We start from the raw sequence: 272,415 nt of genomic DNA on the forward strand, positions 1-272,415 counted from the left end.
ATGGGGAATTAGATTGCGCGTTATGACCTAACGGGCGTTGTGGGTTCATTCCCGTGGGTTCAATGCCGAGAGAGCCTCCTGGATGTATGACAACATCGCAATATAGCGCAACATGTTGAGTCAAGCGTCGGAGTTCTTGAGGTGCGTTTCTGCGAGATGGAAACGATGGACTTGGCTTTACGTAGAAAGAATGGGGTCGCGTTTTGCATAAAGAGGAAGAGGCTCCCGGCTTGGAAAAAGCAGACACAGACACGAACAGCTTCAACCTCATCTTCTGAACTTCTAGTCATTCCATCAATCTGCAGCAATCATGCCCAGCTCTTCGCAACAACCTCTTCGCCAGTCTGGCATCTATCATAACCTTCCCACCTTTGACTCGAGCGCGAGGGATCTCAAGGCCATAGTATGCGGAGCAACTGGAATCTCAGGCTTCAACACCATCCGCTCTCTCCTCGACACGCCCGACCGCTGGTCCAAGATCTACGCCCTATCCCGCTCACCCATCTCTAAAGAGCTCCTCTCCTTCCTCACAGATGAGCAGCGCGCCCGCCTGCAGCACATCTCCATCGACCTCAGCTCCTCCAGTGATGAAATCGCCAAATCACTCAAAGAAGCTGGCGCAGAAGCCGACTACATCTTCTACTACGCCTACCTCCCTCCTGGCAACGGAAAAAGCGACATGGACCCCAGTTCCGCCGAAGCTCTAATCGAAGCCAACGTGCCCCCCTTCAAGAACTTCCTCGGCGCCCTCCCAATTGCAAACATCAAACCCAAACGCTTTCTCCTCCAGACGGGAGGCAAGAACTACGGCATGCACATTGGCCGTGGCCGCAACCCAATCGTCGAATCTGACCCCCAGCCCAAACACCTCAGCCCAAACTTCTACTACCACCAAGAAGACCTACTCTTCAAGTTCTGCGAACAATACCCAGAGACAGACTGGAACATCATCATGCCCGCAGCCGTCATCGGCGCCGTGCAAAGCGCAGCCATGAACACGTTTCTCGCATACGGCGTTTACGCCGCTGTCCAAGCGCACAGGAAACAACCTCTTCAGTACCCCTCAGACTTCCACAGCTGGCAATCCGGATACACGCATTCCACCGCGCGTCTAACCGGGTACCTGAGTGAATGGGCGGTGTTGGAGGACTCAGCCAAGAACCAGCGTTTCAATGCTCAAGACGGCGAGCTCATCAGCTGGGACCGATTCTGGAACGAGCTTGCCCGTTGGTTCGGCGTCGACACTGTGCTTGGTCCTGAGGAGGACGAGTCGAAATACGAGAGCAAGTACTTCGCTGGCGGTAAGGACTGTCCACTTGGTTACGGTCCCCCCATTGAGCTCAAACTCGCACACTCGCTGTGTAAATGGGCGGAGGACCCTGCGGTGCCGAAGGCCTGGGAGGAGATGATGGAGCAGTCGAACGGGCAGCTGACGGTCAACATCCCGGAGAAGGACAAGCAGACGTTGGTGATGGCGGACTTTTCTTTTACCTATCTGGGTACGTTGTCTGGGACTAAGGTGCGCAAGTTTGGGTTCAGTGGGTTTGTTGATACTATCGAGAGTGTATTTGAGACGTATCAGGATATGGCGAAGCTGGGTATGTTGCCGCCTATGAAGGTCGATTCTGCGAGGGGGCTTGTGTAGGGGTAGCTGGTGGCTGTTTCTCGTCACTGTGGCTCCTCGCTCCTCGCTAACAACCATTTGGACAATTACTCTCAGATAGACTCCTACATGCTAGATATGAGTGGCCATGCTGAATGCAAATCTACATCAAATCCTTCACCCGCTCTTCGCTCTCCTTGATCCACTGATCCAGCAGCTGCCTATTCCTCGGCTTGAACCCGACTTTGAAGTACTTCGGTTCAAGGGTCAAACTAGTTGGGATATCGTTCGCATCAAGGCAGTCCATGACCGCTTCGTCCCGCGGGTCTACCGGCGGCGTGAACTTGAAAGCCGAGATCAACCTCACAAAAGCAGTAAACAGCTCGCGGTTAGCGAGATGCGAACCAACGCACATACGTGAGCCAGCGCCGTATCCGTAATGTGGTGTTCCCGCACCATCTGGAACGTCGAGGTAGCGCTCTGGATCGAATTTCTCCGGGTTCTTGAAGTGCTCTGCGTCGTAGTCGGCGGCGTATGCATTCATGTAGAAGGTCGTTCCCGCTGGGATGTTGACGCCATTCCATTCGATGTCCTTGATCGAGACCCTGGGGAGGCAGATGGGTATGACGGTCCAGTATCGCAGTATTTCTTTGTATAAAGCGGTGATGTACGGGATCTTCTCCTCGTGGAGACAACGCTCCCAGGCATCGTTGTTGGGGTATACTTTCATGATCTCATCGTATGCGCGTTGTTGGATCTGCTGGCCATGGGGAGTTGCAAGGTATGCGATACCCATGATGAGGTTGCCTGGTACGGTGTCGAGACCGGCTGATACCATGGTCAGGCAGATAGATTTGATCTCAGCTGCTGAGTGTTAGTGCGAACGAGGCCGAAGGCTAGACGCTCTCAACATACCTCTGTTCAGCTTCGCTTCTGGGTCCTTGATGATATTGCCGGTGATGCACGGTTTGTCAGTACCCTTCTCAATCCTCTCTTCCAGTGTGTTTATGAGCCGGTCCATGTACACATCTCGCCTCTTTCGGAAGCTGATCGCCTCATTGCTTTGGCTAGGGAAGAGTCTTAGAAGTGGCACATAGTCCTGCCAGTTGTTGCTCGTCGACCTGAAGTTCCCTACACCACGCTCAACATCCACAATCTCTTTCAGCAGAGGAGCGTCCTTGTTGCCGTCTATTCTGTATCCGTAGTTGAGCGTCAGACTCGTGTTCAGGGCATATCGTTGCCAGTATGCTCGCGGATCTAGATCGATCTCCCCACCCTTACTGTCATGTAGTAGTTCCTTGATGGAGACGGTGGATTCGAGATCGATGAGAGGCATGTAGGACTGAACGGCGGGTCGGTTGAGTGCCGTGGCAGCGGCCTTGCGACGGTTCTTGCAAGACTCATCCCATGGCGAGGTACCGATAGTGAAGCCTTGGGAGGAAGACACCACCTTGTGGAACGTGTGAAGCATAGGTCGAGAGATCATTGCGGATTGGTTTGTGATCCAGAGATGGCGGACGGAATCGAACGAGTTCGCGAATACGATCCTCTAGACATTGGTGTTAGCATTGATATTTGTTATGATGTGCTCAATTCATGCAAGATCCAAACTTACCCTGTTTCCCATCCTCACTTGGAAGACGGGGCCATACTTCTTCGCCCACCCTTGCGCTACTTTCGCATGGTTCGTACCAAGCTCGTGCAAGCTTCCAAAAAGAGGCAGGCCAGGGACTTCTGGTAGTCCCTTGATATGTGGTGTATCAGTTCCATAGAGCAATCTATACAGGAAGAACCCCAAGACAGCAACGCCGGCGATGTAGATGGGGATAGTCATTTTCTCGACAAGACCCGAGGTCAATGAGAAGACGTGAGAGAAGTGGAAGCTGGAAGCTCGTAATCCTAGAGCAAGAGCGAACCCTAAACAGGTCGGTAGCACTTATAGCAGTAGAAGACGTCCGATGCCATGCGCTTTCTCTTAGGAGGATATCCCTAGCTGGACACGCCGTTCCGAGGTCAAGCTCAGCATGATTAGCTTCCGTTTGACTGGCCACGAAGGATCCGAGCTTTAATTTCAATGGAGTAAGCCCATTGCTGCGGGGCATCCGCCGCCTGTGTCATGGTGCGCGCAGAAGCGTATGTTGATGCAGCGGAATAAAGCCGCGAATTGATGGTGTTGATGCTAGTGTCAGGGTGCGGAGACGGACGCATTGTGGAGTCTGCTAACTGCTTCGGGAACAGATGATGGGCACGACAAGCTTTCAATGGGATGATGGAGCTCTTTGGCACTCACATCGAACCTTTGTAGCGGAAAGAGCCTCAAAATCATATGCCAGTGGTATAGGTAGTATTGTCGGCCTCTTGCGCGGCCCCTGCCAATTTGCGACCCTCCAACGCGCTGAAACCCGATAGGCTCATCCATCTCAGGTTCTCACCGGCCGGATGCTTCAAACTTTGCACTAAAGCATCTATCTGCAAGAACATGCGGATCTCGGGCTGCGTCATTTTGTGACTTCTGCCGCATAGTGGATAGGCTTCCAAAAATTGTAGCAGCGGAATAATTCCTTGTGCACAGGATCAGGTATCGTACTCAGCACATGTTTGTACTGCTGGTAGCTCCGCTCGCACAAAGCTCGGAGATGATGAGACTTTGATTTCTGAGACCTTTCAATGACTATCAGAGCGCTCAAGCAAAGCTCAACTTCAGCGCAGGCTCAATGCGACCCACACACTCTCCAAAGCCAACCAAAGCCTCCTCGTCTGACCCGCATACTCCTCGAATAGTGATCTCATCCCCGTCCTCCAAGAAAGTCCTCTTCTCGCCACCTTCTAGAGCTATAGTCTCCTTCCCATTGTTGCTTTGCTCTAGAAAACTTCCGTACTCGGTTGGGGAGTTCCCACTTATGGTGCCAGAGCCCAGCAGGTCACCCGGTTGGAACGGACATCCGGTGATGGTGTGGTGTGTCAGCATCTGCGGGAATGACCAGAGTAGATTTCGTGCATTTACTTTCGATACCGTTGTTTTGTTGCCGGTCGACGCTGAAGACGATTAGTACGTGGCAATCAAGATGATACGCAGATGTACATACTCTTAACATCGACTTCGAGGTTAATGTCGTATACACTCTTCTCGTCCTTCTCCTTCAAGTAGGGCAGCACTTCCGCATCATTCTCCAACCCCTTCGTCTTGAATGGCTCCAGTGCATCTGCGAGTACAACCCAAGTGCTGATCGTGGTGCCAAAGTTCTTCGCATTGAAAGGCCCAAGGGGTACGTATTCCCAAGCTTGAATGTCTCTCGCAGACCAGTCGTTCATGAGCACAACACCGAACAGATTCTCTTCGGCTTTCTCGATCGGAATTGGCACTCCCTGCTCATTTGACCCGCAGACAAAAGCACCTAGCTCCAGCTCGATGTCCAGCTTCTTACATGGGCTGAATGTAGGCACCTTCTTTTCTGCGGTAGGATCGAGTAATATCTGACCATTGGGCCGCCGGATAGGTGTTCCTGATGGAACTACTGAAGATGCTCGACCATGGTAACCGACTGGGAGATGTTTGTAGTTTGGTTGCAGTGCGTTCTGGGGTCCTCTGAAGATGACGCCGCAGTTGTAAGCATGGTTCATCCCCGCAAAGAAATCAGTGTAGTCGCCAATCTTGAATGGCAGATGTGCTTTGATTTCCTTGAGCGGTATCAAGGCTTGCTTTTGGAGTGCCGCATTGTTCTTCAGAACATCGGGGTATGTTGTATCGGCAGAGAAGACGCTTTGTATGTACTTGCGAACCACAGAGTGGATTGGGTGGCCAAGCGCTGCAAACGCGTTCAGCGATGGTTGCGAGAAGACAGCTTGATGTGGCTGTATCGTAGAGAGACCGGAGAAGCCATTGTTTGCAGCAAAGACTTGGAGATCTAGTGCGTGATCTCCGATGGCGACTGCCAGGCGCGGTGACTGAGATGACGCTGTCGAGATGACACCAAACGGGATGTTGGCTAGTGAGAAGTGTGAGCCACGAGGTATGTTGAACCAAGACCGCAGCGAAGCCATGATTGATGTCTGTACGCAATAATTCTTGCTACACGAGTATACCTGTCAGGGTCAACGGGAGGACTACGGAAACTTGCAGGCTCGGATTTTCGGCCCCATAGTCTCCATCCTTGAGCCATGGTGCAAGTGGTGCTTGATGGCTGGCGGCTTGTGACGGATGAGGCGGGCTCGGAAAGATTCCGTCACTTGCCAACAGACAGGGGTCATGCGCTCTCCGCCTGTGGGGTAAGCCGAGTGCTTTCTTCTCCGCTTTGCTGCTGCGACGCGACAAACGACGGAATCTGAAGCCGCCCATTACCGCACTTCGCGACTTCGCGCCTGCGCGATGGCCGAGCCACAGCTTGCCACGGCTACTGCGATGCTGCATGCCCGCAACATCCGCGCAGGGTATTTACGCATCTGGTGCCGTACGCGCGTGTTTGATTATTGCCCACTGTTGTTTTTACGGAGGCTCTTCTCTGGTTGATCGATCCTGTGCACACCAACGTCACGATGCCGTCTACTCAGTTTGCTTTCAAGGAGAAATACCGATACCAGAATGGCTTCAACTCTTACCATGAGTATGGGCGCGACTGCTCTGCTGTGACGACATACACTAACAATCTCCAGGACGGAAGCAGTAGAAGGCGCGCTTCCAATTGGCGCAAACTCGCCTCAGAAACCCCCATATGGTCTCTATGCCGAGAAGCTCTCGGGCACCGCCTTCACAGCCCCGCGACACGAGAACCAGCAAACGTGGCTGTACCGCATCCTGCCCTCCTGCGGACACAGCAACTTCGAGCCTCGCGAGTCCAAGACGTTCAACACGAACCCCGAGAACAAGCCGTGGGAGAAGATACACTACATCCCAAACCAGTTACGATGGGATCCCTTCGATCTCGACGAGACGGTGGACTGGGTGCACTCACTCCATCTAGTGGCGGGTGCGGGTGACCCTACAATGAAGTCAGGCGTCGGATACTTTATCTATGCCGCAGGAAAGGACATGGAAGCCAACGAGGCATTCTACTCGGCTGATGGCGACTTCTTGATTGTGGCACAACACGGCGTGCTCGATATCCAGACGGAACTGGGGCGCCTCGTTGTGCGTCCGAATGAGATTTGCGTCATACCGCGAGGCATTCGGTACCGTGTCACCTTACCAGAAGGCCCCGTGCGAGGCTACATTTTGGAGCTGTACCAAGGTCATTTCACACTTCCTGAGCTGGGGCCCATTGGCTCCAACTGCCTCGCAAACGCGCGAGACTTCCAGGCGCCAGTGGCCGACTTCGACGAAGACACCGAGACAGAGTGGAACATCCTCGCCAAGTTCGCCGGACACCTATATGCTGCGAAGCAGAAGCATACACCCTTCGACGTGGTGGCATGGCATGGGCTCTACTACCCGTACAAGTACGATCTTGGACGCTTCAACACCATAGGCTCCATCTCATTCGACCATCCAGACCCGTCCATATTCACCGTGCTCACTGCACCAACAGACCGGCCAGGTACCGCAGTAGCTGACTTTGTCATCTTCCCACCGCGATGGTTAGTGGCTGAGAACACCTTCCGACCGCCATGGTACCACCGCAACACTATGTCCGAGTTCATGGGACTCATCGGTGGTCAATACGATGCGAAGACCGGTGGAGGCTTCCAACCGGCTGGTGCTTCTCTACACAATGTCATGTCTGGCCATGGACCCGACGCTGCGACTCACGAGAAGGCATCCAATGTCGACCTACAGCCCAACAAGGTCGGCGAGGGCAGCATGGCCTTCATGTTCGAAAGCTGCCTCATGATTGGCGTAACAGACTGGGGCCTCACAAAGTGCCAGAAGATACAAGAGGGCTACAACGCGGAGAGCTGGGAGCCACTGAAGCCGCATTTCAAGAGGCCTGGCCCTAAGAAGATTGACAATGGTGTCTCGCCACTGGTGGCGGGAACTGAGGGTGATAAGGGCCAAGTGCCTCACTATACCTGAGCGCGAAGAGATCGGGATGTTGTACTTTTAGTGTTTGGCCCGAGTTGGCCACTTCGGTGATATTCGGTGCTTACGACCAGGCTTACTGCATTGGTATCAGTAGGATGGCGCGTCGCGATCAACAGGGTGTCGTTTCAATGCCCCGCAGCGTGGGTTTGAACAAGACGGTGAACTATGAGCATGAATATGAGCATCATGGATCTACCGTGTGAACTACCAAATAATGTCAAAGTCTGCTATGAATCCTCCCCTTACCCTATCGCATTAAATCCTCCGTGACACGTACTAGCAGTGTTGTCGGGCGGTGAGTTGTCTTGGTGCAGTAAAGTGCCGATGTGGAGCAAAGTCTAAGGGTCCACTAGCGTCAACAACTGCTAGAGCGCGGGGCTATCTCTCCCACTTTTCTCCCTCGACGTTTGTTTCTTCATCCTCCCTTCACCCCTCTCCCTCCCTATACCCCCAATACATCACATCAAACCGCCAGAATGTCTGCCCCCGCCCACAAGTTCAAGGTTGCCGACATCAGTCTTGCGGCGTTCGGTCGCCGCGAGATTGAGCTCGCCGAGAACGAGATGCCTGGTCTGATGGAGACTCGCCGCAAGTACGCTGAGGACCAGCCATTGAAGGGCGCCCGCATTGCTGGATGTCTTCACATGAGTATGTCTATCCTTTTATCACTACAGTTACAATGCTAACCCACCCCAGCCATCCAGACTGCTGTTCTCATCGAGACCCTCAAGTCCCTCGGTGCTGAGCTCACCTGGACCTCCTGCAACATCTTCTCCACCCAGGACCACGCTGCCGCCGCCATTGCCGCCGCCGGCGTACCTGTCTTCGCCTGGAAGGGCGAGACCGAGGAGGAATACGAGTGGTGCCTCGAGCAGCAGCTCACAGCTTTCAAGGACGGCAAGAGCCTGAACTTGATCCTCGACGACGGTGGTGACCTCACTGCTCTCGTCCACAAGAAGTACCCTGAGATGCTCAAGGACTGCTACGGTGTCTCTGAGGAGACCACCACCGGTGTCCACCACCTCTACCGCATGCTGAAGGGCAAGGGTCTCCTCGTCCCTGCCATCAACGTCAACGACTCCGTCACCAAGTCCAAGTTCGACAACTTGTACGGTTGCCGTGAGTCGCTCGTCGATGGTATCAAGCGTGCCACCGACGTCATGATTGCTGGCAAGGTCGCCGTCGTTGCTGGTTTCGGCGATGTCGGTAAGGGTTGCGCCCAGGCTCTCCACAGCATGGGTGCCCGTGTCATTGTCACCGAGATCGACCCCATCAACGCCCTCCAGGCTGCCGTTTCCGGCTTCCAGGTTACCACCATGGAGAAGGCTGCTTCTCAGGGTCAGATCTTCGTCACCACCACTGGTTGCCGTGACATCCTGACTGGTGTCCACTTCGAGGCTATGCCCAACGACGCCATTGTTTGCAACATCGGTCACTTCGATATCGAAATCGACGTTGCGTGGCTCAAGAAGAACGCCAAGTCCGTCACCAGCATCAAGCCCCAGGTCGACCGCTACCTCATGAACAACGGCCGCTACATCATCCTCCTCGCCGAGGGTCGTCTCGTCAACTTGGGATGCGCTACTGGTCACTCTTCCTTCGTCATGTCCTGCTCTTTCACCAACCAGGTCCTTGCCCAGATCATGCTGTACAAGGCCTCTGATGAGGAGTTCGGCAACAAGTACATCGAGTTCGGCAAGACCGGTAAGCTCGATGTCGGTGTCTACGTTCTGCCCAAGATTCTCGACGAGCAGGTCGCCCTTCTCCACTTGGCACACGTCAACGTTGAGCTCTCCAAGCTCAGCGACGTTCAGGCCGAGTACCTTGGTCTCCCTGTCGAGGGTCCTTTCAAGAGCGACATCTACCGTTACTAGATTTCTTAATGTCCAGCGTTTGGGAAGTTTCAACACGACGTTATGAACTTCGATGATACCACTTCGAAAAGTTGTCTGTCTTCAACGGCATAGCATCGAGCCTGGGGCTCGGCGGGGTTTGGTCGTTCAAAAGGCGTTGTTTGCAATCATCTACTTGACCCTTCAACCATGGTCAATACCGATGATGATACCCTATGTAAGAGTGAGATATGGATAAAGATAGACTGCGTTATCCACGCAGCATAAGAACAGTAACAGGCCACCGATCTTGACGGTGGACTGAAGAATGAACAATAACGGCGGGCCTCCATACCCGCCTCAACAAACACTTCGTCGATCCATGACTTCTCCCGTGATCAACGTACAGCTACATAAACTTTCGCCACGAACACAGGCATACTCTCATCGGGCCTCACACGAAGATGCAAGAAGTACTCCTTGCGTCTATTCTGACATGTTGACGTCTGCAGTGCCCAAACGTTATTCGTTCTCGCGTCCTCCACATCCATGCCGTATCGCACGCATACGTCAAACGCAACAGACGATCGTACACACTCACAACGTTGCCCAACATTCCAGCGAAGAAACCACGAGACGCATGTTCCGCCGCTAACATCGGATCGGACATGTCGCTGCATGCACGCCACATCAGATACTTCCCGCTCAGCATACGCAGTACGCAGTGTGTATGATGCAGTAACAGTGGACGCAAGGAAGTCACAGCAGCAAAGAATGTGTCAGGTATGCTCCTGCAATGTCATGTACGGACGGACGACACGTTGCTATGCGTAGGCATGGCGGGCCGCTGTAGCTTTCATCCCATGCATTGCATAGTCTGACGGGGAGTGACAAAGTTCAATACATCGGATTGAGAAGTAAGTTTGGTCTTGCTGTGGTTGGGAGGCGAACGGTGGTTGCTATAGCGTTTCCCGCGCTCTTCATGCGGGAGGACCGATATATCGTGTCGGAATGTAGTACGATGGAGGGTTTCTCCGTTCGTGACGGCGAACTGCATTGGGGTCGGTGGTATACGAGTCTTCTGGTCAAGGACGGCAGACCTCTTCGCTCGTGCTTCTGGGGACTACACGAACAATTCATCCCCAATTCATCCCCATTCTATCACTGTTCCATTCCTCACACCTCCCCACAGGCAAGGCAGACCTAACCCTCCAAATCATAAACCGACAAGTCCAACTCCCCCAACATCTCACAGACCAAACAGACAACAACATCCCTGCCCCAACCCCGTTCCACAACATGCTCCGCCTCCGCGTCGCCCCTGCCTGCAGAACCGGGTATCTGGAACCACGACATGGCGATTTCGAGGCTGAGCAACTTGAAACGTTAGACTCGTCCTCTCCAGCCTCGTAACATGTTGTGCGTGTGGGGGAAAGAAAGGGAAGCTACAGCGTGGTTACACGGGGTCTTGCATATCCAATATAGATCGGAGGGAAGTTTTGGTGAGATAGAAATGGCTTGGGGGATCCTGGCTTATTCAACAGGAACACGACGTTGTTGGTGACATGTGGGGTTGAGACATGCGGAAAGTTTATGACGCCACGAGAGAACTGCGTGGTGACATCTGAGGCTGATTTCGGTACCGCAGAAAAAAGGGTGTGGAGATGGGACAGGGGTTGGCGAGAACTGTAATGCTGATGCGATGCGCGTAGTTTGGAATTGCGAACAATTGTACGTACTGAGGAAAGATATTACAATTTAATGCGGACCTAGATTATCCGCCTGCTGTCTGCTACTACTACTGCTATACAAAGCATATGTACCTTCCTGACCCATAGATTATCTTGGAGAAAAAAACAATGTAACTGAAAATGCCCTATGATGCCAACGCTTGCTATGGGATGGAGAACATCTGCCTTAGTCTCCATGGTGGGTGATGATGAACCAAAGTAGAGAGGTATCAAGAACAGTAGGAAACGATGAGCCAGCCGGTGCTTTTCATCGGCGGTAATGATGCCGCGATCGGAATATCAAGAGTGAATAGGGAAACGCCACCAAAATTCGAGAAACGGAACGCCGGATGTAGCGAGTGCCTTAGCGGAGACCGATAACGCTCTGGGTGTTGTCAGTAAAAGCTGTGGTCATCCGTTAGGGTAAACATACCATTTCCAGCGTCCAGACCCTCCTTATCCACACCTTGAGCTTGCCTTCGACACCTCTGACATTGTCAAGCTCGACACCTTCCCACCAGCAGCGGCGAGCGGGTTTCCTCCAGAAGAGGAGCAGCTTCTGCGCCATTCCGACAGCGTTGCTGTTAGCAAGGTCGTTGCCCTTAATGTCTGTCCTCAGGCGTGCAAGCGCGATGCTGCAGATGACGGCTTTGTTGGGCTCGCCGGCGCGGTGACCCCATCGGTCGTCGTGGTTGAAGCCACTGCGTGCTGTTAGCTGCTGTTCTCTCATTTGCAGGTGGTATGCTCACCCTGCAGTCAACATCTCGATTAGGTGCTGCTCGGTCGTTCCTGGTTCTTCGCTCTTCCTAAGACCAGAGAAAATGCCATCTTGTCTCAGCAATGCTTCGCCTGCAGCCCGCTTGACTTCGATCATCTCGGGCTGAGTGATGTCGCGATGCGGTGGGATAGCGTAGAAGTCGAGGTCCTCTCGCAGCACAATTATGCCAGCGCGGTCCTGGAGCATGTCCCTGGCAGAGCCATGCATAGGTTCAATGGGTACAGCTTCGGCAGCATGTTCGGCAGCGGTCGGGGATGGAGGCGATGCGGGAATGGTCTGGGCTACAGTGCGGAAGAACTCCAGCATGTACTGTAGGGAGTTTGGGTCGTACTGTGAAGGGTAGATATTGTCAGATAAGTATAATGCGGGGTTGGAGAGGTGGTACAAGATCTTAGCTACTGGGGTCGAGGGAAGGGGTGAGGAGGAAGAAATGGGGTTACCAACGTCGACTGGGTATACGTCTCCATCGTGGTAGGAGTTCATGTGCCCATCTGGGAGCAGGCCATTGGGAAAGAGGGAAAGGAGGACGAATTCGGGCAGGGTTAGAAGTTCGTCTCGCGATAGAGTGAATCGCGTGCCCCTAGGATTCGGTTAGCCTTGGTGTCGCGTGTGACGATGCATTTCCGTACCTCAGTTCCAGAGTGATGTTCTCGTCTGATCCACCCAGGGTGTTGATGGGCGGTCCTGCATTTGTTGTTTGCGACACCTGAGTGATGATACTCGCGGGACCTCCTGCGGATGCCATTACGTAGGTAAAGGACTCGAGTGGGCTGGATCCTTCGCTGTAGGGTGGCGGCGGCTCTCCGTCGTCGAGGTCTTTGCTTCTAGAGCCTTCCTTGGTATCGGAAGGGAGCGCGGCTTTGGTGGCAGCTACAGCAGCAGCGGACGAGGATGACTCGGTAAAGGCAGGCGCAGATGTGAATGCGGGAGGTGATTCGTCTTCGGCGGTTTCACCGAGCTTGTCGCGTTCCTCAGCGTCGTCGGGCGGGAAGAAGAGGGAGGAGAAGGGAGGTGGGTAGGGTGATTCGCCGGCTGTTGTCGTCAATGCGGCGGTGCTGCTGGCGGGAGCGGTGACGGCGTAGCGTGGACGGGAGGAATCGCGCTGGGTGGGATTCGGAGGCAAAGGAGTGACTACGGACAAGCCGTCTGTACTGGAAGTCTGCGTGCGCGACAAGGTGCCGGTGGTTGTGTATTGGACAGGACCGGATGATGAGCTCGAAGGGGCAAGCGCGCTAGTAGCCGCTGTCAATTAAACCTGAGCGCGTGGGCACCACGAGGCAGCTACGCGCATTAGGTGGAGCAGCGGTCGAGGTGAAAGAGACGCAAATGTTTGCTTGCTGTGCTGGGCGGGAGGTGTTGTGCGTGTGATGAGGTGCCAGTGCCGCGATGGACGCGGAGTGGTTAATCAGTCCAGGCGTCCGCTTTGACCCTAGCGTGCTTTCCAACTTTCGAGCAGAAGAGCAGGCACAACTTCGGAATGCGATGTGATATCCTTCGCATCACGGTAGCTGCGACATACAAGTAGATCATTCTTGTTAGAACCATGACGAGTGTATTATACAGATCTAGCTTTGTCAGAATGTGGGATAGTATATCATCACTATCACCTGTTCTATATCTTAACCTAATCTAGTGCTTCGCTACAACTCCCGCCTCGTTCGCTTGCGCTGTGATGCGGCGCTTGTAGTCTTTGACGGTTCCATCAAAGTGCTCGATTGTTCCGTTGTCACACACCCACAAGCTTGTGCATACGTTCTGCAGCATAGTGACATCGTGACTGACCATGAGTACACCACCCTGGAACTTGTTCAGTGCTTCCGAAAGCGCGTCCATGGCCTCGATGTCCAAGTGGTTAGACGGTTCGTCAAGCACGAGAATGTGCGGGTTCTGCAGCGCTAGGCATGCAAAGGCGACACGCGATTTCTGACCTCCTGACAGCAGTTCCATCTTCTGCAATCCAGTCATACCCGTGATGCCAAAGGCACCAAGGTGACGACGGTATTCCTCATCTGCCCTTCCGTGGTACGTCTTCGACATGAATCCGACGGCGCTGTCGTTCAGGTCCAAAGCATCAACGTGATGTTGTGCGAAGAAGCCTACACGTAAGCGTGGGTTTTGCGAGATGAGACCAGTGGTAGGTGAAAGTGCGCCGATGAGCAGCTTCAAAGCCGTCGTCTTACCAGCACCGTTGGGACCAACGATACCAATACGTGAGTCGAGTTGCACATCGAGATCGACGTTCTTGAGCAGAATCTTGTCGGGGGTGTACCCAAAGGTAACACCACTCATCTGAATGATAGGAGGTGACATCTTCTCCACCTCTGGGAACTTGAAGTGCACCGAGTATGCTGCTTCTGGTGGAGTGAGGACTGGCATTTTCTCCAGCTTCTTGATCCTAGATTGGGCCTCAGAAGACTTGGCAGCATTGTATCGGAACTTGTCGATGAAAGCTTGCAAATGCGCGCGCTCAGCCATCTGCTTCTCGTACTCACGCACTGCTGTCTTGCGGCGCTCTTCTTTGGTAGCGTAGAAGGAGTCGAAGTTGCCACCCTTGTAGTAGTCGAGTCGCTCAGAGTGTTGATGAATGATATCGGTTGCCACTTCGTTGAGGAAAGCTCGGTCGTGCGATACGACAAGTACTGTGCTTGGGTAGCCCTGGAGGTAGTTCGCCAAGAAGGTAATAGAGGGGACGTCCAACATGTTCGACGGCTCGTCAAGCAGTAGCAGATCAGGTTCACAGAACAGCGCACGTGCAAGTGCCAGACGCATCCTCCATCCTCCAGAGAACGTCTTGGTCGCAAATTGCTGTCGTTCTTGTGAGAAACCAAGACCTGCGAGGATACTTGCTGCTCGAGATTCTGCCTTGTCAGACTCCATCTCGGCGAGCTTGCCATGAATGTCGCTCAGAGTGGTATCTAGACCTTCACGCTGAGTGTCTAGCCTGGCAGCATCTGCGGAGGTGTCGGCCATCTTAGCACGCTCCTCTTCAAGCTCAGCTAGCTCCTTGCTAATCTTCTCTTGCTCCCGAAGGAGATGCTTGCGCCATACATCGGCGTCCAAGACAGCCTGCAGTGCGGGTGTGTCATCACCAGTAATCTGATGCAGTCAGTCATTGGACTTGCATAGTGCATGAAGTGACTTACCTCCTGTTCCACGTGAAGAATCGAAATGTGCGTAGGAATAGCGACCTCACGGCGGGCGAGGGCGCGAAGCAAGGTGGATTTACCAATACCGTTTTGACCTACCAGACCGTATCTGCGGCCATATGCGAGTGTCAGGGAACTATCTGTAAGGATGCGTAATCCAGGCATAGAAATGTCAAAGCTATCGATCTTGATATCTTTGCTCTTGTTGTTGGCCTCGCCCAGCTGCAGCGGGTTGACAGCCATGTAGAATTCTTCATAGCTTTGTGCCTCGTTGGGCTCATTGAGAAGCCGAGAAGCTTCATATTCGACATTCTTGAATTCTTTGCGGTCCTGCTTCGCACGGAGCTTGCGTTCGGCCTTTTCAAGTTTCTTGCGATCGACCCTGGATTCAACTTTACGTGTGTTGGCAGATTCTAGATCGACGGCGCCGCCAGCAAGACCTAGCGTGGAGGAGATGTTCCTGGACGAGCCCACGTGGATAGCCTGGTCGAGCTTCTTGGCTGATGGAGCCATCTGGCGCCGCTCACTGTCTGTGCCATTGGCGGCGTTCAGGCGGGAAATGAATTTTTCCACAAGGTTCTGGATACTCGTCTCGTTCTGAGGTGAGAGATCTCCGGACGCTGATAAGAGCAGAGCGCTCACGGTGGCAGCGGCTTCCTCAAGTGGGGAGGGAGCATTTGGGTCAGTGTCGGAAGTGAACTGGTTGGCAGCATGGGTCAGGTACCCGGCCGAGTACTCTGACAGAACAGGGTCGATGTTCGGGATTTGGGTTCTGATTTCGGATTCCATGGTGGCGGGTGACGAAGTCGATGTCGGCCGCAGTCAATGTCACCGTGGCGCTGGCGAGGTCGGCGAGCGGGCAGTCCTATCTCGTGCGTTCACGTAGTCAGCGTGTAATAGCGGGGCAGTGGTGGTCTCTGCTTCGTGCGGTGCTACGGCTGCTTGTCCAAGGCAGAGAACATTTTGACGTGGGATGCCAAATGTGGCGTGGCAGCGGTTCTGGAAGGAGCGGGCGGCGGCCAATCAGGGCGTCGACGCCGACAGCCCATCAAACATGACAACCCATTGCTGCGCCTGTGGACTGGCACAGATGGCGGATCTGCACCACGCGTCTGGAGGCGCTCTAGCAATGATGTGCTCCTAGGATTGTCCCGGTTGCTCGCATCTCTGTGTTCCCGCGGGTCAGCACGCATCGCACAGTCACGTCAAGCTCTGCACGCACAGCTCGCCCAGCAAGCCGCCTGCCAGATGGACTCCAACGTGCGCCCGCTATTCCTAGAGTGAGGGGCACAACGGTCTCGATAGTCTGCAAAAAGCCTCTGGAGTTCGTAGCGGCCCTGGCAGTCATCTTTCAGCTGGCTTAGGTCGGGCACGGAGCCGCCTTGGCTACCCGGCATGCAACATGTGATGTAGCCTTGTCAATTGGCTTTTGAAAATTTACGGACAGAACAACGCATGCCTAGGAGTACAGCCATGGCAGGTAGAACACGCAGCATGCGGGCTTTAACGGCGGAGATATATCCCGGGGCGCTGAATTCGCTGCCTCAGATACACGGATTCCGTCCTATCCTCAACCCATGCTCCCGCTTCTCACCACTTCTCCGCTCTGTGGCTGACGTGCTGTGCGTTTCGGCTATCAAGGATCTCAATCACGAGCAGCTTTCCTACCAGAGTAATCGATGCCCGATAGAGCCGATTCAACAAATTTCTACCACGCCATGCTCGTAGGTACCAAGGTCCTTCTGCCGTTGACTGTACCGAATGCTGGGCGCGAGGTAACATGCGATGGCTCCGTGGCTGCACAGTCTAAAGCACGCCTTCGCTACCACCGATGGACTACATAAGCCGGTTGACACTTGCGTACGCCGCGATCAGCAAACATCTCCACTTAGCTACAGGGGTCTCTCCAGGCAGTTCAGCGGCCGGCTGCCAATCACCGTGTGCTGTGACGGGCGCCCGGGATGCTATCTGGTACACTATATTTGGGTAGCTCTGACGGCAGAGGGGTTCTTCCAGCCTCTCTGCGCCATGTCCCTGATTGTTGTTGATTGTTACTCGGCGCTAGAGCTCGCCCGAGACAGATGGGCGCAACGTCGTGGTACGGCCAACTGGGCACCGCAGCGGGCCCTCAGTGCCTGCCCAAGGAGTTGCTGCCTCGGGCTCGTCGCATGCAGCATAGGTTGATGAGATTGACTTTACTCGCAGCGTGGAGCTATGACGGAGCAAAGTGAGGCATGGGGTCTGTGTACCTCCGTGTTATGTTTCGAGTCGAGCTGCCGCTATCAGCCCTCATCGGCGACATCTCGCTAATCCCAAGAGAGCTGGGTAGCCCTGTACGTAGATCCCAGAAGCAACAAGCAGTGGATTCTTCAGTCGTCCGCTCGCTCCTCGTCGAGCTCCACCTCTCTGCTTCAGCCCGTCGTGGTGCTTGTGCCGTCCATCCTTTGCTGCGCTCCGGAATGCAGTACGCCTGCTCCAGCGCCTGATTGAGCCCCTCTCCTCCCACCGTCTATACTCGTGCAGCTCGCGATCCCTGGTTCACCGGCACCCTGACATGCCATAATGCTCGACAAGTCGTCACAAGCGCCTCGACGAGTGACCTTTCCCCGGCGGCTTGGTTTCCAACGAGAATGAAAACTGTTCCAACGGTAATTACCCTGCATTTCTCTATCTCATAGTCCGTGGATCTTGTGTACGCGCTGCAGCTGCCCTTGATTTGTTTTGATATGTCTCGATCGACGACGCCGCGTCTGCGTCTACTTCCGAGAGCGGCTGCACCAAGACTGTCTCACCTCGATATACCTCTCTTATAAGACGTCGTACTATGCGCCATGACTGACGGACCCTTGTGATACAGCTCTGTGCCACTGCCGCTGTCGTTGGTACATCCTCTGTCGGCCTGGCCTTTGGACGGGAGGCCCCCTTCGACCCGTCGCACCCCAATAGAAAAAAGGCCACACCAGCATACGAGCCGAGTCTTAATCCCATGTCGACCGCTGCCATGACCACGACCGCGCCTCCCTTTAGCGGCCCCGTACCCGTCGTTCCTGCCTCGCGCATGCCGTTTGCGACTCGACTCAGTCGGGACGGCCGTTCACAGCTGCGGATCGTGAGGAGGAAGACGAGCGACGACGCGGCGCTGCAGTTGCCGACGAGTGCGACGAGTGCAAACTACCCCTCCAGTGACCAGAGTGTGTCCGACGTAGACACGGCCAGATACGTGCCGTCACGGCGAGCCTCGTGGATCAAACGCCTCTCCTCCATATCCAACTCGTCGAGCAGGAACACCAGCCCGTCGCCGCTGTCGCCCGCCGTGTCGTGCTCCAATGGCTCCATGGCCTTCTCCCACGAAGGCTCGACGGCGCCCATAGCCGGGAAGCGATCTTCTTCACCCGTGTCACGGAACAAGCTGGTGAAGCGCTCCTCGTCAATGCGCGGGCCTCGTGAAGAGCCCAGAACGAGCACCTCGACCCTGCGACCGTCCTTCCGTCGTCCGGCCACCAGTCACCAACGCAACGCAACGCTGCAGAACTACGGCGCGCGGCTGTCCATGACGGCCGAGCACACTTCCATGGACGAGCACCCGCATTCCGCAAGCACCGACAGCGAGGCCGAGTACACCCAATTCTTCACAGCGAGAATCATGAAGGAGCGGTCACTAACGAGGCGGAGAGGCTCCGTGGCATATGCGAACGGGTTCAAGAGGATATTCCCGGACGACAAGCACAAGCCCATGCTCGTGCTCGCGCGGTCGGTCGTAGCAGGTTCAGAGGACGTAGATGACTCGACAAGCGACGACGGTGAAAGCGTCTTCTACGTAAGTAGGCCAGAGACGCCGCTCAGCATGACGGCCATGTTTGCGTCCAGGGAAGCAAACCAAACTCGTGGCCGGCCCTCCACATCCCAGCCCGAGCAAGCCCCTCGACCCAAGCGCTCCTTCTCCATCACTTCCTTCCTGTCGTCCAAGAAGGAGCGAACAGGCGCCGTGTCCAGACCCAGACTTTCCCGCCGTGCGAGCCAGCGGGTCAACTCAGCACCCATCCTGCCTACTATGAGCAGACGGCCACACAGCACCTCTTATGGAGAAGGCCGCCGCGATGTGACGGATCCCAAACCAGCAAAGCGCGACATCGCCACGTCCGCCGGGCTGCCCGAGTCAGCGACGGCACGCAATGCTTCCCACACCAGGCGTCTGTCGTCGCCCTTGCCGGCGCTTCCTTCCTCTGACATGCTCGCTGGCGCGGGCTTGGCGCCCTTGTCTCAGCAGCCCGACGATTTGGCCTCAGCCGCACCGGGCGCCAATCAGGCGCCACCATCCCCTACTCTAGCGCAATCGGGAGTTCGGGTCTCGCGTCATTCCATGGCCCCCTCAGAACAGGCCTCGACATTGGTCGGCTCGTCTGATAATGAACTTCGCGCCTTAGGCTCCGGCGACGAGGACGACGCTGACGTCCAGAGCGACACCGTCTTTGATTCGCTGCGCACTGGTGCGACCAGAAGTACAGCTGGCGGCGCCCGTGGGCCTCGCATTGAGACCATATTCGACGAGTCACCCCCCGCCAAAGTCAAGGTCAAGGTTACAGCCCTACGCGATCTACTGCCGCCCGGCGCTTTTGGGGAGCCCACCGTCAATGGTGTCGCCGGCCACCAGAGCATCGCCGAGGAAGAGGAGAGCATCTCGACACCCGTGCGGACTGTTCGTCCCCAGCGCTCATCGCAGGACTCGCCCACCTTCTCCCGAACACACAGCGCGCCTCTCTTTCCCAAGTCGATAACGTCGTCTCCCCCGAGCATGCCCAAGCCGCTTTCGCTTGGCACATTGGAATGGGACTCGCGAGCAGGGGACGAGGACGATAGCAGTAGGTGGTCACTAGAAGAGGCAGATGATGAGGATCCCTGGGTTGATCATCCAACAGTCAACCACAAGGCCACACCCGTGTCGCTGCTGCGACAGCACAAGCATCTGCTCGCACCCGATCACGTTCCTAACCCAGCTACGCCCAAGCGTCCCACATCAGAATTCGGCGACAAGGACGCGCGAAGCAGCATCTTCGACTGGTCTGAACAGCAAATCGCAGATAAGAACTCAGGCAGCTGCACGCCGCCACGACCTCGGACGGTGCATGGAAAGAAGGATGCGGACCGCAGAGGCAGTCGCTCTGTTGGACGCAGAGTCCCCAGCGGGTTGCACGCCCGCAGCCAGAGTGTGCCCGTCGTTCCGGATCTGACTGGCAAGCGTAGCACAGTGGTCACAAACAAGTTTGGCACCTGGGGTGTGGGAAGCAAAGGTGTCACCGAAGACTGGAACGACGACTTTGACTTTTCCGAGCTCACTGAGGAGCCTGCTGCAGAGGACGGAAGCTCGCCTATGGGGAACAGTGGCTCGTCTATGGTCGTACCAAAGACTATACAAGAACAGCAGAACAACGTCCTTGCGAACATCAGTCTTCTGCGCGAATGGGGTCTACTAATTGAGGAGCTCAAAGAGCAAAGAGTACGCGCGGTTGCGCTCGGCATGATACAAGGCCCCCCTTCGGGCATGTGGCTTGAAGTGGATGCGATGATCGAGCTTGCAGACCAAGAGGCCGACCACGAGGGCCTGGCCCACGCCTCTCCGCCCTCATCGCCTGGCTTTGACGATGACGCCTTTGACGAACCACCTGCCAGCCCTAGCCTTGGACGAGGAAGGCAGAAGTCATCATCTCCTAACGAAGATAGCCCCAAGCCACCACAGTCAGCGCGCCCTCTGAGGAAGTCGATTCTCCCATCCAACAACGGCATCTTTACCCCGCAATCTTCACCGATCACATCTAGACTGGAATCCGACGCCACACCTGCGACACACGAATCCAAGACTATCGTTACGAGACCCCGGAAAGACTCGGAGGCTAAAGCACGTTCTGTCATCGAAGCGCTGCAAAAGAGGAGGAGCGCATACGAGCCGTTCCTGGATGCGCCTCCCGTACCTTCGACACCTTCGAAGAAGGTTCCATTCGACACCGCGACTCTGCGACGCATCGTGCCATACGTTAGTACGTTGACGCGCAAAGTCAAAGACACGATCAGGGATGCGGAGGGCTTGTACTCGAGTCCTATCGCAAGCCCACTACACGAGGAGCCACCATTCAGCATGATTCACCAACAAGATGCGGATCTTGCGGCTCAGATGAAACTCATGACAGTGATGTAAATTCACAGGAAACAACGACGCGATGGAGCTATTACGAGCATGTTTGGGGTAGCATTCAACTCGCTCCGTGCTGGCCACACGCATCTGGGCAAAAGTTTGTGGGGAGAAACAAAAGTTTCTTCTGGATATTTCCCTTTGGATCAGAGCGTTTGAGCGACGATCCGGCCTCCATGGCCTGATCACCTTTACCCTGTATTAATTACGCAGCCGTCGATTACCAGGTCAGGCCAAGTACTGCATTTGAAGCGACATGGCATTTGCGATTCCTTTTTGCATAAGTTGCAGCATCTCCCAGCCAGGATACACGTGGAAAAGAGGAGGCATGCGATATGAAGCGCACATGCGCAGCATGCATATGTTTTGTCTAATGGAAGAATACGGCGCATTGAGGATTGGGTTTCCTATGTGGATGTGGAGCATATAATACTCTCCTGGTGGGATGGGCATACCGCGCAGTTCGCGAGAGCCGCTTTTCTACACGTCTCAGTCATGTACAAAAGCGGGTTAAGGGTTTTCTCTTTGTTCCTTTGTCTCATTGTCTCTCTTGATCTATGGTATCTTGAATCACCATGAGGGTCTTCTCAAAATCATAGCATCGATATCTGACGGCTGCTCACTGTCGCACAAGACAAGAATACACAGAATTTGAAACATATCTTAGACTACCGTCCCGCTCATACATCATGATGTCTTCACTTTTGACTTTCGGGTTCGGCAACTCTATCGTATCCAGACAGTTTAGGCCCTCTGTGTGTTCTCTAACAACCGACAGAACCATATTCTGAAACTTCAGTACACCGCCACTTTCTTTTAGAAGACGGTCATTCCGGAATGTACTGTCGTATCCTGATTCCCGGTTGAGGTCTCTCGAATACATCAAAGCTCCGGAGCCGTTGTTGCGAGCCCAGCTACTGCAGCCCCATAGCCGAATCACATACCACTAATGCATTTACACGCAGCGCCCTGATGAGCCAGCTACTAAGACATCGCCGAACGAGGCGCAGTAACCCGCACGCACGCACTGAAGATCTCCTGCGCATCTTGTTCATGCCGGAGAGCCAGATCATCGTACAGCAGCGTACCACTCGCTTTCGCTTCTGCCCGGGCGGGTCAATGAGCGGCAGAGACACGGGACGAGAAATCCGTGCAGAACACCATTCCACAGCAAGACAATAGAGTACCCAACAGTACATGCGTGAAGTCCAGTCTCCTTACAGATACTCCGTACGAGTAAATTGTGCGTCAGGCCATACCAACAATCTTGGATGATCACAACAATACAGCCCATGTCGCATTCCAGTATAAAGCCGAAGCTACCACTAACCGAGAGACGCCCTAAGACGCTGCACTGTCATCCACGATGCATATTCCGGTTTTCCCAACGATATAGCTTACCACATTTCGTGCTATACAGCTTCTTTCGTTCACCCTCGGGATGGCTACCGCGATTGATGGTCCGACTCCCCGGCAAGCGCATACCACGCGTCCAAGGGTGGGAAGAATACCCTCGGCCGGTTCGGTGGCACGCCGGAGTACTGTAAACAGAGCCTCCACGACCCTGCTCCACTATTTCCTTGTAGACGTGTAAACGGTCGCACGACTTGCCCTATGGAAACATGCGATTGCTGCACCAAGACGAAGGGCGAGTACTGCGGTTCCCTCAACGCGTACTCGCCAATTTCAATGTGCATGTAGCTGAGACTGCGATGGTTTGACGGTAGGGCAAATCCTCAGACCCCGCGCTGTTATTCATCCGAGGTCAATGACGTTCCTTCTGTCTTGGGAGGCGCAGGCCAAGCAATGACGGGAAGCAACACCAAGAGAGAGGCGACTGCCACTTTGGCTGCTTGCCTGACTACATGCTAGAAGAGGCGCAAGTCTATATGTGAAGCGCTGCACTCCTGTCCATCCTGGTGTTCCTTTTCCCATCTGGACCAATCCTCGTATCGAGACGCTCAACAGCCAACTGCCTTCCAATCTCCACGACCTCACGGCGCTAACACCAAGAAAGAGAGCTCCTCGTACCCGTTGCCTGGACTACATCCGTACCTTGCATACCTCAACTGCGCCCCAACCAAACCTACTCCAATCTCGCTAAGCTCCGGCTCGGATTTGTTACGCCTCCAGCACGGCGCAACTGCCCAAATCAATTGCCTTGCAGTGCTTGCGTCGGAAAAAGGCCAGCACTCTCACGTCATTCTCCGCAATTCAACATGGCGCTGAAACACTTAATAGCAGTGGTGGGCCTGAGCGGCTGCTCTGGTGTGCTGACGGCCAAAGCGCAATCCACCTCCACTGGTGCAGCATGCGCAAGTCCCATTGCCCCACAGAATGGTGCTCCTTCGGTGGCGCCGGGGTTCCGTGTCGAGGTTGTGGCTAATGGCCTGAGGGATCCACGCGGCATTATTTTTGATCGGGAAGGTGGGCTGTTGGTCGTCGAACAGGAGCATGGGGTTAGCCGGTTGAGTATGACTGGTAATGGCCGGTGTAGGGACGTGCAGATGGTGGTTGAGGATGACTCTGTGAGTGTTTGCATCGCGTTGAGTAAAATGTGACTGATCGCTGACTATGGCAGTTGAACCATGGCATTGCTTTCTCGCAGGATGGAAATACGCTCTATGCATCATCCCACAGCAACGTCTACGCTTGGGACTACGATGCATCCGAGGGTAAGACTACATCCGAACCCCGTGATGTCGTCGAAGGCATGGGAGACGACGAAGGTCATACTACGCGTACCCTTCTCATGTCCGAGAAGGTTCCTGACATGCTACTTGTCTCTCGTGGTAGTGTGGGTAACATCGACCTCCAGACCCTGGATGTGACTACAGGAGTCTCGACAATTAAAGCTTTTAACGTAGGCAACATGACCGGCTCCGCGTACGATCATGCTTCAAGCGGACTGCTGCTAGGTTGGGGTCTGAGGAATTCGGTAGGAGTAGCTGAGGAACCCATCTCAGGTGGTATATACTCTGTCGAGAACAGTGTCGACAACATCGAACGTAGTGGAGAGACTATCAACCAGAACAACCCTGGTGAAGAACTGAACTTCCACGGTTACCTCAATGGAACTGGGAGCGATGTACAAGGTGGCAACTATGGCTACCCTTCGTGCTTTACAGCATGGAACAGGTCCGAGATTCCGGATTTCGGTGGCATGACGGGCGAAGCGTTTGCTATTGGAAACCAGAACGCGACTGTCAATGATACCTTCTGCGTGGAAGACCGTATCGCTCCTAGAATCACGTTCGATGCTCACATGGCTCCCCTAGACATCAAGTTCAACCCTGACGGCACTGCCGCATGGGTAACGATGCATGGCTCTTGGTAATTTGGCCTACACTTCTCTCTCTGTACCCCTCTAACGACTGTACAGGAACCGCGAAGAGCCCATCGGCTACAAGCTCAGCCTTGTCCAATTCGACGGCAAGGGCTCACCTGTCGAGCTCGCGAACAGTACCACTGCTGCTACCGATATTGTCTCCAATCCTGACCTCTCCGCTTGCCCTGACTCCTGCTTCCGCCCCGTCGGCCTTGCGTGGGATTCCGAGGGTCGCTTGTACATGAGTTCGGACTCTACGGGCGAGATATTCGTCGTTACGAGGGAGGATGGTAGTGGTATTGCGGATGTGAGCGAGGCGGCTGACGCGAGAGAGAATGAGAGCCCGACACCGTCTGGAACTGGAGGTGTATCGACGCCGACTGAGACAAGCGGTGCTGCGCTGAACTTGGGTGTTGGAAGCGGAAGTTATCTGGCTGTGGGTGTCGCTGTTGTCGGCGCGCTTCTGTAAAGATATAGATGAGGAAGAGTCATAGTTCTCGGGTACACACTACCTTGATAGTACAATGCACTGCACGCTCAACAGCACGCTCAACAGAGCGCTGTGCCTCAAAAGCTTCCTCCCAACCTTCCAGATGCAATTATGCAATAGCTGATGGTCCGCAGAAAAGCGTGGGATATTCTTCGCGAGTCACATGTCGACGTTCGAAATGAGATGTGCGTCATTGGCTGTCCCTGCCCTCGAGGCCATGTGGAAGACCAAGGGAGCAGCGGCAACTACAACCATCATCATCGCCTCCAACCCCACAATCAAACTACGAAGTCCCTGATCATGCCTTTGACACCGACATCGCTCAGTAACCTCCACCTCCCACGTCTACGTAACCCCGTTGGAACCCTGCCTGACGCCTACAAACGCACACTGGACCAGCACAAGCGTTTGCAAGTTCTCATCACTATTGCGCCCAGCGATCCGCAAGACACCTCAGCTATCCTTCCCAATCCGTATATAGGCCGTCGTCTACCACCGCGAAGCTTAGAGTACTCGCATAGCCCGGAACAGCCGTACATTCGCGCGCGGTGTTGATTTTAGCTGGGGACGATTGGTAGCGTTCACCTTCACCTCGTCTCGCCACGGCCGTCTACGGCCAGTCGGACCCCTGTCGCCTTCACTGTCTATGGAACAATAGGTGAGTTTCTGTTTTCCCGGCTAGTGAGGGTGAGCTTGCCTCCGTATATTATCCTCACACACTGCCAGCCTCTTTTCTCTCACGAACCCTCTTCCTCCATCGCACCGGATCAGCGAATAATTCAATCATTGACCTCTTCAGTATCCCATATCAACATGGCTCATTCCCAGAGCCCATCTACTGCTACGGCGTTCAACTCTCTACCCATAGAGGTATGTATTCCCAACATGCATGCGTGAGTAGACTTGAGAATACTGACGATCACTCGTAGCTCAACAAGGCCATTGCTCATGAGCTGCACGACGACAAGGACATCGCGGCCTACAAGGCCACCTGCCGTGCTACCAACGATGCCATCGACGCCGATAACCTATCTTTCTGGCGCGCAAAGTATCGCGAGAAGTACGACTTCAAAGCCGGCCCTTCCAACCTCAACCTGCGTAGGGTATATCAGCGTCGCTCCCGACTTTTCAAATACGGTCTTCGTTACAAGTTTCACTACGGAACCCGTCAGGGGGAGAGGCAGGTCATTAACATGATCAAAGACATGATCATTGGTACGTCGGAAATACCCAGGAACTGAACACAATTTTCGTGTGCTAACGAATACAGAATCCTATCAAGGAGCTACCGAAGTTGACGAGCATGGCCGTCTTCGTTGCAAGAACCACGTCCACATTGTCGACTTCATTCTCAAATCCCATATCCTCAACAACGACCGACGGGCCCCTGAGACCCAAAACGGCAAGATGGCTTACATCGACGATGGGCTTGCCGCTGTCCGGCTCATGTGCTCGCAGTTCATCTTCAACCTCGAAGGCTTGCGACATGATGTCTTTGCTTTCGAGGACTCACAGCACGCTGTCTACCTCTCATCTGACAAGGAACGCCTCTTCACCGGAGACAACCACAACAAGTTGAACCTCAGGTGGATGCTCCACGCGATGAACTTCTTCCGTCACCACATGATGAACGAAGATGCCCAAACTTTGTTCGACAGGATCGATGAGCTAGACGTTACCCAGAAGCCTTCAGCATGGCGAGAACAACTCACCGACGGAGCCAAGCCTCTGAGCAGGTACTGGAAAGGCACCTACTCTTTCCTCGAGAACATTGAGGTTCAGAAGCTGCGAAAGCAGGGACCAGGCAGACAGGTCTTCATTGACAAGAACGTGGACGAGGGCAAGATCCAGGTAGATTTCCAATTGGGAATGGCCTTTACGAACCCTACTGATCACATGCAGTCTCTCGAGCTTGCTTTCGCAGAAGACAGTCGCCTACCCGATGGTCGCGAGCTCCCATGGCCACCCGTCTTCGAAGACCGCCTCCGCTCGCTTGGGAAGGACGCTGGAAAGCAGCCAGGCATCAAAACTCAGGGTCGAAACACTACCCCCAAGACAACTACAGGAGGTAGCATCCAATTTGAGGGCAAGGGCGAGGACCTCGACGATGAATACAAGGCCCTTGGCTGGCTCAACCCACTGCCCCCTCAAGGTGGTGTCCCCGGCTGGCAGCGCATCACCTTCATGAAGCACTTCACTGAGGACTACGACCACCCCAACGAGGACAATCTCTGGGCGTACGAGGGCGTTGTCTTGCCCGGTGGTCGCATCATCCTAGGCCGCTGGTGGTTTGCATCAGAGCCAGGTCGTAATGATGTAAGTACCACCTGCCCATGACATGTCATTCCTGCTTTCGATGGACATGTACTAACAAACGCTAGATGGAGTACAACGGCCCCTTCATCCTCTGGGCCGTCGACGAACCCGACTTTGACGAAGACATCAGTGATGATGAGGGTGCTTGAACGGCGAAACACATGATGTCGACGGCAACTTGGTTTTGGTCCTCCATTCCACAACACATATCCCCTTTGTATATCTTTTGGTCATCTACCTTATCTCCCCTGCACATTCTCTGGCGTTCGAATATATTTACATACCTCCGGTGGCGGAGTCTTCAAGGCCTGGATGCCTGGACATTTCCCTTTGCTTATCTTAGTTTGGCATCACATATCACATAGCCTCTTTCTCTTAGCTTTTGGAGATTTGGGAGTAGGACGGATGTCCTGAATCAAAAGTCTTGTTCAATGATCGTGTGTAAGAGTTCGTTCGTATGATATCGAATCTGTGAATGTACCAACCCAAAAGCGAACATGTCGCAGCTGAGCTCGGTCTTTCGTCAAGATACATCACGAAGTCTCAAATAAAAACGTGCAAACCAGAAAGCATGTACAAAGAGACCGTTTTCCATTTCATATCTATCTTCATTTCGTAAAGTCATGTCGTGAATCATTCATGTGTGAGCCAGAAGACTCGTTGTCGCATCAACCAAAAAAACACTTCTTCTCTTTCCTTCCCAACCCAAGAAGTTGCCTCCATCCATCGTCAATCATCAGAGTCGCGAAAACAAAAGAATGGAGCTGCTCAAAAAGAAGAACAATAACATTCACCTCCTCGCTTAACCAAGCTTTCTGAAAGACAGAGTAATAAAAAAGGTATGTAACAATACTTCTATCATCCACCGCAGTACAAGTAACCAAGTCGGCCGTGTCGTGAATAATCATCGTGAGTAAACCAAAGAAAAGAAGCATCTAGTACCTCGCACCCATGGGTGGGGGCGGGACCGAGCTACCGTAGGGATTCGCATCGGCATAGGACGTAGGGTAGGATTGGTTGGCAGCTACAGGATATGCGTACGGATTAGCGGCTGCACCATTCATGTTGCCACCGAGGGCGTTCATCCGGGCTTCCTTCTCGCGGCGTTCACGGAGCTTTCTCCTCTTGCGGCGGCGTGTCTCGAGTTCCTTGACGCTGTGGCGTTGCTCGTTCATCTCTTTCCATTCCGAGTAGGCGGATTTGATACCGAGGGCGGCGATACCCACGGCGGCGGCGTCCTGGAGCATGTTCTTGGACTTGCGTTTGCGCGCTTCTTCGGCCGTCATTTCGCCCTCGCCAACGAGCTTGCGGCGGTTCTCCGAGGCGACCATGGAAGAGTAGACTCCGTGGGCGGCGTGGATGGTGGCCACAGTGGCTAGACCCGCAGTGAGGAGTTCCTTACCTCGTAGCTTCTTGCGCTTCTCCTCCATATCGGTGGACGACTCGGAATCCGCGCTAGAATCCCGTCGACTCCGATCCATTCCTCCATTCTGTGCTGTTAAAGCACCTGCTCCTGCCCCACCGGCGGCGGCTAGTCTGCGATCTGGGTTAGTCCTGGAAGGGGCTTCGGAATACTGGTCGTCCATACCGCGGCCTCGGCTGTACGAGCGGCGGTTGCCCCTACGTGATGGCACGTAGCTGTCCGAGCTGGAAGAGCGGGATCGGTCCTTTCGAGCACGAGACTTGGAGCGCACACGGTCGTATAGAGCCTTGCCTGCTGCGAGCACAGCACCGGTACCAGCTACCTTGGCGATACCGTTGTTTCCTCCTCTGTCGCTGGAGTTGGAGCGGGAGCGGCCACGAGAGCGAGAGCGTCCGAAGATGGACCTAGACCTGGACCTGGCACGAGAACGGGAGCGAGACCTGGAGTCGTCACGGCCACGAGGAGCACGGGAGCGCGAGCGAGAGCCGTTGGCTAGACGAGAAGCGACAAGACCACCGAGTGCAGACTCGGCGACGTGCCTCTTCTCGTGCTTGCCGGGGTCTCTGTCGATGAGACCGTCGATACCGGCAGCACCAAGAGCGGCAGTTGCAACACGTTGGCCCTTGGCACCGGTCCATGGACCGGCTTCCTTGCGGCTGCGGAAGGCTTCGACGGCACCGGCGACGATAGCGGCTTTGGCGGCTTGCTCCCACTTCTCAGACTTGTGTCCTCCTCGGCTGCGGCTGCGCGAACGTGATCCGTAACGGCTGCTTCGGCGGTCGCGCTCGTCGTAGTATCCGTATCTGTCGCTATCATAGCCACGGTCGTCTCGACGGGGGCGGGAGCGCGATCGGTCACGACCGCCGCCAGTGACGGCGCCGATGATGCCGCCTAGGCCTGCTGACTCGCCGAAGTCCTTGACTTTGTCGACGATGGACTTGCGGCGCTGCATGTTGGGGCGCTCGGAGTACTCGGAACGGTCGTCGTAGTCGCGGTCACGTCGGCGGGGACGGTCATAGTAGTCGTCGTCATAGCCACGGTTCACTGAGCGGGTGCGGCGGGGCGGCGCATACTCCTCGCGGTACTTGGTCTGCCTATACTCGGCACCGGGAGGGAAGTCGCGAGGAATTTCTTCGATGCTGTCCTCGCGCGCTGCGGGGCGGTAGACGAGATCTCGTGCCCCGCCTCCACGGCCGCCGCGCTCAATGTACGTCGTCTCGGTGACGTACTCGGGCTCCCGCGTACGGTGCCGCGGTGCGTAGCTGTACTCAGACATAGTGATGGTGGTGGTGCTCTATACCGCCGTGGGCGATTGTGGCTCTAGGGGTCCGGCAGCAGGAAGGGTCGTATCCAGTGCGGTATTCTGCGCAAGGCTGGGTTAGTGGGCGCGCGAGGGGAAAAAGAGAGCGGCGGCGTGCAAACATACCGAGTGGTCGCTTTGTTCAGATAGAGTTTACTTGGCTGCTAGCGCAAGTGAGAGGCTGGTGGGCTGTCGCAACGAAGAATAAGGTGCCTGCGAAGTGACGGGACAAAGTGGGTAGGGGAATGGGGTGTCGAGCGGCGCAGGGCACAGGCAGGCAGTGGTATTTAACAGGTTGTCGACTCGGGAGGGCCAGGGCTGATGACTGTCCGTTTGGCTTGGGTCCCAAGGATCTATCTCGGTGCAGGTGGGGTGGCGTAGATATTACCGTTTGCTTGAGGCTGGGGTGGGCAGCCGTCTTGAGGGCACAGAGCGTGCAAGTGATGTCATTGCCGCCAGCCGGGCAGCCAAGCCCAATTCTTCTGCCACCACCTGCTGCGCCCAACGAGAAGCGCCTGTCCAACCCGGCTAGGTCTGATGATTTGCGCAGCTTTTCTGACCGGCATCCCTCACCGACGCACCCTTTGGGGGTCTTTTCGCTGCGAACATGTTCAACGTGCTGCTCGACATAGCCCCTCTCCGGCCGCCTCCGGAACCTGACCGGTGCCTCACTTCTGTCCATCTTACGTTGCGACGCCCCCAACGACAGCTGCCGTGAGGTAATGCTTATTCTGCCCATCTGCATGGCGGCGTCTTCCAACTCCACATGCCTCGCTGCGTCTCAGTCGTTCTTCCAAGTTTCGGTGCTGCACCTGGCCAGCTCGGCAGCACTCAGGCTCGATGACGAAGCCCGGTGCCATCGCGTGTAGGGGTGCTATGTACAGAACGCCACGTGAGTCAGCTGTCATTGGCCGGCACCCGTGGCAGGCACATGGAACTCCAGCGAACATGCGAGGATACACCTGTCAATCCGTGGGCTGACACCTAAACATTGGCCCGAACTACGGAAAAACCGGGTACTACCTGTCAGTTGTTAAAAGATGCCCAACTACATACTTTTCTTCCTTGAATTTTATCACGTAAATGACGATATGTCTTCATGATGTGCCATTTTTAGTCGCTACGATCTGCCTAGGTAAGGCGAGTTTCTTGACATCGTAGTAGCTGCATTGTTTCACACAAGTGCGACAACTTTTCAATCCTCTTCTCGATATCCGAAACGACCATCTCTGCATTATCGTTTAACGTATAGTGAACTGTAAATATCTCGCATTCTGCCATCGGACCTGTCATCATATCCGAGTCACGTCACTAGTCTAAGCTGCTCGCCGCTGCCAGCCCATGTCATGATCTCTCCCTCTGCCTCTTGCGCGAACGTCCTGACATGTACTCACCCTGATCAATTGAGCCCTCATCCCTCTCATTCCGCTGTCTCTTCTTGTCCACCGTCATCGAAGCCGTCATGTTGCCCATCTGGCGCTCCAAGTCTTTCGAGAATTCTTGCAACGCAGGTACGATACCGAAGCACGCCCTGCTGCTCTCAGCCACGAGCGTCCACTTCTTCGTTCCGGGCTCGCTGAGTGTAACCGCGCGGATCATGATGAACTCGTCTGCTCTATCGTTGCGGCGGCCTAAGGCGGCAGCAGCGGGGATGGAAGAGGAGCGGTCAAATACGTGGCGGCAGATGAGGATGGAGAAGCCATGGTTGTTGGGGTAGGCTGGTTGGTACAAGTCGATGATGTATTCTGTTGCGCAGTCAGTATTGCAGAGTCTGCTACAGCGCCTTCCGGCAGCGGAAAAGTGGGAAGTGACATACCAAGGACGCTCTGCTTGAGCTCGCGCTGCAGTTGCAGGTCCTCGAGACGGCTCATCTCTTGCATTGACCTGTGGTTGGCCATGAGTGCGATTTGTTGCTCATGCGGGGTGGAAGGTTTTGGGATCGAGGGTGAGGTAGGGTGGTGGTAGGCGCGAGGAAAGCGTCAGGGTGTTGAAGCGGAAAGCGCAGGTGCGCCACGTGTGAGGAAGTCACCTTCACCTCCTGCTTGTTTTATCGTGATATAGCGAGTAGTAGTACTTCTTGCGGATATTCCAGCGTATAAGTGGGCGCGTAATTCGGAAGGTGAAAAGACATAAGGGGGGTAGCATCTGTGGCCACGTCTGGGTCTTCCACGGCGGGCTATGTCCTCTGGTCGATGGTTTGCAATGAAAATTGCACTGCAGCCATGTATCCCGCAATACAGCGTCCTATTGCTCGTATCTTCAAGCCTTTGTATCGCCTCGCGCTTATACGGCTGGTGCAGTTGTGCAATCTTGCAGTTTCCAAACTCTCTACTTCGCGCTTATGGTTAATGTCATCATATGCCTGAGCCATATAATGGGTGCTGAGGAAGGTGTGGGCTTGTTTCAGATCCTCGAGAATACAGTGTTCCCTCAAACCTTCCTCATTGACACCGCGAGACCGTCTGTCTTTGATGTTGGATACATCCCGATCTGAAGGTTGTACAATATCTTCCATGAACTCGCTTCTAGATGGCTGGTCCAGGTGCGCAATCTTCACGTTCTTGAGCAATTGCTTCTTCTCATGGTCAATGCGAGACCTTCTGTCTTCCATGTCGGAGACACCGCAGTCTGGAAACCGTACAGGGTCATTAAGGGACGAACTAGCCATGAAGGGGGAGAGCTCGTCAACGTCGCTGATCCTATGTTCAGGCTCCCGTCTTCTCTTTGTGCCTTGATCGAACCATACCTCGCATTCAGAGCTTTGATATTGCTATCAGCATCAATTGCGAAACCTGATAATCATGGAACTCACCATGTGAAGCCTCCGCCAGGACATGGGATAGCTCGAACCGAAGTACACCGAGGCATGGGACATAATTTCTCCTTATCTGCTCTCACGATGACTACCATTACGATGGATGTTCCCGGTAAGAGTTGAGAAGTTGTCGTGATGATTGATGACCTTTCTTTCGATCTGAGAAGCTCATAGTTGCCTAGCGCGACATCTTGAGAGGCGGCACCCTCTTTGAAACGATGACGAATGCAATGTTCCAGCAAATCAAAATCGAACTCTGATGGTATCGGGAATCTGTATCCAAAGGCATCTTCAACGGCGAATGGCTCTTGGAAATAAGTCCAGCCGGTATTCACTGTTCTTCCCGCATCTCGGATCTCGAGAACAACGGCATATATTTGCTGGGTTGAGGCACTGCATGATGGATGGTTAGTTTTCGGCTCTACGAGTGTACGTGAGGGGAAGAAGCATACAAGACTTTGTTCACCAACTGTCCGAAGTTGGTTAGGAATGATCTAACCTCGCCGAATACGAACTGATGCAGACCAGTGACTAGTGTCTGAACGTTGCTCGCTACAACCCCTAGGCTTGATACATCCTTGCCAACATCTGCGAGCGTCCTTTGCGTATCAAGAATTCCCTCAGCGATCTGTCTGCAGACTGCTTTCGTATCCTTCCTCATATCTTGCATCTCCCCAGCAACATGCCGTATCAGATGCATGTTGATGACACTGCTGTAGAACTGGATATTCCTCTGGAGTTGTACGACTTCTTCCTTCCGGCAGAACGTCCAGAGGAGCTTATCCTTGGTACCTCTCAGCGCATTCGACCGGCTTGATGAGCCTAGCGATGGTTCGTATGGCTTAATCTTCGCCCAAAACTCGTCAAGTCGTTCGTGGCAGGATTTGATTGTGTCGTTGAGTGCCGAGGGGGTTGCTCTACTGCTCAGTCGACTCAGATCGTTCAGGGCTATCTTGAGTGCGTCGAGCTCGGTGACGAGTTCCTGGTATTCAGACTTTGCTCCACCAGCAGATCGCAGACAGTCGATGATGTCTTTGATTAGTTTGGTGGTGGCTATAACGTCTCCGATACCGACACTGAAAGGCATGGCTGAACGATGTAAGTGACACGAAGCGTGTCTACCCGGGTAGGTTGTGTGGTGGGTGCGGTGGTCGTCGCAGTTCTCTCTGTCAATGGTTAGATACCTAGGTGGTAGATGATGAGAACACCGAACGACTTGCCTGATGTTAGATACGGAGTGCGAAACGGAGAAGTGAAAGACTCGAGGTATGCGACTGCTGCGAGGTTATAACCGCCAGCTTGTGGGGCTGTGCTGCATGTCGACCATTCCACCACCACTCCCAGCCTTGCTGCAGGCAGACCCATCAGGCACGAACCAACCTACAATCACGAAAATTGATACTTAGAAGCGTCAATGAAGACAAATGGTTTGCTACTGAGATGCGCAATCGGCGAAGTTGACAGCAAAGATACGAGGAAGGCGTTGATGTGCTGAAGCGACAAGCGAAAACTGCAGGTGCGCCACGTGGTAAGGCTGGAAGTCACGGCTAGTTTTCAGCCCTCATAGAATTAACCATCAAAAAGTTACTGTATACTTATTGATATTCCATACTGCGCAGGTTGCATGCAATACTACGTCTGTCATCCTCCGGCGTCGATATGTTTGCCAGCAACATGCGAATGAATACTAGACAAATGAACCCCGTATCGATCAAGGCATTTACCAAGCTCCCGCCCAACCTCCATACAGCGCGGAGACCCTTCCTTAAAATCCGGCTCAAGCTCGAGTTGAATCGTTCCAAAGAATCTGCCGTCTACAGGACCTCCCACAGACACACTATAACAGGATATAACACCATCCATCTTGGCGATATCTCCAGCGACCGGGCCATAAGCGGGAGGATAGTCTCCAAACGGGTCATATCGGACGTTTCGTCGTGTACTTCGCTCCATGATGTTGTAAGAGACAATGTTGGATGGTTGGTTGCGGGTATGCGCAAGCTGTTTGAGAGGGAATAATTTCGCGCCATGCGTAAGGACGTCCTCGATGTTTGATAACATGTCGTTGGCCGGATAGTAGTCTAATTCGCGATTGGAGCTGTATCAGTCGTATTAGTGAAGTGTCGCCAATGGATAGAAATATGCTTACCATACGGACCCGCCTCCGCGACATGGGATTGCCTGCGCGGACTCGCAATGAGGTATGGGCCACACTGCCTCTTTGACGATTCGGGTGCTCACGATGATGAACATCGTGATGGCTGTTCCAGGCTGAAGCCGTGAGGACTCGTTGATGATATCAAAACGATTCTGTTTCCTACACAGTTCGTAGTTCCCCGCCTTCACCTCCATGGACCCCCCGCCAATTTTGAATCGGTGTTTAATAACGGTATCAATCAGGTCGTAGTCATACTCTGTTGGAATGGGAAATTTGACTCCGAAGGCGTCTTCCACTTCCAAGGGAGCCTGGAAGAAGGTCCAGCGCGTGTCTACTGATATCTTGTTCCGGATATCAAGCAAAACATCGTAAACTTGCTGCGTTGAAGTACTGAATCAGTCGTTAGCTCAAGCCTAAGCCATATCATGGTTAGGTTACGTACAGGGTACTGCTGATGAGCTGGAATAGACGAATCAAATACAATTTGACGTCTCCGAAGACGAACTGATGCATGTCTTGAAGCAGTGTTTGGACATCACTCAACACGCCTGCCTGGCGCGTGTTCTCTTTGTCCATGTGCTCAAGAGCGGTCTGGGCGTGATGAAGCTGTTCAGAGGTATGCGAGAAGTCAATTGCGGTTGTTACGCGCAAGATCTCCAGGCGCTCAAGACTGTGTTGCGCTAGATGGAGGCTAATGATACTGTGGCAAATGTGAATGTCCCGTCGAAGTTGTTCGATTTGATCTTTCCGACGAAAATGCCAACCGAGCTTGTCTGATGTAGCCCTCAAAGTGGATGCGTGGCTGGCGGAGCCCAAAGACCCTTCGTACTTCTTTACTCTTGACAAGAACCCCTCAAGCTGTAACCTGCAATTCGTGGTAGCAATCTTGATCGGGCCAACATGAGCGGATGCATTCCTGTCGTCCTCGATGTGATCGAGGTGGTGTAATGATGTATCGAGTGCTTTGAGATCTCTGATCAGCTCCTGATATTCCGACTCAGCTCCACCTACGGACCGTAGGCAGCCGACAGCTTCTTTTATCAGTTTTCCAACAGCAATGAAATCGCCAACAGCAATTCCGAAGGACATTATTATATTTGGAAGTAGAGGAGATGTCTGCTCATCTCAGGTTGTAGGGATACATCCCGTTGGGTTGTTCACCGGCTCATAGGCAATCTGATGCTGTTGTCAAGCTGCGCGCAATAGAATATGAAAGGAAGTGAGTAAAGCGTGTGAGCGGTTTGGGAAGGTGGATTGAAAGTGACGGCAACTGCGAGATGATAAGTGCGAGTGACAGGATGCAAGAGATATATAGTACTCCATCCTGGTACCATGCTCCTTTTAGGGTGGGCGAATGAAATTGACGGGGAGGATCGTTCGTGCACTCCACCTGCAGCCAAGGAAGGCGCAAGCCTGCATGCAACTGCAGCTTAGTGGCTCCGCGACCCCTTCCAGCCTCGCCATTCGACTACCTGTTCGACCAACACCGTCATAATTAGAAACGTGTAACATTGAATAGCTCGGAACGGAAGAAGGGTTAGGATACACTTGGACTCCAGATGCGATAGTGACCAACCGAAAGCGAAGATAAGAAGGCCGCAGCTGAGATCCCGATGATTGGCTGCTTTGGTGGTGCTTCATTCCAAGCGTTCGCAGTGTCCAAGTAGGTTATCAGTACGTGTGGCAATCAATTGGTGGTTTCCTGCTCCGTCCCGATACATATGGTACAAGCATATATACACAGCGCAAGATCATTCTCAAACCTTGATCGCGTACCGCCTGGGCTTGTCGCTTTCGACGGTCTTTCCTGTCCTCTCCTTCGCCCACAACCTTAATCTTGACATGCGCTTTAGATTTGACGCCTCCCGCTTCCTCAGTATCTCCGACTCAAGCTCCTCTGATGTGGGCTCCATAGCCGCTGCCTTCTTCTTCTGTATCTCACGATTCGGCTTGGAAACGTTCTTGTGTAGTAACTTCTCCACTTGCTCTCGAAGCGTCCTGGCTGCTTCCCGCGTGTCGTTTTGGTCAATTGCCCCGCCGAGCCTCACAGAGTCCCGAATCTCCCTTTCCCTGTCTTTCCTGCCCCATGGTTCGAGGTCGGGTGTCTCAGGCCAGACGAATGGCTGCTCCAACTCTACTGTCATGTATTTCTTCGACTCCTCGCGGAACCAATGCCGTGGTTGTTCGCGCGTATCCCGTACCGGCATTTGCTTGACGTACGATCGGATGTTGAAGCATTTGACGTTGTAGGCGTGGTAGAGGTAGTCGCGGAGGTCGTATTTGGAGAAGTCTAGCGGGACCTGGAAGCGGGCATGGTATGGGGAGAGTTGGGGCGTGCGAAGAAACGCAACCGTGAATTTGGGGCTGGCTCGTGTCAGCCTTGAGCGTAAATGAGACATCTCCGTGACTCACAGGTATATCTTGTTGCTGCCGAAGGCTATCAGCTTTTTTGTGATGGGCACGGCGTCCATGGTGGCGGGGCGATGAGGTCCAGACTCTCCAATTGCCAGCGGTCGCAAAGATTCGTACGTTCGATAAGGAGTACAATAGCGCTTTCGAGGAGTGCGGACCGCGACGATGCGGTATATCGAGTTGCAATGGGTTTCGCGATGCTCAGAAAATGGATCGGGAGTCGCTCCGCAAACGCCGATGCCCGCCAAGCCTTTCTCAACTTCGGTAGCCTTGCCCACGACTTCTTCCATCGCTCCTGCTCGATACCTGTTAGGAGTACTCTTTTGTCTATCGCTTTACTTGACCACATGACTTTCGAATTCAGATGGATGGATTGCGTGATCTTTCATGTGCTGCTTAGCCTACCTCGTAACTTATGTTTGCCAGCCAATAGCTCTGCGCGATACGATGCAACTACCTAAACATCAAAGGTCTATCTGCTTATTATCGCCCGAAGCCTCTCTGTCGTGGATACGCCTTCCTGGGCTGCATGTGTGGCTTTGGTGGCGTGCTCAACCCCTTGTAGCAGGAGAGAGCTCGCCCTCCTCCATAACAGGCCACCTTAGACTACAGTGTCTCCAAGTAGCAGACCTTCCCCCTCACCCATACTATGAGGATACTTCTTTCATTCTGTCATAGATCTCCCTTGTCTCATTCTTCCTCGTTTCATGTTCAGCTTCTACAACCTCTCCATTAGTACAATCACTTCTTCATCAACCAAGCTTCCCGCATTATTGCACACGATCTCCTTGGTGATACAGACATAGAGTGCGCTTTTGAGCTTGCTCTACCCTTGCGTTGCGTTCGAGCTCTTCTTGCAATAAAGAGGAGGTGCAGCACAACAGCCTGGAGGCCTTCGCTGGCACTCTGCTCCGAAAACATACTACAACGCTCTCGTATGAATCAACCGTAATCACACACTTCCCTAAATTGCACCTTGAACACAGAATGAGACGAAATAGGTGCGCTTTGAGACTGTATACGCATGCGCACTAGCGCCACCGCGCGTTTGCTCTTTCCAATTCAGCGTCACCTCGACCTATCTCCGTAGCGACGAACACCACAACACTGCCAATCCTCTCGCCCCGGCGCCGCTACTTTGACACTGCTTCTAGTTCTCCACACAACAAGGAAGCCGCAGCGATGGACGGACAGGACACTGGCGCTCTGCCAAAGCCCAAGCCCAAGCCAAAAAGGTTCATTCCGGTGCCCCCGGAGTACCGTCGCCTCACTCATACTACAGAACGCGAGCTCATCGTCAACGACATCAAGATCAACTTTGGCTGCGATGTCATCCCCAAATGGGACGCTGGGTATATCACTCAGTTCGCCATTGCTGGACAAGGTGCAGGCCTTGAGAAGGCCATCCGATACATCAACCATTGGATCTCCAACGCGCACATCAAGTCAAAAGACTCATCATCATGGGCGAAGACGCCTGCGTTCGATCATAACAAATGGTACTACGACAGCATTGAAGAGCGGGAGCGTCAGCGGAAAGACGAGTTCAAGGGCAAGGCGCCTGAGGTATCAAAAGGCGAGATGCCACTGGCGAGCATCATCGTGTGCTGGCCGGAGGACCTCCTCAACGAAGGCGTCACTCCTCGCGATGTCTTCAATAACAAGCTAGAAGCGCTTAATGCCATTCGGACTCAGAACGAGGTGTACATAACGCTTCTTCCTACTCAGAACGACGTTTGGCAGATTGAGATACAAGGCAAGCCCATCATATATCTACTACATGCGATACACACTAACTTTTACAGCCCGCGACATAGCGCGCATCGAAGCAGCCGAAGCGCATCTCATGACGATGATCGACAAAGTCAAAGCTGATGCTATGGGACTGCAGCATGTAATCAACATGATTCTTGATGAAAAAGAGGGCTTGGAGGTTGTTCTGGAGGAGGCTGACGCGTGGTGGCCGAACCTGTACGTGAATTACAAGCGTGAACTGCAGACCAGTGCTGACCTCTTTCGCTCAACATCAGTCAAGATCGAGTCGTACCTCGCCTCCTCTCCAGTGGGATAATGGAAACCTCCGGCAGCTTCCGCAATGAGATCATGCACTTCACGCAGCTTTCAAAGATCCAGCATTCAATTCAGCTGGCCCTTGAAGCTGTGCGCCACACGAAAAGCGCGTACGATATGGCTATTCGGCTAGGGTGCCTGGCTCTGAGCTCAAGACATATCAAGGAGGATAAGATTGGCCAGAAGTTCGGGAAGGAGATCTTCTTGAAGTCGATTAACGGACCTGTTACAGTTGAGATAAAGAAGTGGTAAGTGTGTCCCCTCGTGACGACTAGCATAATGGCTAACAACATAGGCTTGCTGATGATGCACTGGGCTCGCAAATTCTGGGAGCACTCTGCATGGCCAATGAATTCCTGGAGCCGACGAAGTCTTCTGCCTACTTCGGTTATACGCCAAAATCGCTGCAAGGCACTCGTCCAATGTTCCGAGGAACGTGGGTGTTCACAGACCCCAGCTGCGTTGTTGCTCCACCACGAGAGCCGGTAGCTGTGCGCCATGCTGGACGTCCTAAAGCACCTCCCCAAGCTCCTGCTAGTACAACCACTCCATCCGCGGCGCCGCAGTCCGAACTCATCGTTGTTCAGGTCGACTGGACTGATGACGAAGAGGGCTTGTACGAGAAGACAACAACCCGGTTCTACAAAATCGATCAGGGCCGTAAAACACCAAGAAAGAACATGGATATAAACCTGCTGGAGCTTGGAGAGAGCCGAGGATGGCACTTCGCCCTTGAGTCCTTGATTCCTGTGGCAGCGAAGAGCATCTCGCCTGTCATTACTGGCTTCGCTGATCGAGTCAAGATGAGACCCAACCACGATTATCGTTCGACCGAAAGCTTCGCTGAGTGGGATCAGACACCTACCGTCAAGAAGCACCTACGGAACGGCCGTCTGGAAACTATCTACTCATTCGGCATCAAGCAGACCTGCTACAAGGTTGAGGCTACTTGTATGTGGTACCCAGGACAGAGGCTTCCCGTCTGGGGTCTCTGTGTCCGCCACTCTGAATGGGCTACCCATCTTGCTGAGCTTGAGCGTCTCCCTGTGGGTCGAAAGGTCGACTGGGGTCACACTGTGGCTACGTTCCTGCCAGATGACGGACAGTCTTGCTACTCCAGCGCGGTTGAGGACGAGGACTTCGGAATGAGGAACCTCGATCTGGGCCCTGGCGTTGAAGCACCACCACGCGATGGTATCCGCATCCTCATGGACAAGCTGCTTCAGCTATCAGCCATCGTCAGTTCTGTCACAGACATGGGAGGCGTCGCTATCTAGAGGACGGGAAAACTGAACACCATGGAGGCTACATTGACGTTAGGTCATCTACTTTGCATATTTTCATGTTGATGTAGGCTGCAGACCAGGGGGCTTCATTCTCATATAGTATGATGCCAATACCACAAGTACTTGGCTCCAGTCTTGGGCCATGAACTCTCGTAGCTCTTTTTACAGACCCGCTCGATGCTCCAGCCGTGCTTCTACTCGTGCTGCATGCGGCTTGTCTGGTACTGGCATTTGATCCTCTAAGATGATATTCGTTCAAATCCTCGCAACTCTTCAGCTGCCTTGCTCTTCGCCCTTGCCTTCCTGTGCGTTCATGACCTTAAGCCTGATAACCTCCTCTACAACTCTCACATTCTGCGCCTTGCCCTGCACAACACCCTCCAAGTCCTTCAAACTGTCGCCCAGATCCTTAACCTTGCGCTCATAGAAGTCTTTCGCACTCGCAATATCCTTCTCCACAAAGAAACCAGTGCCTACATCCACCAGCACGTGCTCATGATCGGTGAGTTTGCCCGGTACGTATAACGAGGATGTCAAGGGGACGAGGAGCGGTTTCGAGACGGTGGCCGGTGTGAGGCCTGTCGAGATGGAGTTCAGGCAGTCGCGGAACTTGGACTGGGCGGTGCGCAGCGATTGGAACGAGTTGGACAGGTGGGTGAGTTCGGCGTCGAGTTGGGTTTTTAGTTCCTGGAGGCGGGGGACAGGGAGCGATGTGATTTCGACTGCGAGGTGATATTAGCACAATGCGCGACGATCTGAGATCTGGGTGCATTTACTTTGACCAGGCTGTGCGCCTTGAGCCTGAGCCATCTTGGTGTCGCGTGGGCTGGTGCTGAGCTTCCTGGTGTTTGTGACGATGTAAACTTTAGCAGGGGCAGGTTTTGGCGGGGCGGGTGCTTGCTGCTCGTGTGGGGTACGATAACGTGAGAGCGTGTCAAGCTCCCGAGCGAGCTGCATCCGTGCAATCCTTCACACCACAGTCTAAACCTCCATGCCGAAGCCGGCCCCTGCCGTTCCTCGCCATTGGAGCAGAAGGCCAGATGTACAACCAACAAAATATCCGCGGTTTCGGATCTTGACGAAGACGGAATACCTGGATAAGAAGAAGGAGTTCAGCATACCTGCATTCGACCCCGACCAACCCGCGCTCTTCAAAAAAGCCTTTCTGGATATACCTGCAATCCGGAAGTGGTTTAAGAAGGATGCCTTCCTCGACGCATCTTTGACAAACAAGTGGAATAATAAGCCCAACACATTCAGATATCCGCAAGAGCTGAACACAGCGTACCTCGAGCAGTACGGCGATGCGATCGTGCCATTGGAGCTGACGCGCTCATCTCCCGAAAACGCCCTCGGAAATGAAGCCTTTGAGCGCTTCGAAGCCCCTCTGGCTCTCCTATTACAACACATGAGTGCTGCGGACGCGCAAGAAACGAGTTTGTACCTCGCGCAACACTCGCTAGCCGATCTTCCAGCGCCTCTGCAAGAAGACCTACCTACGCCATTGACTTTCCTATCCCACCTCAACGCCCGCGGCGATATTTACGCGTCGAGTCTCTGGATGGGCAGACCACCTACGCGCACCCCGTTACATCGCGACCCGAACCCGAACCTCTTCGTACAACTGGCAGGAAAGAAAACGATCAGGATGATGAAGCCTGGGGTGGGTCGGGTGGTGTTCGAGGCTGTAAGGCAGCATATACGGGGACCGGGCGGAGATGCGAAGATGAGAGGAGAGGAGATGATGCAGGGTGCGGAGATGGAGGCTATGGAAATGGCGGTTTGGAATGAGGATGGAGATGGAAGTATGGGGAGTGCGACGGGCTGGGAAACAACTTTGAGGAGTGGGGATGCGCTGTATATTCCTAATGGATGGTGGCATGCTGTTAGGGGGGTTGGAAAGGGTGCGAATGCTTCGGTGAGTACAGTATGGAACTTGGCATGGGTGTGTTTACTAACGGTTGTACAGGCCAACTGGTGGTTCCGCTGAATGAACTGCTAACGAAGCGCACATTGCTCGAAACCGATGGAGTACTTTCCGGCGTCAGCCGTCACGACTTGACTTCGACCCTCACAGTAGCCTCTGTCCCGTCGATCCATGTACCAATTGACCGCGTCCCAGGAACGATCTCCACCTCCCTCATGACCCGCTCCATACCCATCTCCGCCTCGCTATCTTCAGAATCCCAGTCGTCATCTACGATGTCCGTCGCTGATTTCCGCACCGACATCCAATCGCCCGTCTCCCAGATCAGTCTGCACTTCATGGGCTTAATGCCGAAGTGCTTCCCAACAATACCGAGAACCGTGTACGCCGTGCCGCTCATCGGGATCTCCGTCTCGAATACCGCATCTGTGGATGTCGCAAGGTAGAACTTGATACGGAGTAACCGCGCAGCAAGCGAGTTAGGATTCACAGCGTTGACAGAACGCTGAACATCCGGCTCGCCATACTCCTCACACAACCACTCGTACCGTGGATGACTCTTCAATATCTGCTCTCGCAGGTTCTCGGGCGCGAACTGCACTTCCTTTGCGATCATGGAGAGATAGTAGGACTCTGCGTTCAGCCGCTCTTTCTCATTGATGGGACTGTGGTTCAGGGTCTTCAACTGCCCCAGTCGTGCAAGCGTAAGCATGTATCCATCATCCGCTGTCAAGTTCCGTCCATCCGGTGCTTGTAACGACTGATAAAGCGGGTTCTGCGATACACGCAGGCTTCGGAGACCTGGGAAGACGTGTATGAGTTGTTCGATGAACGCCCATGTTGAGATTTCGTTGAACGAGAGATCGACTTCTCGGACTGTGTTGGAGAATACTGGTATCGATGCCCCGGAACTGGTTATCTCGGAGATCTTGTTCGATTTGAGGATGAGGCGGTGTAGGTTTGGGAGGGCTGTGAGGCAGGCCAGTGAGAATAGGGAGGTGAGGTGGTTGTCTTCGAGTGTTAGGTCGGTGATTGTGGGATTGAGGGTGTGATGGGTGAGGCTTGTGTAGAGGTTGCTGGACGCTGAGAAAGTTGTGACCGAGGGGAAGAGATGCGTTAGGAGAGCGAGATCGGCCCAGGGGAGGAGGTTATCTTCTAGTTTCAAAGAGGTTATGCTCTTGAAGGCATTCAGACAACGGACTCTCTCTGGTTCTGATACCGATGTATCGCGAAGACGTATGCCACTGCGCTTCCATTAGTAAACCCAAGAGGAAACCGCGTTTAGCGATAACTCACTCGACCCTCAAACTCCTCAACCCAGGCAGCTGTTCGCATATCGCAGCTACTTCCCTCCACTCCTCAAAAAGATTCCTGCTCAGATCAAGTTCCATCGCCTTTGGACATGCCTCCTTGACATCACTCTTCTTTCCTCCTCTTAGCCACCCCTCTCCCCGTGCTTCAGGCCTCTGCATACAAAGCCCATCCAAAATAATAATCTTCAGCTCCCCCAACTGCGCCAACTGCCTCCTAATCTTGTCAAACCCAATCTCCTCCGCTGGCTTCCCATTAAACAGCACCGGCTTCTGTTTCTGCTGCACAGGCGGCTGGTGATTAAACACGACATGGACATCTGGATCCTGGAAGTCTTCCTCTAGGATTTCAGACGCGTACTTTGACTTTAGCGCTTGGACAAAGGTGCGTGGCTGATCTGGTTTGCGGGTTGGTCGGATGAAGGATGCGGATGTTGGGGAGGGATTTAAGCAGGTGAAGTATTGGGTGCCTTGGTGTGTGCCGGAGTGTTTTCCTCGTGTGGGCTCGTCCCATTCTACGCCGAGCCAGAGGCCGGTTGTGCCTTGGATGGGGCCGTGGTAGCGGATTGTGCAGAGGTGGGCGTCGTAGGAGAGGCGCTTTCCTACGTAGATTTCTGTTGCCATGACTGACACTATCCTCGATGATTCCTTCTCTTATGGTGGGTATCTGCTAAGGTGTGATGCAAACGTCCAGGTCGCAGTACGTGTCTCTTATCTAATATGCCATGACAGAGGGACACAATGGAGTAGGTACAGTAATTATCCGATACAATCTCAGACCTTCTGGACAGAAAGTGAGAGCAGCTCACAGACGCTAGCATGCACTATGCGAGGTGAATGTGTGGAGGCAACCGCGCACGTGATATCGAAGTGCAGGGATCAGGTACCTGGACACTAGCGTCGCACGCCTCCAGAAGTTCTGTCGCGCAACATCACTTCAGCACGACGACTTCTACACCGCCCAACACCTGGCCGTTGCCTACGTAAAAGCCACCCTCTTTCCTGTCTAATCGCGACCAAGATTGACACAGCAGATCGTGAAGTTTCTCAAAGATGGATTACCAGGTACGTCCCCCGTCGCGAAGGTCAGGAACAGCTACTAACGTCTACAGAATCGCGCAGGCTCCAAATTTGGAGGTGGTGGTGTCGCATCACAGTCCGCGACGAATGCCGACCGACGAGAGCGTCTCCGAAAGCTCGCGCTCGAGACCATCGACCTTGACAAGGACCCGTACTTCTTCAAGAACCACGTCGGCAGCTTCGAGTGCCGTCTCTGTTTGACGGTCCACCAGAACGATGGATCATATCTCGCGCATACACAAGGAAGGAAGCATCAAACAAACTTGGCACGTCGCGCGGCGAAGGAGCAGAGAGAAGGCAAAAGAGATGATGTGGGCCAGCAAGGACTGCTCGCGGGTGTACTGCCCAAGAAGAACGTCATCAAGATCGGTCGGCCTGGATACCGCATCACAAAAGTACGCGACCCCAACACACGCCAAAATGGCTTGTTGTTCCAGTTCCAGTTCCCGGACCTCACACCCGGCATCACTCCCAAGGTCCGTGTCATGAGCGCATACGAGCAGAAGGTGGAGGAGCCAGACCCAAACTACCAGTACCTCATTGTTGCTGGTGAGCCTTACGAGACGGTCGCGGTGAAGCTACAATCTCGCGACATCGACAGACGGGAGGGCAAGTTCTGGTTCTGGTTCGACGAAGACGCCAAGGAATTCTGGTGCCAGATTCTCTTCAAGACTGAGCGTGACGAACGCTTCAGCGCAGTACCAGGTCTTGCTCCCGGACGATAGCCGCGCTCTCATAGGCGGGGCGTTCAAGACTTCTACTACTTCGGGAATTGTACTTTTAGGGCGTTTTGGCAGCGTTTATCCGGCGCATCATGACCATCTTTGAGGGGAGTTTACGTCGGTGTAGGTAGTCCCGGAACAGAATATTGGATAATGTAAATCTAACATGAATCAAGAAGTGCTTGCTGCCGATTGTCTAGTGCCAAGCTGCTCTTTCCGAGATTGAAATATCCGGCATGCGGTCACATCGTGAAGCGTTGAACACGAAGTGCCAAGTTCCCACATGGCTCTATTGGCAATACTTGTGACTCACTCCAGGCAAGAACTCGCATCTTCAAGTGCAGATTGTGTTTGAGGGTTGGCCAGGTTCAGCATGTAGAAGGTGCGCCTGCTCGATCTTGGATGCTCACATGGCAAGAAGGCTTCCGCCTTGCGTCTGCACCTTCCCTACAGGACCTCTGGGCCGAACAGCTTCAGCAACACGAGCCACCATTGCCTTCTCACCGTCTTTCTCGCTTCTGCATTCAATCGATCAGACCGCTCCGTTGGTTCGCCACCGCTTCAAATACAAATTGCCGGCTGAGCTAAAGCCAGAACTTGCTTGCCGCTTGCGGGTATCTGGCCCTTCTGGTACTCGATCATGCTGTTTCAGTGATCAGCTATCATCAGGCCAAGAGCTACGTGCGACTAGACTGCTGCCGTTCATACATTGCAGTAGTGTGCAGGTGTTGGTATGCTCGCCTCCTCCTCGGTTCTATACTATCGAAGCATGTTTGATGGAGAATGACGCAGCTCCCTGAGAAGGCTACTAACGCGCTTACTTGTGTGCTGCAGCTTGTCGCTTCAAGTAAGACTTGACGGAGCCGGTCTCGGAACGTCGCCTAGCAAGCGTTGACGCCTGAGAGCTTTGCTCTTGAAAATGCCGCGAACTGAATCCGGTGAACAGTTCAACTTTAGTATAATGCAGATGTCCAATGCATTACTGACGAGTTACACACTACAGGTACAGGCTGTGTCAACTGAACCCCGCCTCGATTGTGTTGACACCGAGTTGCCTTGAATCCTACTCGGGATGCGGATCTAAATGGCGTCAAGACTGTATGACACTCGACGACGGAAGAGGAAATCCAGCTAGATGGACGCGTGGAGCTCAATTCACCGCACTCTCCACCTCCAATACTGCATCGGACTGAATCCGGTGGAGACTTCAACTTCATGAGCCTTGTTCTCTTGCTGTATGGTCCATCGCATACGTGGGTCTCTTTTTAGGTCCCACCGATTCACCTGCGGGAGTGGATGACTATCTAACTCAAGGCGGTAGGCGTAGGCTTCCCGACCTCAACAGACATCACGTTCTACTTGGACTCATCTCCGGGTCGTTCATGAGTATCATCTGATGCACGAATGGATAAATACGATAACCGCCCTGGTCTTTTCAAGCCCTCGGCGCAACTGGTAGCACCTGACCGTCTTTTCGTCGAACGAATGCTGGATCTGGTCTGATGATTGGCCACGACTACCTTAAACGTCGATGCAGCCTCGCCACGCTTCCCCACTCTGGAGTGGACCGCCTCACCGTTCGAACGCAGTTTGCCTATGCCGATGATCTGACATGGAAAGAACGACAGCGCCCGGCAGGATTGAGGATCCGAAGGGGCTGGGGTTCGTCTCTAGGTTGCAATAGCGCAGCTACTCTCTAGCGAGCCTTGGGGACATGCCGAAGCCACTAGCACCCACTACCTTCATGATTCAAAATCACAAATGGACCATCTTGGAGCTGATCCGCGATTGCAGGCAAAATGGAAGCATGAACAGTGAGCCCGTTGGGGACGATCTCGAACCCTATACTGGACGTTTGATTACACTTTCACACAGCGGACCTGCGTTTGTACATGGTGTTGCAGCAACATTTGTTTTTGCTTCGGTGTTGCAAAAGCCGATGAAGAAGAGATGTGCTTCACCGCTACGGTTGTACGACCCGCTGCATGTGGCTTTCGTACGGGAGGTCAAACGGAAGCCATATCCAGTGTTAGCTTACGGGACATCCGCAGTTGGCTGCAAGAACAAGCACTCACCAGTGGATGGTCCTACCCTTTCCATTACCTCGGATTTCTGAAACGAGGTCTCGACGTGAAATGGACTCGATATCATGGAACGGCTACAACCGCCGTACGCCGCGATCTTCAATCTAACTTGAACGTGGGACCATCTTGGCGTCTGATGTCTCCCGAAGCTGGGATCCAAGACGGTGGATACAGCTGTCATATGATCAAGCAGCTATCCTAGCCTGACGGTAGTGCCCCGCCAAGATATGGACTAGGTCTAATACTTGAATTTGCATTGGAATGTTTCAACGATCCTTGTATTTAGCGCGCTACAGGTGTCATGACAGCGGTGTGCGGGTTTAGTAGCATGATGGTGAACGTCAGGCTGGTTGAATGCTAACGAGGGGTCGACATGTCGAGAAGTCGGAGCCATTCTCGCCCTCCTACCCACGACATGTATGGCATATTTTGAACCATAGAAGAAGGGAGCCATGTTCCACTCGCGTGGTAGTTCCGAGTTACGAAGGCAACGGATATAAGCGACTGCACTCTATCAACATGGCTCCATAGATGAAGACTGATCGGCCGTGTTGTTTCTTCGTACCCCACTGGAGAGTACCGAGTTCGGACGCAACAAAGGCTCTAGCAAACAAAGAATGGCAACGTTTCTAAATTGGTTTAGACCCTGCAGTGAGAGGCAGATGACAAACTTTGGCCTCAGGGTCTAAGACATGGAACAATGTGGCACAGCCTCCCGAGAACGCGTCAGGAAAGAGACGCGAAAGGCTGCGCGCTTCCAGCATGCCGAAGCGGGTACCGGCATCGTCGGCTTACAGGAAGACACAGTGTGTTCTCCGTCTGAATAGATTACGTCTTGCACTCGCGTAGTTTCAAGAGCATGTCAAAGGGCACGGCGCACGGACGGAATTAGGTAGAGCAAGCGCTCAAGACAGGCAAGACGAACGGACATGGCGTTTCGACTCCCGCTAAGGTAGTGGCGCGAGCTGCGGAAGGGATGTGAGATATGGGTAAGGTAGCATGGTGGGGATCGGTTACAGCACGGGCAGGCCAAGGGTCATGTCGACATGTGCCCTTGTTGGTTCGGCGGGGAACGGGTCGCTTGGTGGAACAGATCGCCAACTCTGCGATGAGGGTGCTGTCCACACGGAACGAAGAATGAATATCGAAGCGTCCAAGCGCTGTAACTGGATGCGCGGGCTAGAGAGCAGTGTCTGGTAGGAAGCGATTCCGGTGCAATGGATCGGCTTGAGCTTTCAGCTGCAGCAGCTGGTCATAGGCCCGCGAAGACCGACGGCGCTACGAGAGGACGAGCCTCCACTCGGCCTAGGAAATGCTAGAGGAAAACGAATTGCACAAGCAAAGGCAAAGGTCGGCGATCAGCGCAGCATTTTTAGACGTCGCGACGGAGTAGCGGGAATACGAGCAGGCAGGCAGGCCGTCAAGATGGGGACTACTGCTTTTGACCGATGCAGCGCAATTAAGTCGGGCTTCCTTATTCGGCTGTTGCGGCAAGCAGGAGCGGGCTGGGGTAGCATGGCGACGGGCGCTGGGGGAGTCAGACGATACGGGTTGATTGATAGAGAGAGAAGGTCGAATGCATGACGACGGCGGCCGCCAATGCAGGCCTGGGTAGTCTGTCTTGGGCGCGCTGCAGGCCCACGGGTCTAAAATCAATGATTCGATAGCAGCCTGCTGACACGGTCGCCTTGTCGGGAGCTGCTCAATCAGCAGCAGGCGGGCTCGTGAGTGGTGGGGAGTCACTGGGGAGAGGTGGATAGGCAGCGCTGATGACCCAGGCCTCGCGTTCGCGCAGACTGGCCGTGATAGAGAGCAAGGCCCGGCGCGCGCGGGTGCTTGGCCTGTTGCGGTGGAGACGGAATCGCTCAGCGAGATCCAAGCTAGTGGTCGCTATCGCGCAGCATGATGCAAGTAATGCTGTTCGGCTCCGTGCGCTCAAGAGGTAGTGAAAAGCCACCGGCTCGTGCAGGGCCGCGGGAGAGCCACTTTTTATCACACTGCAGCTAGCAGAGCGCAGCGCCTCTCCTGCCTGAAGCTTGTCGCCATTGTCAGTGCGTGCCATTTGCTCACTAGACGACTTGGACGTCCGCCGCGCGGGCCGTCAGCTGCTGGGGTTGCAGGGCATATCAGATTGGGCCTCGCTCCCATTTCGTAATTCACCATAACCCGATTCCCAGTTCGTCGCTCGCAGAAGCACCCAGTGGTCTTTGCTCCCGCACTCGCAGCTCACGCCGCCGCGCCAATCGCCCACACGCCCACACAGCCGCCCATACATATCTTGCACCAAGGGCTCCTGTCGCTGGTTAGACAGCCTGCACCGCCCAAGGTTCGTTCCCCCCAACCGTTCGCTCGCCCCGACACCTGTCCTGCCCTGCAAGTCACCTTACAGCGGCTGCTCGCAGTGTCTGTCCCTGCCTGCCTGCACGTGTCGTGTCTCTGCTATTGCCAGGGCGCGCCGTCACCTCAAGCTCAAACCTAACCGCGTCCTAGCCTGTATCGATCCGCGAGCACCGTCGGATTCGGAACATTGCGTTTGTACCACCTGTTCTGGCATTTTCCGCGACGCTGTTCTCGCTGCTGGGACGCTCCTGCCCTCCCCGACCGAACGCGCCTTCCCGGCGAGTCTTGGCCCCACCCGCACCTGCCGAACTTGAACCTTGGTTCGACCGCGCCGACACGACACTGCTCCCATCGCCTCCAACACATGCTCCCCAGCGACCGCTGCCGACTCCCGTGCGTCCAGCTGTCCTGACTGCGCCGCGCCCATTGGCCACCCTTTGAGCTTCGCGACGCTCGACGGAAGCTTCCTTCGAGCTCGGTTGCTCTTGCGCCGCCTGAATGTACTCAGTGCATGTGCAACACCCTATACAAATCATGTCGAATGGTGGCTTTGCCAACGGCATCATGGACCCGCCTGGCACCATTGACCCGTCGCGTAAGTAGTCGCGTCCCCCTCTCCCAGCTGCTCACTGGCTTGCGCGTCTGTTACATCCGACGCAGCCTCCCGCGACCTCTTGTTGACCCAGCCCAGATGTCTTCGGAGGCCCGACCCAGCCCGTCGCACAGCAACAGCAGGCATCGCGAGGCCTGAAGCGCAGCCGCTCGCCAGAAACCCCCTACGAGATCCAGGGCGATGACACGCCCAACAACAAGCGCAGTCGCGGCCGCCCGCCCAAGACGGCCAGACCCCCCTACGCCGGATCGCCCAACCGTGGCTCCCAGCCTCCGCAGAGTGGCATCGCGCCGCCCGTACAGACACCCCAGCTGCAGACATCGGCCCTGCCCCAAGGATCGCCTCCCCAGGTCTCGCCCTCCGGCAAAGGAACGCCCACCAAGCCCGCCGTCATAAAGGCGCTGCCGACGGTGCGCGACCACACGACCGACCAGCTGAATCCCGAGGGCGACGAATACATACCGCGCGAAATCGACGAGGCTGGCGAGAGGAAGGTTACGCAAACCGGCCACCCACTCGACGGCCGCGAATACCGCTGTCGCACCTTCTTCGTCCCCAACAGGGCCGACAAGCTCTTCATGCTCGCAACAGAATGCGCGCGTGTCCTGGGCTACCGTGACTCGTACCTGCTTTTCAACAAGAACCGATCTCTATACAAAATTATCGCTACCCAGGCCGAGAAGGACGACCTAATCCACCAGGAGATTCTACCATACTCATACCGATCTAGACAGATTGCCATAGTGACTGCCCGATCCATGTTCAGACAGTTCGGAAGCAGATTGATCGTCAACGGCCGGCGCGTGCGCGACGACTACTGGGAGAGCAAGGCTCGGAAGCAGGGTTTTACCGAGGAGGACGCTGCGGGCGAGAAGAGGCCAGGTGCTGCAAAAGCAAGAGAGGCAGCCGCAGCCGAAGCCAACCACGCAAGTGCCATGGCCTTTGCTCATCCAGGAGCATACACCGGCAACAACCAAGACTACCTCGGTGCTGCCATTAACCCTCTGCAGCCTTTCGGTGGTCTCAACCCCGCACCAGGAAGCATGCCTTCCACAAACGCTGACGCATACAACCGCACAACGGCTGACCTGCAGCCCCGAGACTACAGTGGCGTTCAGCGGCCGCGACATGAGATGCAGGGCGCCCCCTATCAGGACTTGACACGGCCAACCCCGTCCGGCGAGATCCTCAACGCAGCTGCGCAAACAGCTGAAGTCAACAAGCAGCTCGAGCAACAACGCAAGCATCGCAAAGACTACCTCAACGATGTCTGGCAACGACCCCACGAGCCGCCGGTCCAGCCAGACCGACCTGGAACTGCCGAAGGACAGCACGCACCCCAAGTCACCCAGACCGTGCAGTCGCCGCGCATGCCTTCGACTGCCGTCAGCATGCCAGGGAACCAGTACGGAATGCCAGCACAGACACCACAAAGACCTGGACAGTCGATGAGCGCTCAAGCCTACCGTCCGCAGCCCATGCCCCAGAACAACATGGTGCCTTCGCCCATGGCTCAGCAACACACCCCACTCCGCCCTGACCAGATGCACCGTCGCCCACCAAGCATCGGCATGCAGCAGGGCATGAACGCCTCCAGCATGGGCCCTGGAGGCATGCTTCCAGGTGTTCAACAGAACCCAGGACATGGCTACCCTCCATCACACATGTGGCAAGGACCACCACAGCCGTCCCCGCTCTCACAACAGCACAACATGCAGCAATATGCGCAACGACCGCAGCAATCTCCGCTCCCGCAACAGTCTCCCATGCATGCATCGCCACAGCTCCATCATGCTCAAAGCAGTGCATCGATGCATGGCACACCTGTCCAACAGTATCAGACTATGGGTGCTATGGGCGGTTCTATGCCCGGAGGAGACCCTGGATACCAAGCCATGGGGCAGAACCCCTACCAGCCTAGTCCAAGTCCTCACCAGTTCATGCAGCATCAGAGCGCTGCCGCTCAACAGCCTGGTATGCCTGGTTGGGCACCACCACAGGCTCAGCAACAAGGAGGATGGTCGACATACTAGGAGATGTCAAAACTTTACCTTCAACCGTGGGAACCCACTATCAATTCGCTGATAGCGTTCTAATCCAGCATCAGAGATGATCTTGTGTTCTCCACGTTCCGATCGACGCCATAAGCTTCCCGCTACTCGTTCTCCGTCGCACTCTGTACACTAGGCTCATTCCATCTTGCTTTTCATTCCGCTCCCCGCTCCACCAGCAACAATGAAATCACGACCCACGAGAAGGTGACGAACACGCCAAGCACCGAACATGACAATACGAAGGGATGATGGATGGGGTACACGGTACCATTTCTTTTTTTCTTCTCACCTTTATAGGCTCGATCATTGTTTCCTCCTGGCGGCTTTGGAACGTACTTTGCATTCGTCGATGATACCTGGAGGTCCGTTCACCTGCTGTTTCGCATCGCACGGATACCCCACAGTACTTTGAGGCTTGGTAGTATTTGCATGGATTTGCGGGCACGAGTGCTTGGGATACTTGAAGGAGATTCATTTCTAGCATCACTTGGTAACGTTGCTTCGGATCAGATTGTCAGATTGTCAGATTGTCTTTCTTCGCATTCCTTGTCAGTATTAGCAGATCCCCGTCACAGTCGTCTCGTCCGTGGTGGTTTTGGTTATAGCTTTTTGCACAAGATTCCCCCAGATTCCCCAACACCTTGTTTCGTGTTTTTTAGTTGCTGATTTGCAGTTATTTGCATGGTTGAAGGGATACGCATTAAGCTTCCCGCAAGCTGCTGCACCGGTACATTGGAGGAACATGTGGATATGCGCACCATGTAGGGTTCGGAACGCATAGCAGGAAGGATCTTCTTGACATATCCTTTCCTTATTAATAATATTACTCCATTGCGCGAATACGATTTACACTCCATACTTGGCGTAGCGTCGTGACCACACGTAGCGCACTTGACCATGCGAAGATGACATTGGACCAGGCAGGGTTTGCAACCATGTTTGAACAGCGGATGGCTTTGTCTCGGACATCTGCACCCCAGAGTGTCAGAATGCGTCATGTCGCTCCGCGTACTCCAATCGCTTCGTGCATCTGCACGTATGCTCGGCATCTCGAATCCCCCAAGGGTCAGCTAACTACATGACGACGTGCGTCTAAGCATGAAGAACGACATGGTACATGGGTTCTGCGACACATGGACGACACAAAGACCGGGTGCGGGAGCGGACGGCTGCACTGGACCGAGCTCAGACCCCGATGCATCATCGATTCGCGCGAAAGGGAGTCGATGGCTCGGGTATCTGGCGCAGCAAGCTATACTACCAGCTACCAAAAGTCTAAAGGCGCACTGTTCGGAATGCCCAGACGATACACGATATTGACGTTATTGCTGTTGCGGTTCCTTCATCGTCGGATCCGTGATCGAGACTACGCAGTCAGCCAAGCAGTCCACTGTTTCTTCCACCTGTCGGATCTACTCCGGCGGCTTTCCCAAATGACCGCAGTGAAGGTGGCCTAAGATTGCGGCTCAACGTATATCGGATAGGATTATATTCATGCTTTCTTCTGTGCTGACAGGGCGCTCATCGGTCAGCATGCACGGTTACGTTTGCCTTGCCGACCCCGTCGTCTCGTCTCAACGGCCTAACGATCACCCACCGCCAGGACGCATGAGTTGTTGCTTTTCCCATCGCAAGCCACAAATCCGACTTGGACTCCGCGGCCACGTGATGGCCGCGGATCTGTTCCTTCCCGCTGGCAAAGGGTGCTTTTGCTTTTGCGCTGCGGAGAGCAGACGTTACATGGTAACGCATCTCGCTTACAACATTGCGTCGCATATGTCTGGAAAGTTTCTCGGGGTCGTATCCTCATGTAAACTGAGTGAGTTGAACGGCGCCGGAGCAGAGATGCCTCTTTTGATCTTTATCCACTCTGAACTTGCATCATGGAACTGGATTATACTCGTGAGCACGGAATAGCATCGTATAAGCCCCCAGGGTCTCGGCATATGTACTGTAGGTATGACCTGCATATGTGAATCTCAACAAGATTGCCACATGGATCCTCATCGCAGCGGCAACTATTGCCGTCCATAGAAGAACCACGAACGATGCTCGCGTAGTAAGCTGGGCATATAGGGCCCCCTGCAAGAACGGTAAGTAGGTACACCGCTGCCGCAAGGTAAGACAGCATTCCGGCTATCTGGGTAATTTCGCCCATCTGGTCTCTCCAGGGTTCTAGCTGATGAATACCAAGAAAGGGCAATAATCATTGCTGGTATCGACGTGTAATGTGGCTGGACCCTTTCTTCCCCCATTTCAACCAATCTCCTCTCGATCACGCGCCGGAAATGCAACTATGATGCATTGTCGGATAGCGCATTCATCCATACAAGCCCGCTGCGCAACGAGCCGAGGGACGTGTATGGCTGGGACGCGCCTCCGTTTACTTTTTCCCTTTGACATGGATTCTCGCTTTACCCGTCACCATCTCCTACCCCATCGAGCTGGCATGGGAATCTCGTCATGCAAATGTTCAACCTTGCAAAGTGGAGACCTCACATGTCGCTCCCGATGCAATGCAGGTTGAGTCACAGCGCCGTTTGCAATCGCAGGAGCTGCTAGTCTGGTGTTAGTGTCGTATCCCGAGGTTTGGGATCGTTTGATTCGCGTCGTCTTGTCGCATGGGCGGCTAGTTCTACTGTGTCATTCGGACCGACTTGGGTCAATTGGTACGAATACTGGGGACGATTTCGATGGGGGGATATTGGAAAAGGAATGAGAGCATGGTTTAAGGCCAAACGGCATTCAACGCCGTCTCCATTTACACGCTGCGGAAAGCTGCGATCTTGTGGAGTTTAACTAAGTGCAGGGGTAGATCCGCGATCGGTAAATACAATTGACCCTAGATCTCAGGGATTGAGGTGTTTGTTCAGGTAGTATTCGCGATGACAATTGAGCAGGTCTTGGCTTCTGCATCTCTTGGACTTGTGGCGGCTGACTAGATGGACAAGCGGGGTTTGTTGTCGCTACTATTGCGTATGCAAATCTTATTGCTGTTGTTTTTCTGGCAAGATCACTCATACAACGCTAGGTGATGTACCAGCTTAGCGCCAGGTGGTTTCCAACGCCTCTAACACCATCATGTCTGATGGACCGCGGCAACCGAGACAGCCGCTCTCGACGCCGTCGTTTGCTGGCTCTGGTATGTGTGAAGATCTCCATTCTTTTCTTGAGCATCGACCTGGCGTATGGAGCTTTTACCCGCTTTGCAAAGGCTCTCGGACCAAACCGGCTCTCCCTGGAGTACCACCGGAGATATGATATGCGCAAGAAGCAAGCATCGTGGATATTGGCGATCCGCTCGACAAGGCTCCCGCTTGTTCAAGGACTTCTTTGACCCGCTGTCGCTCAGATCACATAGCTGTCATAGCTACGAAGAAGCTCGCGCTTTCTGTCATGCATACTAATCATATCTCATCGTAAAGATATACAATACGTCATGTAGGAAAACGTGGTGCTGGGAGATACAACGTGTACTTTCAGTTTAGGGTACACTTACAGTTGAAACAAGACGACTTTCTTCGTCTATTCAGAACCAACCTTGGAATCTTCGCATCTCTCCGAGATCTGAGCGAAAAGAAAGCTGATTGCCAAGCCAATGGTTCGCCAGCCTCGACGCCTAAGAGTGAAACAAAAAAGACATCTTCTGCTCGCGTAAGAGCCGGATAATCGAGACGAACCCAAGGCTAAACTGCTATTCCATCGATTCGAAGATCCAAAAGTTGACGTGACGACTAGAAAAGCAAGCTCATTAACCGTCGAAGCATTTCCCCCGGAAGCAGCCCTAGAACACACCTTCTGCCAAATAGCCTCATCTGCCAAATTTTGCACCAGATTTGGTACCTGGGCCTCGTACCTGCATCCAGCCTCACGGTACGGTCCCTCATATCGCTACCGCGCACCAAAGTCAGGTACAGTACCAAAAAAACGTCTCAACCCTCCTGTGGTTCGCAGTACGATCTACAACCGCGAAGGGGGAAATTGTGTACCTGCATACCTAGGTAATGCGCGGATCACTATAGTTTCATTGAGACAACTCGGAACCAGAATCTGTCAACCAGGTTCTCGGGTATTGACCTCCTCTGACTGTTGACTATTGACCATTGACATGGACAAAGGTAGTATTTCCTCGACACGAATTCGGAAAGAGGCGAAAGGTAGCATTCAACAAAGCCTCAAAGTGTTATTCAGAGGCGCTCATTCGAAGGTCTAAGAAAGCCACACAAAAATACAATTGATAGCACAAAAGCAGCACTTTCAGTCCATGATTTTCTCCGGTAGCGGATGTTTCGAGCAAACAAAGCATTACCCGGTCGATCAAAGTTGGTAGAAGAAAAAGGCAACGTTCTAGCACGTTTCGACGCGCCTAATTTGGGACGACGGGTTTCGGTCACGCCGTAAGGGGAAGTGTGTACTAGACTGGAATGATCTGTTCAAGGCTATGGAGGCGGAAGCGGGTAGGTTTGTTCTATTCGCACCGGTACCTGTATTGTGGAACTGAGGGGATTGGGAATGGGATGGAAGAAGCAAGTTTGCTTGTGTAATATGCTTTGCTAACGAATCGTTCACGCAGGATGCCGTTCGGGGAGAGCGGAACGCGATGCTAGATACTCTATACCAATATCAGTTTGATGGTAGGATGAAGGGAGAAACCGCAAGTCCAGACCGTCTCAGATACTGGTAGATTAATTGGCGATTTCGGTGCTTGCCGTAGCTATGGGCACGAGATCCGAGGTTTGGATGTTGAGGAAATCGAAGGGCTTTATTTGCAATTATGTGGGAATACAGGTCAGTCTTGACGGAAGGTCAGGGGGAAGCCGATGCTGCCTCGTCTTTGGGGTTTGAGACTTGGCTGAGCGTGCTGTGTGATTGAGTAGAACGGTATCTGGTTTGAGTGCGTAGTGATCAGCATTTTACGATACAGACATATACATGTGGCGACTACTATCGTGATAGATATCCAATTATGCACCATCCTTAGAAGTGATGAGATACACGTACTGGTAGGCAAAGCAGAATGAACAGCCCAAACTTGAAGCAACATTCGTCATCCATAGAAGCCGCCTTCGTGTTGTCGAAGACTTGAACAGCTCTTGTACTGAAACCAGAGACTCATGGTTTCCTACCATATCACATCACACCAACCTTTGTGATTGTCAAATCAATTTTTTATTTGTCAAAAGCCCAATACTTTTAAATGCTCACCTCTGTTCCTCATTGTCCGTATGTGTCCCCACCGCATTGAACACTGCTGTTTCCTCTTCGCAAGAGCTACTTCAACGCTTCTTGAACGATGTCGTCAAACCAACTTCCTCTCCCACAATGCGTGACTCTACACAACTTTCCTCTGATATCGTGAATTTCAGTCATACGAGATGTAGACCTTTTTCAAGAATGATAACGAAAGTAAGACGACCGATCTTTTTGGCGTGTTAAAAGACGGTGGTGTCTTCCCGACCCCGTTCGACCAAACCTGTCCGCCACACTTCATCAGCATAGCGCATCATGTCATAGCAGACTTGCGCGCTCTGTGTTCTTAGACGAACCATCTTGCTCGGGTTGTAGTTCGCCATACCGGACTCGATCATCCTATACGTCATGAAGTGCTGATGTATAGTCCAGATTAGAGACCGATGAGCTGGCTTGAGCAATTATGGAATGCTCTTGAAGATTGTAGTGAATGCAGTTTCTGGAGCTCAAGGCTCAATATCATGCATTGAGCCTTTGGGCTCTGATCTTCAAGGAAAGGGACAAGGGAGCACGAAGACCACCATGGATTGACTGAACATGTACTGGATGGCCTAGCATTCTACGATGGGTCCCGTATAACGAGAATTTACAAACAGGAAAGCACTCACACGCTTGATAGTGTTTACAATCACCCCTTCCCACTAACGCCGATTACCTGAGTGGCAGCTCAGTCTTCGATTCAAAGCTGTATCGCATCCATTCACCAACAGCTCTCAAGCTCTCCCACCGTACGCTCTCATCTGCCTCTTGCATCAGCTCCATAACCCTGCCCTTCAGCCCCAACTTCTCAAGCTGTTGTCGCTTCTCTGGCACTTCCTTGACCAAACATGCTACGTCGTTGCAGCCAATAGCCAATACCTGCTTGTCGTTGTCCCAGCTCTTAGATAGAATCTCCGCAAGCTTTCGGGGTAGTTCACCCTTGTTGTCTTCTAAGATGCGACGCGCATTCTCTTTCCAGAACGTGGCGTTACGATGCGGTGGTGACCAGCGAAGGTGGCCCGACTGCAGCTCAGCAGCGTACTCGTCAAAGGTAGTCTGTGTCTTGGTGTACTCCTCGAGGAGATCGGTCAGGGCCTGTAGGTCTTCAAGGGCATCCTCGTCGGTCAGATGTCGTGATTTCAAGCTCGAGAGGAGAGCAGGTAGACGCGCGAGTACGGCCGTTGGAAGTAGCGTGTTGCGGTTCGTGGTCAAAAGGTTTACGAGGGTGGAAAGGAGGAGACGAGTGGTCTTCTCCTTAGGCGAGACCTTGAGGAGTTGCGTGTAGAGGATGACGATGTCGTGTTCCCTGTAAGGTGTTAATGTTTGCGAAACGTGAGAAAGGGAAGGGACTGTACTCCTGAAGTCCTTCGCCTACGAGCTCGCCCTCAAAGCTGAGCTGCCAGATGACGAGTAATACATGGTATAGAAGCTGGAGGCCAACACCACCAGCAATACCACCATCCGTTGTACTGCGAATACTGGCACCACCACTGTACAGGGTCGAGTCCGTGTCTTTGGCAGACCCGGCCGCAGCTCTCAGGATATCAAACAGAGGGCTGAGTGTCTCCTTCCTTTGCTTCCAGAATATGCGCCTAGACTTGGTACTGCGCAATACGGCCGAGTATTCCCGTACAGCGATATCCTGCAGACCAGCGTCGGATGCCTTTGCGAGTGTGGAGAGGTAGGTGAAGAGCTGCGCTAAGGCCTCATCGAGCTGGGGAGTGTTCTTGGCAGATGTTGTGACAGCATTAGACAGAAGGCCGGATAGGACGGAAGACGTCAGGAGCGGTACGGGGTCTTCGTTGTTGGATGAAGCCTTCAAGAGTGGTAGGAAAGGCTTGTAGGGCGCTGGGTGCTGGACGAGGGCTGATGTGAGGGCGGGTATGTCTGGAAGTGTATGAGCTTCATCGCCTTTCTAGAGAGACTCCACGTGTCCTACCATCAATCATATCTCCCAGCAAGACCAGCATGTAGTGGATAATGTCTTGGCGCTTCGCCGCTGCCTCGAAGATGCTCTGCGACCCATTTCCGCCCACTAGCAGTGTCACGAAGCTATCCACATCTGACTCGATAGTCTGCTTCCTCTGTTCCTTGCGCACTTTATCGATTGACTTGATCTTCTTGAGGTCTTCGTCGGTGATGGTCTTAGCTCGTACAGCTCCTTCCCATGATATAGGCCGGGCGCGGATGTTGTTCTGGATAGAGGTGAGGTACGTCGGCGGGTCTAGTGAAGACATTGCGAATATGATAGTAGGCGGCGGTGTACTGGTGATGTGCGGCTTCGGTGCCTGGAGTCGTAGTATTGGAGCTCTGCCCAGGTGATGTTGGTTGCTGTGAGGCCCACCTGGGAGCTCCGTCATGGTGCGGAGCTAGTGGAGCTAGGATCTTTTGATATCTTGGCATCCACCAATCTTTCGCAAACACCATCACTCCGCGCCTTCGGAGTTCAACAACCCACACACCTTGCGCAAAGATGGAGTACTTCAGTCTGAAACGGTCGACCGCTGCCGATCATGGCCAGTCCAACCTGTCCAGCAAGGTCTACGTGCGGTCTACGAAAAGTGGCAAGGTCCAGAAAATTGTGAGAGAACTGTATCTGCGACAGGACATTCCATGCTCGTCCAATCTTTGCAGGGCATGTCTAGAGATTGCGCCGACCGACTACTCAAAGAAAGGTTTGACCGCGAAACTTCACTTGCAGAGTGAGACTAACCTTTTTCAGTCGCACCATTCGTCCTATCAGACACACCAGCAGGATCTAAGGACTTCCCAAATGGCCAATATCTCATTCCGGATACAAATGCTTTCCTTACTGGAATGGATTTGTTCGAGGTGGAGACCGCTTTTCACGATGTTATTGTCCTGCAAACTGTGCTAGAGGAAGTCAAGAACCGCTCCCTACCTCTGTATCATCGTCTGATCTCCTTGACCAAGAACGAAGGAAAGCGTTTCTACGTGTTTTTCAACGAGTTTAGGCAAGAGACGTATGTAGCACGGGAAGCTGGAGAAACGATCAATGATCGAAACGACCGAGCTGTGCGCAAAGCCGTGCAGTGGTACAACCAACACATTACGGAGGCTGTTCAAAAGCGGAGCAAGAAACAGACGCGCATCCCTACGGTAGTAATGATCACCGACGATAGAGACAACCTGCGGAAAGCCAAGGCCGAGAAAGTCCCAGGCAAGACTCTGTCCGACTTTGTCTCTGGCCTCGAAAACTCCGATGAGCTTCTAGATATGATCAGCGCAGCACAAGAGCAGCGAGAAGTCAGGTCGAAAAAGCCAGAGATCTTCTACTCCGAACACTACACGGTCTCGAAGATGATGACTGGCGTCAAAGCTGGAACGTTACACCAAGGCATTTTCAACGTCTCCCCATACAACTATCTGGAAGGCTCGGTTCACGTGCCTGCATTCGACAAATCGCTCCTGATTTTAGGACGTGAAAACAGCAATCGGGCCGTCTCTGGCGATGTCGTAGTTGTTGAAGTACTGCCTAAGGATCAGTGGAAGGCGCCTTCAACCAAGATCATTGAAGAGGAGACGGTGAACAAGAACGATAACGCAGAAGCCGAGGAAGGCGAAAATGTCATCCCGGAGAGAGAGCGACGAGCGCTACAAGAGGAGGTCAAGCGAGTACACGGGCAGACTATAGAGGGCAGGCCACAGCCAACTGCGCGCGTAGTGGGTGTCATCAAGCGGAATTGGAGACAATATGTGGGCCACATTGATCGCGACTCCGTTCGTTCCTCTTCGAAATCGAGCAGGCAACAACAGACCGTATTTCTTGTCCCAATGGACAAGCGCATTCCCAAGATCCGGATACGAACACGACAAGCTGGAGAGCTCCTTGGTCAGCGCGTTCTGGCAACAATCGACTCCTGGGATAGAGACTCTCGATACCCGGTCGGCCATTTTGTACGATCGCTCGGCGAGCTTGAGTCTAAGGGCGCAGAGACCGAAGCTTTGCTACTGGAGTGGGATGTTCAATACAAGCCCTTCCCGAAGACAGTTCTTGACTGTCTACCTGCGGAAGGTCACGACTGGAAAGTACCAGCTAGCTTGGAGGATCCAGGCTGGAAGGGACGCAAGGATCTTCGCGACCTCTTGGTATGCTCTATCGATCCTGTTGGTTGTGTTGACATCGACGATGCTCTCCATGCCCACAAGCTGCCGAATGGCAACTATCAAGTCGGTGTCCATATTGCGGACGTGTCTCATTTCGTTAAGCCGAACAACGCCATGGACAAGGAAGCCAGCCAGCGCGGAACGACCGTTTACTTAGTCGACAAGCGCATAGACATGTTGCCTATGCTTCTAGGAACAGACCTGTGCTCTCTGAAGCCATACGTAGAGCGTTACGCTTTCTCGGTAATTTGGGAGGTCACAGAGGATGCTGACATCGTCTCTTCCTACTTCACCAAGTCCGTCATTCGGTCGAGAGAAGCCTTCAGCTACGAACAAGCCCAAATCCGCATAGATGACGCCTCGCAGCAGGACGACCTCACGAAGGGCATGCGAACTCTGCTCATGCTTTCCAAGAAATTGAAGCAAAAGCGAATGGATGCTGGAGCTTTGAACCTGTCTTCGCCAGAAGTGAAGGTCCGAACTGAGTCTGAGACATCAGACCCAGCAGATGTTCAGACCAAGAAGCATCTTGACACGAACTCGCTTGTGGAGGAGTTCATGTTACTCGCCAACATCAGCGTCGCTGCGAAGAATTACGAGGCCTTCCCGCAAACAGCTCTGCTTCGTCGTCACGCTGCCCCTCCGAAGACGAATTTTGAAGAGCTAGATAACCAACTCAAAGTCAAGAAGGGAATGGAGCTCAAGACAGATAGTTCCAAAGCTTTGGCTGATTCACTCGATAAGTGTGTTGATCCCAGCAACCCGTTCTTCAACACTCTTGTCAGAATTATGGCGACGCGTTGCATGATGTCCGCAGAGTACTTCTGTGCCGGAACACAAGCGTATCCCGAGTTCAGGCATTATGGTCTTGCGAGCGAGATCTACACTCACTTCACATCCCCGATTCGCCGCTACGCTGATCTTGAAGCACATCGCCAGCTTGCTGCTGCCATTGAATACGAGCAGTTGGATCCCAGCCTACAGTCAAAGGCCAAGCTCGAGGCTGTGTGCAAGAACATCAACGTGCGACATCGCAACGCACAAATGGCCGGTCGCGCTTCCATTGAGTACTACGTTGGCCAAGCACTCAAGGGCAAGGACATCAACGAGGAAGGTTTTGTTATGAAGATCTTCTCCAATGGTTTCGTGGTCTTTGTACCAAGATTTGGAATCGAAAGTCTCATCAGATTGAGGGATCTCGCCACACCGGAGCCAGAAGCTGATTTTGATGCTGAGAACTATGTGCTGAGCATCAAGGGCGATATCAAGCGGACTATCGAGCTGTTTGAGAAGGTGACTGTCAGGATCACGGATGAGCTTGAAGAGAGCACTGGAAAGAGGAAGGTGCGCTTGAGCCTGGTATGAGTTCTAAGGGAACTATCTGTTGGCTTAAGTTCTTAAGGCGTTCAAGGCACGAAAATGGGGAGGGTCCTTCCATCTACTGTAACGTTAGACCTCTTCGGAGTTGTGGCCATAGCAATTCCAGTCGATACACGTGCGGTTTACTCTATTGCATTGTCTCCCCTGGTCGCTGTTCTGCGTCTTGAACGCGCATCTACATGTTACTGACTATTCATTTTCCAGGTAAACGGCTCGTACTCCGGTACCTAGGCCCTTAGCATGAATGTCACTTCGCCTTCTAGATGTCCAAAAAATACTTGACAAATAACGGCAGCGAACAAGGAAATGCACCAGCGTCTCAATTCAGTCGTCCTCCGACGCTTCTCTCGCTCTCAACCAGGCTTGCAGGTCCGACTTGACAGCAGCTTCCTGTTCGACATCACCCAATACTCGCATTCGGTATCGTCGCGCCCGCCCTCTCGTCTCGAACCCTTCTCAGCACGGTTCGATGGACTTCGCTGACCAACGCATATCCGATCCTTATTCTGCACGCGCAACCGCATTGCGCAAGCGACGCACCGACGAGTTCAGTTGCGACATGCCGACTCACGACATGCCGCTTCTCCACGTTCGGCCACGCCGACAAGGTTTACAACGGCTCCTGGGCATCCGCTTACTCCTTCTTCGCACTTGCGTTACCAGACTGTCTGATCTCGATCACCCCATTCTCACGCCATTGCATTGCGAACCGGACTTGCGATCTGTGGAGGTACAGCTACCAGGAACAGTCAATGCCGATCATCTATACTTACTCCGTGAAGAGCAGCACGGCTGGTAGAAACAAGGCCACAAACGAGGAGATGGGTTATCTCTTTCCCGTCCAGGGCAATGGCGTATAAGGTGGCGCAAGATTAGCCCGGCAACGGACCGAGCCCGTTCTTGCATCTCCATGATCTACAGCGGAGGTTTGAAGACCGAAGTCGCGCGTTTGTCGTTCGGCAAACCTGCTCTCACAAGTCTACAGGAGCTGCAAACCGGTCCCATATCGCTTGCGTGGGCATGTCTGGAGAATGACAGAAGGGGCGGTGGCGCTTGGAAAACGTTCCTGTCGTTCGGGAACGACAGCGAGGCTGGTGGACGCTGGAAGGGTGAGCGAGGTCGCTTATAAGGTTCGTCGTATGTGAATAGCGCGGACACGACTCCGGGACGCGGATGCTTGCAGGAGATTGTGAAAGACGGTTGCGTTGCGCGCATCACGAGCTTAGATCCGCAGTGGGGAGATGGTTTACCACCGTCGAGCCGCGCAGACATGCATCTGTAAGATGGAGATGGGCATACAGCCGTGTCGCTACCGTTGGTGTGCAGTAGGTGAAACTCGTTCGGTCCCCGCAACGAGATCAAGGTTCACTCAGAGTTTGGTACGATGTCGGCCCCGATATCGTAGCGCGCACTCTCCAGCATACTCTGGAGTAGAGTTCCCTTGTTCCCTGACAAATCGTCACAATGATGATCATGTTGGGGGTAGTGATTCATTGGCTTGTTCTTGATGACATTGTGCGCAAAGTTGGACGAGGAGGCATTGAGAGGATCTGGAAAGACATGTGAAGGTACGCAATGAGGGAGTAGAATTTCATTGGCGGCGGCTGAATTTCCCGGACGATTCAGTACCCTGATGAAGGCGGCAGAGTGCAACTCTGGGAATACGCGGCTGTTCATGACCGTTCTGCAACAGCAAAAGTAAATCTACTCACCCTGATAAGAGAGTTTTGCAAGACCAGTCAGGTGCTCGGTAATTCCCATGAAGCCGCGATTGTCTTGTTGATCGCTTCGTGGTGGCCGTACTAAAACCTCGCAGCCAATGGACGGAGATGCATGCTCCAACACGCATTTAGCATCTCTGCGTATTGAATGTGATCTTGCTCAGATCTGAGTATCGCATCCAACACCAACAGCCAGGAAGCCTTGCATGCAGATCCTCAACACTCGATCAGCAGTCCGCGACTTTGCCTCTTCCTTGCACTTGCAGCAAGCGAAGTGAGCATCAATCTATCTCTGATTATTATAAGCATCATTGAGCGCTTACTATAGTAATCAATCTACGGATGTGTGCACAGCCGCCCCCACGAACACATGTTGCGCAAGCGACGCGGGATGTCTAACATTGACGTTCAATATGTACCTGTCACACATAAATCGCGTGCAGACGGTACGAGTCGTAGTGGTCGGGTAAGAAGGGCGCATGTGGATGCAGCTGTCATCCGACGCACAAAAGCCTGTCATCCGGAACGGAGTCCCAGCGACTCATGTTTGATTTCAAAGCTGGCTTGCAGTGAACGGTAGCGTCAAGCCGACTGAAGGAACACCTGCGCAAGCGTCACCGTTCACGACATGCGAACGACACATGGGCAGTCCAGCTGACCATGATGCGAAGTCGTAGCTTCCGACATCACCCGCTGCTAATACATTGAATGCCGACAAATCCGGATCATGACTTTGGCAAGCAGGGCATGGGAAATTTTTCGCCGTGTAGCGTATTCGTCGGTGGTCGAGAAATTCCATGGGCAATAATAAGTCCGTTATATGGTGTCGGTGTTGGCTGGTACCCACACGATGCCCCACGCTCCCACTACACAATCCTGGGAAGCCCGGTAGAAGAGCCACAAGTATAGTCAAGAACCTTGAGGATAAGAAGTGGTACTTCGGATGCCCCCAGAGCCGATGCGTAGTCCAGGAGAATTCTGATCTTGAAAATCTTGCTCGAATGGAGAGTGCGGTGTGTGATGAGCCTGAAGTGGTGCCGGGCCTTCTTCTTGTTCGAGAGGCAAAGCGTTCATCTTCATCTCAATGACTCGGTTCTTGGGTGAGGTCATGACGGCTGGACTTCGGTGCCGAGACCCAGAACAGTGTAGGGTGTGCGCCGTCGCTTTCTCACGAAATTCAGGAGCTCACGATGCTGGTGTTGAAGTTGCGGCTGAGCTTAGCTGAGGACATGCCGCATCCGAGCCCTCATTGGTGGCAGCAAGAGATGTTCGATGCGAGCTGCGGTCTTGACACCTTCTACTTTGGTCGCACCAATGACAACAAGACAGCCACAAGCATTTTCTCTCCACAATCTAGTAGATCAGGAGATATCAGAAAAAGCAATCCAATATCTGCGACGCACTACGCATCACACACGACGATGCAGCCTTCATGGGTATCTCCATAACTCTTGCCGTATTCCTCGCACTGGCTGCCGACGAGAGTTGCCGCCGCTATGTGCGCTCGATCTGGGGCACTACCACTATCGGTTCGTGGCTTGGGCGTCCCACGCTTGGTCGACGGTGATAGTACACGTGCAAGTTGCGCAGTTTAGCCGGTAGAACGAAGTCGCCCTGGCGCTATGTTCCAGCTACAGGTACCAGCCGTGTTGCTCGGCCTGGCGGCAAAGGCGCGTTCGCAAAGTCGGATCTCTGCTAGGTACCCTTGACCCAAGGGATGCCGAATGAGAAGGTCTAGACATCTAGCCTTGCTGGTATTCTCGTCGCAACCCTTAACAGAGCAGGATGTTCCCTTGATCTCGGATATAACGATAATAGCGATATGAGCGACAAAATGGATGCAGACTGGGAAGCCTTTCTGGTCTTGGCATAGACTGCAAGTCTCATTTCGGTTGCGAGACGGGCGCGAAGATCATGATGGCCGCGGAATCAGGAGCGGGCCCTCTTTCCAGCGTGGATGCTCCTTGTGAGGGATTGAGTAGGAGAACCTCAGAACATGCTATTTGTGTACTGCATTATTTCAAAGCCATCACCATCATAAGTCTGAAGCGTTTCTTGACAGAACGGTACTTCAGCGCTACCCCGTGGCTTCTAGGTGACATTGCGAGCATCGGCGACGGTAAGAACTCCTGTGAAACGCAAAATATGCTTCGGAGAGTTTTCGACGTGTGCCGCTAGCTGCCTAGATATGTCGCTTTGGTGGCAGTGATGAGTCCAGATGATGCATTACCAGTACACTATGATTAGTCGCATGGAGGTAGCGTAGCAAACTGCAAGCCCCAGTCGACGGCTCTCATATCACTGTAGCGAGTGTGCATGGCGGCGTTGGACTCGTTGCTCAACCAGAGTCGACCAGATTTGCTGTGTTTCAAGAAGGTCCGGTGAAGGCTCTCAAGCGCTATTGGCGGTCGACAAAACGGCCCCGCGATGAAGCATCGGAGATTATCAGCAATGAATGACCTGGCACGCTGGCGACCAAGCAACCGTTCGTGCAGGGGACACTGTCGGCGCAGTTTGCGCTATGTGGCCCGGTTTGCTGCATGGCAGGCCCTCAGTGCCAGGTATTGCGATAGTCAGGAACGCTCGGCTTCTAGTCTATAACCCATTCGTTATATCGACCAGTAGCTGTCTGTATCGCTCGCGCTCCAGATCTCGGCGTCGAAACTTGGAAACTTGATTTCGGCAGAAGCGAGTCGAGGCTGGTGACAAGCCGCAGCTGCAATGGGCTTGGGAACGGAACGCACACCAGCAGGATCTGGATGCGCTCCGTCAAGGGCTAAGATAAAGAACCTTGAGGGGAAGCTATCGCGGGACGCACCTAAAGCCCGACACGGGATTGGCCAGTGCCTGGAATGGGAGCGATACCCAAGACCGTTAGTGTGGTTTGATAGATCGACGTCGTGTCAGCGCCCTGCTCAAGCGAAGTTTCCGACCGACACACGCCCCTTCAGGCGTACTGAGCGTTTGCTTGTCTCATTCGTACTCCGCCCTCTAGCGATGCAAGGAGAATCAAGAAGAAAAAAAAAGTTTTTTCCGGGGTAGAGCTGCACGGCAACGACGAACGGGTGTGCTGTCGCATCTGCTATCAAGCCCTCGGTGTCAGGTTGCTGAGGCTGATGCGACTTCTGCCCCTGGATTCGTTCTGAGGTCATGATGTGCTGTCAAAGACCAACATCGTGCTGACCTCGACGACGCCACGTTGCCCGCTTCACGGCTTTGGGATGGCATATACTGGACGGGAGTGTCAGGCCCCTGCAGCAGGCACGGTGGAATTGCCTATCCTGGGACTTGCGCCATCTTCAACGGCGGGGTGTCGTTCCAAGGTTGTCGAAATTAGCCCATCATGGATTGCTCTTAGTGCACTGCTCACCGATATTTGCTTGAGTCTGCCGTACTAACAAACTTCGCAACCCACCATCAGGTACGCTTTTGTACCTGCATCTCGCCTCAAGCCAAGCTAGTCCGGTGTCTATAACCCGCAACGCTCCTCTCTCTCGGTGCGCCGTCGTTGGCTTTTACCGAAGGACTGTTCTTTGTGCTGCCTCGTTTCGTGGCGCTAATAGCATACCGTCATTGCCTACTGCGGTTGTGGAGCGAGGGTACACGCATGACCCAGGTCTCCGCTCTCGAGCCCCTCCGCCTTCCCGCACTACTTTATCCGCATCGCCCTCCAAGGTTCATATCAGACAGAAGTGGGCTCAAGGTACCTACCATCGTTTCGTCGACCGCCACCTCTCAGGTGTAGCCGCATCAACCGCAGCCACAGCCAGCATGGTCGTGACCTGATCGACATCACTCCTTCATATCTTCTTTTTGGATCTTCCTTCCAATACACCATCACGCCTTCAACAAAGACGATCGCGACAAAGTTTTACCATTAAACGAAAGCAGTCCCATTCAACTCTCACACTCACATACACACCCTCGTTACAACTATGGAGCAAGAAACGAAAGTCTGGATCATCCTTGGTGCCGTCGTAGGCATCCTCGTCCTGACGGCGGTTGCCGTCGCCCTTCTCTTCTGCTGGAAACGATCTCAAAGAAGGATGCGAGGCTTCTCTCTGCGAGCTGTCACACCACTAGACGATGCCGAATTTGAATCGTGGAGACGGCCCAGCCAATACACCCAACGACCGGAGAAGTACGGCATCCGACCAGCTGTCTTACGCGAACATGTATCACCCAGAGCCACTTCCATGTTCGAGAAAGAGCTTAGCACATACGAGTTCCCTCCAAGGACACCATCATTAACCGACATGGCTTCACTAAAGTCACCCACCAGCTCGATACGAAAGCCCGAGCGTGTACGGAGGAAGTCCAGTGTTGCTTCGTCTATTGCCGACCGACCCCCAACACCCTATTCTCCGAACTCTCCAAGCGGTGAATTCAACCGGGGCTCCACATCTTCACATCGATCCCAGCCTCTAATACATTACCCATCACCATCAGAAACTTCTGCTTTCCGCTTCAACTTCGAATCAGAGTACGGCACTCAACAAAAGGGCGCTGGACGCTGGATATGAACGCCAGTGTCACTTCAACATTCCAGCCATCTTCGCACCTCGAACATTACGGCTTGCAGTGATCTCTGTAATACCTGCAGCCTGCCGAAAGCACTCGAAGCGACTGAAACACACCTGACTGCTTCTTGCGTCACCACGCACCGCTTGCTGCTGTACAAGCATCGGGGCTGTCGCGATACCCAGTCAACACTTCACCTTTACGACCTTCGCTTCGCATACATACTTTACGATTGGACATGATTTTGTCATTTGGAGTTCGGCGGCGCTTTGCATCTATGATACCAGACCTTTGAGTCACTACACAGGCCTCGAGCCTCTTTGTTTCTTTTTGTTGGAGGATGAGCCACTCAGTGCCGAAGATCGCACGAGAATGCAATTCAGTAGTATAGCCAACCACATAGTCGGGTTTGCAGTTGTAGCACTGCGAGAGGCTAGTCCTCTGTACCCATATCAATGAACAAACTCATTAGCACATGATCCTTCACTTCCTACTGCAGTGATCTCCCTCCCATTGCGCAATACGCCCTGCCCTGCAAGACATCACGCACCACGCATCACGACATCAGCCCAAGCGGCAACTCGGCCCCGACCGTTCCCACCCACGACTGCCGACGCCGACCCCTTAGCCGTGCAAACGCCTCATCTGTGCCTGTGCCAAAGGAAAAAAACGTGGTCTACACCGCCAGTTCCAAGACCCCAGAATGTTGCTATACGCGATCTGAAACTCTGCTCGGCCGCCATCTCCACTCCACTCCACTTCGACTATCGAAAAGCGAGCGGGACGCGATTCATGCGCGATCGCGCTTCCCGCGCTCGAAAAGTACACCGCATTATCTGGCTGGGTGAACCCCGCGAGATGGTGAAGGTGGTGATACTGGACTCTTGGGGGCTGAAATGTAAGACGCAGGGTGGTGGAGTAAGGGATCTTCGGTGTCAGTTGCTTTTGCGCACATCATGGGTGGGTTTTGGTAAGGGAGATGCAACTCATCTAAGCGACAAGCTAGATGCCTGCGCGGGTACTATGATAAGAAGCAAGTAACTTGGAGGTCTACATTACTCTTCTGTGGCTCAAATTTTGCATCGTATACTGTTGTCGTCGGCTGAGTCTACAGGCATTTGCTCACTTTCTTCTCGCTGCACAGATATGTGGATGACTAAGCCAAGCGAACCGAGCGGATGACGTGCAGCCAGGATAAGGTGTGTTGAGCTGCACGGCGTGCGTGAAAGCGTTTTAGTGGGTCAACGACTCAACGTGGACAGCTGTCACCGCAAACCGTGTGGGCAAAACAAGCAAATTATCAGCCACACCCCAATAACCCCCATCGCGTGCTCGTTTCTCAAGCCCATAATTCGCGTCGCCCCATTTCATCCACCAGCCACTATCCGCGCGCAGATCAGTCGCAAGCGCGAATCTCGTTATCCGCACCCCACAAACGCGTTCTATCGCGTCTGGCACACGACTTCTACACGTCCAATCGCAAATCGCCCAATATGGAGTTTATACAAGGTATGCTTCGCTGATGCGCCTATCGTCCTATCACTGTATTGCGACACGGGTTGCTAACACCAGATACCAGACTACGCAGCTCTCCTCCCGCGCCTCCTCCCACCGTCCTTCGCAAACCCCCTCCTCCACCTCCTCACAACCTTCTTCGGCATCTCGCGCACGCTGTCAACGCACCTCTCACCCCTCCTCAACAAACTCATCACCCAACCCGATGTCGCCTCCATCCTCGCGCTGCTGGCCATATTCTTCATCTCGCTCAAGATACTGGACATGATGTACCGGGCCGTCATCTTCTGGGTGAACCTGGCGTTGCGACTGGTCTTCTGGGGCGGGATACTCGTCGTGGGCTTCTGGGTGTACAACAGAGGGCCCGAGGGCTTTGTCGAGGATGTGCAGGGCTTGGGCGAGTACTGGCTGGGTCAGTATGAGGTTTATAGCCAGGAGGTTAAGGGATTTCAGCAGCAGAAGGAGGATCAGATTAGGATGAAGGCTAGTGCGCAGCAGCAGCAGAAGAGGAAGGGGTGGCGGTGAAGAGGGCGTGGAGACAATGGGTGGGGATGTGTGTATGAGGGGACGGGAGTTGGATACTTGTCAACATAATGGCTGCGGTTCCGAGGATCGAACCGCATGACTTGGTGCAAGACTGGACTTCTGCACATATTCTTACGGCGCTCAGGATCTTCAAAAGTGTGGGACTGGCTTTGGGATTCATCGGCTTCGTACACAATGTCGGAGTGTTTTGGACTACAACTTGTACATGTTTGAGCTTCACGAATAATGGTATCCATGACAGTACTCTGAGCTTCCGCCACATCTACATTGTTTCCACGCCGGCAAGACGCCACCGAAGTCTTTGAACTCAGGTAACAGCTGACTATTGTTTTAGAACCAGAGGTCAATCACGGGGTGCATCGGATTCCGTCGCGCGACGAGGGGGATGCTCCTGACTTTAGGAGAAGAGGATGGAAAGTTTGATCGCCTATCCAATTTTCCCTCCGGCACGACATTCCATCCGATTCTTCTAGATCTGGACCGTCGCTTGCCGCTCGTCGATGAGGTGTTTCTGACAACCGAAGGAGAGCCATATCCACACTTCAGTGTCGATTCATTTGATTCTCTGGATAACGTGTTAGAAAAGATGCGAAGACAGTCGCGCAGAAACGAGGGCTCATGGAAAGACATGCTGTTGTATGTGCCAGCTCAGCGGCGCATCAACGTGGTCTTCGACTATACGTATTATGAATCTCGTCGCAACTATACGCTTCTTGGAGAGAGCGGATGCGGAGTTACTATGGGTCAGTTTGTGAGGGCTTTCCGCGACCAGTTGGAACATATCGAAGAGGACGTACGCGGATTTCCGCAGGAGATGTTGACCTACTGCAGTGAATACTGGGAGAAGAATCATGAGGATTGAGTTTGAACAGGATAGCATGATTTGGGACGTCAGAAGATAGAACGAGTCTAGGAAATGAGGAGACCTCTGGTACAGTTGCTTCACTATCTGAACTGGTGCGTGAAACTGTCTTGATCCACCTGGTTCTGTGACACTGGAACTAGGTCAAACCACGAAGACATTAGCAATGTATCTTGGTGGCCATGTATAATTGTCTCACACACATGCCACTCGATGAACGTGACCCCCGGCGCAGTATAAAGTCTAGCACCCGAGTGTCGCTATCCCTCCTATCATCAATCTCGATCCATTCTCACAAGTGACTACACCGCCGGAGATACCACACAACATGCAGGGCAGTACAAAAGACAACACCGAGAAGACCAATACAGGCATACCGACTGGGAGCGCAGTCCCAGACGCCCCTCCCAAGATACTCTAGAATGAAGCTGATTCAGATGACGACAACGATGGCAACGAGAACGAGAAGAAGAACGACAACATGGACGACGCGAGTACCGACAGCGATGATGATGACAGCGATATTGCCACAATCAAAGTGAATCTCAGAACGGAGATCAGAGTCCAAAGCCTCTCCGACTCTTTCCCCCGGACTGTGATAGTCCTAGAAGTTAACTTCAACGAAATGGAAACAAACCCCTTCCATCTCGTCGAGATTCCTCGTGGCACCGAGTTCCATGGGATTATTGAAAATATGGAGCGGTGCATGCACCACGTCGACGAACGCTTATTCGACCAAGTAAGTCTACGAAACGCTGGCAAACCACGACCTTGGTTCGAATTTGAATCTTTCCAACACCTGCGAGCTCTGCTGGAAGACAGCAAGGATAACTCCGGGGCTAACGACGGTGATTGGATAGACCAGCTCTTGTTTGAGCCAGGTCTTCAGAGAATCGATGTTTTGTTCAAATATAGGGCTTACAGGAACACAGGCCGCAAGTACGAGCTCACCGGCGAGAATGGGAAAGATGTCACTGTCGGCCAGTTCGTGAAAGCTTTCCGTGATCAGCTGCAGCACACCGAGGCAGACACACGGAAGTTTTCTGGAGAGCTTTCCCTCATCTGCAACGACTGTTTCGGTAATGCTCTATGAGAGGAATGCGATACCAGAATGCTCGTTCTTGATGAGCTCCTGATTTGATTGTGGCTCGGGATGGCTTTCGTAAGCGCGATCACCTCTGTAGGTGACATCAGAGTTGTCTAGAATAGAACAATATCAGTCAGTAGGATGGAATACGAGTAAATTAGCATGGCGAGTCGAGATAAGCAACGTGATGCATACTTCTCTTCGACAAGACGCGATCGATGTAAGACAGGATCGAATAGGCAAGTCGCGAAACGTTAACCTATTCACCAATCATAGCAAATCGATAGGATAAGCATTAGATGTTCAGAAAGTAGACTCATAGTAGGCGTGCATTAGGTTCTGCTTTGTGCAGTTGTGCCCATCATGCAGATGAAAGGTGCCCAAGCCAAGCAACCAATGACGTCGCAAAGTCCCCGCAGACCTCCAGTGACGCGCGCACCAAACGATCAACCCTCCCCACGCGCAACCGTTACACAAGCTCACTCCTCCCACTTCCCCTTTCAATCTTCTACCAACCCCGCCTAAAAGATGGCAGCAATATCCCCCGCCCCCGCCTCAACACCCACGCCCACACCCTCGACAGCCCCAACGCTCACGTCCCCCAACTTCGTCTTCCCACCACACTACTCCTTCCCGCCCTTCTTCACCCTCCAACCCGTCGCCAGCACACGCTCCTCCCAACTAGCCTCCTGGTCCACGCTCATCCAATCCTACTGCCGCCACAACCGCATCTTCACCCTCTCCCTCATCGACGCGCTCCCCACCCCGCTCTTCACAAACACCACGCTGCGACGCAGCCTCTCCCTGCGCGACGCAAAAGCCATCATAACCTACATGGCCTCCCCCGAAGGCGGCAACCGCGCCGAGTTCATCAACACGAGTTCCTCGAAGAAGGCGAAGGCGGGGGAAGAGAGCGAGGGTGGCAAGGCGTGGATATATTGGCGGAGGCCGGAGGAGTGGGCTGCGGCGTTGGAGGAGTGGGTTGAGAGGACGGGGCAGAAGGGTACGGTGCTTACGCTGTATGAGATTGTCGAGGGGGATGCGAGTCGGCGGGAGGAGTTCTTTGGCATGGATTTGGAGTTGTTGCAGAGGAGTTTGGGGGTTTGTGTTAAGAGGGGGAGGGCGCAGGTCTTTGGGTCGGGGGGTGAAGGCGAGGGTGTCAAGTTCTTTTGAGAGAGTGTTTTGGTTGGGATATGGGTTGATGGATCTTGGAAGATATACTTGGACAAGGAGAAGATGCGTAAAGACGAGGTGGACGAGCGAGTTCAATGATACCCAGTCATATTTTGTTGCGTGACAATATAGAGCTTACAAAACTAAAGATACGAAAGACATTATAGACATACGACAAAGGCTTGGGCAGAATTAGAAGTACTAATGCCGCCTGCATATTTCTCCTCGGAAGGGCAGTCCCATACTTCGCATTTGCAGCCGTAAGGCCTGTTCAGCTCCAATACTCCAACCTACTCGCCAACAGGCGTCCACATCGCCTCCAACAACCCCTTCTTCGGCTCTCTCCCGTCCAACACCGCATCCAACCACCCATTAATCAACGTCCACTGGCTATCATCCCCACACTCTTCAATCGCAATCAACACATCCCTCTTCTTTGCCCCATCCTTCCTGTGCACCAACCACTCCGGACACTGTCTACGCATCTCTTCAACGAAGAAGGTGCGTAGACAGGTGAGCTCGTAGCATTGAAGCTGTTCGTTGTGGAACTGTACGGCGTCTTTGTCGGCGAGTGCTTCGGGGGTGAGGGGTAGAGGTGGTTGGGGCTGGGATGTTGTGGATGTGGGTAGGAGACCGTCGAGGAACTGGGGGATTTGACAGGCGTACCAAGGCGGTACTGTGGTTGTGCATTCCCAGTCTACAATGCCGACTAGACTGCCGGAAGAGGAGACGAGGATGTTATTCAGGGATATGTCGCCGTTGAATAGTATCGACTCTTCATGTTTGTGCTCCTCCGCTGGTGTTGTGAAAACCTTTGGAATCACCTTTTCGAGTTTGGTGTAGATCTCTGACATGCCTTCGGCTTGTTCTTCGTCGTCAGAGTCGTAGCTATCGGAGTCTTCTGCATGTTGAAGCTTGGTGATGTCGTGCTGCAGGAAGGCCATGTGAGCGTCCACGAAGCTTTGGCTGCTTGCGAACCGGCCGCGGTAGATGGGCTGCTGGATGTGATCGTCTATGAAGAAAGCTTGTGTGACTGCCTCTCCGACTGTATAGTGTGTGCTGCGTCCGCTGATGGTAGGCGACCGATTGAAGTAAAGACTGCCTATACCAGAGAGCTTCAAATGGTATAGCTGGACCATGAATTTTACTATTTGTTGGACCAGAAGCTCTTTGTGAAGCCAGGACATCTCATGCCATACTTCTCGGAGTGGACGGCCTGGCATACGCTCCATAAGTATCCATTCAAAGCCCAGGACATCTTCAAGATTCTCGCTGTGTGCAGCAATCTCAGGGACTGGAATGTTGGTCTTCTGGCCGAGGAAGCCTAAAGTAGCGACCTCGCTACTGGTCTTGACTTTTGGTGCTACAGGTAGCGTGACACGAAAGAAGAATTGACCTTTGGAGCAGGCAATCTCGTATAGTTTATTGAAGGCGCCTTCGGCGAAGGGCTTCAGCTCAATAAGCTCATCTTGTGGCAAGTCTAAATGTTTTCGCGCCAGCTCTGTGGCCTTGTCAATGGATGGCTCTTTAGTCCATGTTGGTCTCGCGCCGAAGAGACCTGGCTTCCAGCATAGGCCTGGTTGTTCAATATTGCGAGGTACAGTTGGCGCTGAATCCATGATAATGGGATGTGAGTTTGGTGACCGTGGTGTGGTGTTGATGTTAAGAGGGTAAAAGTGAGGAGGCGTAGTAACAAGCAAACAAAGAAAGTGTTCGTCGCTTTCACCTGCCCTGTTTGCGCACGGCGAGTCAGTGATAAGCTGTTTAGGGCATCAAAAGTGAACGCACACGGTGGTGTTGAATAGCTTCACGCTGCACTGATGACAATGTCAGCGCGACTAGAGTGTCCCATGTACCTTCACACTGCCAGACAGATATCAAGACCAACAGCCATGGAGCGGACACACCTCATCGAGCACACATTCCACCGCCAACTCAAAGGATTACAACCATAGGCCCATACAGTCCATCCTATAAGTAAGCATCAGTATGGGTAAGAAGTTCCGCAAAGCTCTCCTCGCCTTCATCGACGGCATCCCGGACCATAAGCTCGAGGGCGGTTTGCCATCTATCCAGAAGACCCTCTACGAGGACGACAACTACAGACTGGACATGCAGGATGTAAGTAATGTTTTTTTGCACTATCGTCTTCGTCCACCCATACTGATCATAATACATAGTTAACGACTGGTCCGCCCAAGTGCTATAACATCCAAGTTCAGGTAAACAGGCATGCCCTATTCACCTCGGCGCGTAAGGCAGGTCAGAAGGGAGCCACCGTAGGTAAAGTTTTAGTGCCCGTTGAAGAGCCGTGGACTGCGTGGATGATCAAAGAGACGCTCAAGCAGAGCTGCATTGACTTTGGTGATCAATCGAACCAGTTCTAGGCGGCTTGGGTGCTTGCGTAAGTTGGTATATCTTGGCGAGAGTTCACGGCGATATTCTTTTCCGACATGGATAGGCGTTCTATACCTAGGAAGGTGTTGATGTTGCACAAGACTAAAAACGATTAGCGACGTCTTGAGCAACGAGTATAGTAGTCCAAGATAGACTTCAATCCGGAAGTCAGGTTTGCCTGAGTCGCATTGACCACATCCCCGCAAGACGCAAAGTTAAAACAAGCAGTGTCAGATGCTCCGTGCCTGAGAACTGTGGACGTGATGACGCCGCAAAAGCTTGCATAGTGACTGAGGACAAGGAGTCCATGGTGACTGGTGCTCTGAATGCTGGGGAAAGTCTTGGGACGTGGCTGATTGACGGTGGAGAGGATGGCCGGACGCTTGGATCTTGATGGCGTAGATCACAGAGAGTTTTGAGAGATGATCCCAATAACGAGCCAGATTGATCTTCGACTCTGGAGTCAAAGAAGGCTGGGGACCAGAGTTGGACAGGTAGTGCATGTAATGGTGATGCGGCGTGAGTGCATCGTGACACAGACGTCAGTCATCGGTAGTGGTCCGCTGCGGCGTACTAGGTGTGATAGTGACGCAACACATGCTAGGGAACTCGAATCCACCGTAGATGTGGTGGATATGGCTGGTGATGCAGATCAGGGCGGATCGTCGCAGGCTCAGAGTAAACAATGGTTCTGGTTCAGGGAGCGGGCCGTTAGCTAGTCTACAGTAGGAAAGGGCCGAGGGTCAACGGGCGCTGCAGAAAGCTACGCAGCACGCACAGTAAACAGAACGATGGACGCTGCTAACGACGAGGCTGGAGGCTCCGCAAGCCCCATGCGCAGTTCGAACAGCGCATGGCCACGTCGCATAGGCGTCCACAATTGCGGGGAGCGTCGTGAGACGAAGCGACGTGGTTGTGCTGAGGGCGGACGGTCTCAGGCACAGGCTCGACGTTATGCGCTGCAACACAACAATGCCATCCGCAGCGGACCGGTTGCGCGGTGGACAGTAGTATTTGTATATTGAAACAGCGGACTAATCCAGCAGGTCGGTTCAACTGTTAGTGTGTGCAGGCAGACGCTATGCCGCATGCGTCTTGCTGCATTGTGCTGCAGATGACTGCGGGTCAGCGTGGAGCGCTGCGGGCTGCCGTCGAGAGAGGTTGCACACGGTGGGCATGCGGTGGGTCGTTGTCGAGGTCGTATAAACAACCGTCTTATACCTAATCACTCGACCAGCTGGAGTCGCAATCCGTCGCCAGGCACCTGAGACGAAAAGCATCGGAGGATAATTTTAGGCCAGGTACATCTCATTTCCCCTCGGCAGGGTCAGCCCAATCACCGCGCACAGAAAGAACGACCGGACCCCTGATCCCTGACGCCGAAGCAGGAGCTAGCCGACGCGGTAGCCTCGCTGTTCGTGCGTGTTGACCATCCCCCAAGGCTCAAGCGTGCCTTCCTCTCTCCACTGTAGAGGCCCATCGCAGCTTCCCTACCCAGTACGCTCTTTCTGCCACTGCGAGCCAGGCCCTCTCCTTCCCTTCTTAGACCGGCACCCCACCGATACGGTCTCTATTTTCTAATACTCTTGCATCGCCATCTCGACACCTACATAGATATACCCCATCCCCGAGGCCTATCTACATGTCGCGAATGGACTCGTGAAGCTGCGCGTCTCCTACTGGCCCGCCATCGTCGATTACCCTACTCCACCACGGCCACTTCCTAGGATTGGATCTATCGACAAGCCATACAGCTTCTACGCGTACAGATATACTCAGCATGCGCCCGTGCCAGTGCTGCGACCATGTTGGCGCTATGATTCTCTCCGAACCTTATCGTCGCCCAACTACTACCTCCTGTTCCCAAAAGCAATCCCGCTCTGGAATAAAAAGGGCTGCCGTCTTCGCTGTCGTCGCCGCATCGATACCGTCCGCAATGGCTCAACGGAGTTGCGTGTCGCTTCAGGGCTCAACCGCCTGCCCGGCCTTTTCCTCCGCCTCTGTCGACACCAACTTGACGGGGAACTTGTACGTCAAATGTGTTTTGATAGACAGAGTGTTGGCTAACAGTGAACGCGCATAGTCCATTTCTCCAATACGTGTCAGACACCCAGTCGTTCGACGAGGGCTTGAAGAATTATATCGGTACCGGATATGCACAGCGACAGTCAGTCTAGTTCAAGTCGTACCACGCGACTGTTCATATGCACCAGAAAAACTAACGCATCCCAGGTACGAGAATATATTGGGATGCTCAAGCGTCAACCTTACTAGCACCACCAACCTCTATGCTCGTTACACAACGACTGTCCTTTGTAACGCCATCATCCAATCCTCCAGGAACAGCTGCGGACTCGGCGACACGGAAGCGACTCCACTTTGTGCTGGTGCCTGCGTATGTAGACCGTCTTTGTCGTCCCATACCGCGTCGAAATGCTGACCATCTCAGGCCGATTTTGCCATCAGCGAACAGGTCATCGTATCAAGCCCGGATCTGTGCGGTACGCCTGGTAACAATGCAGTCCCGGAAATCCGCTCTGATTTCGCTCGCTGCTCCAACCCTGCCAACTCTCTCAGCAGCAGCTGTATCGACGCGACCGAAAACGAGCCCAGCGAATGTGGATACAATGGCAACCTACAAGGACTCTGCCTCTTCTGTTCCACTAGCACCGTCAACTCTACGGACTCTTGCTGCGTCAACGCAAACGTCGAATCGCGCTGCGTAGGCATTGACCTGCCTACAACCGTCTCGATGCCTCCAGTGTTCCCCTCAAGCACTTCGTCCTCTTCCCCAAGCTCCACAGCCGGCGCCGGATCTGGTGGAGGTGATTCTGGTCTTTCTGGCGGCGCTATCGCTGGTATCGTTATTGGATCACTTGTCGGCGCTGCGGTGATCATCGCAGCCGCCATCTTCTGCTGCATGCGCATGCGGCACAAGAAGAATAGCCAGGCTGGAAGCGTCTTCAACACGCCATCGCCATCGCGACGCCACTCTCCCAAGGGACCCATGCCACCTATGAGCTACGGTGGCGACGGCCAATCTCCCGCTACTATTCTCCCCGGTGCGCGTGTTCAGCGTATGTCGGCTTTGGAAGGATCAGAGTCCTCGGGTCAGAACAGCGATCGAGGCGGCCGTATGACCGCATACGGTGGCTCACAACTCGGTGCCTATGATTCACCCGAGTCGATACGTGGCCATCTCGCCGGTAACCTCCCCAAACGACAAGGTTCTCTATCCAGCCATTCTGCTCTCGGAGCGAGCTCTTCACCACTCTCTGGATCTGACCAGACGCGTAACTTTTCCAGTCCGGATGGTGTCGCTTCCGGCCAGTCCGAGCAGCTACAGTTCTTCAAAGACTACTATTCCCAGGACGATATCCACCCGAACGACACTGTTGCCACTCTCTGGGCCTACCAACCTCGTGCCGGCGACGAGTTCGAGCTAGAAAGAGGAGATATGCTCAAGGTCGTCGGTATCTGGGATGACGGCTGGGCGACAGGTGTAAGACTTTCCGAATCGGCAGAGCAGTGGGAAGCCCGGAAAGCCGAGCAGCGCGACTCCGGCGTAAGCAACGGAGGCCGACGATCACCCGTCGAATCCGACAGCGAGATCAAGGCTTTCCCCTTGGTCTGCGTGTGCTTGCCACAACACTGGAGGAAGACGATTGAAGGCGACAGCACAGACTCTGGTGGGCATGGCAGTGGAGGTGACCGGATACCTCCAAGCCCCTAAGATGTCCTTCCGTGCCTGGGTCTGTTAACGCTCCCTAGTTGCTCCCTTGTCATCTCCAACCTCAGAACGCCCACCACGTTACGCGCGGTATGGAAAGGGCAAAAGTCGAGTCGCATCCGCAGCACCACCCAATTCGCTAACACGGCCACTACTCTCGAGCACACCAGACGTCCACTCCCTGGGGTCTAGTACACTTATCGGCTCCGACCCTGTCTCCAAATAGTAATGTCGCCACGATGATGTTTGATTTACGCGTTGCTCTTCCCGTTTTGCGATACCTTCGATTCTTGGTCCTCCACCACACCCCCGATCATCGGCCGTCGTTCTACCCCTCCAGGGGTCCTTTGAGACCCTCGAACACGCCATGGCCGCTGGACCACTTATACTTCTGCTTTGTCACGATCAGCGCGAACCATAGACTGCCTTCGGGTCTAGTGTCTAATACGCTCCTTAACCGTCCCCTGTCGCGCAAGCCTTTGCTTTGCGCAACAAAAAATACACCTTCTTCGACGTTCCTCCAGTAAATCACGCCAAACACACATCTACTCCGGTACATACGACCCTGACCTACCTACCTACCCACCCACCCCGGCTGATTGACGTTTGTTCTATACCCCGCCGCATATCCCATGCGGCGCAACCTTTCCTTTCTTGCTGTTGATTGTTTCTGTGGAGAGTGAGTGAGTTGAGAGCGCTGGAAGCGATATTGTATATATGACTCTTGCTTCCGGAGCCTACTCTCGAGGACAAAGGGTTAATGCTTTATCTTGATTATCATTTCTACGATATCCCGCCTGTTGGGTAGGAGAGAGAGGGTGTGGTTTGTGGTTGTTTAGTGGAGGGTGGCTTTTGCTGTTTTGGATGCTGAGGAGAGAGGAGATGGTGGTGGATGGTGGTTGCTTGCGTTTTGGATAGCTAGGTTTGGCAATGGGAAATACCGAAATATTCGACATGTTGTCTTTTCGGGTAGTGAATGCTTTGTGCTGTGCAAACTCCTAGTAAGATCGTCACTTTGCCCAGTCCGGTTGACCCAACGACCTCGTTTCTAGGACGTCAGCACCGAAGTACAACCATGATCTCTCAAACCCTCATCCACCAGCCCTCGTCCATCACTTTCCCCTTTCCCACATCCCTTCCTTTCCCAAAACCCTGGCTATCGGCACTTTCCCAAATCTTACGCCATCTCGAAACACGCACCGTTGTCACTTATAGCCAAGCATACACCTATAGCATAAGCATGAAACCCTTTGCCCCGACCCCCCAACAACCGAACCCGCCTCCCCGGTTCAACACCCCCCGTTCAACACGTTTCTCGAATGCAAATCTCCGAAGACAAACGCACAAGCCACAGGTACGCGTGTTTGATCCCTTGCTTACGTGACTGCCGTGAGTACAGGATATAGAAGGAATCAGTATTGCTTGGGTGTCAGATCTGGTTGGGAGCTAGAGTCTGGTTGGAATGTCTCACGTGATGAGACGAGATGGGACTGGGTCGATTCAGTGTCGGTTTCTTATGCTTGCACTTGCACATAGTACACAGGATGCGTTCTAGAAGACAGAGTTGTGGTGTTGGTATCGCAAGGGGTGAGCGCCCATCGTCTCATCTACGAACACTCAGACCCCGAAGAGCACAGCAAAGCAACGATGATTGGTAAATTATCGTTCATGTTTCAGGTATCATCTCGTTCTAATCCTGTCTCGTCCTGAGACCCAAAAGGGCATAAATCAGTCCCCCATCATAGTACCCCGAAGGGAGTGTTCATCGCTAGTCCGTCAATTCATCGCATCGTTGCAGTGTGAAAGAAAAGGTCGCCCAAAGGCACCACCGCCGCCACAGCTCACCCCCGGTATAATCTCTCCATCAAATGGTATCACCTACGATCTTCCCTTCCTCCTACCGGCCTTTCCTAGGCCTCCATCTTCGTTTCGCTTGTGCCAGTCGTCTATCTCGCGTCGAACGCCTTCGCGGTACGACTTGTATTCTTCGCTCGTTTCCACTAGCAGTTGTGGGCAGTGGCCTGAACGGCGCAGGTGTCGCTTCAGGTTCTCCCAGCGGCAGTCGGGCTTGAAGGTGCAGTTGGGGTGTGGACATCTGTACGGTCGGAGAGTCTGCGAGCATCGTTAGTAAGACGTAGTATTGTATGACGAGTCCATCGAGGCCTACCTGATGTGTCCTCTCGTGCTTGCTCAGGTTACTCGAGTCAGCACATGTAAACTCGCAGAACCGACATTTGTGCGGCTTCTTGCCCTCGTGCAGCGCACTGATGTGGGTTTGCAACTGTGTATGCGTTGTTGTTGTGTAGCCACAGCGGTCACATACATACGGTCTCTCGCCTGTGTGTGTCCGCTCGTGATTGTCTTTGGCTTGGTTGGTTGCAAACGTCTTGTCACAGCCCTCATAGCTACAAGCGTATGGGCGGTAGCCTGCGTGGCCGAGAAGATGACGAGACAACTTAGAGCGTTGCTTGAAATCTTTGGAGTGTGCTTCACAGCCTTCCCACTGGCAGAAGCAGTGTGTGCAGTTGTCAACGTGTCCGGTCTTGATGTGTTTGTGGAGGGTTTCGGGGCTGTCAAAGACAGCGAGGCAGAGGACACCGGGCGCATGTTGCCTGAAGGTTCTGATTAGCTTATGTTTTGATGTGCCGTCTAGCGTTCTGATAATAGAAGTGACTTGGAGGGTCAGGGAACCAATTCGGGCCGACGTACCACTTGCATACACAGGACTGAGCGTCGGTTACGCCACCAGCAGATGCCGAACTTGAACCAGCGAACGTTGTCCCATTAGGCCGTAAGATCTCGCTTTGGACCGCAGAGGCGAGGAAGTCGAGTTTATTGGCAGCACCAAATGAGCCCCCTGGCTGCAACTCGTTAGGAAACGCCGAATCCGTCAGCATCCACGACTGATCGTGGAATGTCTGATCGTTGAATCCCATCATTGGGGCGTCTAGGCTGAAAGGATTCGAGGAGTGTAATGAGTTGCGGTCCGCCGACACAGGGCTTGTCGGTAAGCTTGGGTTGAAACCAAAGTTCATAAAGTTGGACGCGAGACCGTTCCCCTGTGCTATCGACGAATTCCAAAGGTCCATTTGTTGTTGTGATGCAGATGGTGCGTCACCGCACGCTCTTTGAGGTCCATGGCAGCACGAGTTGTCAATGTGACAGTGGTCACCAGCGACGTTGAGGTAACAGTGTGGTGGGAAGACTGTTTGGCCAGGGCCCGGCGATGGCTCGGTAGTAAAGGCGCTTTCTAGCGAAGTATAGTTGCTGTGCGACAGCGCTGGCGTTGGCGCGCTCGACGCTATTGTTGTCAGGTCGTCGGCGATGGTGTTGTACCCGTGAGTTTGGGAGAAGCAGGGATATGTCTCGAATGACCCCAGGCCATCGTCGTTTCCGTGGAAGCCTTCTTGAAAGTGACAAGGCGCGGTGTCGTAACAGTACACAGTGCCGACGGGCGTAGGAGCGGAATGGGCGAAGTGACACTCGTGATGCGAGTCAGGCAGGGTGAAGGGTTGATCGTTGCACTTCTGACAGAAGCAAGACTGGTCTGGACAAGCGGCCTTTGTACACTGAGGGTCTATACAGTCGTCTGTGCAATGGTCGTTTTTCTCGTTACACCGGGGGTCGAAGCAAGCGTCGTCTTCGGGGCAATCGTCGGCAGGGCAAGGCAGTGGAGGACAAGAGGGCTCTAGATGGCACTCTTGACAGAACTTCTCGAAGCAGTCGTCTGGGAACGGACAGTCGGCATCGAGACTGGGTTGTGAGTCGGTGGTGAGTCCGTGATACTCAGTCACTTTCAGGGCGGAAGCCCTCCGCTTAGGTGGGCGCACGTCGCACGTCTCTGGGCAATGAGTGCAACACAAGCTTGGATCAACAGATTGAGTACCGTGTTCAAGCTGAGACGGGGTTGATTGGTCTCGGGTTCGTGCGGCATCATCTTTCAGATCGTCTGCAGCACGCTTGGTCCCTGCCACCGGCGCGCCCAAGGAAAACATTGGATCCGTAGTCCAGAAGTCGTCTTCGTCTCCAAAAGCCGAATCGCGGTCGCAGTCTGCACAGTTATTAGCCATGTTTGCGAGCCCTTGGTGGGAGTTTAGAGTGTGTGTCTGTCAATGTCGAAAAGTCATGGCGGAGGCCATCACGGTTCTCAAGATTGGGAAAGCACGATGGCGTAATCAGAGTGCCGGGCAAGGTACGAGGGGTAAATGGAAAGTGTAAAACATACGACTAATCATGCCTCTTGGGGTCTACCCAGACAACTTCACAATACCTACTACAAGGGAAAGGATACGGTTCGGCTGAGATGATGAAGGTATGCGCTTGAGAAGAGTGAATGGAGCCTAACCCGAATGTGTAAAAGCGTATATCCAACTCGTGCGCCCTCATTGGCCCTTGGCTCCAGCCTTGGAAGTCGCGACTGTCATGTGTATCGTACCTTTTCCGAAGCCAGGCATCACAGGACTCTAATCACGAGGCTGGATAACCTCGAGACGAGATTACTGTCGCTATCGACCGCGGGTGCTATCCCGACGTATATGAGGCGATTCACGCACCGGTACCGTCGTGTGCAACCGGACAGAGAGTCCTCCATCCACGGGATGCGGAAGAACTCATTGCGCTACCGCTCTAGTGTACCCACCTACGGCGTGCTTGACGTTTGCGATCATCGTCATGCGTAGCCGTCACAAACGCGACGAGAACATCCAAGAAGAGATGAGAGAAGATGAGCAAACGCAGGCCGGGAGTGTTGGATGCGCAGTTTACACCCTGCCTGAGAGATGCCGCAGCCGGGAACCGAGAGACGGGTACTTGGCGCCAATCCCACGCGTCGCAATGCACATTTCCCCGCCACGAGGCTGATGTCTCCGCAACTCTCCCTTGCACCTTGGACCCTACCTTCGCACAGCCACAGTGACGACTACGCCTACGACTCTCATAACCAAACATCCTTTGCCTCAGCTTTTCATAACTTCAACTCCCCATTCAAAACCACAGATGGGTAATCTCTGCGGCAAACAGTCCAAAGACAACTTCGAAGGCCAAGGGCGCACACTCGGGTCTGCGCCTGCGCCCGCGACCAAAGCATCTGTGCCGAACAATGTTGCGCCGGCGAAGCCCAAGGTCGGAGGACCAGCGCGGACGCTAGGAGACAGCAACCGCGAAGATGATCCGAAGGCTGCCGCCGCTGCAGCAGCAGAGGTACGTACCTACAACCTTATTTGCGACCATGATAGCTGACACACTGCCCAGGCACGCGCAAACAAAGCCACATCCGGCGACCTCCAGAAGAAGCTCGACGCCCAGAAGCGGCAGACGAACAACCAGACCCTCCAACAAGCTGCCAACGAGAGCCGTCTAGCTCGAGAAGCCGACCAAGCGACCGAGACAAGGAACTACAACTGATGCTCATGAGGGGGCAAGATAAGAGGGGGGACTATTGTACATACTGGCCTTTACGATTCACGATATTCATATTGATACTTGATACAAAGCGGTGGTTTGGCGCATTTCAGCATACATGAGCCCGGCGTTTGAGGGAATGTAGCCGTCTTAGACATCCTTACACATGACCTTCGAGTTTGTGGTTACAGCGTTGTAAGGGTACAGCAAATCCAAAAAGTTCAGTTTCTAGTTGTCAGGTAGATGTCTTGAATTGGGTCTCTCATAGAGGCCTAAAGCACGGCTTGATCATCGCGTCAGGCCTTGCTTTACGCCTCTATGAGACACTCTATCCAAGACGTCTACCTGACAACTAGAAACTGAATTACATCTTTTCAAATGGATTGACTCTGTGCCTATGCCTTTCGTCTGACGAATACTAATCATATTCTCCCCTCGAACATCACACTTATACCCGACGAAGAAGAGTCTCTTATTACATTTTTCATTCATTCCACGAGATCGTATATAATCCCGCATGACTATCTACTCATCCGATGCTAAATACTTTACCGCCCGCCTACCGAAAACCCAACCGTGATCTAGAGAGGAGATGGTATAATCCAGGGTATTGTACAGCGAAACCATGTCGAAACGACCGCGCAGATGCAATGACCCCCAGAGAAAACACCATGCCAATGACGAGATGCAGAGTACGAGAAAGATGATCGTTGCCATATCCCCCCATCCCAACCAACCTTGAAGATAAGGCAGCCCAACTAGGCCTAACCACCCGTCATTATGCAGACAAGACGCCAGACCCACCCAGTCCACCAGCTCCATTGCTAGTTGCGGGATATCGTTGTTGTTTCGCTAGAGAAAAAGAGACCCTGGATATAAACGCCGTCGCTGAAAAACGTAGAAGCGACTTTAAAAGTTGAATGTTGATGCCCAGCCACGCCACTGGAAGTTTCACCCTCCGAGCGGTGCGGGGGCTGTTTTGAGAAATTCTTTTTGTTCGGCCGTCGCAGTAGATCAAGTCAAAAAGTGTATGATCGAAGTGCCGAAAGGCGGGAAGTCGAAGAGAAGAAGATATGCTGAGGTTGGCAGCTTAAGCGGTGACCTCAGACACGGGGGCACGACCGCCACCGACCAGCTCAAGGATCTTGCCAGCGACAGCCGCGGGGTAGCCACGAGACAGGCCCTCGTTGACGACTGTCATAGCGGCAGCGCGGTCCTCGACGGCCATGTAAGCGCGGGTCATGGCCTCGTAGGTGCTGGGCTCGCGCCTGCTCTCGGAGACGGACTCGTAGATAGCCTTGGCCTTCTGGATGTCATGAGCAAGGGCCCAGCCGTGGATGAGAGAGTTGGCGATGTAAGGAGTCATCTCGACGCCACGGGCACGCATGTCACGGAGAACATCCTCTGTATCCGCGATCTGGTGGTTGGCGACCATGGCCTCGAACAATGCCTGGTAGAGGCAGGCCTGGGGACGAACACGGCTGTCGGCGAGGACAGTGTCAAAGAGACGACGAGCACCCTCCATGTCGTGCATGACGCAACCCTTGGCGTGGATCAGCGATGAGTAGTGGACGGCTTCAGGGACAGCACCGGCGCTGCGAACTTGCTCGAGAACCGACTCCGCGGCCTCCATATCGACAGGCTCAAGGGTAGCGTAGGTGTCGATGAGGAGCTTGTACGTGTGCGTGGTAGGCTCGATGCGCTTAGCACGCATACGCTCGTAGTAGTTGAGAACCTTGCTGCGATCACGCTTGGTAGTCAGGAAGAACTGCATCATACTGTGGTAGGGCGCGGGGCGGGGCTTGTAGTTAGGCATGCTCTCCATCTCTTCGAACAGCTCCTCAGCGAACTTCTCGTCGCTAACACGGCAAAGAGCGTTGACAATGGTACCGTAGGTGACAGAAGTAGGGCGAATGCCGAGGTTGCGCATCTCAGAGAAGTAGAATAGGCAGTCGTCGATGCGTCGGGCCTTTCCAAGCTTGCCAATCAGAGCGTTGTACAAGAAGGAAGAAGGCTCAACACCCTCAGACTTGGCACGGAGGAAGATCTTGACTGCCTCAGTCGCTTCATCGAAGGTCTTGGTCGACTCCTTGAGCGTGGTGATGTAGAGACCAAAGGTGTTGGCTGTTGGCGCAGCACCCATCTCAAGCAGATCCTGGTGATATCTTCCCGCAAGATCACGCTGGTTGCAGGTAAGGCAAGCAGCGACCATGGCGTCCAGGATCGTTACCCAGCCATATCGCACAATACGGTACTGAGGTAGGAGGGGAACGTCCTGCTTGGCGAGGTTGAGGATATCATGGGCAAGGGTCAGGCGGTCTTCCTTGGCAGCGGCAGTGATAAGCTTAGCGTAGGTGAAGAATCGAGGGTGGCGGCCAGCTCGGCGCATGTTCCTGAACTTCATCAAAGCCTCGTTGAGGTGAGACGATGATCGTCCGTGAGTCTTTTCCAGAAGTTCGGTGATGGCAACAGAGCCCTTGTTGTCGGTAGATGCGGCGTAAGGGTCGTATTGATCCTCGAACGTAGGAGCTGACGGGGTGATAGGGGCTTGGACAGGGTAGGCGGCGAATGGTGCTGGTGAGTACAAAGCCTCCGGAGCGGGATGCTTGAAGGCGTACCATCGGTGCTGGAGATCACCCCTGTCGAGCTTGGTGAGCACTTGTTCAACAAGACCGGAAGTTGTCTTGTTGACTGGTGTGCCATTTGCGGCGATGACTTCAAGAAGATGGGCGAACCGTGCAACGTGAGCAACGTCAACTTCGGCCTCCTGGAGTAGAATTCCAGATTGAACTTGCATTAGAAGCGTGATGTCGTCGAAGTTGAGTTGTACGATGGCCTCAGGTCCCATTCCAGCAAGTAGGTGGTGAGCAACTGGGGTGACTAGGCCGCCGTTTTCAATCATCGTCCACATCAGTTCCATGCTAGCCCGCGGCGGAAGGAAGATACCACGCTTCATCATGAACTGACCCATAACCTCGATAGCCTCGTCGATGTGCTCTACGGTCTCCATCTTAGCTTGGTTAGAGCCAGACTGAGAGTCCCGTATGCGAGCAAACATTTGACGACCTTGACGAAGACCGCGTTCTGCGTGTCCACTACCAATTAATGCAATACTGTGCATGGCAGTGGGCTCGATGAAGTCGGCCTTGGTGGGAGAAAGCTCGAGCATCCTCCAGAAAACCTCAGCAGCTTCGATGTTTCCAGTGCGGATATGCATAGCACCCATCGCCATGGCTGGCCGTGACAGGTCGACCTCAGCTGGAAGATCATCGAAAGCCTGAGTAGCAATCTCTACAGCATCGCGATCCGCAGCCTTGATGCAAATAGCGGCCATAGCGATCTGACGCGCCTGTGGGCTAAGGTACTCCGTTGCGTGCACGTAGGCTTGGTCGAAAGAACCATTCCTGAGCCATTCGGGAAGGAAGGCCTTGAGACCGACAATGTCGCGGACGGAAGTGACGTCTTCTGGTGTGGCGAGCGCACTCTCGATCTTGGACAGGAACTTCTCAGCTCCCTCAATGCGGCCACATACCGTATACGCCTTTACAAGAGCGGCATACACGTCGTTGTCTCTCCTAGTAATCTCGAGCTCGCCGTTGTCGTTTGAAATGGCCAGAGCTTTGTACTCGTCGTAGCACTCGACCGCACTCTTTAGATCGCCAGACTTGCCGAAAGCTTGGATCATTGGAACGAACATCTCGGCAGCCGGAGTCACACTGTGGGATTCCATATGGGAGTAGATTCGTACCATGTCATCTACACGGTCGCTCTCCGCGCAGGCTGTGACGAGCAGCCGGTAGGTCTTTTCGGAGAATGTTCGGTTGGCCTCAACGTGGACGGCAGCGTCGAAAAGCTTGATGGCTACTGAGAGCGACCCGTCCTCAGCGAGGATAGCATAGTCAGTCTCGTGCGACTGAAGCATGAAGCTGCCCTCCTCTTCCATACCTCCATATCGCAGACGCCTGTCTTCGAAGCTTTGCTTCTGAGACACAACTTCGAGGGAGCGGACGGATAGGAGTTCGATCAGGGTGGTGTACGTAGCAGTGTCAGGCACAACACGCCGGCGAAGCATATCAGAGTAGACATCCAGGGCCTTGGGAACGACCTGATGCTGGGCGCGGGGGAGATGGATCGCAGCAGATAGCAGGGCATTGTATGCGGTGGCTGATGGCTTGACGTCAGAACGAAGCATAGCCTCGAAGACAGCGGGTACTTCGGCATAGTTGCGGTTGATTGCCAGCTTCTGCAGCTGTACGGTATATTCGTCGTGCGCTTCGATTGGGCTAGTGGCGATGGTGGACTCGGTGCGGCTCAGAATTGACGAGTTCACAAGAGTGTCCGCAACAGTGGCGGGCGACTCTGAACGGGCCTCTTCTATTGGCGAAAGCTCTTCCTCAATGGCCTGGGCAACTTCGCTATCGACCTTGTACCGTGCCACCTCTTGTGCAATTGCCTCGTCCACTTGTGCCAGCGCAATCTTCTCCGCCTCTTCACCACCGACAGCCTTCTTGAAGTCCTCTACTTGGCTGGTGCTGTATGCGCGGTTGACACCGGCACGCGCGGGAACCGGTTCTGCCACCTCTTCAATTGCAACACTGCTCTCCTTGGCCTCAGCCGCAGCCTTGGAGCTGGCCGGGTCCCACTCGATGAGCTTGCGGAATTGGAACTGCGACCACTCCTTGTCCTCCGTCTTCTGTTGGTGTTTCTGCCATGCTGTGTAGTATGCGGCTAGACCGGAATCCTGGTGATCGTGTTGTCCGGCGGCGAGCGCCTTGAGCGCGCTCGTTGTAGACGATGTCGAGGTGAAGGCATGTTGGTTCTTGAGACCCTTGCGGAAGCGGTCGTGTTGAAGGGAGGCGAGGGGATTGTTCTGGCTTACACCAGCAACTACTGATTGAGCATAACCGTGAGTAAAGCCCTTGGCAAGACTCTGGCGCGCGAGATGGAAACTCTTAAACACCATTTAGGAATTTGAGGAGCCCTCCAGATGGATAGGGTGAGACTGTGGATGGTCAGTACGATTGGTCTCCAATGTGATCCCGGTGGTGGAAATGCTCCGAGCGACTGGACATCGGCCCGCGACCAATTTTGGGGGTTAGGCAACAACTTTGTGGCTCGCGTGCGCGCGTCGCGATGGTGAGAGCAATTGTTGGCAATTGAAGGAGAGGGTACCTACTATTCTCGGGATCCCTACGCGTCGGTGCAGGTTCATTTGACGATGGCCGTCAAACAAACGCGCTTTCGGATGTAAGGAATCGTGTGGTTGTGGGGAAATTGGCCGGTGTTTAGTGAACCTTAACGCCCCAAGTGTGTGTAGTCGAATGCTCGGAAGGAGTCGCAATTCTATTAGAAGTAGAAGGGGATGCGACAGAGGAAAAGCAAGGCGCACGGTGGCCTGGAGAGAGATATTGTCAGCCTCGAAGGCAAGTTGGTTAGCGGGAGTCAGAAGGAAGCTTCGAGCGCATAGTTCGTAGTCGTCATGAAAAGGTAGGACCGATGCAATGGACGCTAAAATTGGCCGAAAAATTATCGCAAGTCGCGCTGAACCCACGTTTGTCTAGCGTTCGCTCACGCGAGCCCGGCGACGTGTCCCCTCGGGGAGGGATGTATACGCCTCCGACCCAATCGTCGACGCGCGCTCTCTCGCGTCCCTGGTAACGTCGGAGCCGGATCGATTGTGGCACCGCGCCGTCCAGGACGCCCATCGAACTCTGGATGACTCAGACAGAACGACGAGAAGAACACGGCCTGCACCCCGCATGGATCTGGCCTGCTGCAGGATTTGACTAGCACCTGATGGCTTAAATCCGCCGTTCCGGTTCCATACGCCGTGCCCATCGAAGGCGAACTGCTGCATGTGAATTGCGGCGCCGTACACGTGCACGTGACGAAAGTTATTATCATCGCGACAATTCCTCCTAACCGCACTCGGCATCCTCGAAGAAACGGTGTATACCGGCAGCTGCAAGAGTTCGTGGCAGAAGCTCAGTGACCCACCGCGCCTGCAGTCAGGTCTCTAGTCTACGCTGCACACCCCGCGAGACAGCCATCTCCAGCCCCCTCCAACATTGCGCGAATATTGCTGCCTATTATCAATCCGACTAATCGCGATCCTACTGCTTCCTATCGCATCAACTACTCCACTTTCAGCATGTCATCATCGGACGCGCCGTTGACCCCGAAGGCCGTTTCTTGCCCGGCAAAGGTACTAGTCGCGGGTGGCTACCTCGTACTGGACCGGGAATACACAGGTCTGGTATTCGGTTTAGACGCAAGGATTCACACCGTGGTCGAACCTATCAAAACGAGATCCGGCGTGACGATCAATGAGATCCTGGTGACGAGTCCTCAGTTCCGCGAGGCCATTTGGGAGTACGGATACAGGTCGCAGGGCCAGGATGGAGGCATCACCTTGACGCAGTTGAGCGTGTAAGTGCCTTTTCCCTCCCTCCATCAGCCACGTCCGTCGCTTGCATCGTATCATCTCATTGGTCGTCCTTTCTTTCCTTTTTCTTGTGTATCACTCCCTCCAAGCCCATCAGCATCTCTACCCAATCGGGCAAAGCATTCTTAGTGGTCGTTCATCACGTGTTCATTGAAGATCTGTTGCGAGATGAGGCTGCAATGCCAAGATAGTATCTGGATTCCTAAAGCCTGTGTCATCGCTTCTGGAACGTTGGTGTCGCATTGTGTTACTGCTTTGATTTTGCTCTGGCTTTTCCAAATTTACCCCTTCTCCTGTACTATTCTGCAAGCTTTTCTATTACATCGATGGGCATGATCTTGTCATAAGCTTCGCTTTGACTCAGTCTACCAGTCCAACTAACCCCAACCCAGCGGCCACGAACAATCCATCGCCCGATCCCGCAACCCATTCATAGAAACCGCCCTAACATACGCCCTCACCTACATCCACGCACTCCTCCCCAAAACCCTCATCCAGCCCTCCAGCATCCGCATTCTAGCGGACCAAGCCTACTACTCCAACCCAGGCGTCACCCGCAGCTCCAACATCATCTCTCAACCCCACAAAGTCTCGCGCTTCCAGGACTTCAACGTCAGCCTAAAAGAAGCGCACAAGACAGGACTAGGAAGCAGCGCAGCGCTCGTCACAAGTTTCACAGCCGCAGTGCTAGAATTCTACCTGCCGAAAGAACTTTTCGATATCCACACAGAAAAGGGCCAAACAGTCCTCCACAACCTCGCTCAAGCCTCTCACTCCCACGCCCAAGGCAAAGTCGGAAGCGGTTTCGACATCGCCTCTGCAGTTTACGGATCCTGTCTCTACAAGCGTTTCTCGCCCTCTCTGCTGAGTGATCTACCTCAACCCAGCAGCCCTGGCTTCGCAACACAACTACGCTCTTTAGTCGAGGGCCCGACATGGGACACCGAGATCCAAAAGGCTGCTATCAAGATGCCCAAGGGTGTGCGCCTGGTCATGTGCGATGTCGACTGCGGCAGCGAAACACCGGGTATGGTGAAGAAGGTTCTGGCGTGGAGAGCAGAGAAGGCAGAGGAAGCGGAGAGGATCTGGAAAGATCTGCAGAAGGGGAATGAGGCGTTGGCTGCTGAACTTACGCGTTTGGCTACTGATGAGCAAAGCGATGGGGATGTGAAGTCGAAGTACGACGCGCTGAAACAAATCATTGGGAGTAATCGCGCGCTGATTCGCGAGATGGGCGAGAAGTCTGGTGTGCCTATTGAGCCGCCTCAGCAGACGCGTCTATTGGACTACTGTTCCAAGCTCGACGGCGTGATTGGAGGCGTTGTTCCTGGTGCTGGTGGCTTCGATGCTATAGTTCTTCTTGTGGAGGATAAGGCGGCTGTCATTGAATGGCTCAAGGTTTGCCTTGCGCAATACGAAGACCCTGAAGCGATTGGTAGGGTTGGTGTAATCGGTGTTAGAGAAGAGATGGTGGGTGTCAAGGAGGAAGACCTCAGTCTGTATGCGGAGTGGAAGGAGGCTTATTGAAAGACGTGAGAACGGGTTGGAAGGTGTGGTAATACAGACTGTGGAGGTGGTGGAGTGGTAGATATCTTTAGCAGACGGGAGAGCGTTGTCTTTTTAGTATTAGCGCAAAAGTTATGTCAATACTTTGTTGAAAGTCTTAACAAATACAAAGGCTGGACAGGACCACACGTGTTGGGAAATTAAAGCCCTCACGCTATCAAACGCGATTCATTTGTGGAGACACAGGACTGCAAGGCGCATGTGAGAGCTTGTTAAGTCGTAATTCATACTTCATGCGCACCGGACGTTACTCATGGAGTTGTGGAACCAATGTAAAACTCTTTCACAATTCATGAGGTATCATTCCGTGCTTGTCTGAACTTTTTATTCATAGATCTTGACATGGACGCCAACCCATTTCCGTTAAAGATCGCCCTGTCCGTCCATTCCACCTGCTACACCACCTTCCTCGCCCCGCTGGAGTATGGTACTAAGGGTACACTGGTGGCTCGCTAGTTGGAAAAGCCCCGGCAATGCAATGCTTCATGAGAGACAAAGGAAGAAAAGAGAAACACCTTCACGAAAGCACGCTTATGCCTTGACGGCGTACTTTCGCTGGGGGAAGTGTGTGTTCCTCTTCTTCTGCTTCTCGGTGACGAGCGAAGCCTCGTGCTTGGTGAGTTTTCGGCGGATGGCGCGGGTCTGCTTGGGGCGGAGGTCGAGAGGAGTGTACCTATTCAGTGTTAGAAATTGGCCCCTGGAGCTTCCGAGTCGGCCTAGACGCACTTCTTGCCCTTGTAGAACAGCCTGAGCTGAGCCCTCTGATTGGCGTTGATGACGGTGAGGACCTTGGCGATTCCCTTGCGGACATCATGAATGCGGGTGAGCTTGGTGTTGGAGCCACCGGTGACCTTGGCGGTCCTGAGCTGGATCAACTCCCTTCACGTCCGTCAGCATTCCATTTCCCTGCCAGTGTTCCGGTTTCGACGACGTACGACTTGAGGTCGGTGAGCTGGGACGCGAGCTCATCCTTGGACTTGTTCCACAGCTGGGCGGTCTTCTGCGGTGGTTGTGAGCACGAGATCGGAGGTTGGTGTTTGCGCAGGCGAGGGTGTACGTACGACCTTGGAAGTAGACTGGAGGCAGCAAGTCAGCACAAGTTCTCTCAATCGTGAAGTATCAAATCTTGCGCAGCACCACTAGCGGAGGGTGCAACGGCCTGACCCCTCACTGCCAGCGGTTCCGTAGCTGCGCGACGCAGTCCCAATACCAAACGCATAAATGAGAGCATCGACGTACCATTTTGACTGTGAGTTAGTAGGACCGGGTGATATGGATGGGGTCTCGCGTGTCGCAACGATGAACTTTTGGTGTTGTCAGAAATCAGTGTGTCGCCCGGAGCCTCGCTAAACTATTCGCCGATCACCAAGACGGCCTAGCGCCTTGGCCGTGCATTGCGTAGCCCGCGCCAGGGCAGGTGCGACCCTCATCATGCCAGAAGTCCAGGAACCATTGTTGCTGCCTCGGCCTGTCAAGATACCGTGATATCCGACATGTCGTCCACTGGAGGCGGATGGGCGCAACTGCGCCAGCAAGCGCGCACGCTCGAACAACAAGTGGGTTCCATTCACTGCTGCGACGGACTTAGTCGGCGCTCGCGGCAGCCCTGCTAACGAGGCATGCCAGACTGAGACGCTGTTCCACACATACTCGCAGTTCGGCTCGACACCAAACATCCCCGCGAAACCCTCAGAAGAAGAGTTACGGGTTGAAACTAGGCTGCAGGAAATCCTCGAGCAAAGAGATGGTCTTGTCGGCCAGCTATCTCGGCTCCTCGATTCCGAATCGACGCATGGCTCGTCGGCCGTAAAGCAGAACAACCTTGCCAGACACCGCGAAGTACTCTCAGACCACCGTCGCGAGCTCGCGCGCCTCAAGTCTACCCTAAACGAGGCCCGCAACAGGGCGAACCTCCTCTCCAATGTACGCTCGGACATTGATGCATACCGGTCCGCAAACCCAGAGCAAGCGGAGGCCGACTACATGCTCGACGAGCGGAATCGCATCGACAACTCGCACAACGTAGCCGACTCGGTCCTCAGCCAGGCATACGCCGTACAAGAGAACTTCAGCCTGCAAAGGGAAACGCTCACGAGCATCAACCGGAGAATAGTGGGCGCTGCAAGTCAAGTACCTGGCATTAACAGCTTGATCGGACGCATTGGGACAAAGAAGCGCAGAGACGGTATCATCCTGGGCAGTTTCATCGCATTCTGCTTCTTGATGCTGTTATGGTTCAGGTAGATGGGGTTGCACATGTTCATTTTGGGCGTTCAAGCGGGCTGGATATCCTCATGACTTTCATTAGCATGCTATGCGCAAGGCGTCTCGGGCCTGTACGGTTACGTTTATGTTTACAAAGGGTTGGGTATCGTGGGAATTGAGAGTCTTCCGTATGCTGTACAAGATATCGTTACATGTTCGTCATCAAGCCTCCTTAGGCGTGGCTTCTGAAGGAGTCTGTCGGGCCTCGTTGACCAGCTTCGCAAAGCCTCTGTTCATATCCTCCATTTCCGTGCCTTCTGCGTCTCCGCTGCCTGCCCATCGGATCTTGCAGTCTTGGTCTACCAGGTAGACATAGCCGACTCTGCCGTTTAAAAGTCCGATTGTCTCCCTTATCTTCTCACTAACACCTTTTCTGACCACGAAGTACCTGCCCCAGTCCTCTTTTGGCTTGGAGGCCTTCAGCCGCCACTGGAACAGCGACACGATCCAAGCCTTCATCGTGTTCTCTTCGATGTTGACGTCGACCATCTGCGCAACCTCGGGATTTTGCGCCAGAATCTCGTGCAGTGCGGTGTTTGTTTTCTTCCCTGTGAAAGTCTCGACCTGGGTCAACCCCCACATCGAACTAAACACATTCACAACACTGATCTTCCCGTTGAGCACATTCGTAGTGTCTTTGTCCTTCCCCTCTAGTGTATCTCCGTGGAAGTTGGGAAAGTATAACGCCGCGTCCTTCTTGAAGATCCTCTGGTTCGCCATGAAAGTCTTTCCCGACCTATACTTGCGGATATTCTTGAAGTCGCGGAAGTAGTTTGTGCCCCATTTCTCGACCAGATCCTTGCGCTTCTCGAGGTTCCGTTGCGACATGGTCATACCGGAGTAGTCTTTCTTGGTTTTGGGAATGCTGGCGTTTTCCCCTGGTTGTGGAGCGCGACTGAAACCGATGGGACGGCCAAGCGGCTTCGGGATGAATATGTCTTCATCTTTAGGATCGGGCGTGGGCGAGGTCTGGATGGGCTTTGGTTCCGGTGCCTGCTGGCGGAGAGTGTGCGCGGAGGTAAAAGGTCGAACAAGCGATTGCCTTGCGATTGAGGGGATTGCGATTCGGCTCTGGCACCGTAGGCATATTGAAGAGGCAGTAAGGAACGTGCGCCGCAATGGCGTTGCTATTCGGGGCTGAAGCATTTTGTTTGCGGAATGTCTTTGGCCCGCCAAACTCGAGAAATGACGGATGTGAGCGTGGAACTAGCACAGAAGCGGCCAAAGTACCACGTGCTTTCGCGTCAGCGCCAACTCTGTACGCGCTGCTGCCTCGGTGACGTTCTACACTCTCTCACCAGCGCATTGCCTGCTAAGCTTTGAAATGGCGAACGGTCCCGGCGGACGATATAAATGGCGCTACAATAGGCAACTGTGCTTTCGCAGTCCTTTCCCTTGACGACCTTGGAAGTATTGAAGCTGCGCCCACGTTGCTACTCGACTCAACGGCCCAGTTCGGAAGAACATAACTTTAGTCGCAAAGGCTCATTGACCCCTCGAAGTTTACGCGATGTCCGAAAACGCACTGGCGATGAAGGAAGCCTACTTCAAAGAGCAAGAACTTTTGGATATCCTTGACGATGAGCATGACATCCCGGACGCCAGCGTGGGTAGACTCGAACGCGCATTGAAAGATTCGAAAGCGATGCGGCCCCCGGCGCTTAGAAAGCAGACAAGCAGTTTCCTTGGAGCAACACCGAAAGAAAGGCAAGCGGAGTTCGAGACGCATTCGAGAAAACAACGCGCAATCGAGCGACAAACGACCCAGCAAATGACGCGTTCGTCTACAGCGCCTGAACAAGGACTTACAAAGATGGTACCAGTCACCAAGCCGCGAACTAGGTCATCAGCTGTCGTTGGCGCGAAGAGTACTCTGAACAGAGTGTTATATTCACCTGAGACAGCGGGCAAGGATACCACTCCGTTTTATATACAAATGGGTGACATTCCGCGAGAATGTAGAGGAACAAGGCCTAAGCCAGCCACTAACATCGGACTGAAACCAGAGAGCCAACAGTATTTCAAGGGCAAGATCATGTATTTCTATCCGAGTCACGATATTACCCAACCGCGGCGCTCTCGCATACACAAAGTAATCGAATTTGGTGCTGCTTGGGCCAAGGAATGGAAAGAGAATATTACGCATGTTATAATAGACGACGGCTACGACGTACGCACGTATGATCAACTACTGCGGGATCCGAACATACCTGGCATTCCCGAGAACGTTGCGGTCGTCAAGTTCCAGCCTTATATAACGGAAAGTATAGAATGGAAAGGACTCCGAGATCCAAATCAGCCCCGCTTCGCGATCAAAGGTGCTCCCAGCAGGAAGGAACGCAGTGAGCTGGTAGTTTCATCCCAAACCTCAGCCGCATCGCAGAGCTCACTAGCAATCAAACCGTCAAAACGACAGACTGCTGCGAAGGAGTCACAAAAGACAGACTCATATCCAACCGAAGAAAGCGTCCCCGCTACGCCGCCTGTAGCAGATATAGCTACGCATATCTCGTTCGATGAGACTGTCGAGGACAGCTTCGTCATGCCGTCTTCGAGTCCAACGAAAGTTTTGCAGCCTAAGAATGTCGACAAATTCAACGACGCTCTTTCTCAAGCGATACTGGAAACCAAAGCTATCGCACACCTACCGCTTGAGGAAGACGAGGATGCAGGATCTCCGGTAGCAAGTGGTGTGGAAGATGTAGATGATTCAGGTACCGATGAGGAGCCCATGGTCGCAGCGCCTAAGCTACCGAAGTACCCAAACATTGTCTCAAAAGCGTCTGCTCTACGCGACAAGAAGCCATTCTACCAGAACGCGTTCCAGTGTATGGACCCAGGTGCGAACGGCTATACGTCCCAGAACCCGAACGCCCGGACTATCGAGATCCTGGATCAGATGTGCAAGCATTACGATCAGATGCAGGACCAATGGCGCGTGCTCAGCTACCGCAAATGTATCACTACCCTGAAGAAGCAAACGGTCAAGATCACTACTGCGAAACAAGCTGCAGCCCTACCTTATATTGGCGGACGGCTCGCCAAGAAGATCGAAGAGATCGTACTCACCGATCGTCTCCGCAGGCTTGAAAGTACGCGAGATGACCCTCTTGACGTAGTACTCCGTTTGTTTCTCGGTGTCTACGGCGCTGGACTTGTTCAGGCCCACAAATGGATCAAGGCCGGCTACCGTACGCTAGAAGATCTTCGAACCAAAGCGAATCTCACCGAGAGCAACAAGGTCGGTGTGGAACACTACGATGATTTCAACTCCCGTATACCGCGTGCTGAGGTTGAAGCCCATGGCGCAGTTGTCATTAGAGAGCTGAAGAAGATCGACCCCAAGTTCAAAGCCACCATCATGGGCAGCTATCGTCGCGGCGCAAAAGATTCTGGCGATATTGACATGATACTTACGAGGCCCGATAATTCGCTTGCGGCTATGCGAACGATCATCTTCGACCGCCTCGTCCCTCATCTATACAAGATCGGGTTCCTGAAAGCTTCTCTAGCGACCTCCCGATCCAACGATCCTACAGGCTCGAAGTGGCACGGCGCCTCTTGTCTCCCTACCTCGAAGGTTTGGCGCCGGATGGACTTTCTTCTTGTCCCCGAGGAGGAGATGGGTGCAGCGCTCATATACTTCACTGGAAACGATATCTTTAATCGCAGTATTCGACTGCTGGCTCGCAAGAAGAATATGAGGTTGAACCAGAAGGGGTTGTATAAGGATGTGCATAGGGGAAAGCGGGGTGAGAAGCTGAACGAGGGTGTTTTGGTAGAGGGTAGGAGCGAGAAGAAGATCTTTGAGATCCTCGGGGTCCCTTGGAGAGAACCGCATGAGCGGATCTGTTAGAGGGCGATATCTGGGGCGGATTTTCGAAACTACGAGCGGATGATTGACTTTGAGTAAGAGAGCCCCAGGTCAAAAGATAACATATGTGATAATACAAGTATATTGGTACCCAACTCTGACCCTCTCTACACCCTATCCCCTTCAACCACTTTATGATGCCCACTATTCATTTCATCACCCTCCATATTGACATCCAAATCCTGCTTCTGCTTCTCGAGCCTTCCCATGAACCACGCAACTACATAAACCCCGTACAGAACCTTACCCACCTCCGCCTCTTGCGCAGGTTTATGTTCTTGACCATCACTCTCTTCACTCTTCTCTGCCGTTTTCCCAATCCAAACATTACCCAAAAAGCACGACGCAACAATCGCCGCAGCCATGAACGGCATGATGGAGATCAGCGACCACATCACCGCCTTCGCAGCCGCATGCTGAACTTCCTCCTTGACCGCCGGTGGAAGACTATTCAGGAGGTCCAGGCTATGTGCCCCGGTGGCAGGCAGCTCGATGCCGCTTCCAGAATTGTCGATCCCGGCCAAGAAAGTCGTCAGTTTGTTCGAGAAAACCGATCCCATCATAGCGATACCGACGGTCTCGCCCAACGGTAGCATGAAAGAAAGCAGCGACTGCATACTGGGAACGCGCGTCGACCAGATACCCGCTGCATGCAGTACAACGGGCATAAAGCGTAAGCCCGTCCCTGCACCCGATACTGCCAGGAAGACCTTCACCATCGTAACATGCCTTACAGAAACCGCGTATGTAAGCAGCGCCAACCCTACAGCCTCAACAACCGATCCGATGAGCAAAGGAACAAATGTCTGTCGTAGCCACCAATTACACAGTCTAGCTGCGATGTAGACACCGACACCCAGCCCAGGGGTGTAGTACAGGAGTTGCACTCCGGCCTGACTAGACGAGTAGCCTTCTGCGAACTGCCAGTAGTACGATATGAAGTAGAAAGCGCAGACCATGGAGATGCCTGCGGAGAAGTTGATAGTCATCAGGAGGGCTGTGTCTTTCTTGCGAAAAAGCGTCGAGGGTATCATGGGGATCTGACGAGGGAAAAGTCTAGCAACCGCGCGGCCAGGACCGAGGAGGTATTCGTAGGTGAAAAACGCGATGCACAATACAGCTCCAACAACGAGGGGAGCGATGACGGGTGCTGAGTCCCAGGAGTATTGTGTGCCGCCCCATTGGATCGCGAGGATTATGCAGCCGACGCCGAAGATGAACATGACGAGGCCGGGCCAGTCGATGATTGCGAGCCCGGAGATGTAGCCTAGACGCCGGGATTGACCTGGGGAGATGGCGACGCGGCCTTGGAATAGCTCTTGCCTCATGGCGAAGAAGATAATGAGCATGGAGAGGACTGCGACGCCGATGGGGAGGACGAATATGTAGCGCCAACTTGCGTCTGCGAGGTAGCCGCCGATGACGGGACCGACTGCGTAACTATTCCGGCATCGTCAGTATAATCCGTTTAATTGTGGGGAATATGAAAGCTTACCTGCACCCACTAATCAAAGACAAGATGGAGGTACTCCTCGAAGTCTCCGCAAGCGTCGCCCCATCAGACACTATGATCCGGCTCAGACTCATTATACCCGCAGCGCCCAAGCCCTGTAAAGCACGTCCCGCAAGCAACATACTCCAAGACTGAGCCGTGGCACAGACTATACTTCCGATGGTGATCCAGAACATTTGAAACTGGAGTGCGAAGTGGCGGCCGTAGATATCGGCTAGTTGGCCTGATGCGGGTATGAAGGTGGTGAATGTAAGCGTGTACGCGGCTACTATCCAGTTGAAACTACCGGAGAGTTGATCTGAGGGGTAGTGTTAGTACTGAGTTATAGATGTGAATGGGACTAAATGGCGTGAGCGGATCGACATACCGAAATGTGTTGATATAAGTGGAATAGCAGGAGCAACGATAGTAACATCCATAGCAGCCAAAAAGTTCGGCAATACGAGCCCCAGCATCAATTTCCACTGTCGGATGTTTCTTTGGCGCGCTTCTGCTTTCTGTCGTGCTGTTTCTTCTGGGGTGAGGAAGTTGATATGGCTTCCTGTTGAGTCTTGCGATGGTCCATGGTTATGTTGGGTTGAGAGTTCTTGAAGTTCTTGCCCTGGAGCTGGTTCGGGTACTAGATGGGAGTCATCTGTAGTTGGGATGTGCTTTTGCGCTTCGCGTTCTCGTAGCTTTCGTCGGACGAGCTTGAAGAGGTATATCGCCATACTTGAGATTGAAAAAAGGGCGAAAAGAAGATTACCGCGGAAACAAAGACAGATGGGTTGATTACCTCCATCGTCGCAGCAGTAGACGCCTTATATCCTGATTTACATCTGCGGTTGCGCGATGCTCGCCCAGATAGGGAATCGCAGAGTCGTGGAGCCTGCGTGGCTTTGCACCGAATCTTAGGCTCCTAGCAGCACAGCAACCAACCTAAGCCAACTTTGGTCACAATATGGGTCTCTACATATGAATCGTACGAGGTTTGTGCTGCGCATTACGGCCATGGCAAGGAAATCTGACTATACCTAGTTGGGTCTCCTTCGCGGACCAATCACAGCTCACACCCTGCTATCGCTATCCTCTTCGTCTAATAGTGGCGCAATCATAGAGTTGCGATTGGTACATACCACAGCGATATCATCGCCTGTCAGACGAGGCCTCCCGCAGAACATGGCAGTGATAAGTTTCTCGCTGATGGGGCTGACAGGGATCGGATAAGGGTTAAGCCTTCTTAAGCTTTGTCAAGCTTTTGTTGGCAGCATGCCACACATGCTCCCGGTGAATGCTGCTTGTAGCCTACAATACTCGTGTCCTTGAGCAAGTCATCTGATTGAGGCTGTGTGTGTTACGCCTGGAGAACTGGAGAAATTGTCGTAAATTCGTGAAGTGCTTCACGCGCCCACCAGGTGGTGCTTCATGATGAAAGACGCTATGACCAGAGGAAAAGTACAGGTTTCTAGTATATTGTACATGTTTGTGGCGCTTTCGTGGATGGGTGTAGATTGAGTGTTGCATGTTCCCCTTGCAACACGTGGGATGGGCCTGTGTCTGGGCCCTTAAGCTGTCCCGTTGCGTATCCCGCTAGTTCTTTCCGCTGTGCATTGGCCGATAATCTTGGGAAGCGCATGATCTTTAGTGGTCTTGAGGGCGAGAGGTCTGTTGCGAAGAAGGGCACACGCCCTTGACCTAGACTCTGGCGTTTTCTGCGTTCCTTGAGTCTCCCTTACACCCCTACGTTGGATTCCCGGGACCCCGTGGGGGTAGCCGCAGTATCGAGGATTTCTGGATGCATATACGGGCCAATCAAGTCTCTGAGCGGGCGGCAGAGATAGTCAAGGGCGACACGAGTGGTGGGTGTCTTCAGCATACCCTTAGTGGTAGCGACGCATAGTTTCTAGAAGCTGGAAGCGGGCTGTTAGCTGAGGTGTTGGCGCCCTCTAAGAAGACCTCTGTCCTATAACGAAAATTCGAGATGAGAGTTGAAATGGATGGAGTTTCAATATATGCAAGAGGTCGCGAAGTTGTAAAACTGATGTTCGCTACGGATTCCACGGGCCAGGCCGCCATCATCCACGCTTGGCCATGACGCAACCACCATCACGTTCGGAAGCGTCCATCTCGAGCCACACCTCCGTGCCGCTCTACCAACACCTCCAAGCATGCAACCCACTATAGCGGTCCCCGCCGTTGCTGCGCTAGTCTACCGAGCATACTCTCGCAAATCACTGACTCCAGTCGGTATTCTGGTGGCCTTCGCGACAGCAGTCGTGCATGTGTTGCACCCATGGAGTGTATTCTTCGTGCTTCTTGCCGTCTTCTTCCTGGCCGGTAGTACTGTGACGAAGGTACGTTTGATGAAGAATGCGATAGACGAGTACTAACACGAGACAGGTCAAACACGACATCAAAGCGAAACTGACACAGTCCGCGACGGGCGCATCTGGTGGTGAAGGCGAGCGCAATCATGTTCAGGTCATCGCGAACTCCGGCGTAGCCTCGGTGTTACTCTTGCTGCACCTCTGGCAGCTAAGGAAAGAAGGGAGATACAACGACCAGGGTCTATGTTGGCACAAAGGGGGTGATGCCCTGGTCATAGGCATTGTAGCGTAAGCGAGTGTACTTCATGTCATAGCATGTGATTGCTAACATACTCTAGCAACTACGCCGCAGTCGCCGCCGACACCTTCTCCTCCGAACTCGGTATCCTTTCGAAATCAAAGCCACGTCTCATAACAGCTCCATGGCGTGTCGTCCCGCCAGGCACAAATGGAGGAGTGACTGCGACTGGACTTGGTGCAGGCCTATTGGGGGCGTTCATACTCTCAGCTACATCTACGCTGTTCCTGCCTTTCTGTAAAGACTGGAATTTGCCCGAGAAGATCACCTTTACACTTGCTCTGACAGCTGCTGGCTTTAGCGGAACACTACTCGACTCGCTTCTGGGTGCTCTGGCTCAAGCGAGTGTTGTCGACGTCCACTCTGGAAAGGTCGTAGAGGGCGAAGGAGGCAGGAGAGTTCTCGTAAAAAGCAGCCATCCTCTTCATCTTTCCAAGACAGGTCAAGTGCGTAGCAAAGTCAGTAGTCGTGCGGAAGGCAAGGATGGCATTGCAAAGACGAGCGGGGCGGACACTGCGGCGTCGATCAAGGCATCGGAGACAATGATGAGAGCTGGGGGAAGCGGCAATGCAGTCGTGGATGCACAGCATGAGAGTCGGAAGATCGAAGTCGGGAGCGATCTGCTGGACAACAATGCTGTCAACATTCTCATGGCAGCTATGGTCAGTGTAGGGGCCATGGTCGTCGCTTGTGTGGTTTGGGATCTGCCGTTGAGCAGCATAGTCGGGATCTAGCTATCCGCAGCTGAAGGTGTTTATGCAAAGCTATGATTCATATCAGATATTTCGTTCGAATGGTTGTGGAATGGTGAGGTTGGGATTTGGAGCATCGATATGGCTGTGCCAAGACTGCGCTAGTCGGGCGCGTCACCTCCGTAGCCTGGAGCTCCATCGATAGCAACAGTTGGACATCCCGCCTTCGAACATCACCAACACCTCAGCCAACTAAACCGTGTATTCGAGGCTGAACTCTTGCAACAATCAAATCCATACCACCCCACAAGTCTCAGCGCCACATTCAAACAAGATGGTATGCTATTGGCATCCCAGCGCTCGTGTACACAGTGCCCTGGTCTAACACTTATCCAGTCTCTCCGCATCGTCCCCCACAAGGCGCACTCCACGCAGACCGCTCTGGAGACTTCAGCCCCTTCAGCCCCCGGTGTCCACGATACCCTGCGCTCTCGCCTCGGCCAAACCACCACAGCATCCAGCGCCGCCTCATCGTCGACAGCACCTGTCGCTCTCCAGTCCGCCCACCCTCTCGAGGCCCGTCTCACCCAATGGCGAGACACCCAAGACCGCCTGAAGATGGAGATGCTGAGGCGACAGTTCGGCATCGCAGAGCCAGTGCGTAGGGGTATGGAGCTCAAGATCGCCGAGGCGGGCGAGTGGAGGCCAGCAACTCTGGGTGGAAGCAGCAACGTTCACCGGGACATTCTGCAGGGACGGGACACGGAGATTGGCTGGGAGGATGTCTTCACTGGCAACGAGCTGCGTGAGGTGCCAGACTTCCACACCGAGATTGAGCACAAGATGAAGATGAACTGGTAGAGCGTGTATGGTGCTTGGGTAGAACACATGGCGGGTATACTGAATGCATTGGTAGCGACACTTCATCCGCCCAAGCCATACTACGGACCGTTTACGATATGGACAACCGGCGTTGGCATAGAACCAAGACACGAATGAAATAATGATACGTTCACCAGCATGGCTTGACTAACCTGCATGTGTTTTCTCTTGTTGGGCACTGGAATCGAATATAACCGGCATGATTGGCGAATCGATATGGACTCGGATCACTAGTTTGGGTGTAAGGTCGGCAAACGGCATGATGGTTATTGACTTCGTACGAAGAAGTTGGTCTTTCACGGCTGATCACCCTCAATACCTAACTCGTCCGAGAGCTATTCGTTGTGTCCTTGCTGAAGGGAACTGTTCCAGCAGCTGTGCATGCCTGAAGGTTGCATTCTGGTTTTGCGTGATTGGTTGATCCTTCGTCATAATGATCTGATGTTCGACAGACATAGCATTCTGGCAACTGACTAGGGATGGTGAAAACGTCAGGTCGCATATTCTGTGCTTATGACATGCTGAACAAGACAATCTACTGTCATTCCCCAGGGTGTCTCGGAACGAGCCCGGGTCCACTCGGACTGCTGTGCATGTGGCGTAAAGCAGATGCATGAACAGCTCAGCTGACCAATAATGGCCATGGGCATGCAATGCAGGGGCAGACGCTTGGGGAGCCAGAGCCTGGCGCGTTGCGGGCCTAGCAGTGTAGGCAGTGACAGGAGAAGCACAAGTCGGCTGGCTGTGAGATTGCTGGTACACGTCTATCGGTACCAGCAAACATTGGGCGGGTGGCATCAGCCCAGGTATTGAGGCGGTGTTCTCGGCTCAGTAGTGGCTCTGGGTGGAGACGGCGGGTCGCTCTTGCCGCGTTTGCGGATTGCGGAGAAGGGCATAACAAGGCGGCGACGGCGACTTCCCAATCGCGCACGGTCGCCCGACCTTCTCTCTCACGCCCACAGGCCCGATACATCTCAACACCAAACTATTTTTCGCTGCCGCGCCCTCTGCAACGACGACGCCTGCCCGGAAGAATCCCCCCGCCGTGCCATCGTCGTCCCCTCGCTTGGCCCGTCCAATCGCTCCCCTTTCGCATCGCCGCCGCCCGTCGCGAGTGCAGTCGGCCGACCACCATGGCGTCTACAGCGGACCAAGCCCCCACGGCACCGCAAACCACTCCACAACAGCCCGCCGCAGGGTCGCGACCGCAGAGCAGCAGCGAAGGCCTGTCGTCCAGCCCCGTCGAGATGCGGACTCTTCAGGCGTCGGGCGCCGTCCCAGCTCCCGCCAGCACGAGCACGCACGTCGCAGAGACCCCCGTTCCAGTCGCGATAGCAGCTTCTACACCACACGTGACCGAGATCAGCGCCTCGGAGGACGCGCCTGTCGCTGCTGCCCCGTCTGCGAAACCCGCACCGCCTGCTGCGTTAAATCGCGCAGAGACCGAGGCGATTGGGCCGTCGACCGACACTCCAGCCGCGAACCCAGACAACACCAATGGCCCCGTGCTGGTCATAATGCTGCTCCTCACCAGCGGCTCGAGACACCCCTACAAGATTGAGGAGAAGTACCTCAAGAAGCGCAACGTCAATGTCGAGAACATGGACCCCTACAACATCAGCGTATACACGCTCAAGGAGCTGATATGGCGGGACTGGCGAGAAGGTACGCATGCGCATGTCTTCTCTACGTGGCGCAAGAGCTGGGAGAAGCTTGGCTCGACAGTGGGGTGGCTATGTTGACGTCTTCGGTCTTGATCTGCATGATGCCCAAAGAGCATCCCTTTGCAGCCTTCTTCGTGCAACCCGCTAACTTGTCATTACAGAATGGGAGACCCGGCCCACATCGCCAGGCTCAATACGACTGATACACTTTGGTCGCATGCTCGACGACAAATCCCCACTCAAGGGTAAGCACCTCCATCTCATCGTATCATGTCAACGTTCTTGGCACGGCTCGTCCAATCGCTCGGCACATGCCGATCATTGGTTAATGCAGCCACGACGCGCAGCCCGCATCGATAGACACTCCAGACTCCAAGGCCAGCTACTGACATCGGACAGACTGCCGGTTCCAGACAGACTCGCCTAACGTGGTGCACATGACAGTCAAGCCACAGGAAATGGTGGACGACGAGGAAAACGCCAAGACTGGCAAAACTGGCAGCCGAAGAGACAACGACGAGGAACCTACAGCTGGCTGTCGCTGCATCATTTTATAGGCATGTGATCAGTCGACGACACTCTGGGTCCGCAAAAGTATATACAACATATCGCGCGCAACGGTGGACCAAGTCTTTGGCCCGTCGCTTTTCTCATCGTACCCTTCGAGGGTGTTTCTGGTTATCATAATTGGCCGTTGCAGGCGGCTTTGGGTCGCGGCGTTTTGTGAAGCGAAGTTGGGTACTTTCCTCACTCAACACAGTCTAGTTTCTGCTTCCTTGCGAGCATATGGGGTTCGCAGTAGTTTGGTCGAACTTGGAGGTCATTTTCTTTATCTTTTGTATAAGTACGTACATTTTCTGTCGAGGGAGTATCGCTGGGTCAGGGGAACATGGGAATAGACCGTATTGAATCTTGTGACAAATCCTTCTTATGTGAAGTAATTGGAATAACGAAAGTGACAAGCGTTGATTGTCGCGATGCGAGACGCTAGTTGGGCGATGGTATCGTGTCAAGGTGTTCGCAGCTGCCAGGTGGACCCTGATCCCGAGGTTGTGTTCGATGCCGTCATCAACGCTTGAGCTAAGCTCCGATGTCTCTTCATCACACCACGCACCAATTCTCACAACCACACACCATCGTGACTCAATTGCCCATACATCATTATGGTGCTTCAGGACGTTGAAAACACAGCCCCGGAGGGCTTCTCAGATAACCCATACCCCTCCTCGGACGACCCATATGCTTCCGCGTCGCCGCCCTCCTCAGGCGCTCGCTTCGACGCGAGCGTCCTACCCCAGCCATTACCGATCATAGGCACCTTTATGGGCTTCTCCGATCGTGCCGTTCGCTTCAAGACCGAGACCACCCTTAAATTCGCCGAGCGCAAAGTCGGCCGCCAACTGAATTCAGAAGAAGCGCAGGCGCTCGCATTTCACATATACCAGCTTGAGCAGACAAAGAGCTATTTCGCCGCCACCGGTGCAGCTGCAGGAACGTACCAATGGTGGAGGACTATGGATAAGATGAAATATCCCTTTTATCAGCCCAAGGTGGAGGACATTGACCGGAACAAGTTTGGTCCGATCAAGGGCAACATGGCGCAGTTTGCACGACACACATGGCGATTCAGTTTGTACGTTTTGGTGGCAGGACAGATGGGCAATATCATCGGTCAACTCCTCGCGCAACCGCTCGCTGCGGTCAATACCTCGAATGATCCGAAGCTGGAGCAGTTTGGGCAGGAGTTGAAGGCTTCATCACACGCTGAAGGACAAAGGACCGCACAACAAGGACGTGAGATTGAGGATAGGCGACGACAGTTCCAGGAACAGGTCAGGAACAAGGCAGGAGGTGGCCCATCACCACAGGCTAGCTGGGGTAAGCAGCCTCAAGGGAACGCTGATGGAGGCGACGACATGAGCCCGACCGCTGGAAACGAGTCGTGGGGTACCAGAACCGCGGGATCAGACACATGGGAGACGTTCTCAAACGACACATCACAACCAGCTCCACAACGCCAGCAAGCACCGCCCTCGTCTCTTCCATTCGATGACGACGCCTCCCCCACTGGCGGCCTCTTCCAAGACGAAGTCAACAACCCACAACAACCCCAATCCCAATCCCAAGCAAGACCTGGTGAATCGTCATGGGATCGTCTAAGGCGCACAGGAGGAGGAGCAGCAGCGCCACTTCAAAGGCCACAGCAGCAACAATCGCGCAGAGCGGAGCCAGAGCGCAGAGAGCAAAGGGAGGGGTCCACGCTTGGAGATTCGTATACGTTTGTTGCAGGCGATGAGGAGAGGGCCAGGGAGAGACAGCGCGCACAGCAAGAGTTTGATGCTCGGCTAGAGCAGGAGCGCCAAGGACGTGATTTCAGTGACGAGGGAGGTAAGAAGTGGTAGAGGCGGTGAGTGGAAGGTATACCAATGAAGAAAGATTGATTTGTCGTATGCATGTGCGTTTCCCCGATTCATCCAAGTCGTGGACTCCTGACTTCTCACAGTGTGGTCACATGCGCGCTTTCACTTCCTCGTCTGCGGAGTGGAAACTTTTAGGCTTCTCTTGCTCGCTCCCATATAATCGCCCACTCACCGCGTTCACTTTTTCAAATGTCACTTAAATAACCTGCTCTCTCACTTCTCAACCTTTGCACAATCACCCAGCTGCCAGCCGCCGACAATGAACGACGACGACTACGAAGCGAACGATAACTTTTGGAGTGACTTCTGGCCAAGCGATTGCAGCCCCGAGGCCTTACAGCTAGCTTTGGCCATGAAGGAGTCTGGCATCGCCATCCGCCCAACACAGAATGGCTTCGAGGTCAACCAGGAACCAGGCCGCCCACATCCCATCATAGGCGAATCCCCGAAATGCTGTCCCGATTCTAAGCACTGGACCATGGACGACGGTGACTGGGTCTGCGTTGGGTGTGGTGCGGTGTACGCGCAGAACTTTTTTCACCAAGCCGCGCAACCATCTCTGGTTCCACTCGTTCCTCCTACTGACCTGGTGGTCAATGGAAATCTCGTTCTGCCGCCCATGTCTTGCTGCCTGAAGCCTGACCCTCGTGAGGATGGAGATGAGCGGACTCTGTGCGACCGCTGTGGCCAGGAATACTTCGATTATAAATATGATGCGGACTTTCAGAAAGCGATCCAAGCAGGCTCGGGATTTGGTACTGGTGGGCCGACGTCTGGTGAGTCAGGGCAATCGAATGGTCGGCAAGCGGGGCCTGACTGGAGGAACCAAGGTAAGAGGGCCCCATTAATTTTCTGGTGAGGATTGAAAGCTAACTTGTGCAGCCGATCTATACATGTACAGTCATCGTGAAGCAGCATCTCAGAACTACGCTCTTCTTTCGTCGGGATCAGCTACTGGATCGAGCGAGTTCCAGGCATCCACCGCCTTGACACGTCGTCGTCTACGCGCACCGCGTTCTGAAGGCGATATTCGAGCATTGGGAGACGAAGACGACGAGAATCTTGCGGCTTCTCTCCGTGTACCTTCCTTCAACCCAATCCTTCCGCCAGCTCCACCAGTCAATAATCCCACCCCAGGACCTTCAAAGCCCAAGGCAAGACGCGCGATAAAACCACCTCCTATCACCTCTAACGTTCCGGTGCGGTCCCGTCAGCCTAGATATCGCACGCCCACTCACTGCCTCACTTGCATGGCAGAAAAGGGTATCCGCAACATGAACTGCACACTCTGTCATCAGTGTCACTCCGAACGCCATACCACCGGCAGATGCAAGATGTTGAAGCCCAAGTTCCACAAGTTCATGGAGCTTTCTGTGGAGCTACGCCAGCGCATTTATGCGCTCGCACTCGATACAGACCGACCTATCAGGCCTCATCTGTGCGACTACACCGACGGCCAGGTCGTTCAGTTCCACGACGACAATGCAGAGCATCACTTCGCCACCAGCGATCTCCTCGGTATCACCCGTGTCAGCAAGCAAGTCCGCGAGGAGTCCCTTCCTATGTTCTACTCGACAAACACCTTCTCCATCGGCTATGATACTTCGACTTATTTCGACCGTCTCGCGTACCTGGGCCGTTTCCACATGGTTCGCCACGTCCGATTCCAGATCGATAACCGCAAGGAGTCCATGTCGCCCAGCATTCTGCGGCGTATGAACCAGTACATCAAGGAAGCAGACGTCTACGAGAAGCAGCTGACCGGTCCCGTTGGCCAGCATATCTCATCGCTGAAGAAGCACCCCCAGTACCTCTACGGCGGCTGCCCCGAACTAAACACCCTCATCACACTCATGAAACTCACCTCCCGCCTCGACAACCAGACCAAAAACCAGTGCGAAGGAAAGGGCAAAGGCAAAGCCACCGACATAACCACCAGCAGCTCACCCTTCCACTCTAAGCTCGTCGTCCCTGTCTCCTCCGTCCCAAACTTCATCGCCTACACCGCCTACAAATGGTTCCCAACCGTCATGTACGGCCTCGGCATCCAACTGCACTACGTCGACAACACTCCTTTTGCCTTTGTCGATGGCGGCACTGTCGGCATTACGTGGGAACAGCGGCTGCAGAAGAAGGACTTTGGCGATATCCCTGATTACGTTGATCCGGTTGATAGTAGCGGGCAGACGACGGCGTATAAGATGGCGCTTAAATTGGATCCGGGGTTGGAAGGGAGGCAGAGACCGAAGGCGTGGGCGTATCTGAGGGAAACTTGTACGGGTGGGAATTCTCAGTGGTTTGATTTGCCGACTGAGGGGGGTGGGGTTGGGTATTAGATGGGGGATGGAATGAGAGGGTGATTGATTCGGATGATGATGACAAAATAGATATAATATGAGAGAAATCAATGCCTTAGCATGAAGTCACAGTACTCCATGAAGAGTATTTCTAGAAAGGCAGAGTTGGTTGTGGGGAGCAAACCCATGTACTAAGACACGTGAGGCTAGAGCACCTGCAGGCTGACTGTAAACAGGCAGGTACGTCCCACCCATCACATCTGACATCTCACATCACATTTCACCATTACCATTTCCCCCTAGTTATTTTATATACACTGATTATGTCACTCTGCATTACTTGTAGCTCCATACCCTTCCGCGCGCTCGCCCGCGGCGACCATCCTCCAGGGTGGAAGAAGAAATCTTGGACCGACGACAATGGCATATCCTGGGGCCACGACAGCGAGACATGGATCTGCGACAAACGCCAAACCAATCTACCATTATTGAGAGAAAGCGCTATCGACTGCATAATATGCAGCATGCTCATACGGGATGTGGAAACACGACCGATTTACAAACGAGTCGCACAAGAAGTGGACATGGAGGCCACTCCAGCATGGCTTCATCTATCCGAATCTGAAACATACGGCACAAAGCTGGATCTCTATCTAGACAAGGGCATAAATGAAGCCACTGCTGTGGAGTTTCGAAATAGATTTGGTATGTTTGGATAGGATCTTGTTGCTGACCCATTGCGAGAACGCTAATCCAAGACAAGATACCCCATCTCCGAACTTATTCAAGCCAGTAAAATTAGAAGACTCGCTTGACCCGACGCCAGTGAAGCAATTTAGGGCTTGGTTTGATAAATGCAACGCCCGGCATGAGAGATGTTCTGCGATCCAGCAAGATTCGTTGTTGCCTACAAGAGTGCTGGATCTCGATGACATGCCCAGTTCCGACTCTCTAGCCGAAAACATGAAGCAGTGGCCAGAACTGTTTTCTCAATCCAAATGTAAGCTAGTCGAAACGACCGCTGGTCAGAAAGGGAAGTACGCAACGCTGAGCTATTGTTGGGGAAATGGGTTGCCGTTCATGACTACCACAGAGACGCTTCCAATGCGAAAGAGCAGCATCGGCTTTCAAGATCTTCCTAAGACGCTTCAAGATGCTGCTATGGTGGTGCGGTTCCTTGGTCTACGGTACGTATGGATCGACTGCTTGGCAATTGGTATGAACCGACTCCTCTGTATACAGTACATATGCTAATGCTTATACTCTCGCTCTCAGTACAAAATGACACAGCAGACTGGGAAAAAGAATCGGCTGTCATGGCCGACATCTACTCAGGATCATACATCAACATTGCTGCATCCAACGCTTCACATTGCGGAGCAGGCTTCCTAGGACCACGGAAGATGCCAATGACTGAACGTATTGAAATCCACGATAGCGAAGGTGATCTAGAAGTATATCTCGTCGCTCAACAGACCCGCAACTACGTAAGCCCCACCCCCGGAGACGCCGTCGTCTCCTCGCTAACAAAATCCAGGCACTACCAAGCGACCCCCTCGAAACACGAGCCTGGGTCCTCCAAGAACAACTCCTACCATCCCGCTCCCTCCATTTTGGCAGCGCCAACATGTTCTGGCGCTGTCCCGACGGCATCTCGCACGAAGAGCAAAGGCGAGGCTGGACGCACCTCTACACCCTCGACGCCGTAGTCTACAGCATCAACCTCCCCATTGGTGCCGCCATCGGCCTAGACGCATGGTTCCAACTCGTCCGCGACTACACCGCCCGCGGGATAACATACCCCAAAGACAAATTCCCCGCCATCTCAGGCGTCACGACCGTCTTGCAGCGTATGACTGGCGACGTCTGCGCTGCGGGACTGTGGAAGCGGAATTTCGCCAAGTGGCTCCTGTGGGTACCTAGGCATGATGTTGCGCCTTTTAAACGGTCTGACGTTTGGATGGCGCCGTCTTGGTCGTTCATGTCTGGGGAAGGACCTGTGGATTACGGGTTAGGTGATCTTACTACAGGTATGAATACTTCGCTGCGAGGCTTCTGTGCATTTCTTGAAGAATGCAGGGTCGTGCCTAAAGGACTTAATCTGCTTGGTGAGTTGAAAGATGGGTGGGCAAAGATCAGTGGATCGGTGACCGACGTTACTGCTATCGGGAAAGATGTAGCGACAGGGAAGAGTCCGTATCGGTCGTGTAAGGTGCAGATGCGCGATCAAAGCTACCATGATGCGCGCGTTCTTTTCGATGTCGAGGCATATGAGGCTTGTGAGGTTCTGATCGTTGCGCCGGCTTTGGGTGTGGCAATCATTAGTACGGACAAAGAGCGGGGCGAGTATGTGAGGGTTGGACTGGTGGTGATTAAGAGGGTAAAATCCGAGGTGAAGAAAGATGTAAGTACAAATACGGTCAAAAGTGACGATGATGAGATCGCTAACATCATGGTAGCAGTCGAAAGAGTGGTACCCTGAAGCGGAGGACTATTCCGAGCCACGGTCGATTGTTCTGCGTTGAGGCGGCGGACTTGCATGCCAAATACGAGGCGTGTGTGGATCATGTTGAATGTCGGCGTAAAATACGAGCCGCCAGTTAAGTAAAGGTTGAACCAATACTCATGACATTCATCGAGTATGAGCGAGTCTGATTTGGGGGACTCGCGTAGCCTCAGGTTTTCGACCATGGTTCGCTACCGCACATATCCATAGTCCAAACGACCAGGAAAGTGGGCGAATTATTTGAGTAACACAGGAACAAAGCTGCGGATATATAAAGTGTGCCCTCAATCATTAGAAGTCACATATCGACCTACAATACTTCAACCCCAAAGCAAAAAATCTACGCATTTGCCACAAACAAAACATTAAAAAGGCTATACCCAAAGATGCCTTCCGAGAACGAACGACCAACCGATGAGATGACGACCCTTCAAGCTCAATGCACAGCCAAGTCATTCCATGAGCAGCTTTATGAACACCATAGGAGGGCGGCGACTACCCCGGATATAATGGGCCAGATTATCAGACCTGAGCCAGTTCTGTACCATCAGCAGAGCTACATACGCCATCGGTCTGGATGCGTATGTACCCTTCCTTCCTCACCAACACAAGAGTACAAACGCTTTGAGGGTGAATACGAGACGGCAGAACAATTCGCTCAGGATTGGAACCCAGCAAAATTCCCCAAAGCAAAAGAATGGGCAAACGACGATTTCCGCTCAGCGATACAGCACTGGACTTTTGATCGCAATAAGAAGAACACACCTGAAGCTATTGATGAAGCAGAAGCGGCACTGTATGATCCAAACAGCGGTTCCTGGGCTGGTACGCAAGAGTGGGTTAGAGAACAACACGTTTGCGAGACAGTGTATGTATGTCTCTTGAAAGTGTTGAGACGATATGGGTACTGGAGACATTCCATCACCCTTCGGTCCAAGTCTTGGGACGGCCAAAAGATAACGATATATCGCACGCAGGGGGCGGAGGACCTTCCCCTATGGCTTCAGTGTCATGGATTTGAGATTGAAGATGATGAGATTGTGGCTGATGAGGATGGGGAGGACGTAAAGAAGCTAGACGCTATGGTAGGTGAATGGCTTTCAACCTTGGAAGGAGAGGAAGTAGATATCTTGGAGAGATGAACAAGATGGAATGAAGGGGGCAGGATGAGATGTTGTTTGTATGGGAGTTAGAAACCGGCGGTATATTGCCGCGCGATGCAAGATGCAGTATGATAGTGACTAAGAGGATCAAACAACGTGAGACCCCCTCATTAGGAGAGGTAACAATACGTTCCATGCTACAACAATTGAGTAGAAGTATACATCATCTTCTATACTACCTACTTGATCAGATATACCACTATGTATGCAGCAACCGCATGATGCGACACAAGCTCCAGAAATGCCCATTTCCCTAACCTTCTTGTTCGTGGACGATGGGCGCGTTCATACACTCTAGACAACATTCCTGTGCGGTAATCGCAGAGCATGTTATCAACAACAGGTCTAGAGAGATCCTCAAGATCATAAAACTGCAGAGTATTGGATTGAATGATCGTAAGACATGTCTGACTGTTCGACTTAGAAAGAGACTGCAGATATGATGGTAGCAAAGCCCTGGGGTTCCCTGTAGCGGATGCCCGGAAATAAGCTACCCGGTAGAATGCGGGGAAGTCGACGGTCCCTGAGTCGCGTCTCTGCGACAACAACAACCTCGGTGCACCTAGCTTTCCCCGACTCCCTGCGAAAGGAAGCTTTTGCGATGAATCACATTACCTGTTCTCGCGCATTGTCTTTGGTAGACCCGGTTGATTGGGGTTAAAGAGACGGATCGGTCATTGTATCTTTGATGAACACCTCTGGAACCGGACGATAAGTGGAAAGTGGTCGTTACTATGGCATGTAAGCATCTACCTCTATCCTCTCGTGGTATTCTCGGATGTTGACTATCTTCAAGTACCTATAATCGCCGGAGCAGCAGGCACAGCAGCCCTAGGAGCCTACCTCAACGCGAAATATCATATTGCCCATGACCTCAGGCGTAAACGCGGTGCTCTCTCGCCGACACAAGATGTCCTCGACTTTATCACCGACCGTGCAACTCGCAAACGTGCTCTCACGTACCACGCTTTCGAAGACCAGGTCCGCAACCGGCCGAACCATCCGTTCCTCATCTTCGAAGGCAAAACCTGGTCATACAAGGAGTTCTTTGATGCATTCACCAGGGTGGGGAATTGGTTGATAGAGGACCTGGGCATACAAGCTGACGAGGTGGTTGCTGTGGATGGCGGGAATAGCCCAGAGTATCTAATGCTCTGGTTCGCCCTGGATGGAATTGGAGCTGTTCCGAGCTTCGTCAACTGGAACCTCACTGGGACAGGATTGGTGCATTGCGCAAGGGCAAGTATTCCTGGAACTGGGCGGATAGACACTGGCTTACTTCTGCAATAGCTATGCAACTGCAGATTCCTCATCGCAGACGCCGATGTCAAGAGCAATGTCGAGCCATGCCGTACGGATCTCGAGGAGACCGGCATCAAGATCCAGTACTACGATCCCTCGTTCTTCGCGTCGCTACCGAACCCGACTATTATACCAGACTCGCGCCGCGAACACGTTACTATAGAGTCCCTCCGCTCGCTACTGTATACTTCCGGAACGACCGGGCTGCCCAAAGGTGTGACTTTGAGCACTGGTCGCGAGCTCTTGACTGGCTACAGCGCCGCCAAATACCTCGAACTGAAACCGGCATCCAGAATGTACACATGTATGCCACTTTATCACGGGGCTGCGCATGGCCTTTGCGTTACACCGATGGTTCATGCTGGCGGTACAGTCGTATTGAGCCGGAGGTTTTCGCACAAGACCTTCTGGCCTGAAGTCGCAGCTTCAGATGCGGATATCATTCAGTATGTCGGCGAGCTCTGCAGGTATCTACTCAACGGCCCGACGAATGCATTCGAGCGGAAACACAAAGTAAAGATGGCATGGGGCAACGGCATGCGCCCTGACGTCTGGGAACCCTTTCGTGAGCGTTTCAACATACCCATCATCAACGAATTATATGCGGCTACCGATGGATTAGGGGCGACATTCAATCGCAACGCTGGTCCCTTCACGGCGAATAGCATTGGTCTCCGAGGCCTGATCTGGAATTGGCGGTTCGGCGACCAGGAAGTGAGGGTGAAGATGGATGTTGATACGGAAGAGATCATGAGAGATGCAAACGGCTTTGCAATCAGATGTGGAGTGAACGAGCCGGGCCAAGTGCTGCATAGATTAACGCCGGAGACGGTGGCTACTTCACCAGGCTACTACAAGAACGAAGGTGCCACAGAGAATAGGAGAATTAGGGATGTGTTCGAGAAGGGTGATATGTAAGTCATCCTTCCAATCTCGTCGACTGCAAGCTTATGATAGTAGATGGTTCAAGTCTGGAGACATGATGCGACAAGATGCCGACGGCCGCGTCTTCTTCGTCGACCGTCTAGGTGATACATTCCGTTGGAAGTCAGAGAACGTATCGACAAACGAAGTAGCCGACATGCTCGGAAAGTTCCCGCAGATCGCTGAAACGAACGCATACGGCGTCCTTGTGCCTGGATACGACGGCCGAGCGGGGACTGCATCTATCGTTATGGCAGATGGAGTCACAGAGTCAACATTCGACTTCGCAGCCCTGGCAAAGCACGCGAAAGCGGTCTTACCGAGTTATGCAGTGCCGCTGTTTCTGAGAGTGACGCCTGCATTAGAGTATACGGGTACTTTAAAGATTCAAAAGGGTAGGTTGAAGACGGAGGGTGTTGATCCGGATAAGATCACTGGAGAGGATAGGCTGTACTGGCTACCGGAGGGTAGTGATCGGTATATTCCATTTACGAAGAAGGATTGGGAGGCTGTAGTGGAGAAGAGGGTACGATTGTCATAGTGTCTCTAGTATAGCTAACCTCACACCAAACGCATCGTTTGTTCTAAGAGCCATTTCTACTCCTAAATTAAGTGCTACACCATGAGTTCAACGCTTTCTATGGCCTACATTGACGTTAACCTATCCACTTTGCATGTTTCCATCTCGGTGTAGGCTGCAGACCTACTCAACCTCTGCCTTGTGTGAAGGGTACTGGTGACTAATTCAGGCCACCAAGGAAATCCAAGTTATCAAGTACAACCGCCGCCATCCCAGTTGGCCATCATCCACGTAAGTGTTGATCACTCACTACATCTCTTCGATCCACTTTTGAACGACAAAAGACCCCACTGGGCATCAATCATCGTCGCCTTCTCGACATGCATCGCCCGCACTCTACCTTCGTTCCATGGCTGCACCATGGGGCTCATTACGCTGATCTCAAAAACACCTTCAGGGCTGTACGCTACGTCCAAGGCGCAGCTAGCCCCATTGTGGCTGCATAGACGCTGGGGCGTAAGGGTCCACAAACCATGATCTTTCCGCCCATGACATTCGTCATGTTCTACGTTGCGGGTGATACACGTGGAAAGGAATGCTGGTTAATGTGTTGGTTAAAAGGGTAGGTGATCGAGCCAATCACGCGACACGGGGTTGAACTTGCGTGCATTGTTGTGTGTCCCGAGAAGAGGGTCGAGTCCGGAGATTTGGTCTGTGGTTTTCGGTGCGGCAGGTTGTCGCTTCATTATATGAGATACTATGGAGGATTTGGGAAGAGATTGAGTGTGTGCTTGGACCGTGAAGATGGCTTGTTGTGCTGTTGAGGTGGAAAGTGAGTTTGGTTGGGGAATGGAGCTACGTAGAGGGGTCCTCCTGGTGCTGATTGTGTTCTACGTGTCTCTGAGAGCTAAATGCGCCACCTGTTGTAGTTCCCGGGATGCCTTAACATACACAAGCATTGATGTATAGCCTTTGGTTGTCCAACTTGATAGCCAACACGAAACAAGCAAGTGGGCAGCCAGGAATTACCTTGGCCTACATGATGGATCTCCTGTCAGAGAAGAGATCGAAGCATTAGACTGTCGGTAGATTTACCGGAGCGGAAATCTAGGTTGTAACCTTCGATAGTTTGCTGTCAAACTGTGAGGCGACGTTGGGCGTTGGGTAGCTCTGGCGTATTGAATCCCACGAGTCGCACTCGACCAACGCATTGTAATTACCTTTCAAACTATGCTTTGGAACAAGCAGACCATGCGCTTCATCCACGAACAACGTTAGATGAAGTGAAGCATGATTCAGCAAGACGCCATCGTGATCAGTCGTCCCAGGGTAAACGAAGGGACAACTGAAGCGAGCCGACAAGCGAAAACGTCAACCCGGATTCGATCAAACCTTCAATCGCCGTTAAAGCGCGCCATTCCCCTTTGACCCAAAACAACAATGCGACACTTTACCCCAACTCACCTCCAACAGAACTATAATACACACAGATCTTCACGCGACAACCGCATACAGACGGTGTAGTCAAGCTAGCACCCAACTTCCCTAACCGCCACGCACCTGCCAATTTACCAACAGTAAGGAAAAGTCTCCGAATCCAGCCAAAAACACCACAAATCTCCCCCAGAAACTCTCCAGTTGGTCGGTTCGCTTGCTCCCCACCCCCTTTCGCAGCCCAGCCCCCACACGAAGGGGGGGCGCGCAATACCTGTATCGATCGCCATGCTCGAGTCCGCTCATTTTCAGCCCTACAATCGCCCGCTGTCATCGAAACCAAATCTGAGGTTGAATCGTAATCATCGTTAAATTCAGCCCAACGGTTCTATTCCCATCTTAGATGGGGCAGACCAGAAACTTAGTAAACAGGTGGCATGCACTGGGCGTGTGATCGACCTAGCCGCCCACCAGCGCTCGGTACTCAACCTGTTACGCGTCCGGTGTGGAAAAAAAGGGAAAAGGACCAACAATCATCTGCCGGACTTTCTGAACGGTGTGCGCAGGACTACGTTGGCAGTTGGTGCTTGGTGGTGGTTTAATCGGTGCGAGAACTGTGTATTCGGGGCGAATGTCGCGATGCATGGGTGACCGTGGCTAGGATCTGGTTCTGTCCTGGTCTAGCTCGGCTCTCCCTCACCTTCAAGTCCCTGACTCGACTCACCAACATGATCGTGGAAGTGATGCGCACGAATACCTGTCGAATGGAAAATGCCGGACGCTGCAGGGCTCAACGGCACATGGATTTTCGCTTTCATCGGGCTGGGCGCATCGCTGGACGGATACACCTCATTTACCAGAAAACGGGAATACTGGTAACACGGATTTCTTTGTTCCGCTTCGCAATACTGTACGGATTAGTACGAAGGCGGGATACGGGTTTTTACATTGGGCCGACTCACGACATATCGTCGTCAGGTTTGTTGTGCTATAGGGGGTTCGCGGAAGCTGGGGCAGGGGGTTTGGCCGCGTGCGCTCTTTGTCAATCTGAAGGTCTGGACAAGGATGGCATCGTGGGCACGGGTTTCCGAAGCTTCCGCCGCCGCACCGGACGGGCGAGGAGAGGGCGCTCATGACGCGATGCGACGCGTCGTCTTTCTGCTTTCGAGATGACGGTGTAGCAGCATGAGGATGAATGCGACGAAGACGGTGTGGAATACATGTCAGACGCCTACTTCTTACACCCCGCGTGGAGGGTAAATTCTCCTTCAGCCCTACAACGCGCGAACGGTTGTCAGATCAGTAAGCCCTTGCGCGAGCAACCGCCGGTGGAGTTGACCCTGGAGAATTGGGTGCTGACATATACAACGTGGGAAATCCGGGGTATCAGATACAACTGTCCACCAGGACAGTAACGTGAGCAAGATATGACGTGATTTGATTTGATTGCAAATCCTCTCCATGCATGGCCCCTTCACAGGAAGGATCATGCTCCTGGAACCCTATACTTCCGCTGCAAATACAGTGTGACGGAGGAATCGTCTCGTGCTCGGATGTAAAAGATCGTCTCAACCCGTCCTCCGGGCAGCAGCGAAGTGCGAGAGGTGTCACAAATCGCCGAGACCCTTTGCTTCGGGCTCGCACGGGAATTTTGAAACTTTACCCCTTTAGGCAAGCGTTGCGGTCAATCCTTCTTCTCTGCATTATCCTGAAAGCGTTTAGGCGGCTTCGTACTCGCCTCTTTGCCGCTAATGGAACGTTATCCGTTGGTTCGTTTACATGTGAAATCCGCTGGGCAACTAGTTGCGAATTGAACGCAAGGCTGAATCGACAGGTACTAGTTGGGGCTGTCTTGTCGATGGTCCTTGGAATTCTTCGGCATCGGGGTCTGTGTCAACGCTACGGAGCGTTGTACGATATTCGATTCGCAAATCAAACTTAATCGCTCGAATCCAAGATCAACGGCGGTGGAGTTAGAAGGGCGTTATTACCGACAGAACGACCGTTGGGGACCGCCCAAAGGATGGACAAAGTGCTTAGCGGCTTGCGATAGTTACCGGCGCTAAAACATCCTGCCCAGGTGTCAAAGCTCTAGTATTAGACAGTTTCTGCGGAACAGTCACGTCAAGCGAGCCATGCGCTTGCTGACAAAGGTCGAGGGAGGCATACCTTTCGTAACGATCCTCGTGGGCGGTGCACGAACCCGAGTATGGTATGCGAGACAGTGCGACGCCTGCCCTGTACGCGACTAAGTGGCGCGGACGTTTCAACGGCCAACCTGAAGGTATGTTCTGCGAACAACGATACGTGTCGCAGAGCGTGACGGGGCGACACAAACTCTGCGCTTGTAATTATCGTATGCAAAAAGGCTCAGGCGTAGCTGGTGGCCTTGCCGAATGGCTGCCTGCTGGTATGGGTCCCGGAATAGCATGGCAGACGAGAGCAACAGACGAGACACGGTTGAACCCGTGAAGGATGCTTGTGCCACTGTCCGTTTCACACCAGCCTCTCATGGAGCTTTCCACACAGCCGCGCCGGAGTTGACTCCGTGCCGTGGCATCTCGCGCTCTGCACGTGACGAAAAACCGGTCACCGAGTGCCCGCTTGTTATCGTGGGATTGCTAGATCGCATCCGGTATGCCGAGCAACGAATTGCGCTCCGTCGAAGCTGTCGCGAGGCGTCGTGGCGCGGTTTGCGTACCGAGTGATCCGCATGCTTCTTGAACTACTCCCAGATGTGTAGTTGTAGTGCATGTGGAGACTCTTGTATCGTTTCAAATTCGAATTATCCATGGTATGTGGAATGCGTCACTGGCAGAGTCGCGCAGCCCCACTAGAGGCTGAATCCCACGAGGCGCAGGCTTCGCAACATGCTTCCGCATCAGGCAAGTTGCTGTCGCACGTAGGATTGCTTGAGACCTACTTGCGTCACATCTCTCGCCCTGCTGCTCCTCACGCTTGCGAAGTATACTCGCTGCGTACGAGCAGTCTAGTTGGCTGCGCTCTCAAAGTTATTTCAGTTGGCTCATATCGATATGGTTACGCCGCAGACGCGTAGGTAGGGTTGCATCGGCAGGCAGCCTGACCGGTAGCTGAAAGATTGGCTTGATTGAAGGACTACTAATGGAGGATGGAATATCAATTCATGGAAGGGCGAGTCTGTTTATGGCTCAAGCGAGTGACGAGCACCGGATGATCCAATGGTTCGGGGCTGTATGATCCCGTCTGGGGCACCGCGGGGTAGGTGGTGGGATGATGATTATTCAGAGATCGGCGAGGTTCTAGTGTCCGACGGCGTAGGCGTACTCGCTGACTTGCTAGAAGCAGTAGTTGATGCAAGGAAACAGAGTGGAAACTATCCTTGTGTGCGTTTGCGCTTTTCGAATACCCGCATTCTTTGCAGTCACCCTGCATGTCGTGAATAACAGGTTGTTGCGCAGAAGATCGACGGTGCAGGGTTGTACAGCTGCGCGCCCTTTGACACCCAAATTAATATCGCGATGCTTCAACGGACGAAGGCGGAGGTCAAAAGACTGACCGATCGCGATGCGGACTTAACGTGGCAGCGGTGACCTAACCTGGCGTTCGCGTGTGTAATGCGTGGGAAAGACTCACACGGTACATGTGCTTGCGCACCGCATGTGCATTGGAAGTTCGCCGTGTGATGGAAGGCGTTGCAGACAGACAACAACCCCACGATGTTTGTCGCGAAGAGAGAGGGTGTGCTTCATGCCTAATGTGTATGCAGCAGCGACGCTGAGCGGCCTTTCTATCACCATTTTCACGGCTGACTGCTTTGTATTCACGCACCAAATACAGCCTCGTTCAGTCAGCTGTCCCCCTCAGCCCTATCACTGTCCCCACCATGCGCGTTCCAGAAGTACTGCAGAAGCAAGCAGCAACCACCTCCGATGCAGCACGGGCTGAGTAATGAAGTCAGGTACTTACGAAATCGCTGTGTTACTTGTAGGCTTTGAGTGGCGTCCAATTGCATCCTGTCGCGCCATTTACCTGTTTGAAGCGTGTCCAGCGGCACGGCACATTCGGGTCGGCTTTGCGTTGCAACTCCGAGTCCACGCATCCTGATGTACGATGATGCCTAGGTCGCTCCTTCGAAAGAGGAGTCATTCAAGACGATCTTGGTGCATTAGTGCATATCATACATGAATCAGCATTCTGGACCTGTCTAGTGGGGAACCCATCGTTCGATAGTTTGCGTGTCTGACTCGGTTTCCTAGAGAGGCCTCTGGGTTGGGTCTGTTGTAGCATTGCCAAAGTCCGATGATGGTGTGTACTTGCAGGCCGTTCGAGAAGCGGATGTCTGTGTGGTCATGATAGGACGGCTTATGGGCATGTCTACACCAGCGGCATACTCGCTCGAAATGGAAATGTTTCCACCGCAGACGCAAGCCACCTCGCAGCGAGCAGTGTAATTCGTCGGCATGTTTGATCTTGCATTTGCTTAGGAGACGCATATAGTGAAAAAGTCGCTCTTCCAAGAATTGTGAGCTGAATAATGTAACATATGCGTTCGAGCCAGAAATATAATGAGTCGTGCGCATTGTGCTAATCTTGCTCTTGATATTTGGTTTGATTTTGCCTGCGGCACAGCAGTTACGCCCGAGCGCTTCGAAGATCGACTCGCAATACGGGCCTGAACAGGGACGTCGAAGGATTCTTTCAGGGATCTTACCGTTCCCGCGAGAACGGCTGAACGGTCAGGAAAGGCAAGTCTCCCTCTTGGCACAGGAACGCCATCAAGCGTCGCTTCGCAGCTTTCTGGCGCTGGAAGCGCGACTGTTGTAAAAATGAGTCGAAGAGTGTCGAGATGACACTAGTCCCCGAATGACTGTTCGTTTCGACCACCAACCTGAGACTGCATGCTGCGGCTGATAGCGACCCTCCACTCTCTGGGCGTGGAAAATCTGTCTGCCTTGAGCTGCATGATGACGGAAGCGAGCGCGGGTTGTGATTGCACACGTTGCTTTACAAAAGCGCAAAGGCCGAGACCTTCTATTGCCAGTCTGCCACGAGGTCTGACGCCCCATGCGGAGGTACCGCGCTCGCGACACCGTCCGTGTGCAAGGCGACCAATCGTCATCGGTGAAGGGGCGCTGGATAATAACGGGCGCTTGGGTATACATGAACCCTCTAAGCGAACACGCTCGATTCTACGCAATACGCGACAAATGCGGTATCCGTGTTCTTGTCCGTGGGGATATATGGAAATGATGTTCAGTGATTTCAGCGACATGTGGAAAGAGCGGCGGCAGGCTTTCCCACCACACTGGTCGTTCCCTGCTATCGGTTACGCCCTGCAACCGGTGAGCTTAATACTGTACGAGGTGGTCCCATACACGGATGTATACAGAAAACCCCTCACTAAGTTTCGGTGTAGTATATGAGCGGCAGTTATCACAGGTCTTCGCTCGGGTGCTACAGCGCACGACCAAATGAATGACAGTGGGGACACGAGGAGGGGTACCTGTGTCGCATCGTTGCTGGACCAATGATGGTGTTTCGGGTGCTGACTTGTGTGCGTCGTAGGGCTGTAGGGCTGCGAAGGAGGGTGGTAGAGTTACTGTCATCAGAAAGCTGGCTTGACTTGGCACAGCGGCCGCTAAATATAGGCCGTCCCCTCTTGCGATGAATTAGCGCGTTAGTCGCTTCCGAAACTGCATTTGTTTTTGACGATAAATATGGAAGGAACGGCATTAGCACGGCGGCTGCCTCTCAAACAGCGTTACTAGACGATGCGAAGGTGGAAGAATAGAACGATACGCGTGTACTGCGATTGACTGGTCAGTGTGTTTTGGTATGGGATATTGTGCTCATGTAGGCGATCTCGCGGTCGCCGTAGCACGACTCACTCGATGCCCCTCTTGGGCATACACCCGGCCGATGACGGTAATGTACCAAGGATCCAAAGCATGTTGATAGTGAACCCGGTGATAAGGGCTGGACGAGATCACATGACCTCTCGCGGCGTCCCTCTCCCCAGCATGTATCGCGTACAGCGGTGAGATTTGCACGGAACGCCCGAAGGAACGGTCGCCCAGTGCCCTGGAGGGGAAGTTGATTCGTGCTGCTACTCGTCCAGCCACTCAGAGGACGCGACAAGAACCGGTGGCAGGGACCCCCAGCTGCCGCTAGCCGCTCTGGGAAACATATGGGTCCTCCCGCCTTACAGACTCACCGTCGGAACAACCTCACCTTCTGTGTCGCTTTTACACGACTTCAGCATCCGCATAGGGTGTATACTCTTCAGACACCACGGACCGATCACGAACTTGGTGATGCACCGCGCAATTTGGGTGTTGGCAGCATCTCTGCGGTGAGCTCTCTGTCACTGCAACATGGCAGTGCTCCAAACGGTGTGAAACATTTGACTCTACGCTACAGCGACAGGCCAACTCGGTAGATGGAGTCGAAAGAAGATGTCGCGTAATGCACACCTGGCTAGCTTCTTTGACGCTTGCTGGACTGCGAAACACTGATTCGTCTTCGTTGATCTCCGCCAACCAGGCGTAACACAGCCATGCTGGGCAAGGAGACATTCCGAAGCAGACGAGCCACTATGCCTGATACCGCAATACAACGCCTCAGCTGCTCATAGCCTTCCTCTTGGCCATGCGTATTTCCTACATGAATCAACGGGTCAAAGAATAAGAGTTGTCGGGACATTGATGGACATCAAGAAGGGCCTATAGGAAAGAAGAGTCTCCTGGTGCCACGGCCGTGGGACTCTGATTCCTGCCGCAGAGGCTTGTTCAGCCCAGGTGTTGCCGTAGGTGGACAACTGCAGCAGCCAACGGCCCCGTTAGCCTGCGTTCTGGGTTTGAATTGCTGACGCGGGGTCGGGGTAAAAGGTACCGTCTGCATATCCCACCAACTTGCGCCGCAAAGTCGACAAGGTATCATCTAGCTCATTGAGACATCTCCAATGAGAGAGCAGGGTGGACAATGCAATTGTCTCTCACGCCACGTTACACACTTACAGTTCGTGTGGCATTGTCGACAAGCATACCCCTTGCCATTATCTGGACGCTGTTAATTGAGCGTTGTAGTTGAATACAGACAGCGAAGTGGGGAATGTCTCTTGGGCGAGGGGACATGAGTTCCGATGTCTGAGGCGAAGAGCTCCACAGACGTCTAGACAGACTTGATGCCCCACTCATATGGAAACCCGACATCGAAGCGAACAGCCCTGGAGAGCAGCTGAGTTGCGATAGTCGATAGCTGAGGTCGAGGTCTCGACACACGTGGCATAGCGATCTGCCCTTTTCCCTCTTTGATGGGTAGCGCGAGCGTGCCAACGCGTGTGTGTCTCAGTCCTAGATCACCAACGTACACACGGTTCGCTCCTCCTATCCCCGTTAATCGGCCCCCGCAATCTCGATGCTTCATGCAATGGTAGTACCAGTGATAACACCAACCATATCGCGTGTGCGGACTAATCCCAGTGCAAGCTGAGGATAGTCGCTATTTACCAACTGCAGGCTCTAGGACCAACGGGACGGTGTACCTTTAGATCTGAGCAGCTAGCGCGCCACCAAGCTTTGAAACGACCGGTGGTTTCTTTACAGCCGCCACGCACAATTGGACGAGATAAACTCTGCAGTAGGCTCGCCCAGGCCATATATAGCAGTGGTTGTTGAGAGAGTGGCAGCAGATGTCGAGTAGAAGCAGGATGTAGTACCAAACATTTGTCAAAATTTCAGGAACGACATCAGGGCGAAAGGCAAGAAGAAGCGCTTTGAAACTGTACCTTACCTGATCGAAGATACTCTGGGACGTGTCACATAGGCGGCTCAGTAAAGGCGCAGCTACAGAAGGCGTGAAGCCGACAAGGCTCGACCGCCAGGCGTAGGGCGTGCCGTTGTAACAACGGCAACAAGACACTAGCAGAGCAATCTGCCAACAGCAAATGGGTTCAGGGCGTGTCTGGCAGTGTTTCTAGATGCGCATTTCCTATGATGATTGGCTTCTCCAGTGTCGTTGGTGGAAACATGGCATGGCTAAGCTTTGGGCTGACTGCCGCTATGCGCCTTTTGGCTCAGACCTCACCGACACTGCAGTAAGGTGCTGATGCGGCTGCGGAAGAACATGGGACAGTGCGTAGGGCTGGTGGAATGCGACGCTCGTCTGAAGGGGCCTTTGGGGCTCTTTGAGTGGTGGCGCTGTTGCGGCAGCGTACTTTACTTAGGCACGGCGTGACAAAGCAGCTAAATGCATCGACGGTAGCTGGATGCAGGATATGGTCTCCATTCAGCAGGCTTCCTGATTCCCACGCGCAACGGCGGAGGGACGGAGTTGAGGTCGGGAGCAGCAGGACAGCAGTCGGAGGGGTCGGAAGGCTAGTGAACGGCGACGTCGAGGTGTCGCGGTGTGGCATGCCGTCGAGAGGTTGCGCATGCACGACGAGGCCGCGGGCAGCAGCCAATGGCGGCGGGGGCTGGACGAGTGTGATGATCTGGTGTGAGCCGGTCAAGGCGCAATTTACCCACGCAGCAGACAGACAGCAAGACGTTTGCGTTCGTCGCCTTTTGGCCCCCATGTGCGGGCGGCGCTGTGGAGGCTGGACGCCCCATTCACCCTCGCAGCTCGCAGGCTCGGACGAGAGCCGAGGCGTGATGATAGCGACGCTCGCAACACGTCGACGCATGCGGGAGGGCATACGCACGCCGCACGCAGGGACGGAGATAATGACAGACCCGGCGCCGCGAGGTTCAGTGACGCCCCGACCGCGACAGCGACAGGCCCCAGGGTCATAGGGCTGTCTGTGATGTGCACTGCGCCAGGAGCCAGGGTAGCAGGGTTGGTGGGGACGCGACAGGGAACCGCCGCGACGACATGGGACGACGACATGGGACGACGACACCGCTCTCCGCTAGGGAGCTTTGGTTTCAATACACTCGCGCCCGACGCTTCCGTGCCCTCAGCTGCCTGTCTGCCCGTCCCTCACTGGCCTGCTGCCATGCTGCGCTAGCGCCCATACTAAATTTACAAGACCGCAGTCGGTCAAAGTACACCGGCCAGGGTTGCTCCAAATCGTACCAAATTGAGAAATGCTCAAGCGGCCATCGCGTAGCCCAGGGTGCATGCGAGAGGCCTGAAGCTGGGGACCAACACTAGCCAGTCTGTGCTCCACAAGAACGACTGCGGACGCAACATGGACGGCGAGATAAATATACTGTCATCCCCGACTGCCAGACTGAGCCTCTCTCATCCCACTGATAACAAGACATCCCGCTGCACTGCTGCTGCTTGCTCCCTCATTCCTTCACCTGCAAATGCTCCCCACATCCAACATCACCATGCACCGACACGCTGCCTACCCATATGCCCAACCGGCGCCCACTACCACCAGATACTCGGGCACCTCGTCAGCCTTCTCTGCGTCGGCAAACCCCAATGAAGACTGGACCAAGATCTCCGATCTTGCTGAGCGCAGGCGGATACAGAACCGCATTGCCCAGCGCAACTACCGCAAGAAGCTCAAGAAGAGGCTCGAAGACCTTGTAAGTTCTTGTGCTACCAACCCTCGTATTGCTCGGAACGCCATACTAATCCGGTTGCAGGAGCGTCGTGCTGCCTCGAGCTCAGCTTCACCTGAGCAGAAGCCTGCCGAGCTGCAGCCACCACAGCGATCCCCGCGCCAGGAGTTTCCCTCTCCGTCGTCTTCGGAATCCTCGTACACCACCCCGCCTGCCGAGGATCGGGGCATGTTCTCGCACCAGTACACGCGCCAGCTTTCCACCAGCCCACCTCCCTTCTCCGTAGCGTCGTATTCGTCGGCCTACCCAGCGCCAGATGCAGTCGCCTACTCAATGCCGTACTCCACCTCGCCCTACCACACAATACCGACAACCCTCACACCGGAGATGTCAAGCTACACCTACCTGCCGCCACCCCACTCGTCCGCCTACTCCACTGGCCTACCTAGCCTGGTGCCCAGCATGAAGAACGAGTACTACGGCGACGAAGAGATGAGCCCTTTCGGCGTCGGCTACGCGGCCATTTGCGGAAACGAGATTCAACCACCACATTCATACGCAGACTCAGTAAGGCTCCCCACTCGCCAGCCCTACTACGCATGAACGTCCAACTCTTGCACTCGCCGCCGCTGCCTCGACGAGCCGCCGCTGACAGCCGCCGGTAGAAGACACTGTCTTTCGACTACCCGACGACGCCCAACTCCATGCCCCGCACACCTCCGCTGCCCCTTCTCTACTCCATGTGAGCAGGCGGCGGTGGTGCGCGGGCCCTGATTTCTCTTCTCTCGAGACGCAGTCTCTTTCTTCTGTGTTTATAGTTTTCTTGTTTTGCATTTCAGCGATTGGTCGTGTTAGCAAAGGTCCCTCGCTTGACCACGGACATTTGGAGTTTGGCGTTTCCCATCTCTTCACAGAGACTGTTCTATTATGACTGGGACGAAGCTCGCCATGATACGTAGCCCCAGTGCCAGTGCGAGCCTGTGGTTGGATCATACAGCAATGAATATCCTTATCCACTCTACCATATTTTGACATGCAAACAACTGTGAGGCGGTGCGATTAATTCGACATGAGCGTGAAATGTGCAGTGGTGATGCGACGCATGTCGTGACTGCGCGAAGAAAGTGACCCGAGCGGTGAGATCATAGCTCTTTCCGCGCGCGCTCCGCCAAGCCTGTCGCGACGCGTCGTGCCTTCCACTCCCGCGTGGCCAACGTCAGCGACAAAAACCCAATTGCGACCACAACCACCCCCTTTCATGGCTCCCATCAAGCGCTCCCGTGTAGACAAGGCGCGACAGTATCTCGCGGGCGGCGCAGTATTCCGCGAAGACTCCGACGACGAGCTTGGCTACGAAGACCACCCCTGGGAATGGATCTACGACAACAATGGCATCGACGATGCGCAGCCTGAGCAGACTGCCTCGCCAAGAAAGAGAAAGGCTGCGCCCACACCGCTAGCAAAGCGCATAGTCGGTGCGCGCATGGGCAGCTTCAGGTGCAAAGTGGGAGATGCCGTGCTGCTCAAGGCAGAGGGCAACCAGGCATGGGTCGGCATCATCTGCGACTTCCACGAGGACCCGGACGAGGACGAGAAGATGGCCAAGTTCCTCTGGTTCTCCTCTGAGAAGGAACTTCGCAACCAGAGCAAAAAGCGTTCCGATTTTCTTCCCGTAAGTCCGTCGGCCTTTTGCGAAATTATGCCTCTGACATTCAATAGAACGAACTCTACATATCTGCCGCATTCGACGACAACCCGCTAGCCTCGATCAACGGCACTGCCAAGGTATACTCGTTGGAACGTTTCCAGGAGTTGTATCCGGCAGGCGTCAAGAAGACCTCGAAAGACTATGGCAAGGTCTTCGTGTGCCGGAGAGGCTGCAACACGCGCACGACCACATATACACCAGAATTCAAATGGGAGGACGTATACAGCGATGCCAAGGACATCCGATCGCTGGTCGATCTTGTGGAGGCTCAGACAAAAGCCACTAGGAGAACTGCCGGTCGTCCTAAGAAACATCAGCAGCCCGACTTGGACCAGTTCGTGATCCCTGACTCGGACGATGATGACTTGCCAAAGACTCCACGGAAGCGCCGGAAAATTAATGAAGCGACCACCCCCACATCGACTAGGAAAAGCCCGGCTGCGCGCAAATTCCTTACTCCAACGCACAAGAGGATAGTCATCAAGAAGCAATTGGAGTTCACACCGCTTGGCACGCGTGTACTTGACCCTTCGGCCCTAAATTCACCATTCCAGATCGCGCGGAATCAACTCCATGTTTCCTCGGTACCTGCCGCACTCCCTTGTCGTGAGGAAGAGTTCTCCACCGTGTATAGTCATTTGGACGCGGCCATTACGGACGGCTCGGGCTCATGCATCTACATCTCGGGCACACCTGGCACAGGCAAAACGGCAACTGTGCGAGAGGTCGTCGCCCAACTGCAAGCCTCAGTCCAAGCCGAAGAGTTGGATGATTTCATATTTGTTGAGATCAATGGCATGAAGGTCACGGATCCCCACCAATCATACTCGCTGCTCTGGCAGGCACTGCGCGGCGACCGAGTGAGTCCGTCACATGCACTGGAGCTACTGGAACGCGAATTCTCCACTCCCAGCCCGCGCAGGGTTCCCTGCGTGGTCCTCATGGACGAGCTCGACCAGCTCGTCACCAAGAACCAGTCTGTCATGTACAACTTCTTCAACTGGCCTGGCCTGCGGCACAGCAGGTTAATTGTCCTCGCCGTAGCAAACACTATGGATCTGCCAGAGAGAACGTTGAGCAATAAGATCAGCAGTCGCCTAGGTATGTCCCAGCTAGCATAGCGATCCTTCAGGAACGCGCCCCACGCGTTTGGCGTTTCGATCCCTCCTCAATATGCTACAATATCAGAGGGAGACGACGAGGTCTCCCAACGATCTGCGTATCAATTTGATGTTATCGGTGCGACTTGTATCGCCGGGTACGCCCGTTATTTTCCTGGCGAGAGGCTAACACACATCTTCTAGGTTTAACGCGCATTACTTTCCCAGGCTATACACATGACCAACTGATGCAAATTATCCAGTCCCGGCTCGAAGGTGTACCTGGCAATATTGTGCACCCTGACGCCGTTCAGTTTGCTGCACGCAAGGTAGCAGCTGTCAGCGGTGATGCGCGACGCGCGTTAGACATCTGCAGACGAGCCGTGGAAATCGCCGAAGCGGAAACGATATCGCAGGACCGGGACGATGAGGCGCAGCCAGGTACTCCGAGTAGGACCGGTCGGGGTAACAAAGCAAAGCAGCTCCAAGACTCTCGGTCAAATAAAGGTACCGGAGATCCGGATCATCGGTCCAAAGATCGGGCGGGGCGGAAAGGTATAGTTACTATGGCGACGATCAAACAGGCAATCAACGAGGCTACGAGTAGCCCCCTGCAACAGGCGCTGCGGGCTCTACCGTTGGCGTCCAAGGTGTTCCTTGCGGCCCTCTTGGCAAGGATCCGCAGGTCGGGCATTGGCGAAGCGATCCTTGGAGACGTTGTCGATGAAGCCAAACGGTTGGGGCTCATGAGTCAGTTACTGCCTGTGCACGATTACATTCTCGCCCCTGAGAAGGACGACAGAAGCGAAATGATGAACGGCGCAGCAATGCAGCCTTCTACGCCGTCGAAGCATAGGGACGTTGCTACTAATCTTGGCTTGAAGGAAACGAACAACAAGGCAGCAAGAGTACTCGGCCTCGCACTCGCAGCCACCGAGCTCGCAGAAGCAGGCATTATAGGCGTAGAGGCCCGACATGGCGAGCGAGTAGGCCGTGTCCGGCTTGGCGTTGGTGAAGACGAAGTGCGGCTTGCACTTGGAGACGATGAGACTGTCCATGGCCTAGGTTTCGGAGCGTGATGCATCCGCAACCCCTCGTTCCACTGCTCTCGTCTTCGCATTTCTAGAAGGTTGGTGCGCGTCCGACGGCATTTGCCGCACATCAACACACATTTCCAATATCCAACAATCTGTATACCCTTTAGCGACCGCATAATATACCCCTCATGGCCTAACGCCCGATTCTGCCCTTCCAATTGTATCCGCGACGTGTGCGACAGGCAGCGAATCAATGATGCAGCCGAGATGCATATGCGTGGATGGGAAGCTGTGCCACAAGATCTACCGGTCAACGTTACGACGCCGGGCCGCCGACCGGGATCTTTCAGCGAATAACGTCGCCGTCTGTCACTTTAGCCGTCCTCGCCAACCTGCTTTCGAGCTGCGTGGCGTGGCGTGATGGAACTTCTCCGTTTCGTCTCGTCTCGTCTCAAGGAAGAAAGGAAATAAGGTAGCATGAGGATTTTTCGCCATGCACACGCCCCACGCCTACGTCGTCGTCGTATATTCCAACGAACGCGAGATGCACAGCGTGGGCGTGGACCTGGCCCATGACATAACTCAACATAGCACAAACGTGATAAGTCGCTAATGGTATCAATCCACCTGACATACACCCCCAGCGCCTCATTCACCCACCACACCTCCCACCAACTCGCGTCCTCGCATCTAGATCCCATCTGCCTTCTTCCCTTCGTGAACCTCAAAACCTGCTGTGCATTCGTGGCGCCTCCCTCACCCGCGATCTCGATCGCGCATCTGGCTTCTCAGCCTGCCCACACGATCAAGTCCGTCCGCGTGAGTTGGAGGCTTGACACTTGCCCGCTTCTCTGGCCGCATACACGGTCTTCGTTCGCCCACTGCACCTGCATTTTGGATACGAGAGCGGGAGTTGGCGCGATTGGTCGGAGCTGCGTTGCGGGTACATGGATGGTATGGTGTGGACGGCGAGGTTCTCACGTACATGTATGTACACATTGCCCTGGCCCCCGGCTCCTGGCTCTTGGGGCTGAAGCGCGTGGACGGCGAGGTTAGGTGATTCGATTCGATTCGACGCGGTTTGTTGCGCCATGAGAACTTGCAGCGTGGGTTTTGCATATGTACGTACATATGCCTGGCTGGCCGGAGTGTTGGGCCCAGGGGCGTATGTTTCGTGCAGTAGTCACGTTGAGACGAACTTGCTGGCGTGTTTCTCGAACGCGAAGTGGGAAGTTGGTGGTGATCCATGCAGTGCAGAGCCTGGCGTGGGCGATGTACGCCACATCTTGACAGTAGAGAGAGAAAGTTGAATGTCCCTGTATTGAAATGAAAATAAGGCGTGTTGCAATCTAGAAGGAATGGATGCTGGGGCGGTGTTGCATGATTATCTCGTTTCGAAGATGGGGTTCGTGTAACGTGTTACTCGGGTCTTGTTCGGTTTGCGGTATATGGGCTTTTAATGGGAGGGGGGAGAGGGAGGCATATGTTTGCGTGTCGCCATTGTCTTTCTCCGCTGGATATTCTTCGTTGTGACACAGGCTTTGATGGGGTAGATAGTGTTCATGTTCGTATGTTCACTCAGATACAGCAGCTGATACTGCAATAGCTTGACATGCAAACACCTACGTGGCGTGTTCGTTATATGTGCTTACTCTGTTTCTGTTTGATACTCAACATGGCTCGTCTCGCCGTCTCGAGGGACGTGGGAACCGTATCTTAACGATTGTCTAAGGCAATGATATACAGATGAAATGCTCCATCAAGCTTCACGCCACCCAACTATGATGCCGCTCCAAGATGATATACAGATGCCTCATGCTCACACCCAAGTCCATCACCGTCAACCCATCAACTTATATAACATCCATACACATCTCCCACGACCCCCCTTCCTCCCTCCCCCTCCTCCTCTCGCCCACAACCCCCCTCTCAAGCTCCAGTCCCACAACCCTCGCAGGCCACTCAATCAACCCCCACTTCTCCCGTCCCAGTACCATCGCAACCGCCGTCACGATATCCGCGCCCAGCCCCTCAAGCCACCACACATTCCGCACTCTACCAGGCAACACGGCATAGTGCGCTAGGACAACGAGCGCATGTGCGTTTTTGGCTTCGACCAAGGTGAGGAAGTCGCGGGGTATGCGCGTCGCCCAGACGAAGATTGCGCCGCGGTCTTTGAGCGTGGAGATGGTTGTGTCGTCGATGGAGTAGGGGACTGCGGTCATGGGTGGGTAGCGTTCAGGTAGCGTGAGTTGGCTTATGAGATTGAAGCTTTGGCGGAGGTAGAGGAGGGCTTCTGAGAGGTATTCGCGGTGTTGTGGGTCTAGGTCTGTTTCGCTGTCGTTCGTCCATAAGTTTTCTATGGCGGCGAGACGGGCGTCTTCGTTAAGGGCTCGCGGGGTCGCGGGCGTGGTGGTTCGCGGCCACCATTCTCGGGCTGTGACGGGATGGAGATCACTTCCTACGACCCAGTTCCAGCCTGAGAGCAGGACGGTGAGGGGACCGCGGAGGCCCCAGATTGTACGGAGGGCGCAGGATAGCATTTTGTCGGCTATGTCTGGTGGTGGAATGGTGGTGTCTGGTGGTATCGAAGCTATGAGGTTCTCGATGTCTATCGCGGAGGTACGGAAGAGATAGACAGCTGTAAATGTCGAACTCGCAAAGAGTGCTGCTGCGTTCTCTTGCGTTATGTTTTGAAGCTCTGTTCTATATCGCACTAGAGCTTTATTCATACGCGCCGCTGCTAACGCGTTCATCCGCCTCTTGTCCTCTTTGCGGTCGTAGAGTCGACCGAGATGTAATGAGGCGACGGAAAGTACGCAATTCGTCAGGAAGTCGTGGTTCTGCGCCATCTCAGGAACATAGGTTTGCCAGGCTGCTTTTGCGGGGTCATCGTTCGCGAGTGAGAGAGATGTTGTAAACTCGTAGTGACATAGGACTTCTTGTAGTGATGGCGGAAGTAGCTCTCGGATGTTTTTCCAGGCATCGTCCAAGCGGAGGTAAGGCGGTATGGTGAGCTCGGGGAAGTAGCCTCCTTGATACTCCCCTTGAGAAGGCGACACGGTTAAGCTTGTAGAGAAGTCTAGTGGTATGTCGTCGAGAAAGATCTCAGTTCGGCGTGGCATCTGCGTTGTGAGGGCTATCTCATTACTAAATGCGATGAGGTTGGTGGGCGAATATGACGGTGTATTCTGAGTTTCTGGTGTGCTTGGTATCGGTGATGGTGATATTATGTGCTGTTGTGTTGATGTCGGTGATGTCGAAGTTGTCGAGAGGCGTGACGAAGGAGCCAGCATGAGAAAGCTGCATGTGTCGCCTTTCTTGTCGCAGTTTGCACACGACGGGTGCTTGCAGTCGCACTGAACTTCAAATTAGCATCATCTAAGACCAAACATTTGGCAATTGATCTCGTTTGCAGTGATTCCGTGGCATCCTTAGTAGGCGAGGGTATTGGAACCTCTTTGGTCCTGTGTTACCACAACCCAAGAAGACGTTCTGTTGGTCATGGCATCACTTGAAATTGATGCCCATTAAAATAACTCTCAGATAGACGTCCTCGGCTACCCAGTGGCGCTGGATAAGTAACGTGATCGAGATGCACCAGAACGGGCATAACCAACCCCGTATGCATGAAGAACCAATAAGAAACTCATACGAACGACTCACCTTAATACGTCTTCGCTTACACTCCTTGCATCCCAGCCTCGTCTTGTTGTGTGAACGTCTCGTAGCCATGTCTTGTGGCCGCTGCAGCCAGCTGCTATACGGCGTATACGGTGGCGTAAAGAGGTAGAATAAGATGCGCCTTCTCAGTAAGCCGCTGGGGTTTGAGATAGGTCCACGACACGTTGAGGTCGCAGATACGGCAGCAAAATTACTGACACGATACACAGAACGCTGTTGAAGCGTGCAGGTGACATCGAAAGCAAGACCGATTGTTTCGTAAGGTGTGCGGCTGTGACGCTTCCCCACAGGGACCTAACGCTAGCCACAAAGGGCAGTTTTCGTACTGCGGGGCCTGTGATTGGCCGATGGAACATTCGGAAACAGCTACTTTCCGGAAGCTCCTGCGTGTGACGCAATTCCTGGTGTCTTGTTGATCGCCGTCTGGTGTCTGGATTTGAAACCCGCTCATGATGTATATTCGTATACTGATTCTATTCATTGCTTTTGTTGTAGCGCTTCAGACGCCGTGCAAATGCATATGCTGCGCGTCATCTACCTAAGCTGGGACTAGATGTAGTACATAAACTCATGGCAACGTATACTGTCGTTCAACTCAAGAGCGTTCCGTGCGAACCAAAAGAAATTCTTAGTTCTTGAATACGGTGGCGGAGCTCCAACGACCTGCGGCCTTCGCCCTGTAGTCGTCCTTGACCTTCTGTTCGCTCTTCCATTGAGTGAGTAGCGCGAGTCCGGCTTGAGCTTCTTCTATCGTAATGCTCGACAGTTCCAAAGTCTTCTGTAGGTCTTGCTCGTTCTGGGATTTCGAGCTGTTGTCGAGGATATACCGGACATTGTATCCGGACTGCAGATGGGATGCGCTCTGCGAGTGCTTCTTCAGGAAGTCATCGTTGTAGGCTTTGAGGTCGGCATCGGCAGGTGGTGTGGTGAAGGACTCCTTGATGACCTCCGAGGCCTGAGATGAGAGGGGCTCAGCGGGTTTGGAGACTGCTAACTTAGCGATGAGCGTGACGAGGCATTCTGGATGTAACTTACTAGCTTGACGGAAACGAACGCTCTGCTCGTGCAGCTTGGGGTTCTCTGGGTCGATCTCCCGTGCAGACTGCAGACACTTCAGGGCGAGCAGATACTTGTCTGAATGACTGTTAGCATACATATCGTATGGAATGTGCAGTTGAGTGACTTACTTCGTCGGAGATAGACCTCGAAACCCACGTTCTGAGCTCCAATGTTCTTGGGGGCTAGCTCGAGCATGGGCTGCAAGAATCGTAGTGCGTCCTCAAGAGGCTGCTTTGTCTGAAGCAGCTTCTCGCCATTTGGATCTTGGTCTTCCTTCTTTGTCTCGCCGTCATCGCCCTTGGCAGTCGCTTTCGCGGCAGCAGCAGCTTTGCGCTCGGCCTCCGCCTTCTCGGCCATCTCCCTGTCCTTCTTAGCCTTCTTTTGCGCTTTCTTGCGCTCGGTAGGATCCAGTTTGTCAAAGTCAAGCTCGTCCGAGCTCGATAGCTTTGGGTTGTCCGCTAGCCGTACGTATAGTTCGACTGCCTGAGTGGCTGCCCTAGTGAAGAAAGGATGGTCGCGGAGGTGGTCTTCCCATCTGACCATGTCGATGTAAGCGCGGATCTGGCCCTTCCGTAATGAGAAGCTGTGGAAGTCGAACTGGTCCTCATGCCACACATCGAAGATGTCTGCAATGGCGGTGAAGCGCTTGAGAGCGAGACCGAGCTTCTCTTGTCGCAAGTATGCCTCGCCGTCTTCAAGCAGATACCACATGCACTGCATATCGTGGAGATCACCAAGAGGTCCGCCCACAGTCTCGTTGCGAGTGAATTTACTCATAGTGTTAAGCGCGGTTTCGTTCTCGTTGTTCCGTAATTGGTATTTGGCGCACTTGGTGTTGATGTATCGATCGCCCTTTTCCAGCTCTCGAGCTTGGTCGAGGATTTCCGCGGCCTTTTGTACGTCGCCCATGTGCTTGTAGATCCGAGCCTTTGTCTGGTTGTAATCGACCGATTTCGGGTCCTTCTCGAGCAGCTTGTCTATGTACTCCATGGCCTTCTCCAGGTCGCGACTTTGGACGTAGTTGTAATGCTGGGCCAGGAAGTATAGCACAGCCTCGTCGAAACGGTCGGAGTTGTCGCCGTTGCTCTCGTCGCTCGTCGGCTTGCTGGAAGCATAGCCAAGGACCAGCTCCTCGATGACTGCCTTCTTTTCCTCGTCGCGGTAAAGCGACTTGATGTTGGGGAAGGTAGAGGGCACGCCCTTGTTCAGCTTGCCCCGGAGATAGGCATCCGCCTGTGTCTTGAAAGCCTCGCCCTGAAGGAAGTCCAACGGTATCCGCCTCGCAGCATCGTTGCGCTGATTCTTGCTGGCAAAAGACTGGTACAGCTCGTTTAGCTTCTCGATGTCGGCGTCGTTGGACCGGTCCAGGCCAAGGGCCTTCTCCAAGCCGTCGAAGTATGCGCGGTACTCGCTGTTCCTGCTCAAAAGAATCCTGTAGGCCTTCTCAGCCTCCTCTTTCCGTCCCAACTCGAGAAGGTATTTCGCCTTGAGTTCCAACGCAGCGGTGCGATCCAGGCTGACGCGCACCACCTCCTCCAAGTGGTTCAGCGCACGCTCCACGTCGCCCGACTCGTATATTATCATGTTCTTGTAGAGGGTCGCTTCGGAGTGCTCGAGGTCCGACTTGGCGGGGGGTTGTTTGAGCGTCTCTTCGTACGTCTTGAGGATATTCTCGGCCTCTGCGTAGTTGCCTGACAGATGGTAAGCGACTGCCAATGCCGTCCAGTTCTGGCGCAGTTGTGGGCGCTCCTGCATCATCTTCCGCCGGCTCTCAATATATCCATCGTAGTCGCGGACTTGGCATTGGAGGAGGGCGAGGTCGCGGAGGATGTTGAGCGAGGCCGGTTCTATGCGCAGGGCCATCTTGTACGACTTGATTGCCTCGGGGTAGTTCTTGACCGATCGCCATAGCAGGCCGTAGACGTGCCAGCAGACGTGCGACTTCATGTCGTTGCGGAGGGCTTCTTTGCAGAGGGCGAAGGCGTCGTCGCCCTGGCCCTGGGAGTTGAGGATCAGGGCCTTCATGGCCTGGGTGTCGCCATGGGTGGGGTATTTCTTCAAGATCTGCTCGGCAGCTTTGAGGCCTGGCGGGGTCAGCGGTCGTGCCCGGCGTCGTCCACGTGCAATTGGCGCCTACCCTTCTTGTACAGCTTGCCCTCGTAGAATTTGATGAGCGAGCGGAAGAGCGTCGCCTCCTTGCTGGGCAGTTGTTGCGGCATCGCGGCGGTCGTGTGTCTGGTAGGCGCGGAGCGTCAACGAGATTCCGGGACGAACAAGTTGCGATCGGAATTGACAAGTCGACGCACGTGCGACGGGACCGGGGAAATTAGGGTGGATGGGCGATGATTTAGTCGATGCAGTATAACATCGCGACAATGGGTGTGGAACAAGCAGCCGCGGGAATGGTGGCTGGTAGTCTCAATGTGGCACTACTACGTGTGTGTGGGGAGCTTGAATTTCAGATGTTCCAGTGCTATGACCACAGCGCCCGCACCTCGACCTCGTCACGCACGTGCCTACACCCCGCCTCATGATATCGTTCTCCAGTCAATTGAGTCGACTATGGGATACACAATATTTATACACAGATTTCTAGTAGTACATACTCTCCAACAGCGCTCTACTTGGACAGACGCCCTGATCGCCTTTTTGCAGTCGTATCATCGCCTTTGGCCTCTTCTTTCGCAGTAGCAGCCTTCTTCTGCTTTGCGGTACCGTTTGCAGTAGTCTTGCGTTTCTTGACCGGCTGTATCTCTTCAGCTTCAATAACCTCTTTATCCTCGGCTTCCTCCACGTCTACTTTCGCCTTCTTGCTGCCACGTTTTGCTCTTACTGGGAGCTTCTCCTCCGTAGCATCAACGTCCTCCTCTTTGACCTCTGCCTTGACCTCCTTCGCATTCTTACGTCCTCGCTTTGGTTTGACTGACGCCTCCTCTTCAGCTTCATCGACATCTTCCTCTTCTTTGGTAGCCTGAGCCTTTCTCTTGCTACCCTTCTTAGGTTTCGCGTCCTCTACGTTTTCTTCCTCTTCCTCCTTGACAGTCTTGGCCTTCTTTTTGCCGCCCTTTTTAGGTTTCGCATCTTCCTCTGCATCGTCCTCGTCTGCGCCCTCCGACACGTCACCAGCAACAGCTGCCGTCTTCTTTTGGACACTCGGTACAATGGCTGAAGTTCGCCCACCCACCTTGAGGAACGTAATCTTCTCGCCGGTGGGGAGTGTCTGGGCTTCCTTCTTGCCCTTGCCCCAACGGTGCTTCATCAACCAATCTTTGGGGAAGGCGTCCGAATCTCCGTTGGCTTCTACAGCGGTGTCGCAGACGTACATGATAGCATCGTGCAGTCGCTTGATCTGCTCATCGCTAAAGGTGTTGCTATACTGCTCGGGATGTAGACGAGCCTGGTACATGACTTCGTCACCGACCCAGTTCCCTATGCCAGACACGTTTGCTTGGTCAAGGAGCAATGCTTTCACAGGCACCTTCTTGCTCCGCAGCTTCTTACCGAGCCAGTCCACGGTCAGGATATCCTTGTCGATTACAGGATCTGGTCCGTTCTCTTTCAGTGGTGTGGTCTTCCTCATGTCTTCGGCAGCAGCGTCTACCAATCTCACACGAGCAAGCCGTCTTGCGTCTACCAAGGCGATCTCGTTCTTGGAGTCTTTCAACTGCAGGATAAATTTCCAGTACTTGGGTGGCCATTCTGCCTCTTCAGGTTTCGCCGGACGATAATGTGCTGAATCATCATTGCTGAATTTCTGAATCAGGTACACAAAGTCAGCACATGTCTCACATACAGTCCGTACAGAAGTTACGAACCATCCAGCCTGCCATTCCAAAGTGCATCAGAGGATGTGGCGGCGAGTCCATGACCAGCCAGAAGTATTTGCCCTGCTGTCGTGCATCTACTATCTTTTTTCCGGTCAAGGCCTCTTGGAAGGCGGATGCAGACGTTCCGACCTTTCCAAAGACGATCTGGGTATTGTGAGTCGACGTTCCATCATGAAGAAAGGGAAAACGAACATTATCTTCCTGTGCCATGACATTGTTGATCGTCTTGCCAACGGCATGTTTCTTCAAGAAACCGACAATGCGCGCAACTTCCGCGATCTACGTGATATCAGCAACTTTCGTGCGCGTGCGAATTGGACGCGTCCTGACCTCAGGCATGGCGCTGAATCTTGCGCAGAACTTTTGATTGCTTCGTGGATGTAGTGACTAGAAAGGACGAGCTCGAGAATGATGCGCAATATGTCAATCGAGAAAGCTATAGTCGTGGTTGAGCTCGAGCACCCTGAGGTCGCGCGTCGCGGATCCAGGCTTAGCGCACGACGCGTTCTCACGGAATAAGCCCACTACGTCACCACTCGTGTTCCATCTCATCTCTTGTCTCGTCAACTTCGTGCCATCCTTCGATATTGTTCCTTCAGCACATACCGAATGCAATGCCGACTTACTCTCGTTCTCCGCGCGCACGCCAGGCTGGACCTGCCTTTCTGGGACGCCCCGCATCGCCGAAGGGCGGGATCGGAATGACATCGACACACGATAAGACGCGATTTACATAATCCTCCGCCCTACACGCCGCCCACATGTACTTCAGCTCAAGGCTTTGTCTTTGCAACCCTTGCAATCTGACAATACGGGCATCATGCGGTGGAATTGGGTAGCTGCTGTCGCAAGTGCGGCTTGCGTCTCTTCACACGCAACTCATCATGTGGAAGACCAACAAGCCTTTTCCCAAGACCGACTAGATGAATTGGAGAGGAAGTGGGGTACAGATGTGAGTGTCATTCCAGCAGCATCCGAGTATTAGCTGACAAGTGCATAGTGGGGTTTCTCTGGCATCTCAACTTTCGCTCACCTACCGCATACGCGCTGCTTGACACACCCAGAGACGACCTACGACATTGCCATTCTCGGTGCGCCTTTCGACACTGCCGTCTCCTACCGACCCGGTGCTCGATTCGGACCCCGTGCAATCCGCGCCGGCTCAAGCCGTCAGACGTCCTTCCGAGGCTTCAACCCCCGAGCCAACCTCAACCCGTACACGTCATGGGCGAAGATCGTAGACTGCGGAGACATACCAATCACGCCCTTCGACAACACGTTGGCGTTGAAACAAATGAGCGAGGCCTTTCTCGAGCTGGGAAAAAGACCTGCGACGGAGAAGAGCACGGAGAGTGGGGTGCAGTATCTCAAGAAGCCAAAGCTGCTGACTCTTGGCGGAGATCACAGCATTGCACTTCCAGCTCTGAGGGCGTTGAAGGATGTATATGGGCAGCCGATTGCCGTGGTACACTTTGACGCCCACTTGGATACCTGGCATCCGGCGAAGTACCCGTCCGCTTGGATCGACCAAGAAGACCCTTCTACACAGTCGTTCTTCAATCATGGCAGTATGTTTTGGATTGCAGCCACTGAGGGTCTGATTGCAAACGACTCGAGTGTACACGCGGGGCTGAGGACGAGACTGTCGGGTGATGAACCAGAGGACTATACCGACGACTCGCAGCAAGGCTGGATTCGCATCGCAACAGACGACATCGATGAGATTGGTGTAAAGGGCGTCATCACCTCGATCATGAACCGCGTGGGCACAGAGATGCCCGTCTACCTCAGCATCGACATCGATGTGATCGATCCTGGACTCGCACCGGGCACGGGCACACCTGAACCAGGCGGCTGGACTACGCGTGAGCTCATCCGCATATTGAGAGGTATTGAGGGCATGAATGTTATCGGTGCAGATATTGTGGAAGTCAGTCCTGCGTATGACGGCGCAGCAGAAACGACAGGAATGGCAGCGGCGCAGGTCGCGTACGAGGTACTTACGAGTATGGTACGGAAAGGCCTTATCGAACAGGCACGAACGAAGGTCACGACATACGAGGACAAGGATGAGTTGTAGACCACAGCACATTGATCGCGGAAGAAACATGGATATGAAGAGTATCAATGAAGAATAGTGTAAGATACATTATATACAGAGAACCTAGATACGGAGCCAATCTCTCAGTGAGCCCTCTAACCCGACCCAAAAAAACGCCATGCAACCAAACATTGACCCAAACAGTAACTCCCCCAAGAGAAACGCGTCTAAATACCAGAATCAGTCTGATTGTACGGTCTATCCCCATCCGGCGCGCTTCCCTCCGCCCAATAAGAATCCCACTCATCACAGCCCTGCTTCAACACACTCGTATCGCCCAGCGTACCCTGAATCTCACTCATGCGCTCCATAAACTGCAGGCTGAGTCCCTGGCTCGCATGCCATGCAATGTGACTAGAGGTAAGAAGTCAGTATATGTCTCAAATGCACCTTCGTACAGCCAGGACTTACCAGTGCATAATCCACATGCCGGGGTTATCAGCAGGGAAAGCAATGAGCATGTAGCCGCCGGCGGGCAACAAAGCAGTGTCACGACGAGTCGGGTTGTTGAAATTGAGGCCGTTGGTGGATCCGTCCCAGGTACCTGCGCCGCGGCCCACGATGTAGTAGTCGTGGCCGTGGAGATGGATGGGGTGGGGAAGGGCGATCTTAGAAGTCGATTGGATGTACCACATGTACCAGCCTTCTTTGTCCATGGTGTACACGTTGCCGTTTGGACCGATGGAGCGGGAGCCTCCAAGCACAGTTTCGAGCGAAGGATTGTTCCAGTCTACGACGTGGGGCGTGCCGTCGATCAACCACCGGAAAAGGTTGTCCTTCGCAGGGTCGGCAAAGGAGTCTACGCTCATTTTGTGGTTTTGAACCTCGCCCATTACGGAGGTAGGGACGGTGTTGGGGACGAAGGGGATGAGGTTGGATGAGGACTCGTCGTCGCAGCCTGCGCGCATTGTGACTGAGGACTTGAATGTGGGGTTTGAGGTACTGGATGCGCCGTCGTAGTGCAGGATCGCGCCGACGGGCTTGCCGGCTGAGGCGATCTTGTTGCTGCCACAGCTGCCGGTTACGACCCGGAACCAGTAGTTGTCGACGGTTTGGTTGGCGGTGATGACTACGTCGTACCGTTGACCGATCTGCAGGGTCAATTGGTCGGTGACGTACGACTTGATGGGCACGAAGTCGGAGGTGAGGACCGTGAAGGGGTGGCCGTCCATGGACACGCTGAAGGTGCTGTCGACGGCTGTGTTGATGAGTCGGATGCGGTACTTCTTTCCTTTTACTACGTTGATTCTGGCGTACTTCCCGTTGTCGTTTGCCGCGTTGATGTGTGTGCCGTTGACGAGGATATTGTCGGGCGAGGGGGGTCCACGCTGAGAGTGCTGAGCGACTTCGTTCAGTGTGAAAGCGGGTACGTAGTACCAGTCAGTGATGGGGAGAGTACCCAGGTCGACGTCGTAGTTGGCAGTAGCTGGTCCATCGATGATCATGGTACCGACAACACCATCACCATATTGGGCTGAGAAGTGAGAGTGGTACCATGTTGTACCGAATTGAGTTGCCCTGAACTTGTACTGACGGGTTCTTCCAGGAGCGATCGGGCATTCGGTGATTCCCGGGACGCCGTCATCCTGGCAGGAGTTCAGCTGTCTAATACCGTGCCAGTGGATACCGGTTCCGTTATGCTCGAGGTTGTTCTTGACATTGATGATGACTGTGTCACCCCACTTTGCTCGTACGAGTGGTCCAGGATATTGACCGTTGATGAGCATCATCTCCTTGGAAGTACCACTTCCATCGGGATTGGCCCTGGTAACATTGGAGATCTCGAAGTTGTACTGTCACGTGTCAGCATCTATTCGAGCAGGAATTCTTGGATATACTTACAGTCACGGTGGTGCCGTCCGGGGGAGACTTGGCATCGAAGTCGGTGGCAATGCTGTAGCCATTACTCCAGCAGTTTCGTGTCCGTGCTGTGTTGGTGCAAGCACCATCTTGCCTCTTGACAATCTGGTCAAAAGTTGGGAACTCATCGGATAATGGTTCTGCCCGTAGAGGACCAGCGAGTGCAACTGATCCAAATGAAAACCATGCGGCTAATGAAGGGAGCAACATGATGGTGTGAATGCAATATATCAAGGCGAAGAAAGAACGGTACCGGGTCGGTATATATGAAGAGAAGCTGACCAGGCCAATGGATGTCGAATGGTTCCTGGAGTTAATCAATGTAGGGCTGGGGCTGACCAGAAAACAGGTGCCATTTATATGAGACACGTCGGAAAGACGCCCCCAAAGTGTAAGTCACAAATGGTGGCGGTAATCTGAGCTTCGCCATGGGTACTGCCCAGGGCGAAGTCAGCCAGCGCCTTCTTTGCCGTGACACCGACTTTTTCTCGCTTAGTGCTGCATGTCAGTTGGACCCGCGTGGTCCAGGTGGTGAGATCGACGCCAGGGCGCCCTAGAAATGCTCATTTCGTGCTATGACACGGGATGGACTTGAACGATCCCGGCCGTGGATAGCTGATGATGAGGGCCGATTAGGCAAATGTCTGGCCTCGGTAGATGCAGCGACCGATGGGCTGAAGCCCAGCTATGGCAGTGGCTCGATTACGTCCATGTCGCCGAGTGGGTAGGAGCGAGGCGAAGTCGATGAAGCCAAGATCTCAGACGGTGCACGGATGTAGCTCCTAATCGGGATTCCGGTATAAAGGGACCACACCAGGGCTAAGTCAGTGGTAGTCCCAACTTTACTCGAAACGGTGCGTGATGGGCGACCTACTCGTGTTGGAGCGTTTTCTTAGGTGAAGGATCCTAGGAGCTCGCGTAAGGTGATGGACCCTTGTCGGATGCAAGATCTATTGAATTACAGATCGGGTACTCCACAAGATACGGCCGCTACTCGAGCATACTCTGTGCTCACCGGAGACGAGAGCCCACATGGAGTGGTTAATTGTGGGTACTGACGTTGTGTAGGATGTGCCTTAGGCCTGATGCAGAATCTGTTTGCGACGTGACAAAAGCATCAAGAACGCATGCCACTCGTGCGAAGCATGTGGTCTGACCCACGCGATCGGAAGACGGGAATACGACCGTCCCATCCGGTACCGAGGAAACTTCCTAAGGCGGTTCCAATCAAATGTTGAGCTCTGTTACCAAAATAACATCGTACGGCATATACGGCGATTGAGCAGGGACCAGCCAAATCCAAAACCCACTGGTTCTTCGAGATTGTACCCTCAGCCGAGGTCATAGTCAGGCTGACAGAAGTATCCAAGACAGCGGTATCCCTTCCGGTCGCTTGCTGACGTTGAACGTCCAATCTGGACATTGAGACCCCCTTGGGCTGTGGCGTAGACCGACTCCAACATACACGGGCTTATCAGGATCTTCATAAGCTACATGGTGTAAGAGGACTACATGCTCGGTATGGCATTGCCATTATTCGCCGACTGCAAGTTAGCATGATGTGCCTTCCATGCATGCTGTGTAGCTCGACATGCGGTTCCAGGGATGGCCTTCCGACCCGTGAACTTACTCGGTGGCTTCGAATGACCAAGATCCAGGTCATTCATCCAGATGAATGGCCGACAGAGCGGCCGCTAGAAAAGCTTGTGACTATCGCATTGGATGCGACTATCTCGGACAATCGCATGCGCCCGCGAATAAACACGAACGGGGAGAAGGAAGTGCGAATTTCAACGCTCGGACCGGCATGCGCGGCTACTGGGAACGCGCTGGAAACAGGAGCGCGGGTTCATCAGCGACTGGCCAGCCTATCATTAGTAAGTTCGACCAACTGAGCGGGCAGGTTTGCTGCAAGTTGGTGCAAGAATATGCGGACGTTGGGGCCGAGTGAAGTGACGTGAACACTAAGATCGGTTCAGGGGGGTGGGCGCTAAGCCTAGCACGGATCGGCACTAATTTCAGTGGCTTTCCATAGCGGCCGCACACACATGGGTGCCTTCGCCTCCTCCACTGAGCACCACTTTCTTCCTTCTGCAGAGCGATGCGACGCCTTACGAGGGCTAAGTACTGATGAGGCGCAGAACTGCGCTTGACGTCTTCACGAATTGCTGACCGCCCGCCCCGCCCACCTGTTCCAGTCTGTCACAAGCTCGCTTCCGTGTTGACACTGTTAGATCAAGCACTTGCCATGACTATTTTCATTGCATCTTCGATCCATGTCGGCTTACTCGGGGGTCGGGGCACAGCTCAGTGCGCAAAAGATAAGCCGTATTTGTGAAGAACCTGCTGGGCTTGATCATCATACAAGGTACAAAAGAGGTCATGGCCCACTGACTCTGCATACCACATCCAGCGTATCATACCTGTACTTTCAGTCGTTGACTTGACTTGCTTCAAAATGTATTCTCGTTCTATATTCCTCGCGGTGGCTGCCGCCTCCATCACCTTCGTCAAAGCCGATGACCCCTTCGGGAGCTCCGGTGGTATCTGTTACGCCTATGGTGTTGACTTTATCGATGAGGGAAGCTACTTCATCGACTCAGAGTCTACCGAGGACTTCTCTGCTGTAACATATTTCAGAGGTTGCAACGCGGATGGTATGGCAGATGTCGTGCTCGTCGCGCCTGACGTGGAGGAAACCACTGGCGAAGAATACTTGTGCGACAAAATTCCAACGACACCTGACGATGCGAATCAAGTGGCAGACTGTCCTATCAAGAAGAACCAGATGAGCTCAGGACACTGGCTACTTCTGATTCTGGGAGACAATGAAGCCAACGAGGACGGCTCGAATGGTCAGCCTTTCGCATGGCAGAGAGGTATGGCTTCTTGTGTTCAATAACCGAACAACACATTTACTAAAGAATCCAGATCTCTACCTGACTGTCGGCACGAAAGTCACCAGCACGTATACTGCGACAACCACAGACACCAAGACTGAGACGCCTACTATCACTCAAACTGTCACTACCACCTCGACTGATGTCGTCACTGCTGGACCATTCTCGACTGTCACGATGCCTAGTGGCACCGCTAAGAAGGTCAAGACAATCAGGCCAAAGGCAGTCACTGAGACAACTACCAAGACCATGACTCGCACCAGGCATTCTTGGACCAAGAGCTTTGGCGTCACCACTAAGACTGTCGAAGCCACGTGCACTACCCCGGCCCACGTGGGCAAGCCTGACAAGCCTTGCGAGTACTCGCCCACCAAAGTTCACGCGGCGGCTATCGAGACACCTACCACCATCCCCAAGTTCCACCGCTGGGTTCGCAAGGGCGACCGCGAAGTCGACTATGAATGGGCGCGTGCCCGCGTCGAAGCCGCAAAGCAGAGACGTGCGGATAAGGCTGGACAGGTTCAGCGCCGCGCTCCTGATGCTCCCACGACAACTGTTACTTACGAGACTCCTGTCGCAGTACTCGCTACTGTGACTGCACCAGCTATCACCACAACTGAGAGTGTTCTTCTCACAGAGTCTGCTACAGAGACACTTCCTCCTCCTACTGTTCTTTCCGGCCTCCTCACCTCAACTACCACGCTGCCGACTCCCACTAAGACCAAGTCCAAGTTTGCCTTTACTACTACGACCGAGGTCATTACTTTCGGTCACGTATGGACTACAACAACGACGGTACTTCCTACCTCGTCAGTAAGCGCTTGCAAGAAGCACGGTGGGCATTTTTGGTGGATCTAGTGAACCATGTTGGTGCTAAATTCGGGCCGTTAACTATTTGATTTCTATTCTGCTGTTCTTCAAGCGCGCATTACATTTAGTTACAGTGCACGGCACAAGATAGACGAATTCACGACTACTCTACACAATCGATGCTTCCAACGTTCTTGCCATTGCCGTGTTTGTGAACATGATCATAGCACCGATGCCTCCGCTTAGTCACAGGCGCCTTGCATCGTCAGCTCACCCGCGTCTTTTGAGCTGTTAACACGTCAAGTCACGACATGCACCTCGGTACACTCGGATCTGCTCCCTGCCATGCACGCAACAATGAGTCCGGCTCGCAAGGTAGAAGTCCAAGTAAACTTACTACGCCACGGCAACCGCCTTAACGCCCTGAGATAGGCGCTAACATGCTGACTCGTGCGCAGGCAAACCCCTGTTCATGTGGCTTTCTCACCTGCGGCCAGCACAATACCATACATGTGCAAGCACGCCTCTTCTCTCGACGTGACACGAACCAAAGTCCCGGCATAAAGCCACATCAATAGCCCCAGAGGTGGGAACACAAGGGTCGTGCAAGCCTCCGGCCGCATAGCGTGCCGCCGTGTCCACCATCTCACGCCGTATCGTGGCAAAACATCGAATCATGTGGGTCTACCATCGTTGAGGGCTCGGTGGGGTACACGCCCGCTAATTCGATCGCTCCAGGGTATGGATCTCCTCTCCGACGTCCGAACGCCTGGTGCTAGTGTGCGTGTCATAGCAGATAGCGAGAAGAGAATTTTGAAGCCTGGCCCCAAAGAAGAGATGAGCGGCACAGAGAGGGCAACAAGGGCGGTTTGTGGCAGATAGATGGCGATGGCAGAGGCACGGCAAGTGCGTGCCGTCTGACTGCTCATCGATGGAATCAGCACATTGCCGTGTTCCTGCTTCCCGCCCTCATCGCAGGTTGCACAGTCACCTCTCCGCGACCGACCAAGGCGGATGATGTGGCGTAAGCCTCACCGATGACATAATTCTGGCCTCCGGAGCGACAAGCGTAAGCCCAGCGACCGTATGTCTCAGCAGAATGCGGCGTCCAGAGGGCCAAGAAGAGTTTCAGCTTTTGGACCTCGTGTCGTGAGTCAAACCTGCCAGCGATGTCACAGTACCTCTCGTGTTTATCCCCGAGAAGGGCCAAAAAGCTTAACCTTTTCCTTGGGGCTGCAGCATAACAGACGGGTTATTTTTTTATTCATTCTTTCGCTACCAGAAAACAAGATCCTGCACGTGCATGGATCCTGCAGGCCTCAACAGCATGTTCACTTTCCCTCCTATCGTCCGATGCAGTCTCGCATGTGGGCGCAGCGGCTTACCTCCGATGACAAGCGAGTTGTCAACACTGATGCGCCCCGCAGTCAGTTCCAAGGTTTTCGCCATATACGAAACGTCCACTTTCCTGCTGAAAGCTCGCGATCACACATCGTATCATGGTGGAGCAGTGGGTTTCGAGACTTCGAGCTCCAGAGGCGTATTTTTAGCACGCCTTACATTGCTAGCGGTGCGGATCGGAACGACAACTGGAACCTTAACACGAGGATGGTAGCCAACTACCGCCTTGGTATTTGCAGCGTCGCGTTCCCATTGGGTGGGCCCAGGGGAACAGCTAAGCCTTCAACGGGTGGCCTCGCATCGTATTTTCGCCTTCGTTTTCTAGTTCTGGAACAGCTGGATGTGCTTTTTGAACTCCATGCTTGTAACTGCCTGGCTTACTCATTGTACCAAGCTTTTTGTCTTGACAGTTGCTTTTGCATACTTCGCGTGGCAAAGGGTTCATCAACCAAACTCCTATCGTGTCGGTACCGAAAAAACAGAAACGAAACCATTTTTGCTCCGGCAGTGGACTCGATTACCTAAAGCAACTTTCTCATCCGGGTTAGATCTGCGAAACGTCAAAAAATATTCCCGAGGCCAAGTACGGAAGCCAAGATGGCCGAAAGTTTCCGAGCCGGTGAACGTGGAGACCATGAAGACGGTTTGTACTGGGGAGTCAGCTAAGCTCAGTCCTGCGGTTTCTGTGGAGTATTGGGGCTCACAAGATGCGTCTATCAACTTTACTCTATCTGGAGGTGTAACGCGAAAGACGATGGTAGTGGAGTTGTGGAGTCGACAAAGCTTTTGTGGGTATGTGGAGTTGACTGTCAAGGCATCCCTGGTAGGCGCCTGGCAAAGAACTTCGGCATGTGTATAGTCAACATTTGACTTCGCTTGACCATGGCTGTGAAGTCACGTATTCATCAGCTTGGCACTGACAGACTTGCGAAATCGATAACGACAGGGTACTGTGCTGACTGAGTTCCGCAGCAAGGCTTCCTCACGCTTGACTCGTCGAGATATGCACTGGACCCCAGTTCAGTCATCAGCCACTCAGACCGAATGCTTACATGTCTACCCACTGATACGACAAGGCCTGACCCAACGGGTCGCGTTGACCTCTGCAATCACGAGCGTGGGCGTCTAGGCAGCACTGAGTCCAAGACACTGACCGACTCTTCTCTCGTGATGTGCAATGCTTCATCAAGCCACAACAATACTTCGCCATCGGTATCATCGCCCCGAAGTTGTATCACGCTGACTGCTGCCTCACTGATACCTGAATCGGATCATGGGCACTCGTGTCGGAGAGTCATTGCTCCACCTGGCGTCCTCGAAGAAAGGCAATGCTAACACGAGTATGCAAGCTCAGCAACATCGCTCACAGCCGCATGACACGGTACTTCAACGAGCACCAGATAGCCAGGCACCACGGGGCCGTCTATGTCCTCGACCGGAACCTGCGCCAGTACTCAACTCATCACTTACGTCCGTACCATCGCCATCATCGAGGCGCCCATACTCAAAATATGCACGTAGTCACAACTCTAAGAGTATCTCGCACACCTTAGCACCTGAATCTCACCACCCACACCCATACTAACATATGCACATATTTTATAACTCTGATAGCATACCGATAACTTTATTACCTATACCTCCGCCTATGTCCTCCATAGCGCCCCCACAGACCCCAAGCTCAAAACCCAAATCCAGACCCCCATAACAAACCCGCCATCGCAATCTCAACCGTAGACGCCAAAATCCACCGTAGAACTAGAACTAATCCACGTGCTCAACACCCGCAATAGTATGTATGGCAATCTCCCGTCGCATTCGCTTCTCACATTAGGACCGCACTTCGGTGACTACTCCGCCAGTTCACCATGCTCCGCGACTCTCCCACACCCGTGCGCCTCCGCAAGGCTTGCAGACCCAGACCCAGACGCCAAAAACCTCAGCATTGAGCCTCAACCGCACCGTCTCTGCCAGAGTAGTCTAATGATTAGATTAGCCGCAGATTTTCATGAATCAAGGTTCGGAAAAGCGTACATGTAGCGCCGAGAGTAGCGCCGCTGAGGCGACTATCGAGTCAAGCGTTCTGGCGTCGTTGATGGTATCGAACTCTAAATTGCCACGGCCACGTGCGACGGAGCGGGCTAGGGAAAGTTTGTTTGATGCGAGACTGGCTACCCGCGCGATGGAATATGGTGGTGTGGAATGGTAGTTGGAGTTTGGCGGTGGGCGGCCATGTGGAAGCCACGGCGGTTAGGATAGTGTGCGAGCTATTGTGTGTGGAGGGGGTCGGCGAATGAAGGTGGCGTGTCAAACGCCGAGGAGGGGGGAGTTTCTGGGAGCAGTGTATTCGAGTAGGGGGTAAGGTTGAGAGGAGACTTGAGCAAATGGAATGTACCGATGCGGTCGAACGATAGCGATGTTCTAGTATGTAGTTCTCGATCCCTTCACACCTTGTTGTATTCCTATCTAGACATACTCTTGATGAGAGACTGGAGTCGATGGAAGCAGAGTCCATAACGCGGTAGTGGTAACGCAGTAATCTACACAGTAAGGGCTATACCCACTATCCAGACATACAGCTACAATCCACATGTCCCAAACACCCTTTGCGAACCCTCCTACCACACCACCTACATCCTGTCCGCTACAAGCTGTCGCATGCGTACAGCAGGACCATCACATGGCTCCCGGCAACGTCGTGTCCCCTCGCACACAGCACTCACACACCCTGCATTTCCGACACGGCGCACCAAAGATAGCATCCTCGATCCCTCTTAGCCAAAAAAACACGCATGCTGCAGGGTCCCAACAAGTCTCGGAAGCGCCATCATGCAGGGAATGCGTGATGGTTGCGAGGGAGGTGGTACATGTACACTAGGAATGGCTGGGCGAGAATGGATATCCCGAATTGATGCAGGCCAAGCGTTTGTACGAGGGTTGAGGCTCTGCTCGCCCGATCGAAGAGTCTGTGGGCGGCGATGCGGGATAGGTGGTTTTGTCCTTGCTCGGGATGGGATGGTTGTGTGAGAGATATGATGGCTTTGGTGGTCCGAAGGCTTTGATCGTGTCGTATGATGTCGAGGACGATGATGAATGGAAGGCGAAGGCGTTGCGTTCATCGCGTGCTCCAGCCCAACTCAACCCTCCATCTCCCAGACCAGCGTCTCCCGCCCTTCAAACTGCATCACCGTCCACGCATGCTTGCCCCCAAAAGCCTGCGCGCTCATTGCGAACCAATCTGCCTCTTCGCCGTGCATCCCATCCCCTCCTTCCATATCCACATCCACATCCATATCTTGCGTCCCATTAACCTTCTTCTCTCTCTTCTTAAACCCCTCCTTTCTCACCATCAGAAAAAGATCGCGCATAAAAGCCGGTCCCATGAAGCCCCTCCACCGAACCGTAACCATACCCCTCTCCCCAACGCCTCGACCCAGATCAGGAACTTCGTAGCGTGACAAATGCGGGTTTATATCATCGCCCACCTCGACCCTTGGAGAGCCCAACTGAAGCATGTGAATCCACTCCAGCAGCCCCATCGCCTCATCCTCATCATAAACATCCTTCAGCCCCGCAACACTCACCCTAGGCACGCGCACCCCATCCAACCTCCTCTCCTCAGGCAGAACATCGCACACCCACGGCGCATGCTTCTCAATCAACTCCCTGCCCTCCCCCAGCGCCTCCCTCGACGTCGGACTCGCATTATAAAACAACCACGTCAGACTCTTATCCAGCACATTCCTCGCCGCCCACTCCAACCTCCCAAACCCTTTTTTCCCATGTTTCATACTGCTCTCACGTAAATCGTATTCAACAACCCACCGCTGTTTTTGGTGTTTCCTTCCCCCGTCTTCCACGGGTACACCCTGCAACCCGCAGCGCTCGTACGACGGGCGCGTAAGCTCCATGCGCAACACACCGTTATACAGCTCGAATCGATCGTCCAACAAGGCTCGTCCTTCGCTCAGCATCATAATGTTGCCTTGTTTGATATACGTGTTCAGGAAGTCGGCTTCGAGGATTTCGGAGAGTGACATGTGGACGCGCGCGTATTGGGTAAGGGCGGGGCTGTCGGCGCGGTGGAATTCGTTCTTGACGAGCTCGTACATTTCTTCGGGCAGGATGAGGTCGACAGTGTGGCTGTATTTCTGCGCAGAGAAGGCGGAGAAGGGTTTCTTTTTCGTGGAGACATTTTGCGGGTCGATGTAGCTGGGGAGGAGGCTGTGGGAGAAGAAGATTTTCGTGTCGGGGGCGGAGGAGGGGCGGTGGATGTCGAGCATCGTGAGGTATTATGAGGGAAGCGCGCGCGCAAGAGTGGGTGTGAAGGAGTAATGGTGGTGTGGTGGTGGTGGAGCTGCGCGAAAGGTGCGGGCCGAACTTTTGTCGCGTGGGGTTTCGGCAAGACGCGTTGCGCGGGCCTATGACGCATGGGCTGGCGCGTTGACATGTGAGCGGCCATTTGTAGTCTCGCGGACATCATTTTTTAATCTTGAGTATATTTGCGTTACTATGCGTCTCTGATCTAATTAGACTACATCCGTGACTGATGTGTACGGGCAAGTTTTGCGCATGAGCATGAACAGGCACCTACGCACGAGAGCGCATATGATGTAGGCATTGAAATACATTTGCACCACGATAAGGTCGAGCAAGTCATGTTAGGGAACAAAAATAGTTGCCAATGTATTCGAAGCGGCAAGTGAGGCGTGCATTAGTAGGATGCTGACACGAAACGTAGAGAAGAGTCATTCCGAAGATATATGCAATCTTGACACAGTAGTCTGTTACAAAAGAACCCAATGTACATGAACCATTGATGTATTGTGTAGAGCCCATAAGAAATCCGCAGATGAGAGATCTACAATGTGCGTGCTGGGGGATGACAGATGTACTGACCCCACCGTATTCTCGGGGTCTGGAAGGCGGAAGGAAATGCGACATGTGTGCGTAAGGAGAAGTATGTTTTCAGTAAACGCGTTTACTATTGTTGCGGTAGGAGAAGGGTATTGATAGAGGTATGCGTCAGAGATATTATCGTCTATTCATGAAGATCGTGTTGAACGTCTCGTAGACCGCGTCTTCGCAATCAAGCGGACAGCAGCTTTCTGAACCGGTCGCGGCTTGCCGATATGATGCCCCAGTCTGAATCCGGTGATAGCGCAGATAGAGCACGGTTTGCCGAATTGCTCCTTACGGGCATTGTGGAATTCTCGAGTACGGTAGAGTTGTAGGGCCAGCGCTTCCACGTCAACGCGCAAGACCCATACTGAGCCGGGATTGCCTCTGATGTGGTGGGAGGCGAGAACAGTGGCGGCGGAGATGTGGTATTGCATCTGCACTTCATCGACTGTCTATGGGTCTTTGTTAGCTTGTGCGATCAGAAATGGAGAGAGCCAATGGGATAAACGCACCAAGGTCTGACGGTAGAAGCACCCTTCACAAGCCGTAATGATACGTTTGACAAGTGGAAACGGATAGGTGTCTAATGCCGCAAAACAATAGATACACCTCCGAGGGGCATGTTGCAGCCATAGTCGTCGATATACGATATGACTCATATCTGGATGAACGGCACCGTACCTGTCCAGCTGAGCGAATGGCAGATTGAATATGTTGCATTGTCGAACGAGATGCGAGCAGTACCCCTCAACGAATTCATTGCATCTTCTGGATGTGCGCGACAGGGCATTGAAAGGATGTGGAAGTACATGAAGAGAGAAGATATCTGCAGCCCAGCGATGACTGTCTGCACCTTGGGTCAAGTCTTCTTCGTCCTTGATGCTCCGCTTCTGCTTCTCCGATACGTCGTATCTACTCTGAGTCTCAGTGAGACCCGGCAGCCGACAGCATGGGTGGATGAGGTAGGACAGTATCTGGTCCACGATCTCGACAGGCAGCGTTTCCAACTTGCTCAACTTGACGTGGGAAGATGAAGGTGTGACGTTGCTGTATTGCAGTGGATTGGGCAATGCGACTGCCCCGCGGTGACGAATTTTAGGCGAGGCTGGAATTGGATGTGGTGGTACAGGATTCTCGTGACTGTCAACCAGCAACCGTCCAACAGTAGGAAGCGAAGAAGGGACCAGCCCTGAGGCGACGGCAGTCATTGAGGCCATGAAGAGGAGAGAAAAAGAGCGACAGAATGGAAACGAGCAGACTCTTCACCTTGGTTATAGAACATGCCGTGAACCTTATACAGGACAAAGGTCAAAAAGTGACGAGTAGAAGCATGCAGGACAGCGGAGCTTCCCACCAACGAGGGGAGAAGTGTGCAGAAAGCTGCATTGCTGCTGCTGTGATTCGTCTATTGGTCGAGAATCCCGGGCAGCTGTGTAGCAGTGTGCAGCCCATGCACATATTTTCGATACTGCATACTGATATATGCTGAGATTGGCGAAGAAGAAGACGACAAGTCGTAGTGCATGTGCACCCAAGTAGTCCGGGTGGATAGCAGACTAGCAAACCGATGCGGCCATCTCCGCCCGGCCCCTTATCGCCTAGCGTCATGTATCATCAACTTACCCGACGGACCACCTTTCGCTCTGTCTGAGACTCGTAACACTGGCCGACAGCGAGAAGCGCGGGAGACAACACCATGGCTGCCCATCCCGACGAGGGACCCGCCGTCGCCCAGCACCCCGCTCCGCCCCCTTCTGGCGCTATCAAGGCCGACTCAGGAGCGGGAGGCGCAACCAAGCCCCGGAACGAGGACGCGCCCGCGCCTGCGCCCGATCAGGATGAGGAAGATGGCGGCGCGTGGGACCAGGCCTCCCTGTACGAGGAGATTCTAGACGAAGTGGAAGCCTTTGAGTACTCGGACGATGGTGAGTCTGGCCACTATGCGCCTTCCACTTCCACCACCATTGACACCCCACAGGCGTAGACACGTGCACCGCCGACGAGGCCCGCCGCTTGCGCCAGCGGCTCCATGAGATTGGCGCGAGCGCATTCGTCATGGAGAACATCACGAGCGAGAAGATGACGGCGCGCAAGCTGTGCACTGCCTTTGGCGTCAAGATTCCCAAGTTTCTCGAAGAGGCGCCTGACGAGAGCTTTTACCAGCTGCTGGGGCTGGCCATCAACCGCGAACTGAACAAGCGGCCGCGACTCGCCCAGTACAAAACCATCGACGACGCTGCGAAACTGCTGCGCGAACGCAAGAACATCATGGTCATCACGGGCGCCGGCATATCGACGAGTCTTGGCATACCCGATTTCCGCTCCAAGAACACAGGTTTCTACTCGCGGCTGCGCGAGATGGGCTACGACGAGCCCGAGGAGGTCTTTGACATCCACAACTTCGACGAGAACCCCCGCACCTTCTACGCGCTCGCCGGCGACATCATACCCGATCTCGAAAAGTGGACGCCCACGCACGAGTTCATCCGCCTGCTGCAGGACAAGGAGAAGCTGCTCACCAACTACACACAGAACATTGACAATGTGGAGGCACACGCGGGCATACGCAAGGAGAGGCTCATCCAGTGCCACGGCTCCTGGGCGACGGCAACATGCCGGAAGTGCAAGTTCAAGGTCCCCGGCGAGGACATCTTCGACTGTGTGCGCGCACAAAAGCCCGCCGAGTGCAAGCGCTGCAAAGACGAAATCGCCGCCCAGCCCAGCAAAAAGCGCAAGCGGACCTCCAACGGCAACGGCGCCCGCAAGAAGCGCTCGAGCGACGAGGATTCAGAGTCCGACGGCGCCTTCGACATCCCGCAGCCCGGCATCATGAAGCCCGACATCACCTTCTTCGGCGAAGCCCTCCCCAACGATTTCTTCGACCGCCTCAAGGACGTGGACAAAGACAAAGTCGACCTCGTCATCGTCATGGGCACCTCGATGAAAGTCGCCCCCGTATCCGAAATCCCAAACTTCCTCCCCCGCGACATACCGCAGATCTACATCTCGCGCGACCCCATCCACCACATCAATTTCGACATCAACTTGCTTGGCGACTGCGACGTCGTGGTTGCCGAGTTGGCGAGACGGGCGGGGTGGACGCTGGAACACAAGATGATACCAGAGGGGCAGACAACGGAGGTGGAATTGACGGATGCGGTGGATCATATTTCTACGGTCAAGGTCCATGTTCCTGTTATGACTACCACGAATGGTCACATCAATGAGCAGGCATGAGCTTAACGGCCTACGACAGACGGCATGGCGTTTGAGTATACATAACAAATGGCGTTGTGAATGGTGTTTACATGGATATCGGTTTCGACCGCATGGACGGTGACCCCGTAGGATGGGCTCAAGATTCACAATATGGAGTTTCACATAGGCTTAGGGCGTTTGTGGTATGGATACGAGAGGAGGGATGAAGTGGCGGCATCAGAGATACCATGGACGGACCATACGATCATATCGGGGGAGCATAGCCGCAGTCTCCTTGTGTTTATATATTTTGCTTCTCCTTCTTGCATATAGACTTCCTGAACAAAATCGAAGTTCGCTTGCAATTAGGATGGAAACGCACTGTCGCATTATCACTCCTCGCAGCAAAGCTATGAGACAAACGACAGTTTATCTGTACAATGATGGTTCTTAAAGACGCGTGCTACCGAGGTCGTGCCTGCCGTGCGGCGCGGGCAGCGTACTAGCCCTCCCGCCTCCCCTTACTGAACGACCCCAGGACCTGCATCACACCTGACAACCACCTGCCACCTCGAAATCCTAGCACTCTTACAACAACGTTACAGTATCAGCGTTTGCGAAGTCAACAAAGCCGTCACGTCATAGCGCACGCGTTGCTTCCCCTCACGTCATCAGACCCGCTCCTGCTCATCCAAACCTACGACCGACCGCGAACACTCCAGCTTCTATGACACGACACGCGACGATGGAACTACACAGTATATACGCAGAACGATTACGTCGACGATGACATCGGCGAAGATTGCAAAGCCTTTACAGCGACGTTGTACTGCAGTATGCTGTAGACTACAGCTACAGTACCGACGAGCAGGCCTAGCAAATGTCAGCTATAAACCATGGTCATTTGATGGACAAGGTCATGGATATACACACTCAGGAACCCGAGTAGAGCTGTCAGGAACAGGCCTAGGATAGCCACAGTCAGAGCATTCCGTTCCGACGTGTGCCTCTCGAACCATGCGACGATGCTGTTCGCTGGCGGCGGATGGTTTACTATTCTCAACAACGTCGCTAAGCGATCTCCCAGATACTTGTACTCGAACTCATCTGGCAACGTACGAATATGCCTCTCGAAGTACGTCGCTTTGGGATCAAAACCGTACTTTTCGGTGAATTTCTCGAGCGACTTGAACGACCGTCCATCGTTCGGGAACAGAAGGAACTGTATGGAGTCCAGGACCTCCAACAGCAACTGTGGTGGCAATGTTCCCCTGCGGAATGTGAGCTCTGGAACGACAAGGTATGCATCGGGGTGAGCTACTTCTCCAGACTTTTCCGAAATCCGATATCAATATCCTCATCACGCGAGCGGTAGAGATGCGCTTTCAGGAAACCAACCTGACGGAAGACATGAAGGATGCGACGCTCTGGATCGAATACGAGATGTTCGGCTAGGTTGTTGGTCGGTCGCAGCCTTACTTTGTATCGCTCTTTCAACTTCCAAGCTTTCAGCCTGCCTCGCTGTGCCAGTGCATCCTGGGATTCTTGGCGGGTCTTTCGGCTTTGGGTCGAAGAAGGGAAGCAGCGCTCAACAAAGTTGGCGAAGGACTGCTTCTCCCCCCATGTCCGAGGCACGTAATCGCCCACCTTGCGACTGCTTTGCTTCGAGGCGCAGTCGATCATCAGTGACGCTTTCACCAAGGCTTGTATTGCGTAGTCCCGCGCTTCGAGGGCCAGATTGTTTGCGAAAAGGCTGTCGAAATCTGCCTTGGTCTGCATTACGTTGCCGATAAGCTTGTTGAAGAACGATATCACCTCCGCGTGACTGGAATACATCGGTGTCCCAATCCTTACTGCGTAATCGCCGGGCGATCCTCTGGTCAACGTTTCGTAGTGTTTAAAGTACACCTCATGCTTTTCCGGTTCCTTCGCAGCCTCGTCACTGAGGAAGCTTTCCGCAATGTCTCTCTTTTCGGCTTGTGTTGGCGGTTCCATGATAGCTTGGTATACTGCCACCAAACTGCGTCAGAGCCATCCGCCTTATACTGCCGACGTTTATAGCCTGAGGTCCCCTTTCTCGCCAACTCATGGCGCATTTGGGCTCTCCGCTTCTTTGCTGGTGGCTGTGTGGACGCCACCATATGCGGCCTCTTCAGCTGATGCGTGATCCCTGCGAAGTCCTCCCAACGTCATAGGAGTCGAGCCTGCCGCCACACTTGGTTGCGATGACACGCTGCGCCATCTCATGTGCGCCACTTTCCTGCTTGTACTCGCTGGTATCGCATTCCCGGTATTCTCTCAAACCGCAGCTCCCTCGTCCCCCAACCCTTTTACTTCACCCCTTCCTCCGTGAACCACGGGCGACCTTTTCTAAATCACACAAGATCCAGGAGAACAACATTGACTTTCCCCTCACGCTGAGGCTCTCACGGATGTGAAAATGGCTACATTGACCCCACCACCACCAGGCTCACCTCCCACGACATCTAAGTCGGCTTCTGGACAGCATGGACAGTCTCGGTAAATCCTCCTACAAGCTAAAGAAGGCTTCGCTGACGAATGAAGGCGCTCTCCATCGGACACGACAATGATGTCGAACGCGCGCGCTTCTCATATACCGAATACGAGTCGAGCTCCGTACACAGCTGGCTCTCGAGCTGATCCCACACCTGCGGCTCCGCATTCATCGACGAACCCGCCCACTACTCCGACTCTCAATCAACCCGTCAATACACACCCAGCCGACTCACTCAGAGATCCCAAACCACTTCTGGGATGTCAACTTCAGCCGACTATACATGAGTACGAGCATTTTCCGCGCAGCCCTCCACACTACGCTGCTGCTCAACATGTCATGAGCAACTTCGGAGATGCCATGTACAAGACGAAGCACACTTGGAAAACGATGACTTTGAAGACGATGAGACTTTCCGATTACGCTTCACTAGTAAAGTCCAGATTCGCCATGTGTAGTACCATAGGTGCACCGCCGGAGCCTGCAATCGTAGTGGAGTGCCCAAACCGGATACTCAGTCGAGTAAAGAAAGTGTTGCAAAGTCGCAATATGAAGAACCAGTACGCTGCTGGTGTCACCCCTGGTCTGGCATTTGCGGTCTACTATTGTGGTAGAGACGATATTGCCTTCGAACTCAGATGGTGCAAGAGCATTGTCACTTTGAATGGGCCTGAGCAGTCTCTTTCTTTATGTGGGACTCGCATGTCGTCGATCCAGGATATCAAGACACCACCTTCAGGTGACGCAACGGTAGCCTGTCTCCTCGAGGTCAAGGGCGATCTTTATGCTCTTGGTCCTGCACATCAACTCACCCGAAAAGACGCTGCCAAGTCTCAGGAGCAGTTGCTCGCTGAGTTGCTACAGATGGACGAAGACAAAGACGAGGACATCGCTTGGGAGGAAGCTGAAGACAACGACAGCGACTACGACGAAAGCGACGGTGATCACGCCTCAGCCAATGACATCATATCCGATAAGGATATGCTTGACAGTAATATAGCACCACCCGATAGTCTTTCTCCTTCGCCACGAGAAGGCACTCATCATCCAAGGGATGAAGGTGTCACAGTTTTGTTTCCGGGCCCAGATGACCTACAGGACGACAACGCGGATGGCGATTGGGCGGTTGCACTCATTCAGAAGCCTGAACAACAGCTACCGAACTTGTACTCTGCGGAGCAGCAAGTCTCTGGGCAGGATTCCCCGAAGCAGGAAGCTCCTAAGCTCCGACACATAGTCGAGTTTGCGAGTGAGCCATCCAAAGACGATACCGAGCCCATAGTAGAGAGGTCCGTTCATATACTCACCTCTTCCTCGACAAAGCAGGGCAGGCTCCTCCCAGGGTTCGCCAACATTTCCGGTCTAAGCGGACGCGGGCACTGCAACGTACATATTGTGGCGATCGACGAATCCGATGGTAAGTACTCCCTTCATGGCGGCTTTTCTCATCATCTGACGCCATGACATAGATATCGTAGCCGGCGACTCAGGGTCTCTTGTCGTTGATGCGCAAAATTCCCTGGCATATGGTCATGTCGTGGCCACAAACTCGCAAGGCTATGCCTACATTGTGCCTCTGTACACAACAATCCGTCAGATGAAGGCATTCTTCGGGACCGCCAACGTCCGTTTGCCAGAACCCCTACATTTGTTATCCCGAGTAGCACTTCACTACGTTACCACTAAGCAGTTCTGCCAAGCTGAAGAAGCTATCATCGCGTTGACCGATCTTGTGCAAGATTTTTGCAACTCTCGCCAATGGGAGCGACTAGCCCATTGGATCAGGACTTCCACGGCACGAACTAACCTGCTTGACATTTGGGATGACAAGCTGGCACAACTCTTTGTAAGTCCACATCAGACGACATTTGTATAACTGTATCTTACGAACTGAAAGTCCGACAAATACGAAAACCAGTCTATCAGGAAGTGGTTGACGGTGACACATGCCTTTCGGGAGCGGTTTCGAGCCGAGAACCTCAGCGTAGATGAATATCGCTTTACACCCCACCCCAAGCCCTTCTACGACTTTGCGTCAGCAGTACTTCCACAGATTCTGGAGGAACTCAGCGCGCCCTACAATACGACCTTACGATCGTGTCGAACGTGCCAACATTCTCGCTATGATATCTGCGTCATCACTCCGCTTCTCAATTCCGGTCCCGACGGCATGACTTCCAACTCTTCGATCATCAAAGCAATCATCACTCAACTGTTGTCTGCATTGAACTTCACCTCTTCTAGCCGATTTACTCGGCGTTCTGAGCTCCGACGTCGGTTTCCTTTTACGGGGTATCCCAACGGCCTGCAGAATCTAGCAGTTGTCCTCGACATTCACCTAACCTTGACGGTGGCATGCTCACAAATCGATCTCCAGCGAACCAACATCGTGCCCTTCAACGAGCGGCTTGAGTTCCTCGAGCCGCTTACAAAAGGCACGCTCGCATCTGTATACCGCGCGACCTCTTGGTGTGTGGATGCAAAGGAAAAGATCGAGATCGCGGTCAAGAAGGTCTCGAAGAGTACCACCACTGTTGTTCAATGGCTAAATGAAGAGCGAATTCTCCAGCAACTGCAGACATACAACGATCCGCATATTGTCGAGTTGTTGACCTCATATTGCACCTTGGACAGCTACGCACTCGTCTTCCCGCTGGCGAACGGCAACATGGATCAACTCATGGAGCGTGACATCCGTGCCTCCAGCCTTGAGCTTACAGCGACATGGGTAGTGAAGCAGATACAGGGCTTGGCTAAAGCACTACAATACCTCCACACCGGGGATGAGCATACCAAAATCTACGGGAGACATGGCGACATAAATCCCAGCAACATCTTGTGGTACAACGACACTAAAGACGGGATACCTCCGTTGGGCACCCTCAAAATTGCCGATTTCGGCCGTTCCGAACTGCGCTCTCTAGGTGAAAGACGACCAAGCATCCGCAAGGCTCTTTGTGAAGGAACCATACTCCATCGTATTGATTACTCATATGGCACTTATGCTGCTCCGGAGTGCGAGTTACCTACAAGCGTCTGTCCCGATCGCCGGACCTCTGACATCTGGAGTCTAGGCTGCGTGTTTCTGGAGTTCCTTATCTGGACTGTAGAAGGCGCAAAGGAAGTAAGGCGACTGCACCAGAAGCTTCGCTCTGACGTTCCAGGGCGTGGAACGTCGTTCTGGCACCTAGAAGTGTCGACACATCAACTCCTGTTCTCTCTCAACCCTCCGATCAAAGAGTATCTAGCGAGGCTATCGCAGTATGCGAAAGACAATGCCAAGCTACGGGCTGCCGTTGATCTTCTTGTCTACGGAGGTGTTCTGGACCCAAATCCTCACGAGCGTCCGACAGCGAAGCAGTTGGTAGAAGAACTGAGGAGCATCAGTATCGAAACTGTGCATGGTCACACCGTCGCTAAACGTCCTGTTTGGACACGCCTTTGGACCTACACGCTTGGATACCCACCGCAACACCGTCATACTCGGATAAGGAACGGTCACGACCCCAATATCGTGTTTGGCACACTGTTACTGCCATACCCCAATATGGCGGGTGCAGGATTTCTCGAGAACGAAATCACTATCGATTCGGAGCATTACCAGGACATGGACGACGAATCGCTGTTGCATGAGTATGATAGCGACCTAGACAGAAGTAGTAACTGCAGTCTTGACTCGAAACGAACATGTCCTTACTGCGCTCTCGAAGCTCGCCCCGTTGCTCTCAAAGCCCACGCCAGAGCCGTACATCGCAATCACACAATCCACGAATGTCCAGACTGTAAAGAGCTCTTTGCAGATATGAAGCAGCTTAGGCGGCACCAAAGACAGCTAGGTTTAAGATGTCTCAGCGCGTCAATAGTCGATAACAAAGATCCTTTCGGAAGAGAGCCACAACTCTGTTCGCGACTGCCTCGTACCGACAGCGCGACAAGCTTGCGTGGGCAGCACGTGTTCGATGATAACTCTGTCCGATCGAGTGTGCTTTCAACCGAGTACCCTACCCAAATGCGCAGCGGTGGACTGGCGCATAGTTATCATCATCATGATGATGCAGGCGGCCCATATGTGGAGTGATCACACCAAGACTATCTCTTTACCTTCATATGCATTATCTGCCGGCGTTTCTGGAGGCCTCACGGGTGCTGAGCGGTAGCGATGGATGGTGTTGTTTACTGTACATTGGTACCTCTATGTTGTTACTTTTGTATATGCGCGTTTCATTTTGTTGTTTCGGTCGACTATCAGCGGCGCTCTTCTGGGCTCATTGGTTTTGGCTCGCTGAGTAACACAGCGTAAGCGATCAGAATTGGTTGTTTTGTAATGTACTACTATCCCAGTTCAACATATGATACCCTAATTACTCAGTCTAAGTATCTCGTTAATACATGGCGTAGGAAATCATGTCTGTCATTATAACGTGGTGACTTCCTCCAACCCGTTCACTTATCCCTGAATTACACCAACAACCTCTTATTAAACTTCCTCCACCCTTGCAAGGCTCCAGCCCGTTACAATCCAGAAACCTTGTCAGCCTATACACCCCATAATTGTCCAAAGTCTTCAACTCCCCTCAAGACTCAATAGTGAGGAATCTCAAACTAGCAATCGCCTTATTCATCGTCTCAGTTGCGTCTTCTGTGTGGTTTGTTGTGTCTACCTCCTGCCATCGGGCGTCACTGTCTTTTCCATTCCCCATACACTCAATGCTTAACTTCGTGTCTCTTCTTTTCCACATCAAGGCAAAAGGTCCATTGTCGTGAATGTGTCTAGTCTTGCCAATTCCATTGTTCGCCTTCGACGTCACTAATAGTGTCACAAGGCTCGCAAACGCTACGCACTCTCAATTCTACTCCCCGTCACTGCCGATCTACAGAAGTTTCCTTTGCCGTTTCGCCGCTGTTCTCACTTTGTAAGCCAATCAGAACGTCGTCGTCGTAATGCGCGCTTTTGGTCCGTGCTTCTTGTTGTTTTCGCGCTCCAAAGCCGCCTTCACTTGCGCCTTCACCTCACCAGATCAGGCCATATTACACGCCTCGAACGTTCTTCAGGCAACAATATGCTCACAGACTACGTCAGTCACCTAGGAACCAGACGCGCTAGCGCCGACTGCCGGTGATCTGCCGGCTCACCCTCTGTCTATATAAACCTCCCATCCCCCCGCCTTTCTCCCTCTTACTCCCCACTCGCTCACTTCTCCAATAACTCAAGTTTACTATCCCCAAAAAATTTCAGTATCATGGCCGCAACCTTCCAAGTAAGCCCTTCTTTCCCCTTCCTTCACTTCAGTCTCGGCTAACATTTTCAGACATCGGCCTTTACTCATGATGTATGACATCATCCATCAACAATCATCATGAGTAACAATAACATCAACCCTTCCTCACTCGACTGTCGACAGTCAACATGACTTCACTTCACTTCCAACTTTCAGCCTCGCCTTCAACATCACCGCCTCGCATGCCTCACACCTACCCGCCTCGGTCCAACTTACCTACCTCACTTCGATTCGACCTCCATCTTGACACCCATGTCACCTTCGGTCTACCCTACTACCACATCGAACTCGCATCGTCTTACTACATCGGCTCATTGCCTCTACTCCTCGACATGCACCACCACCGACGGCACCGCGGCACAGGCACCAACCTCTCTGGCACCGGCTCGATTCTCCTTTGACTGTCGACAGTCTCACGCCACTCCCGATCGTATGCGCGTCGCGAAAGTCAAGTTGTGGCACAGGGATGCAGGCCAGGCTGCATGGTCGGCCCTTGAGTTGGTAGCGGTTTGGATCAGAAGGACTGGCAAGAGCGGAGGATCAGTGGTGTTGAGTTCAGTCACTGTCACTGTTGGACACTTTCACATTGGATGTTGATGCCATCTCGAGATTGCCTCGAGACAACAAGGTTGGAGGACAGACGGTCAATGGCGCTTGCGCTACACTGGGCCTCTTGTTGTTCTCTTGGGTGTCTTCGGACCCCAGGATGGTTGATCATCTTATCTGAACCGGATGGCGGCTTCTTCGGAAGTTCAGGTCAATTCTGGTGAGGATAGTGAAGTGTCGGCATGTTCGACGAGCACTGTTCTTGACATCGCTGCTGGTGAGCCCTGGTTTGGTGGATGGTTGAACTTGATGGACTTGGTGGTGGTGGTTGGATATTCCAGGGGTGGTTGGATAGTGCAAGGACTTGGTGGTGGTTGGATGTCTTCTTGGTCGTCTCGATGGAACATGGACTTCTTGTATGGGTTTCAACTTCAGGGTTTCAACGGTGGTGGTGGTTTAGCTTAGCTGGCATTCTTGGGTCCTCAATCAACCAACTTTGTCATTACATCTTGTTCCCTTCTTGACTTCTTGACATCTTGACATCTTACTTGTTTGACATCTTGACATCTTAGTCCCTTACCTTCTTTCCTTTACATCTTCTACCTCATGCATTCTACCTTGCTATTGCCCACAACACACTCCAAAAGTTTTGTCAATGCTACCTTCTAAGGCCTTAGCATTCCTCGCTATTGAACTCTAAAGTAGATATTCTAGTATACATCTAAGGCAAAGACCTGCGCCACTACATGTACTTTATCTCTTATGTCTCTCTTTACCTTATTTCCGTTGCATTCTTCTCTAGAAGAAGAGAATGTAGACGCTACACAGCAGGTAAAACCTATACAGCGCGCACATGTGCAAAGCAGGAGATATATACCAAGCAACCAATGCGCGCATTGCACCTTCTGCCATGACTTCTCCCTTCTACCTCGCTAGTCTAGACTCACACTCTCTCCCCTCCTTCTTCTTGCCCGTCGCCCTCTCACACAAGCCATATACTCCGTATCCCGCGCTACCAACCCACCCATCCCCAACGCCCTCCACTCCTCCTCCAACGCCTTCTCCGCATACGCCATTCTACTCTCTTCTGAGCGCATGCTTCCCGGCGTCTTCTTCTTCTCCTTCTCTTCCCCATCTCCACCCCCATTGCGCGACGCATCCGAACACATGTACCACCCCAAAGTGGGCTCATACGTGATACCCAAATGTTTGACAATGCGGTCGTGTTTCGCGCGGCGATTGCGCATATAGCTTTCGTCGCGCGCTGCGTCGCCGAGCTGGGATCGTATGTGTGCGGCGCGGGCGCGAACATCGGGGGCGGATAGCATGATGCATGCGGCGCCCATGATCGGGTATGGTGCTGTTACTAAAGGCGGAAGATCGAGGTGCAATGGCGACGAGGTAAACAGGTCAAGTTTAGAGAGCTGTGTGGATTGTATGGCTTGTGTCATTGTCTGGCCGGCATATCAGCACTATCACACATACGTGAAGGGGCGTTTCCAGTCCCTGGGGTGTACATACCATCTTCTCATACTCCTTCTTATCGCACCCCAGGCAACATGCTATGGTCTTGTAGAAACACGCTTTCCGCTGTGTCTTCTTCTTGCAGAAGTAACACATGTCGCCTAGCCATTTTCGACGGCATGTGTATATGCGCGTTTTCTTGGGTAGGACGATGTCGGCGTGGCGTTTGAGGAGGTTGCGCGCGTATTCTTCGACGATGGCGTTGAGGTGTTTGTTTGTTGCCGCGAGCGCGTTGAGAGGGTAGGTGGGGAGGGTGGGGTTGAGGTGGGGTTCTGTGTAGGAAAGGATGGTGAAGAGGATTTCAGGCGGGAGAGTGTCAAGGTTCGCCATGCTGGGGTGGGGATGCGCACCGATGTGGGAGTTTCTGGTGTTGTGATATTACTCCCGGCGGCGTTAACTAGGCGGCGGGGTTAAGCTAGCCGTGTCGCGCGATGATGCGCGTCGTCAAGCGCGTTTCTATCACCTCACCACGACTGTCGATAACAAGACTTACTTTGGGAAGAAGCCTTCAGCCCAGCATGTCCACGAGTATTTCTGATCACTTTCGCCCTCTTGTAGGCCATCCAAGCCCATCTGCCATGTAGGCATGCCTGAGGCACACCGGAGCATATCCGAAAGCCACCCTTTCACACGTACGGTCGGACTCTCCTAGATATCGCATATCACTACCTCGGCGAAGACTGGTGATTGGGTTCAACTAAGAGCATGGAAATATGAAGGAACTGCTGATGTACAAATAGAGAAGACTTCGAAAGCCAGTAAGTTCTATTGCCGGATCTACCTGCTACTGGTTTCGTTGGATTGCTTAGGACTTACCCTCTTCAACTTCATGTGCTGATTGACGCCAGTTATCAATTACTTCAGCTCGATACGCTCACTTATGTCGCACACATATACCCTCTCAGCCCACCCGACGATCACCCGTACGGGATTTAGTGCCACCCACGAGTTTGTACATAACGAGAGTGTGCTCGAACAGACTTCACCCTTAGCGAGTTGGATTGCGACCGTGATTAGCTCTACCCGCTGACTCTGCTGTTTTGGGCCAAGACGGTGTTGGGCTTCATCATGAGAATATATGGACTTGACTGGGACCAGTGCTCGGATCAAGACAAGTAAGATTGCAATCAGGAAGTGAGGATCCAATCAAGGCTTTGTCCATTTGTGCTGCTGATGCTGTATGCAAGGAGCTTCATCTCAGGCACTCACGTCGGCAAAGATAGGCGGAGGGCATGCCTCCAGCTTACTCTAGTCAAGCGAGCCAGCCCGCAGTATTGGAAACGAGACCCTACGGACTGGTCAGTGCGGCTCAACGGCACGTCGCGGGTACTCAGGTTGCAACTATGCCTTTCTAAGAGCAGCGTGTGTGGAGTCTAGCTGCCACTTGCTGCAGCCAACTTCTTACCGTGACAACGGGCAATGCAGTTATGACATCCTTGCAGCAGGGCTGAGTAGTGGAGAACAGGAGCCGGCTGGGCACTGGCAACTCATTTCGATGGCAGGGCAGAAGCAACGCCGCTTTATACCACATATACCCCGTTATATCCTTCTCAGCTCGTATAGTGGAGAGCCACACGGCGCTGCCATCCCACGCGAAAGCCAATCCAGACACGAGTTACATCATCCACGGGATGAAGGCATACACCCTCTTCACCACGTTGACGGTCAGGATTGGTAGAGTTGCTCTTCCCGGTCTCTGGCTCTTCATTGGCTACCGAGGTCATCTCGTCTTCAGCCCTGGTGCCACGAGATATGATCAACCTGCATCCTGCATCCATGATTGGATCCGCTAAGCCTGAGCAACAGTCTCATCGTCGGTCCACCGAACCAGGTGGGCCTCAGGTGGGCCGACCGAGTAGTCACAGAAGGAGGCTAGCTACCAAACTCTCGGAACTGCACGGAGCCCCCCTTTCGGCTCGGCTCATGATCCTTCAACCTACACTGCCGTGTTTCAAGAAGGCTTTGCTAGGCGTTGGAGACAATTTTGAGCTAGTGGACCGTCGATGTGTGTGACAAAAAGCGGTAAGTTCCTGGGTGCCCGACCAATCAAATAGACCGCCCAGCCCCAAGTACGCCTACGCCCTTTTGCATGCGAGAATTGCTCATGTGCGCGAAGAACTGTCTCGATTCGATTTGCCACATATTGGTATCTACGCGACGCGAAAAGGGCCGACTCCCTTCCTCGAGAACCTATGCCTCCACCTAGCGTTCCCGCGGGACGAGACCCGCTGGCTATCGTGAGTCAGACGCATGTGGTTTGATTGAACAAGTCCTCGAGAACGAATGCCAGAAATTGCGTGTAACACGCCCCTTCTGGACGCGGCCCGCATGCTTCGGGGGCACAGGGCACAGGGTGCCGGGGTGCCTGAGGCAACCGGATTCGTGAGGATTGGAGTGAATAGCTAACAGAAGGACTCCCAGTGGACGTGTCCGCCTCTCCTTAAATCACGTTCATGCCCGCCTTCACTCATTCACTTCCGCTTTTCACGCTCACACTCCAAGTGACCATCAGACCCCTTCATCGTCCATCTTTATCTAACATCGAACTGACCCGCCACGCATCAGGTGACTGAGCCGAAAGTCATCCACGTCTCACACGCCCCTGTGCCTGATCGCATCCTTCAGCCGCAATCTCTCGATCTAGGCTATCCCTTCCCTTCCTTGACTCCGCTTTCAGTAGTCACTCGCTACACACAACGTCTTCACGCATCCAACTAGACCACTCAAGACAGGATGAGCGGATCACAGCGTCGCTCTGGTGGTAACTCCAACGGGTCAGGCCGTAATGGCGGTGGTGGCCGTAGCAGCAGTTCTCGTGGTCACTCGTACACGAGTGTAAGATTGTCTCATTGTATGCGTGAAAGCTCGCCGCTAACAAGACGCAGTTTACCTCGGGAGGAGGCGCATCTACTCTATCTACACAAAGCAACGGCTACGATCCACGAAACGATTCCGTATACGCACAAGTGCAACGCTCATCATGGTCCCATCACACGTACCCCAACGGCGCGGGAAGCAACCAAGCTTCATACACCACACCTCCCACTCAAAGATCTCAAGTTCAGCAACCTCGCGCCTACGACGGTCCACGTCAGTCTGAGACGATTCACTCGTCCTCTCACCTGCGCATCTACCCTCGGCATTTCTCAGAGAGCGACTTCCACTCATCGCCGCCGCCTCACGCATCTTCGTCGGCGGAGCGCCGTGCGCAGCCGGATCCGTACCAGCCTCCCATTGGTGGTAGTCCTTCCGCTTCAACTGCGCCCCAACGCTCCGGGTCCTACGACGCCGTCGGCTACATCAGACGTGACGGTGCGGTGTTCGATCGGGATGAAGTGTATGAGGAGTATAGGCCGTACGACCCATACGCTCATCAACATGGACAACAACGATTTAACGGAAGTAACTGAACATCGGATGGAACGACAACACGACGGTACGATACAGGATGAGAGAAGAATTGGTTTCCTCATATTTATGTCTATGGTTGTTGAGGGCGAGTGGGGGCCGACCGGCTGAGGTTCCAGCCCCAGGCGTCAATTTTTCGGCAGTCATCTTGGGTTCACCTCAGCCTACTATCTCAGCACTTGGTGTATTATTTCTCACGCATGATGATGTTGGAGGATTTTCACTCCAGCCTCGTTGGCTGGTGGGCTTTGTTGCCCTCAGCTCGCGACTACCCTTCCATCTAGACTGTCTGGCACAGTCGTTGTCTCATTGTACTTGTACACGATTTTTTGTAGCGCGTTAGCAGGCAGGTAGTTTTGGCGTCTGGTATGCAATCTCAATTTTATAGCTTCTCGAAGTCAACTTCGATTCCTGCTTTTACCGCTGTGAATGTGTCGGCGTTCTTCCACACCCATCTCTATTCTGAACGACTTCCAAACCTCGGTTGAGCCGCATTCTGCTCACAAAGTCGTCCGCCCGTGAAGTTGACATGCTCACCACTCACCGGTACGCCGATCTCGATTTCTCGCAACATCGCTTACACTCACCGGAATTTAGTCGCCGAGAAGGACTCGGTGACCGGAAACGCATGCATGGAGAAAGTGAGACATGTGCTAATATCGGCTTGGTTCCAATATCCAAGAGATGAGCGCGGTCGTGCGTTGGTGTTCTAACAGCCAGTTGATCGTTGAAGGACTCAGGCGCTTATGCAATGAAGTATTCAGTCCTCCGTGAAGGCGTCGATGTGACGCGCGTCCAGAAATTGAGGACTCATTCAGCTCATCTCGCGTTTGATGTGAGTTTGTCGCGATTGACCAAGGAGGTGTGAGCCCGTAGATATCTGTGTCGTTGTTCTGCGTGGCGGCGATCTTACTGCAGGGTTCGCCTTTGCTATAGCTGCGGAGCATTTGTCTAATCTGTCGGTAGGTGAGTGCTTTACCTCCTGCATGCGTCGTTCCTACCGATCAGAAGCAACGAAGCGGTGCCAGTTGCGCCTAAGAGGGAGGCATGCCACACAGCCAGCAAAGTGGGGAACATGACCGTAAGCCGCATTAAGCTTCGATGCGGCTCTGAGGCTACAAGGCAACCGGACCCAAGTACAAGAGGGCACACTTGTCATGGGCGCTTAACGCCAGTCGGAGAGAGCGTCTTGTAGTGCGAGTCACCAGTCATTGGCACTTTGAGGGACGCGCACGAAGGGCACGGCGAAGGGCACGGTGGATGCTTCGATGGGGGTGATACGGTTGGAGGACGGTCCGCTAGAACGGGGCGTAAGCTGCAGACCCTGTCCCAATTGATGCGGCTCTAGTTGGAGTTGAACCTGTTCCAGCAGGGTCGTGCCTGTTAGAAATCTGTCAGATGCATACGCTATACGGTAGGCTGGACCCATTTCCGGGTCGAAGGTGCGATTGCATCCATGGATTGATTGGGTCTTGACGTGCGATATCGAGGTCGAGAAACCTGTCGGTCAGATCCGAAATTTCTGCATGCTTATCGCGCATTGTGCCTGCACAAAGGCATTGTGTGCCGAAATTGGTTGCTGCGGCCGTCGGCTCCGGCTGACGCGACCTCGGGAGCGAGATGAGATGGAGCGAGAAGTGACGTGATCTTGGCAAGCGATTGGCACGGAACGCATCGCACTAGCGCGCGTCAAAACGTGTCCCATGTTCCCCCGCTTTTGATGTGCCAAGGTTGGAACGTCGTAGCAAAAGAGCTCTCGCGATCTCGTCTTCAATTCGGCATCTTTTGCGAGCTTTGCTTCACCTTTCTGTTTGGAGGACTTTGCGCGCTAAGAGTGTGCAGTCGGGCAGCAATGGATGGCGTCTGGAGGCCGCCCGCGACACGCGTAAGATACCACCCTGGCATTGCCTAGATATCGTTAGGGCTGGAGCTCGATTTGGGTTGGCTCTCCTGCATGCGGATGGGGGAATCGCTACCGTGCAAGTAGATGCATACCGCACTGATCGCTCTAGCACTTGTCATGGGCTGCAACTGGAGGGGGAACGCTCGTGCCGTCTGCCTCTTTCTAGCTGACTCGCGCCCTTGTCTCTTCGCCCAGCCGTCCATGCTTGGTGTTGAGCACTACGTGTCGCTTGAAGGACACACCAAAGTTTTGTGAAGCGCCGCTTCGTTGATTGGCGCCTCGATCTATACCCAAAGTATGCGAATTGGAAAGATGCTGGTTCGCTGGGGGCCTGATGCGTCGGCGTCATTGGTGACTCAGCTTGTAGTACGTATTCCCGATGTCTGAGATCTGTTGAGACTACAGGCTCGTCTGGCGATTATCAAAGCCGGTAGACTCACCGGTCGGCAGTCGCTGGAGCACCCACAGTGTGGCTCAGATTCCCTCTCGAGGCAGACTCCCAGGCGGATTCTGAAGATTCTGCCCTGTAGTGCTCTCTTGAATTGGCAATCCGTCGGCCCCATCGTTGCGGCTGTGCTGTTGTGAAAACAGTTTCGAAGGCCGAATATCAGGTGGATATATCTGAAGCTATGCCTCTAACTTTCTTGACGAAGTTTGCGCTTCCAGAACCTCGATGTTGTTCCCCGTTGTTTTTGCGAACAGAGCCGCATCTTTACCAATTCGGTTTCGACGACCAATTAACCCCCACGCCTGTCACGGAAACTGGCTCACAACACCGCGTGTTCCTGCCGGACTCTCGAACTCGCCAGCGAACAACATATCAAAGTAGCCGGCACACTGCTTCCGGGATGCATACTCTATCGCTCGCCGCCGGTGTCCAGGGATAGCCCCGCTTCACCTTCCGAAGATTAGCGCCATCCTTGTTGCCCGTCTCTTGTTCTGGATTGCGGTGAGGGTAAAGCCCTTTTCGACTATGACCGACGACCCTATTCCTCCACATCGGAACCAACGCTTGGCGTCGCCTTCTTTCTTGCCATGTGTAGGCTCGCCGACGTAGCCAATGGACCTACGCCAGCTGGATGGCCCGAGACATCCAAGGGCCTGAGGCAACAAGAATAGATGAGCGTTTCATCTGTACCCAACCACTCAACGCCGATAGTGATGAAGCTGGGATGCGTTCTAGTCTTGGCCGTTGCTTGAGTTGTCCACAAGCTCGTACACATACATTACAGTTCAGGGCTTCTTAGTGCGACGCAGTGTCCTCCAGACCTATTGCCTTCTTTTGATCTTTCGAGATCGAGGCCACTGCCAGCGACATGGTGTATCGGGCTCCTGGATTGTTCTTCCAATGGCATCGAGCTTCCGGGTTGGAGGCATTTGTCGCGCCGCCGGTTCATAACGCGCGGTCCTGGTGGGAGTCGGCAGTCCTGAAGGAACTTGCACGGTTCCTCCTGGCCATGACGTCTGCATGTACTTGGACTCAATAAAGTCCTTCAGTATTGCGGATGCTCTTTGCCACATAATTTCGAGATCACCCCCGCAATCCGAATATGCTCATTCACATCGAAGCAAAACGTCGCTGGAGCATTACGTACGTGAGTCCAAGATCCCATCAGTGGCTGGTGTTTCAGCTGAAGTGTACTGTACTAATTGAGTCCAGCATCTCGACATCTCGGCATAGCTTGGCCGACAAAACAACGACGCCAAGCACAGGTTCATGTGCTTGCAGCCGCTCTACCATCGCCGTGCCAGTTGACGACACCAAAGGCTCATCAGTCCCAAGTCATCCAAGGAATCCTAGTAGCACCACAGTCTCCAGGTGCCGAACGTTCTTACGAAAGCTTTGCCGGGCCTCAGTACGAACTTACCGGATGGATCCCCAACAGTATGCAGAAGCTGTTCACGACGAGGCTCCTCCACCTTATGGATGTCCGTACGGATGTGAACTTCCTGCAATGCCGCTCCACGAGCTTTCAGACAGGCTTATGCTTGCTCCAGAGCTTGAAGGAGACCATGTCTTCGCTGAGCTGGAAGGTCTTATGGAGCGAACCCAGGACCACTCTCTCGAGTCTGACACGAGTCAAGCGTCGTCCTTAGATCTTAATGAGACCGACGAGTGCGATGCGACTCCCGTGCGACGCTCACCTACAAATGCCGACGCGCCAATATTACTGTGGGCTTTGAACACCCAGTACCACTCGGTCTCAGCGCCCAGTATGGCCAGCGGGCGGCAATCTCACAAGTCGTCGCCGTCGCCCGTGTCGCCTGTCACACCCGACGTCAACGGCATTTGCTCCGCCCAATTCTATTCGAATGCCAATCGCCCCGTTAGCACCGTATCGCCTCTTGAAAGTTTCCCACCCAACGATTTCAATTTGCCTAGGTCGTTTCGAATGGACACAGACTGGAGTCATCCTTCGTTGGAAGCTAGTCACGCGGAGTCTTTCCGGGGAATCGCACAGCAGCCAGCAAAAGGTCTTGATGGGCGACAAGATGGCCCGCTAGGATCTTCGGTACCGTTTGGTCTTGCAAACCATGAGTCGCACGTTCCCGGTGTCCAATCACCACCTGCACTAGGCCAGTGCTTGCCGGAGCTGCGTTCGCAGCGGCATGACGCCACCGGTATCCGCTTCGCTACCTACGAACTCTCCGAGCACCAGGAATGGCATTTTCGTGGCGGATATGAACGAGATGCTGCTAAAGATGAAGACATCAAACGTCAGGAATCCACATCTCAACAACCCGAATCACTGCAGTACGCCCATCGCTTTGGAGGAAACCAGGGACCGCCTACCAACTTCGTTGAGCTTGAGGATTATCAATATCCTCAATCCTGCGAAGTTCTGAAACAGAACGGGAATGATGCTCCGCTAGAGCATTGCAATAAGTGTGGCAAAACGTTTCGAGGCAGGTAAGCTTCACCCTCTCGCATTTCGCTCGTGCATAGGTATTGACTTGACAACAGGTATCGAAAAGGCAACCTGCGACGGCATAACCTTGCCTTTCATAACCCACTTTCTGTCGTAGTCGGATCCGCGTGCCGTGTTTGCAAAAAGGCTTACAAGCGGACCGATGCGACCCGCAAACACGAGTGGAAGAAGCATCGAATCCTGGACGCAATGCCGAAGAAGCGCACGAAATAGTTGCGCCAGTCACGACGATGATGATCGACTGCAACGATGGATACCTTGCAGTGCAGATCGAGAGCTGGGGTCTCTCTTACCCTGGTGGTATGGACAGCTGCTTGCGGCATCTTCTCTTTTCCCTCTTCGGGGCGCACTGGTTGTTCTCTTACTGCGCTGGGGCGCTCTTAATGCAATTCAGCGCATATGCGCAACTTCAACTTCGTAACTAGAAGTGTAATGATCAAAACGTAAATCAGGATGTACGCGACCAATCATCTGGCCACTGTGACATCCCAATCTGACGTGCCAGTGAGAAGCCTGGAGCCTAGTAAGGGCCCCATACCTAGTATTCCAAGATCTGGGGTAGGCCAACGCAGACAACGCAGACAACGGAGATAACGATTGAAGAGGCATGCGGCTCTGCGGAGTTATCTACCAGTGCGGTTAAAGCCAACACAACGAAGAATGGCGTGAGCTCGATTAGGCGTCCCATCTACCATGTCGGGTACCAGATGCAGGTGTTAAAGCAGCGCGCTCGTCATCCGACACGGTAGGTAACGTCTCGCAGCAGTTCCACGTGGCGGCGCTTGCAGACCCTCGCCCTTCGAGCCCCGTGAGCCCAGCTTCGCCAGTGAGACCAACAAAGCTTCGCCAGTTGATCGTCTTTCGGTACTAGGGCGCATCAGATGACTGCCATTTGCCACTTGCGCTGCGGTGCCGTTGTATCCGTGGCCGTGCATGCCCAAGAGGGCGCAAACGACAGATCACATGTACCGTCTATACCGCGTTGCAGGGTTCTGGTTGATCTGTTTTTCGCGTCTTCCCCGTCATCTGAGTTCAGTCGGTCCGGTACAGTACCCGTCGTTGATCAATGATATACACAGCTGGTCCGATAGGCTACTGGTGCGCAAAGCCTGAGCCGGCCCTTGAGGCTGATGTTTTCCCGACTCCTTGGGATGGGGAGCTGTCAGAAGTGCGATTACCAAAATAAACGTCGTGCTTCGTACTGATTATGCCAACGCATCCACCGCTTCCAAATCACCAGCAATCGCCATAGCGGATGATACGTATATGCCACAGGTGAAGCTTTCACCGCCGCGCAGGCGGAGTCATAGAGTCGATGCCTTGAGCACGCGTGATGTGTACTGGATCGTCGTAAAGGAAGGACAGAAGCTGATCATTGCATATGCATGCGAGATGACTGTTTGGGTTTGTTACCAAGCTTCGCGGCTGACAGATCCCTGATCTGACTGCCCTGCAGATAGAGAGTTTATGTGTCCGATAGGGAGGCTGCGAAGGTTTCGATTCCTTATTCCTATACCGAGCGACTTTGCGCGCAAGAAGGGCGAAGCATGAACCAGCATCGCCACCCCTCCTAGTCAATGTCATCTGTCAAAGGTGGGCCCGGTACACATGAGTGTGGATTCTGGTGATCTGCACCGGATAAAATGGTTGCCCTGCAGAGCTGAACATTCCTGGTACGGGGCATATTCCTTCATCTTGCAATAGCAGCTACCACCGTTGCGGCAAGTGATCTTGGAGCAAGTGCGACTGGCCGTCTCTCTAAAGCACCAGGGCAGTAGCAGAAACTGCCCTGTGCCAACCCTCTCAGCTGAAGAGGCGTAGTAAGCTAGCCGTGGAAGGCTATGCAGACTGCGTTTCCAGAGACTTGGGACCTGGCTACTCCACTTGAGGTAGACCCATCCCTCAGACAGGTTTAGAGCGCTTTGGTCTGCTGGTCAGGGATTTGGGAAGTCCTCATGTCAGAAGTCGAGGGACAAATATGACAATCCCTACGAGCTGCACAGCGGCGGGAATGCTGTGTGCCAGCGGCTTGATGGCGATGGCAAGGCGCCGTCCATTGATGCGGCTAGAGTGATGATTCCCCGGGGGCCGCCATGCCCAGGTGAGCACTAGCTGCGCAGATGGGCTGCAAATGCGCGGCGCAACATAACAGACACCGGATGGTCTATTTCCAACCGTGCCGAAGCCTTATCGCATCGGCCCGCCCGCCCACAGAAATCTAACGACATAGCGAGGTGTCGAAGCTCTTCGCGGGGGTAGTGGTGATACTGTCTTCCTATTGGCTCGCGCAGAGCCTCATCACGTGATGAAAACGTGGCACAGAGATAGGCCCGGGCGCTATCGACGTCCAATCTCCACTTGGACGATGGCGCGATGAAAACGCACTGGGTGCACACTTGTAGCTGCATGCGGGGCCGAGGCAACTGCATGGCCTTTTCGCTTGTCGGACTCAACACCCAGTTCGCAGGAGCGGTAACCTGTCACGCGGCAAATTCCCATGGACATAGCCTGAGCGGAGAAACTATGGCTCCCGAGGTCGTCTCGGCCGCATCGCAGGGAGCGGAAGAATTGGATAGACACCCTTTTCGTCCAGGAAAGCTCAACTACCATGAGTGCTGACTAGCCATTATTCCATGGTATTTGCCAGGCGCCAAGTCCTGCTTGCATTAGCATGCTCAGCTCACATGGTGACACGGCATGCTATGTTGATGAATTGCAGTCGTTGTTGGCCCGTTCGTCCAGCGATGAGTGTTGGGTGCGTCTGCAGCTGAGCACAGGCGGCAGACGGTCTTTCTTTGTTTTGGCAACGTTCAAATCTCACAGATTGAACGCTGGATGTGATAGCACTGCTCAACTGAGCCTGCACCCTCTCTGTCTGGTACCGGAAGAAGCTTTTCCTGTCCAATTATGCATAGAAACCATGCTGTGCACGTTGCGCGCAACGCATGCGAGGTGGGTGTGGTGGCCTGGCGGCGGACCAGCCCTGAGCTGAGGGTCTCCAACGCCACAGCGCTTGCAGCTGGTATCCACAGTCAATTTTGAGACTCGTATGCAAATCGTCCCGCTCAAAAGCCAGCTCCCGGGGCAGTAGCGAATCTATTACGTCGCCATCATAGAATGACTTGTGTAGTGATCGCAATTCGGCTTTTGTATTGATCCATCGAGAGCGCCAATCGATACTCTGGCGTGTAGAGGCCTGTACGATACGCTGATTCAAGTGCCGCGCCGAGGGGTGCGTATAGACGCGATGGTGGGCTGCTGCAAGCCATGCATGCACCCTCGCACCCTTCCCCATATCGGCACTGGATGACGTCTGAAAATCTACGCGGATCAAAAAGCCTGGGGCCCGACGTTGTGAATCCAGTCTCTCGCGCCGTCCGGTTCAACCTAGCAGTCGGCCTCGCTGCGGGCCTTTGCGTACGTCAACAGCCCTGCTGTCGCTGCTTTTATCATCCTCAATCTGGTACATGTGCCCTACACACATGACTGTCGAAGGCGCCCCGGTGCGGAAGGCGCCGGTCAAATCCGATGCGAAGGGCAAGGCTCCGGGCCTCGCGACCACTCATCACCACGTCACTGTGGTTGCTCGACTTGTCGCAATGGATTGGGCAATCTCGCTGAAAGCACCAGGGGTAGCTACCGAGCATACCAGAAGCTAGCGCCACCCGCCATCCTTCCTTGTCGAAACAGGCAAACAGGCATACAACTGACAGCGGACGTCGGGCCCACATCTTAGACTCTGGCCATATCCATGTTGTCGCAGAGCCACACCAAACCTCAGAAGGACTGTTTCGTTCCACTAGAGACGTTTTGCGTTGTCCATAGTACCGACGTACCTATTCATGACTCGGCTTGATGTACGTCTTGGGCTAACTGCATAGTGTGTCCGATCGTCGTACGGTAGTCCTCCAGCAGGAACAAGATCCGAGCACATATCATCCGTATGCCCCCTCCATATACGACCGTCACGCCTCCTCTTAACCTCCTCCTCTTGCAAGCCTTCGGTCAACTGCAAGTCCACGCACTTCGCTTCCCATACCTGCCGATCGTCCTCGAGTCCAAAACAAAGGTTGCTGCAAGCAACGAGCGACCACACCGTTGCCGAGCGGAGTCTTGGGCTTAAGGAACAGAACCTCAACAAGCAAAGCTCTTCGAAAGACCGGCCGTATCACGAAGGGCCTTCCCACTGCACCTCTACTGGCTCGTCAACTTCGGGCTCATCAGCTTCAACGACGACGGCTCCGACGCAGCGAGGCCAACAAACAACAACCACACACCTTCTTCTATACCTCCTCTTTAGTGGACAACTCGAATCCGTGCCCATCACTGCCGTGTACAGACCTAACGACCACACGACGTGAAGCAGACGAGGCTCTCGACCTGACGTTAAGACGTCGACATCATTGGACGGGCTCGGTACTTCGTCGCCCCCTTATCTTTCCATCTCCAATCGTTCATCGGACTGGTGTCTTCTCCTCGCACCCTGCGACCTCAAGTAAGCGGCTTGGCAATTGCACCGGCCCCCAAACCGCATCGCAACCCGTCAATTCTTGTTGGCATACATCGAACACCGCGAAACGACCCCTAGGGCAGATCTCAAAACGTGCTGTGTCAACTTCCTTTTGAAATCACCATCTTGACGAAAGTCGGAGATAGGATGGGTTCACACGAGCAATATCGGCGCTCTTCGTATGCGAGGCGGCCTTATCATGGATATCCAGACGTCGACGATGACGAGCAATGCTTGGATCTACACGCTGGTAGTAATGGTTTTGCACTCGAAGACAACCTCGCCGACTTGCCTCTCCAGTCCTACAGTCTGCAGCCCTCCTACCAGCCGGCTTTGCCTTCAATGGATCCTGCTATCTTGGGACAGTACCAGCCACAAATGTGGCCGCAGCCGGAAAGGAGTCCACAGCAGGGTCAGTCATGGAACGAACGATACCCAAACTCAGTAACTGTTCAAGATGTGTCGAACTACCAGATGAACCCATTTGGTGCCCCGGGTGCTTGGCATGTCGATCAAAGATTTCCTCTCGAACAGGGCGGCGCGTTTCCTTACCCGCTTGGTCCTAGGCAGTTCGACACGACACCCTTCAACGCAAACCTCCAACAGGAGCCATGGTCAATCTACCACCCACTCGATGTGAACCACGAGCCGGGTTTTCTTGAAGGAGCGCCAGGGCCCGGTTTGGAAGAAGTACCCGACACGACGCATTCGACAACAGACCATGTCAGTGAAAACATGGAGGACAGCGTCGGCACTGAGCGTCCAGATGCGGATCACCCACGATATGCAAATGCCGACCAGATCCCACCTTGTTACCTGCCCCAATACCCTCTCCCTATCCACATTGATATTGAGAGGTCTGCGACTCCTTTAGAAACCCCTTCAACCACGCAAAGCTCTTCTCAGTGGGAATTTGGGTTGGACGTTCCAATGCAAAGATCTCATTCCACGCGCTCTTCTGTGTCCAACGCGTCCTCGGCGGGTCCTCCTCCGACCCACACTCCGGAGATAATGTACTGTGAAGTCGTGGACTGCAGGCAGGCGTTCACCGGTCTGTATTCAAGAGGCAACCTCGGAAGACATCGGAGGTTAGTCCATGGAACGGGCAGCCGGTATGTGTGCGGGGACGACACGTGTGCCAAGGAGTTCAGGCGACAGGATGCTCGGCTCAAGCATTACAGGAAATATCATCCTGATCTTGCTGCTGATAGTCCGCTTGTTCGTCGTTCCTCCGCTTCGAGACCCACGCGCAGGAACCAGGAGGACGACCTTAGTAACATGTCGAGTTGGGCCACCTGAACAGCTCTTCAGAAGAAGAGCCTATGACCCGGGCCCAAAATATCCTCGCAAGCAGCAGCGACACCAAGACTATCTCTTTTCCACTATTGTAATGATCTGGTTTCTCTCTTTTGGCAATCGGTTCGGCGAAGGGTAACGGTTGCCCTCAACAAACGCAGCGCTACGCTTTTATCACATGTTTCAAGTTATCGCACCCCCTCACCATACTCAGCACGCTCCGTTCGTGCCATCTCTTATGTTTCCATAACGTTGACGCAATCTGTAAACCAAATGTACGCACATTCGTTTCTTGTATGAGCCCCTCTCTTTTGTTTTATCCTCTTATTGTTATTCGGGATACGTTTGCGATGAAAAGTCTTGGTGTTGTTGTATGTCTTGGTGAGTTGTCGTTGGGGACGTCATGCCGGCGGCGGCGGAGTGGAGTGATCCTCCTCCATCGCTTGACTAGGCCGACCACGTGTCGTCCTCCAGGCAACTACCTCGCCGCGATGGTGCATGAGAACAAAGAGGAAGACCCGGGGGAATTTGCGCGTCTGGAAAGAGCGACGGTGTCGATGAAAGATGGTTGGGAATATCGGAGTGGAGTCGAAGGGGTCAAGGCCCGCGTCGCACTACGTGACTCAAGGAGCCCGGGAGGACCTTGGAAGCCGGCGTCAACCAAACTTTGAATCTTCCACAGCCAACACGTCTCTCCCCGACCTAGCCAACGACATGCGACTAGCTCCATGTTGATGACCGGATGCGCTGGCCGTCTAGACAAGGCCACCTACCGACGTCTCGGGCGATTGGGAGCCCGTCGCGCAAGACAGCCCGACCCTTCGGGCAGCTACCGAGATGACACCGTGCACCGGGAAGTCGTGGACGGGCAGCTGCATTTCGGAACACAAGGCCTGGCTACACGCATGCCTTCTAGATCTTCGTGGTTCGATGTTCGACAAGATAAGAGTAGACCTCGGGAGTGTCGATCACTCCGAGTGAGGCGAGGGACATGTTCAGGAAGCCGCCCGGCTTCCTCACGAAAGTTGGCTGACTTGCTGTTGCTTTTGCCCCCAGGCCTGTAGCAAGTTTCAAGTAGAGGTTAGCGAACTCACCCGTGTGAGTCCGATGCCTGTAATGACAGACTGCTTCATATATAGGAACGATTCCTCCCATTCGAGTTCGGTGCCTACGATGGCGTAGCATCTCGCCCAGTCAGCCTAATATGGGCTCGTCAGCTATGGGACGCCTCGAGACGTTCCAATCCTCATTGGCTCCATCGATCTCTGGTGGTTCGTCTTCTCCCCTGTCTACAGCGACTGGCATCCAATGGAGTCGAGATGTTCGTTGCCTTGAAATCACCGGCTGGACTCGCGTGAGTCAGAGCTGTGGGGCTGGCACTCTAGAAAGGATGGTGCTGGACAAGAGGATCGCCACCAGTTCGGGCATATACAGTGTATGCGCAGGCTGTGGTGTGTTTGTGGGTAGTTACGATCCCCTCCAAGGTCTTGGTTGACCGAGCTGGGTTGGTTGGGCTGGGTTCTTTCATTTGTACAGGGGCGACGTACTAGATATAATTCGGATGTATGTGATTGAATGCTAGAAACCAGTTCAGCTGAAGTCGGCTCTTGTGAATACGGATTTTCCATGCCATTCCGCCGAGCTGACATATTGTGTGCTGATGCGATGGCGTAATATCCAAGCGCGTGGCCACATTCCTAAACTGTAACTTTTTCATGTCAAGGTAGATTCATCTCGCGTTTTCCGATACTAAAGAGGCGGAATCGAGATTTTCAAGCCCCTAGATACGACAATGATGGCAACGTTGATCTGAACGAACGCCACATCGACCTGCAGGGGGTGTGAGGCGCAGCTGGATCTTAGACTCGGCATCGTGAACGTGAGTCGGCCACGCCGAAATATTCTACGCCACTGAGTTCGAGAAAGAGAGAATTGTGCAATGAGTGTCTTCAGATATCTCTTTCAACAATTTTGCACCCATGTGTGTGAGGTTTGATGCTAGCATGCAGGTGACGTTAGTATCTGTAATGGTTGCATCCCTGCATATGCGTGGCGCTGTAGTCCTTCTGAGCCTATGATCAGTGGATCGAGAGTGAGTTTTCAGACTTTTAGAGTGCGAATCCTGAGCTCAAAGAAACAATGACTTGTCGCGTCTCTCTGAAAGTTGAAGAGATCACGCTAACACACCCGCCGATTCTACATTGTGATCTTCTGAGCACCACATGTACATTGCATGTCACTTCCGTTCAAAACAGTGCTTCATGTTCATTGCAACCCGAGTTATCTTGGTGCCCAATCGATAAACCGTCGCCTTAAAACAGTTCCTCAATCCTTGGGTATCAATTCAGTCGTTCCAGCAGCCTTACTATAGCATGTCCAGGTAACGACTGGTAGCTTTGAGCTGCAAGGCTATGCTATTGCTACATCAAGACCGCACCTATCTGGAGGAAAGATTCGTATGGCGACGGCTCATAATTCCATCCTATGGTGTTCAGTTGTCCTACACCTCTCAGCCCCGTGAAAGTTCACAGCATATAGCTTACCGATACAGGACGCTGAGAGTTGGCTTCATTGAAGCCCAATCAACGCCCCTTTCGATCTTCAGGCAGATTAAAAACGTTGTGTCACTGTGAGCACCCGACATCTGGCGCCTGATCGCTGTTTGCGGCCAACGCAATATGCAATGCTTCCGATCGAGCTGGGAACATTGGATACCGTGATCCCAGTTATCCCCCCGATCCCAGTCTTCACTGCCATGAGCATCGAACGTATTCCTCGTCCACTCTGCCGAAGCATTTCATTCTACTGAAACCGTCTTAACAGTTGAAGCTCCCCATGACAGAAGATGAGATCAAGTTAACATTTCCTAATGGCGGCTATAAAACGTTGAGGTGGTAGACGGTTCGTTGTCACCATCTTGGATCTTGGCTCGGGACGGTACACATCAGGAACTCGAGGACATCCTTGGCGCACTGATTGGAGCGTGTCTCCACGAGGCGATGTTCACTAGATAGGCGTCATGCAGGTGAGGCAATAACGAGGTGTTTCGGCCGGGGCAACGGGTTATGGGTACTTTGCGCCAGCACCGAACCAGATCACTGGTATCGCAATCCCGAAGCTCAAAAGCGTTCCTGCATGAGCTAATAGGACGCATGACACCTAGGAAGAGGCATACTGTATAGCCATGATGGAAGATCTGATGAGTGGAACAAGTGGAGTGACTGGAGTGTGCCAACCTTTTCAGATCGCATGCGTGGCACTCAACTCGCTCGCAATTTCGTACGAGCCTGAGATACATCTTCGCTGATAAACCCTGTTGGTATCCCGGAATGCGACAGCTGGTGTTGTAAGTTTTGTTGGTGTTGCAGAGACGGTTCGAGGATTCGCCCCAATTTCTGTGGCGACCCGTGGACCTGTCGGATGTTCCGAGGGCTTGGCGCTTTGAAAGGCGCAATAACGCGTCAAGCAACGGCGGCTGTGCTGTGGAACTAGACTCGCAACGACAGGCGAGTATATCCCCAAGACTAGAGAAAGTCACGAAGCATCAGTGGCTCCTGCTGTGCGCCTGTCGTTGTTTGGGTAGTAATGGTAATGACTGGGCGCTGATGCCGGAAAGCGCATGCGTGCCATGAAGCCCACAGACGAGCGAGCACACCTGGGCCACACCGATTTGATTTGACTGCACGAAGCCGATTTCGTATTCGCGCCTCCAAGATAGAGTCACAGTATCATGCAATGCTGCCAACGCGCATGGCCATGTGTCATCGCGTGAATGACGCTCTAGCTGATGTGGCTCATCAGCAACGTACCTAGCAAGCTCGTAACGCAGCTGATCTCAGGATGTTCGAGTCCAAGCTGACACCGCTGCAGACGGAAAAAGCTGCGCATTACTACTACTAGTGGATGTCATATCCCTATTGCAACGAGCCAAACGCGTAGGTATGAGATGGTTGGGGTAATGACTTGCGCAGCACGACTTTCTACGGCGGGTGCTCGTGCTTCCTCACCCGGGCGTGCTTCTTCTCCTAATCACACCTGCTCTTTCCTCTCCCAAACCACCCAACACATTTCCCGGCAAACTTTCTTTCTGCGCTCTGAGAGGGCTGTTGGATGGTCGAATCAGGACAGCTTATACCGCCTGGTCGCATCGTATACGGTGACCCCAGGGCTGTTCAACGTCCCTTGTCCAAGCGGCAAGTGGCGGCAATTTCTCAAGATCGTGAAGCGAGCCAGCACCGCACCGCTCATAGTATGCAATGTGTCGCTGCTCTCTGGTACTGAATGAGGCAAAGCCTCAAGTAGGCGACTGGCGAGCTCAAACGGCAGCGAGGCTTTCTTCCAGGATTTGAGAAATCGATGCGACGTGCGAGTACCCGCAGACGCTGTGGTGTGCAAGCTGGTCCACTAGATTCAAGCGGCTGCCTGGCGGGTGAGCCTTCTTGCCCCAACCTCTCGAGGCCCTTTCTTCTAACCACCTTTTGCCAGGACCTTCGCGCTCAAGGTACCCATAACGACGACACGCCGAACCTCTTTCGAAGCATTCACGTCCCTGCTGACACCGTGTCGACATACCCGCGTCTTCGACCCCGCCTTAACGTATGAACCTTATACGCCAAACTCCTAGGATTTTTTTGGTGTGCCAACAGCCCGACTGGACTCATAGCACCATGATATTTCCGAGCAATACAAGAACTTCCACGAAGATGATACATTGCAACAACAAGATAAGAAAAGAATGAGAAGAATGTACGGACATAGACGGCAGAGGACAGATCCTTCAAATCGATTCCGTTCATCGAGGGCATTTTGACGCAACGACTGATCCGACATCAGCTCAACGACCTTGACGATGACTGTAAAGAGCTTGGTGCACACGCCACAGCACGATCACATCGATCGATACTTCGTACGCGATAATGCTGGGCCTGGGCGAGGTGGCGATGAGCCTTGCGATAATGCTTCAAGCGTGCATCTTGGCGTTTGTAGCTCTTCGAACATCCAGGCTCTTCACAAACATATTCACGACCCTCCTCATGCTGGAAGCTACCATGCTTCAAACGCCGGTGGCGTGCAAGACTTCCCTTCGCGTATATCCCTTGGAATCTGGCACAGCAGCCACGCTCAGAACAGTTTAGGCGAATTCCATCTTGTGTTGATGGTTCACGACCCATGTTCGTTGCTAGTGGGCTCATAGAGCAGTCGTGCCGGGATTGCTGAACTTCCTGCGAGTCTGACGTGCTGCACCCAGTTAGGCGTTCATCTCCTGACTTGCGGTGCATATCTACTTACTTGGAGAATGCACTGTAAGGCGACGAGTCGCGACCCTCCACAGATGTTGCTACATGACCGAATGTTCTCCCGGGTAGCCGTCCTGGCGCGGACGCCATCGAAATCGTTGAGCTCCGTCGAGACGAGGAAGCCTGGTCGTGACACTCCGGAGACAGATACGAACCCGATTCCACATCTGCTCCATGTCTTGTGATACGATTCCATGACGAGGTTGGTGTGGTCACTATTGCATGGGAGCATGATGTCGAAGCGCCTGCGTTTCTAGAATCGGTCACTCTACTTTCGCCTGTCGGCGAGTCGATGCTGATGAATGGTACCGCGTTACGTCTATGCTGAGGGAACAATCGAGAGTCGGACTGTAGGGACTCGTTCCACAGTCCATTTGGAGAGCAATCTTCCACATAAGGGTACTGATTATCGTATCCCATCGCTGGCTGTGTTGGCGAAGTCTGATCTTTCGTGTCGGCCCGCATAGAGACCATGAAGTTTGGGTTTCCAGCGTGGTTCCAGCCCAGACTACTTACATTGTACATATGGTTGTCGCACTGCCACGCTTGTACCACGCCTTGATCGCCCACGCTCTGAAAGGCCTCTGGGCTTGGCACCATTGATCTTGGCCCAAAGCTTCCGGAACCGTCCATGGTACCTATGTATCCTGGCGTTGATCGATCATGCCTTTGGTTTACCATCATCGGGTATCCTGCCGGCGGCCCGCCTGATCCGCCTGTCGTGTCAAACACGTTCGTCTCCGTATTGAAAATACTCGAGCGATGCGGCCAGTCCGATGTCATCTTGTATGCCAGACCACAGCTCCGTTTTTCAGAGCGTTATCAGTTAAGTTTGTGGTTGACCGGAGATCCTTTGGGAGGCTTGGACGACGTGGCGACGTAGGCACCCGATGGTATGAGCAGGAGGGCGGCACCCGAGGGCGAACTGCGCTAGGCGTCGTTGACGAGGCCGGCGACTTCGAAATGAGATCAGTAACGTCGGTGATTTGGTCTCAAAAGAGGGGGGTTCTAATGTTCGATGAGCAGCGACTACAATGTGTCTTGGAGGCATGGGGTGACGAACTGATCGCTATCGCCGCGAAACCGACGGGGGATACTAGCGTAATGAGGATGCCTCCAGCTTGACAGTAGCATCTGACGAGATTTGCATCGTTATTACGTCGATTATGGTATCAAGGACAATGTTGGTCGTTGCCTCACTTTTTCTTTGGTGCCAGCAAGCGGACCAGTATCGACGTGGGCTGTGCAGACACGTGCGGAGAAAAAGGTCAACGAGATGGCCCTAGGCGTCCTGTCGTTGCCAAACAATGTCTGAGAGCGGAGACTGCGTGCGGTTCGATCCTCTTCCAATGGATGGAGAACGTAAGATGAGCGCGTGGAGGGACTCGGAAGACACTCCAGACTGTATGGCTTCAGTCGTGCTGTGTCCGCGTCAGCGGTGGAAAGTCGACCGCAGGAACGAGGCCAGCTTTCGACAGGGCCTGGTACCTGTCTGGCCACTGATTTCACGCGTCAGCACAAATACACGCGCTTTGAATCCCTCACACGTCAACTAGCAGCAGGCAAACTCACGAATAGACGCAAGTCTAGGACGTTAGTATGCCTCAGCGACATCGCCCGCACCCCGAATCGTCTGCGGTACTGCAGTCGATGGCCGTGGCTGAGCGCGAGGCATATCCCGTCGTCACGCATGAGCCTGTTGCTGTATGCGCAGGTAAAGCGGGTAAAGCAAGTGCCAGGAACCCCATGGCAGACGACTGAGTCGCGAGCCGCCTTTGATTGCATACACAGGCTGACGACAGGGTCGTTCCGGTGAACAGCGAGCGGCGGTCGCAAGTGGAAGACGTGGTACTGGCGAGCACGTTTCTTGACGATGAACAGGATCTGGGGTGAACAGACTCCCTTCGGAAGTGCGACAAGGTCTGGAAGGGCAGCTGCGCTTATACCAGATTGACTGCGTAAGCGGTCTTGTCCATGGCTGGATTCCTATGGACGCCTCCAGCTCTCAACATCTGCATGACGGATGCGGACTCGCAGGTCGCAACCCTTTCGGTAATTGCACAAGGACACATAACCTTCAATATTCCACACACACATGCACACACACACACACACACACACACGGCTAGCGAGATGCGGCATGGCGGAGTGGTAAACACATCTTGTGTCTTATTTTTGTCAACCTGTTGAAAGCCAACCTTGCCATTAAAGTTGAGCGTGCGGTGTGGGCTACCGCAGAGCCTCACGGCTTGCCACTGCCGACAGCATCGATAGCTACTTGGGAAAGTGCCATCGGAAATTCTCGCCCTACATTCGAAGCATACATCAAATTGCTGCCCTGTCGAATACCAAACCTTGTGAATGTATCGACAAGCCGCGTTCTTAAGCCTGACGGTTTCCAGTAGGTCTAGGAACCAAAGATACAAGACGCCCATGCGTACATAACCACACTGCCGCTGATAGCAACCGCTGCAATCGCTACAGCCGTCGAAAACATGCGACACTATGCCCTCGGAATCGATTAGCCAATCGCCTGTCAATAGCAGAGCCGCTTCCGTTCTGGCCAAGTGTTGGTGCAAGGCAAGGAGTTCGCAGGTCAGCCAGGGATGTTCGTAAACACCCATGGAAACAGCCGATATCTCGATCGAAGTGCGGGGCTCCTGATGCTCATCTATTGAGTGCACCATCCGTAGTGGTTGCTGTGGTTTGGGACTAGCGCTCAATATGTAGCGAGTGGTTGCATGGCTACACAGCTGCATGGCCAGTCAAGTTCCGATCACCACACTCACTTAGACAATTTGTGATTCCCCACCTTTTGATTGTGACTTCAGTAGAAGACCTGACAGCTGAGCGCTCATTGACAGTGAGGCTCAGGGGGCTCGCAGCGCTTGCGCTTGTGATTTGAGCTGTCCACTCCTTTAGAAATGCAGGCTTTTCGGGATTGAGAGTCTCAAGGTGACGGCGAAATGGGCCGCACCTGACTAGCATGTCTGTCAGGCCAAGACATACCTGCATTTTATTCAGTATTGTGGCGTCAAACCACCAGACATCTGCAGCTCGCGCGGGCTTTACCTAGCTCCCGAGGTCTGGAAGTAAAGCAGCCACCACGCATGTCCACTGTCCACAAGCGCTCCTCCGGGATTGCGCCCGCTTCGAGAAGCATATGGTTTCTGCCTAACACATGTGCACTGCAAACCTCATGCATCTGCCGATTGTGTATCGCGTTCGCGCATGCGGGTGCATTCAGCTCGCCTGTGGAGGCTGGCTGGATACAGAAATCACGCTAACCTGTTTATGGACTAGCCTGCTCATCCCAGTCACGTGCCACATGGGCAGGATACGGCGGCTCTCCGCGATCGTTGCTGTTCATCCCAATTTCATCAAAAGTCCCACGCCGAACCAATCACGACAAATTGCCCGAATGCACTCCGGAGTATATGGATGATGTGGAGATCAACAAAGGGACGAGTACCTAGGTAGGAGACAAGTGCGAAGGAAATATCATGACGTCGTTATTTAATAGCTGAGCTAGGATCAGGCGCGAAACACCACCGAAAACATATGCTCTTCACCGACTACCTTTCAACCAATGTGCCTTCCCCCATGAAAGCGCGGATACAACCTTTTCCTCCTCCTCAGCCACGAAATCAAGCTCCTCGGGGTCTTCAATGTGGTCGTTCGCTCCCTTTGACCTAGGAAAGGGGGGTCTATCCGGGTTGTAGTCATCTCCGAGACAGCGGAGGGACTTCTTGACTCCTCTACCCATTCCTTGCTCTTGTCACGAACCTGCGCAGTCTCTTGGAGGGGCCCCCGGCGTTCTACGACGTTCCGCGAAAGACAGCTCACGAGCGTTTCAACATCTTCCAAAGTACTCATGGCCCCGAGGGTCACTCTGACTATCCCAAAAGGCACTCCGTCCACAACATCAGCCTCCGTATTGCATCGAAGACCCGCGTCGAACGCTCCCCGTATCCATCCAGCCTCTACACCCAGCGCACATGCCATACCTGCAGGATTACACACGTTGCCCGTGCGAACGTGGATCTTGCTCGCCCTGAGAAATGCTCCAACGTGCCACGGGCCGATGTATGCTCCATTGCTTCTCTGTATATTGAAAGCTATCGTCGGCCCCTGTCTTTGCGAATCTTGATAGTGAGTTTCTCTCGACTTGTATACTTGGCATACTAGTGCACCATTGTAGTGCGTCATGCTCGTCAAACGATCGTGAAGGATGCTAGCAAGCCACCTAGCGTGTGTCGAGACTTCTTCAAGCCCGCCGAACAACGCGCGATGAGTCATTATAGCACACTTCAGAGCAAGAATATTCCGGAAAGCGATCGTTCCGTCCTCTAAGCGTGCATGGAGGCTAGAGTTCTTGCGGGCTACCCATGATTCTCCAAGGCAAGTTGTCATCTCTGTCGTGCCACCGCCGAAGTACTTCCGGTGATCGAACACATGGCCAGCCGCCTTCCGGACAATCAGAGCACCGAGATCCGGGAACCCAAAGATCTTGTAGAAGGATAGGGAGATGAAGTCGGGGGCGAAGAGATGGTTGCTCAAGTCGATTGGGGTCGTGGATACCAAGGCTGCTACGTCAAGCAGAGAGTAAGAGTTCGGATGATGCAACGATAAGCGTAGCTTGCCTGTCCAATCCAGTGGAAGTCGCTCGCCGTTCATGTTCCTGTACATAATAACATCAGTGTCGACTCTTCTTCCATCAAGTGCAAGGCCACCTACGACTGCGCTGGATAAGCAAACAACAATGGTCTCTCCGTAAGAGGACCTTGGAAGGGACAGTCGTTCGCTCCGGCGAGCCAGTCTTCTGTCTCCTCATTGGATGCGAAACAGTGGCTACGATTGGCCAGCTCTCGGACACCAACCAGACTTGTATGGCTGTTACGATGATAACAGTAATCGAATCCTTCCTCGTATCCAGAGAACCCTTCTGTCACCAATTTGATGGCACCGGTGGCATTAGCGGTGAAGACGACATCAAAGTGAACGGGGTCGGCGTTGAACATCTTCAAGACAGCAAGCCGAGTTTGCTCTACCATGACGGCAGTTACACTCGGATTGGATGAATCAGAGTGAGGATTGGCGAGGAGAGTGCTTTGCATCTCTTCGCAGAAGGAGTCGAGTAAAGACTTGGATGCGAGCGTCGTGCCGCCATGATCGAGGTACGTCAGATCTAGGTGCCGTCAGTGACATGTGAAATATGTATCATGTCTGAGCATACCTTCAAGCATTGGGTACTCGATCTTCCGCATACGACTGATCCGATCATTGTAAGCACGTCGCTCACTGTTTTCGTCCCAGTGCTTATTATCGTTGGCAATCATGGGTCGTGGCCCGGCACGTTGGAAGCACTTCATCTTTTCGCAAAGATGTCAATCGTGTCAGATATGTGGAGAAGCTTTGAGACCGATCAATGCAGGAGAACAAAGGGATTGACTGTCTCAGATCGGGGTAAGCATGGACTATAACTACACCCTTCTCCAGGCCGCGAAGACGACCGCATGCGTTTTGTCTGATCATACCATTTCTCGGCCCCGTTCCCTAATCGCTAGTCTTGCAGATTACACAGGAAGTTACATCAACCTGCAAGAGTGCGGCACGCCTCGACGGGGCGTAAGTTCGAAAGAGGTCGATAGTCTGGACACTGGATTCAATGCGCCATGACGAAGGAACATCCCTTGCCACAAGCGACTCCACTCACTACATCCAATGCACAGCAATCAATCAACCACATCTACACATATTGGCTCTAGATAGCAGACGGCTGCATCACAGGAATCGGGCATCGTGGTCAGTCTTGCCTAATTCTGACTCTCCGGTCCAGAGTGAGTAAGATCGTTGCGTCTGGAAGAGGCGGAGCAAATCAGAACTACATAAATATCTAGAGTCGATCCTATCACAGTCACATATGCCATTGCGGCCTTCATGACTGTGCTTACTGCCCGACGGGCGTAGATTCGATGGTGGTCAGCACAGCCGATACTTCGCCGCCCAGTAAACCCATTTCCAGTCACCTTTATGGGAAGATATGACGATGATAGTAGAAGTATCATGTACTGGACTCGGAGTTGTAAACGTTCGCGTGTGGAAGCGCGCTTCAAATCACATCACATCGACACCGTCTATGATTCGCCATAGGTTCGCCCCTCTTCGTCCGCGGAGTGCAGAATTCATCTTCGCACTGTGATTTGATGCTTTTCAGGATCTTCTCGTTCAGGCACATGCAGTTCGCTGTCAATCAAGTAAGCCCTTCGTCCCCACGACTCGCACACAGCGCCATCATTACAATCGCGCAGCTAGTGCCGTACTCGGCACTCGTGGCACATGCAGTTCGCTTTGAATCGAGCAAGCCCTTGTACTCACAACTCGAACGCAACGCTATCATCCCAATTGCTGTCAGTCCCGAGTACGGCAGTTGCGAGGTGAACAGATCGAGCGGCCCGCGGCAACTATCACCGCTCCGCGTAGATTCTCTGTGGCTGCGGAGAGTTGCTCCTTGCGCAAGGGCTTCTGACGTTTGCAGCGATCTTTGACAACTCACTCTTTGTTCACAGTTTTTGATCTCTTTAGTCTTAGGAAGTTTACCGAAACCGTTCCAGCTGATGTCATGGAGCCATTTCGGAGAGGATGTGACCGGCGGTGAGAGTTCTCACCCTGATATTGAGTCTTCGCTGGTGCCCACGCAATTCGGGGTCAAGAAACGGCGTTGTTGAGTTTGGCACACCACATAATCACAAGCAGGGGTTTCACTCCTATTCAAATCACAGCGGCGCAGTCCCAATATATATACCCAAGGTTACTCACGAACACAATTCAGACTCGAGCGCGAGGCCCCCAAAGACAGTGGCGCAGTGAGATTTCCCTTCAAACTTATGGGTCATAAGCAGGCTATCGATCCTTGAAGAACGAACCACCAGCCCGGTCACATTCGCGTACTGTCCCGCCCCAATTACCAAGTGCGATGAGCAACGCGAGCCCACTGGGTCAGCGGTATTGTAAACGCCATTCGCAATAGCTTCCCGTCGCGTTGGGGCAGCCCCGGCGGCGCGCCTAATGCCAACACACTGACCTCTGACCTCCGGAGCCGTGCATGTATCAACATCGCAAAAATTTGCAAACAGCAGCACCTAGTGACGAATACGTAATTCAGACGACACCCTTCTTACGCATCGGCTCCATCCTTTGGAAGGATGATGGTGTCGAGAGATAGGCGTGCATGAGTGGGGCTAGAACTACGCCTCACCTGGGCATCTTGCCGCTCATCCGCTCCAGGGCTATCTCCATCCAGCGCAAAGCCGTTTTTGGTCTCGAGCCATACCTCTTCTTTCCTCTGTCTACTTATATTGCGGCATAGTCGCGGCATACACCAAGAATGCGGCCCGCACTTTGACTAACTGTTGGTTGTGATGATTGGTGTTCGCTAGAGCTAGCTGAGAAGAGCGAGACCCCTAAACCAATGTTGGAACAGGTGTTCGTATCGACCGATCAGTTCGGTGGCCTCTGCAGCATAGACAACCCCAGCCGGCGGATGTATCCTACCTAGGCAGCACTCAGAGTTTGTAATATTTCCTTCTACACATGTCTCGGTAACCGCTGCCGTGCCGGCTAGCTGGATTCGTGGGAAAAGGCGATGTCAAGCCGTGCTGAGAACCATCGTGTATCCAACCCGTCGCGCCGGCCTAGATGGCCTTCTTGATCAGTGGGCGACCGTTCGGCGTGAGGGCTGCGCTGAGATGGCATACATATGCACAGTGGCTTAGCATGTCCACACAGTGGCCGGATATTGGCACTCTACAGAGGTATGAACGGCGCTTAGGCAAAGACGGCACTATCCACGCGCGCGAGTTGTTGCATAACTCCGTTAGCCTACATCCACTTCGTAGAGGCTGCAAAGTTGTTTGGGGGCTGAATGCCATAGCTGTCACAACAGTATCGCACGATTGGCCAGGTATCGATGTAAGCTGGACTAAGCTGTGTGGCTGTCCAATACCGCTCGGGACGCAAGCATTTGAAGATGAGGACGCGTCGAGTGTTTTTAGTCGCTGTTGCAGAACCGCCGCATGAAGCTATCGCTGAACGCGGACCCGCCCCTCCACTCCAAGGTGGCTGACCTCATATAGGAAGGCTCCAACATGCCAGTGACATGTGGTGGGGGCGTCGAAGGGGTACCCTTCATATTGGGGCCAGTTCTCGGTCAGCGGTTGATTGATAAAGGCAGTCTGTCTCTGCTACAGTTTAGAACTTGATGCTGCTTTCGAGTTACTCACGAACTCCTACTACACGCAGAATGTCAGTGGCGCATCGAGCGCTCTGGATCGTTACTATCCTGCACGTTTATCCTTGGACCCAATACAGCCTTCCTAGGCTGAATTGGCCCCTCACCATGGTAAGTCAACCAAGTGTACCCCTAAAGCAATTTCATAAAACGGCTTCACGCTGTCCATGTTAACGAAGGTCATACTGATGGTGCCTACAGTCTGCCTTGCACTCCGCCACGATTCCCAGTCTATACGTCCCGTAGCGCGATCCCAATTTCGAGACGAGGATCAATGGAGCGGGCCTGTCGCAGGTCCAATCACGACGGCTCAGCGAAAAGGGCAACGTCTAAAACACGTTATACAGAACAACAATGGGACACATAGGACTATCACGCAGCCTCGTGCTACTGCTGCTGGCTGGATGGTACCTAGGTATGGTCACCCTCACACCCAGACCTCATCATTGACCTCCTCTTTTCTCCTGGATGATGTTGCCACCCCTTAAGCTAGTGGGTGACGGAGCCTATCGTATCGCGCCAAGGGAGGACCTCACTGAAGCCGACCGAAGCGGTTACTCACCGCTTCGTCGAAAAACCAACGGAGTTTTGCTGTCTCCGACGCACATTCAAGGAGTTCATGGATCGGTTCAGAAACGATGTCACAATCTTGCGACGTGCAATCCAGACCAAGGCTCCATTGCAGACAAAAAAGGACTTGTCTTTGGCGGAAACAGTGCTGTCGAGCGGTACGATCGGGTCGCATCGACAAGGTCGCTGGGGCGGGGCGGAGCGGAGCGGTTGAAACTTTGTGTAGATGCGTTTCAGATGAATTGCTGGAGGGACCTCCCGCGCACCGCCTCCTTGTGAGTGTTGTTGTTCCTTCGGCGATTCGTCGTCGCATGCCTGGCCGCCGTGGACATCAGCACCACCACCATTACATACTGGCGCAAGACGCACCCATCGCCTTCGGCTATCACATATCCTCGACTCAGAGATCTGGTATTGTCGTTTTGGCTGACGACCGGATTTCTAGTAAGAAGATTTTCCGCAGCCAGGTCCTCCATCGACAACCCCTGCACCCGCTAGTGTTTGCCAGACGACAGTTGTACAACACCCTCCTTTTTCCATCCAGACCCATCTCGGTGCATCATCCTCATCGCTGCAAACAGTTTCCTGGATCCGATCTCTTTCCAAACTGCGTGCGTCCATCACCAGCCCGCCTACACGACCTTTCAGAAGACAACCTTTCGACCAGAAAATCTAAGGCGCCGCCCTCGATCAAGAGAAAACGAGTCTTTGGCCTGTCATCGCCTCGAACCAGACTTGGCCTAGGCACTGTCATGGCGTATCCAGATCTTTCTGATTCGGAAAGAAGACACAGGTACCCGCAACACCTAACATCGGGTGATAGCGCTGATCGTCCCCGAAGCAACAGCATGAGTGACACCACCAACTCCGATCAGGGCCGGACCGGGAGTGGTAGCAGCTACGTGCATGTTGAGCGCAGCGATGTCGAAAGCTACCAGGACAGTCTCTATGCTGGTCAGTTCGACTACTCGGAATCTTTAGCTTCCTGGGACAACCTCCAATCCGGATCCAGCGGCCAGAATGTTGCTGCCCGGGATGCTGCCGGTGGTCAACACACGGACTGCACTCGGGGGTTCGAGCCAGGCTACCGTCGCAGTCCCTACCAGACATCGACCATGTACGCCGGGCCCAGCGACTACAACCCACATACTCAGTATGCTGCGCCAATTGGACCTCCCTCTCAGGGATTGGCGTTTACACCAAATCATGGGCCGTATGGCACGCAGCCCCTCTACAACTTACAAGATGACATTGGGCAAACCTATCCTGCGCTTACTCAAGGTGACGATACGATGTCTCCTTACAGGGCAGCATTCGGGCAAGTGCCCGATGGCCGGTGGTCCACAGTCTACCAACAAGCCGAACGTCGGCAACATCTGGACCAACAAGTGAATCATTTGATGGACGTACTTGATCCAGCTGGTGTTCAAGCTATCGCAAGGAGTAACGGCTACGCATCCGATACAAGCTCAATGTCGTTTGACGATGTCGACGATCAAGGTTGGGGAGGAGCCAGCGTAGCCACTATTCGCCCAGAGAACGGTCCGCAAAACGCTCCAGTCGATTATTCGAACGGCTCGCAATACCCACAACCCCTCGCAGGTCAAGCGAGGTTTCCGATGCCTCCGAATCGAGCAGTAGCACGGCCCGCGCGGCAGACAAGTCTTGCAATACGGACTCATCCTCGCATGGCGTGAGTCTCACTAGCCTACTGCCCCTAAGTTACGTCAGTACTGATGTTAGTAGATCAACTCGCAACGACAGCCACGAAGCATTACCTCCAACTGTATCCGCAGTACTCATCTCCTCCAACCCCACGCGACCAGATGTGATCCAGTGTTCTTTTTGCTCCAAAGAATACACAGGGCGCTGGCGAAAGACTAATCGTGACCGACACGAGCGGCACAAGCACCGCGGCCAATCCAGAGAATCAACCTGCCATGTCTGTAACCAGACGTTCCAGAGGTCCGATGCCAAGCTCAAGCACCAGCGACGCCGACACCCCGAGCTTTTCCAAGGCGGTGTGTAATTCGACAATACCGGGCTGGCAAAGGCGGAGCCGACATTGCTGCTTTCCACGATCCAGATGGAGACAGTTGTCATTGCCACCATGATCATGCATGGTCCGTGTTGTGTCCTCGGTTGGGCTTCCTGTCCACATTGCGCGTCTCGCGCATTTGCGCACACACTTGGGTCGTTTCTTCTTTGTCTTTATTGTTGTTTCCTGATATAGTCTTTCCCATTTCCTTGTCTTAGGACGCACTTGGCGAGTATACACCCAGCATCAAGCGTTCATGGGAGACCACGCACCCTCTCGCCAACCGCTCCCCCAAAAATAACTTTTAACGCCTGTTGTATCAATCATGTTTTCTTTTATGATGCGAATGGACGTTCTGTATTTTGGTCTCGACGAGAGATATGTCTAAGGTAATTGGGTACGACGGTGTGATGCGGTACGATAGTCGGCTCGTGTACGCTACGGTTCAACGAAAGCATCGGAGCGGGCGTGTCGGCTATTCCCTTTGTTAGGCGTTTGGAGTCTGACATACGTCTCGATCGGTTTATGAGGTAACGAGTGCATGGGCGTTACGACGGGTGATGGGATAGAAGGCTCGACAAGGCCGGGCAAAAAATGGTCGATTGTTGTCGCAATGTTACAAACATCGATATAGCGGTTGGAGAGGCATAATGAACACCTTATCTACGATGGCTTCGTGTCAAAACGTCTCGCGGTGATATTGGCGGTGTGTGAGGGCGATGCAGAAAGAGATGTGAAGTGGGAATATCTGCTGTGCTGTGAGAGAAGACGGTCTAGTTCGGGGAAGCCATGGTGCTTCCCCGTCGCGCTAATTCGACTAGGTGTAGTGCAATTGTGAGGCTTCAGGGGAGAGAGGACCGATCGAACGCCTTCGACTTGGATCTCCTACACCATCAGCCGTGTTAGCTGCATGTTATCTAGCCAATACGTATTTCTTTTCTGCTCCACGGACGACGTCTGACGCCTCAACGATTCCACCTACCCACTCAAGCAGCGGCCAGCGAGTCTACATATGTAGTCACGCAACGAGAACGGTATTGTGATCGGTCAAGGCGAGGGTCCTGCGGTCGTGTGAGCTCTGTTCATGCGTCGTGTCTCAGAGTGTGAAGGGTACGAAACTCGGAGGAGATTGATGCTCGATGTAGGAGCGACCGCCGCTGGTACCTAGGTAGCTTGGCGAGACCGTTTACGAATCCCAACGACAGCGTTCGGAACAACTGAATTCAATTCGCAAATTCAGTAATACAAACCCTATCTAAGAAAAGAACGTGGCCTGTTATTCGCTGCATGACAGAGTATCCGATGCACGATAATGCAGCTGCGCAATCAACTCTGCGTCAATACGACCTCAGCATCACACATGATGGCCTTAACCTATCGCTTTATGTACTCATTGGCTAGCAGCATATATATTGGACACGACGGTAGCCACAACGGACCCTCTCTTGCTCAAGATGTGCACGAACTGACCGCTCATACGATCCGGCATGGATGTCAATTCCGTACCTAGGCGGAGTCCAAGTCCGCCAAACATGTGTACCGTGGACTGTAAACCTACCAAATACTCTCCTCAATATTCGTCGAAGCAATCACCCACCTATCAAGTCAACATCCTTCTAAAGTTGCAGGCTGGACGAAGTAGGTTGAGTGTGTATGGCTAGGAATCGCCCAATAGGGTCCTACTTGAACAGCGCACGCCCTGAATATACGTGCACGTATTGCGCCTGCTCTCAAAAGCGGACGTATCAAGCCTGATAGTCCGCCAAATACTTCATCGAGGCAAACTTCTCAGCTGTCGGCCAAAGCGACACGGATTCTCTTGCTGTGGCGATGACACGCCACACTCCACTTACCATTTCCATCAATGGTTAGTTGATGGACACAGAAGATGTTGCCCAGCAATTTCGACCAGTTACATCCGACGATCCCGTTGTAGTTGTAGATTCCTCGACGATGGTTGAGGTCAGTGGCATGTTCGTGGTGCCAAGAAATGATCAGGAGCCGCGGGTCCTCTTACCATCCAAGCGACGATGCCGGCACTGCAGCAAAGCTCAGCCAACGACGCGCTCTTGCCGTTTGATCCTCAGATTTGATGTTCAAGAGAGACACAGGCTTTATCGAGTTGGCCCTGCGTGTATGTAACGCCATTATTGCGGACCCCGCGGCTGTACTCATCACATGGACACGTTGAGAGCCAAAGGTGCGCATACGACAATCATACAACATACTAATAAGCTACAGTTTCTATCTCCAATGCGGCGATAAGGTCACATCAAGATACCTCGAAGCCCTCAATGTCGCCCTTCGCATCGTATTCGCGAATCATCTGCTCGTACATGGCCATCCCTCCTCCATGAAGCACCCTCCGCATGGCCTGCCGCCGATGCTCGGGGTCGCCCCCAGCCATACGCATCGTCGCGCCTTCATGATTGAAGTAGCCCGGCGTACAGGCTAGCACGACAGAGTACCACAGCGCCCGCCTCTCAACGTCGTCCGTCCACGCATCCTCTGCCTGCTTAGTTGGCTCGATGACCATCTGAGTAGGATCCGAAGCCTTTCGCGCAGCCTCCTTCAATATACTGGCGATATGTGTGGACTCGAGGTCGAAGACCGCGGTGAGGTTGGGCGAACCTGGCCCACCACCGAGACCGGGATACAGCAGATTGGGGAAGCCGTTTGTGGCGATACCGTGTATCGTCGCAAAGTCGGCAGAGCCATATTTGTCTTTGAGACGGCGGCCGCTACGGCCTACAATGGGTATGCCGAAGAGTTCGGCAGGGGCTGCATTCGCACCAGTCGCCAGCAGGAATCCTGTGGCAAGAATGAGCACGTCCAGCTCATACTCGACTCCATTGGCGACGAGGCCTCGTGGTGTGCACCGCTCTACGCCTTTACCATCTGTGTCTACAAGCGTAACGTTGGGCTGGTTGAACGCGGCAAAGTACCCATCCTGGAAGGTCGGTCGTTTGCACCACATGGGATACCACGGCTGTAGCCGCTCTGCCGTAGCTTGGTCCTTCGTGACGCTGTTTCGCACATGCTCTCGTGCCTGTTCTGCCAGTGGCACATCCATCTCGTAGAGCGAGCGTGCGTGCTCTTCTACATTCTGAGGTGTGACGAAACGTGGCCCTCCAATGAAGCCAGCAAATCCGCGCGCATACTGCGTCCAGCCATCGGCGACAAGATCTGGATGGTTCTCTGAATGCTTCTCCCCATCGAAGAAGGTGTCAAAGTTGAGCCGGCGAGCGCGTTGCCAGCCAGGTCCCGTTGCCACGTTTTGTGCCCATGTGCTCTCATCCGTTGTCCTTTGGCGGCGGGGTACACAGTATGATGGTGTGCGCTGGAAGGCATACGTATGGCCGGCCCATTTCGCTACCTGTGGTATCACCTGCACCGCCGTCGCACCCGTGCCAATAACGCCGACGCGCTTGCCTTGTAGTTTCGAAAGCGTAGGGTCGGTCGGCGAGCCACCGGTGCAGCTAAAGTCCCAGCGCGCGGTGTGGAAGACGGGAATGTTGGCGCGCAACTCTTCGAAGCCGTCGAGCTTAGGCATCCTGGGCTCCGTAAATATGGTACTGGCTGGAACGATGAACTGCGTCAAGATGGTCATCTCCTCGCCATTGCCGTGCTCCCTACGCATGCGGACCACCCAGCGCCGCTTGGTTTCGTCCCATGTCGCGCCGAGCACCCGTGTTGAGAACTGCCCACGCAGTCCAAAGTGCGATGCCACACGTTCGCAGTGTTGACGGATCTCATCGCCTGACGCGTACTTGTGTTTGGGCTTGTAGCCTGTTTCCTCGAGGAAAGGCATGTAGATGTAGCTCTCTACATCGCATTGCAAACCTGGGTATCGGTTCCAGTACCATGTCCCACCAAAGCCCCCCGCGACGTCTACCAGGTAGATGCCTTTCGCCGAGAAGCCCGCTTCTACCAATCGTCCTGCAGCTAGCAGACCTGCGTGGCCGGCACCGATGATGAGGAACTGGATGTTGTCGCCGTCCTTGAGTGGACCCGCGTCCTGTTGCTGCCCTTTGTCAACCCATGGGTCATCTGCGAGCGGGGCTTCTGCTTCGCTGTGTAGAGTCGTGTACTGCTGGAAACCATCGGCTCGCAGTCGCTTGTCGCGTTCCTGCGCGTATCGGGCTTGGAGGTTGGCAACGTCGGGTACAGCCATTGGAGTTACTGTTCGTTCCCTCTACAAATGAAAGTTATGCACAAGAAGTTTGGAGTGGGAACGAGCGCTTTGCATCAAAGTACACAGTTTTATGTCAATCGCCAAGTTAAGTGTTTTATTGCACCGGTGCGCTGCAGTTCCAACGCGCTGCTACTTCTTCTCCCGTAGCCGCTTCTTCACCCGAGCCGGCTCGAGCCGATGAAGTATGAAGGGAAAGTAATCTTGCCATGATATCGTGTTCAAGTGGTGTCGGGCCCCGACTTTACGAAAATTATCCGAGTTTCGAGTTGGTGTGGGGACGTGAGTTGCATCGACGGTGGATTTTGACGCTATACCCAGGTAGTTCTGTTTGGGGACGAGCCCTCCTCCACGCAACGCCCCACGAAGCTGACCACCCTAATGGTGTCATGGAACTCGATGACGATCTAGACGCCTTTGCGGAACCCTGCAACCTTTGCCTCGCGAAGGATCAACATCTTCGGAAGAAAGAAAGTGGCTAGCCTTCGGCCCCAGACAGGAGATTCCCCTCAGGAAAGCTTCCTTCAATCCGGCTCCATACGTCACGGCGTATAGGGGTGCTCCGAGGACGAGTAAGAGTTCAGATTTCAGCTCAATCAGCGTTCGCTTCACAGGTAAGTGAAGCGAATCGTGCAGCAGAATTACGAAGTGTCTTTGGCTACTCTCTGTGCTCCATACTGCCACGATAAATGTACCGATAGACCCGCAAACTCTCCGATAAGCCTTGCGAAACGAGTTGGGTAGGTGGTGTATGGAAAACGCGGCCAATATGATTGGGCAGCACAAGTCAGAGAGCCTGACAGCGCGTAAAAACTCTACAGCTTAAGAACTGCTTCGCTGTCTAGGTGTAGAAACGTCTAGAGACCACTCGTTCTGAGTCTTGTCTTCTGCAAAACTTTCTTTCGAGACCTGCGTATCGTGGTTGAGGTACAAGCAACATGTCGACCCAGCAAACTCAAACCCAGACCATCGTGGAGACCGCACCTCCCAGACTGACGGTCATCGGGTCACGATCCAAAGATGTGCCACGAAAGACGTCCTTGCGCCCATACCTCGAGCTCACGCGGTTCACCAAGCCTGCCGGACTGTTGGGCGCCGCCTTCCCCTACTTCATCGGCTTCCTCTACTCGGTCAACTTGACGAACCCAACAGCCCTCGACCCAGCCGATTGGGCCAAGCTGAGCGGCATCTTCATGCTCGATGTCCTGATCCTCCGTAGCTTCGGCTGCGCCTGGAACGACACAGTCGACCAAGACCTTGACCGGCAAGTCGAGCGCTGCAAGAAGAGGCCGCTCGCCCGCGGTGCTATCACCACGCCAGAAGCGCTCGCTACAACCCTTTTCCTTGTCGCATCGCGCCACGTCCTAATCAACGCTACCTTACCCGCCCGCGCGAGTGAACACGCCGTTTGGATCACCTTCCTCGCCCTCGTCTACCCCTTCATGAAGCGCTTCAGCAACTTCCCACAACTCTGCCTTGGCGGAGGTGTGGGCTGGGCCGTCTACTTGGTCGATGCTGCTGTCGTTGATGGACCATACCCAGCAAGCTCGACGAACAAGCTCAACGTGGAGGATCGCAGTAAGGCTCTACTCGCCATGTGGGCCTGCCAGTCTCTTTTCAACATCACCTACGATACCGTCTACGCTTTCCAGGACATCAGAGATGACCTGAACGCAGGGGTGGGATCGCTGGCTATAGCCGTGCGCCACTACCCCAAGGTGTTCCTGCTGTCCATCGCGAGCGCCATGGCTGCCTTCTTGTGGGCGACCGTGACCTGTGGTGGTCTGATGCGCGGTCCGTTCATGGCTAGCGCCGCTGTGTCTTCCTTCGCTGCCTTTTTCATGTTGGCTCGGCTCGACGTCTGGAACCCAGCCAGGTGTAAGGACTTCTTCGTCTACAGCCAGTGGTGGGTCAGTGGGGTTCTGGTGACTGGTCTGATCGGCGAGCTGTTGATGGCGAGGATGTGAGTATGCGACGGATCGCTGCTTGCAGCTTCCGCAATGCGTTCAACACCCGTATGAAGAAGTGCTCTCGAAACAGAGACTTCGCGAACATAACGAACTTACGAATCTGGTATTCGATGACATGAAGGATTTCTGGTCAGAATGTGGAAAGGATGAATTTTCATAACAGGATATGTGCTTTTAAGTGATCGATAGCTTCTGCATATAGAGAAGAATGTACTTTGATCCAAACGATCGAATTCGAGGGCTCAACAACTTCCATTGAATAGCGTATGATAAGTGATGCGACTTATGGACCAAGCAGCAAAATACTGTCTATCGCCGCCGTCCTTAGATACGCATCGCTCCAAGGTACACAGCCGCAGTCAGTCACAGAGAGTGTGACAAATGGTCATTGTTGTTGATTGGGGAGGCCGCTGTGGGCGCTGAGAGCTGTATGGAGACGGAACAGAGTTAGCGCCTTGGCGTCGGAACGCGCGCCACGGGCCGTCAACGTGGCTGGCGTCTGGCAGGAACGTGGGAAGTACCCATCACTCCTTCCCAGCGCGACGGGCGTGACACGCGCGATCAAGGATGTACTCGACCTCGGGAGAATGACGACACCTCCCACTATAGCGCCGTTCGGACCGCAAACATGCATCACCCAACGCATACCCTGGCCAGCAACAAGGCCCTCGATCGGACCGCGTCGGACGCGACGAACCATTCGGCGGAATAATAGTTACGACGTGAGGATTGAGACAAATAATCATGACGTACTCGTTGGAAGTCATCACACTGGGCATTGGGAGAAGGGACGCGATCAACGATGCTTGAAGAACCTCTTGGTTTGAGCAACTACGTATGGGCGCCACAGTCTCTATCTAAAGCTCTGGAATCGGCACAGGTCCAGCGGGCGGCTTACCGCCAGGCAACCAACCTTGGTGCACCGTCCTGACACCCCAACTTGCCGGGTAATCGATCTTTGTGTGGAAGAGTCCGTAGTTCTGGAAGAGAAGCAAGTCTTGCTCTTCCTCAGGTCCGACCCAGATGTGCTCAGGCTTGATCATGCGCCCTTGAAAGCTGTCAAGGAACTTCCTGACTTCGCCCAAGTCGTCTATGACCTTTGGAGTGTCGTTCGGACCCTTACGGATGAATAACCGGCGGGCGAGGTTGTGCTGGCACTGGAACGACTTCTTGCCAGTGACGGGATTGACCCATACCAGCGGGAGCTACAACGGTATTAGCACCAGATCCCTTGAGTCTGTTGTATAGGCAGGCATACCTTTTTCTGCCACTCCTTGCTTCCCTCCTCATGCGCCTCCACCTCCTCGTCTGGCAACTCCCTGCCCTCGCTCGCTACACCCAGACCATTTGGTGCACCGCGGCAGCCCTTGATCTTCTCGTACGGCCAGTACATGTACTCAACCCAGCTGTGGTCCACCATCTGCTTCTCCTCGTCGCTCAGCGACTCATACAGCTGCTCGACATCCACAAACGCCGTGCGTCCTGGCTTTACTTCCATGCTCTGACCCGAGCCGTCGGCCCATTCCACCGTCTGTGTCGCCTTGCCCTCTGTAGGGAACTTGATGGGTCGGAGCATGGTGAAGGTCGGGGGATCGTATTTCCAGTAGGTGCCGTCCACGTGCCACCAGTGGAAGCGAGTCTTTCCAGCCTCGAAATCTTCGTCTGCAAGCGGCTTGCAGTAGTATTGGTTGAAGTTGGTAGCGCCCATGTTTAGGCCTGGCTTGCCATAGCGCGGGTCGTCTTGGGGGCCTTTGCCAATGAAGACAAAGGCGCCTGCGTCAGGGACTTCGACATAGTTGATCGCTGCCTGATCATCCATCAGCGCTCCGTCGTACTTTGCAGTGGCGGAAGTTCTGTCGCTGGACTTACCACTATACCATCCTTGGGGTAGAACGCGCGAGCGAAGGTGGTGTTGTCTATCTTACAAGAGTCCGGGTCGAGCTTCTGGAGCAGCTCCCAGCCACGCTTCGGTTCCAGGTCATGTTGGCCTTTGATGATGAGAAGCTTGTGCTCCCAGGTGGCTTTCTGCAGCTGTGCTACCGTCTCGTCCGTGAACTTGTTCAGGTCGAGACCAGTGACGATGGCTCCAAACTAAGAGGAAAGATGTGAGCGACTGAAAGCAAGAAGAGCGCTCATGCATGGATTCAACTCGTACCTTGCAAGTCTTTCCCGAAGGATGGACCAATGGCTCAATCTTGAAGTTGCTTGACATGGTGGTAATGGCGAACGATGTGTGTATGAGATGAGTATTGCGCGCACGATATCGCGACTGCAGTTGTACAATGACCAAAAGTATGGGGCGCTTGTTAGCTTACATACAAGCTGCATGTCACTGTGCAAAGCCCCATGTCTAGATCGCGAGAGTGTCGCGATTCGCGGACCAATTTGGCAAGTCGGAATCCGGGGTAAACCAAAATCCACCGAATATCGCAGCTCGCGCGCTGCGGTGGTTTGAGTAACGTCGCTTTTCCCTCACATAATCGCCACGGGGTGAGATGGAATACGAGCTAACCTGCCGATGATCGAAAATGCAAGCAACTATTGCTCATGATCACTGCGCAGATGGCCTTTGCCGGCGTGCAGTTTCGGAAAGACGTTCCGGCTATCGGAACAGTTTTGGGGAGAGCTTATCGATACGGAGATGTCTTGGCGAAGAAGCACCGAAATTCTCATTAGGCATCCCGGCCTGACCAGGTCCACACCAAGGGGCGACATTGTATACAACCGTTCTCGTGCCAATGAACACCAACCAAAAATCGCTAAAAGATACATTCACAACTTCTCATGCACCGCTGTTCGAGCCCCGACTACCTGAACGCCATCTCCCTGCATGCTGTACGGCACAAACATCTTCCGTTCCAGCCCAACTTCCTTCAAGATACGATCCCACTTAGCCAATGACCTCTCTTGTGCCCCATAATTGGCCATCATCAGCAAATCAAACGATGCGCCGTACCAGTGCGCGCCCTCATCCTGGATGACAAGCTCGTCCAGCAAGATGACTGAGTCAGGAGCAAGAGCGTCTTTGAGTTGAGAAAGGATGTTGTAGCAGGCCTGATCAGGCCAGTCATGCAGGATGTTGCGTAGGTAGTAGACGCACGCTCCCTTGACTGGCTGCGGCTGTGTGAAGTCATGGTGGACAACCTTCAGTCCCTCAATACTCTTTGCAGAATCGATGGCCGCCGCGTGCGTGTCCTGCAGCACAACACGTCCCTGCAGCTGGGGAAATCTCCTCAACACCTCCCTAGCCTGGTGTCCGTATCCGCCACCGACGTCCACGAAGAGAGTTCGGTGATTATCTCCCGTAGTGGAGCCGTGCACGTACTTCTCGAGCGGAAACACGTCGAGCCAGCTCTTCTGCCCCACTCGCTGAAACGACATGTACTCGTTGAAGGCTTGTTGATGACGGGGTCGCTGCGATAGCCACTCAAAGAAGTGCAGGTCCGTGTTCTTGCCCAAGTTGAACGGAAGATGCTTGTTGTCCAGCGGTTGCTTGTAGCCATTGTCCGCCATCCACTTTGGTATCGCATTGTACGTTGCGATATTCCTCTCTGTTCTGCAAAGTAAATTAGTTACAAGCCTCAGAATCAAGGTCCAGTGGTACTCACACATGGAAGATCACGGATTCAAGCCCTGACATGGCTAGGTATCGCGTGATGTTTGTGGCCCGGTACGTCTCCACTCCGACTTGCTCCACCATCCACTGCGTTGCTGCATATCGTAGCACTCGCACTAGCAGTGCCTCCTCAGCGCCCAACTGGGCAGCCAATTGACTCACGCTCATCGCCGTACCCTGCCGCGCAGCAAGGAGTCTCCACAGCCCCAGATCGATGCCCACTTGTACCATGTTGGGTGGCAGTGCGCAAAAGATCAGACGCTGCATAGTGTCCCATGGTTGCTCGAGCTTGAGAGAGGCCATCCTGGCAGCTTCGAGAAATCGAAGTCGCTTTTCCTCGTCTTTGTAAAGAGAGGCGGGGATGTGGCCGGCGGCCAGACTTTCGAGAGCATCAAGGATGTTGTCGGCTTCGACATTTTCGTCATAAGCTGCATCTGAAGGTTCAGACAGAAACGGAATGGCAGACATGGTCGTAGACTCTTCACTGATGAATTGGTGTAGAGGTCGTTGATGATGAGATACAAGACTCTGCGACCAGGAACTATGAAGTTATACGTATTTTGAAGCACAGACACAACTCGACGTTACCTGTGCTTCTTCGGTACATTGTGAATCATTGAGGGTCGTTCGTATCATCGGTGGCCGAGATCGTCGTACCGGAGGAGTGGTAACGTGGTTTAGTAGTGACGACTGTTTGAAGATCTGGACTCGAAAACACCGCGCTATCTGTTGTCGTTTGGCTGATAGTAACCCCCGAAAGAGAAAACAAACCGAGCCATCGACCTATGGAGGACTATCTTGCGTCTCACCCACGAAAATCGTGAAGCAACCAGAGCTTATCGTCATGGCTATGCATACGTGTTTAGGCAACCTGAACTTCACAATGAGCAAGAGTAGTGTACGTGTACGGGAGATGGCGTCACCTTGGGCAGAACAGGATGCAATAGCAGTGTTGACTTCATGGAAGATGGCACGAACGCCACAAAACGCAATCGCTTGATGAACTATCGACAACTAAAAGAGATCCCGTCATTGTAGCCTGCCCAGTCATAGGCCAATGACTCCTATACTCCCTGCGCCAGTCTTTACCCATTACATCTGTAGCTTGACAGTCTCCACCCTTTCCGCCACCTTCGTCGCAAACTCCCCCGCAACATCCGCACACAGTGCCAGAAGAGGATTCTTCACCGCCGCCGCCTCCCTATCGACTAGTAAACCCGACAATAAGGCATCCCTTAGGCGTTCCAGGACCCGCTGGGCCTCCAACACTCGCTTCACTAGTAGCACCCGCACTACGGCCCGCCGGTCGGCGCCCCTGATCGGCAGTGTTCCGCAGCGTAGCGGCTCGTGCTCCTCGTCTATCACTGAAGTCCCACCTGTTGTACTTGATGACGATAACGATGAAGACGGTGGTGAAGATGCGCCACTGTCGCAACTTGGTGAAGATGCCAGCGTTGGTGTCCAGAGGGAAGTGCCGCCCAGTTTGAGCGAAACTAGTGCTCGGTCGATAGCCTCACAGATGACGAGCGCAGTCGAAGGGCGCGTCGAACATGCGTTCGGGCACGCCATCGTGTTGCAACAGCAGGTTATGAGCATTCTCGAGGTGGAGAGCGCGGCTGAGGTGGAGGCGATGGGTGAGGAGGAGGGCGAATACGAGGATGTAGATAGGTGATCGAGGAGGGTGGGCACGCAGTTGCATGACTTAGGCGAAAGAGAGATGTCGTCTGAGGGTTGCGGGAATTGTGGATGTGTTTGCTGCTGTGGAGGGACCACGTAGCCGCAGTTATCGAAGCCTTTGCTACTTGTGGTCGGCATTGGCGTGTTCGCATATTGCTGATCCGGATGATAGCATGGCTGATGACCGTCTGGGGTCAGCAAACCAAAGTACGGTAGCCCTTCGGCAAGAAGCATGGTCGAAGGATCGGACTGGTGTTGTTCATGCTCTCGTTGCTGCTGCTCCCATGGCGCTCCACAGAACCCCATGTCGAGAAGCTCAGGAGCAATGTGGAAATCGGGAGACATTGGGTAATAGCAATTGGCTGTTTGCTTGGGTGTGCCACATTGCGAACCGATGAAATCTGGCAGACCTTGCAGGAAATCGTCGTCTGAATGTCGATATGGCGAGAATTCCATCCGATCGGGGCTCGATAAGTCCGTAGATTGCGCCATGCCGGGAATGGTGGATGCGCTGGAGTCGGAGCTGGAACTGGAGCTGGAGCAGTTCTCTGAGGTGGATGCCAGGCTGAATGGAGCAAATGGCGACACCTCACCTGAGGTCGGAATGGTAATGCCGGTCTCCGTCATGGGCGTCAGATACCCTTTCTGGCTCGCAGTTGCGCTGGTAGTGACGCTGGTGGAGCTCTTGCTGTTGTTGCGAGTGCGCGGTCGCCCAGCTCGTCGCGCCGGGCTATAGACGCACTCTATGCCTTTCTTCGCACATCTGCGACATTTCGGCCGCTCTTGATCACATCGGATCTTGGAGTGTTGACAGCTATCACAGGCAAGGCGGTACTTGGTGGGTTTTGGCGCTGGCGCGCTGCTCTTGGCGCTGGAATCGTTGTCTTGCATACTTTATTCAACGTTGACGCTTGTTTCGGTAGCCAGAAGGCGATAGCGATGTTGCGATACATATACCGGCCATACTATCAGACCAGAGTATCCTGGGTGGGGCCGCTAAGAGCTGTTGATCTGGAGGGACTTCGGATCGGTTTCAGCTGATAACACGTACGCGCTGAGACTACCTCGAACTGCCTTGGTACTGTGATGGTATGCAAAAGCTTTGTGTGTGTGGATACACCTTTCAGGTAAGATCTCGCGATCTGGGGTGACTTCGGATAGACCCTAAGCGTTACTACCTTACGTGAACTAAGCATCCCAATCGGCTTAGCTGCAACAGACCCTTGCCAGTGGCCCACATCCGACATACACTCCAGGGCTCACCTGCTTCTTTACATAGTAAGTAAGACGGGCTCTCACTTCCGGCTTATACATAGGCCTTTTGGGTCGTACCATAGTACTGGAATTGTAAGAACATAGCGAGAGCTGATCGTGGTTACACTAAAGCACGGCTCGGAACGATGCATGTCATACATGTCAGCACGAAAAACGGTGTAGCCTCCAACGTCCTCGGGATATGTGTCATTTGCGTCCAAATCAATGCATATCATATGCCTGGGATATGGTATGGCTCGAGGCGATGCATGCAACAGTGTCGCTCGGCTCATCACCGGAGGTGCAGCATGCATCCAGATCGGGTACCGATTCTCCACTACCCTGGCGCCTTCGTTGACGACCAAAAGACTGCTGCGGAGTTCAACAGAGCAACGTCGTCGTATGAAAAGTCATCATACATCCCACGTTACCTAACACTATCGAAATTGACGCACTCTCAAGGCCCGTACCGCTAGATTGCGCTCGTGCTTCGTTCCTTCAACTTGGCAGCACCGCGTGGAGACTTGCGAACGGGGAAGGTGTTCTGAGAAGGGCCTTGTTCGGTTGCATCAAGAGCTTCTCAGAGATAAGATATACAATAGCCAAAGCCTCATAGAGTTCGGGCCGAAGTTTCGGTACGTTGAGCCAATTGGGTGCACGAGCAGGCTCTCGTGGAGACTGGCGGGCGAAGGGGACATATACAAAGGGCCGTTTTCGGCTGCACCCACAGCCTCGTCGTTCATACCAGCGCATACACACAGGGGCTCGATGTTTGACTCGCATGTTCAGGGTACGTGAACCTGCTTTGGATGCTGATGATTTTCCGAGGACCCGCTCGTTGCGTGGGTAGTGGAGACTTGTTGTTTTAAGAGGCGAAGGCGCCCTGATCAACCCATTCGAAACGGACCGGTTCAACTCTTCTCGCACCTTCGATCGCAGGGCTTCAAACTGTTGGTCTTCTTGACTTAATCACGTGAAGTATTCGTCAAGGAAAGGATATTCGGGATGTGGATGGAGACATCGGCTATCACTACGACAGTAAGATTTGGCGTCTTACTCAGTGAACGAGAACAGCCGACTCGAATTGACTACGGTTTGTGTATTTGCTATGTTGCTTCACTTTCCGGATAACCTTGAAGGTAATGCACATAGAAGACGTTTATGCTGACCCTTGATCTGGCTGGCCCTCACTTCACACTTAGGCCGCTGTCGTAAAGATTGGACTCATGTAGACCGCGAAATACTCACACCTTCTGCAATTTCATTCACCACGCAAGTAGATGCTTGCCAAATATAGACTGGGTGAACACAAGAGTAGTTAAAGGCTTGAAATACAAGTACTGTTCAGCCCAAGAATGGTTTTACCGCCTCAAGAGCTTGCTTGAAGTTGGAAACCTCATCGGGCGATATACCCAACTGCTCCTTAGTAATGAAAAGACCCTGTTCCTTAACATGCCCAAACCAGTCCGTCACTGCTTCACCAAACACAACACCTGTGACAGCCTCTTCTCCGGCCAGGCCAAACAAACTACCGATAACTTCTGGCTTACACTCCACGTATACGCCTTTCTTGCCTGAGACCTCTTCCCACTGCGAGAGCGCCTCTCCAAGGGACAGAACCTCGGTGCAGACACCGGCGTATTTACCATGCGTCAACTTGGGGTTCGCCAAGATTTGGCGCGCCCAAACACCTGGGTCTTTGGCCATGTCACCGGCCATGGGGTAAACGGTGGATGGAGTTGACGGGACCATCCAAACGTATTTACCCGGCGCACTGGCCTAACGGACATTTGTTAGTCAAGTTAACAAGCCGTATGTTAAAGATGGTCACTTACCACTGGCTGTGGCTTCAACATGGGGAAGAAAGCAAAATTGGACGGATAGAAGCCAAACATGAGAAAGGTGGTCTTAGCCGCCAGCTCTGGCATGTTCTTCCGGATGTGATCGTCGACCTTGGCTTTGTAGTCGAAGTGAGGGACAGGGAATTTGCCTTTGGTGATTTCGTCTGCCGCAGGAAGTGTGCTCCAAATGTAATGCTCCAATGTCTTTACTTCAGCGGCCAATCTCGCGAGCATGATGCCATCGCGCTTCTCGATCTCACCGGCCTCAGACTGACTGGCGCCTTTGAAGAAAGGTTCCCACCACTGAGTCACGGCGAAGATGGCTTGCGCGCCCTTCCTCCATGTCAGTTCTTGATAATGACATTAGCGAAGACAATGAAGACTCACTGTGAAGGCTTTCCTAATAGACTCTTCATCGTCATAACTTCCTTGAACGACCTCCATGCCCTCGGCAGCAAGCTTCTGGGCCTTCTCTCCGCTCGGATTCCTGGTCACTGCGCGGATCTGCCAGTCACCAGACTTGAGCAACCCGCGAGCGATGGAACCACCTTGGTTGCCAGTCGCACCCGTGATAACAGCTAGTTTTTTTGCCATAGCTGCTAAGTGATGTTGTATTCTCTGGAATGTGGCTGGAAAGGAGAAAGAAAGAGGTTATAAAGCTTAATCCCGTGCAAAGTCTGTAAGTTCCAGGATAAAACCTTCAAGTTGCACGGAGAGTATATGCCTATGGACAGAAACGACACCTCTTGAACGCACGCGAACTGCCGAAAACACAAGATCCAGCTTCAGCATACTATGCCATTCTCGGTGTTTGAGAAGGCCGGCCGAAGTAGTGTAGTGCCATCTTTGATCGATTCGATCCAGCGATTGAGCCTTCGGTGAGTAACGAAAACATTGGCATGGTACGCGATCGCAACTGCCGGTAGTGGACTATCGGGTGTGTACTCGCTGTTCAGGTACTCAAAATATCCCGCAGTGGGCTCGGCCCGAAGTTCCACAAATGCTCCGAGCCACGACACGCAACCGGCCACTGTGGGTCTTCGTGCATCACCGATGAGGCTCGCTCTCCCATGCTGTCCGCACGTGGATTGTAGACTAGAGATACTGTACTCGCGGTATTTCCCAGATTGCGAGTACAAAGTTAAGCCTACCTAGGTAAAGCAGCACCCTGAGTGAAGTATGCATGGATATGAGGCAGAAACGATGACGTCTTCAAAATAGCTGTGTGAGTTGATATGTTGGTGATCGTGGTTCATGGCTCGTACCACATCGAACATATGCCCCGGCTACCACAGTAGAGTAAGCAAAATGCGCCGACTTTTCGGTCTCTTCGGTTATCCGAGTCCAGATGGGGTCCCATGGCATCTATTATTACAGTAGCTAGACTGCTTTCATAGAATCAATCGTCGTTTGCTTCTCATTATCCTCTGCTTTCAGTCAGTAGATACCTCATCAGTCACAATGTCGAGAACCGCCAGTACCTTGCTTTGCCGCGCTGCGCCAGCGCTCCGTCTCGCCGCACTGCAACCAGCTCGTTCACCATGCCTGCGCAGAGGATATGCTCAAGAGACACCGTTCCCGAAGCCACAGAAACTGAAGGGCGTCCTCAAGCCTTTGAAGCAATTCTTAGTTACGCCTACAGTGGGCACCGAGTTCCCAGAGGCGAATCTCGTTCAGATGCTGAACGCACCCAACTCGGATGAGCTTCTCAGAGACCTCGCCATCACGAGTAAGCGCGCAAGCCGCTACCTTCGAGAAGACAGAGCTGACGAATGTGTTCTCTCTAGTCGCGCGACGTGGAGTCGTCTTCTTCCGCAACCAGAACGACATGACCAACGATCTCCAGAAGCAGCTCATCCAACGTATGGGTGAACTAGTGGGAAAGCCGAAGGAGTCGACCCTGCACATACACCCCGTACTCAACCCCAACACCCCGATGGGTGGCAACGACCTGCACATCAGCACCATCAACTCCCGTCAGCGAATCATGGCCCACGGCAAGGCCGTACCTCGTGACCTAGGAAATGTAAGACAGGCGCTTGAGTCGTGGCACAGCGACATCCAGTCCGAGCAGGTGCCTTCCGACTACACATGCTTGAGACTTGTGGAGCTACCCACCTGTGGAGGAGACACATTGTGGGCATCTGGATATGAGGTCTATGACCGCATTAGCGAGCCCATGCGGAAGATGCTTGAAGGGAAGACGGCAAACTACACCGCACCATGTAAGTCTGCCAGCTGCTAGCGAACTTCGTGCCCTCTAACAAGTCTCTCCGCAGTCTTCGAACGGATCATCAAGAACTCGAAGCTCCAGGTCTACACAGAGGCGCGTGGCCACCCTGAAAACACCGGTAACCCTCTGAAGGCCGTTCACCCGGTCATCCGCACAAACCCCGTCACTGGATGGAAGAGTGTCTTCTCCATTGGTGCATACGTACGTCTAGCTCCAGCATCCAAGCCATATATCCACTAACTAGACAACAGCCCGAGTCTATCAACGGCCTGACTCAGCCAGAGAGCGACATGATCCTGAACTGGCTGATGGACATGGTACTCCGCAACCACGATCTGCAGTGCCGCTTCAGGTGGCAAGGTCCAAACGACATGGCCATCTGGGACAACCGCAGCATGGTACACAACGCGACCATGGACTACGACGACCACGGCAACCGCTTCGGATACCGCGTGTGCGGTATTGGAGAGAAGCCCTACTTCGACCCCAACAGCAAGTCGATGCGCGAGGCGTTGGCGGAGGAGGCGAAGGAGGAGTCTTCATGAGCGGATGATGTTTTCAGATAGTAATTCTGGTGGGAACGGCGTTTTGTTTTGTTAGTGTACGAAGGAAAAGCGGTGGGATTCCATCCTTGTATGAAGTAATCTGATCTCTTTTGTTTCTTGTCCGAATCTGATGTCTACTTAAGTGCAAATTTGGTTGTTTCTGTCGCCATCAAATCTGCCCTGTGCTATTGGCTATTGCAAGGCCGCCAGTTGATGGATCGGATGCAAAAGTTGATGGGATGTTTGCCGCTCAATCTGCGACACCGCTGAAGTGACAGGAGAAGAGGCAGGTCCTGTGGGGGCCGCCGCTGGAAGCTCGGAGTTCACGACACGTGCGCGGTGGTAGCCAATAAGAGCGTAGTGCCCCGCTTGGAGATTTCGGCCCGAGTGGGTCAGGGGACGACTCCAAGTGCGAGAGCCTCATCGATCGCTCGTCATCGCACAGTACTGTATCGTGAGTACCTAGGTACCTGGGTATCTACAACACCTTCTTTCTGCCCGGAGCAACCCCGGATCTAACGTCATTATCTTATCATCGCATAGCACACGTGCAAGTACTCATGAGGATACGAAGGCACTCGGCAAGATCCGTTGCTTCGCCTTCTTCAACTGGCATTCAAGTGCGAACTGCAGTACACTATTCCATTATCGTCCGCTAAAGCTACGAAGAAGCATTGATACGTGTCTTCACGCTATCAGTAATTGTCTCCTCCAGCCCCATGAACCCCGGCCGGCCAAGTTCCTTCAACAGTGCTTCTGCTCTAGCTCGCGGTCCGATCTCCGCCAGCGGAAAATCTAGACCATCGAGCTTGTCTCGCGGCTTGTAACCTGGGACGACTTTCGCAAAGATGTCGAAGAACTCGTTGATGGAGTAAGACGAAGCGTAAGCAAAGATGCGTTCGTTGTTAACGGCTGGGCTGATCAAGCTGGCAACATGAAGACGAGCGACGTCCTGAACGTGGACATAGTAAACTGCGCTAGTGTTAGCTGTTGTTTGCGCTGCACATTTGGAAAGAGCAGGGGTTGCATACAACGCTGTACATGCTTGATGGAGTCAGTATCGCCGTCCAAGATCTGGAGCGGGATACGCGCTGTAGACGGAAAGCCCTGGTGGGCCACGTCTAGCGGACTGCCGTAGATAGTGCAAGGCAGCACTGCGTTGGCAGAGAAGTGCGACTTGTTGTTCTTGATCCACTCCCAGAATGCCTGTTCGGCCGCGACCTTAGAAGCAAAGTACGCGATCATGAACTTATGCATCGGTGGAAGCGAATCTGGAATGTTCTTAGACAAGGCCAGCGTCTGCTCGTCATACTCGTCCGCAGACACTGTGTCAGTCCCTCGGTATGCTTGCAGCGAGCGGACCGCAGCTGAAGACGACGTCAGCACGAAGCGCTTCACACTGGGCTCTTTGGCTGCGGCCTCCAAACAACCCAGAGTTCCGGCCACGGTGGTTCGGAGCAATTCGTCTGGTGTGACACCCATGTCCCGTACTGAGGCAACGTGCACAATACCGGACACACCTGGACGGTAAGACTTGTCAGTGATGAAACGGTGTTGTGTTTAGGCGGTGGGAATACCTGACACCGCGTCGTCGAACGCGCCGGGCTCCCTCATGTCCTTGACAGTCACGAGCTCAAACTTGTTATCGCCATACTGTTGGGACAAACGATCTACGAGCCACTGGTGCTTGCTGGCGTCGCGCACTGTGCCTCGCACCTTGTAGCCTTGCTGGAGAAGCTGGTCTGTGACGTGAGCGCCAACAAAACCGTTGGCCCCTGTTACAAGGACGGTGGAACCTGCGGCAATTGCGGGACTGTCGTAAGGAGCCATGTTGGGTGAATACAATACGAGGGTGTTGCAAGATTCTCAGCACTGAGATCAAGTCTGCGAAAGGTTTGGATAATGGGGTGATGGGGTGATGGAGTGGTGCAAATAATCAGTTCTTCTACGTTGTTTGTACTTCCGAACACAGTCAGCCCGGTACCATTCAAGATCTTCGGCGCATTATTGGTGTTGAGCGTTTGAACGATGCTATACCATATCGAGTTTTCGATATAGTACCGCTACCTGAGGATAAGCACTGTATCTTACTGGGCTGACGGGTACCCACCCCCTCGGGATCTTGACTCAGAACACACCGAGCTCGGTAGGTGACATCCGACACCCGACAGTGACAGGGCTCCCATGCGAAGGTGACGCCATAAGATGTAACTCTCACGACTATACCGTCAGGACTGTTTCCATGATACTCAAATAACCAAACGAAGATGCATCGCGTTGACTGTGGTTGTGCTTTTCTCGCTTTGCGAACGCTCGCGCGCGTTGAGGAATACACCACTTCGTCGCAAGTACCACTCGAAACCGCATTCCAAGTCACCTCAGAGGCAGAACGACCATGTCTCGCCGTACTGAGCTGCGAACGATGTCGCCAACAACGACTACCACTCACTGCCGTCACCATCTTGTGCGCTCATCTGGTCGACTGGCTGTGTCGATTATGGCACCTTCATGAAGAGGCCGTCGCAGAAGCATCCACGGATTCCAGCAACGGCAACACCACGACTACAACTACACCCCCGCCCAACACCAGCAACACTGTCGAGAGCCCGCATGCCAATCAGCCTTGGAAGTTTTCCCTCGGCAACTACGATCTCGCTGCCGACGAAGCCGATGCGCTCAGCAACGAACTGATGACGTTGCGCCTGACAGGCTTCTCAGCCGTCTTAGGTTCTCTCGAAGCCGCTCTCGTCACATCTGGATCCTCGTCGTCTACCGCATCTTCTCCCGATAAAGGGACGAATGGAACGCCCAACGGGAAAGCGGCTTTTGCGCCAGCTTGTCTTGACCTCGTCCGCGCAAATCTCAGTCTAGTGCGCGCATGTATCGGCCGTCTCAAAGCGCGCTCACTGCTGAGCAACGGTGCGGCAGGCAATCTGTGTTAGCACTATACCCAAGAATAATGTGTTGAACCATTGGGAGAAAGCATTTCACATGCTCTCGGTATGATGTTCGTCTTTGCGACAAGAAGTTGAGGTACGTATGTATTATCTCCTATTATCCTACAGCATCGTGGCTCCTCACTGAGCCAAATAGCCCCTATCACCAGTCAGCGCTTCATGGTTTCTCACGTAAAGATTGAACAATACATACCCATCCAGTACCAATGACTGACCAAACATGTAGCTGCTCATGGGCCCAGCCAAGAACACAACAGCATCAGCAACCTCTTCAGCATCTCCCAGCCGGCCTGCAGGCACACGCTCTCGCACGAGGTTATCGATGAAAGCCTTGGTCTGTTCCGAGGACGCGATGAGCGGCGACATGATGTACCCAGGGCAGAGCGCATTGATACGAATCTGCTGGGGTGCATACAGCACGCCCTCAGAACGTGTCAGACCGAGGATAGCATGTCGACCCGCTACATATGCACCAGCAGCGACTTGAGGGGGTGAAGCGGCAAAGGCATGCACTGAGCAGACATGCACGATACTGCCACGGCCATATCGCGAGTCGCGCGGCTCCTGCCGCAGCATTTGCCGTATCCCGGCCCGATGCCAGAGCCAGACACCAGTCACGTGTTCCTTGAGGTGGGTATCGAATGCGGCGGGTGCCGTGTCGGGACTGCCGCCCATGGGCCCACCGAAGCCGGCATTCAGAATGACGAAATCGATACGAGCGAAGCGTGACGCGGCTTGTTGAACGACAGCCTCGACGGACTCTTCCGTACTGCATGGAGTGGAGACACTCAGCACGTCTGCCACCTTGTACTGCGATGCTAGCGTCTGCGTTGTCTCTTGCAGTCCAGCCTCGTTGGTGTCGACAAGGGCAAATTGTTTAACACCATTGCGGGCCAGCGAGTATGCGGCGCTCTGGCCGAAGCCTGCAACGCAGTATTAGCCTTCTATCTCCTTTGCTACAGACGTTTTGCAAGCCATAATAATGCAAAGATAGTAACAAAAAAAACGTACCAGATCCGGCTTCTGTGATTAGTGCAACTCCCGAAAGCATTCTCGATATGGTGATCTTCGTGGCTAATTTTCATCCCATGGTTCTTGACGTTGTTTTATCGTGATCATGCAATGCCCTCGGTGCTTTCTGACTCGGCGTGTTCAGAAACGCACCGAGTTGATTGTTTTCGCCCCCAAATCTGGATCCTAGCGCGGAGTTGTGTGGAGAGGCATGAGGCGGAGAATGAAAAACCCCGGCATGGGTATCTAAATTTGAAGCGTCCAATAGGGAGCGACCAGCGCTCTTGAGAATCCGAAAGCGAAGGACGTGCGTTATGCTCCGCGTCGGCGCTCTCCGATTGTCTGTTTACAGGTTACTACGTTCCTTACCTTCTCAACGATTGTGCATATGCAAAAGGTATCCGATCCAAAGCTCCATACCATGTAGTTCTTGCGGCAACACCCCAACAGCAATACGACCGCCCCACTACCCAGCCCACGGACCGCGGTCGCTCAATGTTGCTACGATGCACCCACGCGGCCCCTTGCGAAGGCCAAGTTTGGAGCATGAAGCCTCAGACTGTATAGTTCTCCATGACGCCTTCGCATGAGTATCGCTAAGGTTGGAGCAAAGACTGTATCCTCTCGTCAGACGCAGAATATGAAGCACTCAACTTCTTGGTCTGAATATGCGACCTGGGCACACAAGCACTTGGGGTTTCCTGTGCGCTTGGTGATGATCGTTGTAGGTGGGTTGTGATGTCGAGATCGAAGAAGAGCTCGTATAGCTGGTAAGGCAGTCATCGTATCGAACACTAGAGAGTGCAGTTTCCGTGGGAGCGCACCACTGCAGGTATGAAAGCGTCCGGTTTCGTTTTTCTCAATCAAAATTCCAAGTCGACTTCTCTTAGCCGACACAGCTGGCTCATCATGCTTCGCGGTCGGCCGTAAGCTCGGCGCGCTTTCCCGTCGATTCGATCAGCCTTTGCACGTCGTCTGGGATCCATAAGAAATGGCAAGATCAAGTCACCAAAGCAATCTCTGCTCAACTATACGGCATTCCTCTAAAACTTTCGTCGTTGTCACGGTCTGGATACCTGGGCAGGGTCGCGACAGCAGCACATCGCTCGTGCACTTGTGCGTGATGTGAGTGGCTCGGGTGGTCCATAGCATTGGTGGCAACGGTCACCATCTGCGGAACGTCCGGAGCTGACGGCGATGGAGATGCGACAACGCTGTCATGGCTGGAATGACGATGAGATGCCGTTCAGGAGTGTGACGTGCGTCAACCGGTGACGAAAAGCTAGCGGCGTAATTCCTTGGCGCCAGTAGAAGCTAGCGCGTAAACAGCTCATCCAGGCACACCGTTCGTTCTCTTCGCTGATACACGAACTCAACGCTACCCTCATTTTCCATCATTTAGCTTTAATTTTTGGATAGACCCCTTTCTATCGCTTAGCGGGTGTTGACCGCTTCGTCGACTTAGTAAGAATACCCCACTCCAGACTTCCCTCTAAGCAGCCGAAACATCCACACCTACGCTGCATAGCCAAGCTCGGTGAGATGGCAGGTGTTGGACACTTTGCCTCCTCCCTGCGACTCAGTCGGGATCGAAGTGCGCGACATATCCATTCAGGGCACGTAGGAAGAGACATTGTTCCTCGACTGATGCAGCCACGCAACGCACTGGTGCAAAACAACAAGGCAGCCCCATGATTGGATCATCTTCGACGTGACTGCTACCTAATCCCACCACTTTCGCTTCTGCCGCGTTCAAGCGCAAGTTGGAACGAAAGAGCAACCACCTCGGCCCAACCCTTCCAGGATACTGACGCCCGCCAGAATGGACCCTTTTAGATATCGGAAGGCGTATGAGGCCATGGTGCATACAACGCAACTCATCGAAGAACGTTTGAATCAAGATGTTCAGCTCGACGAGGAAGGCACAGTCGATGACGATGGCGATGTACCAGAAGCCGCCTTCCAGGAGCAAGATCCGGACAGCATGGACTGGACGCCTACGGAATCGAATACTCCACCTCCAGAATGCGGACCACCCCCAACTCTATCAAGAAAAATGCGTCATCTTCTACCTGGCGGTGGAGATGGTGATCTGCAGGCCCAAGATCGTGGAGAGAACGCAGTGCTCCTACACAAGCTCAAAGAGGGGAAGATCATGGATGAATGCATTGACAAGCTGGTTCATGATCTGCCGGACGTCTTGAATTATCAAAAATCACTTTCATTCACTCCTTCGACGATCGAAGTGCCCAAGGACTTTGGGTTGCAGCTCAGCATCTCGATAAACCACCATCTCGCTCAGATAGAGGATCGCAAGGCGCTGGAGAAGTACCGCAGGCTACTAGGACATCGCAAGGACGCGACCAAGAAGAAGCCCGTCAGGCTTGGTTTTGATCCAGTCGAATTGATCAAGAAACAAGCTGTAGCATTTGGAAAGGATGTCCCCGCACCTGTATGCACGCTAGACAACGAGATACATCCTATCTTTCGTCTGGATAATTGGCACGGGTGTCCGGATGGAATCTACGAGGTCTTAAAACCGGCTTTGCAACTAGCCACCTTGCTCTTGACATCTCAGGCCACTGCTCACTTCTGGCACACTCTAGTATTTGGCAAGAGGGAGGCCTGCGAGGAGACATCTGCAGCATATGGTCAGCCTTGTTTTCGCATCAAAGAGGACGTAGCATGGTCTGAAGAGCACCACGCAACATTCAAGAACTTTTTGGATAATCAGATCGACACTGTCCACTTCTACTTCCACCACGATCCTCTACCACCAGAGACTGCATATGCATCGATGGGTCTCGTCAAAGATTACAAGAACGGTTTGATGCGGAAGATCAATCACAAATGCCATACGAGTCGCATCTGTCTCCATTCGGATTTCTATACCACTGCAAAGAAGCTCAGTCTGCTGCGATACCGGGAGCCGGCGATGGTACTGCGATACAACATGTTCCTTGCTACATGTCTGGCCCATGAAGTTGCACATTTTTGTGAGGTATCTGGGCCACATCATGACCATCCCCTGCTCTCCGAACCGGAGGTCTTCTTCGGCGACAACATGTGGACGGAGAGTGGAATCGCTTTTGAACTCAAGATCTTTGGTGGGCGCATACATCCGCTGTCTAGCCGGATCGACTGCAAATTCGGACTAGCGTGTCTGGACTACCCGCTCAAGGAGCTTTACGACAAGGACGACAATGTTCTATACGCCTTGCCAATGGACTATATCCTCAAGCTACAACAGAAAGAAACATGGGACCAAGACTTCAGCAAGGCTGGTCCGGACGTCTTCTTCGTTCCACGCACCGGAGGCCGCTCAATCGAGATCAACGGGACCAACCTGATGATTTGGGAAGATGAGAATGATTCAGAGATCTCGGATCATATTGATAACGAGGACACCGAATGGATGCGTATGGATGATGGGTCGATTGCGAAGAACCCAAAAGCAAATAATCGCAAGCCACAGCGACAACCCGTGGTACCCCGATGGAATCCGTACAACAACCAAAAGAGGAAACAAGCTGTTGAGACAGGAGCCCCGTGTGTCTCTACAGAGGTGGTAGAGATCAAAGATGAGGAAGTGAAAGAGGAACAGCAATTGGAGCCTCCTGAAAACGCTGAAGTAGGTAAGGGTGCTTCGGATCAGGATATGGCTTCATAAGAGATGGCGTTTTGGATGGAGGAAAAGGAGGAGGGATTGTTGCATTCACATTTAGCACGTTCTCTTGGATACCACTGCATTTGCGTAGGGCGTTGTTGTTTATACTGCATTGGCATAAGCATCAACAGTTATTAGTACTACTTGTTTGTGTACAGCTCATGCTTCATCAAGAGCCTTGTTCGCTAATGCATCTGCTTCTCGGTTCATTTTCCTTGGTACATGCCAAAACTGGTACTCTCTACCGCCTGCCTCATCACTATACTCCATGTGGTCCAGTGTATCGTGCAGATTTTTCAGTACTTGGAAATGCGCGACTGGCCTGCCATTGGAACCCACCCCATCGTTCTCGATCCAGCGTTCCATCCACTGGCTCATCGAATTAACCAAGAAGCTCGAGTCGGTTGCGATCTTGATTCTGGATAGTTTGAGGTCTGCGTCTGTGATCTTTTGAATTATGGCAATCGCTTGACCGAAGGCTTCGATCTCCGCACGTGTGCTCGTTTGAGGCAGGAAATCGTAAAATAGACCGTATGTGTTGTAGGGTGAGTTGGGGCCGAAATAGGCGCCCCACGACGCTCTCGCTGTTGGTTGACCGTTATTACGGCAAGCACCGTCGATGAAGACTACCAGGCTTGTCTCGTCCGGGACCGGGTCTGGCTTGGATATGACTTTCATGCGTAGTTGGGAGATGTTTTTGTCAGCGTTGTAGAAGACTAGCTCGGATAGCGAAACGGAGGAGGAGCAACGGTCTTCAGACGGCACATAGAGACGCCGGATTTCTTCTCCGTACTCGTTGTAGGGCATCTTGTTAGCGTTGGTATTGGTGTTGGTGTTGAGATGGACTGAAGGTGTGAGACGTCTGTTGTGCAGCGGATGAGTCGGAACTTATATAGTAGTGGTGATAGATGGAGTTTCGGCTCTATTATCAAACCCTCAGAGTTGCGTCCATGGTTGTTTACATTGCAAGCAGAGGTACATGCGGGCCTACAGCGGAGCTAGTCTTATCCGGCTAGCGTACTTAAGCGAGGAGGTGAATCTTGGCAAAGTCACTGGAGCCCGAATTCTCCTTCCTGACAACGACGCACGCCTATTGTCTACTACCCCCGCCGAACGTCAACCCCGAACCTTTCGACGACTTCACGATGGCGGACACTCAGAAAGATGCGCTGTTCAAGACGGTGCAGATCGACGCCCTGGTACGTAGGAAAAGTGCAGCGCCAGTACCCCACTGTGCGCCCCGCCATTGTGCTGGAGACAAGCCGTTATAGGAGGCTGGTGTAGCTATGAGAGACTGACTGTAGTCCTCAGGTCGCGATCAAGATTGCTACCGCAAGTGGCAAGTCGTTCCCCTCGCTCGCGACCGGAAGCATCGTCGGCATGGAGAAGAACGGCGTCCTAGAAATCACAAACTCGTTCCCCTTCCCCGAAGTCTCTGCTGCCGCGCAGACTGATGGCCAAAACGATACCGTCGCAAACCTCGCCGCTGGTGCTCCCCGCGCCAAGCAGAACATCGCATACGGAAACGAGATGATCAAGTTCCTCCGGGAGGTCAACGTGGACGCAAACAACGTGGGCTGGTACACAAGCACAAGCATGGGCAACTTCGTCAACCTGAACACGATCGAGAACCAGTACTTCTACCAGAGCCAGCCAAACGAGAGGACCGTTGCTTTGATCTACGACGTGAGCAGGAGTTCTCAGGGTACCCTGAACCTGCGCGCATACAGGCTCTCTCCTTCTTTCGTGACGGCCTACAAGGAGGGCAAGTTCACGACTGAGAGGTATGTATAAACGAATCTACCCAAAGGTAAAAACTGACAATCCCAGCCTCCAGAAGAGTGGTCTCCGATACCACGATATCCTAGTCGAGCTTCCAGTCACCATCCGCAACTCCCACCTCCTCACCTCGCTCCTACACCAGCTACCCTCCGACGCGCCCAAGCAGGAGCTCAAGTTCCCACCCAACCTAGCCGCTCTGCAGCAGGACCCAAACACCCCCCAGGCACCGCTCTTCCCCAACTACGACTCGCTCGACCTCTCCATCGACCCCTTCCTCGAGAAGACCTGCGACCTGCTCCTTGAGAGCATCGAGAACCACCACACAGAGATCAACAACTACCAGTACTACCAGCGTTCGCTCGCTCGTGAGCAGACCAAGATTACTGCGTGGCAGCAAAAGCGCAAGGCTGAGAACGCGGCGCGCACAGCCTCAAAGCAACCTCTCCTTCCCGAAGACGAGTGGCAGAGGCTGTTCAAGCTGCCCCAGGAACCCAGCCGACTGGAGACGCTCCTCAACTCGAGACAGGTGGAGCAATACTCGAGGCAGGTGGACGGTTTCACAGCAGGCGTCACTTCCAAGATGTTTGCTGTCAAGAGCAACCTTCTTCCTGGAGAGTAGATTTGGTAGACGTGGCTGTATTTCATGATTATGCTTCTCTTCGTCACGGCATGGGCATGGCGTTGCGGGTTAGCGGTCCCTTTGACGGGACTGGATTTGATCTTTTAGATGGAAGGACCACGATGATTATGTGAAGGGGCATTTCTAGCGTTTGCCCATGTGTTCCGATGCCAAAAGTTGGAAATGCCGCAAAAGCGTTGATGTTCAAACAGACGCTGCTCAGCTAGGCGGCTGAAAGCTCTCCTAAGCGTGTGCGGAGCGACCATTGCCACATAGAGTGCTGAATCAGACAAAGAAGTAATCAACACGCGTTCGCGACATCAATACAGGTGCTTTCCATGCTGAATGTGTCTACACCTGTAATACTCGCGAACCCTAACTACTCGGATACCGGATCGACGGTGGACCTGCATCTTTCACGAAAACGGCTTGGGCTAAAGCAGCGTCCAACACCGGCGCCATCATGCAACAGGCCTCCTCGCCTGTCCTCCAGCAGCTCCGGTCACTGCACCCTGGCGCTCTCCAGACGCTACACCAGTCGCCCGACGGAACGCTATATCCCCACAATCAGGTCCTGCCCGAGCTGCAGAACCTCCACACGAGCGATGTATACCAGCAGCAGTACGCCCTGAGCGGGCCATCGCACCAACAACCACCATCGCATGCGCTGCCGGTACACTTTGAGCAACATGCGCTCCCGCCTTCAGGGCCGTACCCGCCATTCCAGCCGGCGGGCTATCAGCATGGCACGAGTCCGCGATTCATGAACGCGCCCCCTCCCCCGCTTCAAGAACACGCGCAACAGTATCACGCATCCCCCCAGACGGTACAACGACCGGTCCAGCAACTTCCTCTCCCACCGCCTGCACCACCGATACTCGCGGCACCGCAGCCACTGCCACGCCATGTTGAACCAGCACCGTTGCTGCATAAGCAGGAGAGCCAGGATGGGTACGTTGGCTTGAGCGTAGCGACAAAGCGCACCCTACTGATCCTTCGATAGCGACGACACTCCATTGTCCAACCATGGCCAGTTCCAAGGCTTGAAGCTCATACCAAACCCACCAGACTTGGAAGAATGGAGAGAGAGACTGTTCCATGTCGACGACATGATCACTCTGACTGAGGAGCAGTATGACGACTCCCTGGCATACTCAACGATATGCGCTGACCCCCTTCTTAGGTTCCAAACTTACTTCCCTCACATCGACAACGTCTACTCGCATCGCTCGACCCAGCGGCATAAACGCAAACGCTTCGTATCACACTACTGGGATTGCCGACTCAAAGGGCGACCACCAGGCACCAAGAAGTCCACAGATCCAGACAAGAAAAAGAGGAAGAGGGTCGCAAGAGAGCGGGACCTATGCGATGTCAAGATCAAGATCACCGAGTTCTTCGATCGACGGGAATATGAGGAACAACTTGGTCGACGACCACCAGGCACAGAGAACGACCCGCCGAGCCCGGTAGCATCGACTATGCCGCTGAACCCCAGCCGGACTGGGCAGAATCAGAATACGCAGTTCTTCGGGCAGCCACCGTTACTTCCGCAGCAACCGGCTGGAAGTTGGGATATGCCTCCCAACATGAGCGCTCAGCCAGCCATGAACATGCCAGAATACGCTCCTTCGTCCGGCGCTCCGTCAAAGAAGTTCTACACTTTCCAGAGGGTGAATGGAAATGGTGGGAATGGGAAAGGCGATGGCGTTGCCGGGCCACATAAACATTCTCTTGAAGAGAGTGACCGTGTGAAGAAGAATAGTGTCATTAGGTGGCAGGCAAAGATCGATAAAGATGACAGGAAGAGATCGCAGGTAAGCTTCACTTCTTTCTTTGATCTCAGACTCCGCTCTCCCGTCCCACCGACCCATCTAGCCATGATGATATGCAATGGCGATCCACACTGCCCGCAGATCAAGCGCATACGTCATTTTGATGCATGCTTGGAACACCGACTATGCCCATCGCTCGACTCGCAGTCATATAAGACAGCTTGCTTGGTCCTTACACTAATCCCAAGTTTCCGACATTGTCCATGAGTGCTTTCTGTAAACTTCGCGCATCGCCCTGTTTTTTACCATATCCCTGCACTCGTCCTTCCACCATCTCCAAGACTACATTCTGTTTAAATCCTTCTCCATCCCAAACACCATCTTTGCAAATCGCTAGTGTAACCGTTCGGTCCAAAATGACCGACACCAACCAGGGCGGAGATCCTTCCAAGAAGACGTACCACAAGAAAGCCACTGGCAATGCCTTGACAACAGTCAAGAACCATTCCAAAGAAGACGACCTAAAACTATACGGCAGCGCATTCTGGTAAGCCACACATCCCCAACTGCACCCCCCACGCTCAACCAACTAACCCCACCCAGCCCCTTCGTCCAACGCGTCTGGATATCCCTAGAGCACAAACAAATCCCCTACCAATACATCGAAGTCGACCCCTACAAGAAACCGCAATCCCTCCTCGACGTCAACCCGCGCGGTCTCGTCCCCGCTCTCCGCCACGGCCCTACATGGTCGACCCACGAATCAACCGTCATAATGGAGTATCTCGAAGACCTGCAAGCGGGACCCCATCTTCTCCCACCCGATGCGCAAACACGTGCGACTTCGCGCCTCTGGTCAGACCATGTTAATCGGAATATTATTCCGTGGTTTTATAAATTGCTGCAGTGCCAGGACGGCGCTGAACAAGTATCCCACGCGAAGGAATTGAGGGATCAGATTGGGAAACTCGTTGATGCCGCAGATCCCCCTGGGCCTTTCTTCCTCGGTGCCCACATCTCATTCGTGGATGTGCAGATAGCGCCCTGGGTGTTGCGGTTGCGGCGCGTGTTGGGTCCGTATAGGGGGTGGCCTGAGGCGGAAGAAGGGAGTAGGTGGAAGAGGTGGATTGACGCGATTGAGGCGGAGAGGAGTGTGAAGATGACGACGAGTACGGATGAGCTTTATTTGGATAGTTATGAGCGGTATGCGGAGAATAGGCCTGGGACTAGTATGTTGGCGGATGCGGTTAATAGTGGGAGGGGGTTGCCTTGATGGGAGTGGTAGACGTGGATGGGAAAATGATGATATTTGGACTCGGGTGTCTATTCAATGCAGATTACAGCTGATTCAGGACAAATACAGTGGTAATCAAAAGATCGTTACGAACTGGTTCTTGAAGCGGTTCAGTGCCTCCTCGCCATCCTCTTTGCTCAGACACATCGCGCCAAATCCGATTCTCACAAACTGAATCCTGCTCTCCGGGTCCTCCATTATTCTTGTCCGGATCTGATCAAGTTCTTCAAGTGGTTGGAGCAATAGGCCCAAAAATCTGTAACCCCCAGGATAAGGAAGATTTTTGATCGACCTGTGTTCTTCGAATGTGCGAATGATCAACAGGAATATGGGCTTATCGAAGACGTCGCCTGAAAGCAACAACTCTGGCTCGTACGAGTCGTCGAGCACACAGCAACAATCGTCTTCTTCAAGCCACTGAAGGTTCGAGGCCCAGCCCGGATTACAAGCGAAAGAGTTATCACGGTAATAAATTCCGCTATGATACTCCAGGAGTCTCTTCCATGGAGTCTCATGCTCTTTCCATATTCCCTCCAGTGGAAATAGGGGCGCTCGTAGGGTGATATGACCCCCAGAAACCATACCTCTGGGATCAACTGTACTGGGATAGGTACGGACGTCAAGAACCTCGGCGAGGTTCTTTTGACCTTTTAAGCGCCTCAAGTAATGCACTCCGCCTTCTATAGAGGCCCAAGACCAGGACGGTGGCCTGGATTGGGACTCTGATTCTTGTCTGGGACGTGCACCACATAGGGACCACCAAAGCAAGCTGCCTGGCATGTGAGATTCCCAAAGCCCGGCATGATAGCGGTCCGAGTCTTCTTGGAAGATGCTCGAAAAACTAGATAGTGCTGGCAACCTGTCTTTGCAAAAGCTGATCCCGCGTCCTGTGTAGTGCCTCACAATTTGCTCCCAGAGCTCGGCCGGCTTAGCTGGACTAGTACCGACGATTGGAGGTAGCTCAAAACGAGGACGCCAGCGACAGTCGCATTCGCAGGTTGTCGCCTCGCGACAAACGAACACAAACTCTTCATTTGTAAAATGAATTATTCGAGTAGATAGTAACTCTTCTTGGAAACACCAGGCACGCTCTCGCAGTGGCAAGCCACTAAAGTGCCCAAAAGGGTCAGGCCCCGAGTGATTGAACTCGTGCCGTATGACATCGCGAACGCACACAATAAAGGCCTTGTCGTGGTGGACTGCGTCCAGGTTCCGAATAACGGGACGACGATTCAGGAGCCCTTCTTGTCCGTTCCGTGACGCAGATGCCGCAATGGTGAGGTATGCATTCGAAAATATGTCGGCCATCTGTGAAGCTTGCTCGGCCCAATCGATAACACAACCCTGTAAAATGCCTGTCATGGTGGGATGACTTAGTAAAATTTGTCAGATACGGTCTAATTCGAGGACACCTACATAGGGAGTCGATCCAGATATAGTGAATACCGAGTTCGTGCGTCAACAATATGGCCTCTTGGAATGTCTTGGGTAACGATGTCCATTTGATACCTCTTGTCTTGAAAGCGGAAATTGTGGTGGTCGTTGTCTCGATGATTGGTGTAGAGCCCCAGCAATGGCTCAGAGCGGTATATCGGAGATCGACTTCTTTCAACGCTGCTTCAAGATTTGCCGTTTCGTACAAAAGCAACATGTCCTCACTATCGATATGTAGGAGCCGCTTTGGAATGAACTGAGGTGTCTGCAAACCCATCGAGCTTGGTTGCAGGCAATTGGCTTTGCACGTAGTGGTGTGCTCACTATTGCATACGTCTAGCATGCGACTGATCGGCTGAGCACAGTCTTGGATGCTCGCATTCTCATCGGGTTTGTTCTCGGAATTCATGAATGGCCAAGGACAGCTATCGTCTATGATTTGTCAGTAAACCGCCAATCCGGCCGCTTCCAAGTCTACCATATACGATATGTGAAGATTACCCGATGCGACGTGGAAGTTTACCATATGTTTCCCTGCAGCAATCAATACATGACATGTTGTAAAGTTGGCGACAGGAGAGGGACCCACCAATCGAAATGCCACTACGCGTCATCACACTCATCGTCGCTGCGTACCCAACTCCACGGCCAAGTCTCGGATACACATACACGCTATCATTATCTCGAATTATCGTATTGGAGTCAGTACAAGCAGTCACACCGATTCGCTGGAGGAGCTCGCATAGCTCGCATCCATCGGCCGCTGTGCGCCGCAATTCCGCATACGTTGTTTCGATCATTACTGGTACTGGCAATCGCAAGCTTCGACAAACTTCGCAATCTTCATCGCTCATTGCATGATCCAGCTCTTCTTCTGACGACTCGGCCTCCGAAAAAGACGCCGCATCATCGGGGTACGGATTGTTTGACATCGTGCCGCAACTGTGTTTATCGACTGGTCGCTGGGAATGGGTACTTTATGAAGAATAAGACGAGAACAGGCGAGCGACAGAGGTTGGAAGGTGTTAAGATGTGCTTGCGTGAGGGACAAGATAGTAAGGAGAGCTGACACTGAATGAAGAAGGCTGAGTCTCAGCCTGATGACGTCGAATCACGCTGTGGCTTTCATACTCCGTCTCCATGGGAGATCGGTATCCAATGAAGACCGATGCACAGTCTATTTCATATGAGGAGACAGCTCTGACCGATGACGCCTAGGCCATGCATCAAAATGCCACCTGCGTAATGGGATGATGAGTAGAGACGAAACACGGGACCCAAATCCTGGGCGGGAATGCTTTGCGCATAGCTCTGAAGGCAACGATGTGTGTACAGGGTGAATCAGCCTTCAAGCAAGTTGATATCGCCTTTTCGCAATGGTCGAGATGAAAAAAGGTGAGAGATTGCCCAAGAGAAAGCGCAGGCACGCGCTCCCCCCTCACTAGCGCGTCTATGAGGGGCAATCGCGGGGCACCAATCTACGCAGCAGCAGTCTCAACACCAAACACCGTCGCATAACAACTCAACTCCCCCACACACAACCGCAACCATGTTCAAGAAAGAGTAAGCTGCTTTACGCGTCGCCAAACAGAAAGAAAGGGCTAACAGAAACGCAGCATAACCTCAGGCGCGAAATCAAAGGTCAAATCCAGCGCCCAACGCGCCATCCGCTCAAAAGTCCTGGAGGAATATCCGAGATTAGAACCGTATATTGAGGATATATTGCCGAAGAAGGAGCAATTAGATTTGGTTAAGCTGTACGTCGCGCCCATTTCACATTCTCCAAGCACACCACCACGCATATCACGGTCATGGAAGCAACCACAAGAGGATGAAAGCTAACAACCTCCCTCACAGACCCGACCGCGTATCCCTCTACACCCTGCACTCAACCCCCCTCTTCTTCCAACACATGGACGACGCCCTCCTCCCGCACCTAACCCTCGTGCACAAATACCCCTTCGCCTTCCACCGGCTACGCATCGACCGGGGCGCCATCCGCTTCGTGCTCTCCGGCGCGACCTTAATGGCGCCCGGTCTAACATCGCCGGGTGGCCGCTTACCAGGCACGGAGTTAAGTGACGAGGACAAAGAGGTGTATGGGGCGGAGGATCTGAAGGAAGGTGAAGTGGTGGTGATTGAGGCAGAGGGAAAGGAGACGGCGTGTATGGTGGGCGTGCTTAAGATGGGGACGGAGGAGATGAAGAAGGTTAAGAAGGGGCAGGCTTGTGAGGCGGGGCATTATTTGGGGGATGGGCTTTGGGGGTTGAAGTTGGACTGAGTGGGTGAAGGTTTCGATGGCAGGGGCGAGATGAAGTACATGAGCAGCGAGTGGGCTTCAGAGTCACACGAACAGACCGGTTATCGATGAAGGGATGGATCACGATCAGGAGCCACTCAAGGCTCTGATCACAGGCACGACATTACAGCTTATCTTGCCATTCGCAAGATAGTTGTCGATCTTAGAACGGGATCTCCATGAATACAAACGAAGTTGAACATGGTATCATATTTCTAATCGTGAAGACTGCTTTTTCATAAGATCAATGCTTACATCAACCATCTACTCATTGCAATCGACTTGTAGCATCTTATTGCGGTGCGCCTCGGCCAGCACCACCACCACCACCTCCCATGAAGTTCCTGGCCCTGATATCTCGTTAGTCATAATTATGTCAATGAGCACGTCTTGAACTTACATCTCAGCCAGGTTAGGGTCGTTCATGAGATCCTGCATGTTGGGCATTCCACCTCCGCTTCCACCACCGCCGCCGCCTCGACCTGCGCCGCCACCACCACCACCGAACTGTTGAGCCATCTCCGCTATCCTTGGGTTGTTCATGAGGTTGCTCATCATGTCCGGGTTGCTCATGAGGTTCTGAGCCATCTGCCTCATCATCGGGTTCTGCATAAGGCCCGCGAGATCGGGCATGCCGCCGCCTCCACCGCCGCCACCACCGAGCATACCAGCCAGAGCGGAAAGATCAGGCATGCCACCGCCACCGCCGCCCATACCGCCAGCTCCTCTGGTAGCGTCGGGCGCACCGACATCACCACCGTCCTCTTCGACCTTCTTCTTGGCTGTCTCGTAGCCCTTGCGCATGACTTCTGAACCGCCGCCCTCTGCGTCCATGCCCGACTTGTATGCCTCCATAGCGCCCTTTGCGTCGCCGAGAACGTACTTAGCGAGACCGAGACGCGACCAGGCCTTGGAGTAGTTGGGGTCGGCAGCGACTGCCATCTCAGCGTCCTCCTTTGCGAGCTCGTGCTTGCCCTGGCCCGAGTATGCGGCGGCGCGGTTGGAGAGGTAGATGGGGTTGAGTGGGATTACTTCGAGAGCGGCGGTGTAATGCTTGACAGCACCATCGTAGTCCTTCTTCTTCATCGCCTCGTTACCCAGTCCCTTCAGTCTCTCGGCCTCATCCTTGTTTGGCCCGCCTGGTCCTGACCCAGCGGCAGGTGTCTGTGGCGTCGCTGGCCGGGCCTCCTTTGCCGACGAGGATCCCTCAGTTGTGGCGGTCGTCTTTCCCTTGAGCTTCTCGTAGACGTTGTAGATTGCGAGCAGGTTCTGGTCGCCAATGGCGTCCTTCTTTGCGGCCTCATCCGCAGCGTCGACCTTGAAAGCTTCGGCGATGCAGTTGGCGGCGACTTCGAGCTGTTCGGCGTCGTCGGGCGCTACAGAGCCGTCGGTCTGCGAGGTCTGGAGGAAGTCAAGGATGGCGAGCGCGAGGCGCTTCTTGGATTGGAAAGCCTGGGACTGTGAGCCATTGTTTACGTGCGCAAGTGGGGCAGACTTACCATGACGGCGTGATGTGTGTGTTGGAAGGGTCTCGCAGGCTGGGTATCAGGGACAAGGTAGTACGTTCCCTGGTAGTAAGCTTATGAACAGGTGTTCAGGTAGGTACAGGATTATGGTTGGTTGCAAGTCTGAGATCAACGCATTGAAACTCGAAGCTTCCAAGGTTCCGTCGGTCAATTGGCGGGGCAGTCCGCCGCCTGGCCAGTGCCAAGCTGCTACCACCAGCTCTGTAGTGTTCACTATCAAACGCCGCGAGCAAAGAATGTGAATTACATGAATTTGAGATTTAACTGGCGTCATTCAAGCCGTCAAATGCTTTCGTATACACATCTACTCTTACACCCCACTACTGTAATAACACATGCTAGAAGGTGAGATGGGTATCTACAAGTCTCTAATCGTCGCTCAATCCCTCCCAAGCACCTTTGGGCTTCTCTTTCGGCCACAGTGAGCTGAACCATGATTCTTCTTTTGAGAGAGACATGCTCTTAGCGCGCTCTTCCACTTCGCGATCTAATGCAAACCTCCGCATGCGCTCAGCGATTCTCGGGTCCAGCACCATCTCGTCCAGCCATACCCTCTCCCTAGCATCGCCTTCTTCGCGCTTTCGTGCTGTTTTGGACCAGTCTGGTTCTTCGTGTGCAAGTAATCGTTGTTGCTCCCACTGCGCCTGGCTGTGTCCGTCTTCATCGTTCGTGACAGACGCTTCGCCTGCAGTCTCGAAAGGTCGGTATGCACCGAGAACAGCGGCAGCAGTTTCCCTGCCAATCTCATCCGCCGCTTGTCGCTTGTTCAGGAAACGGAACATGCGAATGGGGAAGTTGAAGAATCCGAGGAGGTGGGGGAGAGGCACTACGGCGGCGGGACCAAGTGCTTGTGGGCAGTTTTGAGAGAGTACGGCGTTGTGGTATTCGGCGGTTGAGATGAATGGCGGTGGTTGCTTCTTCTTCTTGGGTTTGTTCTCCTCTTCTTTCGGCTTCTCAGCCTCTTCTGCCTTTGGAGTTTCGGGTGTAGCGGTAGGTGATGATTCGTCGGTCGTGGCAGGCGTTGTGCTGTCAGAGGGTGCTTCGGTCGACGCAGGCGTGGGTTCGATCGCAGCAACCGGTACCTCTACCGTCGGTTCTGATGATGGCGGAGGGTCCAGAGGTCCTAGCCAACCCTCATGTAGTCCTCGAACATATTCTTTCCATGTGTGTCTGCCGATAATAATGTCTCCCTCCGGTCCACTCCACTGGCTCACACCTGCTCTTTGCCTCAATCCTTCCAAATCTTCCTCAAGCCCTGGCTCTAATGGCTCAGCAGTCGCCTCGCCCCTCTTCTTCCTCAACTTCCGTATCCGCTCTGCCAATCCAGCTCTGACGTCTCCTTCCCTTCGGCCCTCGACCGCATCCCAGTCTAACGCCGCTGCGACAAGAATGGGCTTGACGTATTCGTGGAAGTGATCGCGTGCAGGTACTATTCCATCCGCCGGCGGTGCAGATAAAAATATAGTAAGCCTCCTCGGCAGCTGGTGTACGTCCAACGGCTCGTGTGCGATGTGCTCAACAACCTTCGCCCACTTCTTCTGTATGCGCTTCTTCTGCCTGCGATCATACATGACCGCCGCAGTCCAAGACCCAGTAATCGAGAGAAAAATCATCCAATTGCGCGACGGCAGCTTGAAGCGAAAGTTCGGCAGGCCTGTAATTGTTAGTAGTGCTCCGCATGAGACAGTAGACCCACGCACCCATCATTCTCCAGACGGGATTCGGAGGCTTCTGCGGTTTGCTGGGCCCGGCAGAAGCCTCGCCCGCAGCTGAGGCTTTTGCATCCGGTTCGGCCATGCTGGTGTGGGCGGCCGTTGGTGGTTGCGGTGTTGGTCGCGCGCCCCCAAAAATTTCCTTGACTGCCTATCGGCGAGCGCGGGAATGGATCGGAGCGGGCTAGTCATCACTCCCAACGACGTGACTTAGCGAGTGATGGTCCCCACCTCTGCCCCTCACCCCTCAGTGACATTATTGGAACCTTGGATCGCATTTCGCGGCTCCATTTTCCACACGTTCGCCGACGTATTATACAATAAAATTCAAGAATTTGCCATCAAATCACCTTCGGGTAATGCGATAACACCTCACGGTGGTAAGTTCTGCCTGCACGCAGTACCTATGAGACATATTCTAACTGTACCTTCAGGTATGGTCTAGTGGTATGACGTCGCGTTGTGGCTGGCGGACACCAAGTGTCCCGATCCAGATCCGCGCCAGCCTGGGTTCGAGTACGTTCTTTCCCAACACATTGGTGGTCCTGAGACATCGTCTAACATGTCTACAGTTCCCAGTACCGCCAATCTTGCGACATTCTTTTTTGCCTTTTTGATAGCCTTTTTGATAGCCTTCTTTGTAGAAGGCTAGTCGGCATTCTTTTTGCCTCTCAGACTTCTATCTCCAAGGACTGCAGGACTTCACATATCTGTATACATGGCTACCTTTCTTTAGTCGAATTGCATACTTTTTAGTTTACTGGATAGGGAGCATTATACAGACTAGAAAGCAGGTCACTACTCTCTGCTATCACAAAGGTCGCTTGTATACTTCTTCGAACACCTTTAGTACTTACAAAGCGATATGCTTGTTCTAAAATCTAATAATCGACTTTGACTACACCTCTGTGGCGCACATATATGCAGACTTGCTCACATTGCTCTCTGTAATGCATTAGAAGCTTCTTCTGCCCTTCAGACTTTGTCAGTCTCGTCTCTAGGGACAAAAGATTATGCACTAGGAAGATTAAGTTTAAGGATGTATTATATCTAGATGCTCGTTGATATTGGACTCTGCTATCCGAACATTACAAATTGGGCAGTCGACAAGTAATTTCTTCTGCACGACAGGATCATGCTCCTCGTCTCGCAGCCGTTTCTGGCCAGCGCTCGAGGCTGTAGCTGTGGATGAACGGACGGCATCATCCACGACTGCAGACGACACACTTTGACCATCATTCGAAGACTTGGTAGAGATTTCATCCTCGTCCCCAATGACAATCGGTACATCAGAAGTCTTGCCCTCCACCTTAACATCCTTCTTGATCCAGCTGTCCAGTTTATTCTTCTGCCGTCCCGCACGCTCCTTGGTACTCATAGCCTCCAGCTGTTTCTTCGTCGGCGCCGGTTCCTGGATCTTGTGATAAGTGCCCCCACATTCTGCCTGATGTCTTGAGTACCACGTGTCACCCTTGCCAGGAGCTCGGTTCATACTTCGCTTGACTAGGCCAAAGTATGGCGGCTGGCTTCTGCAAGGTCCGTCGCACTGCCAGACGTGGGTGCGGTAGCTGTCGACTTCATCGTGGAAGGTGTGGTAGATGGTGACTTCATAGTTGCCGTGGTTGTTCACGGCGTCGGCAAGCAGCTGGAAGCCGACGCCATGTCCAGTACCGTCATCCCCGCGCGAGTGCTTCCACGACGTGGTGATGAAGAAGTAGGCATGGATTGCTTCATGTAGCAGTGTGTTGATGGTATCCGATCGCGGACGATACTGCAGCAGTGGCGTGGACAACTTCAACCGGATGCGCGTGAACTTGTTGGTCTTGGGATCCCGGGATAGCTCACAGATGCCAGCGCACTGGATCTATTGTTAGCCGGTGTTTGACACGGCAGTCTAGAAGCGGGTGGGGCAACGGTCCGGAGACACGAGGGCGGCTTCAGAAGTGGTGGATGAGACGCGTGGAAAGCAAATTGTGACGCGCAAAGAAAACCTACCAGAGTCAAACGCGGCGACCAGATGACTTCGACACGTGGGAGGAGCAGTTTGCGGAAGTAGAGGATGTTATACAGGGCGAACAGCTCGTGGATGTCGACAAAGGGCTCGCCGTTGTTCAAGATGGCGTTGATGCTCTTCAGGGCATCGTCTTGTTCAGGAGACAGCGGCTGCAGGGTCGCAACGGCCGCCAATGCAGCGTCCTCGTCGGTAACGGGCATGGCACATGCGAAACATAGTCGACTGTTAGTCGGGCGTGTTTAGCAGGGTGGCAGTCCAGGCACGCCAGGGTCTGGATTAAGGGAGATCGCCGTGGAAGTCTGTTTCGGGTGCCGTGTGGCTCGTAGGGCTGCAATGCATGTGCACAAAACAGCCCTAGCGCGTGGAGATGATTGTTCGACACCACCAAGTGTCGTGACTTGGCTGTGCGGTGCCCCTTGCGCCTTCGTAATTGAGAGAGCCCGCCGAGTGCTTTGTCTGCCCCTGACGCCGTGGAAGTTTTTTGGCCGTCTTTGCTTTCTCACACATACAAAGAAGCGTGGGGCGACCATATCTAGGCCTCGCCATATCGTATGACGCACTGCCTCTCCACTTATTGCACAGTAGCAACCGATGCACGCGAACAAGAGCAGACCTCGCATAACGTATACGCACACGCATTCCGATTCCGACGTCCCCTTTCCCGTGCATTCACCCGCACGACTATACGGATGGGCGTGCTCGTAGTCTCGCTCGACAAACATGGCGGCAATCGATCCCCCCAGAGCGGTTGACTTGGTCCGCACGGCGTCGCAGAGCTCGACCATATCCAACCCACGGAACCGCAGCATACAGCGCATGCGGCCCTCGAAGCGCAGCTCCAACACGTCGCTCAGCCGCAGCCGCAGCAGAGCGCCCTCGCCCGAAGTCGACACCAAGAGCCTCACGTCCTTCCCCTCACTGTCGCCTAGCCCGGAGACGTCACCGGCACAGTCGCGCGTCAACGGCTGGTTCCGCTCCACCCCAGCGCCCGAGGACAGCCTTAAGAATGCTGAGAGCAGGACGGTTGCATCGCCCGACACGGTCAAGGCGATTCCCCCGCCGGACCTCAAGGGCACGACGCCTGCCTCTACCGTCAGGAAGGTCACCAAGTCGACACAGCAGATAGTGGGCAGTCTGGTAGCCGCCTCTTCTGCCAAAGACCGGACGGCTCTCTTCGACGATACCCCCACCGAGTCCGCCAAGGTTCCCGGAAACCTCCACTTTGCGAGCGACGACAGCATACAGGATGCGCTGCGCCAGACGGGCGCCGTGGCGCTGGTCAAGCAACTCGCTGGCGACCTGGCCCAGCGCGATGCGCAAATCACGGCCCTGCGGAGACGAGCCGAGGAGCGCGAGCGCATGCTGAGGAAGATGTTGCAGGAATGCGAGGTCTCCAACATGGATATTGAGAACCGGCTGCGCGAGCTGGAGAAGAGCAAGGAGCCAGGCAATGGCCTCACCAAGACGAGGACGAGGGGCGACAGCGCAGCCACTGGATTGCACCCCGACGACCCCATGGAGGACAGACTCGCCAGGGCTATGGAAGACGAATTGGCTGAGCACCCCGATGCTCTGGGCATGGACACGGGCACCTCAGCGCCTCAGGCAGAAGTCATGTCCATCAACTCAGTCGCGTCGGACGCGCCACGCGACACCACCAAACCAAACTGGAAGACGTACATTTGGGCTGGGACGAGCAAGAAAAGCAGCCGAGCACCGTCCGTAGCCAGCATGGTGGACAGAGAAGCCGAGACTCTGGGGCATACCCGGTCGCGCGCGTCTAGTGGAGCAAAGCCACCCCGCAAGGCCCTCGCGAGCGATCTCTTCGTCCCTCCAGCCGGTGCTGTACCTGCATTGCGCCGACTCAACAGCTCAGACCATGCTACAGACTCGGCGCGTAGATCTTCGTCGACATCGCTGGCAAGCTGGGCGTTGAAAATGGTAGCAGGAAACAACGCTGCAAACCCCAAGGCCAATACAGTACGAGGCCGCAAATCCACAGCTTCGAGTGTTGTCGACCGTGCGCCTTCCATGGACTCCACCAAGACGGCGCAATCCGCAAAGTCATCGCTCGCCAGCACCCAAAGACGAGGTCGTGCCTTGGGCCCCAATGGAACAATCAAAAGCACCGCGCTAGAACAGCCCAAGAACGTGTCGAATGGTCTCGGTCCGACTCCGCCTGTCCGTGGAATGAGCAATCTTGGGCCTGTGGAAATGGACCGAATCCTGCCTGAGGACTCACGACCACCGACGTTAGTACAGCAACACAATAGGTTCATCGGCAGCAGCGAGTACTTGACTGATAGATTTGGTTTCATCTACGATCAGCGCCGCAAGAAGAGACAGAGTGAGGCAGCGGCTGAGTTGATCAAGCAGAAAAGAAGCAGCAATGTGGAGTCACTCGGCGATGGCAGGACTGCACTCAACAACCTGGCTCTCGACGAGGACCACGAACATGCAGGCTCTGTTCCCGCGGATCAGAATGATGGCACCACACGCCCGTCCAGCTCCGACTCTGATAACCACCAGAACCAGCCAGCCAGCAAGACGTGGGTTGATTACCTGAAGCTAGCCACGCATCCAACTGAACTCCTCTCACACACTCCATCTGCGGCACCCATCACCACCGTAGAGTCCGCAGAAGGTGAAGTCTCTAACTTCAAAATCGGCAACAACCAAATTACATTGATGAAGCGAGGGTCTGCACCAACGGCAAGTGTCAACCCGGAGCCATCACCATCGCGTATTGTGTCGGGCAATGCTGAGCTCTCCGCTACAACTACTTCGCCAGGCCCGTCCACTCCAATCAGCCAGTACCCGCCACAGATCGACCCGGTGCAATCCCTACTAGAGCAGATGAGTGAGCTGCACGACAATCTCCAAAGAGAAAGGACTGTCAAGTGGAATGACTTCCTGCGTAAAGTGCGTGCACAAAACAAGCGTGAAGGGGATGTTGCCAGCACCGGCGAGAATGGCAAAAGCAACGCAATGCCTGAGCAGTTCCTCGCCGATGGTGAACTGGTAGGCATCGCGGGCTTGGGTAACAAAGGCAAAATCGGACGTGCCAAGTGGCAAGAGTTCCGTCGTCTTGTCCTCGGCGGTATCCCAGTCAACATGAGAGCCGCGATCTGGGCTGAAGGCAGCGGTGCGCTACATTTGCGCATGCCAGGCTACTACGAAGACTTGGTGAACAATGGCGAAGACGATCCTACCATTGCGACCCAGATCCAAATGGACATTACCCGCACACTTACCGACAACATCTTCTTCCGCACAGGACCTGGTGTACAGAAGCTACAGGAGGTACTCCTCGCCTACTCCCGCCGCAACCCCGAGGTTGGCTACTGTCAAGGCATGAACCTAATCACCGCCTGCCTCCTACTCATCATGCCCACCCCCGAAGACGCATTCTGGGTCCTAACCGCCATGATCGAAGAAATCCTCCCACGACACTACTACGACCAACACCTCCTCACCTCGCGCGCCGACCAATCCGTCCTGCGCTCCTACGTCAGCGAAATCCTCCCGCGCCTCTCCTTGCACCTCGACGAACTAGAAATCGAGCTCGAGGCGCTAACCTTCCAATGGTTCCTCTCCGTCTTCACCGACTGCCTCTCCGCCGAAGCTTTATTCCGTGTCTGGGACGTCGTCCTATGTATGCATGACGGCTCTACGTTCCTCTTTCAAATCGCACTTGCGCTGTTGAAATTGAATGAGAAAGCGTTGTTGCAGTGCGATACCCCGGCGGGCGTGTACCACTACATTAACCACCAAATGACCAACCACGCCATCAGCATCGACGGCCTCATCCAAGCCTCCGACGCCCTGGGCAAAGTCATCAAGCGCAAAGACGTCGAGGACCGCCGCGCAAAAGCCGTGGCGCACGAAGAGGAACTCATGCGCCAGCGTGAGGAAGCGAGGCAGGAGCGCGCAAGGAAGAGGGCGAGTAAGCTTTCCGACGTATCTGCGCCATCGCTGCCTACGCAACCGGAAGAGGATGCGAAGAGTCTGTCCGCTAGTCTCGACGCGGAGTTGTCGTCAAGGACTAGTCCCATGGCTACGCCGTTGAGTAGCGCGACGGCACGGAGTGAGGAGGAGGAGGATGCCGAGTATGTGAATAGTAGTTTGGAATTGACGAATCGGACGCCGATGCCTATGGATGAGGAGTTTATGTGGCGGGGCTAATGAATAGCGGAGGATGGTGTTGGGATGAGTTGGTTGGGCTGGTTGGGTTGGATGGGAGAGGCGATACGACCTTTTTTCCCTTTGTTACAGACGTACGTATATATTTGCATCGCTGGAGTTGGAGTTAGGGGTTTAAGGGACTGGGACTGGGTATGGGATCATCGTTCCTTTTCATCTATATACCCCATCGCCGCTGAAGCCTGACGTTGTCAAATTGGATTGGATTGGATTGGATTGGATAGTTTAAATACAATGGATACCCCCTTTTTACTTTCTGTGTCTCCGTCTTCGTCCTCCCGTGTATGTGTGTTTATTTCTTTCTTTCAAACCTCGAATTCCGTGATAAGACAGATGAAAAGACAACACTTGTCTAGTTGTCGGCGAGTTCACACATATCCCGCCGAACGTAGCACGCCCTCCTCGCCATCCAAAGATCATCAAACTACTTAACTATCCATTCAAAACTCTCAAATTTATAGCGTACGTATATATATATCTATCGCGATAGTTGACCTCTAACTAGGATTTCACTACCGGATTCGTCGCATTAGAGTCTACAAGGTGTTCAGTGAGCTTCATTCTAGTTAGTATGCATAGCACGCTCTACATGGCTCTACTTGTAATGTCCCTTCGATGGTTTCCATCAACCAGCGAACTTGTAAAAATATCTAGTAATTCTAGTTCATGCTGCTTTTTGCTGACAAACTAGTAAGTAGCAACGACATACACCCGTCTTTCCACGCAGGATCGCACGTTCAGTGTTGTCACGGAAATTATCACATTACTGTGAGACTGAAGCGTTATGCAGTCGGTTTGGGATACCACGAGTACGTTGGGGAAACAAGTGTGGATATTTGTTGTCATGTATCCTCCACCACATTCGAGTAGCTACTAACTAATTACTTTTCTGCTTGTGGCTTCTGACTTTCAGTCGTCAGCCACACACATGCTGCACTATGCCTCGAGACGTTCGGCGGCCACCTAACTTGACCCGGACTGGCTAGTCTTGACGACGTTGCATACTCCATTGATACAAATAGCCGGCACAGGAGGTCGACCGCCGATGAGGGGACAGCCATCTTCCTCATCTTCCTCATCCGCACCTTCATCGTCATCCAGCAGGCTCACAGTGCGTCCTCTCAGGCCGCGCTTCTTATTGCCCTTCTTAGTCACCCCGGTCTTGACGTGCCCTTGTGGGCGGCGCTGGGAGGGAGGCGTGTTCTGATTGTGGAAAACCTCTTCAACTATCATCCTCGAGGAAGAAGTAGTTTCCGCTCAACTTCTGCTCCTGGTCAAGCTGGGACTTGTCCTTGTTGATACGGGGACGGAAGGAGTTGGGGTCACGGCGGAAGGTGACGTCCAGGTTCTTCAGGAAAGAGTTGCAACCAGTGAGGAGAGACTCGGGCTTGTTGGCGCGAGCGTTGACAGCAGGTTGGCCGTCAAAGACAATGACACGGTCAGCAAGGTAGGTAGCCATGATGAAATCGTGCTCGACGACGAAGGCGGTCTTCTTGGAGTGCATAATGAAGCGCTTGATGACACGGGATGCGACGATACGCTGCTCGGAATCGAGGTAGGCACTAGGCTCATCAATGAGGTAAATGTCAGCTGGCATACCAAGGGCCAGGACGATAGCGACACGCTGCAATTCACCACCGGAGAGGTTCTGCACTTCCTGGTCGATGAAGTCGTCCATCTTGAGGGGCTTGTAAACATCAGTCTGGAATTGAGGGCTGAGGAAAGCGGTCTTGATCTTCTTGAAGAAGAGCTGGCGAACGGTTCCCTGGAACCTGGGAGTGATGGTCTGGGGCTTCATGCTGATGCTCATCTTGGGGATCTTGGTGTCGCCGTCGGGCTGGAGAGCGCCGGCAAGCATTTTACAGAAAGTGGTCTTTCCAGTACCGTTCTCACCCATCATGACGATGATCTCAGAGTCAGTGAAGTTACCAGTCTCGATGTTGAGTTCAAAGCTTCCGAGGGTCTTCTTCATGTTTGGGTAGCTGTAGCCGCGGTTGTGGTCAACCATGTATTCGTCACCAGCCTCTGCGATGCGGAATTGCAGCGATTCCTCGCGGAAACGCAAGTTCTCGGTGGGAATGTTACCATCCAGGAAGATGTTGATACCCTCACGGACGGATGCTGGCAGTGTGACGACACCGTAGACAGCGGGCTTTCCGTAGAGAACACAGATGAAGTCGGAGAGGTAGTCGAGGACGGACAAGTCGTGCTCGACGACAATGACATAGTCGTCGGGGCGGAGCAGACTGCGAATCTTGCGGGCTGCGGCGAGACGCTGCTTGACATCCAAGAAGGATGACGGCTCGTCAAACATGTACACATCAGCCTGTTGGACACAGACAAGCGCAATGGCGAAGCGCTGCAGTTCTCCACCAGAGAGTTGTCCAATGTCACGCTCGAAGATGTGGCGCAGCTCCAACTCGTCAATCATCTCGTCAAGGTTCTCCATCTGGCTGCGGGCCCCGATGAGCTTGCCGACGCTGCGCTCGGTCGACTTGATAGCTTTGGGAAGTTGGTCGACATATTGGGGCTTGACGACGGCCTTGAGATTGTCTTCCAGGACCTTCGTGAAGTAGTCTGTGTGTTGTTAGCCAGTGACTCCTTTGTCCAGAAACCAGTGTCTTACTCTGGAGTTCAGAACCGCGGAAGTACTTCAGGATCTCCTCCCAGTCTGGCGGGTTGTCGTAGCGACCGAGGTTGGGCTTGAGCTTGCCACTGAGGATCTTCAGCGCTGTGCTCTTGCCAATACCGTTTGTTCCCACGAGACCCAAGACCTGGCCCGGACGGGGCATGGGCAGCCTGTGCAGCTTGAAGCTGTTCGCCGAGTATCGGTGGGTGACCTGGGTTTCGAGGTTGGTGGGCAAGTTGATGATGTTGATGGCGTCGAAGGGGCATTTCTTAGGGCAGATACCGCATCCAATGCAGAGGCGCTCAGAGATGAAGGCGATTTTGGACGAGTTGTCGACTTCGATGCACAGCTTGCCCGTGCGGACGACGGGACACGACTTTTTGCATTCTTGGCGGCATTTCTAGGACGTGTTAGCACTGGGGAGGCGCGACCAAGGGGTGGCACTTGCCTTGGGCTTGCACTGTCAAGCGAACATCCTCATGTTAGTCGGTGATCAATTTTTGAGTGTGGAGGGGTAGTGGGGTACCTTGTCCGAGTTGACAATAGCGATACTGGACGGTGTTAGCAAATACACGTGGGTGAGGTCTTTCACGGCATGTGACGTACCGGGTGAGCTTGTCAGACATGTTGGCGGCGGCTTTGTTGTTGCGGCGGTTGCGGTTGTGGGTGGCCCTGGAGTCGCAAACTGAGATGAGGGTGACGGCTGAGCAGTGCGTGGGTGGACTCGGCGACAGTCACTGCGAGAGAGGCGCGCGCGGATGCTGGAGGCGGAGAGTGAAGGGAAGGTCGCCAACGACTGCACGGGTAGGAGAGAACAATGAAAGAGTTGACTGACGTTGTTGGCGAGCACGCTGGGTCAGCGATTTTGCCGGCTTGTGATTGGGGCATACAAAGGCGCAAGGTTGAAGGCCCGAGCGCGCGCCTCTCTCCAGGGCTAGCAATGAACCTCCGCTTCCACAATCTACCCACACCTCACCCTACCCCCAACCCCCACCCGACTCTCACACCGAGGGTATCTTGACCATGGACTGTATGTATATTCCCTTCTGAGTCTCCCGTCGCGTCTGCTTCACCCGCGGTTCTGCCTATATCGCCGGTCGGCGGCCTTGTCCGCGTCCATCAATCCCATCGCCAGACCACGCCCACGCATCCAGCAACTCGCCTTTCACGTAGAACACGCTCTTCCGCGGCCCAAAGAGCGCCTATATCAGCCCTCCACCACCGTGCACACTCTCCCCGCCCACCCTCCGGCTCGCGCGACTCCACCGCCTTTCTCCCATCAGGCGCTCGACCCCCAAGACCGCATTCCATCAGACTTCCATTGTGCAAGTCACTGCCCTGGTTCCTGGTCGCGTTCTGGCTATTCTGGATCGCGTAGTTGCGCTCTATCCAACGCACCCGCTCCGAGCCGCCGGAGCCCACAGAAGGTCGAAATATCGTACTGACCATCCACACAGCCGCGTCCATCATGATGCCCTCTTCACCAGGCCATGTCGCCTCGTTACCATACACAAACGGCCATTTGTCGCCTCTCGCAGCCCATATGACGACCGCCGATAGCTCCTCCCAACACAGCGACAACGACCAGTCCGACACGCAAGAGGCTGCCGCAGTCGACCCAGCCTCCGATGTCGACGCGCCGGGCGAGGAGTACGACGAAGACGACGAGGTAGCTGCTGCTTCAGACTCGTCTGAGGATGTCGATGCAGAGGGCGAGCCGGACGGCGACTACGACTCTGAGTCACCGCCGTCTGAACAGGCAGAGAGCGACCGCGCCCGCAGTTCATCAGAAGAGTCACGGCGGCCGCCGAAGCGGAAGGCTAGCGATGAGAAGGAAGACTACATCGAACAGAACCCGGAGCTATATGGTCTGCGTCGCAGCGTACGTGGCATCTCCAGTCTGCATGTACATGAGCTAACTCCAGTCCAGGGTCGTGCCCGCCCTAGTCGTCGCGTCGTAAGTGACCCCCAGTTGATGGAAGAAGCATCACTAACAGTCTGCAGGTCGATAGCGATGATGAAGATGATGAAGATTACAGCTCTGATCAGCCCCGCAAGCGACAGAGGACAGCCTCGCGGAAGAGTTTGTCAACTCTCACCTGCCCATCTGAAGTCGTACTAACCCGTCTGCCCAGCCTCAAACCAAGCCACACCAGTCTATCGCTCAGCTGGCTCCGACTCCGAGTCGGATGGCTACGTTGGCGCCCGTCGCAATATCCCTACCAAGAAGCAACGCCAACGTCAGCACGCCGTTGCCGCAGGCCGCGAGCCCCCATCACAGGCCGAGGTCCGATTCTCTGCACGTCGCACTGTCCAAGTCGCCAACTACAATGAGGAAGAAGACGAGGACGAGTTCGTGGAAGAGGACGATGAAATGACCCCCAACTACTGGGCGACCGCGCCTGAAGACGCTGGCCCCGTCATCGACAAGATCCTCGACCACCGGCCGAAGGATGGACTAGGTAAGAATAGCCCATGAGGTCATGTGCTAGCATGTATTAACAAACAATAGAAATGGATCCTTCGTTCGACAAGCGGGATTTCGAGTACTTGGTAAGCACTGCCCACAGTCCTGGCTCCAAATACGCAGTATTAACTCGTTTTCTCAGGTCAAATGGCAAGACAAGGCTCACTACCACTCCACGTGGGAAGACTACAAGACGGCAGCTTCGTACAAGGGCTACCGTAAGCTGGACAACTACTACAAGGGCCCTGTCCAGAACGACATGTACGTCTACAGCCGCAAGAACGCCGACCCAGAAGAGTACGAGCAGCACATGGTTGCACGCGAAGCTGAGCGCGAGAGCCAGCTCGACTTCCACGTCGTGGAGCGTGTGATCGACTCGCGAGATGGCGAGGACGAGACAGAGTACTTTGTCAAGTGTAAGTCGACTCACCCCACCCCTATCTGGATTACCTAACGCTGTACAGGGAAGGGACTGACTTACGAGTTCTGTACCTGGGAACCCGCGTCGCTCGTCAGCCGGTTATCGCAATCCGAGATTGACCGATTCCTCGACCGCTCATCGAACCGGCCCTCTTCCGATGCCCGCGAGGCGAACCCGAACACTCGCAGGAAGTTCGTCAAGTTGGACACCCAGCCTGACTACATCAAGTTTGGTCAGCTGAGGTCCTTCCAACTTCAGGGTGTCAACTTCCTTGCGCACAACTGGTGTCGCGGCACAAACGTCATCCTCGCCGATGAGATGGGTCTGGGAAAGACAGTGCAGACGGTGTCCTTCATCAACTGGCTGAGACACGATCGGAGGCAAGACGGCCCCATGATCTGTGTCGTGCCTTTGTCGACCATGCCTGCCTGGGCAGACACCTTCAACAACTGGACACCGGATGTCAACTATGTCATCTACACCGGCAGGGAAGAAGCCCGTAGCATCATCCGAGAGAAGGAGCTGTTGGTCGACGGCAACACCAAGAAGATCAAGTTCAACGTACTCCTCACCACATACGAGTACGTCCTTGCCGATTGGCAGTTCCTCCAGAGCATCAACTGGCAATTCCTTGCTGTCGACGAGGCGCACCGACTGAAGAACCGCGAGTCGCAACTGTACGACCGGCTTCGGCAGTTCAAGGCACCATGTCGGCTTCTCATCACTGGTACCCCCATTCAAAACACCCTTGGAGAGCTGGCTGCCCTAATGGACTTCCTCATGCCAGGAAAGATCCAGGTTGATGAGAATGTCGACCTTGCTTCGGAAGACGCCAGCCACAAGCTTGCCGAGCTCAGCTCAGCGATTCAGCCATACATGATTCGCCGCACCAAGGAGAAGGTAGAGAACGACCTACCTCCCAAGTCTGAGAAGATTCTCCGTGTCGAATTGTCCGACATCCAGCTGGAGTACTACAAGAACATCCTCACGCGCAACTACGAGGCGCTCAATGAGGGTGGAGTCGGCCACAAGCAGTCTTTACTGAACATCGTCATGGAGCTCAAGAAGGCTAGCAACCATGCTTTGCTCTTCCCCAACGCCGAGAACAAGCTTGTCAAGCCCGGTGCGACCAAGGACGAGACCCTGAAGGCCCTCATCACTTCCAGTGGTAAGATGATGCTGCTGGACCGACTCCTCGGAAAGCTCAAGGCCGACGGTCACCGCGTACTCATCTTCAGTCAGATGGTCCACATGCTGGACATCTTGACCGACTACCTGAAGCTGCGCAACTACCCATTCCAGCGTCTAGATGGAACAGTCCCAGCAGCAGAGAGGAAGATCGCCATCGATCATTTCAACTCTCCGGGCAGCGAGGACTACTGCTTCCTTCTATCGACTAGGGCTGGTGGTCTCGGTATCAACTTGATGACCGCTGATACTGTCGTTATTTTCGACTCCGATTGGAACCCTCAGGCGGATTTGCAGGCCATGGCCCGAGCTCATCGTATCGGTCAGCAGAAGCCCGTGAGCGTCTACCGTCTTGTCTCCAAAGACACCATCGAAGAGGAGATTCTGGAGCGCGCTCGTAACAAGCGCATGCTGGAGTTTATTACAATCCAGCGTGGTGTCACCGATCGTCAGCAGAAGGAGCTCAACGACAAGATGAGTCGTGCAGCAGCAGAGCCCAACTCCGCCGACGACATTAACAACATCCTCAAGCGCCGCGGACAGAAGATGTTCGAGCAGTCTGGCAACCAGAAGAAGCTGGAAGAGCTCGACATTGACTCAGTCCTGGAGAACGCTGAGGAGCACAAGACTGAGCAGGCTGCCGGTCTTACATCTGATGGTGGCGAAGAGTTTCTCAAGAACTTTGAGTACACCGATGTTAAGATCGATCTCGAGTGGGACGACATCATTCCGAAAGAAGAGCTGGAGGCAGTCAAGGCTGATATCCAGCAGCGAAAGGATGAGGAAGAGACTCAGAAGCTTCTTGAAGAGAGCGCACCACGGAAGCGCAAGGCAGCCTCAGCAAGCGCACGCGAGCAGCGAGCAGCCAAGAAGCGGGCCCTTGAGGCTACCAACGTCGAAGCCGACGACGACGAGCAATCTGAGCCAGACGACAACGTCAAGCGCGACCCCAAGCGGCCTCTCAACACAAAGGAGGCTCGTAACCTCATTGGCGCGTACTGTCGATATGGTTCACTCGAGGAGCGTGGCGAAGAGATGCTCCGCGCAGCTAGGCTTGTTGGTCGCGACATGGAGGTCGTCAAGGCCACTCTTGATGAGATCATCTCCATGAGCACGCAACTCGTCAAGGATGAGCAGACTAGGCTCAAGAACCTGGAGGCTGAGACCAAGCGCCCTATCACGAAAAAGGACAAGAAGGCTGTTCTTTTCGACTTCGGCAAGGTCAAGAAGGTCAACGCTGAGACCATCCTTGAGCGCCCCATTGAGATGCGCGTCTTGAAGGAAGCGGTTGAGGCAACTCCCGAGTGGCGCAACTTCCGCGTCCCGGATGCCATCAAGCCTGCGAGCTACTCCTGTCCCTGGGGCGCACGCGAAGACGGCATGCTTTGCATCGGTATCCAGCGGCACGGCTACGGTGCATGGATTCCCATCCGTGACGACCCAGAGCTTGGTCTTACCGACAAGTTCTATCTTGAAGAGCATCGTGTCGACAAGAAGGAAGAGCGCACGAAGGGTGAAGAGAAGAATGCCAAGTCTCCTGGCGCCGTGCATCTGGTTCGTCGCGCGAACTATCTCCTCACTGTACTCAAAGACAAGAGCACAACGGATCCCAATGTCAAGCGCATGATGGAGAACCACCACCGCAACAACAAGAAGCATCAGCTCAACATTGCGCGCCGGACAGACAAGGGCGTCTCTGCTAGCCCCGCTCCAGCTGGCTTAGCACGCAAGATGCAAGGACGGGATTCAGAACGTCCTGCGCATCGGGCGAACAGCAGCAGCGAAATTCGACGTCCTGATAGCCGGACTGAAGGCCGCCATCACGATAGGAAACGTGATGACCGCCCTAGAAACAGCGACCAGTACAGGCCCTCGGACTCCCGCAAGGACCATCGCAATGACCGCGACAGCGTTGATCGTCGTGCCCACACCTCTGATCGGAACGGCACGCCAGAGAATCGCCGAAAGATCAGTGGCGACGTTGATAGGCCGCGTATTAAGGATGATCGGCCTCGCCTTTCTGAAGACCGCCCGCGCTCTCATAGCCAGAGCCAAGTGCCTGACCGCAGCGTGGAAACACCCAAGCCCAAGGAGAAGAAGGCAGACGAGTTCCTTGAGCGTAAGCTCCGACCTGTTCGCGACAATCTCAGCCGCCTTAAAAAGGCGACGCCGAAGAATTACCCGCAGAAGGAAGGGATGCTCAAGATCCTCAAACAAGAGCTGATTGCTATCGGCAACTTCATCCGTCAAAACACCAAACAGAATGAGGAGCTCGAGGATCGTCTATGGTAAGCATGTTCATCAACTTCTCACACACTCATACTAATCGATGATAGGACTTTCACGATCAACCACCACTGGCCCCGGCCCGGTGTGACTGTCGCATCGGTCAAGGGCATGTACACTAAGATGGTCACCTCTGAAAAGCCAGGTGCGGCTGCGGCTCCGACGAACGGCCAGAACAACGGCGCCTGAGCACTTCTCCACGTATACACATACACACACATGATGCTCACGCATCATTCCACATTATCTACCATGGGCATATGGCGTTTTCGATTTTTTACGGTGGCACGCCGTCGAGTATATTTGCAGCATAGCGTAGGTGTTCGGCTCGGTTGGCTACTCAAGTTATGACTAGTTACGGGCACTGTTTGATTCTTCGTCTTTCTATTGTATTTGCATGGACAGCCCAGTATCAGGGTGCGCCCCGGTGTTCAAGATTTTCGCAGGGCGGCGCAAATAAAAACTAGCGTACAGGTTGTTGAAGAACATGGCGGCACTTGGGATAGTGCGCTTTTACATTACAAGAATGGAAGGTGTCTCTGTGAAGAGGGTATCATTAGTAGCATGTAGATTCAGCACTTGCGGTTGTGCAAGATGACAATGGACTACACACATCACGCTTTCGCTTCGCTGCATGATGATGGTGAGGTATTATTACTGACTGCAGCCTTGGCTTCTTGAAGGATGAACTGTGGTCACGCGAGTCATCTGCTGCCCAATCTTCACGGTCTACAACCCTACAAGCTGGTTGCTGGGCTGTCTAGAGTATTCCAACGGCCCACACGTGGCTTGGAAGCCAAGCGGTGAGGGATATTCGGGGAGCTTCCAGCGGCAGATTGAGAATTCGCAGAGGCATTTGATAGAGCGCGAGGATTGTCGGTATTCTGAGGTCACGCGATCAGCAGCGTACGTTTGCTAGTGAGACACCTGTGGCTGTGGGGAAGGGCATGTGTGTTGTTGGCTGGGGTTTGTGTGGGAGTGTGTCTAGTGCGAGGGCGATGACGCTCCAATGACAAGGGTCGCTGAAGGATCGTGCTCGCAGCGGTGGCTCCCTGTTGCGCCTTGCTTCCCCGGCGGGCGCCATCAGGGTGTCTTCGGCGCTTTTGCATGGTAGAGTCCTGTGCGAATATACAGTCGCGCGCCATCCACGAAGCCTGAGCAGATGCCTCGCTCCAACACTCCATCATGATACAGATGCTGCGCGTACGGGACGCAGCTCTATGCGGGCTGCTCTTTTGGGCACACGCGACCGCGGCCCCGCCTAGCGCGGCTGGCGATGCAGCAAACAGCCGCGCTGCGGGTTCCCGATCCATAGACGCGGATGGGCGACGAAAGCTTACAGGCAGGTTCCTACATATTACGGGTACGTCGGCCATTTGATCCCTGGGGCTGATATCGCGACTAACGTCATGCCGCAGACTTTCACCCGGACCCTTTCTACAAGACATATTCGAGCACAGAAGCCGACGCTGCGTGCCATCGCAAACGCGGACCCGCTGGCCTCTATGGCGCAGAAACCACAGGATGCGACTCCCCTTTTGCGCTCGTCAACCAGACGTTCAAGTGGATAGAAGACAACATCAAAGACGATGTAGACTTTGTTATATGGACCGGCGACTCGGCGCGACACGACAACGATGACGAGATCCCGCGGACGCAGAAGCAGGTCGTGCAGCAGAACGAGTACATGGTCTCCAAGTTTGTGGACGTCTTTGGACAGAGCGGCCACGGCCACGGGCCCAACAGCTTCGCGATACCCATAGTACCGACTTTCGGGAACAACGACATCTTGCCACACAACATCTTCACGAGCGGACCAAATAGGTGGACGACGGAGTTTCTGGACATCTGGCGCGGTTTTATACCCGAGGCGCAACGACATCAGTTTGCGCAAGGAGGCTGGTTCTCGGTCGAGGTGATTCCTGGGAAGCTGTCCGTCATCAGCTTAAACACCATGTAAGTGGGGAAAGAAACGTGATCTCTAGGGCAAGAACTAAGACGCGCAGGTACTTCTTCACTTCCAACTCCGCCGTCGATGGCTGCGCAAAGAAACGCGAACCCGGCTACGAACACATGGAATGGTTGCGCATTCAGCTTGATATTCTGCGCGATCGCGGCATGAAAGCCATTCTCATCGGACACGTACCGCCTGCTCGCGTCGACAGCAAGGAGAGTTGGGACGAGACCTGTTGGCAGAAGTACACGCTCTTTGGACGACAGTTCCGAGACGTCATTGTGGGAAGCCTTTTCGGACACATGAATATCGATCACTTCATGCTGCAGGATTTCGAGCATATTGAAAAGGACACGGAGAATGGCAAGATGGGAGCTTTGGATGGCAGATCTGCTCTGGCTGATGGGGTTCAGCTCCTGGAAGATGGTGAGGTGACGGTGGCATCTGCGTCGGATTATCTGCTCAATCTGCGGGAGGCTTGGGCTCAACTACCTGCGCCCCCGCCGAAATCGAACAAGAAGTCGCGCTCGAAGAATGTCGATGACGAGGAGGAAAAAGAGTCGATGTGGGAGTGGCTCATGGCCATGGTTTCGAAGCCGTCAAAAGACCGGAAGGAAGAGAGGAAGAAGTATCTCGAGAAGATTGGAGGAAGATACGCCGAACGTTACGCGGTAACACATGTCTCACCCAGCGTAGTACCGAACTACTTCCCCACCCTCCGCATCATCGAGTACAACATCACTGGCTTGGAACATCTCAGTGTAGCGTCTAGCCCAATCAGCCCGCCCACGATTGAGATGCCAGCCGAGCAACTCCCGATTACCCCCACGGATTACGACGAGTATGACAACTACGACTATACCGACGACGAAGACGTAGAAACAACGCGAAAGAAGCACAAGGGCAAAAAGGACAAAAAGAAGCCCCGGAAATACAAGTTCAAAGTCCCAGACGGCCCCTCGAAATCCTCTCCACCAGGCCCAGCCTATTCCCCGCAGACCCTGACATGGACACGTCACATCCAGTACTTCGCAAACCTCACACACATCAATAACGATTTCCTCGAGCCCTCGCCCGATGCAGCCATCCACGACCGTCTCTCCATCAACAACGAAGCTGTTAGCGCGATATTCGGATTCGGTGTCAGTCCTGATGGGATGATCGAGAACAAGAAGTGGAATGAAGGCAAGCACAAGAAACACCAGGGTAAGCAGCCGAGACCCGAACCGCATCCGAATGAGTTTGTGTTTGAGGTGGAATACGATACGAAGAAAGACCGTGGGTTCAAGGATCTTACCGTGAGGAGGTGGGTCGAGTATGCGCGCAAGATTGGCGCTTCCACGGGCAAGACCAATACTATTGATGTACGCGAGGAGGATGTTGAGGAAGAGTCGGAAGTAGAAGACGATGGTGAAGGAGAAGTAGAGGATATGGTGGAGGAGGAAGAAGAAACTAATGAAGTGGATGAAAACGACTTCGTCATTGTAAAACACAAGAAACACAAGCATAAAAAGGGAAAGAAGGGAAAACACCACAAGAAACACAAGGCGTCCAAGGAATGGTATACTTTTGTTAAGCGCGCGTTTGTGGGCACTATGGATCCGAAGGAGCTTAAATTGGTGTTTGGGGCGGTGGAGGGAGATGATGGGTTGGAAGAGGTGGGGGAGGTTATGGAGTTGTAGGCGTCGTGAGCACAGAGTGATGGATCCTTGCATTCAAGCGGGGTGGAGGGGAGTTGAATGCGCTTGTTGATACCCTTTGGCGTTCTGGTCGCCAATTTCTTTCGTTGTTGGGAATGTGGGCATGGGGAGATTCGTTATATGTAAATGCGTCTGGATGGGCATGGGGTGGCGTCGCATTGTATAGGGCTGGTGTAGCATATTGTCTAAGAAACATAAAGCTATGGAAAAGAAAGAGATATAGGAATCGTATACAAACCCCCAAGTCTGAGTCTTATCGTTTGTCTACTAAGCGTGAAGTCAATGAACAGTCGCTCTTGCGCCGTAGACGTAATAGCTGCGCGTTGCACATCCGCACAGGAGATAGGTAATCTGAATAAGTAGTTAAGTAGATTTCCGTAATCGGTCATTGCGATTCTGAAGATTTGGCATACAGTGGATCAATGGACGCGCTGCTTCGGCGCGGGTGGTGTTAGGATACGTGGTTTCAATATACCGTATTGGGTAAGTTTGATACCCCATTGATTACGGCGGACTGTTACTCCTTCCACCCGCAACCTTAGTCCGACTCTCCTACACTACAACTCCCAGTCCACAACGCGTGTGATACATGGCTTTCCACGGACTCTCAGCGGTAAATCTGCTCCTCGCACTACAATCTTTTCTTTGGAGGCAATGCATGCTCAAGTTGATGTGCCGTGGTGTTGATGTTTGTTGCTGGCAGACATCTGCGCTAGTGGGGTTCCGGCACCGAGTTACCGCGTTGGGAAGGTTTGGGTGGGTGTAGAAAGCGGCGGACTGTTACTCTTTTGCTTTCACGCGGACGCGCTGGCTGGCGCGTCGTTATATACGACTGCGCAGGGCTGTTTCACACGGTGTTGGCTGGTTCATGGAATATCTTGTACTTGCCTGTGCGTGTGAATTGAAAATCCTAATAAATGTATGTTTATACTCTTTTGCCCGTCTCTTGCCTGATCGCTTATTCATGAGCTGTAAGCCAGGCTAAGCTGTGCGCCCGTCGATTCTACTATGGAGGCGAGAAGAGCGACTGAGGAAGAAGGCTCGTCGTTCTTTTTTAATAGCCCTATTGAAATACTGCTACATAGCATGACAGCTTGTATGAAGTGGATGTTGTGCTATAGTTTGGTACTTTGAATTGTGAATTTCGCGTTGACATGAATGTGAGAAATGGAACGCTCCATCCTCTCTGACGTAGAACTGTACTGCGGCACTGCCTAGAAAACGACGAAACAAATACTGAAATATTTTCAAAAAATGGTACGTTTACGAATCCTGAATGACAGCGTATCCCCAGTTTTATGGAAGAGATCGGGTGAATTTGCTGCCCAATCTTGGGTCGGACATTGCACGAGACTCAGGACATGGTGTTTCGGGATTGTGGCGAGGTAGAAGCTGGACTATAGGCGGACAGAAGTCTTAGACGGTAGCTATGCTTACTCATCCTCTATAGGGAAGCGTAGAGGTGATAGTCGAAGCAGTTCGCTCTGTTGGTTCACTACCCCGCAACTTGAACCGCCACACGCGACGCCACAGAACTCACAGCCACGGCTGACGTAAGGAACCTTGGAATGCTCGAACCATCGCTCCCGTATGACACTCCACCCTTCGCACGCCCAACGCACGCGATCAGGCAGCAAAGTCTGCGCACCCTCTCCTACACAACAACAGAAAAGCGTGAAAACACCAGATTGAAGTGCGACACAAACCGTCATCATGCCGCCGCCGCCTCCTCGTACGTCAATGCTCCTGTCTGTACTACATGTGAGACGTACTGACACCGAACCCAGCACCACCGCCTCCCATGCCTGGGAAAGGAAGGGGCATGCCACCGGCTCCGCCGCCAATGGGAGGGATGAAAGCACCAGCGCCGGGTGCAGGCAGAGTTCGTCACATTCACAGGGACACCTGCACTACGTGGAACCCGAGCTAACGCGTCACAGGGAGCCCTCTTGGGCGACATTACAAAGGGCGCACGACTGAAGAAAGTGACACAAATCAACGATCGATCTTCCCCTATAGTCGGCAAAGTCAGCGACGGACCTGCAGCAGCACCCATGGGCGCGCCCAAGATTCCTGGAGCTCCGGCCGTTCCTGGAGGGGCAAACCGAGCAAGAGCCAACAGCGACAATGGAGATGGAGGGAGTGTACCGGCTTCGGCACCACAATTGGCAGGAATATTCGCTGGAGGTATGCCGAAGCTTAGAAAAGCAGGCGGTGTCAAGACAGGCGCAGAGGACCAGGCGCCTTATCTGTCAGACCCCGAATCGAACAGAGCTTCAGCTCCTCGAGGAGCAGCACCCAAACCGCCTGGACTTCCTCCTTCAGCACCTCCTGGGCCTCCGATTCCAGGTATGCGACCAGGCATGAATGCGCTCCGGGGTCAGGACTCAAGGCCCAACTCGGTAGCCTCAAGTATAAGCGGGAAGCCTAAGCCGCCTCCACCGATTGGAAAGAAGCCTCCTATGCCACCACCCTCCTCTCGAAAGCCATCAGGTCTCGCTGCACCACCTGCTCGGGCACCACCTCTCCCAGGATCCGCGCCGCCTGCTCCTCCGCCACTACCCCCGAGCTCGACGTCTCCTCGACCAACTGGAGCACCACCTGCTCCTCCACCACTACCACCTTCACCAGCACCACGAGCGACCCCTCCACCGCCACCGCCACCCTCTGTTCCCCCGCCATCGAGCGCGCAAGATAATGACGACGACGAATGCGATCCATATAAATACAATTCAGCGCCTCCCATGCCTCCACCACCGCCCCCACCCTCGAACGGGCACGCTCCGTCGCTCGCAGAAACAGCCGCGCGCAACGCCTTCAGTCGCACATCGCCTGCCGCTCCCCCTCCAGCACCGCCGAGCGCACCCGCGCCTTCTCCACCACCCACCCAACCACCGCTTAGCCGACCCGCCTCCCAAACACCACTACGATCGATGATGGATTCAAGCTCATACACCTTGTCCAACGGCGGATCGAGTATCAAGAGCCCGACCAGCTCGCACGCTGGAGGGAGGGAAAAGGGCAGAATTAGGCCCATTCACGATTTGAGATGGAGATTCCAGGACGAAGGACAATTCCCACGACCAAGAGAATTCACCGGCGGACCGAAGAGATACCGCGCTGGACGAGGCAGCAGTGTGCCATTGGATTTGAGTGCTTTTGAATGAGCAGGGTCGCGGCACAATGTTTTTTTGGGGGTGATTTGTTGCATTGCTGCTGGTCAGAGCGGGTTTAGGGATAGATATTGAAGTTTAGCCTTGGCGTTAACGGGGTTTGGTGCCTTTTGCCGTGTGTTGTGGACGGTCAGGGAAGATTGTTGGCGAGATGGTGTATGCGTCGCGAGACGGTACACCATGGGTATATCACATGCAATAGCAGGTACCTCAGTACGTTCAAAATATCAACAATATATCGTAAGAGAGCGACCAGTTGAGATCTTGTGTTGGAATACTAATTACTAATATCTAAGGTTTGAATAAGAAGGAGTCTATGTTTCTGTGACATCGCGAGCCTTGTGGCTAGGTATCGAACAATGAAAATACCTTGCCCAGAAAGAGATTGAAGAAAAAGAAGGAACCATTGACCGCACGTCAATCCCCGATGAAGTACAAGATCAGCTGCGACCACGACACAACGTGCCAGATCGCCTAAGCGCTTTTCTTCTCCTTCTTCGTCCTAGGTACACGGCAGAGCCAGTAAAGGAAAATCGCCGCCGCCACATTGAAGCCCACGTAGACCCAAAGCAGCCCGAAATCCCTCCAGCGCGTATTCCAATCCGCATGGATACGCTGCAGAAACTGGTTCGTCGAGTCCATCTGACAAAAGCTGCACTGCTCCGTCGCCTGCGCATCTCTCAGATAGCCACCCGCCATGTCAATATACTCAGACATGTACTCGCCACACGTCTGACCCTGCGGCGGGAAGAAAGTCTGAAACTCAGAGTCCGCGCAGTAGGCAGGCGCTTGACCTAGCGTCGTCGACATGAAGCTCGATACCAGGTAGGTGAACGGATTAACGCGGTACATGAAGATCCAGAAACCGGGTAAATCGTTAGGACCAGCGAGGATGCCGCAGAAAGCGTACAGCATAATCGTAACCAACGTAGCGAGTGCACCAGCGATTTCCTCATTGGGGGAGCCAGCGATAAGGAGATGAGCGAGTGTGCTCGCGAATATGAAGACGGCGACAACGATGAGCAGGGCGTGGAAACCGCGGATGTTGACTGTGTTTGTGGCTTCTGCATTGCGGTATAGACCGGCGGGGTAGTACCATACGAGGAAGCAGAAGATGGCCATGAAGGCGTTCCAGGCTAGCTCGATGAAGATGTTGGAGAGGACGAAGGCTTGCCAGGCGTAGGTTTTTGATTGGCGCTCGCGCGCTTCGTAGAGGGTTCGCTGGGAGATCCACATTGGCATGATTTGGTAGATTAGTTGGATTACCTGGGATGGTTGTTAGCGGGTATACAACGTTGGCTGTAAAAGGTTTCACGTACGACGAAGAGGAAGATGAAGACTCCGAACATCTGGTTCTGGAGTCCCATCATGGTGTTTTCGCTTCCGAAGAAGGAAAAGCCAATCAACAGTGAGCAGCCAATCGTCAAAATGGCCTTCGAGTAGATGTATGAAGGGGTTCTCCAATACTGCTGGGCGCACCGCATGGCTACAGCGCGGAGCTGATCCATGAACGAGGCAGCGAAGACCTGGTGGCTGGCGTCGGCTGAGTCCATGACAGCAGAGGGCCGGTTGGCAAGGTCCCTGAGATCGGCAAGCTCGGTCTGTAGATGCATGTACTCTTTGCTGTTCTTCCAAACTGTAGGCCAGTCGATCTCGGTCTTTGCACCTGGCGCGGCGCCAATCGCTGCGAGCATGTACTCGGCGGGGTTGGTACCAGGAGGGCATGCTGATGCGCCGTTGCGGGTGAAGTAATCGAGGAGAGTTTCGGAGCCGCGACCGATCTCGCCGAAGTAGACGGTTCTTCCGCCTTTGGCTAGAAGAAGGAGTCGGTTGAAGCGCTGGAACAGAAGAGACGAGGGCTGATGGACGGTGCACAGGATTGCTTGCCCATCACGGGTCAGCTTCTCCATCAAATCGCAGATGGACCATGAAGTCTGACTGTCGAGACCGGATGTAGGCTCATCGAGGAAGAGCAGGAGTTTTGGGCGAGCGGCGAGCTCAACGCCGATTGTGAGGCGCTTACGTTCTGTAGGAAATTAGCGAAGCTCGTAGAAGCAAAGTTGCAGTATTGAAGTGCTCACGCTCAACATTGAGTCCGGATCCTGGGATTCCGACCACGGCATCGGCGTACTGTTCCATGTCCAAAAGGCGAATCACGTGGTCGACATAGGCCAGCCGCTCTTCGCGTCCGTACTCAGGCGGCTGACGCAGCAATGCCGAGAACTCCAGCGCCTCTCGCACAGTGGATGTGTCCAAGTGGATGTCTTGTTGCATGCAGTAGCCAGTCTGTCGTTGGAAGCTGTCGTCTCGTTGACGGCCATCGACAAGCATGTTGCCGCCAATGACACCCATGGTTGTTCGGCTTGCGAGCACGTCGAGCAATGTGGTTTTGCCTGCGCCTGACACGCCCTGAGACCTGTTAGCTTGGATATTAATTGAGTGTATCGAACATCATACCATGAGAGCTGTCAGTGTACCGGGCCTGATATATCCATCCACACCATCTAAGATCTTGCGAGTTTCTCCCTTGATCTGGACTTCGTAGGTGACCTTCTCCCAATGAAAGATGGACACCTGCTTATGCATTCCAGGTTCAGGCTCACTGTTACGACTGATCTTCTCGCCCTCGTGAACGGTCGCTCCGCCATTCTCTTCATCGAAACTCTGCTTCTTGGCCGTGCTCTTCATCTTGGATCGACGAAACACAAGCACCTCGCCCTTGGACCGTTCGGAAGCAACCAACTCGCTCATAACGAGATGTGCGAGGAAGAGAATGACAGTGATAGCAATGATGATGCCGTAGTTGGACCATCGCTCGCTATACTGATACTGAAAGGCAGTCTCGACGTATGCAGTGCCGTTGACGTAATCGAGGCCTGGTTGAGAACCTTGCACGGCGCATGCTCGCTGTTCGGGGGCGACGTTCTCATACGATGGACCAGTGGGTACGAAAGATGAACAAGCGAATGTGCGGCCATGGAACTCGTTGACCATGACGTTTTCGAAGCCATATGCAACCGGATTGATCCATCGGAACCAACCCGCCCACCCCTTCATATACTGGATTGGGATAGCGAATCCAGTATATAGCACGAGCATTATCAGGATGAGAGAGCTCGGGGCAAGTGCTTGTGAAAGAGTCTTTGTCATTGAGGCGAACAGGCGGAAGAACATGCTCATCGAAAGGCCGGTGGTGAATCCAACGAGCAAGAAGTAGAAGTACGGACCGGGTTCTCGGCGTAGGTTGGACATGAAGTAGAGCGTTGTATTCACCACGAGACTGTTGGTGATCTTGTATGGTAGATCCACGATCATGGAAGACAGGGCCTCTGCCGATGGATGATAAAGGGCATATCGGTTGTGCTTCTCGACGATAGTGCGTTTGGAGTAGAGGTTCATGATTTCGAGCATCGACCCGAAGGCATTGAGCAGCACCACCATGAACAAGACTCCACCGCGCTTGAAGAACGAGGCCGTGGACTGGGGTAGGTTGTAGAAGATACTCGCTATGATGAGCGCCTCGAAGAAGTTGACGACAAGCATCGTCAAAGGTACACTCGGATCGTTCTTCAGCCTCTGCACATCTCTCCACATGCAAAGACGAATCTGTCGCCAGTACGAAAGGGTATAGGGTGACTTCTGCCGTTGCTTCTTCGATTTCTCCAGGGTTCTCGAAAGCGCAAAGCGTTCGTGTTGCTCGCCTTTGAGGGGATACGTGTTGTTGTATTCCTCTATCGCTTGCAATAGCCGTTGACGGTCGGGGCTATCTTTCCAGCATCGAGCAAAGTCGTCGGAGGTACGCGGTGTTTTGCCTTCGAAGCCTGGCCTGATACGGCGCTCAGAGGCTGACGTCATTGATGTAAGGAAGTCGGGCGTAGTCTGGGAGGCAGGGCATTCGAAGCCAAGGCGTTCGAAATATGCGCGTGCTTCGTTCGCTGGTCCGAAGTAGATCTGTCGGCCTTCGTAAAGTACGGTCACTTTGTCGAAAACCTGTGGGGAATCAGCATTGCTATTTTTCCATGTAATCATGCTATAGCTTACCTCATACGCGGCTTGTGGAGCTTGGTAAATGGCGATGACACATGCTGCCCCAAAGACGTCGCACTGGGTTCGGAGTGTCTTGCAAAACTCCACGGCATTAGCAGAGTCAAGTCCACGAGTCGAGTTGTCCCATAGTTGAAGCGGGGCAAAACTGAGAGATGCTTCCGCGATCGTCACTCTCTTGCGCTCGCCGCCGCTGACTCCTCGTACGAAGTCGTTGCCAACGCGTGTGTTGGCCGTGTGCGAGATGCCGTACATGGCCATTATGACCTGTCAAGAGTCAGTAATCGTACCGGTTGAGTCCCAACTAGAGTACGTACATCTCGAAGATGCTCGGCATAGCGCCGACGAGTGATGCCACCAGGAATGGTACGAGGTGCTCGAGCCAGAGCCGCGAAGTAAAGCGTGTCACCAACGCTCAGCTGGGGGAAATGCGCGTCAACCTCAGCGGTATAGATAGCTTCCCCACGGAACACGGTGTTCATGTCCTTTGCTGGTACTCCTTGGTAGTTGAGATACGAGTCAGGGCTGACTTGGAAGCCATGAGTCTCGCCTGCGATGGTCTTCAAAAGGGTAGAACACCCTGATCTACTAGTCGTTAGTCCATGTTGCTGAATACAACAACAGTGAAACGTACCCAGGTGGTCCCAAGACACATAATTGCTCTCCAGGAAGGAGCAATCCGTCCAGGTCTCGCAAGATCTCGATCTTCTGCGTGCCTCTGCCAAACAGCGAAGGAAGCTTCAATATTGTGTTCCCTACTGTCGACTGGAAGTCGGTTGGTGAACCTTTGCCCCACACGTTCAGGCCTCTGAAAGCAACGCCCGCTACGCGAGGAATGGTTTCCTCGCTACTATAACGCAGGTTATAGAAGGAGCGCGCCCAATCCTTGGCACGGAATTGGTCACTTCTAGGATCAAGTCCTCCATGTGCATCTTCGGCGAAGGGTGAGCCAAAATGTTGCTGTTCAGACTGTGTTGTAAACTTGCGCACGAGCTCGTGGATGTCTCGATCACGCTGTGCTTCCTGTCGAACTTTGGTCTCGTCGTCAACTCCTGTGAGACTGGAGCTAGCGTCCGACTTCAGATCTACGCGGTCAACACGTGCTTCTTCGTTTGTCGCTTGCGCCTCTGTGAAGCCTAATGCGGCTGACATGCTGGTCAGAAAGGCAGGTCCAACTTCGGGGAAACTGCGACCAGGTGAATGCGTCAATCCAGGTATGCCTGGTTCCTAGTGGTCACGAACAACATTAGTCAATGTTCTCAACTGGGGTGTATGCACGAGGATACGTACGGTTGGGAGCGCGTGAACAGATCGATTAGCGCTCGCTAAGTGTGAGCAGGGGGAGATCTGAGATGGCGATGTTTGACAGAGCCCGTAGCCCTGGTAGATTTACCTTATATCATACGATGCTTTTTTGCAATCCATGCCTTTACGACTGTGGATGATGTAAGTTCCTGCCTCGAAAGTCCCGGAAGTCCATGCCCAGGTGCCATGATTGCAGACAGTTGTCTTCGGCAATCTTGGCGCGAATGAATCGAAGTGAGCGTTCGCGTCCAGGGCTGCTGTTGGTTCCTGAAACGTGCAGGGTGCGGACATTCGGCAAAGCCCGAAAGTCCGTGGAAGCCCTCGGGCTCCGTGCTGCACCAAGCCTCCATCTCCACCCTCTACGAAGGATCGATCACATTATCTATTTTCTATGCGCGAGACCCCGGGACTCCGCCCGCCGAAAATTCCGCTGTCGCGCGCAACCATTTTTCCGGAAATTCGGTGTGCTTTTAGCGAACGCTTTTAAGATGACGATGAAGCTTGCCGTAGGTACCTGCCCTAAACCTACGTCCGCAGAACCAGTCCATCTGCTAAGCTGCCATTGAAGTGTCTTCGTTGTAAACGAAAGAAGATTAAATGCGACAAAGCAGAGCCGATATGCCATCAATGTATTGCCGCCAAGGAAGAATGCCATTATGTAGAGCGAAGACAACGGCCGCGCCATGCCCACCAAAAGGCTGTCGTACAGCATCTCAGTCAGCGACTAGAACAACTGGAGAAACAAATTAGCGACGCTGGTGATGATCGGTCGTCATCCGTATCCGAAGTCGTGCCCAGACGCGATAGTATCCGAAAGAGCACTCCGGTGCCTTCACCCGAGGCCTCATTAACTGTGGCTGATGGCCAGGATTCATGGGTAATAACAGCCACAACCGGAGGCGCTCGTGTTTGCTGCGTTTTGTCTTGATATCTCGACCTCCTCGAAGGTATCCATAGCATTTCACATGGTCAACGTCCTGTCAGAACATCCCATGCGGACTTACGATGTCTTATCTTCTACTGTGTTACGAAGCACATGAGGTACATATAGCGGCAAAGGGTTGGGGTCGGCGATACAGCTTCAAAAACGCATCCCTTCATATGAGGAGCCATCAGCACACGACTCAGCACACACGAGCGCCTTCGAAAATCTTCTCAACTATCATCACAGCTAATCATGATAGATCTACCGACTTGCAACGGACACAAGACGCAGCTTCCAACACAAGGCTACCCCAGTCTCGACACCAACACCAAGCATCGACAACGCAATGCTGTCTCTCAACGAAGCGCTCGAAGACCTTGGAAAGTTGAGGGTGCGCACTGATACGCACAGCGCGGATCTGAACCTATCCTCCGCAGAAGCGCGGACGTGTATTGACGGCTTTATCTCTGTCATGAGCTCAATGCTTGCGCCAGATGCATTTTCTCGTTCCGTGATCGATACTGACCTCCTCTACGCGCTTCCCGATATCATCAAGTCTCCTTACGTCAACATCGATCCCGTGGTCCGCGTTATGTAGTAAGTAACCGATACTTAGTGCGGCTTTGTGCCACATGCTGACTTTAGGTGACTTCAAGCTACAACGCTCTGTTCTATGGACTGCAGCTGACTGACGGCCCGGGAGGAGATCTTACGACGAAGGCATACATGAAGATGCTGGAGAGCGTACCCGCTTGGCTTGAGTCTCCAGGTGACACGAATATGGATGTACATATTGCAGCCCTCTCAGCATGGACGGCAATGACTGCTCACGACTACCAGTTGGCATGGAAATTCCACTGCAAATCGTGCCAGCACATCAAGTCGATCGGCATAGATCGCCTAGATATGGTCCCAGCAAAGTCATTCGAAGAAGAAACCGAGAGAGATGTTGGTCGCTACACCTACTGGTATGTCGTATCGATCGACACATTCTTCCGTTTGTTCTATGGGAAGCCCACTGTTCTGCGATGGTCGCCAAACAAGGTCCGCCCGCCCCTACTCTTTCGTCCCGACAACATGCATCCTTCGGCGCTCCATGTTACCATCAGTGTCGTGTGGGTGCGATATACCCTGTTGACCGTAGAGGCGATCGGTTACATTGACGAAAACCCGCCACACGATCGCAACAGCTGTGTCCAAAAGGCTGACGAAGCTTGTTCGCAAATGGAAGACCTCATCAGCGAATGGAGATTGGAGGAGGTGATGAACGGCAAAGAGACTACAGATGATGTTCGCTGTCTTCTTGCAGATCACATCAGTAGGTAAAGTGCGGCAATGGGCTAAGATTGAGCTGACCTCAAATTCAGTGAACATATATGCGACTATCATCGGTATTCAGAGGCTGGTACAACAGCACCGAACCAGACCCGGACCTAAGGACATCACCCTCAGAGCCGCACGAAGAGTTTTGAGCATTATCCTTGACTTTTATGCGGATATTAACCTCAACGCCAAGTTTAAGAGTATCACGAATCAGTAAGCCGCCACTATCTTTACTTCGCGCCAAGCATCCGCTGACTTGGCCCAGTTTCATAACGCTCTACCCCTTCTGCGTCGTGTTCACACTCTACGAACACATTGTGGCATGCACCAATCCAGACGATTGCGAAAGCGACATACAGTCTCTCGAGACAATTGGCGTCGCCATGGCGCAAAGCTGCACAGAGCGCCAGGACTTGATACCGTTTGCCAAGACGATCAATGCACTGAACAGGGTCTCGCGGAGTCTACAAGACGAGAGACGTAGAGGCCCAGCCACTGTGGACTCCAGCGACAGCGTTGCTCAAGGGATGAACATGCCGCCGACAAGTTTCGATACGATCCAGAACTTGATGGCCAGCGAACTCCCAGACATTGACATGTCGGCCTTTTCATCGATGCCGGACTACACCGCGAATATGGATGGCGACTTCCAATCTCTCGGCTTCTTGAGGGGGCTTGAGAATGACTTTGTCACGCGGAATTGGCAGACTGATTGGTGGGATCTTGGTGGTGGGGGTGATGGCGACATAAGCCAGATGCCAGCGACGGATTCCACAGGCTTTCCCTACACTCCACACACATGAGGAGGGCAAACTGTCAACGAAGCTCGACCTTGAAGGGGCGATGGATCGCTTCGGTGACCTTTGGGTGTATATATTAATATTCGCATGTCTGTATCATAGCCGTTTTAGGGTAGAGATGTGTGGTTTACTTACTGAATGGAGAATCTCGAATTACGTCTACCAGTTAACCCTCACCAAGGATTTCCGGGTATACAAAGGCGCAGGGCAGAATATTGGACATATCAGCTCAGCCCTACCCCACCTCATGTCAGTACTTTGGCTATCCTGTACTAGCTCTCGTTGCCCGCTCCACTGACGCTATGCACCAGACAACATGCGGTACATCCACAGTCAGCTTATCCGAGAACACATTGACCTTATACGAATTCATGCCTTGAACAGTTGAGCATATTTTCAGAATATCACAATTACGCCCCCAAACTACACGCTCTACGGACTTCCCCACACAAAGCCTCCCAAAAGTTCCGACACCAGCCTCCTTCCTCAATACATCGCGTGCGGTCCACTTCCCAGTAACAATGCAGCCTCCATTCCCGTCCCCTACAGCAACCTGGCACAACGAGTCCTACGCAGCCATCTACCCACCGAATCCCAATCTCAGCCAAATAGGAAGAACAGTCATCATAACCGGAGCCGGTAGCGGCATCGGTCGCGCAACCGCTCTTGCCTTTGCGAAAGCAGGTGCAGCATGCCCGATCTTAATCGGACGCACTGGGTCGACCCTTCAAAAAACCGAGAAGCTATTCGGTGACAGCAAATCAGACTGCATGTTCTTCCCTGTTTCAGCAACCGACGAGACTGCGATGCAGAATGTTGCTAAACAGGTCAGCGCATGGGATGTCCTCGTTCTTGCCGCAACACATATCTCTTCGCCGTCCTCGATAGTCCAGAGCTCGCTGCAAGACTGGTGGGCAGACTATGAAACGAATGTGAAGGCGATAGTCATCGCTTCACGGGCTTTCGTTCCGAATGCGAAGTCTGATGCAGCGAATCTGCGGCCAGCGTATACACCAGGGTCGGGCTACTTTACTTCGAAGGTCGCGCAGACGAAGATCGTCGGGTTCCTTGCTGTCTGTTCGCGTGTGAACCCTGGAATGGCGAATATAGGCTAGCATATGGCCAAAGCTTTCGTCCGAAGCGATGTGGGGCGACGACCTCTGTAGCAGAACAGGCGACGACCTCCTTCGACATACGTGGTATAGATCCACTTCAGCAGAGCGTGCGACAACCTCCACTTCAGCAGAGCGTGCGACGACCTCCACTTCAGCAGAGCGTGCGACGACCTCTAGTTTAGCAGAGCGTGCGACAACCTCTAGTTTAGCAGAGCGTGCGACGACCTCCACTTCAGCAGAGCGTGCGACGACCTCCACTTTAGCAGAGCGTGCGACGACCTCCACTTCAGCAGAGCGTGCGACAACCTCCTTCAACATACGTGGTATAGATCCACTTCGGCAGAGCGTGCGACAACCTCCTTCGACATACGTGGTATAGATCCACATCGACAGAGCGTGCGACGACCTCCTTCAACATACGTGGTGTAGATCCACATCGACAGAGCGTGCGACGACCTCCACTTCGGCAGAGCGTGCCACAACCTCTTTCGACATACGTGGTGTAGATCCACATCGACAGAGCGTGCGACAACCTCGTTCGACATAGGTGGTGTATATCCACTTCGACACTCAGATGGTTGCACCGTTTCGTCGGTCCTTGTGACTCGTTTCAGTCTCCTTCTCATCCATATCTCAACAACACGAGGAGGACGCTATGGAAGGCATTGAGCAGTCTACGGTTGAGACCATCTACGTTAATATTAACCAACTCGACGAAGTTCAGCGCTGGCGCGTTATACCGATGACAGGTTTGTTAGGTATGATCCCCAGACCTTCTCTTCCGTTGTCTTCTTCAAATCCTACTCCTTCAATCTCCTTTGTCACTGCCCATGATGAATCCCCCATTCAGACCTTCTCTTCCGTTGTCTTCTTCAAACCCTACTCCTTCAGTCTCCTTTATCACTGCCCATAATGAAACCCCCATCCAGCCCTTCGATGCCATCTACCGCGATCTACCTATATATCTATCGTCATATAGTGTCTTTGGATATGACACTCTTCGCCTTGTGATCCCGTCCCCTAGGCTTCCCCCTTCCTTTTGTTGTCCACCGCCGTGAATGACTGAGACCTGAAGAGTCTAAGGCGATAAGTCGACCGTCCGTACATAGTTATGTTTCGTCCCGTTAGAGGGTGTCGCAGCTGGCCTGGGAAGGAAATGGTTTGCTTGCTTCTGAACCGACGTAGAGCGTCTTGATGTATGGTCCTGCAGCTGGACGGCAGGTGGGCGAAGAGGGGGTGCGAGGCTATGGTATGGACGAGCGGCCGAGGTGAAGCTGATAGCTTAAGGGAAGTGCCTGTTTAGCTTGTTAGAAAAGAAGACGTGACGGCGATAAGTTAGCGAGCGAAGACGTAGCTCTGGGATTGAAGGACAGGTTGGCGGCAGCTCCTTGTGTTTCTGGTCTGCTAAAGGAAGAGGCAGGCGGCGACATGACAACAAGCGAAGACGAAGCTGTAGGGTTGAAGGATAAGTCGGCGCCACAAGGGACGGATTGTTACGGCCTTTGGGACTTTTCACTCCTCATCGCTGGTTGTTTGCTGCCCGTGCGCCACTAGCGCTGTCCGATATATACAATTTTTTCGGCCGCCGCTCTTTTGCTCTGCACCGCAAACATTCCACTTCGACGCACACCTAGTGTGCAAGCCGACCCTCGATAGCAGGGAATTTGCGGTCCATTAGGTTGTCCTCCCCGCGATCAGGGGGACCGCGCGCAGGCGTATAACTGCACACCTCTCCTCCCCTTCCCCTCGTCAGCTCCTCACGGAGACGTCGAGGTTCTCTTCGCTACCTTGTCAGCTCTTAAGTGAGAAGACTCGGCTCCTCCCCACCAACCTCTACTCCTCCGACATAGTTGCCTCTGGTGACTATACAGGTCGTTTAGTCGTTGTTACTATATCTAAGGTCACCTTAGTTATAGTCTTTTTTACCATGTCTTTTCACGAGACAAACCACACCGCCTCATCAGCGGAGCAAGAATCCGGGCTCTTCGATACAGCGCCGCCAAAGGTCGCTCTACCATCTCGCGAGAAAGGGCCCGAAGAGCGAAAGCCCGAAGAGCCAAAGCCCGAAGAGCCACAGCACCCTGATGACAAACTCTATTCGGATGAGGATGAGACGGTTGAGGGTCTGAACATGGAGGGTGTCGAGCAGCAGCAACAACAGCCCGCCCCAGCACCGGACCAGACGACGAAAATTCCGGACGATGTCGAAATGGAAGAGGGAACTGCTGGATCCGACAAGACCGCCTCGGATAAAGGCGAAGAAAACGATGAGATGGGAGAAGAGGAGACGGCAGAAGAGGAGACACCCCCTTCACCCGACAAAGAAAAGGACAAGCCAAAGGACGAGGACGGCAATGTCGAAATGGGCGAGGCTGAAGACCCTCCTCTTGTGGAGCTGTTGGTGCCCTTCAAGCGCAATGAACTCCCACTGTGGATGGACAAGCAGATCCATGAGCACCGCGCTGAGGACTACCCGTCCACCATTCAAATCGCCATCGGCAGCAATGATCCGTTTCCCGTCAGCACAGAGGGCATCTTTCAATTGCGTGGTTGCGATATCAACACGCGATACCTTCCCGACGCTCTGAAAGGAGGACGGCGCCATCGCACGATTATCGTCAGCGACAAAATTTCCGGCTGTCTGGGAAGCCACTTTGAGCTGTCGCTCGATGACGCTCTCCTGGCCGACGACATCGAGCCTATAGCTCCGGTTACGAAGGGCAAAGGCAAGGGCAAGGGAAATAAGCTTGCAGCACCACCGAAGAAGGTCGAGGCTCCTGAGCCACCGAAGGAAGAATGCATCAAGGCCAAGTTCCACCTCGATACACAGACGCCACATATCGAGATATCGGCGTACGACTCCAAAACCAGCCGCTGGGTGTCGACACGTATCTGGGCTCAGGAGTTTATCTGGACTACAGAAGCTCCTTGGATCGGATTCGAGATTATACAACTCCCGTCCGGGGCAGATGCGCCTGCGGTGCCAAGGGATACAAAGGTAGAAGACCTGGTTGAGAAGATGCGTACTCTGGACAAAACTACGGTTGTGCAATGCAACATTCATCTGAACAATGTCAAGGATCGCGTCTGGGACGGACTGACCGCTTCTCGCCTGGCAGAAATTCGTTCCAAAGGCATCGGCAAAGAGGCGGGTACTCTAGAGTCTCTCGTTCGATGCTTGGACAAGTCGGATCAATTCGGCATGCTCTTCACATCTAAGTCGGGCAAAGGGAACCTTACCAAGTGGACGCAGAAGCTCGACGACTACTTTCGGAGTCTCTTGTGCCTTGCGAAATACTGGGGAAACTTTTGGTTCTACCGCCTCCAGTGCATTCAGGCCGAACTTCACGGGAACGACATCGAACTCCCCGATCTGCCAAAGGTGAACTGGGCTGTACCCCGATGGTTGGTGACCGAGTGGACTACAACGAGGACTACGACATCTGGCCGCGTCACACATTCCATGCCGGTCCCGTACAAGTGGCAACCGCTCGAGT

General features: G+C 53.6%; 81 protein-coding genes across 81 annotated transcripts in view; 47 read left to right on the forward strand and 34 right to left on the reverse strand.

The window, feature by feature from the left end:
• Positions 1-310: 310 nt before the first annotated feature.
• Positions 311-1,645, forward strand: J4E90_006053 (uncharacterized protein; the record flags this gene model as incomplete). Its single annotated transcript, XM_051435602.1, has 1 exon — positions 311-1,645. The coding sequence occupies one exon, from the start codon at positions 311-313 to the stop codon at positions 1,643-1,645; it is 1,335 nt and encodes a 444-aa protein (XP_051290460.1).
• Positions 1,646-1,766: 121 nt separating this feature from the next.
• Positions 1,767-3,437, reverse strand: J4E90_006054 (uncharacterized protein; the record flags this gene model as incomplete). Its single annotated transcript, XM_051435603.1, has 3 exons — positions 1,767-2,467; positions 2,519-3,152; positions 3,219-3,437. The coding sequence occupies 3 exons, from the start codon at positions 3,435-3,437 to the stop codon at positions 1,767-1,769; spliced, it is 1,554 nt and encodes a 517-aa protein (XP_051290461.1).
• Positions 3,438-4,286: 849 nt separating this feature from the next.
• Positions 4,287-5,644, reverse strand: J4E90_006055 (uncharacterized protein; the record flags this gene model as incomplete). The annotated part of the gene is made up of 2 exons (XM_051435604.1): positions 4,287-4,639; positions 4,690-5,644. 2 exons carry the CDS (start codon positions 5,642-5,644, stop codon positions 4,287-4,289), a joined length of 1,308 nt encoding a protein of 435 aa, XP_051290462.1.
• Positions 5,645-6,136: 492 nt separating this feature from the next.
• Positions 6,137-7,610, forward strand: J4E90_006056 (uncharacterized protein; the record flags this gene model as incomplete). Its single annotated transcript, XM_051435605.1, has 2 exons — positions 6,137-6,204; positions 6,254-7,610. The coding sequence occupies 2 exons, from the start codon at positions 6,137-6,139 to the stop codon at positions 7,608-7,610; spliced, it is 1,425 nt and encodes a 474-aa protein (XP_051290463.1).
• A 485-nt stretch (positions 7,611-8,095) lies between these two features.
• On the forward strand, positions 8,096-9,493 carry SAH1 (S-adenosyl-L-homocysteine hydrolase; the record flags this gene model as incomplete). The annotated part of the gene is made up of 2 exons (XM_051435606.1): positions 8,096-8,267; positions 8,316-9,493. The coding sequence occupies 2 exons, from the start codon at positions 8,096-8,098 to the stop codon at positions 9,491-9,493; spliced, it is 1,350 nt and encodes a 449-aa protein (XP_051290464.1).
• A 2,052-nt stretch (positions 9,494-11,545) lies between these two features.
• Positions 11,546-15,894, reverse strand: J4E90_006058 (uncharacterized protein; the record flags this gene model as incomplete). Its single annotated transcript, XM_051435607.1, has 6 exons — positions 11,546-11,566; positions 11,615-11,882; positions 11,931-12,539; positions 12,589-13,118; positions 13,604-15,055; positions 15,103-15,894. The coding sequence occupies 6 exons, from the start codon at positions 15,892-15,894 to the stop codon at positions 11,546-11,548; spliced, it is 3,672 nt and encodes a 1,223-aa protein (XP_051290465.1).
• Positions 15,895-18,163: 2,269 nt separating this feature from the next.
• On the forward strand, positions 18,164-21,295 carry J4E90_006059 (uncharacterized protein; the record flags this gene model as incomplete). Its single annotated transcript, XM_051435608.1, has 1 exon — positions 18,164-21,295. The coding sequence occupies one exon, from the start codon at positions 18,164-18,166 to the stop codon at positions 21,293-21,295; it is 3,132 nt and encodes a 1,043-aa protein (XP_051290466.1).
• Positions 21,296-23,508: 2,213 nt separating this feature from the next.
• J4E90_006060 (uncharacterized protein) lies at positions 23,509-25,086 on the forward strand (the record flags this gene model as incomplete). Its single annotated transcript, XM_051435609.1, has 3 exons — positions 23,509-23,817; positions 23,871-24,622; positions 24,672-25,086. The coding sequence occupies 3 exons, from the start codon at positions 23,509-23,511 to the stop codon at positions 25,084-25,086; spliced, it is 1,476 nt and encodes a 491-aa protein (XP_051290467.1).
• An 834-nt stretch (positions 25,087-25,920) lies between these two features.
• J4E90_006061 (uncharacterized protein) lies at positions 25,921-27,572 on the forward strand (the record flags this gene model as incomplete). The annotated part of the gene is made up of 4 exons (XM_051435610.1): positions 25,921-25,977; positions 26,037-26,322; positions 26,378-27,423; positions 27,489-27,572. 4 exons carry the CDS (start codon positions 25,921-25,923, stop codon positions 27,570-27,572), a joined length of 1,473 nt encoding a protein of 490 aa, XP_051290468.1.
• Positions 27,573-28,358: 786 nt separating this feature from the next.
• J4E90_006062 (uncharacterized protein) lies at positions 28,359-30,122 on the reverse strand (the record flags this gene model as incomplete). Its single annotated transcript, XM_051435611.1, has 1 exon — positions 28,359-30,122. The coding sequence occupies one exon, from the start codon at positions 30,120-30,122 to the stop codon at positions 28,359-28,361; it is 1,764 nt and encodes a 587-aa protein (XP_051290469.1).
• Positions 30,123-31,490: 1,368 nt separating this feature from the next.
• J4E90_006063 (uncharacterized protein) lies at positions 31,491-32,044 on the reverse strand (the record flags this gene model as incomplete). Its single annotated transcript, XM_051435612.1, has 2 exons — positions 31,491-31,891; positions 31,963-32,044. 2 exons carry the CDS (start codon positions 32,042-32,044, stop codon positions 31,491-31,493), a joined length of 483 nt encoding a protein of 160 aa, XP_051290470.1.
• A 278-nt stretch (positions 32,045-32,322) lies between these two features.
• J4E90_006064 (uncharacterized protein) lies at positions 32,323-34,326 on the reverse strand (the record flags this gene model as incomplete). Its single annotated transcript, XM_051435613.1, has 3 exons — positions 32,323-32,839; positions 33,414-34,050; positions 34,323-34,326. The coding sequence occupies 3 exons, from the start codon at positions 34,324-34,326 to the stop codon at positions 32,323-32,325; spliced, it is 1,158 nt and encodes a 385-aa protein (XP_051290471.1).
• A 2,550-nt stretch (positions 34,327-36,876) lies between these two features.
• On the reverse strand, positions 36,877-37,590 carry J4E90_006065 (uncharacterized protein; the record flags this gene model as incomplete). Its single annotated transcript, XM_051435614.1, has 2 exons — positions 36,877-37,483; positions 37,532-37,590. The coding sequence occupies 2 exons, from the start codon at positions 37,588-37,590 to the stop codon at positions 36,877-36,879; spliced, it is 666 nt and encodes a 221-aa protein (XP_051290472.1).
• Positions 37,591-38,713: 1,123 nt separating this feature from the next.
• Positions 38,714-40,878, forward strand: J4E90_006066 (uncharacterized protein; the record flags this gene model as incomplete). Its single annotated transcript, XM_051435615.1, has 3 exons — positions 38,714-39,234; positions 39,619-39,849; positions 39,897-40,878. The coding sequence occupies 3 exons, from the start codon at positions 38,714-38,716 to the stop codon at positions 40,876-40,878; spliced, it is 1,734 nt and encodes a 577-aa protein (XP_051290473.1).
• A 282-nt stretch (positions 40,879-41,160) lies between these two features.
• Positions 41,161-41,697, reverse strand: J4E90_006067 (uncharacterized protein; the record flags this gene model as incomplete). The annotated part of the gene is made up of 2 exons (XM_051435616.1): positions 41,161-41,609; positions 41,664-41,697. The coding sequence occupies 2 exons, from the start codon at positions 41,695-41,697 to the stop codon at positions 41,161-41,163; spliced, it is 483 nt and encodes a 160-aa protein (XP_051290474.1).
• Positions 41,698-41,878: 181 nt separating this feature from the next.
• Positions 41,879-42,877, forward strand: J4E90_006068 (uncharacterized protein; the record flags this gene model as incomplete). Its single annotated transcript, XM_051435617.1, has 2 exons — positions 41,879-42,805; positions 42,857-42,877. 2 exons carry the CDS (start codon positions 41,879-41,881, stop codon positions 42,875-42,877), a joined length of 948 nt encoding a protein of 315 aa, XP_051290475.1.
• Positions 42,878-42,938: 61 nt separating this feature from the next.
• J4E90_006069 (uncharacterized protein) lies at positions 42,939-44,748 on the reverse strand (the record flags this gene model as incomplete). The annotated part of the gene is made up of 2 exons (XM_051435618.1): positions 42,939-44,058; positions 44,111-44,748. The coding sequence occupies 2 exons, from the start codon at positions 44,746-44,748 to the stop codon at positions 42,939-42,941; spliced, it is 1,758 nt and encodes a 585-aa protein (XP_051290476.1).
• Positions 44,749-45,177: 429 nt separating this feature from the next.
• On the forward strand, positions 45,178-45,929 carry J4E90_006070 (uncharacterized protein; the record flags this gene model as incomplete). The annotated part of the gene is made up of 2 exons (XM_051435619.1): positions 45,178-45,189; positions 45,237-45,929. The coding sequence occupies 2 exons, from the start codon at positions 45,178-45,180 to the stop codon at positions 45,927-45,929; spliced, it is 705 nt and encodes a 234-aa protein (XP_051290477.1).
• A 4,955-nt stretch (positions 45,930-50,884) lies between these two features.
• Positions 50,885-52,996, forward strand: J4E90_006071 (uncharacterized protein; the record flags this gene model as incomplete). Its single annotated transcript, XM_051435620.1, has 2 exons — positions 50,885-50,945; positions 51,042-52,996. The coding sequence occupies 2 exons, from the start codon at positions 50,885-50,887 to the stop codon at positions 52,994-52,996; spliced, it is 2,016 nt and encodes a 671-aa protein (XP_051290478.1).
• A 5,922-nt stretch (positions 52,997-58,918) lies between these two features.
• On the reverse strand, positions 58,919-60,606 carry J4E90_006072 (uncharacterized protein; the record flags this gene model as incomplete). Its single annotated transcript, XM_051435621.1, has 3 exons — positions 58,919-59,552; positions 59,602-60,133; positions 60,186-60,606. The coding sequence occupies 3 exons, from the start codon at positions 60,604-60,606 to the stop codon at positions 58,919-58,921; spliced, it is 1,587 nt and encodes a 528-aa protein (XP_051290479.1).
• A 113-nt stretch (positions 60,607-60,719) lies between these two features.
• On the forward strand, positions 60,720-63,739 carry J4E90_006073 (uncharacterized protein; the record flags this gene model as incomplete). The annotated part of the gene is made up of 2 exons (XM_051435622.1): positions 60,720-60,921; positions 60,969-63,739. The coding sequence occupies 2 exons, from the start codon at positions 60,720-60,722 to the stop codon at positions 63,737-63,739; spliced, it is 2,973 nt and encodes a 990-aa protein (XP_051290480.1).
• A 5,671-nt stretch (positions 63,740-69,410) lies between these two features.
• Positions 69,411-69,998, forward strand: J4E90_006074 (uncharacterized protein; the record flags this gene model as incomplete). The annotated part of the gene is made up of 1 exon (XM_051435623.1): positions 69,411-69,998. One exon carries the CDS (start codon positions 69,411-69,413, stop codon positions 69,996-69,998), a length of 588 nt encoding a protein of 195 aa, XP_051290481.1.
• A 1,491-nt stretch (positions 69,999-71,489) lies between these two features.
• J4E90_006075 (uncharacterized protein) lies at positions 71,490-72,036 on the forward strand (the record flags this gene model as incomplete). Its single annotated transcript, XM_051435624.1, has 2 exons — positions 71,490-71,505; positions 71,576-72,036. 2 exons carry the CDS (start codon positions 71,490-71,492, stop codon positions 72,034-72,036), a joined length of 477 nt encoding a protein of 158 aa, XP_051290482.1.
• A 760-nt stretch (positions 72,037-72,796) lies between these two features.
• Positions 72,797-74,012, forward strand: J4E90_006076 (uncharacterized protein; the record flags this gene model as incomplete). Its single annotated transcript, XM_051435625.1, has 2 exons — positions 72,797-72,887; positions 73,357-74,012. 2 exons carry the CDS (start codon positions 72,797-72,799, stop codon positions 74,010-74,012), a joined length of 747 nt encoding a protein of 248 aa, XP_051290483.1.
• Positions 74,013-74,534: 522 nt separating this feature from the next.
• J4E90_006077 (uncharacterized protein) lies at positions 74,535-75,179 on the forward strand (the record flags this gene model as incomplete). The annotated part of the gene is made up of 1 exon (XM_051435626.1): positions 74,535-75,179. The coding sequence occupies one exon, from the start codon at positions 74,535-74,537 to the stop codon at positions 75,177-75,179; it is 645 nt and encodes a 214-aa protein (XP_051290484.1).
• Positions 75,180-75,469: 290 nt separating this feature from the next.
• On the reverse strand, positions 75,470-76,798 carry J4E90_006078 (uncharacterized protein; the record flags this gene model as incomplete). Its single annotated transcript, XM_051435627.1, has 1 exon — positions 75,470-76,798. One exon carries the CDS (start codon positions 76,796-76,798, stop codon positions 75,470-75,472), a length of 1,329 nt encoding a protein of 442 aa, XP_051290485.1.
• A 370-nt stretch (positions 76,799-77,168) lies between these two features.
• J4E90_006079 (uncharacterized protein) lies at positions 77,169-77,566 on the forward strand (the record flags this gene model as incomplete). The annotated part of the gene is made up of 2 exons (XM_051435628.1): positions 77,169-77,300; positions 77,402-77,566. 2 exons carry the CDS (start codon positions 77,169-77,171, stop codon positions 77,564-77,566), a joined length of 297 nt encoding a protein of 98 aa, XP_051290486.1.
• Positions 77,567-79,512: 1,946 nt separating this feature from the next.
• Positions 79,513-81,309, forward strand: J4E90_006080 (uncharacterized protein; the record flags this gene model as incomplete). The annotated part of the gene is made up of 4 exons (XM_051435629.1): positions 79,513-79,604; positions 79,660-79,743; positions 79,809-79,971; positions 80,026-81,309. 4 exons carry the CDS (start codon positions 79,513-79,515, stop codon positions 81,307-81,309), a joined length of 1,623 nt encoding a protein of 540 aa, XP_051290487.1.
• Positions 81,310-83,184: 1,875 nt separating this feature from the next.
• J4E90_006081 (uncharacterized protein) lies at positions 83,185-83,463 on the reverse strand (the record flags this gene model as incomplete). Its single annotated transcript, XM_051435630.1, has 2 exons — positions 83,185-83,401; positions 83,456-83,463. The coding sequence occupies 2 exons, from the start codon at positions 83,461-83,463 to the stop codon at positions 83,185-83,187; spliced, it is 225 nt and encodes a 74-aa protein (XP_051290488.1).
• A 2,838-nt stretch (positions 83,464-86,301) lies between these two features.
• J4E90_006082 (uncharacterized protein) lies at positions 86,302-86,709 on the forward strand (the record flags this gene model as incomplete). Its single annotated transcript, XM_051435631.1, has 2 exons — positions 86,302-86,505; positions 86,557-86,709. The coding sequence occupies 2 exons, from the start codon at positions 86,302-86,304 to the stop codon at positions 86,707-86,709; spliced, it is 357 nt and encodes a 118-aa protein (XP_051290489.1).
• A 1,087-nt stretch (positions 86,710-87,796) lies between these two features.
• J4E90_006083 (uncharacterized protein) lies at positions 87,797-91,669 on the reverse strand (the record flags this gene model as incomplete). Its single annotated transcript, XM_051435632.1, has 1 exon — positions 87,797-91,669. The coding sequence occupies one exon, from the start codon at positions 91,667-91,669 to the stop codon at positions 87,797-87,799; it is 3,873 nt and encodes a 1,290-aa protein (XP_051290490.1).
• A 1,188-nt stretch (positions 91,670-92,857) lies between these two features.
• On the forward strand, positions 92,858-94,678 carry J4E90_006084 (uncharacterized protein; the record flags this gene model as incomplete). Its single annotated transcript, XM_051435633.1, has 2 exons — positions 92,858-93,135; positions 93,544-94,678. The coding sequence occupies 2 exons, from the start codon at positions 92,858-92,860 to the stop codon at positions 94,676-94,678; spliced, it is 1,413 nt and encodes a 470-aa protein (XP_051290491.1).
• A 570-nt stretch (positions 94,679-95,248) lies between these two features.
• RPL35 (60S ribosomal protein L35) lies at positions 95,249-95,959 on the reverse strand (the record flags this gene model as incomplete). The annotated part of the gene is made up of 5 exons (XM_051435634.1): positions 95,249-95,390; positions 95,444-95,596; positions 95,653-95,717; positions 95,779-95,793; positions 95,957-95,959. 5 exons carry the CDS (start codon positions 95,957-95,959, stop codon positions 95,249-95,251), a joined length of 378 nt encoding a protein of 125 aa, XP_051290492.1.
• A 251-nt stretch (positions 95,960-96,210) lies between these two features.
• J4E90_006086 (uncharacterized protein) lies at positions 96,211-96,961 on the forward strand (the record flags this gene model as incomplete). Its single annotated transcript, XM_051435635.1, has 2 exons — positions 96,211-96,273; positions 96,344-96,961. 2 exons carry the CDS (start codon positions 96,211-96,213, stop codon positions 96,959-96,961), a joined length of 681 nt encoding a protein of 226 aa, XP_051290493.1.
• A 183-nt stretch (positions 96,962-97,144) lies between these two features.
• On the reverse strand, positions 97,145-98,128 carry J4E90_006087 (uncharacterized protein; the record flags this gene model as incomplete). The annotated part of the gene is made up of 1 exon (XM_051435636.1): positions 97,145-98,128. One exon carries the CDS (start codon positions 98,126-98,128, stop codon positions 97,145-97,147), a length of 984 nt encoding a protein of 327 aa, XP_051290494.1.
• Positions 98,129-98,492: 364 nt separating this feature from the next.
• On the forward strand, positions 98,493-100,838 carry J4E90_006088 (uncharacterized protein; the record flags this gene model as incomplete). Its single annotated transcript, XM_051435637.1, has 1 exon — positions 98,493-100,838. One exon carries the CDS (start codon positions 98,493-98,495, stop codon positions 100,836-100,838), a length of 2,346 nt encoding a protein of 781 aa, XP_051290495.1.
• Positions 100,839-100,963: 125 nt separating this feature from the next.
• On the reverse strand, positions 100,964-103,079 carry J4E90_006089 (uncharacterized protein; the record flags this gene model as incomplete). The annotated part of the gene is made up of 3 exons (XM_051435638.1): positions 100,964-102,296; positions 102,352-102,667; positions 102,737-103,079. 3 exons carry the CDS (start codon positions 103,077-103,079, stop codon positions 100,964-100,966), a joined length of 1,992 nt encoding a protein of 663 aa, XP_051290496.1.
• A 1,437-nt stretch (positions 103,080-104,516) lies between these two features.
• J4E90_006090 (uncharacterized protein) lies at positions 104,517-106,526 on the forward strand (the record flags this gene model as incomplete). Its single annotated transcript, XM_051435639.1, has 4 exons — positions 104,517-104,702; positions 104,749-104,963; positions 105,014-105,635; positions 106,062-106,526. The coding sequence occupies 4 exons, from the start codon at positions 104,517-104,519 to the stop codon at positions 106,524-106,526; spliced, it is 1,488 nt and encodes a 495-aa protein (XP_051290497.1).
• A 1,154-nt stretch (positions 106,527-107,680) lies between these two features.
• Positions 107,681-108,768, forward strand: J4E90_006091 (uncharacterized protein; the record flags this gene model as incomplete). The annotated part of the gene is made up of 3 exons (XM_051435640.1): positions 107,681-108,212; positions 108,373-108,456; positions 108,611-108,768. The coding sequence occupies 3 exons, from the start codon at positions 107,681-107,683 to the stop codon at positions 108,766-108,768; spliced, it is 774 nt and encodes a 257-aa protein (XP_051290498.1).
• A 606-nt stretch (positions 108,769-109,374) lies between these two features.
• Positions 109,375-110,613, forward strand: J4E90_006092 (uncharacterized protein; the record flags this gene model as incomplete). Its single annotated transcript, XM_051435641.1, has 1 exon — positions 109,375-110,613. The coding sequence occupies one exon, from the start codon at positions 109,375-109,377 to the stop codon at positions 110,611-110,613; it is 1,239 nt and encodes a 412-aa protein (XP_051290499.1).
• Positions 110,614-110,890: 277 nt separating this feature from the next.
• On the forward strand, positions 110,891-113,647 carry J4E90_006093 (uncharacterized protein; the record flags this gene model as incomplete). Its single annotated transcript, XM_051435642.1, has 3 exons — positions 110,891-111,461; positions 111,514-112,882; positions 113,275-113,647. 3 exons carry the CDS (start codon positions 110,891-110,893, stop codon positions 113,645-113,647), a joined length of 2,313 nt encoding a protein of 770 aa, XP_051290500.1.
• Positions 113,648-114,244: 597 nt separating this feature from the next.
• Positions 114,245-115,453, forward strand: J4E90_006094 (uncharacterized protein; the record flags this gene model as incomplete). The annotated part of the gene is made up of 3 exons (XM_051435643.1): positions 114,245-114,415; positions 114,466-115,332; positions 115,388-115,453. 3 exons carry the CDS (start codon positions 114,245-114,247, stop codon positions 115,451-115,453), a joined length of 1,104 nt encoding a protein of 367 aa, XP_051290501.1.
• Positions 115,454-115,820: 367 nt separating this feature from the next.
• FAT1 (long-chain fatty acid transporter fat1) lies at positions 115,821-119,364 on the forward strand (the record flags this gene model as incomplete). The annotated part of the gene is made up of 4 exons (XM_051435644.1): positions 115,821-116,302; positions 117,344-117,739; positions 117,902-118,813; positions 118,860-119,364. 4 exons carry the CDS (start codon positions 115,821-115,823, stop codon positions 119,362-119,364), a joined length of 2,295 nt encoding a protein of 764 aa, XP_051290502.1.
• Positions 119,365-130,070: 10,706 nt separating this feature from the next.
• Positions 130,071-130,877, forward strand: J4E90_006096 (uncharacterized protein; the record flags this gene model as incomplete). The annotated part of the gene is made up of 2 exons (XM_051435645.1): positions 130,071-130,298; positions 130,359-130,877. 2 exons carry the CDS (start codon positions 130,071-130,073, stop codon positions 130,875-130,877), a joined length of 747 nt encoding a protein of 248 aa, XP_051290503.1.
• Positions 130,878-131,532: 655 nt separating this feature from the next.
• Positions 131,533-134,161, forward strand: J4E90_006097 (uncharacterized protein; the record flags this gene model as incomplete). Its single annotated transcript, XM_051435646.1, has 3 exons — positions 131,533-131,946; positions 131,994-133,083; positions 133,287-134,161. 3 exons carry the CDS (start codon positions 131,533-131,535, stop codon positions 134,159-134,161), a joined length of 2,379 nt encoding a protein of 792 aa, XP_051290504.1.
• A 1,811-nt stretch (positions 134,162-135,972) lies between these two features.
• J4E90_006098 (uncharacterized protein) lies at positions 135,973-137,244 on the reverse strand (the record flags this gene model as incomplete). The annotated part of the gene is made up of 1 exon (XM_051435647.1): positions 135,973-137,244. The coding sequence occupies one exon, from the start codon at positions 137,242-137,244 to the stop codon at positions 135,973-135,975; it is 1,272 nt and encodes a 423-aa protein (XP_051290505.1).
• Positions 137,245-138,431: 1,187 nt separating this feature from the next.
• On the reverse strand, positions 138,432-141,081 carry J4E90_006099 (uncharacterized protein; the record flags this gene model as incomplete). Its single annotated transcript, XM_051435648.1, has 4 exons — positions 138,432-138,790; positions 138,839-138,937; positions 138,991-140,946; positions 141,000-141,081. 4 exons carry the CDS (start codon positions 141,079-141,081, stop codon positions 138,432-138,434), a joined length of 2,496 nt encoding a protein of 831 aa, XP_051290506.1.
• Positions 141,082-141,482: 401 nt separating this feature from the next.
• J4E90_006100 (uncharacterized protein) lies at positions 141,483-143,028 on the reverse strand (the record flags this gene model as incomplete). Its single annotated transcript, XM_051435649.1, has 4 exons — positions 141,483-142,594; positions 142,656-142,833; positions 142,882-142,968; positions 143,020-143,028. The coding sequence occupies 4 exons, from the start codon at positions 143,026-143,028 to the stop codon at positions 141,483-141,485; spliced, it is 1,386 nt and encodes a 461-aa protein (XP_051290507.1).
• A 481-nt stretch (positions 143,029-143,509) lies between these two features.
• On the forward strand, positions 143,510-144,769 carry J4E90_006101 (uncharacterized protein; the record flags this gene model as incomplete). The annotated part of the gene is made up of 2 exons (XM_051435650.1): positions 143,510-143,641; positions 143,690-144,769. The coding sequence occupies 2 exons, from the start codon at positions 143,510-143,512 to the stop codon at positions 144,767-144,769; spliced, it is 1,212 nt and encodes a 403-aa protein (XP_051290508.1).
• A 188-nt stretch (positions 144,770-144,957) lies between these two features.
• On the reverse strand, positions 144,958-146,860 carry J4E90_006102 (uncharacterized protein; the record flags this gene model as incomplete). The annotated part of the gene is made up of 3 exons (XM_051435651.1): positions 144,958-145,144; positions 145,202-146,583; positions 146,633-146,860. 3 exons carry the CDS (start codon positions 146,858-146,860, stop codon positions 144,958-144,960), a joined length of 1,797 nt encoding a protein of 598 aa, XP_051290509.1.
• A 2,248-nt stretch (positions 146,861-149,108) lies between these two features.
• J4E90_006103 (uncharacterized protein) lies at positions 149,109-150,408 on the forward strand (the record flags this gene model as incomplete). Its single annotated transcript, XM_051435652.1, has 2 exons — positions 149,109-149,529; positions 149,582-150,408. 2 exons carry the CDS (start codon positions 149,109-149,111, stop codon positions 150,406-150,408), a joined length of 1,248 nt encoding a protein of 415 aa, XP_051290510.1.
• A 4,490-nt stretch (positions 150,409-154,898) lies between these two features.
• Positions 154,899-156,044, reverse strand: J4E90_006104 (uncharacterized protein; the record flags this gene model as incomplete). Its single annotated transcript, XM_051435653.1, has 1 exon — positions 154,899-156,044. The coding sequence occupies one exon, from the start codon at positions 156,042-156,044 to the stop codon at positions 154,899-154,901; it is 1,146 nt and encodes a 381-aa protein (XP_051290511.1).
• Positions 156,045-158,359: 2,315 nt separating this feature from the next.
• Positions 158,360-159,900, forward strand: J4E90_006105 (uncharacterized protein; the record flags this gene model as incomplete). The annotated part of the gene is made up of 2 exons (XM_051435654.1): positions 158,360-158,588; positions 158,642-159,900. 2 exons carry the CDS (start codon positions 158,360-158,362, stop codon positions 159,898-159,900), a joined length of 1,488 nt encoding a protein of 495 aa, XP_051290512.1.
• A 736-nt stretch (positions 159,901-160,636) lies between these two features.
• On the reverse strand, positions 160,637-161,856 carry J4E90_006106 (uncharacterized protein; the record flags this gene model as incomplete). Its single annotated transcript, XM_051435655.1, has 3 exons — positions 160,637-160,734; positions 160,795-161,132; positions 161,183-161,856. The coding sequence occupies 3 exons, from the start codon at positions 161,854-161,856 to the stop codon at positions 160,637-160,639; spliced, it is 1,110 nt and encodes a 369-aa protein (XP_051290513.1).
• Positions 161,857-162,925: 1,069 nt separating this feature from the next.
• J4E90_006107 (uncharacterized protein) lies at positions 162,926-166,162 on the forward strand (the record flags this gene model as incomplete). Its single annotated transcript, XM_051435656.1, has 4 exons — positions 162,926-163,793; positions 163,846-164,222; positions 164,754-166,009; positions 166,156-166,162. The coding sequence occupies 4 exons, from the start codon at positions 162,926-162,928 to the stop codon at positions 166,160-166,162; spliced, it is 2,508 nt and encodes an 835-aa protein (XP_051290514.1).
• Positions 166,163-176,907: 10,745 nt separating this feature from the next.
• J4E90_006108 (uncharacterized protein) lies at positions 176,908-177,951 on the forward strand (the record flags this gene model as incomplete). Its single annotated transcript, XM_051435657.1, has 1 exon — positions 176,908-177,951. The coding sequence occupies one exon, from the start codon at positions 176,908-176,910 to the stop codon at positions 177,949-177,951; it is 1,044 nt and encodes a 347-aa protein (XP_051290515.1).
• A 14,700-nt stretch (positions 177,952-192,651) lies between these two features.
• J4E90_006109 (uncharacterized protein) lies at positions 192,652-194,408 on the reverse strand (the record flags this gene model as incomplete). Its single annotated transcript, XM_051435658.1, has 3 exons — positions 192,652-193,655; positions 193,925-194,257; positions 194,306-194,408. The coding sequence occupies 3 exons, from the start codon at positions 194,406-194,408 to the stop codon at positions 192,652-192,654; spliced, it is 1,440 nt and encodes a 479-aa protein (XP_051290516.1).
• Positions 194,409-198,777: 4,369 nt separating this feature from the next.
• On the forward strand, positions 198,778-199,626 carry J4E90_006110 (uncharacterized protein; the record flags this gene model as incomplete). Its single annotated transcript, XM_051435659.1, has 1 exon — positions 198,778-199,626. One exon carries the CDS (start codon positions 198,778-198,780, stop codon positions 199,624-199,626), a length of 849 nt encoding a protein of 282 aa, XP_051290517.1.
• Positions 199,627-202,239: 2,613 nt separating this feature from the next.
• Positions 202,240-204,141, reverse strand: J4E90_006111 (uncharacterized protein; the record flags this gene model as incomplete). Its single annotated transcript, XM_051435660.1, has 1 exon — positions 202,240-204,141. One exon carries the CDS (start codon positions 204,139-204,141, stop codon positions 202,240-202,242), a length of 1,902 nt encoding a protein of 633 aa, XP_051290518.1.
• A 956-nt stretch (positions 204,142-205,097) lies between these two features.
• On the forward strand, positions 205,098-206,126 carry J4E90_006112 (uncharacterized protein; the record flags this gene model as incomplete). The annotated part of the gene is made up of 1 exon (XM_051435661.1): positions 205,098-206,126. The coding sequence occupies one exon, from the start codon at positions 205,098-205,100 to the stop codon at positions 206,124-206,126; it is 1,029 nt and encodes a 342-aa protein (XP_051290519.1).
• An 860-nt stretch (positions 206,127-206,986) lies between these two features.
• Positions 206,987-208,341, reverse strand: J4E90_006113 (uncharacterized protein; the record flags this gene model as incomplete). Its single annotated transcript, XM_051435662.1, has 4 exons — positions 206,987-207,334; positions 207,388-207,936; positions 207,999-208,220; positions 208,285-208,341. The coding sequence occupies 4 exons, from the start codon at positions 208,339-208,341 to the stop codon at positions 206,987-206,989; spliced, it is 1,176 nt and encodes a 391-aa protein (XP_051290520.1).
• A 560-nt stretch (positions 208,342-208,901) lies between these two features.
• J4E90_006114 (uncharacterized protein) lies at positions 208,902-210,213 on the reverse strand (the record flags this gene model as incomplete). Its single annotated transcript, XM_051435663.1, has 2 exons — positions 208,902-209,685; positions 209,738-210,213. The coding sequence occupies 2 exons, from the start codon at positions 210,211-210,213 to the stop codon at positions 208,902-208,904; spliced, it is 1,260 nt and encodes a 419-aa protein (XP_051290521.1).
• A 3,807-nt stretch (positions 210,214-214,020) lies between these two features.
• On the reverse strand, positions 214,021-215,111 carry J4E90_006115 (uncharacterized protein; the record flags this gene model as incomplete). The annotated part of the gene is made up of 3 exons (XM_051435664.1): positions 214,021-214,455; positions 214,512-214,850; positions 214,905-215,111. The coding sequence occupies 3 exons, from the start codon at positions 215,109-215,111 to the stop codon at positions 214,021-214,023; spliced, it is 981 nt and encodes a 326-aa protein (XP_051290522.1).
• Positions 215,112-215,978: 867 nt separating this feature from the next.
• J4E90_006116 (uncharacterized protein) lies at positions 215,979-217,295 on the forward strand (the record flags this gene model as incomplete). The annotated part of the gene is made up of 4 exons (XM_051435665.1): positions 215,979-216,246; positions 216,305-216,742; positions 216,797-216,951; positions 217,002-217,295. The coding sequence occupies 4 exons, from the start codon at positions 215,979-215,981 to the stop codon at positions 217,293-217,295; spliced, it is 1,155 nt and encodes a 384-aa protein (XP_051290523.1).
• A 661-nt stretch (positions 217,296-217,956) lies between these two features.
• On the reverse strand, positions 217,957-219,125 carry J4E90_006117 (uncharacterized protein; the record flags this gene model as incomplete). Its single annotated transcript, XM_051435666.1, has 3 exons — positions 217,957-218,267; positions 218,327-218,815; positions 218,873-219,125. 3 exons carry the CDS (start codon positions 219,123-219,125, stop codon positions 217,957-217,959), a joined length of 1,053 nt encoding a protein of 350 aa, XP_051290524.1.
• Positions 219,126-220,372: 1,247 nt separating this feature from the next.
• Positions 220,373-221,303, reverse strand: J4E90_006118 (uncharacterized protein; the record flags this gene model as incomplete). The annotated part of the gene is made up of 3 exons (XM_051435667.1): positions 220,373-220,391; positions 220,446-221,175; positions 221,264-221,303. The coding sequence occupies 3 exons, from the start codon at positions 221,301-221,303 to the stop codon at positions 220,373-220,375; spliced, it is 789 nt and encodes a 262-aa protein (XP_051290525.1).
• Positions 221,304-223,085: 1,782 nt separating this feature from the next.
• J4E90_006119 (uncharacterized protein) lies at positions 223,086-224,933 on the forward strand (the record flags this gene model as incomplete). Its single annotated transcript, XM_051435668.1, has 1 exon — positions 223,086-224,933. The coding sequence occupies one exon, from the start codon at positions 223,086-223,088 to the stop codon at positions 224,931-224,933; it is 1,848 nt and encodes a 615-aa protein (XP_051290526.1).
• A 156-nt stretch (positions 224,934-225,089) lies between these two features.
• Positions 225,090-225,737, reverse strand: J4E90_006120 (uncharacterized protein; the record flags this gene model as incomplete). The annotated part of the gene is made up of 1 exon (XM_051435669.1): positions 225,090-225,737. The coding sequence occupies one exon, from the start codon at positions 225,735-225,737 to the stop codon at positions 225,090-225,092; it is 648 nt and encodes a 215-aa protein (XP_051290527.1).
• A 338-nt stretch (positions 225,738-226,075) lies between these two features.
• J4E90_006121 (uncharacterized protein) lies at positions 226,076-227,331 on the forward strand (the record flags this gene model as incomplete). Its single annotated transcript, XM_051435670.1, has 3 exons — positions 226,076-226,129; positions 226,242-226,714; positions 226,761-227,331. 3 exons carry the CDS (start codon positions 226,076-226,078, stop codon positions 227,329-227,331), a joined length of 1,098 nt encoding a protein of 365 aa, XP_051290528.1.
• Positions 227,332-227,794: 463 nt separating this feature from the next.
• On the forward strand, positions 227,795-230,379 carry J4E90_006122 (uncharacterized protein; the record flags this gene model as incomplete). Its single annotated transcript, XM_051435671.1, has 5 exons — positions 227,795-228,282; positions 228,335-228,463; positions 228,515-229,148; positions 229,541-229,653; positions 229,710-230,379. 5 exons carry the CDS (start codon positions 227,795-227,797, stop codon positions 230,377-230,379), a joined length of 2,034 nt encoding a protein of 677 aa, XP_051290529.1.
• Positions 230,380-233,383: 3,004 nt separating this feature from the next.
• On the forward strand, positions 233,384-234,115 carry J4E90_006123 (uncharacterized protein; the record flags this gene model as incomplete). Its single annotated transcript, XM_051435672.1, has 3 exons — positions 233,384-233,397; positions 233,451-233,591; positions 233,692-234,115. The coding sequence occupies 3 exons, from the start codon at positions 233,384-233,386 to the stop codon at positions 234,113-234,115; spliced, it is 579 nt and encodes a 192-aa protein (XP_051290530.1).
• Positions 234,116-236,027: 1,912 nt separating this feature from the next.
• On the reverse strand, positions 236,028-237,456 carry J4E90_006124 (uncharacterized protein; the record flags this gene model as incomplete). The annotated part of the gene is made up of 2 exons (XM_051435673.1): positions 236,028-237,313; positions 237,360-237,456. The coding sequence occupies 2 exons, from the start codon at positions 237,454-237,456 to the stop codon at positions 236,028-236,030; spliced, it is 1,383 nt and encodes a 460-aa protein (XP_051290531.1).
• Positions 237,457-238,404: 948 nt separating this feature from the next.
• On the reverse strand, positions 238,405-239,585 carry J4E90_006125 (uncharacterized protein; the record flags this gene model as incomplete). The annotated part of the gene is made up of 2 exons (XM_051435674.1): positions 238,405-239,229; positions 239,367-239,585. 2 exons carry the CDS (start codon positions 239,583-239,585, stop codon positions 238,405-238,407), a joined length of 1,044 nt encoding a protein of 347 aa, XP_051290532.1.
• Positions 239,586-240,105: 520 nt separating this feature from the next.
• Positions 240,106-243,570, forward strand: J4E90_006126 (uncharacterized protein; the record flags this gene model as incomplete). The annotated part of the gene is made up of 1 exon (XM_051435675.1): positions 240,106-243,570. The coding sequence occupies one exon, from the start codon at positions 240,106-240,108 to the stop codon at positions 243,568-243,570; it is 3,465 nt and encodes a 1,154-aa protein (XP_051290533.1).
• A 1,240-nt stretch (positions 243,571-244,810) lies between these two features.
• Positions 244,811-246,843, reverse strand: RLI1 (Fe-S cluster-binding ribosome biosynthesis protein; the record flags this gene model as incomplete). Its single annotated transcript, XM_051435676.1, has 4 exons — positions 244,811-246,165; positions 246,215-246,617; positions 246,744-246,768; positions 246,824-246,843. The coding sequence occupies 4 exons, from the start codon at positions 246,841-246,843 to the stop codon at positions 244,811-244,813; spliced, it is 1,803 nt and encodes a 600-aa protein (XP_051290534.1).
• Positions 246,844-247,685: 842 nt separating this feature from the next.
• On the forward strand, positions 247,686-252,768 carry J4E90_006128 (uncharacterized protein; the record flags this gene model as incomplete). The annotated part of the gene is made up of 8 exons (XM_051435677.1): positions 247,686-248,099; positions 248,148-248,174; positions 248,222-248,300; positions 248,353-248,679; positions 248,730-248,770; positions 248,827-249,100; positions 249,149-252,581; positions 252,630-252,768. 8 exons carry the CDS (start codon positions 247,686-247,688, stop codon positions 252,766-252,768), a joined length of 4,734 nt encoding a protein of 1,577 aa, XP_051290535.1.
• Positions 252,769-253,764: 996 nt separating this feature from the next.
• J4E90_006129 (uncharacterized protein) lies at positions 253,765-256,215 on the forward strand (the record flags this gene model as incomplete). The annotated part of the gene is made up of 3 exons (XM_051435678.1): positions 253,765-253,942; positions 253,998-254,535; positions 254,586-256,215. The coding sequence occupies 3 exons, from the start codon at positions 253,765-253,767 to the stop codon at positions 256,213-256,215; spliced, it is 2,346 nt and encodes a 781-aa protein (XP_051290536.1).
• A 1,731-nt stretch (positions 256,216-257,946) lies between these two features.
• Positions 257,947-258,664, forward strand: J4E90_006130 (uncharacterized protein; the record flags this gene model as incomplete). Its single annotated transcript, XM_051435679.1, has 5 exons — positions 257,947-257,965; positions 258,021-258,115; positions 258,174-258,420; positions 258,506-258,582; positions 258,626-258,664. 5 exons carry the CDS (start codon positions 257,947-257,949, stop codon positions 258,662-258,664), a joined length of 477 nt encoding a protein of 158 aa, XP_051290537.1.
• Positions 258,665-259,880: 1,216 nt separating this feature from the next.
• J4E90_006131 (uncharacterized protein) lies at positions 259,881-264,602 on the reverse strand (the record flags this gene model as incomplete). The annotated part of the gene is made up of 7 exons (XM_051435680.1): positions 259,881-260,672; positions 260,726-261,432; positions 261,488-261,815; positions 261,864-263,396; positions 263,448-263,717; positions 263,768-264,035; positions 264,085-264,602. The coding sequence occupies 7 exons, from the start codon at positions 264,600-264,602 to the stop codon at positions 259,881-259,883; spliced, it is 4,416 nt and encodes a 1,471-aa protein (XP_051290538.1).
• Positions 264,603-266,272: 1,670 nt separating this feature from the next.
• Positions 266,273-267,806, forward strand: J4E90_006132 (uncharacterized protein; the record flags this gene model as incomplete). Its single annotated transcript, XM_051435681.1, has 4 exons — positions 266,273-266,277; positions 266,337-266,977; positions 267,048-267,216; positions 267,269-267,806. 4 exons carry the CDS (start codon positions 266,273-266,275, stop codon positions 267,804-267,806), a joined length of 1,353 nt encoding a protein of 450 aa, XP_051290539.1.
• A 3,039-nt stretch (positions 267,807-270,845) lies between these two features.
• J4E90_006133 (uncharacterized protein) overlaps positions 270,846-272,415 on the forward strand; it is a gene marked incomplete at both ends in the record, with an annotated part of 4,272 nt that continues 2,702 nt past the window's right edge. Inside the window, one exon of the mRNA XM_051435682.1 lies at positions 270,846-272,415. This exon is cut by the window's right edge and continues 2,702 nt beyond it. Within this exon, the coding sequence (XP_051290540.1) occupies positions 270,846-272,415 (1,570 nt within the window).

The sequence above is a fragment of the Alternaria incomplexa genome, assembly GCF_024043165.1.
Source record: "Alternaria incomplexa strain BMP 0042 chromosome Unknown scaffold_8, whole genome shotgun sequence".
Classification (NCBI taxonomy): Eukaryota; Fungi; Ascomycota; class Dothideomycetes; order Pleosporales; family Pleosporaceae; genus Alternaria; species Alternaria incomplexa.